The sequence below is a fragment of the Pseudophryne corroboree genome, chromosome 3 (genome assembly GCF_028390025.1).
Source record: "Pseudophryne corroboree isolate aPseCor3 chromosome 3, aPseCor3.hap2, whole genome shotgun sequence".
Classification (NCBI taxonomy): Eukaryota; Metazoa; Chordata; class Amphibia; order Anura; family Myobatrachidae; genus Pseudophryne; species Pseudophryne corroboree.
The window spans coordinates 33,004,241-33,264,337 of record NC_086446.1 but is presented as its reverse complement, the minus strand read 5'-3'; the positions used below and the strand labels follow the sequence as shown (position 1 = coordinate 33,264,337).

The 260,097-nt window shown below is 46.5% G+C and overlaps 1 pseudogene; it reads left to right on the top strand.

The window, feature by feature from the left end:
• The first annotated feature begins 115,648 nt into the window (after nucleotides 1–115,648).
• Nucleotides 115,649–226,856, top strand: LOC135057109 (zinc finger protein 135-like; annotated as a pseudogene).
• Nucleotides 226,857–260,097: the final 33,241 nt, after the last annotated feature.

Below are 260,097 nucleotides of genomic sequence, written 5' to 3'. Positions count from 1 at the left end.
ACATTGTGTTGTTTAAGTGTTCCCTTTATTTTTTTGAGCAGTGTGTATGTATGTATGTATATATATATATATATATATATATATATATATAAATTTCAAGAAGAGCTGGCACTCACCCCAATTATATTGCTCCGGTGCCCTCTGGAATGGTAAATGTAGGCAAAAAATGGAAACATGCAGCGGCACTCAGAGACTGATCCCAAAAGTTAAAGTGCAAAAGTAGATTTCTTTAATCCGTAAAAAGCAGCAACACAAAAGGTGACCAACGTTTCGGGGCGCTGACGTCCCTTTGTCAAGGTGATACAAGTGTACATAACATTTACATACCTTTAAATAAGCCAAGAAGACCCGCGAACGGGACACACACGACGGAAGGAAGGTGAGAACGGAATCCGCTCTGTGCACTTCCGGGTGTGGTGACGTCAGCACGCTCGCACGCCGGAGGCCGTCACTTCCTGGATACCCGCAGTTTACCAGGTCGCCTAGGAGACCGGTGCTGGATGGTAACCATGGGACAGATAGACGTGGGTGCAGCTGGCGAAAAATGTGAACAATGTGTATAATCAACTGGGTGAAAAAATGCTTGGCAAAAACAGAACATATAAACAAAAAAACGGTGTACAATTAAAAAGCTTGCTGTAGATTACATTAGACATGAAAGCACACAAGAATAATATGCTAATCTTGGGTGTTAAAAAAAAAAGTAAAATACAGAGCTCAGAGATACATAGCTGGATGCAACCTGCAAAGGAAGAGATATTAAAGAAACATATTTTTTTGGTCAAATCAACTAGAAAAACTTTTCTTACAAGAGTAATGAATTAATGTAAACTAGTTGATCTCCATTAGATATACTGAAACAACACAGGCATAAGGACAATCGCTTAAATTTGAAACACGCTCCAGGCTATCTTATCATTAAGACCTTTGGGTCTGATGGTATCAAGAGTGTAAATCCATCTAGCCTCGAGGCGTAAAAGCTGTCCCCCACGGTCACCTCCACGTATGGGTTTGGGGATGTGATCAATGATCTGAAAATTCAGATCCTGAAGTGAATGTTGGAGTTTGGCATAGTGTTTGGCAACCGGTTGGTCAGAAGACTTTCCTGAGGTCGCATATTTAATGGCGGATCTATGCATAGCAAAACGTTCTCGGGCAGTACGCACAGTCTTGCCCACATACTGTAGCTTGCAGGGGCATGTGATTAAATACACAATGTGGGTAGTAGTACATGTAATAACATGCCTGATGTTAAATGCTTTACCTGTAGAAGTGGATAAAAAGGATGGCCCTGGTTGAATGTTACCACATGTCTTGCACCCAAGGCACCTGTAACATCCTGGAAGTTTAGTCAAAAAATTAGCAATAGATTGTTCCCCGAAGCCTGTTATGTCTGAATGCACCACATAATCTTTATGCTTCTATTTTTCTTGAAGCATGTAAGAGGTCTCTTTTTCTTAAAAACGGATAACTTTTTGTCAGTGGATATTATAGGCCATATTGCTTTCAGGGCTCGAGGCACTACAGGGCTGGCGGTGGTGTATTTGGTGACTAGCGGTACCAATTCTTCTTGTTTCTTGGGTCTTTGCTGTAACAGCTCCTGCCGTGGAATGGTTGCAACTTCTAACTTATGTTTGGAAAGTTCATTTGCATCGTAACCTCTGGCTGTAAAACGATTCACTACGGTGGACAAAGCCTGTTCCAGTTTAGATGGGTCGCTGGTTATTCTTGCGGCCCTTATTAACTGGGACCTTGGAAGACCTTTTTTCAATGCTTTTGGATGGTGACTGTTGGCTCGCAATAAGGTGTTCTTATCGGTGGGTTTGTAAAAGATATCAGTAGTAATGTGGCCATCGATAATGGAAACCTGAACATCCAGATAATTGAGAGTATGTGTATTGCTTTCTGCCGTGATCTTAATTGGTGAATCTCGATTATTAATTGTATTGACCAATTGTTCAAAGAGCAATTGTCCACCCGTCCAGAGGATGAACACGTCATCAATATAACGTGAGTAGTGTAGAATATGGTTGCGGATGGAAGCATCAGCAAAAAACATATCATATTCCTCCTGCATCATGTACACATTAGCGAAGGAAGGAGAAACATTGCTTCCCATGGCACACCCGCTAGTTTGGCAAAAATACTTCCCATCAAACAAGAAATAGTTCCTGGTTAAAGTAAGTTCCAACAGCTTAAGAAACAAATCTAAGTTGATGGTAGTCAAATTTTCTTTGATAAGGAACTGTCTTATGGCCGCCAAGCCCTTGGTGTGGGGGATGCACGTGAATAAACTGCAAATATCGATGGTACAGCTTAGGGTGCCTTCAGGTATATTAGAAAGACCCGCCAAGCGGTTCAAAAAGGAAGTAGTGTCCTTCACAAAATTAGGCTGTTTCAAAATGAGCGGTTGAAGAATGCCGTCCAAAAAAACAGATACAGGTTGATATAATGATTGATGGGCGGAGATTATGGGTCTGCCGGGGGGATGAGTGGAATTTTTGTGTACCTTGGGCACAGTAAACAAAATCGGAACCTTAGGATGATCTTGTTTCAGAGCCCAACATAATTTTTCAGAGATGTAAGAAGACTCACTTGCTTGATCCAAGAGCGTGTTTCAAATTTAAGCGATTGTCCTTATGCCTGTGTTGTTTCAGTATATCTAATGGAGATCAACTAGTTTACATTAATTCATTACTCTTGTAAGAAAAGTTTTTCTAGTTGATTTGACCAAAAAAATATGTTTCTTTAATATCTCTTCCTTTGCAGGTTGAATCCAGCTATGTATCTCTGAGCTCTGTATTTTACTTTTTTTTTTAACACCCAAGATTAGCATATTATTCTTGTGTGCTTTCATGTCTAATGTAATCTACAGCAAGCTTTTTAATTATACACCGTTTTTTTGTTTATATGTTCTGTTTTTGCCAAGCATTTTTTCACCCAGTTGATTATACACATTGTTCACATTTTTCGCCAGCTGCACCCACGTCTATCTGTCCCATGGTTACCATCCAGCACCGGTCTCCTAGGTGACCTGGTAAACTGCGGGTATCCAGGAAGTGACGGACTCCGGCGTGCGAGCGTGCTGACGTCACCACACCCGGAAGTGCACAGAGCGGATTCCGTTCTCACCTTCCTTCCGTCGCGTGTGTCCCGTTCGCAGGTCTTCTTGGCTTATCTAAAGGTATGTAAATGTTATGTACACTTGTATCACCTTGACAAAGGGACATCAGCGCCCCCCGAAACGTTGGTCACCTTTTGTGTTGCTGCTTTTTATGGATTAAAGAAATCTACTTTTGCACTTTAACTTTTGGGATCAGTCTCTGAGTGCCGCTGCATGTTTCCATTTTTTGCCTATATATATATATATATATATATATATATATATACACACAAAAAGAAGAAAAAGAGGGTTCGGAATGCCCTAAAGTGGTGCACACAAACTTATATTAAAATATAACTTTTATTACCATATATAATAAAACCAGCGAATATTAAGAAAAAGAGTAGAGTAGTGTAAATAAGAAGGAAATCGTGATTAAAATTGAAAAAGCTGCGCACTAGATGTCACCCGTATGATTCCTAAATTATGATTTCAGGACAATGAAGAGTGTGTCAGGAGTATGTGCTTCCTATATAGCTATATATCTGCTAGTTTTGAAAGGACTCCTAAAATAGATGTCTCTAATTTTCTAATCCCTTCCAGGATATATAATATGAGACCATTAGGGAAACAGGACTCCTGTTTTCATAATATATATTTGTAGTGAAATGATAGTAATGCTCTAATGATTTGCTATGTCTAATAATGAATAAACATAATAAACTGATCTCCCAACATTGTGTGCTGTGTTTTGATTGTATCACTGGAATAGTAACAGAGTTCTTGCTGAGCTTCAATTGTATCACAGAAGCATCTGCGCGCCCTCCTGAATTCCTTAAATGTTGTTACATCCACTATAAATAAGTCATGTATGTAGTGATACAATTGTAACACATGCGAGAGAAACAGCAGGTGTCTAATTCTCAAGTTGAACTTTAGCAGCCTTATAACTTTTGGCTGTTTATACCTGATGGTCTTGTCTTGATTTTATTGTGACATGATAATGGACTTATTTGCAGCTGACGTCGCTGCTGATGATAACTAATCAGTATTCCCTTATCACAGTATTGGTTACTTGGCGCTTTCCCCCTCTGGATCACTGTATGATTATACTGTATTTGCTCCTAAATAATTCATATGGGAGCATTCAAGATAAGTTCTCTCACAAGTTTTAACTTTAATTGAGATAAGACAGAAATTCAGCAAGCTTGTTAAGTGGCAATTAGGAGATCATTAAGAATGTGAACCATGTCACTGGTGTCCCAATAGTGTACACAGTCCTTTATACAATGCTTTAGAGCAGGGCTGGCCAAACCGGTCCTCGAGATCTACCAACAGTTCATGTTTTCCAGGCCTCCTGGAGAGCTGTAGAATTGTCAGTTAGGAATGAATGCAGCACATCTTAATTAGTAATGACTACACCTGTGCACCAGCTAGGTGGTCTGGAAAATGTGTACTGTTGGTAGATCTCGAGGACTGGTTTGGCCAGCTCTGCTTTATAGTATACGTATTTACACTTCGGATATCCGATATTGTACATGTCAGGACTGAGTACTGCATTTATAAAGGCATTTAATACATATCATTTATTATGCACAGTGTAGTTCAATGTGCACAATGGAGTCAGGCCTATATTTTCCAATTAAGCTGTTTCCTATTCATAGAGCACTTAATATATCATTCACTCTGCACACTGAATTTCAATATGCACGATGGAGTCAGGAATTCATTATCTAATGAGACTGTTTCCTATTTCCCCGCAGCTTGCGTGGGATGACACTCTTCATAAGATTATAATCCTTCCTAATCTAACATTATCCGGTGACTATCTAAGGTGCGCAGCTAGCCTGACGCACGCTTCGCTGTTTGCTTCATCAGAGGCAGAACCAGATTGCCTCCAGGTTCACCCCTAAATACCGGCAGTTGCCGCGATCCGCCAATAGAAATTCTTTATCCTGATGTCATCTTCAGTGACGTGACAAGTGTCCGCCCATCGACGTATAGGTCACGTGGCCGGCCCGCACCGATCCTCCCTGCCTCCTTGCGTCCCTGCATCACTAGTCCAGGGAGTCTCCATCAATCTCAGTGTGGCAGGCTAGATCGTGTGTTTAGACTCGACTCCACGAGTGCCTATCCATGCTATAACAGCTCCGATTCAAAGATATGTTGGTCAGTGTATCTGCTCCATAAGGCAATGTGTATCCCCACAAAAAACCCTGTTATTTGAACATATGTGCCCAAATCTCTTATCCACTGAATATATACAAATTAGTCATTTAACATGATTGATAATAAGAATTTACTCACCGGTAATTCTATTTCTCGTAGTCCGTAGTGGATGCTGGGAACTCCGTAAGGACCATGGGGAATAGCGGGCTCCGAAGGAGGCTGGGCACTCTAGAAAGATTTATGACTACCTGGTGTGCACTGGCTCCTCCCACTATGACCCTCCTCCAAGCCTCAGTTAGGACACTGTGCCCGGACGAGCTGACATAATAAGGAAGGATTTTGAATCCCGGGTAAGACTCATACCAGCCACACCAATCACACTGTACAACTCGTGATACTATATCCAGTTTGACAGTATGAAAAACAACTGAGCCTCTCAACAGATGGCTCAACAATAACCCTTTAGTTAACAATAACTATTTACAAGTATTGCAGACAATCCGCACTTGGGATGGGCGCCCAGCATCCACTACGGACTACGAGAAATAGAATTACCGGTGAGTAAATTCTTATTTTCTCTGACGTCCTAGTGGATGCTGGGAACTCCGTAAGGACCATGGGGATTATACCAAAGCTCCCAAACGGGCGGGAGAGTGCGGATGACTCTGCAGCACCGAATGAGAGAACTCCAGGTCCTCCTCAGCCAGGGTATCAAATTTGTAGAATTTTGCAAACGTGTTTGCCCCTGACCAAGTAGCTGCTCGGCAAAGTTGTAAAGCCGAGACCCCTCGGGCAGCCGCCCAAGATGAGCCCACTTTCCTTGTGGAATGGGCATTTACAGATTTTGGCTGTGGCAGGCCTGCCACAGAATGTGCAAGCTGAATTGTACTACAAATCCAGCGAGCAATAGTCTGCTTAGACGCAGGAGCACCCAGCTTGTTGGGTGCATACAGGATAAACAGCGAGTCAGATTTTCTGACTCCAGCCGTCCTGGAAACATATATTTTCAGGGCCCTGACCACGTCTAGCAACTTGGAGTCCTCCAAATCCTTAGTAGCCGCAGGCACCACAATAGGCTGGTTCAGGTGAAACGCTGACACCACCTTAGGTAGAAACTGGGGACGAGTCCTCAATTCTGCCCTATCCATATGAAAAATCAGATGAGGGCTTTTACATGATAAAGCCGCCAATTCTGACACTCGCCTGGCTGAAGCCAAGGCCAATAACATGACCACTTTCCACGTGAGATATTTTAGATCCACGGTTTTTAGTGGCTCAAACCAATGTGATTTTAAGAAACTCAACACCACGTTGAGATCCCAAGGTGCCACAGGGGGCACAAACGGGGGCTGAATATGCAGCACTCCTTTCACAAATGTCTGAACTTCAGGTACTGAAGCTAGTTCTTTTTGAAAGAAAATCGACAGAGCCGAGATCTGTACTTTAATGGAGCCTAGCTTTAGGCCCATATTCACTCCTGCTTGCAGGAAATGCAGAAATCGACCCAGCTGAAATTCCTCTGTTGGGGCCTTTTTTGCCTCGCACCATGCAACATATTTCCGCCATATGCGGTGATAATGCTTTGCCGTAACATCTTTCCTGGCCTTAATAAGCGTAGGAATGACTTCTTCCGGAATACCCTTTTCCTTCAGGATCCGGTGTTCAACCGCCATGCCGTCAAACGCAGCCACGGTAAGTCTTGGAACAGACAGGACCCCTGCTGTAGCAGGTCCTGTCTGAGCGGTAAAGGCCACGGGTCCTCTGAGAGCATCTCTTGAAGTTCCGGGTACCACGCTCGTCTTGGCCAATCCGGAACCACGAGAATTGTGTTTACTCCTTGCTTTCTTATTATTCTCAATACCTTTGGTATGAGAGGCAGAGGAGGGAACACATAAACCGACTGGTACACCCACGGTGTCACTAGAGCGTCCACAGCTATCGCCTGAGGGTCCCTTGACCTGGCGCAATATCTTTTTAACTTTTTGTTGAGGCAGGACGCCATCATGTCCACCTGTGGTTTTTCCCAACGGTTTACCAGCATCTGGAAGACTTCTGGATGAAGTCCCCACTCTCCCGGGTGGAGGTCGTGTCTGCTGAGGAAGTCTGCTTCCCAGTTGTCCACTCCAGGAATGAACACTGCTGACAGTGCTAGTACATGATTCTCCGCCCATCGGAGAATTCTTGTGGCTTCTGCCATCGCCATCCTGCTTCTTGTGCCGCCCTGTCGATTTACATGGGCGACTGCCATGATGTTGTCTGACTGGATCAGCACCGGCTGGTGTAGGAGCAGGGATTTTGCTTGACTTAGGGCATTGTAGATGGCCCTTAGTTCCAGAATATTTATGTGAAGGGAAGTCTCCTGACTCGACCATAGTCCTTGGAAGTTTCTTCCCTGTGTGACTGCCCCCCAGCCTCGAAGGCTGGCATCCGTGGTCACCAGGACCCAGTCCTGTATGCCGAACCTGCGGCCCTCTAGAAGATGGGCACTCTGCAGCCACCACAGTAGAGACACCCTGGTTCTTGGAGACAGGGTTATTAAGCGATGCATCTGAAGATGCGATCCGGACCACTGGTCCAACAGGTCCCACTGAAAGATTCTGGCATGGAACCTGCCGAAGGGAATTGCTTCGTAAGAAGCCACCATCTTTCCCAGGACCCACGTGCAGCGATGCACTGATACCTGTTTTGGTTTCAGGAGGTCTCTGACTAGAGATGACAACTCCCTGGCTTTCTCCTCCGGGAGAAACACTTTTTTCTGGACTGTATCCAGAATCATACCCAGGAACAGTAGCCGTGTCGTCGGAACCAGCTGTGACTTTGGGATATTCAGAATCCAGCCGTGCTGGTGCAGCACCTCCTGAGATAGTGCTACTCCCACCAACAACTGTTCCTTGGACCTCGCTTTTATTAGGAGATCGTCCAAGTACGGGATAATTAAAACTCCCTTTTTTCGAAGGAGTATCATCATTTCCGCCATAACCTTGGTAAATACCCTCGGTGCCGTGGACAGTCCAAACGGCAGCGTCTGGAATTGGTAATGGCAATCCTGTACCACAAATCTGAGGTACTCCTGGTGAGGATGGTAAATGGGGACATGCAAGTAAGCATCCTTGATGTCCAGGGATACCATGTAATCCCCCTCGTCCAGGCTTGCAATAACCGCCCTGAGCGATTCCATCTTGAACTTGAATTTTTTTTATGTATGTGTTCAAGGATTTCAAATTTAAAATGGGTCTCACCGAACCGTCCGGTTTCGGTACCACAAATAGTGTGGAATAGTAACCCCGGCCTTGTTGAAGTAGGGGTACCTTGATTATCACCTGCTGGGAATACAGCTTGTGAATTGCCGCTAGCACCGCCTCCCTGTCTGAGGGAGCAATCGGCAAGGCAGATTTTAGGAACCTGTGGGGTGGAGACGCCTCGAATTCCAGTTTGTACCCCTGAGATACTATTTGAAGGATCCAGGGATCCACCTGTGAGCGAGCCCACTGATCGCTGAAATTCTTAAGGCGGCCCCCCACCGTACCTGGCTCCGCCTGTGGAGCCCCACCGTCATACGGCGGACTTGGAAGAAGAAGCGGGGGAGGACTTTTGCTCCTGGGAACCTGCTGTTTGTTGCAGCCTTTTTCCCCTACCTCTGCCTCTGGACAGAAAAGACCTGCCTTTTCCACGCCTGTTTTTCTGGGTCCGAAAGGACTGAACCTGATAAAACGGCGCCTTCTTAGGCTGTGAGGGGACATGGGGTAAAAATGCTGACTTCCCAGACGTTGCTGTGGAAACTAGGTCCGAGAGACCATCCCCAAATAATTCCTCACCCTTATATGGCAACACTTCCATGTGCCTTTTAGAATCTGCATCTCCTGTCCACTGGCGAGTCCATAAGCCTCTCCTAGCAGAAATAGACAATGCACTTACTTTAGATGCCTGTCGGCAGATTTCCCTCTGTGCATCTCTCATATATAAGACTGAGTCTTTGATATGGTCTATGGTTAACAGGATCGTGTCTCTGTCTAATGTGTCAATATTTTCTGACAGTTTATCTGACCATGCAGCGGCAGCACTGCACATCCAAGCTGACGCAATAGCTGGCCTAAGTATAATGCCTGAGTGTGTATATACAGACTTCAGGATCGCCTCCTGCTTTCTATCAGCAGGTTCCTTGAGGGCGGCCGTATCCGGAGACGGTAGTGCCACCTTTTTAGACAAACGTGTGAGCGCTTTATCCACCTTAGGAGGTGTTTCCCAACGTGACCTATCATCTGGCGGGAAAGGGAACGCCATTAGTACCTTCTTAGGAATTACCAATTTTTTATCAGGGAAAGCCCACGCTTCTTCACACACTTCATTTAATTCATCTGATGGGGGAAAAACTATGGGTAGTTTTTTCTCCCCAAACATAATACCCTTTTTAGTGGTACCTGTATTTATATCAGAAATGTGTAACACCTCTTTCATTGCCTCAATCATGCAGTGAATGGCCTTAGTGGGCATCAGGTTAGACTCATCGTCGTCGACACTGGTGTCAGTATCAGTGTCGACATCTGGGTCTGCGGTCTGAGGCAGCGGGCGTTTCAGAGCCCCTGATGACCTGTGCGACGCCTGGACAGGCACGAGCTGAGAAGTCGGCTGTCCCACATTTGGCATGTCGTCAAATTTCTTATGTAAGGAGTCTATACGTGCACTCATTTCTTTCCATAAGCCCAACCACTCAGGTGTCTGCCCCGCAGGGGGTGACATCCCTTCTAAAGGCATCTGCTCCGTCTCCACATCATTATCCTCATCAAACATGTCGACACAGCCGTACCGACACACCGCACACACACAGGGAATGCTCCAACAGAGGACAGGACCCACAAAAGCCCTTTGGGGGGACAGAGTGAGAGTATGCCAGCACACACCAGAGCGCTATATAATGCAGGGACTAACTGAGTTATGTCCCCTATAGCTGCTTTTTCTATATAATTGTATACTGCGCCTAAATTTAGTGCCCCCCCCTCTCTTTTTTACCCTTTTCTGTAGTGTAGACTGCAGGGGAGAGCCAGGGAGCTTCCGTCCAGCGGATCTGTGAAGGAGAAATGGCGCCAGTGTGCTGAGGGAGATAGCTCCGCCCCTTTTCTGCGGACTATTCTCCCGCTTTTTCCTATATTCTGGCAGGGGTATTTTCCACATATATAGCCTCTGGGGCTATATATTGTGGTATTTTTGCCAGCCAAGGTGTTATTATTGCTTCTCAGGGCGCCCCCCCCCCAGCGCCCTGCACCCTCAGTGACCAGAGTGTGAAGTGTGTGTGAGGAGCAATGGCGCACAGCTGCAGTGCTGTGCGCTACCTTGGTGAAGACTGATGTCTTCTGCCGCCGATTTTCCGGACCTCTTCTTCTGGCTCTGTAAGGGGGACGGCGGCGCGGCTCCGGGACCGAACACCAAGGACTGGGCCTGCGGTCGATCCCTCTGGAGCTAATGGTGTCCAGTAGCCTAAGAAGCCCAAGCTGGCTGCAAGCAGGCAGGTTCGCTTCTTCTCCCCTTAGTCCCTCGCTGCAGTGAGCCTGTTGCCAGCAGGTCTCACTGAAAATAAAAAACCTAATTTCTATCTTTCTTTCTAAAGGCTCAGGAGAGCCCCTAGTGTGCATCCAACCTCGGCCGGGCACAAAATCTAACTGAGGCTTGGAGGAGGGTCATAGTGGGAGGAGCCAGTGCACACCAGGTAGTCATAAATCTTTCTAGAGTGCCCAGCCTCCTTCGGAGCCCGCTATTCCCCATGGTCCTTACGGAGTTCCCAGCATCCACTACGGACTACGAGAAATAGAATTACCGGTGAGTAAATTCTTATTATCAATCATGTTAAATGACTAATTTGTATATATTCAGTGGATAAGAGATTTGGGCACATATGTTCAAATAACAGGGTTTTTTGTGGGGATACACATTGCCTTATGGAGCAGATACACTGACCAACATATCTTTGAATCGGAGCTGTTATAGCATGGATAGGCACTCGTGGAGTCGAGTCTAAACACACGATCTAGCCTGCCACACTGAGATTGATGGAGACTCCCTGGACTAGTGATGCAGGGACGCAAGGAGGCAGGGAGGATCGGTGCGGGCCGGCCACGTGACCTATACGTCGATGGGCGGACACTTGTCACGTCACTGAAGATGACATCAGGATAAAGAATTTCTATTGGCGGATCGCGGCAACTGCCGGTATTTAGGGGTGAACCTGGAGGCAATCTGGTTCTGCCTCTGATGAAGCAAACAGCGAAGCGTGCGTCAGGCTAGCTGCGCACCTTAGATAGTCACCGGATAATGTTAGATTAGGAAGGATTATAATCTTATGAAGAGTGTCATCCCACGCAAGCTGCGGGGAAATAGGAAACAGTCTCATTAGATAATGAATTCCTGACTCCATCGTGCATATTGAAATTCAGTGTGCAGAGTGAATGATATATTAAGTGCTCTATGAATAGGAAACAGCTTAATTGGAAAATATAGGCCTGACTCCATTGTGCACATTGAACTACACTGTGCATAATAAATGATATGTATTAAATGCCTTTATAAATGCAGTACTCAGTCCTGACATGTACAATATCGGATATCCGAAGTGTAAATACGTATACTATAAAGCAGAGCTGGCCAAACCAGTCCTCGAGATCTACCAACAGTACACATTTTCCAGACCACCTAGCTGGTGCACAGGTGTAGTCATTACTAATTAAGATGTGCTGCATTCATTCCTAACTGACAATTCTACAGATCTCCAGGAGGCCTGGAAAACATGAACTGTTGGTAGATCTCGAGGACCGGTTTGGCCAGCCCTGCTATAAAGCATTGTATAAAGGACTGTGTACACTATTGGGACACCAGTGACATGGTTCACATTCTTAATGATCTCCTAATTGCCACTTAACAAGCTTGCTGAATTTCTGTCTTATCTCAATTAAAGTTAAAACTTGTGAGAGAACTTATCTTGAATGCTCCCATATGAATTATTTAGGAGCAAATACAGTATAATCATACAGTGATCCAGAGGGGGAAAGCGCCAAGTAACCAATACTGTGATAAGGGAATACTGATTAGTTATCATCAGCAGCGACGTCAGCTGCAAATAAGTCCATTATCATGTCACAATAAAATCAAGACAAGACCATCAGGTATAAACAGCCAAAAGTTATAAGGCTGCTAAAGTTCAACTTGAGAATTAGACACCTGCTGTTTCTCTCGCATGTGTTACAATTGTATCACTACATACATGACTTATTTATAGTGGATGTAACAACATTTAAGGAATTCAGGAGGGCGCGCAGATGCTTCTGTGATACAATTGAAGCTCAGCAAGAACTCTGTTACTATTCCAGTGATACAATCAAAACACAGCACACAATGTTGGGAGATCAGTTTATTATGTTTATTCATTATTAGACATAGCAAATCATTAGAGCATTACTATCATTTCACTACAAATATATATTATGAAAACAGGAGTCCTGTTTCCCTAATGGTCTCATATTATATATCCTGGAAGGGATTAGAAAATTAGAGACATCTATTTTAGGAGTCCTTTCAAAACTAGCAGATATATAGCTATATAGGAAGCACATACTCCTGACACACTCTTCATTGTCCTGAAATCATAATTTAGGAATCATACGGGTGACATCTAGTGCGCAGCTTTTTCAATTTGAATCACGATTTCCTTCTTATTTACACTACTCTACTCTTTTTCTTAATATTCGCTGGTTTTATTATATATGGTAATAAAAGTTATATTTTAATATAATAATATAAGTTTGTGTGCACCACTTTAGGGCATTCCGAACCCTCTTTTTCTTCTTTTTGTGCAGATTTACTTTGCCCGTGGTAGCACCCCCTAAACTGTTATGAACAACACAGATGTGTTTTGGATAAAATAAATAAGGGGCCATTCTCATAGAAGCTATATAGATCAGCTGTTAAAAGTGCGCTTTCAGGCAAGGTGTCTGACCAACCTGTGGCCAGACACTATGCGGAGAAGAAACATGATCTGAGTGATTTAAGATTTCAAATCATCGATCATGTTCCCAAATCGGTGAGGGGGGGCGATCGGAGGAGCCTCCTCTTAAGGATGGAGGCCAGGTGGATCTATACCCTTGGCACCATTAAACCGGCTGGGCTTAATGACAAAATCCTATGGAATACATTCCAATAAATATATAGCTATCATTGTTAGGTCGTGCATGCAGGTTCTTGACTTAGTACATTTTCCAATCGTTCTTCTATTTATGATATAATGTTAATACTGCTGGTAGTTTAATTAATACAGGTTGGGTATCCCATATCCAAATATCCAAAATACGGAATATTCCGAAATACGGACTTTTTTGACTGAGAGTGAGATAGTGAAACCTTTGTTTTCTGATGGCTCAGTGTACACAAACTTTGTTTAATACACCGTTATTAAAAAATATTGTATTAAATGACCCTCAGGCTGTGTGTATAAGGTGTATATGAAACATAAATGAATTGTGTGAATGTAGACACACTTTGTTTAATGCACAAAGTTATAAAAGATATTGGCTAAAATTACCTTTAGGCTGTGTGTATAAGGTGTATATGAAACATAAGTACATTCTGTGCTTAGACTTAGGTCCCATCGCCATCATATCTCATTATGGTATGCAATTATTCCAAAATACGGAAAAATCGATATCCAAAATACCTCTGGTCCCAAGCATTTTGGATAAGGGATACTCAACCTGTATATATGTATGATTGACATAGTCTTAAGCGTTTTAGTTTGCACAGCAATGTTAAATGTTTTTATTGTACACATTCACTATGGCCCTCATTCCGAGTTGATCGGTCGCAAGGCGAATGTAGCAGAGTTACACACGCTAAGCCGCCGCCTACTGGGAGTGAATCTTAGCATCTTAAAATTGCGACCGATGTATTCGCAATATTGCGATCACAAGCTACTTAGCAGTTTCTGAGTAGCTCCACACTTACTCGGCATCTGCGATCAGTTCAGTGCTTGTCGTTCCTGGTTTGACGTCACAAACACACCCAGCGTTCGCCCAACCACTCCCCCGTTTCTCCGGCCACTCCTGCGTTTTTTCCGGAAACGGTAGCGTTTTCAGCCACACGCCCATAAAACGCCGTGTTTCCGCCCAGTAACACCCATTTCCTGTCAATCACATTACGTTCGCCGGAGCGATGAGAAAGCCGTGAGTAAAAATACTTTCTTCATAGCAAAGATACTTGGCGCAGTCGCAGTGCGAATATTGCGCATGCGCACTAAGCGGAATTTCACTGCGATGCGATGAAAAATACCGAGCGAACGACTCGGAATGAGGGCCTATGTTTTAATTATTGCACATTTCGTATCATTCCAGCCCTGGGCGAGGGTTTCGTCATGCACCTGGTTGCCAGGACGCGCTGGTCGCCTAGGCGATGCTACAATCCCTGGTCTCCAGGAAGCCGACGTCTCCACGACTCCAGGGCGGAAGTACGTCATCGCACAGCACTGTAGAGCCAGGCCAGGGGTGTGTCCCACGCCTGGGGCCGGGAGCTCGTCCCGTTCGCGGGTCTTCTACTTCTTTATAAAAGGTATGTTGTGTTCACTTATTTTGTTGTATCACCTCGAAAAAGGGGCGTTGTGGCCCCCGAAACGTCGGACACTGAGTGATGAAATAAATGCACTTTATGCACTTTATTGACTGAGTAGACCCGTGAGTGCCGCCGCTGCTGGGCTTGTACATAGGATTTTTCCGGATGGCACCAGGGCAGTGAACTGTGATAGGAGAGAGTGCCGATTAATTTCTGTATATACATACATACATATATATATATATATATATATATATATATATATATATATATAGAAGTCCAAAAGACACAGCGGCACTCGAGGATTTTCGTGAAGTAAATGAGGTTATATTTCAAAAAAGTTACAGGTAGCCAACGTTTCGGGGCTTACATGCCCCTTTGTCAAGGTGTATAACGTGAGTGTGTGTAAAAGCTTACCTTATATCCCCGTGGAGTTCATCGCGGTGCAGGTGTGCGGACGGAGCCGTCGGACTTCCGGTCGCGGCTCTGTGACGTCAAACGAGTAGTGCCGGTTGCTATGGTGACCGTGACGTCAGTAGCTTCAATAGTGCCTATGCGGCGTGTGTATAAAGGGCCGCGTTGCTATGACAACAAAGGCGCTTGTGGCTCGGTGCTTGGACCAGTGTCTCATGTGACCGCCGTGCTGTTAGAAAAAAGTGTGAAAAAATAAGTGCGCAGCGTGTGCTGTCTAGGTACCTGGGAACCACTACTCTGCCGTGGGGCTCGATGGGTGTCAGGTGCAGGGGGATAGATGGATATATCAGAACCTGGTGGATGCCAAAATACTCTAAATATGTCAAGACATGCAATTAGGGCTGATCCAGAGTATAGAGAATGGCAATTAATGCCTCCTATCTGGTAAAATGACCCGAAGTGCGAATCCCGGGAGGGATGTGGGTCAAAATCCCTTTAAATTGAAACATGCTTCCACCAGGTGCTGACAGCTGCAGGTGTGTGGGTGAAATGACAATAAACTGGAGCTGCCAACTATTATCTATAATGAGGGGTAACTCTGGCTGACTGGGCAGACCTAGGGCATAGATCTGAGTTATATGAAAATGTTCCATGAGAATTTTTCATTCAGCCCTCCTGGGCTGATGGTGCCCAGTTCGAAGATCCATTTGGATTCAATGTGCAGTAGTCTCCGATCTCTGTCTCCTCCTCTGATGCTTCGGGGTACGTGATCGATGATCAGATGTCTCAAGTCATTCAGAGAGTGGCCCTTTAGGGCGAAGTGCCTTGCAACGGGTTGTTCAGATGGTTTACCTAATAGGGCCTGCTTAATCGCCGACCTATGGAGAGCCATCCTCTCTCTGAGCGTCCTGATGGATTTGCCCACATACATTAGGTGACACGGGCAAGTGAGTATATACACTATATGAGTAGTAGTGCATGTGACCACGTGCCTGATCTGATAGGACTTCTCTTTGTGCGGATGTTTAAAAGAAGACCCTGTGATCATATTGTTGCAAGTAGTGCATTTGGGGCACTTGTAACACCCTGGGGCCTTTGAGAATAATGTGGAAGGTCGTTGTAGTTCTCTTTGAAACCCCGTGATGTCTGAATGCACTATGATGTCTCTAATGCTTTTGCCTCTGGTGAAGCATAGCATCGGGCGTCTCTCTTTGAACGTGGGGAGTTTTGCGTCTGAAGCTACTATGGGCCACAGGGCTCTGGCCGCCCTCTGGATGACTGGGCTTGCTGTACTGAACTGATTCACAAACGGTATAACTGCCTGGTTCTTGCGTTTAGTAGGTTTTAATAATGCTTCCCTTGGTATCGCCATGATCTCAATCTTCTGTGCCTGGAGCTTTTGGTGGTTATAACCCCGTTGGATAAATTTGTCAATCAGGACATCTAGTTCTCGGTCCAAGGTAGAGCGGTCACTGATGATCCTGGAGGCCCTGATCATCTGGGACCTAGGTAGCCCCTCCTTCAGTGGTCTAGGATGATGACTGTTGGCCCTTAATAGAACATTCTTGTCTGTGGGTTTTGTAAACAGGCTGGTGCTTAGAGTTCCTTCCTTAATTGTTATCCTAACGTCCAGATAGTTTACAGATTCACTACTTATGTTGTACGTATATTTAATGGTAGAGGGTCTACTGTTGGTTTCCTCTATCAGTCGTTCGAATCGCGTTCTGTCACCAGTCCAGAGTAGGAACAGGTCGTCTATGTATCTGACGAATAACAAGATATTTTTCGCTACGTCCTGGTCCTCAAAAAATACATTCTGTTCTTCCTGGTCAGCCAGAGTTACCCCTCATTATAGATAATAGTTGGCAGCTCCAGTTTATTGTCATTTCACCCACACACCTGCAGCTGTCAGCACCTGGTGGAAGCATGTTTCAATTTAAAGGGATTTTGACCCACATCCCTCCCGGGATTCGCACTTCGGGTCATTTTACCAGATAGGAGGCATTAATTGCCATTCTCTATACTCTGGATCAGCCCTAATTGCATGTCTTGACATATTTAGAGTATTTTGGCATCCACCAGGTTCTGATATATCCATCTATCCCCCTGCACCTGACACCCATCGAGCCCCACGGCAGAGTAGTGGTTCCCAGGTACCTAGACAGCACACGCTGCGCACTTATTTTTTCACACTTTTTTCTAACAGCACGGCGGTCACATGAGACACTGGTCCAAGCACCGAGCCACAAGCGCCTTTGTTGTCATAGCAACGCGGCCCTTTATACACACGCCGCATAGGCACTATTGAAGCTACTGACGTCACGGTCACCATAGCAACCGGCACTACTCGTTTGACGTCACAGAGCCGCGACCGGAAGTCCGACGGCTCCGTCCGCACACCTGCACCGCGATGAACTCCACGGGGATATAAGGTAAGCTTTTACACACACTCACGTTATACACCTTGACAAAGGGGCATGTAAGCCCCGAAACGTTGGCTATCTGTAACTTTTTTGAAATATAACCTCATTTACTTCACGAAAATCCTCGAGTGCCGCTGTGTCTTTTGGACTTCTGCATAACTTTTACTGAGGGCACCGGGGTATCTTCAAGCCAGCCGGGAGAGTGCCAGACCTATTTGGGATCCATATATATATATATATATATATATATATATAGTGCTGCACAGTCTATACTGTTTTGTGTTTCTTACTGTGTATTTCAGTTACCTCTTACCGCTTTAATTCTCTGTGTGTCCTTTATTTACTGTCACATAATTTGGGGTTATTTGTAGGTTTTGTGTTTGTCTGGCTATATTGTATTGTTACGCTCTACGGCTACATTCCCTATAATGTCTGCCACACAGGGCGGAAAATCCGCTGATGCTTCTGCATCATGCAGTGCTTGCACCAAGGATTTACCTGAGGGGGAGGTTGTAACTGATGATTTGTGTACTGGGTGCCATACATCTCCCAGTCTGCGAGCAGCACCTGTGGTCAATCAGAAACCACCTTGGGCAACGTTTTCAAGTATGCTGAATACGCTTGTGACACATCTTACGCCTCCTGTGGGACCTCCCATGCCATTGCAGCCTGTTATAGGTGGTTAAGTTCGAGGAGTCCCAATTGGGTGGAGTCCCAGAAAAGTACTTCAACAAACAACTTGAATATATAAATACAGTGTATGAATTTATTATATACTTAGCTAAGGTTATTGATCAATTCAGCAGATGTTTAATAGAGCAGTCACATCAGCATACTCAGGAGCCACGCCCTCTGTGTCTAGAGGCTGAGTTATATTCAGATCATCCTGGCACTTCTGCAGTCTGTGTTTCATCCAGGCTGTCTAGGCTGCTTTAACATTGACAATTTCTATATTATATAGGGGTATATGCAATTCTGGCCGAATTGCGTCTTTTTTTTCGTCCGTTTTAAGATTCGACTGTACTCGACAGCCGGAACCCTCTACCCGGGACCATGAATTCGACATATGCAATACAAAACGCATTCGACACTCCCCCTGTCGAATAACGGACCAATCATCGAGTAGTGGGCGTCCTAGATTCGACTTCCCGCCGTTTTCAACCCTTTATATGGGCTTGTTTGCTGCATGCTCAGCAGCCATTTTGTGAACCTGCAGAGAGGTGTGTGGAGGTGCAGAGCTAGCAAATTGGTTGTTGTTTGCTGTGGTATCATTTGGACACCCAGCAGGCTTTAATCCAGGACGGACAGGAGGATACCTGTTACCCCGGAGGAGAGTCATTTTTGGAGCGATTCTACATTTGTAGGTAAGTACCACATGTGGTCTGGCGTTGCATGTATGTGTTTGTGTAGTGGGGGGGCATGAGGTGTACATGTTGCATTGCTTTGGGGTGTTTGGGGTATGTATATGTGTGCAGGTATGTGTATATAGCTCCTGCTTGTATTGCTGCATGTTTTTTTTTGGAGTTTTGTGTTTGGGGTTAGTTTTTAAAGTTTTTTTTTTTCATAAAATGTTTTTTGGGTCATGCTTTTGCATTGGTGTACCTCCAGCATGTGCAGGGATTCTTTTTGGCTTGTTTGGGGTGATTTTAGACTGTGTCGGCATCCACCATGTGGTCGACAGGTGATGTCGTTTGTTTCCAAAACATGTTTTTTGCTCCTTTTGTAGCACTGGTTGACCACCAGCATGTGCAGGGATGCTTATACGGGGGTTTTGGCTTGTTTGGCTGTGGTTTTTTTTTAAATTTTCAATTTTTGTTGTTGTTTGGTCCTGCTTGAGCACTGGGGTCCCAGCAGCATGACGTGTGGTTGCATGTAATTATGTAATGTGTGTTAAATTGGTAAAAATATATTTTTTTCTTTTTACAACAGAGATGTCCAGGGACAAGCGTCCCCGATCCCCCCCTTCCCCCCACCCGTCAGAAGAACTTTCCCTGCACAGCAATGAGGAGTGGGAGCCGACCCAGGAGGAGGATACGACCGAACAGGCATCCAGTGACCAGCCGCGGTCGTCAAGGGACCAAAGGGAGAAGCAAAAGAAAAAGAAAAGGTCTAGAAAGGTAAATACTGACAACACCTGCAGACACAATAGCCTCCAACTTGACACACCCTAGTTTGCGCACTGCCATGCACACCTACAGGTATCTTTGCGCACTGCCAGGGATACTGACACTCACAGGACATACCGATCTTATTAAATGCATGTTTTTTTTTTTTTTATCCCTAAAGGCAAGAAGCCAGCCAGAGGATCAGTCGGAGGAGGAAGCCTCTGGTGAAGACGCAGGACAGAAGAAGCACGTGGACCCAGATACACTGAGGCGGAAAACTGTGCCCTAGTGGATGGCGTCGACAGGTCCTACGACGTTCTGTATGGACCAAGGGCACAGACCACAGCAGCTAAGACCAAGCGAAACATCTGGGATGCCATCGCGACACAAGTCACTTCAGTATCTGAAAACCGCCGGAGCACGAGAAACTGCATGAAGTGGTACAGTGATTGCCGCAGACAGACCAAGAAGAAGATGGGGATTCAGTGCCAACATGAGACAGCTACGGGAGGTGGTCCGGCTCTCAATCTGAAGTGGCTACCCTGGTAGGAAGTTATTAAAAGGTGCATGAACCCTGTCATGGTCCAAGGAGTTCGCGGAGGTGTGGACTCTAGCCGTCCTGCTGGCTTTCCCGAGGAGGAAGAACCGCCCAGAAGACGGAAGACGGCGGGAGACAAGCAGTCCAAAAGGAGGCCTGATGGTAAAAATACATTCAGATGAGCTGCACTAATCTTTTTTTTTTATTTGCTAATGTGTTTGTTCTTTTTCCCCAGACACGCCTGCTCAGAGGACATCACCTGCGCGCAGGACATCGCCAGCGCGCGGACCATCACCTGCGCAGCAGGCATCGGCAGCAGCGCGCGGACCATCACCTGTGCAGCAAGCATCAGCAGCACGCAGAAAGTCACCTGCGCGCCACACATCGTCAGTGTGCAGAAAGTCACCTGCGCGCCAGACATCGTCAGTGCGCAGACCATCACCTGCGCGCCAGACAGCGCACAGAACGTCACCTGCGCGCCAGACACCGTAGGCGACCACACCACCACCAGCTGGGCGCCAAAGTACATCTCCTGCGCGCAGGCCATCACCAGCTCATCATCTCTTTAGGAGCTCTGGGACTGTGACCGAAGAGCCTCAACAAGACACTACCCTTGTGGACCCATCACACGAACTGTTTGAGTCTACAGAGTTAACGGACGAGACTTTTCTTGGGTTTGAAGACAGCCGTGCAGAAGTATCCAGCCAGACCCTTGAAAAGTCTCCAGAATTGAGGACAAGTGAAGCTCCTGGAGCAGCGGCACCACCGGATGGAGGTTTTTCTTTTTTTGGGGGGGGGATGGGAGGGGGGGGGGTGGATGGGAGGGGGGGGGCATTTTTGTATAGTTTATTAACTTTCATTTTTTTTCTTTTGCAAACAGAGGTGCCACGGACCAGCAGCGGACTTGCGTCGGGGATTGGTACCTTCTTCAGGCTGGATCTCCTACAGGATTCATCGGACGACGAGGTGGAAGTGCAGCAGCCCGCTGTTTCTACATCCCTGTGTGAGTAAATATCGAATTGTGAGCCTTCAAACAAATGTATGAATGTGTATACTAATTTCTTATTTTCTTTTCAGCTGCACAAATGCAATTGGTGGTAGACGTACAGGAAGGGCAGGATCCCTCAAATGTTCAGAGGGTACACTCCCTGGCAGCAGAGATGACTGCCCGCCAGGATACCTACGCGAATGTCATTGAAACCAGACTGGACGCCATTGAGAAGATAATGGAGAAGATGGCAAACGGTCTGGTTGAAATGCAAAAGGCTCATGCCGACAGCACGGCAGAAACGCAAAAGACCAGACGAGAAGATCACAGGTAGACTATGGACATCCTTCACGTTCTGGCCACATCCATCAACCGGCTGGTGGATAACACATCATGCCTGGCACACAGCGTTGACAACATGTCGGAGAGCCAACGACATTCGGCATCCAGCCAACAGATCATCGCAACCACACTGCAGATGATGTACGATAAGCTCCCAGAGCCAGCTCATCAACACGCTGGTGAACGACTACATCCGCCATCACAAGCCACACGGACGCCTCCTTCCCTTCCTCCACCACCATCCTGGTATAGACGGTCACAGCTGTACCAAGGATATACAGGGATGTACCCCACCCACCAGATGCCTCAACCACCAACACCGGCCGCATCATCTACACCCGCACGGCCACCGAGGCCAAGTCAACACACTCCCCAGCCGCCCTGGGCATCGACGCCCCATCAGGAGGAAGAAGAGGATCCGGACGGACAACCACCATAAGCCCGGTCGTATTGTTTTATTATTTACTCTTATGTTTTTCATGTCTCCCTTTCTCTGACGTCCTAGTGGATGCTGGGAACTCCGTAAGGACCATGGGGAATAGCGGCTCCGCAGGAGACTGGGCACAAAAGTAAAGCTTTAGGACTACCTGGTGTGCACTGGCTCCTCCCCCTATGACCCTCCTCCAAGCCTCAGTTAGATTTTTGTGCCCGGCCGAGAAGGGTGCACACTAGGGGCTCTCCTGAGCTTCTTAGTGAAAGTTTAGTTTTAGGTTTTTTATTTTCAGTGAGACCTGCTGGCAACAGGCTCACTGCATCGAGGGACTAAGGGGAGAAGAAGCGAACTCACCTGCGTGCAGAGTGGATTGGGCTTCTTAGGCTACTGGACACCATTAGCACCAGAGGGACCGAACACAGGCCCAGCCTCGGAGCTCGGTCCCAGAGCCGCGCCGCCGGCCCCCTTACAGAGCCAGAAGCAAGAAGAGGTCCGGAAAATCGGCGGCAGAAGACATCCTGTCTTCACCAAGGTAGCGCACAGCACTGCAGCTGTGCGCCATTGCTCCTCAGCACACTTCACACTTCGGTCACTGAGGGTGCAGGGCGCTAGGGGGGGGCGCCCTGAGCAGCAATAAAAACACCTTGGCTGGCGAAAATACATCACATATAGCCCCCAGGGCTATATGGATGAATTTTAACCCCTGCCAGATTCCACAGAAAAATGGGAGAAAAGGCCGCCGAGAAGGGGGCGGAGCCTATCTCCTCAGCACACTGGCGCCATTTTCTCTCACAGCTCCGTTGGAGGGAAGCTCCCTGGCTCTCCCCTGCAGTTACTACACTACAGAAAGGGGTTAAAAAAGAGAGGGGGGCACTAATTAGGCGCAGTATAACAATACAGCAGCTATAAGGGGAAAAACACTTATATAAGGTTATCCCTGTATATATATATAGCGCTCTGGTGTGTGCTGGCATACTCTCCCTCTGTCTCCCCAAAGGGCTAGTGGGGTCCTGTCCTCTATCAGAGCATTCCCTGTGTGTGTGCTGTGTGTCGGTACGTTGTGTCGACATGTGTGAGGAGGAAAATGAGGTGGAGGCGGAGCAATTGCCTGTAACAGAGATGTCACCCCCTAGGGAGTCGACATCTGAGTGGATGAGCTTATGGAAGGAATTATGTGAGTCAGCTCTTTACAAAAGATTGATGACATGAGACAGCCGGCGACTCAGCCTGTGCCTGTCCAAGTGTCTCAAAAGCCATCAGGGGCTCTAAAACGCCCGTTACCGCAGATGGCAGATACAGACGCCGACACGGATACTGACTCCAGTGTCGACGATTAAGAGACGAATGTGACTTCCAGTAGGGCCACACGTTACATGATTGAGGCTATGGAAAATGTTTTTACACATTTCTGATAATACCAGTACCACTAAAAAGGGTATTATGTTGGGTGAGAAAAAACTGCCTGTAGTTTTTCCTGCATCTGAGGAATTAAATGAAGTGTGTGATGATGCGTGGGTTTCCCCCGATAAAAACTGTTAATTCCTAAAAAGTTATTAGCATCATACCCCTTCCCGCTAGAGGATAGGGCACGTTGGGAAACACCCCCTAGGGTGAATAAAGCGCTCACACGCTTGTCTAAACAGGTGGCACTACCGTCCCCGGATACGGCCGCCCTTAAGGAACCTGCTGACAGAAAGCAGTAAAATATCCTAAAATGTATATACACTCACACGGGTGTGATACTGCGACCAGCAATCGCCTCAGCCTGGATGTGCAGTGCTGGGGTGGCTTGGTCGGATTCCCTGACTGACAATATTGATACCCTAGATAGGGACAGTATATTACTGACTATAGAGCATTTAAAAGATGCATTTCTATATATGCGTGATGCACAGAGGGATATTTGCCGACTGGCATCAAGAGTAAGTGCGCTGTCCATTTCTGCCAGAAGAGGGTTATGGACAAGACAGTGGTCAGGTGATGCTGATTCCAAAAGGCATATGGAAGTATCGCCTTATAAAAGGGAGGAGTTATTTGGGGTAGGTCTAACAGACCTGGTGGCCACGGCAACGGCTGGAAAATCCACATTTTTACCCCAGGTAGCCTCTCAACATAAGAAGACTATTATCAGGCGCAGTCCTTTGGGCCCCATAAGGGCAAGCGGGCAAAAGGCTCCTCATTTCTGCCCCGTGGCAGAGGGAGAGGAAAAAGGCTGCAGCAAACAGCCAGTTCCCAGGAACAGAAGCCCTCTCCCGTTTTCTGCCAAGTCCTCAGCATGACGCTGGGCTTTACAAGCGGACTCAGGCATGGTGGGGGCCCGTCTCAAAAATTTCAGCGTGCAGTGGGCTCACTCACAGGGGACCCCTGGATCCTTCAGGTGGTATCTCAGGGGTACAAATTGGAATTCGAGACGTCTCCCCTTCGCCGTTTTTCTAAAGTCTGCTTTACCGACGTCTCCCTCCGACAGGGAGGCGGTATGGGAAGCCATTCACAAGCTGTATTCCCAGCAGGTGATAATCAAGGTACCCCTCCTACAACAGGGAAAGGGGTATTATTCCACGCTGTTTGTGGTACCGAAGCCGGACGGCTCGGTGAGACCTAATTTAAATCTGAAATCCTTGAACACTTACATACAAAGGTTCAAATTCAAGATGGAGTCACTCAGAGCGGTGATGGCAAACCTGGAAGAAGGGGATTATATGGTGTCTCTGGACATCAAGGATGCTTATCTCCATGTCCCAATTTACCCTTCTCACCAAGGGTACCTCAGGTTTGTGGTACAGAACTGTCACTATCAGTTTCAGACGCTGCCGTTTGGTTTGTCCACGGCACCCCGGGTCTTTACCAAAGTAATGGCCGAAATGATGATACTCCTTCGAAGGAAGGGAGTTTTAATTATCCCTTACTTGGACGATCTCCGGATAAGGGCAAGATCCAGGGAACGGTTGGTAGTCGGGGTAGCACTATCTCAAGTAGTGTTGCGGCAGCACGGTTGGATTCTTAATATTCCAAAATCGCAGCTGATCCCGACGACACGTCTTTTATTCCTAAGGATGATCCTGGACACAGTCCAGAAAAAGGTGTTTCTCCAGGAGGAGAAAGCCAGGGAGTTATCCGAACTAGTCAGAAACCTCCTAAAACCAGGCCAAGTGTCAGTGCAGCAGTGCACAAGGGTCCTGGGAAAAATGGTGGCTTCCTACGAAGCAATTCCATTCGGCAGATTCCACGCAAGAACTTTCCAGTGGGACCTGCTGGAAAAGTGGTCCGGATCGCATCTTCAGATGCATCAGCGGATAACCCTGTCACCAAAGACAAGGGTGTCTCTCCTGTGGTGGTTGCAGAGTGCTCATCTTCTAGAGGGCGCAGATTCGGCATTCAGGACTGGGTCCTGGTGACCACGGATGCCAGCCTGCGAGGCTGGGGAGCAGTCACACAGGGAAGAAATTTCCAGGGCTTGTGGTCAAGCCTGGAGACATCACTTCACATAAATATCTTGGCGCTAAGGGCCATTTACAATTCCCTAAGCCAAGCAAGACCTCTGCTTCAAGGTCAGCCGGTGCTGATCCAGTTGGACAACATCACGGCAGTCGCCCACGTAGAGAAGCTGCAAGGATTTTTCGCTGGGCGGAAAATCATGTGATAGCATTGTCAGCAGTGTTCATTCCGGGAGTGGACAACTGGGAAACAGACTTCCTCAGCAGAAGTCTTCCACATGATTGTAAACCGTTGGGAAAAAACAAAGGTGGACATGATGGTGTCCCGCCTAAACAAAAAATTGGACAGGTATTGCGCCAGGTCAAGGGACCCTCAGGCAATAGCTGTGGACGCTCTGGTAACACCGTGGGTGTACCAGTCAGTGTATGGGTTCCCTCCTCTTCCTCTCTTACCAAAAGTATTGAGAATTATAAGATGGAGGGGAGTAAGAACTATACTCGTGGCTCCGGATTGGCCAAGAAGGACTTGGTACCCGGAACTTCAAGAGATGCTCACGGAGGACCCGTGGCCTCTACCTTTAAGAAGGGACCTGCTCCATCAAGGACCCTATCTATTCCAAGACTTACCGCGGCTGCGTTTGACGGCAGGGCGGTTGAACGCCGGATCCTGAAGGAAAAAGGCATTCCGGATGAAGTCATCCCTACCCTGATCAAAGCCAGGAAGGATGTAACCGCAAAGCATTATCACCGCATTAGGCGAAAATATGTTGCGTGGTGCGAGGCCAGTAAGGCCCCGATGGAGGAATTTCAACTAGGTCGATTCCTGCATTTCCTGCAAACAGGAGTGTCTATGGGCCTAAAATTGGGGTCCATTAAGGTTCAAATTTCGGCCCTGTCAATTTTCTTCCAGAAAGAACTAGCTTCAGTTCCTGAAGTTCAGACGTTTGTAAAAGGGGTACTGCATATACAGCCTCCTTTTGTGCCTCCAGTGGCACCTTGGGATCTCAATGTAGTTTTGGGGTTCCTAAAGTCACAATGGTTTGAACCACTTGAATCTGTGGAGTTAAAATATCTCACATGGAAAGTGGTCATGCTGTTGGCCCTGGCCTAGGCCAGGCGCGTGTCAGAATTGGCGGCTTTATCCTGTAAAAGCCCTTATCTGATCTTCCATTCAGACAGGGCGGAATTGAGGACTCGTCCTCATTTTCTCCCTAAGGTGGTTTCAGCGTTTCATCTGGACCAACCTATTGTGGTACCTGCGGCTACTAGTGACTTGGAGGACTCCAAGTTGTTGGACATAGTCAGGGCCCTGAAAATATATGTTTCCAGGACGGCTGGAGTCAGAAAATCTGACTCTCTGTTTATCCTGTATGCACCCAACAAGCTGGGTGCTCCTGCTTCTAAGCAGAATATTGCTCGTTGGATTTGTAATACAATTCAGCTTGCACATTCTGTGGCAGGCCTGCCACAGCCAAAATCTGTAAAAGCCCATTCCACAAGGAAGGTGGGCTCATCTTGGGCGGCTGCCCGAGGGGTCTCGGCTTTCCAACTTTGCCGAGCAGCTATTTGTTTAGGGGCAAATACGTTTGCTAAATTCTACAAATTTGATACCCTGGCTGAGGAGGACCTGGAGTTCTCTCATTCGGTGCTGCAGAGTCATCCGCACTCTCCCGCCCGTTTGGGAGCTTTGGTATAATCCCCATGGTCCTTACGGAGTTCCCAGCATCCACTAGGACGTCAGAGAAAATAAGAATTTACTTACCGATAATTCTATTTCTCGTAGTCCGTAGTGGTTGCTGGGCGCCCATCCCAAGTGCGGATTGTCTGCAATACTTGTACATAGTTATTGTTAACTAAATCGGGTTATTGTTGTTGTGAGCCATCTATCCAGAGGCTCCTCTGTTATCATGCTGTTAACTGGGTTCAGATCACAGGTTGTACGGTGTGATTGGTGTGGCTGGTATGAGTCTTACCCGGGATTCATAAATCCTTCCTTATTGTGTACGCTCGTCCGGGCACAGTATCCTAACTGAGGCTTGGAGGAGGGTCATAGGGGGAGGAGCCAGTGCACACCAGGTAGTCCTAAAGCTTTACTTTTGTGCCCAGTCTCCTGCGGAGCCGCTATTCCCCATGGTCCTTACGGAGTTCCCAGCATCCACTACGGACTACGAGAAATAGAATTATCGGTAAGTAAATTCTTATTTTCTCCCCCTCCCATTAGTTTGTTTATTTTCTTAATAATGTTATGTTTGTGTTGGGCTCCCCCACTCTCGACCGGATACTACCAAGGAGCTTTATGTCTAGGCATACATGCGCGGGCATGTATGCGGGCGCGTGTGTTAACTGATGAAAGCTCCTTGTGGCTACATGTATGATGGGCCAAAGAGCTATTCTGATACCACTTTTTTTTTTTTTTTAAACAAACTCCTTTTTGTATTGGTGTAAAATAGGCTTTCACTGTTGTGTGAATTTACTATTCACTAGTGTTTATTTTTGGCTTCTTCATAGGATTGGGTGGAAAATTGAAGTGGACGGCGTAGTTCGTGTTGTGCGTACCAAGGTGAGTAAAGCCATGTTTCAATGTATATATTCAAGAAACTTTGGACCGCCTGCCCTTGTGGAACAACACAGTCCAGCAATGGGTCATGCTGGGCTGGGTGGTTCCACAAGTGCAGGCGTGTCAAAGTGCTGACCACTAACACCACTCTCCCACTTTGGAACGCCTGCCCTTGTGGAACCACACAGCCCAGCAATGGGTCATGCTGGGCTGTGTGGTTCCACAAGTGCAGGCGTGTCAATGTGCTGACCACTGACACCACTCTTCTACTTTGGACCGCCTGCCCTTGTGGAACAACACAGTCCAGCAATGGGTCATGGGGGTCATTCCGAGTTGTTCGCTCGCAAGCTGCTTTTAGCAGCTTTGCACACGCTAAGCCGCCGCCTACTGGGAGTGAATCTTAGCTTATCAAAATTGCGAACGAAAGATTAGCAAAATTGCGAATAGACACTTCTTAGCAGTTTCTGAGTAGCTCCACACTTACTCGGCATCTGCGATCAGTTCAGTCAGTTTCGTTCCTGGTTTGACGTCACAAACACACCCAGCGTTCGCCCAGACACTCCTCCGTTTCTCCAGCCACTCCCGCGTTTTTCCCAGAAACAGTAGCGTTTTTTCACACACACCCATAAAACGGCCAGTTTCCGCCCAGAAACACCCACTTCCTGTCAATCACATTACGATCACCAGAACGAAGAAAAAACCTCGTAATGCCGTGAGTAAAATACCTAACTGCATAGCAAATTTACTTGGCGCAGTCGCACTGCGGACATTGCGCATGCGCATTAGCGACTAATCGCTCCGTTGCGAGAAAAAAATAAAGAGCGAACAACTCGGAATGACCCCCCATGCTGGATTGTGTGGTTCCACAAATGTTCTTGGGAAAGGAATGAACATGACATCATTAGTGTCTTTACTTAATATGGAATTTTTTTTCCACAGATATCTATCTACACAAGAAAAGAATGTAAAGAAGAGCAAACACTACTTTTTTTGTTTTATTACATTTTATTTTTTATTCCAAAATAAAATACAATTATATTTCTTCAATAAATTTTTAAAATGAGAAGTTTTGTGTGTTTTTCTTTAAATTATTAGTAAATAAAATGTAATATATGAGATGCAGTGGTATTGTGTTAGGTCGCCCATGGTACAGCAGGGGAACTGTCGTGTCTCTTTTCATCCATGATGATTCAAGCAACTTGGGAAGGATACTCCGCAAGACCTGTGGAAGAGAATAGTATGAGGTTCCAGCTATTGGTAATAGTGTCACCCTTCTATGGAAAAGACAAGGTACAAGCAACACTTTGACACAAGCAGGTTACAGTGGCCTTTGTCCCAAATGCAGCCCTCTGGCACTTGAGTAACTACACATCCAAACATTCCCTGACCCAGTGTAAGCATTGGTGTATCAGGGCATGATTGGATGTGCAGTTTTGCAAATGCCGGAGGGCTGCACTTTGGACATGCCGGGGTGACTTGGACAAGAGGGAGTTTTGGGCAATACATCTCACCTGAGGGGAGTTGTCTGCTACATGGCGGAGGTTCAGGTCCACATCACAAGTAGGTTGCCCATGGTAGAGCTGGATAAACGGGTCCAATATTTGCGGCAACCCAACAACAGGAAAAAACGGGGTAACAGGTCGTCAACAGGACGAAACTTTGAAAACAGGCCTGGGAAGGTGTGTCAACAGGACGTAAAACTCTGAAATACATAAAGATTTTTTTTTAGAATATTACAATCTCAGTTTACACGATAATACAAATGTTACAAGTATACTCACAGGCAGTGGAAAAAAAGCTTTGGATCAATGTCCGTCGGGAATCATCTCCTTCGTCCATACCCACCGGTAGAGCAGAAGAACGGTTCCCGCGTCGGAAAGCACTGCGATGAAGAGTCACCGGCAAACGGTTTGCGACACATATGTTGTGTAAAATACAACATGCATTTACCATGCCGTAAACCTTCGCCGGTGAGTACAAAAGAGCACCACCGGAAGTGTCTAAACATCTAAACCGGCTTTTAAGTACACCGAAGGCACGCTCAATTACTTGCCTCGATGCTTTGTGTGTCTCTTGGTAACGTTTTTCTGCTCTACCAACAGGATTAGACAATGGGGTCAAGAGCCACGATTTGTTGGGATAACCCGCATCGCCTATGGAAATGAAAAAAATGGTGGGTAATATAAAAAATAAAATAAAATAAAAACAATTAAAATAAATACCTAACAGCCAGCCACCCGGCATGTTTCCTGTTTCGAAATTGTCAAACAGCGATGACTGACTTAGGATGAAGGAGTCGTGAGACGATCCAGGAAATCCCACAAAAATATTCAAAAATTTCATGTTGACATCACAGACCGCCTGTATATTCATGGAATGGAAATGTTTTCGGTTCCGAAAACATTCTTCCGAATTCCGTGGCGGTCTGATCTGCACGTGGGTACAGTCAATCGCGCCCAGAACATTGGGAAAATTGTATTTGGTAAAAAAGCCTAATTTGATCTCATGACATCCGCTGTCTGTCTCTGGAAATGTGATGAACTGGATCGTCAATTTGCAGAAAGCCCTAATGACCTGGGTTATACTGTGCAACAGTGTCGACTGTGAAAAACCGCATGTTTGAGACAAAGTAGGCTGGAATGTGCCTGACGCCAAAAAATGTAACGTAGCCAGCAGTTTCTGGAAACCGCTGACTGCGCGATTGGTCCGTGCCCGAGGTTCCAGGTCGGCCTCCAACAGAGCGTACAGCGAATATATGTCGCGAGTCGATAAGCGATAATTTTGAATCACCTCGAACTCGCTGAGATCCTCCAGTTCACGCCTAGTGTGATACTGACGTGGAAATGAAACACGCAATACTGACTCACCCAATGCAGACATTTGCTGACCTTGATCCTGATGTTCAGCAGCCCTTTCTTCCTCCATGCTTGCAGCCAGCATGAACATCACAATCTGGTCAGAAAAAGGCTCCATTATTGTAGTCAGTACAAAAATAGGATATAAATGTGTTAAAACGCAGGGGGATTGTCCTAAAAAAACAATTCCACAAGAGAGCTGACTGTAATGGCTGCTCGTCTCCCTGAAGTCTCAAACCCGGGAGTGAGGATAGAGGAGGGGCTTTGCAGAAGTGTATCCTGGGTAAAACTGTGGAATCATGGGTACATTTCCCTCAGCAGAGTGAAGAAAAAAATATTCTTTAGAAAAATAAATTAAATAATACTTGTAAGTCAAAAAAAAAAGACAAACCAAGTAGATAATCCCTTCAAATATAAATAGATATGCTATTAGCAATCCAAAAAGCAAAAAAAAAAAAAAAAATGTCTTTTATTAGATCCCGCCAGCAAAGTGAGGCGGAATGAAATTGACGAAATTGCTGTCGAAAAGCACTGTTGTCGAATCGACAATCTTCAATTGAATATACTTTTGTCGAAAAGCCGCATTTTGACCATTGCAGACATGTCGAATTTTTAAAATGTCGATTTGCAAAAAGTCGAATCTGAAACGGCAGGTATTTTGACGAAAAGTACTGTATTGCATTGTCGAATCCAATTCGACATGTTTTTTTTTTGTCGAAAATGCCCCGTTTTTCGACTTTCGCGGCAATTCGACCGCAATTGCATATACCCCATAGGCTGAAGAACTCCTGAGTAAGGTTATTTCATATGTACAAAGTTCAGATTACGACATATACATAAATGCTTAGAAACCGTAGGGGGCACTGTTGCCTCAATTTTGGGTGTTAGAAATAACATAAAAATACCAATGTGTAACAGGGATTATATAGATTAACACACATGGTAAAACCTATTGTCTCAATATGAAGAGACAAACATTCTAATGTTGACATATGTCCAACTGCAAACACTTGTCTTGTTTTTGTCTCATATAACCAGGCAATGGACATTGCCCTTGCTTGTAAAATATACCTGTGTCAGGAATACTGACACACAGAGAACATATCAGTTTGTAAAATAAATATATATATATATATATATATATATATATATATATATATATATGAAAAAATATATAATTGCGCATTGAAACAAGACAGTCTGTAAGATATATATGTCCCAATGTATTATTGCTGCAGTCCTCCTCCAGGAGTAAACCTGTACTCCTCAGCACATGTAAAAGAGAAAACAATGGAGGGCGCAATGGTGAGTGTAATAATCAAAAGTGCTTTACTGAAAAAGTATTCGCTCACATACATTGAAAGTAAGAGGTAACCAGCGCAATGTAGACAGCTCGTGTAGCCTCCGGATGGCGTACACCGATGAATAACGTTGCTTCAGGAATACCGACAAGCCACTCTGGATCTGGCTGTGCAGAGCGGGCGTCCGGGGAGCAGCAGCTCCTCACTGACAAACTTTCCCCGGACGCCCGCTCTGCACAGCCAGATCCAGAGTGGCTTGTCGGTATTCCTGAAGCAACGTTATTCATCGGTGTACGCCATCCGGAGGCTACACGAGCTGTCTACATTGCGCTGGTTACCTCTTACTTTCAATGTATGTGAGCGAATACTTTTTCAGTAAAGCACTTTTGATTATTACACTCACCATTGCGCCCTCCATTGTTTTCTCTTTTATATATATATATATATATATTTCCCCCTTCTTTTCCTATTGAAAAGACCATATTATATTTATAACAAACACCAACCACCTTTTTAAAGATATAACATAAAAGTACTCATATAATAATCAAATGACGTTAAAAACATGAATTGTATATAGTCCGTATGCAACCTGACGTAATGGATAACTAGTCCTATCTTCAGTATGTTTACTTATTCTGTTCTTTGTATTTGGTGCTAAAAAAAACACATGAGAGCATGAGATTGATAACAGTGAAACTTATATATTTTTTTTTTTTCAATAATAGTTTTTTATTAATTTTCAAGTACAGAGAAGAAAAATCAAATAAATGTTCACGATCAAAGGTCAAAAAATGAATTCAGCTTTGAGCTAGTTACAGCAGGTACAATCATATAAACTAGCTCTGAATCCAGAGACTCAGTTCTCTAATCGTGTTCATTAATTCTCACAACTATCAATCGTAACTTTAACCTTAAGAATAATAGAATAGAGAGAGCAGTAGAAAGGGGAAGACAAAACAAGACATCGACACATGAGGGTAAGTTAAAGGGAGGCGAGTATGCGTATCAGGCGGGCACCTTACTCCAATATTGTAACATAGAGATAAATGGATAGTTAGTTAGTTAGTTAGTTAGGGGGGCCTCTGCACCACTAGGTATCATCCGGTTGTGAAGGGTGTAGTATTGCCGTATCAATGGGATCACTAAAAATTGTGGAGTGACCTTTTCTCTCCCGGAATTCACCCCATTTAAACCATCTCATATAAATAGAAGAGGGGGAAGAAGAATATACACATCCCGCTGTTTCAAACAGAAAATGCTTATGGGTATTATTAATAACCGTCTGAATGTGGGGTATGGACTGTGATTTCCACAGTTGGCCTATTGCCGCTTTAGCTGATATTAAGACATGTCCTACGATATATCTGTCACAGCTCAGGAAGGTGTGAGAAGGGTAGTAAAATAGGGCCAACATTGGATCCAATGGCACTGTCGTTCCCACTAGTTCCCCCAAGAGCGAGAATACTTCCGTCCACAGAGGCCTCAGGACTGGACAGTCCCAAAAAATATGTAGAATGGAGCCCCCTCCACCACATTTTCTCCAGCATAACTGGGAAGTCGAGGGCCAGATTTGGTGAAGCCTCTGCGGGGTGAAGCACGCCCTATTGCATAATTTATAGAACATTTCTGAATGCTGGAGACATTTAGATATTTTAAAGCACAGTGATGAAATTGTATCCCACTCTTCTTCTCGAAGTACCATAGAGAGATCTCTCTCCCACTTCAACTGCGCAGGCAATTTCCCTTTTTTATTCAAAAGGACAATATACTGGTACCACCTGGATATCCCACCCCTATGACCGGGTGATGACAATCTGGCGAGCATAATGGCCGGTAGGGGAAGTGGGTCTCTAATCTCGTTTACATACGATTGGAGCCAATGGCGTACCTGTAGGTACTTAAAAAAATCATGTTTTGAAATCCCAAACCGTGACTGAAGCTGGGAGAACGGGATCAAGCTATTATTCAAAAAAAGGTCTTTCAGTCTCACAACTCCAGCGTCGATCCAGGTGTCCAAAATAAGATCAGGGATATTACAAGCGACCGTTCTGATAGAGAGGTCTGCTGCAGGTAGTTTTATAGTTGGGTCAGATGCCACCACGGAGTGCCATATCTTCAGTGTATTTCTAATCGCGTCACCAGGGCCTGACCATTTCGGAACACTCTGTGTAGGTAATAGAAATAGGTCTGTTATATTAATCGGTCCTAAGAAGGCTTTTTCGATAACAACCCATGGTTTGGGGGAATGAACGACAAACCAATCTCGGGCTTGGCTGAGTAGGCATGCAGAGTGATATGCATCTAGGTTGGGGTAAGCTACCCCACCAAAGCTCTTGGGTAATGAAAGAACCTGCCTAGAGATCCGCGGTTTCGCTCCTTTCCAAATAAAGTGTGATAACATTTTATTAGCCTTAACACTAAGGGCTTTAGGGAAATGGCGGGGGATGGCCCGGAATAGGTAGAGGAGTTTCGGAAGTAGTACCATTTTGGTTGCAGAGACCCGCCCCAGCCAGGAGATTTCATGTAGGGACCACTCTTTAATCAATTTGTCGATGGCGCTAAATAAAGGTGTGTAGTTACAATCGTAAAGGTCCTTATCAAGCGATAGATGTATACCTAAGTATTTAATAGATCTCACCTGCCAAGCATATCTGTATCTATCCTTGAGTAAGGCCAGGATATGTGGCTGAATATGAAGTGGTAGGGCTTCCGTTTTGGAAGTATTCAATTTGTAGAATGACAATCTGGAGTACCTATCTAATATGGCATGGAGTCCTATAAGGGAGGATTCGGGGTTTGTCAAGCATACTAGTATATCATCTGCGAACAGACTGATTTTATGACTCAGTCCCCCTATCTCAGGGCCCGAGACTTCTGTGTCAGTCCTAATAGTCTCAGCCAGGGGCTCAATAGCCAAAGCGAAGATTAGGGGGGATAAAGGGCACCCTTGTCTTGTGCCGTTTAGAATTTCGAAACTCCTGGAGAGACACCCATTAACATATACCTTGGCGGAGGGGGTAGAATATAATGCAAAGATGGAATCTAGAAACCTACCCTGAAATCCAAACTTACCCATAACTGATCTTAGGTACCCCCAGTGTAGCCTATCAAACGCCTTTTCTGCGTCTAATGATAGGACCAGGAGGGGCGTTCTATTAGCATTACAATATTCAATGACGTTATAAGCTCTCCGGGTATTGTCCGGGGCCTGCCTGCCCGGGACGAAGCCAACCTGGTCAGCAGCTATAAGAGTAGACAGTAAGGGGCACAGACGGTTAGCAATTAACTTAGCGAAAAGTTTGACGTCTGTATTCAACAAAGCTATCGGTCTGTAATTTTGAACGGATGTGGGAGATTTCCCCGGTTTAGGGATAGCCACTATCCTTGCTTCCAGCATCTCTTTCGGGAACCTCCCCGCTTCTGATGCCTCGTTAAAGACAGCCAATAACACTGGAGTCAAGTCTGCTTTGTAAGTTTTGTAGAAATTAGATGGAAAACCGTCTGGGCCCGGTGCCTTATCTCGTGGAAGACCATCAATAGCCGCCTCAAGTTCAGACATCGTCCAGGGGGAGCCAAGGGACAGGCAGGTCTCGGAGCTCAGTGTCGGCAGGGATACATTTTTTAGAAATGACTGAATTTCAGCTTCAATGGGTTGGGTGGTATCGGGGTCTGACTGTAAGTTATAGAGTCGGGAGTAATACTCTGCAAAAGTATCTGCTATTCTATATGGATCAAAGACTCTTGAACCCGTGGGAGAATAAACAAAGTGGATTCTGGCCTTAGCTAGCCTACCTCTCAGTTTCCTCGCCAAAAGACGCCCTGCCTTATTTCCAAATACATAGAATCTCTGATTTAGTCGAGCGAGGTTTCGTTGTACTTCCCGCAGAGAAAAAGTGTTTACCCTTTCCCTTGCGGTCAGCAAAAGCTTAAAGGCAGTTTTATTAAGTGGGTCAGCTTTATGTGCTATTTCTAGTTTGGCAACTTCGCTCTCGGCTTCAGCTCGTTCGGCAATTTGAGAACGTTTCAGTCGTGAAGCGGCCTGAATGGCAGCCCCCCGCATAACAGCCTTACAAGAGCACCAATTATTAAAGACTGAAGTGTCTTCAGGTTTGTTAGTTTCTAAGAATACCCTTAAGGTTTGTTGCAAGGCCAGTGAAGCTTCTAGATTGCCCAACAGGAAGTTTCCTAGTCTCCAGGGACTCGGGATAACTCTACGTGCCTCGAGCTTCCACACGACCTTAATCGGAGAGTGGTCCGACCATGTCATCGGTAGTATGTTAATTTTCATAATAGTCGGTAGTGACCCACTGTCTGTTAGTACTAGATCAATTCTAGAGTATGAGGAGTGGACATGTGAATAAAAGGAGTAATCCCTAACCGTAGGATGTTTAGTTCTCCACGCATCGTAAAGTTCGTATTCTCCTAGTAGTTGTCTAAGTCCAAGGGTATTAATCGGGGAAGTTCTGGATTTAGCTAAGGGACTTCTGGTGGGGAGAGATCTATCTACAGTGGGGTCTACAACTAGATTAAAGTCCCCCAGTAACATGACTGCACCTTTAGCGTGCTTCTGTATCAGGGAGAATAGATTCCTACAGAAGGAGAGTTGACCAGAGTTGGGTGCATAGCAGGAGGCCAGGGTGACAACTGAGTCTTCCAGCTTTCCGATTAATATTAAATACCTTCCCTCGGGGTCTACAATTTGGGATTCCAGAGTAAATTGGCAATTGTTAGATATTAGTATAGCCACTCCAGCTTTTTTTTACGGGGCCATTGGCCATGTAACAGGTAGGGAATTGATTATCATAGAGTCTGGGGGGGTCTAATTTCCTAAAGTGGGTTTCCTGAATAGCGACCACATCCGCCTTCATTTTATAGAAGGAGGATAAGGCCAGTTTACGTTTCTGTGGGGAGTTCAATCCCTTAACGTTCAATGATACCAAGTTAACCATAATAAACTAACCAGGAGGCGGAGCATTCGCTGAAACCAAGAAATGTGATCAATAGGTACAATTCCCTGAACATATGTGTAAGGAGGAAAGAGTCCTGGGGGGGGGGGGGGGGAGACACAAGAGGAGACATACTAAGGAGGACAAAGAGAGAAAGGAGAAAAATAAAGTACACAAAACAAGGATAGTCAACTTCGTGTAGAGACGAAGTCATAGTAAGGCGCCAAAACATACAGCGCCTCACCAAGCAAATTTGGGAGGTTAGTGGCCAACCTACCCGTAATCATAGTATTAGTAAATTGTAAATAGTAAATACAATCGCACATGGCATATAAACGGGGTATCATAAGGAATGGAATAATGGGTTAATTAGTAATGAGTCCCAGGGTCCCGGAACTGGCCCAGAGCAATACTGTAAATACAACAATAATAACAATATTAATAATAGGGCTCAGCAAGGAGTATACACCCCAGTCCGGGAGCCCGTGGAACCATCCCGCCCTTTGAGGAGAAACAAGAGAGAAGGGAAAAAAAAGAAACCCCAACAACTCAACAACCCTGCCATATATTATTCTAATGGATATAGAGCATGTAATAACCAGGCATGCAACTTGTAATAAGCTCTAAGGTCATTACAATCATACTGAAACAACGCTAGTCTTATAAATGGATATCAATGGCAGGGAAAACATTGCAGTGATAAGGGCCTACTTCCCAACCGTCGACCAGTCCGGCTGAAGTCGGCGGTCAGGAGAGTCGGGCCCCTGGTCTCCAGCTATATTCCATTTGTGGAGGAGTCTCATGCCGTCGTCGACCGAAGACACTACTATCGTGGATCCTTCTCTAGCAATCAATAGACGCGTGGGGAAACCCCACCTATATACGATTCCAGCTTTCCTAAGGGCCACGGTGACAGGCTGAAAGGATCGTCTCCTGGTGAGGGTGTAGTGTGATAAATCTCCGAAAAGCTGAAGCCGGCCCATAGCACTCGCCGTATCTGAGGTAGGTCTGGCTGCTTTAAGTAGGGATTCCTTGATATGAAAGAAGTGGACTCTCATCAGAACATCTCTTGACGCTCCTTCAGGAGCACTGCGGGCCTTCGGGACCCTGTGGATACGGTCCAATATCAAGTCCGCCGATGTAGCGGAGGGTAGCAGCTTCTTGAATATTTCGATTGTATAGTCATGCAGGCTGCTATTAGATACGGATTCTGGTACCCCTCGGAGCTTGAGATTATTTCTGCGGGAGCGGTCTTCCAGGTCCGCTACTTTGTCCCGCAGAGCCGCCACCTCCCCTTCAAGAGTATCATGGGAATCGATCAAGGTATTATGCGAGCCTACCACCTCCCCCATCTTAGTTTCCAAGTGTCCGGTCCTCTCACCCAGCTCCTCAACGGACCGCTGGCAAGACTGCAACATAGTGCGAAATTCGGACGCCACCTCATCCTTAAACTGGTGTAGCAATAGCTTCATGGTGCCCACCGTTAAGGCTTCGCTATCTTCAAGGCGAGTAGAGGGAGGGGGATTCTGGGATGAAGATAATGCCATCATGGGCGATGAAGTTGTGGGCGGGAGATCCGACCCGGAGGCAGAAGATCCAGGACCCTGAGATTTATTTCGATATGGGGAAGGTTTGAAAAATGCAACTTGAGAGATTGATTTGGAGGCTTTATTCTTTCTTGGAGCCATCATGTATTACTTTGAGGGGATGGGAGGGTTCCAGTAGAAAGGAGAATTCCGTCTAAGGTCTAGGACGGCAGGTATCCTCTTACGCCATGTGCGAGATTACATCAGCTAAAATGATTGCAGGAGGTGACGATGAAGATTCATTGAAGAGGGGTCTACATCCTGTATGTGCCGCAGCTTGCACCCCAACAACAGCCGGGAGCCGACGACGTCACCTTTTCGTCAAATAGTGCCCCTGTGCTTTTAGGTGAGGGAGATGCTGTGACTGAGCTATATATGAGCTACCACCAGGGGGCCTCGGAGTACCGAGTAGTGGACGAGGGCCAGGCAATGACAATATAATGCTGGATAGACTTATAAGGTATGAGGTGTTAAATGCACCATATGAGCTAGCTCCCAGTGCGCACACAGCACAGAGCCCCTCAGGCTGCCACTGCACAGGGCTAGTGGGAATCTGCTGGTGGGAAACTGCAGGGACTCCACAGCCAGCGCTGGTCTTGCCTCCTCCAAGATGGCCGCCGCTCCTCAGCTTGAACGGGCCTCTCCCTCCTCCGCCGCCGCCCGTGGTCCGTCAGCCCTAATGGGGGCTCTATATAGTTTCCCCAGCCCTCGGTCAGGTGCCAAGGGTGGTGTGCCTGCCTTCAGCGGGGGTCGTCCGGGCGCTCTCAGCCTCTGCTGTTCTCCTCCTGCCTCTCCCAAGATGGCCGCCGCCACCGGATCCTCCACGAGCAGGGCCGCGGCTCGTCCCAGCAGCCAGCTCGAAGCTCCTGGGGCTCGCTTCTCACCGCCGCTGCCACTGGTAAGGCTTCTCAGGCTGGGGGAACTTCCTTGTTGTCAGCTGTGTGGCGGCTGTATCGTCCGGGGCGCACCGAAGTCCGTTCGGCTGGTGCTTAAAAATTTAGGTCCCGGCTTCACCCCTGGTGGAGGCCGCAACCCGCAAGTGCAGGAGTAACCCGCCCTCCGGCTCCGCAGCTCTCCTCCTTGTGATGTGGGGGTCTTGTGGGTGCACTGTGGGCCAAACTCTGGGTGTGTAGGCACCTAAAAAAGGCTTTAATAGCTGAGTTACAGCTCATGCACTATGCATCCACTCCAGAGTCCCGCTAGGCCACCAAACTTATATTTTTGTATCACTCCTTACACTCCACCCTCTGCTCTCAGTGGTTTTGCACCATATACCTTGCATGTTATATCCTGTATCAGTTATCATCTTCCATTTTCTAATTTAGAACAAAATTTACCTATTAACTATATACCACATTTAAATCACCAAATATAATGTTAAAAACATAAGCAAAGCATCTTTTTAGGTGTAGGATTCCTATGAGCAACCATCAAGTTGTTGTATTAAACCAGGATATCATATTCTGGATCATTGTGGGATTTCCTTTACTCCTCCTTTAATTTTGGTACTTGCTTGATATGGGCCGTCATAGGGTAACGAATGTCTGTAAAGTCTAGTTCAGTAAAGACTTGGGATATTGCTGAATGTATGTATCCAAGCAATATATGGTTCAAGATCAATTTCCCAAAATAATGTAGATGGAAATGCTGAGTCATCCATCTTGTGCAAATGTCTTCTCTTCATGGTCTCTTTCTTGTACAAGAAACTACTCTCTAGTCATAGTCATCACAGGCACCTCTCGAGTGAAGTCCTGTCATCTGCTCTTTCAACCAGTGTAGTAGAAGTAATCAGCCTGTTGGCTTAAGAACAATGGGGGTCATTCCGAATTGATCGTAGCTGTGCAAAATTTTGCACAGCTACGATCGACTATCCTGACATGCGGGGGGATGCCCAGCACAGGGCTAGCCCGCCCCGCATGTCAGTCCGGCCCCCCTCGCAGAAGTGCAAAGGCATCGCACAGCGGCGATGCCTTTGCACTTCAGGAGTAACTCCCGGCCAGCGCAGCTTTAGCGTGCTGGCCGGGAGCTACTCCTTGCACCCTGGGCCGCAGCAGCTGCGTATGATGTCACGCAGCCGCTGCGGCCTGCCCCTCGTTTGGTACAAAACGGCGGCCAAATGCCGCTGTTTCACCCCCTCCCGCCCATCGATCGCCTCTGCCTGTCAATCAGGCAGAGGCAATCGCTGCCCTGCTACAGCCGTCGGCCGTCCCGCAGGCGCACAAAGGAGCCGACGCATGCGCAGCAGGGACCCGTTCGCTCTGCTGCGTGAAAACGCAGCGAGCGAACGGGTCGGAATAACCCTCAATAGACAGTGTGAGATAAACCATTACATTAAAACAAAATAAACATTTATTTATTCTGCTGCTAATATCTATTCTCAATGTTTCTATTTCTAAACATTTCTACAGAACAATCTTATCATAAATGTGTGTTTGTGAAAAAAACAGAAAATATTCCCAAAAAGTTCAAGCTTTTACCACCCTCTGGTAATTAAAGCAAATAAACATACAGCCTGCTCTAAAACCCCAATTTGTATATGTATGAACATTCCTGTTTCCTAAACAACACAGCCATTCCTTCAATCATACTGATGTCCGTTTTGTGAATGGTATGAATCATTAAAGAACCAATATACTCTTGTTTGTATCAATAATAAAAATTAATTTACTGCGCTTGTTAGACGAAAAAGCTGCTTTCTTAAAGAATAGTATTATGATAATAAATGGAAAGCGCTATGAGGGCTAAATGATTATATATGGAAATAGAATGGTTAAAATGTTATTTAAAAATAGTGGTACCTGTAAAAAAAAATTTTTTGGGGGGGTTAAATGGAAAATGTTTACACTCCTTTGAGTGAATAAGTGATGGAGTAGCCAGCAACACTACATTTGATTAATCCTGGTTTGCAGGTGATTGCCCTACCTTTCCCTGCGCTACGATGTTCCTGAGCCGCTGCGGCTCTGATGTCTCTTGCTGTGCGGCGGCCGGCGGGGCTGGCGGCGCTTCGAGTCCCGCTGCATCCAGCGGGGCTGTGCGCTGCTGTGGTCTCTCTCCTGGCTCCAGGTGCAGCCGTTGTTAGCTGCTCGTGTTGCGGCCGAGTACTTTTTCGAGGAGTGGAAGTGAATTAAATGTCTTTATTGACTAGGTTTTTTTATATTAACCAATAAAAAAACCTAATTCAATAAAGACATTTAATTCACTTCCACTCCACGAAAAAGTGCATTTAATTGCATGAAACGCGTTGGAGAGTTTTTTTTAAACAAGGAGGAAGCCCACAGCACGGCCTTATCATCGGCCGCCACACGAGCAGCTAACAACGGCTGCACCTGGAGCCAGGAGAGAGACCACAGCAGCGCATAGCCCCGCTGGATGCAGCGGGACTCGAAGCGCCGCCAGCCCCGCCGGCCGCCGCACAGCAAGAGACATCAGAGCCGCAGCGGCTCAGGAACATCGTAGCGCAGGGAAAGGTAGGGCAATCACCTGCAAGCCAGGATCAATCAAATGTAGTGTTGCTGGCTACTCCATCACTTATTCACTCAAAGGAGTGTAAACATTTTCCATTTAACCAAAAAAAAAAAAATTTTTTTTTACAGGTACCACTATTTTTAAATAACATTTTAACCATTCCATTTCCATATATAATCATTTAGCTCTCATAGCGCTTTCCATTTATTATCATAATACTCTTGTTTGTGTCTGTAAAATGGGTGTCTGTCTCCTCAAATCTTCTTGGACATACCATAACAACAACAAAAAAGTATTTACGTCTTTGTCAACATCAGGATAGTCTCTTATCTTGCATCTCTCTGCTTAAGACAACTTCACTCCTGGATGACTATGTTCTGTAGCTGTTAAATACAGCATTCTCCTTGGCAGCAAATGATATATTCAAATTGCCAAACTTGTGCAGTTTATATTTCAAAGTTCATGTGCCCTTTTTTCAGTGTCAGGGAAGATAGTCCACATTTCCAACTGCTGGCAAACTTGACAGTTCTCTGTAATATCAACCATGGTCTGGATACCAGTAATCCCTCTGATTTGAGCTTGCTGGAATGAAGCTTCCACTCTTTCATGGCTTGACACCAGCATCAGTCCTTGAACCCAGCACCCGAGCATCATCAGTGCTGTCTCTGTCATGACTTGCACACCACCCTTTGCACTCAGTTCTTGTGTCTGCACGCCCATTCAAGACATAGGTGTGTATGTTAGCATGTTCAATGTCAGCATCCATCCACATAGGCTTGACAATTGTCCAGTTTTCAAAGGAAAGATTTACTGGGATTATCGTCTTTGCAGCGGCTCCTGTCGGAAGTCTGACAGACTGTAAAGGTTGCTGCAACACTGCAGCAGCAGTCTACACTTTGTCTTCATCTGTGAATGTGACAAAATTATGCATAAACCTGTATTTCACCCCATCTTCCAATGGCTCCTCCCACTGTGGAGTTGTGCTCATGAAGAAACCCAATTCAGATGGTCCTGTTATCCCTGACAACACTGGTTTAAATTTGACAAGTCCAGCAAGTAGATTTGCGGTTGCCATTGGTAACTGTACATCTTTAAACAGTTTCAATACCATTGAATACATTGGGGTTCGAATTTCAGTACCAAACACAAAATCTGAACTAAATCCCCAAATCAGTGTGTTTCTGTCTGTTTCTCTGTTATCAGACAGTTTGTAATGGGTTGCACATCGTAAATCTTTATTAGTGTGTTACCAATCCCCTTGTTGAATGTGTATCTCCCAGCCTGTGTGTCATCAGCTGGTATACAATTATCACGTATCCAGTTTACTTTGCACGTTTGCTCATGAAACATATCTTGTTCACTTTTTTTTTAGCAAGAAACTCGAAATCATTCAGTATGTGTTCACATGTAACTTTCTTAAAAGAATCTTCTACCACCTCACATTCACACTTCTGCACAGAATCATTGTTGCCCTTATCTGTAGTGTAAATGTCATGATCATTTCTGTCTGGCAACTTTGTATCACAGTTTGGGCTGTGTCTGATATTCTGCTTGGAGAAGCAATTCTCCCCTCCCTGTGTTGTGTAAATCAAACCCCCCTTTCACACATGCAGTTTGTGAAATCTTGTGGGTATCAGCATCAGCCCCTCCTAACTCGAACAGCCCCCCTTGATTTCATCACTATCTGGGCTGAAACTATGCGAGAGTGCTAAAACTTCAAACTGTTGTCTGAGAATTTCAACATCCTTTGTTACATCTGTAGTTTCAACTACATTCGTATCATCTACTGTGGTTTGTATACAGTTAGCGCAAACAAACTGATTAGGGGTCCAATCATCAATTTGTCTATTCTCCTGTGTGGAATTGCAAGTAGTATGTCTGACAGGATGCAGCTGCCCTGTCACATCTTCCTCATATTCTGCCTCAGAATCACTAACGGTTTTGTGAGGTAATCAATGTGCGTATCTGCACAGAATCATGTTTGGGCTTTTTACCCAGCTGTTTGTTACAGTTCACTTTTTACAACATAATTTTCAAACTGTGTCTGCAATTCACTGATACACTGTTCCTGGGACCATACACAGGTTCGAAGGACAGCATTTTGCTTCCTTAGTGCATCTCGCTCTATCAGCACTTCCTGTACCTGCAAAATGAGTTTACAGGCAGCCTGTGCATTGAGTTTCTGAATTGCAGTCGCGGCTCGATACTCATTTTCCCAAAAAATACTTAAATCAACATTCTGTAAATCTTCTAAAGGACTTACAGTCCTGATTGGTTGCATGTATTTACCGGCAGTCTCCAAAATGTCATAGCATGGTCCAGAACTATTTAGACATGATGGAACACTTGCCCCTTCTTCTTACTGAATAACCTTTTAGGCATTTTTCTTACACAAAATCTAGCACTTTCTGGGGGTCCAAGCAGGGTCTCCTGGCTGGCTCGCCAAATGTTACAGGTGGGTTAAGTTCGGTGGGTTTATAAAATTAGGAAATCATAAATCCTCGAGGTAACAATCCATGACTATACACACACACACATATATATATATATATATACATACATACATGTATATAAGGGGACAGTATATTTCTAAATACAGTTACGATATATATATTTTTGGACATGGCTGGGGTTTGTAGTCTATGATAACACATAAAGGACTGGGATATACTATGTGCAGTCAATTCATCTGTACATATATAATAAAAGAGGAATTTTGTTTGGATTAAGCTTATGAACAGCAGTCAATGGAGAGGGAATTTATTATATAGATCAATATTATGTGTATTATATAAATAATTGATAATTCAGCACACTTTTATGTTTCTGCATGTTTTTTCAGTCATATTTTTTCACTTCACACGGTTTTGTTTTTTTGATGCACCACTCACTTTGTGCACACAATTCACATAAGGGAATGTATTGTGTATAACTACACTCACGGATGTATATTTATTGGTATTGCACTCGTATAAATGACAGCAGCGGTATAAGCACATATGTAAAGTTTTATTAGATAATCTTTTACACGCAAGAACACTGTTATTTTCACCAAACAGCACAATATTTATTATACACACCGGGACATTTATAATATATATTAGTGAGGACATACACGTTCACATAGCACATAATTCTTAGCAATCGTATAAATAACACTATGACAGACAGAACAGTATAATATTAATAAAAGCCTTATTATAGGAATTCTTTAAATGAATGTACATACTCTTCATTATCTATTTATATAAGAAAGTATAATGAATATAAATTAATTTTCTGCATGTACGCTGACATTAATTTTTTTTTTTTAATTCTTTAATCCTTAATATAATTTAAGGTTAGGGTCTCATACTCCTACATAAATAATTTATAAATTATGTGGTTATTATGGACTAACTGGGATATGGGTTTAATATGTGATTTGCACATTTCAACTACTGCAGACAGTGACTATACATGTTATTGGGTTCTCCAGGCTAAATACTATGTTGCCACGCTGGGACACTGCTTGGTGCTCTCACCTGTGATGGGGGAACTAATCAGGAGTGATAACTAGTCACTTACACTTCAAGCCGGGGTAACGGACGGGAGGTTTGAAAAGCCCCCGCCTGCCAATGAAAGGTAACTATGAACGTAGCGGACATTCTAATTGGTCTCTCCACCATATAAATTCTGTCAGGAGGCAGGCGCCGCATGCTAGAGCCCAGAGGAAGCTCTAACATAGAGTGAAATGCGCATTGGTGTAGCCGCCAGTGTCATGTTATTGTCTATTAGCTCATAATTGACTTGCCAGTACACTGTATACCTATGTGCCGTTCTAACATTTAGAGGAGATTTAGTGATAGAAAACCTGGTGTCATATCTATCTACATAACAAATGTGCTACTCTCTGACATATTGTCATGCTCAGTAATACATATTAGCAAGAAGTAGGGTACTATGGGCTATTAGATCATAATCAGTCTGTTGAAAGCCAGTATATCCCTGGTTAAAGTACTATGCTAAATGATTCAATACATATCAATCGCTGGCTCTTATATACAGGGGAATATTCAGTGAACATTGTTTTCCTGCAGTGTGTGATTATAAAAATTATCTATTAGTGTATATTATGTATTGAGGATGTGACTATTTTGGAAGGCACTATTTGAGCGAAATAATAAACTTTATAAATAAGTGCATCGCAATATCATCTCTCCATCACCTTATGATGCAATCTGTAATTTATCAACTAACGATCTATAATATAATATAACACGGACCAGTGATTTGCTCCAGCCCCCATTCCTACCCATATGTACATTCTTATACTGTGATTATAGAACAGATGGGATGTAACTAATGCAAAAGATTTGAATGAGAGGATTCTGGAATTTATTTTCCCACCGCTCATTTGAATCATAGTTGGCACCAGTCCCTGTAATTATCATACCTATTGTGCACACGGGACACACACGGCCATACAATAAAGTTATTTGATAATAAGGATCGGTGTCCCAGCATACGCACAGTTGATACACGGTGTATGGGAAATTATATAATAACAATATTATCTATAAGAGTATAGGATACGACTGATCCAGAATTAGACTGGAACATCAAGTAGAATATACATGAAGTGATTGATATATTAGTTTGGACGTATTTCCCCTGTTATTGAATGTCACCAGTAATTATATCTTTGTAATTTAACATATCTGGGCCAGTCGAGATATACTGCGTAATATAGATCTAAATGATTAATAACTGTGGGAAAAAATTACAAACCGCTATATTTCTAGTATGCTTAATGTCTGCAGTACAGAAATAAGGGTAGACAGCCAAGAATTCTAATTGAAACCTATATAGCAACATTTGTTGCCAGTATCTGCACACAAAGCAATACAAAATTGAAACTAACTGTTGCCAATAAACAAAGTGAATAGACACACCATAAACACCAAGGTTGTGATTGAAATATCAATTCTATATTAACTTCTTTTTTTAATAATTTATTGAGATAAATATGGATTACATTTAGAACCTTATATAATATATCACTCGGATATAGGTAGAGTTATGTATTATGTACAGAAATTTATGGCAAGGAAAATAGTACATTAACATTCGTAAGATATATATATAAATAATTGGAGCTTAGAACAATAATACTCATCATAAGAGTATATTGGTTATATAAGGAATAACAGGCGGCACACGATTTGGTTTTAACAAACATTTTTATTTATATACACAAGACAGAAATCTGTCTAATAAAAATGTCTTTTTCTTCACATTTTTCTGTTTCTATATTGTTTTTAATATTTCACTTTGTATGGTCAAGTATTTAGGCCATAATAATACCGCATGTGAAATTAATAATAAAGTATATACAGTTGTGCTCATAAGTTTACATACCCTAGCAGAATATGTGATTTTCTGGCCATTTGTCAGAGAATATGAATGATAACTCACAAACTTTTCTTTCACTCATGGTTAGTGGTTGGGTGAAGCCATTTATTGTCAAACAACTGTGTTTACTCTTTTTAAATCATAAAGACAACAGAAACTACCCAAATGACCCTGATCAAAAGTTTATATACCCCAGTTCTTAATACCGTGTATTGCCCCCTTTAACATCAATGACAGCTTGAAGTCTTTTGTGGTAGTTGTGGATGAGGCTCTTTATTTTCTCAGATGGTAAAGCTGCCCATTTTTCTTGGCAAAAAGCCTCTAGTTTCTGTAAATTCTTGGGCTGTCTTGCATGCACTGCACATTTGAGATCTCCCCAGAGTGGCTCAATGATATTGAGGTCAGGAGACTGAGATGGCCACCCCAGAACCTTCCCTTTATTCTGCTGTAGCCAATGACAGGTCGTCTTGGCCTTGTGTTTTGGATCATTGTCATGTTGGAACGCCCAAGTACGTCCCATGCGCAGATTCCGGGCTGATGAGTGCAAATTTTCCTCCAGTATTTTCTGATAACATGCTGCATTCATCTTGCCATCAATTTTGACCAAGTTTCCAGTGCCTTTGTAGCTCACACATCCCCAAAACATCAGTGATCCACCTCCGTGTTTCACAGTAGGAATGGTGTACCTTTCATCATAGGCCTTGTTTGGAGTATTGTAAGCGGGATGCTTTGGGGCATTTGCGTAGTAATGTCTTTCTTCTGGTGACTTGATCATGCAGCCCATTTTTCTTCAAATGCCTCCTTATTGTGCATCTTGAAACAACCACACCACTTTTTTTCAGAGAGTCCTGTATTTCAGATGAAGTTATTTGTGGATTTTTCTTTGCATCCTGAACAATTTTCCTGGCAGTTGTGGCTGAAATTTTTGATGGTCTACCTGACCGTGATTTGGTTTCCACAGAATCCCTCATTTTCCACTTCTTAATTAGAGTTTGAACACTGCTGATTGGCATTCTCAATTGCTTGGATATTTTTTTACATCCTTTTCCTGTTTTATACAGTTCAATTACCTTTTCTCGCCGATCCATTGACAATTCTTTTGCTTTCCCCATGACTCAGAATCTAGACACGTCAGTGCAGCAATGGATGAAAGATGCAAGGATCTTTCAGGAGTCCAGAAACTCACTGACCTTTTTATACACACACTGATTACAAGCAAACAGATCACAGGTGAGGATGGTTACCTTTAGTAGCCATTCAAACCCGTTTGTGTCAACTTGTATGCATGTTATCAAGCCAGGATCTCTAGGGTATGTAAACTTTTGATCAGGGTCATTTGGGTAGTTTCTGTTGTCATTATGATTTAAAAAGAGTAAACACAGTTGTTTGACAGTAAATGGCTTCCCCCAACCACTAACCATGAGTGAAAGAAAAGTTTGTGAGTTATCATTCATATTCTCTGACAAATGGCCAGAAAATCACAAATTCTGCTAGGGTATGTAAACTTATGAGCACAACTGTATTCCACGTGGGTATTGGTATTTCATGTCTGAAATTACATATTCAGCAATAAATTTATAAAAGTGAATAAATATTACAGATATATACTTGTGAGTGGGATAGAGTGCACCCGAATAAACTGATCCCTGCCACCATTCCCTTCTCCTATATGTATTTTTGGATCAGTGGGTAGCATCGATGCTTTAATGCATGTCATTTTATGCACATTAAGAATTTAACATATAATCCCCCATATCAAAATTAATTACTATTAGTTCGGGTGCGGGATATTCTCTCTCATTCATGTACAGTAAGTAAAGTCATAGTAATTAGCACAGATTGTTTGCATGGAGATTTACTCAGCACACAGTCACTGTGGAGGGACTTTCTGAACTCCCTGGATTATCCAGTCTCAGCATAATGAGGGTAACCTCAATACGTAATTAATGAGGACACCGTGTGGCATCTGTGCAGTGTGCATTGAATTACAAACCATGCAAAAGTAGTATACCAGAATATAGCATTGGAACGTATGTTAGGGGGAACAAGCGTCTTTGGTTCCTGTAGAGGTGCTGGATGCTGCTGGAGAGCAGAGCTTCTTCCAAACTTTACTGTGCAGAAGTCTAACAAACAGCCCACATAACAAAAGAACACTGCATTCATAAAAGCTAAAATATCTGGAACTCCCAACCCACCACCTGATCAGTGCCAACGTAACTTGGACCATGCAATAAGCAGCTTTCTGCCTTGTTACATAAACTCGGAGAACATTTTATAACAGTGTTGGATATCTGTTCTAGGACGACGTATAGGGAGCAATTTAAAAGAGGGAAAATAATGGATATAAAGGTGTGTATATAGTCTATATAGTCAAAATCGTACAAAAATATAGTGCATATCGAACCATGTGTATAGTCCTTGCGGTACCAATATGCTGTCCCGCGGGATCGGCATCACAAGGAAAAATAAACTGTGCATGCAGCCCAACATTGACTATTTTAGCTAGTCGACTAGTCAGTGTCGGGCATACGGCGTACTGCGCCTTAAGAACTTCTAACCTATCCACAAGAGGAAGAAACCGTCAAGTAACAGTATCTAAGGTTGAAAAAAGACAATTTGTCCATTGAGTTCAACCTATTTGTAGTCTCCTATGCACGATTATTTTTGTCTAAAATTTTGTCTGATGCTGATGTCAGCCATTGCGTTTTAGCCCTCTTTCTATAGTAACTATAATGCATGACTATGCACCATAACCCTGGATATCCTTATCCATTAGCAATTTATCTAACCCATACTTAAAGGTGTTGACTGAGTCTGCCATTACAACTCCCTCAGGCAGGGACTATTTAGCTACAGGTTGAGTATCCTTTATTCAAAATCCCACATTTTTGGGTTCCCTACTGAGATAATAACATATATTATATATTATGTGTATATATAGATATATTATATAGATATATAATATACACAGGGGTTAAAGTGAGCCGAAATGGGGTGGAACTGCGTTCCGTCAGTTCCACTTGGAGACGGAACGCAGCTCCACCTCCTCTCCGGCTCACCTCACCCGATGTTAGCCCGGTGCTGCGGGGAGATGCCGGGCACCCGCTGAGATTGTTTTACGAACAGGCTCCCTCTCCACAGCATCAGCCAGAGGCAGGAGCTCACTACTGAGCTCTGGCTTCCGGCTCTGTCAGTGCACGCTATGGGAGAGATGTAATGACGTCTCTCTCCCATAGTGCCGAGGAGCATGCGCTAACAGGACTGCAGCGGTCAGACGCAGGAGCGGGGGACGGAGAGTATGGTGTTTTTTTTCAAATATGTGTAGCGGCGCGTCTACTGGGGCATTACTACTGGGGGGCATTACTACTGGGGGCAACCTAGAAGGAGTGTTAGAATTTATCAAAGAAGAGGCCACGCCCATTTATCTGCGCAGAGAGACGTGACCCAAGACAGACTACATCAATGATGCCCGTCCTTTCAGGGGATTTCAGGCTTACATATATAGTACATAATTATACAATAATTCATAACTGAGTAATCAATGGGGCGTGTATTCAGATAACAAGGGTAACAACAATTGATTGGTTGATGGTCACAAACAGGAAATCCCGAATATGGTCAGTTGGGCTAGATGAAATGGCTGATCTTCTCCTGAAGATGGCAGACTGGTTCCACGAGTCTTGGATCTTCCATTCAAGCCAATAGTCTCTCAATAAGCTTCATCAGCAAAGAGGTTATTCCTGTTCATGTGTCATGGTACTCTTTTCAAAGCCGAAGGTTCATCTGATATTTACTTATCAAAACCCATAAAATGTCATTAAGTTCTGGTTATCTAAATATGAGGGTCTTTATCTAAGCACGTATACTCTTAGTCACAAGCTAGGACAAAGTTTGACAGAAAATTCCACTGTAAGAAAGACTGACCATTATTGGAATTAAAGAGCCAGTTACAGATATCTAACTATAAGTTTGAAAAGACGATTTCTGAGGCAATACAGATGTATATTTGATTTTTTTTTCCATCAGGAGGCAAGCTACTGGAGGCATAACTACAGGGGCATTACTACAAAGGGGCATAACTACAAGGGGGCAAGCTATGGGGGGCAACCTACAAGGGAGCAAGCTACTGGGGGCATAACAACAGGGGCATTACTACAAAGAGGCTAAACTACAGGGTGGTCTAAACTACTGGGGGCATAACTACAGGGTCTTAACTACTTGGGGGCATTACTACTGGGGGCTAAACTTCAAGGGGGCAAATTACAAGGGGGCACTATTAAAGGGGGCTAACTACATGGGAGCTAAACTACAGGGGCTAAACTACTGGGGGCATAACCGCGGGGGGGGGGGGGCTAAACTACATGAGGGCTAAACTACTGGGGGCATTACCACTGGGAGGCTAAACTAAAGGGGGGGTAAACTACCGGGGTCATAACTGTAGGGGTATTACCACTGGGGGATAATAAAGCCAGCCTGGTCCAAGATCTGCTGCAGCTGCCCTCAGCCTCCTTTGCTGCCCTCAGACCTCTGCACGCCCACAGCCTCTTCCTCCACAGTATCTCCAAAGCCCACAGCCTCCTCCAACCCACGCCTACCGCAGCCTCATCATCCACCGCACCACAGACCACCACCGCTGCTAAACAGGTAATCTTACCCTACTGCCTTTCTCTCTCCCTAGTCCCTACTGTATGCCCTTGCTGTCTCTCTCTCTCTGTCACTCTCCTTGTCCCTGCTGTCACTTTCGATGTCCCTGCTGTCACTCTCCCTGTCCCTCTGTCACTCTATAATGTGAATTTAGGCTCATACCATGTGCTATATTGTGAATTTCGGGCCATACTGTGTGCTATAATGTGAATTTTGGCTCATACCGTGTGCTATAATGTGACTTTTGGCTCATACCGTGTGCTATAATGTGAATTTCTGCTCATACCGTGTGCTATAATGTGAATTTCGGCTCATAACTTGTGCTATAATGTGAATTTCATCTCATACTGTTTGCTATAATGTGAATTTTGGCTCATACTGTGTGCTATAATGTGAATTTTGGTTCATTCTGTGTGCTATAATGTGAATTTTGGCTCATACTGTGTGCTATAATGTGAATTTTGGTTCATTCTGTGTGCTATAATGTGAATTTCGGCTCATACTGTATGGTATAATATGAAAGGGGCACCAGTAAGGGGTCCTACTATTGTGGTGCATAATGTGTATAAGGCGTATATGGTGTGGTAAACTACATTGAAGGACACGCCCCCTTCTGAGTGGCCACCCACCCTTTTCCACGCCCCCTTCTGAGTGGCCATATCCCCACTTAGAACGACCACTGGGGGCTACTACTGTGGACATTATTACTATTGTGTGACCACGCCCCTTTCTTTTTGAGACCATGCCCCTTTTGCCATGTGCGCCTATGGCACGCACAATACCTTTATTACATGGGCGCCGTGGGAAGGGGGTGTGAGTTCCACCACCTCTCTAGGACCACTTTAAGCACTGAATATACATATATATGTGTCATCTCAGTAGGGGAACTAAAAATGTGGGCTTTTGAATTTTGGATAAGGGATACTCAACCTGAATTTTAACAATGGCAGGAGTAAAATGTACTTTATATAAATTATGGAGGTCGTAAGGAATATAAATGCCGGACTTAGCTTGGTCTGGTACGCAAAAAATTGGGGGAAGTCCACTGAGGTCTCCCCAGTTTTCCATAAACCAGCCAGGAGGGGAGCAGGGGTCTTATGCTATAGCAGGGAGGCACACAGTGTGGAGAGCCCCCAGCCATAACATAAACCAATCCCATATTGGTCAGACCAGGTCTGGAACTCCTCAAAAATCCAGGACCCAGAAAAAAACATAGGGACCCACTCCTTACGAACCCCTAGGCCTGGGCTGAAAGCCAGGGCTGTTCCTCACACTCCTGGGTGTTGCGTGCTTGGTAAATGGGTACAAAACAGATAATATTGGTCTTATCGGCAGATTATGGGTCCCAGCAAGCCTTCCATGGCGTGCCGCCGCTTATGGAACAAGCGTCAGCATTCCCGGACATTAAGGGTCCGCTGCACCTGTAGTCTGCCTGTAAAGAATATATTAAAATAATGATGACATGGGCACCATATGTTTTAAATCTTTATTTAAAATGAAACAAAAATCCTTGGATTGGATCCTCTTTGAGTCTATAGAGAACAAAAAATTAAAAACTGAGCCCAAATGGACAGCACTGCGCTAGCGTGTAATGGCGGGTCATCCCAGTCACTCATAAGAATGATTGGGGAAAAGCTGAAGTTCCAGTTTCTATGGTCTCAGCCAATCAGCGATGCAAAAATATGCTAAAGCCCCAGGAGTTATCTAAAGACACCTTCCACCTGTAATGGCTGTTGGTACTTGTGGAACCGGACGAGTAGCTAGTTGGCTGGAGTATCAAGGACGGAATAGTGTGGGCTTATATATGACCTGCTCAGTGTAGTATTCCTTCTCAGGCTAGTGGGGCAGAGCCAGCATGGCTGGACTCCATTAGGGGGATGATTTCCACCATCTCTACTAATTATCTCATAATGAGAAAGAGACACAATACTTTAGAAAGTCACCGAGTTTATGCAAAAGGACTCAGTGTTCAGACCAGAGTCTCAATCCTCTGCTCTTTGTCTGCAAAAACGTACTTGGCCCAGATCCTGCATTTGGACTCTGATAATGATGGGTCAGAAGTGGAAGTGGACTCAGACGTAGGGAAGGGTACTCTATACCAAGGTATTGAGGCGCTCATAGACGCCATAAGAGAAGTCCTACATATTCCTGATAAGATGACAGAGGTGTGTGAGGAATCTTACTTGAATGTACAGCAGAAATCCTCAGACACTTTTCCTGTGTCAAAGGAACTGAATACCCTGTTTGAACAACCGTGGGGTAATCCAGATAAAAACTTCCAGATCCCCAAAAGGTCATCATCTTCTTTTCCCTTTCTCCCTGATAGGAAAAAATGGGAAAAATCCACTGATTGATGCATCCACAGTCTCCAGGCTTTCACGTAAGATTGTGTTACCAGTTCCTGGAGCAGCTTCCCTAAAGGACACTAAAACAATTTGTACTAATAAAATTGTACTAATATCAGGCGCGCTGATCTAGTGTTTATCGATTAGTCACTACAAATCTGTGTATATGCAGCTCCCAGAAGAGTACTCCGCAATACTCACTAATATAAAAACAACAAAAATGCACAATGTCACAAGGGAGCGCAAAAATAAAAATACATTTGTCTGTGACAATTTATTATGGAATAAAATGTATATAAATATAATCAATATTAGTGTACATGTAATAAAAAAACTTTATAACACGCTGGTGTATATCACTGCAGGATAAAAGTCCATAGAACCACAAATGTTATTAATAGCGTCCATAGAAACCGATGTAAGATATTTAAGCACACAAAAGTGCTATTTTATAACTCCAAAGAAGGACTGCTTGTTTAAGAGGTATGCCACTGTTGCTTTAGAACCAATTAGGCTGAAGATGAATATTATAGCCACAATGGATGCTCTTTTTAAACCCGCAGAGCGGGCGCTTGATTACCCCCTCCCCACCGCGAATGGTTTTTGCTCCCCGTGGATGCTGCCGTTACCGCCGCTCCCACTACAAACCTCCGGACCATCACACACAGTGCAAGCTGTTCTGAGATCTGCAACACGGCTGTGGTGAGCAAAAACCATTGGCCGTGGGGAGGGGGTAATCAAGAGCCCACTCTCTGCGGGTTTAAAAAAGAGCATCCTTTGTGGCTATAATATTCATCTTCAGCCTAATTGGTTCTAAAGCAACAGTGGCATACCTCTTTAACAAGCAGTCCTTCTTTGGAGTTATAAAATAGCACTTTTGTGTGCTTAAATATCTTACATTGGAGCTCCATCGGTATATCAGTGTCTATGGACGCTAGTAATAACATTTGTGGTTCTATGGACTTTTATCCTGCAGTGATATACACCAGTGTGTTATAAAGGTTTTTTATTACATGTAAACTTATATTGATTATATTTATATACATTTTATTCCATAATAAATTGTCACAGACAAATGTATTTTTATTTTTGCGCTCCCTTGTGACATTGTGCATTTTTGTTGTTTCCCTAAAGGACACAGCTGATCGTAAGATAGGGACTACACTCAAATCTTTGTATACAGATGCAGCGGTGGCTCAGAGACCCACTATAGCCTGTGGGTAGATTACACGGGCCATTGCAAAATGGCCGGGTAATTTCATGGAGGGTTTATACACCTTACCTCGAGATTAAATTATTTTACTTCTGCAACACATTCAGGACTCTGCAAACTTTATGGTTGAAGCCATTAAGGAGATAAGTTTGGCAAATGTGCGTGCAACGGCCATGGCAGTGTCAGCACGCAGGGGTTTATGGCTGCGTCAATGGACTGCTGACGCAGACTCCAAAAAAGGTGCGGAAGGACTACCTTTCTTAGGTGATGCCTTATTTGGCGATGAACTGGATAAGTGGATTTCCAAGGCTACTGCAGGTAAATCTACCTATCGTCCTTCTGCAGCTCCACCAACTAGAAAGGCATATTTAGATCCCAACTTACAGTCCTTTTGGAATGCAAAGTTTCAGGGAAAGTCCACAAAGGGTGCTAGAGGAAAACCACGCAGACCAAACTCTGTTGGTTCTCAGGAACAGAGCTCCGGCTCTGTTGCCTCAGAGTCTTGCGCATGATAGGGGGCCAACATGCATGGAAGAAAGGCAGGTGGGAGCCTGACTAAAATTCTTCAGTCACACTTGGACGAGATCTTGCTAGAACACCTGGGCCATAGACCTTATCTCCCAGGGTTACAAGCTGGAGTTCCAGGATCTCCCACCTCACAGATTCTTCAAATCAGACTTACCAGCTTCACAGGAAGCACGTCTAACCTTACAAGACGCTATTCAGAAACTGTTACTGGCTCAGAACATTGTTCCAGTTCCACCTCATCTACACAACAATGGATACTATTCCAGACTGTCTGTGGTTCCGAAACCGGACGGTTCAGTAAGACCGATTCTAAATCTCAAGTCACTGAACCCGTATTTACGGGTGTTCTAGTTCAAGCGGAAGTCTCTGAGAGTGGTGATCTCAGGTCTGGAAGAAGGAGAATTCATGGTGTCTCTGGATATCAAGGATGTGTACCTTCACATTCCGATCTGGCTTCCTCATCAGGCTTACCTACGGTTTGCGCTGCAGGACTGTCACTACCAATTTCAGGCCCTACCTTTTGGTCTCTCCACGGCACCGAGGGTGTTCACCAAGGTGATGGCAGAGATGATGATGCTACTCCGCAAACAGGGAGTGAACACAATGGTAATCCAGTCAATGGTTCATGCTGTCTTGAAGCCGACCCGAATCCTCAGTACATCAGTGCATCCGTCTTCTGAGAAAGATGGTGACCTCTTACCAGGTGATTCAGTATGGAAGGTTTCATGCAAGGCCCTGCCAACTGGATCTCTTGGACAAATGGTCCGGATCGCATCTACACATGCACCAACGGACTCGTCGGTCGCCAAAGGCTAGGATCTCTCTCCTGGGGTGGTTACAAACTTCTCACCTGGTGAAGGGTCGACATTTCGGGATTCAGAATTGGATTCTGTTAACCACCGACGCAAACCTCAGAGGTTGGGGAGCAGTCACCCAGGGGGTGCAGTTTCAGGGAAGATGGTCAAGTCAGGAAGTCGTCCTTCCAATAAACATCCTGGAGCTCAGGGCTATCTACAATGCCCTTCTGCAGGCCTCATCTCTTCAGAATCAGGCCATTCAAGTTCTGTCAGACAATGTGACGGCGGTAACGTACATAAACCAACAGGACGGAATGAAAAGCAGAGCCGCAATGTCAGAGATGTCAAGAATTCTCCTCTGGGCGGAAAAACATATAGCTTGCAGCACGTTGCCACTTAAACCAGCACTGCCTGCCTGATCCATTTGGTCAGTGCTTAATGTCATGGCTGTTGGTACTTGTGGAACGGTCGGAATAGTGCAGGCTTGATATATGACCTGCTCATACAGATGTGGCAGGTCCAGCTAAAGTCTATGGCTGGTCAGATGTGTTTGTACAACTACGAGGAACTAGAACACTGGGGATACCAGTGCAATGATAGTTGAGTGACACTTGTGGTAGAAAACTGATAGCTGGAAGATGGGAATTGAACCAGCAGTACAGGATAGCTGGAATTGAACCAGCAGTACAGGATAGCTGAAAGCTGGGATTGAACCAGTAGTACAGGATAGCTGGAAGCTGGGATTGAACCAGCAGTACAGATAGCTGGAAGCTGGGATTGAACCAGCAGTTCAGGATAGCTGGAAGCTGGGATTGAACCAGTAGTACAGGATAGCTGGAATTGAACCAGCAGTACAGGATAGCTGCATAGCTGGAATTGAACCAGCAGGATAGCTGGATAGGATACTCAGTAATGCAGGCATTCAGATATACTGGAGATTGTATTGACCAGCGGTGCAGGTTTACAGGCATACTTGAGATAGGATAACCAGCGGTGCAGGCTTGCAGATATCCTGGAGATGAGATAACCAGTGATGCAGGTTTGCAGATATCCTGGAGATGAGATAACCAGTGGAGCAGGTTTGCAGATATCCTGGAGATGAGATAGCCAGCGGTGCAGGTTTGCAGATATACTGGAGATAGGATCACCAGTGGTGCAGGGTTGCAGATATCCTGGAGTTGGTAATGCACTGTCTCTTTAAGCAGGAGATTGCAGGAGCTCTCTACAGGCTTGAGGACAATAAAGCACTAACAGCTTCCCAGTGCTTGGAGCTGGAATATATACCCCTTGCTCTCTGGTGATAGGCTGAAGGGATCACATGTCAGGGAAACACTACCTGGTTGGAGAGTTCGTTGCAGAGTCAGCTGATCAGGAAGTAACATGCAGTACTCCAGGCTAGGCTTCAGAGTGGACTGAGGCCTAGCAGGCCGTGAATGAGCCGAAACCTAACCATCCTGAAACTGATGCTGTGACTGACAGCGCGGGACACCGGATGGACCAACGAATGGCGGACAGCGCTTTGGATTGCGCCGCAGGTAGGTCAAAGTGCGACTGGGAAGCTCTGTAAACCTCTGTTTTGTGTCACTGCAGATATGAGTGTTATGTCCAAAGAAGCAGCATTGGATCACTATCACGGCCATCCGTCACACTCATCACTTAGCTTACTTAGAATGGGTGACGTAATTCATCTGCCGGAGCCAGTATATCTGCAATAGAAGATGCAGACCGTGGCCTCAAAATGCCTTCAAAATAGGGGTGACACGTCCCCATTTTGAAAGATGGTCCTCATTGCCACCACGGTCCCACCCCTAAATGGCTTGGGGACACTGCGAGTGATCTCGCAGATAATGACCTGCACATGCACAGTACACATCCTCCGTATGTGCGGATCTCTTCCTATCAGTATGTAACAGAAAAATACAGTCTCACTTTCTGCGCTCCAAATGTCCCCTTGTTTTAAACGATCCTCACAGCGATGTCATGATATGCACGAAAAAAAGAGAAACAAAATACAATAGTGTAATCCTGTATGGACACTACAGTTCTTTCCACTGTGTAGAGGGGAAACTAGGTGATGAAGATGGTCCCAGAAAAGAGATAAGACGTCCACCTTCTCGTGTATGCTTACTTGAAAAAGTGAGATAGAAAGCACATAAAGGTTTCTTTTCCGTAGATATTATTTCCTCTTTAGCCCGTATAATGAGTATGGATATCACTCATATGATGGGTATGAAATTAAAAAAGGGAAGCCAATTAGGGCAAAGGAAACCCTTTTATTAAAATTCACAAATAAAACACAAATAGACAACCGGCCATACCAGGTTGGGGAACAGAGATTGGATTCGACTGACATAAAATGATCCGGATATCAAAAAAATGTCATATGCTCCCCTCAATGGATGAACCGGTTTGGACATTAATATTGCACTGTATCAACCCGCTTCGACGCTCGGCGGCATCTTTATCAAGATTTAACAGTGTACATAACTATAAAAGATACATATAAAAGATACATAATCATATAAGTAAAATGTAAATAATAACATCAATTCCAATTCTGAATTAAAAAGACATCTCACATCATATAACATACCACTGATATGTGAGCGCTCCTGTGTGGTCTTCTGGATAATAAGGTCTCTAATCTGACCTTCCTTAAATAGTATGAGCCCTAATCAATTGGGGGTTAATTTACCAATAAGTTTAGATCCCCATATGATGGACACTCGAACTGACCAATCCTATCCAACCTCTGTATTAAATCATTTACATATTTAGCGCCCAAAAAATTTATATATAAAAGTTTGTCCCGTCTCCATGGTTACGCGTCCGGACAACTTCCGTGACCCCATAAGAAGGTAGACGTCTTATCTCTTTTCTGGGACCATCTTCATCACCTAGTTTCCCCTCTACACAGTGGAAAGAACTGTAGTGTCCATACAGGATTACACTATTGTATTTTGTTTCTCTTTTTTTCATGCATATCATGACATCGCTGTGAGGATCGTTTAAAACAAGGGGGCATTTGGAGCGCAGAAAGTGAGACTGTATTTTTCTGTTACATATTGACTTCGTAGGTTGATGACCTATTTGTACTGTCTACTGCTGCTCCATTTTGCAGCGCCTTAGGAAGATCTTTTTATTTGTTGTATTCTCTCCCTATCAGTGTTGTAAGCAAACCATCGGGTTTACGTACATTACTGAATCTAGCCCTAAGTGCAGATGCCTCAGAGATTGGAGGCCATCTAGATACCAAAGTTGAGGAACTGGTGGCTTCACATAATGCTGTAATTTCCACCCATATTGCTCTTCAAACTGAAGTTACATATCTTTGTGTTAAAGCGCCGAACTTGGAAGATCATTCCAGATAAAATAAGTAAAAAAATTGTGTATTCTGAACTCTGACCGTGGCTAACACAGAATTTCTACACTATGCGATAACTCTCTTCCGTAAACCTCTTCCAGATGAGAATGACAAGGATTTTCTTGATAGGATTCCCAATGCCAGGGCTGCTACTTCTGACTATTCAAGGGACAGTCTCATAAGGGTCCTCTTCTTCACCATGAAGGAGCATCCTTTAAGAGCAACCATCAATCAGGCATTCCCCCTGGTCTATGGCACCTTTCCCCACACCTCCTAACCTCTCCAAATGCCAGGTCTACCATAGAGCAAAGCCTCATGGACTACATTCTTAGTAAGTTCACAAGCAACACCTCTACTTCTATCCATATTTTCTGGTGCGCCCTTAAGGCACTTGTTAGAAGAATAGCCATTCATGGTGCCAGGCTAACATGTCAGAGGTGCAGCTCTTGGTAGACTTGAAATTTAAACCTACAGTATGCTGACAGAGACCATTGATAAAAAAAAACACCCCAGTAAGGCCCTTAAGGTGGAGTTGAGTGCACTTCACTGTCAGATTCAGAAACTCCTCCTGACCCTACAGCAATTTTACCAAGAGTGAGAAAAGCCCAAAATAGGATACATCATGTTATCTCTCCCCAAAGATGTATAATTGTGTACAATTTGGACATATTTATATATTATCAGATGTATCATTGGTTCATAAGTGTGAATAAAAACTTTGGTCCTATTGGTACGGTGGGTTTCATTTTATGTGGCACACCCAATCCCCTTTGTGCTGCCATAACTGTAATGATAAAGGCCACATTTTCCATATATTCCGGTTATGCTCTGTGATAAGACCTTTTTTGTCAGAAGATTTTACCTTACTGAAAACTGTTACATCTTGAACATCTAACGTGGTAGAAATCGCCATGGTAGTCATGTATAGCAAGTAGGGAATTGTCAGATTCTGGGATATTTGTGTATCGGACTTTGTTTTAGGATTAGATGAAGTTGGGTATGTAAAGCTTCACCTTAAGGTGGTAGTAGGTAGGACCACAGAGCAGGAACAATACCACTGGTATGAAAACTAGAATGTGTGAATGGGAATCGGTCAAGGGGCCGATAACTGAGAGATATCAGACTGGTTCTGAAGACTTGGGACTGGTACAGATGATCAAGAATATTGGACTTGCACCAATGGTCTGGATTAACGGACTAGCACCGATGGACAGGAATATACACTAAATTCTGACACCAGGTTTAACACTGGAAAAGACTACGTCACAGGAAGTGTCCTCAGGAGCAGTCTGGTTCAGCGGGGGAGCACAGCTACAACACTCACAGAGCTGCGAGACTTATGGAACTGGTAACCTGCGCCCAGTAAAGCACTAAGCTTTATACCCCTGATTTGTTCTGGATTGGCTGGAAGTATCAGCTGTGCACCAGACTTTACAGGATTGCTCAGTAGAGAGTCAGCTGACTGGAACCAAAATGGCGATGTCCATGACTTGTTTTGCAGGGAACACCAGGAAGTGAAGCACTTTGGAGGATCACACTGTGAGAGCGCTGTGCAAAGGCAGTATGACAACCAAGCACAATCATCAGAGTGACCAGCTGCTGAATAGAGAATCCTGCAGTTTACTCCTACAGAGAGATTCTCACACAGGTGACTAATCAGGAGTTTTAGGAGCAAGAAACACAGACTGCAGCTTGTAAAACACCAGAGTCTTTATTTTTGCAAACACTGCATTTATTTCTCCAAAGACCCTGCCGGTTCCAGCTTCATTTATGTCTGAGCTCATGAGTGAGGGGACATCACAGTTATATTTACTAGGTTAGACATATATAAGAAGATCTGCGATAGAGATATAACCTGTGGTGATCACTATTGGGAGAATGCAGAAATACACACCAGATCCAATAAAAATGCACATTTAACATACATCAAAACACTTAAATAAAAACATAACAGCCGTATTAAAGAAAATAAAATTGACTAAAATAAGCAGATTGGTAGATTGCTGGTACTGCTATATAGTGCTGGCTGTGGTGGTACTATCAACAACAGTTCTCCAATATAAATGTGATTTCCGAAAAAACACTATGCATTGCGACACTTCCAAATAGTCAAAATTACAACCGTGATGCGAGTAATCTGTAGGGAGAAATGATGAATAAATCCTGAACGGTACGGAAACTATATACGTGACCAGAGGTTATTCCATGACCTGCAAACGACGTCCTTACCAGCCAAGCAACCGTACAGAAACAACTCAGGACACCACCTCTATGTAGCAGGACAGTAATCACTGCAGGGTGTGATGTGCGGGTGATCACTGGTTTGTCCTTTAAATGATGCCTCTAGGATAGGTGACCTTTCTCTCTGCCATACAGTAGAAAAAAATATGTGCCCCCCCCCCCCCATCCGAGATGATATTATTGATGCGTTTTGACACATTTTTGCAACTATTTTTTTTTTTAAATGGTCAAAATGTGACAAAATGCTTTGATACACATTATAGGGGTTAAACAGGTTTAGTAGCAACCAAAAAAAGTTAGCAATTGGCAAAACCATGTTGCACTGCAGGTGGGGCAGATGTAACATGTGCAGAGAGGTTTAGATTAAGATGGGTTATATTGTTTATGTGCATGGTAAATACTGGCTGCTTTATTGCTACACTGCAATTTAGATTTCAGATTGTACACAGCCCACCCAAATCTAACTCTCTCTGCACATGTTACATCTGCCTCACCTGCAGCGCAACATGGTTTGGCCCAATTGCTAACTTTTTCTCTGTTTGCTAACTAACCTGAATAAGGTCCTATATATATATATATATATATATATACACACACACACACACACACACACACACACACACACACACACACACACACACACACAGGTTGAGTATCCCATATCCAAATATTCCGAAATACGGAATTTTTTGAGTGAGATAGTGAAACCTTTGTTTTCTGATGGCTCAATGTACACAAACTTTGTTTAATACACAATGATATTAAAAATATTGTATTAAATGACCTTTAGGCTGTGTGTATAAGGTGTATATGAAACATAAATGAATTGTGTGAATGTAGACACACTTTGTTTAATGCACAAAGTTATAAAAAATATTGGCTCAAATGACCTTCAGGCTGTGTGTATAAGGTGTATATGTAACATAAATGCATTCTGTGCTTAGACTTGGGTCCCATCCCCATGATATCACATTATGGTATGCAATTATTCCAAAATACGGAAAAATCCCATATCCAAAATACTTCTGGTCCCAAGCATTTTGGATAAGGGATACTCAACCTGTATATACACATATATATGGGTTCAGTATGGTATGCCGGCGTTCGGGCTCCCGGCGACCAGCATACCGGCGCCGGGAGCCCGACTGCCGGCTTTCCGACAGTGTGGCTCGCCACGCTACGGGCACGGTGGCGCGCTACGCGAGTAACGCTATTTTATTCTCCCTCCAGGGGGGTCGTGAACCCCCACGAGGGAGAATAAGTGTCGGTATGCCGGCTGTCGGGATTCCGGCGCCGGTATACTGTGCTCCGGGATCCTGTCAGTCGGCATACTGAAGACCACCCCATATATATATATATATAGATGTATATGTATGTGTATATATATATATATTTTATATATATATATATATATATAGATGTATATGTATGTGTATATATATATATATATATATATATATTTATTACTTAAGACCCTAACAACTATTGTATACTTGCAGTGGAGAGTGGTTCAGATATCTAACAGAAAACTGCGATAAGTTTCACGCAACAGTGATCTGTCTAGTCTTATGTGGTGACACATGACCATCAACAGAAATATGTTAAATGTAAAATTATAACACTTTAATATACTGTGTGAATAGATTTTAGCTGCTGTCCATAACTCTCAGATACACCTTTGAGTATACATTCTGTAAATGCATTTATGAATGTATTTATCATTCACATTATTATCAGCAGCTTTTACAATATTAACACTATTACTACAATACCATATATTATCTGATCAGTTCACGGAAATTGTTTTTGCCTTGTATGAATTCTCTTGTCTAATCAGATTTGATTTCTCTGTAAAACATTTCCCACACTCAAAGCATGGACACGGCTTCTCACCTGTGACTTCTCTCATGTGTAACAAGATATGATTTCTGTGTAAGACATTTCCCACACTCAGAGCATGGAAATGTTTTCTCACCAGTGTGACTTCTCTGATGTATAACAACAGTTGATTGCTGTGAAAAACATTTTCCACACTCAGAGCATGGAAATGGCCTCTTACCTGTGTGAATTTTCTGATGTTTAACGAGACCTGATTTCCGTGTAAAACATTTCTCACACTCAAAACACTGAAATGGTTTCTCACCTGTGTGAGATCTCAGATGAAGAACAAGAGCTGATTTCTGTATAAAACATTTTCCACACTCAGAACATGGAAATGGTCTCTCACCTGTGTGACTTTTCTCATGTCTAACAAGATGTGATTTATGAGTAAAACATTTCCCGCACTCAGAACATGGAAATGGTTTTGCACCCACGTGACATCTCAAATGTGTAACAAGACCAGTTTTCTCTGTAAAACATTTCCCACACTCAGAGCACATAAATGGCTTCTCGCCCGTGTGACATCTCCCATGTGTAACAAAACATGATTTTTGTGTAAAACATTTCCCACACTCAGAGCATGGAAATGGCCTCTCACCTGTGTGACTTCTCTGATGTTTAACGAGACCTGATGTCTGTGTAAAACTTTTCCCACACTCTGAGCATGGAAATGGTTTCTCACCTGTGTGACTTCTCTCATGTATAACAAGAATTGATTTCCTTTTAAAACATTTTCCACATTCAGGGCATGGAAATGGTTTCTCACCTGTGTGACTTCTCTGATGTACAACAAGACTTAACAAACGTAAAAAACGTTTACCACATTCAGCACAAGAAAGTTTTGAATCACCTTTATGAGCAGTATTATGTTTCTTTATATTCAAGGGATGAGGGGAACAATCCCCATTATTGTAGGGATCAGGTAATTTATCTGCCATATGAAGTATTGGATGTATACTTGATACAAGTGTGTTTTTCCCCAGGTAATCCTGTGTGATGTTATCTTCTATTTTACATTCTGGAGACACACTGAGATATCCGTCTGAGGTGTTCCTGTTTGTGTGTTCACCTGTTGGAAATAAACGTATGAAAGTGGAAATTTACGATAAGGAACACATTTCCTAACAGTTAGTGACATTTTATTTTCATTTGCAAGCTACAAAAAACGTTTATATAATGAGTTATATACATAGAGCAAATGTACGTATCTTCAGCTTCACAGATATAACAAGGTTTGGACAGCAGGCGTATAATAGGGCTGATGGCTCCTGATGTATTAGATACACCAGAGAGTGCGGTGTGGAGACTGGTCAGATCTTTGGGCTGATAACACACAGTGACATGAAGTGAGGGGAAGAGCAGGCGTATAATAGGGGCTGATGGCTCCTGATGTATGAGATACACCAGAGAGTGTGGGGAGGAGACTGGTCAGATCTCTGGGTTGGTAACACACAGTGACATGATGTGAGGGGAAGAGCAGGCGTATAATAGGGGCTGATGGCTCCTGATGTATGAGATACACCAGAGAGTGTGGGGAGGAGACTGGTCAGATCTCTGGGCTGGTAGCACACAGTGACATGATGTGAGGGGAGAGCAGGCGTATAATAGGGGCTGATGGCTCCTGATGTATGAGATACACCAGAGTGTGGGGAGCAGACTGGTCAGATCTCTGGGCTGGTAACACACAGTGACATGAAGTGAGGGGGAGAGCAGAAGTGTAATAGGGGCTGATGGCTCCTGATGTATGAGATACACCAGAGAGTGTGGGGAGGAGACTGGTTAGATCTCTGGGTTGGTAACACACAGTGACATGATGTGAGAAGAGCAGAGGGTATATTTACTAAAATTTGATTTTGGGAGGCACTTTATGAATCTTCATAATCAATTGAAATAGATTCCTTTTGGAGTTTCGAAACTTTTAGAAAAATCCTTTATTTACTAAAAATTGATTCTGCATTCGATTGTCAAATCAAATTCGATGTGGATTCATGTTTGGAAGGGGTTTAGAATTGAATTTATGAAATGCCTTCCTAAATAAAACCTCAAATCCCCAGCAAAATGGAATGTAAAATTGAATAGAACACCCTCATTGCTTCCTATCGGTCCAAATGTATCACATGAACACTAATTAAAGGGGAAGCTCTGTCATTACACTGTTTTATACATGAAAACATAACTTGTTTAAAAAAAAATAGAAAAAAATACAGATGCCATAGTTAGGGCTAAGCTTACTCTTAATCTGTCTTTCTGCCTTCCTTCAACCTTATATGTTTACATTGTCAGTTTTTGGTCAAAAAACCTTTGCCTGCTCCCAGTTTTTTGCATATTTTTTTTTTGGGGTGGTGATTTGCATTGTGTAGGTAGGTGCACAACATAACATAGCCTTGGGCATCCATTATTGCTACTTTCACAATGCCTTATGTGGTTTTGGGCACTTAAAAAGTAATCACTACCAATTTCCTATCTTTAGAAAGGGTTTAGAAGACAAAATCGAATGCCTTAGATCATTCTAAACATTTGAGGTTCGATTTTGAGTTCAATTTCAAATCGAAGTTTAGTAAATTAGGGGATTTCATGTTGGTCTATGGGAAAACATCGATGGTTTTTTTTAAATTCGATTTCTATTAGATATGAGCTGAATCTGCCTTTAGAATCAATTTGACATTAGATTTGGGCTTTAGTAAATCTGTTCAACCCAAACCGAGTGGAAATCGAATTGAAACAGAATACCAAATCTTTTGATTCACCAAAATCAGACTTTAGTAAATTTTGCCCCAAGAGTCTAATAGGGGCTGATGGCTCCTAAAGTGTGAGATACACCAGAGAGTGTGCAGAGGAGACTGGTCAGATCTCTGGGCTGGTAACACACAGTGACATGATGTGAGGAGGAGAGCAGGAGTATAATAGGGGCTGATGGCTCCTGATGTATGAGATACATCACAGAGTGTGGGGAGGAGACTGGTCAGATCTGGGCTGGTAACACACAATGACATAATGTAAAGGGGAAAGCAGGAGTATAATAGGGGCTGATTGATGTTGATATATGAGATAAACAAGAGAGAGTGTAGGGAGGAAACTGGTCAGACTTCAGGGCTAGTAACACAGTGACGTGATGTGAGGGTGAACACAGGAGTCTAGTATGGCTGATGGCCACATTTCCATCATTAGTCTGTACTGAAAGAGGAGAGTGTCGAATAATAAGATTTTACTCACCGGTAAATCTATTTCTCGTAGTCCGTAGTGGATGCTGGGAACTCCGTAAGGACCATGGGGAATAGACGGGCTCCGCAGGAGACTGGGCACTCTATAAGAAAGATTTGGTACTATCTGGTGTGCACTGGCTCCTCCCTCTATGCCCCTCCTCCAGACCTCAGTTAGGATACTGTGCCCGGAAGAGCTGACACAATAAGGAAGGATGTTGAATCCCGGGTAAGACTCATACCAGCCACACCAATCACACCGTATAACTCGTGATATTATACCCAGTTAACAGTATGAAATATAACTGAGCCTCACAACAGATGGCTCAACAATAACCCTTTAGTTAGTCAATAACTATATACAAGTATTGCAGACAATCCGCACTTGGGATGGGCGCCCAGCATCCACTACGGACTACGAGAAATAGATTTATCGGTGAGTAAAATCTTATTTTCTCTGACGTCCTAGTGGATGCTGGGAACTCCCTAAGGACCATGGGGATTATACCAAAGCTCCCAAACGGGCGGGAGAGTGCGGATGACTCTGCAGCACCGAATGAGAGAACTCAAGGTCCTCCTCAGCCAGGGTATCAAATTTGTAGAATTTAGCAAACGTGTTTGCCCCCGACCAAGTTGCAGTTCGGCAAAGTTGTAAAGCCGAGACCCCTCGGGCAGCCGCCCAAGATGAGCCCACCTTCCTCGTGGAATGGGCTTTTACTGATTTTGGATGCGGTAATCCAGCCGCAGAATGCGCCAGCTGAATTGTGCTACAAATCCAGCGAGCAATAGTCTGCTTAGAAGCAGGAGCACCTATTTTATTGGGTGCATACAGGATAAAAAGCGAGTCAGTTTTCCTGACTCCAGCCGTCATGGAAACATAAATTTTCAAGGCCCTGACTACGTCCAGTAACTTGGAATCCTCCAAGTCCCTAGTAGCCGCAGGCACCACAATAGGTTGGTTCAAGTGAAAAGCTGATACCACCTTAGGGAGAAACTGGGGACGAGTCCTCAATTCTGCCCTATCCATATGGAAAATCAGATAAGGGCTTTTACATGACAAAGCCGCCAATTCTGACACACGCCTGGCCGAAGCCAAGGCCAACAACATGACCACTTTCCACGTGAGATATTTCAGATCCACAGTTTTAAGTGGTTCAAACCAATGTGATTTTAGGAAACTCAACACCACATTGAGATCCCAAGGTGCCACAGGAGGCACGAAAGGGGGCTGAATATGAAGCACTCCCTTTACAAAAGTCTGAACTTCAGGCAGTGAAGCCAGTTCTTTCTGGAAGAAAATCGACAGAGCCGAAATCTGGACCTTAATGGAACCCAATTTTAGGCCCATGGTCACTCCTGACTGTAGGAAGTGCAGAAAATGACCCAGCTGAAATTCCTCTGTAGGGGCCTTCCTGGCCTCACACCACGCAACATATTTCCGCCAAATACGGTGATAATGGTTTGCGGTTACTTCTTTCCTGGCTTTTATGAGCGTAGGAATGACTTCCTCCGGAATGCCCTTTTCCTTTAGGATCCGGAATTCAACCGCCATGCCGTCAAACGCAGCTGCGGTAAGTCTTGGAACAGACAGGGCCCCTGCTGTAGCAGATCCTGTCTGAGCGGTAGAGGCCATGGGTCCTCTGATATCATTTCTTGAAGTTCTGGGTACCAAGCTCTTCTTGGCCAATCCGGAACCACGAGTATCGTTCTTACTCCCCGCCTTCTTATTATTCTCAATACCTTTGGTATGAGAGGCAGAGGAGGGAACACATAAACCGACTGGTACACCCACGGTGTCACTAGCGCGTCCACAGCTATCGCCTGAGGGTCCCTTGACCTGGCGCAATATCTCTTTAGCTTTTTGTTGAGGCGGGACGCCATCATGTCCACCTGTGGCCTTTCCCAACGGTTTACCAACAGTAGGAAGACTTCTGGATGAAGTCCCCACTCTCCCGGGTGTAGGTCGTGTCTGCTGAGGAAGTCTGCTTCCCAGTTGTCCACTCCCGGAATGAACACTGCCGACAGTGCTATTATGTGATTTTCCGCCCATCGGAGAATCCTTGTGGCTTCTGCCATCGCCATCCTGCTTCTTGTGCCGCCCTGTCGGTTTACATGGGCGACTGCCGTGATGTTGTCTGACTGGATCAGTACCGGCTGGTTTTGAAGCAGGGGTTTTGCCTGACTTAGGGCATTGTAAATGGCCCTTAGTTCCAGAATATTTATGTGCAGGGAAGTCTCCTGACTTGACCATAGTCCTTGGAAGTTTCTTCCCTGTGTGACTGCTCCCCAGCCTCGAAGGCTGGCATCCGTGGTCACCAGGACCCAGTCCTGTATGCCGAATCTGCGGCCCTCTAGAAGATGAGCACTCTGCAGCCACCACAGTAGAGACACCCTGGTTCTTGGAGACAGGGTTATCAGTTGATGCATCTGAAGATGCGATCCCGACCACTTGTCCAAGAGGTCCCACTGGAAGGTCCTTGCATGGAACCTGACGAATGGAATTGCTTCGTATGAAGCCACCATTTTTCCCAGGACTCGTGTGCAGTGATGCACCGATACCCGTTTTGGTTTTAGGAGGTCTCTGACTAGAGATGACAGCTCCTTGGCTTTCTCCTGCGGGAGGAACACTTTTTTCTGTTCTGTGTCCAAAATCATCCCCAGGAACAGTAAGCGAGTGGAAGGAACCAGTTGTGACTTCGGAATGTTTAGAATCCAGCCATGCTGTTGTAGCACATCCCGAGATAGTGCTACTCCGACCAGTAACTGCTCCCTGGACCTCGCCTTTATAAGGAGATCGTCCAAGTACGGGATAATTAAAACTCCCTTTTTTCGAAGGAGTATCATCATTTCTGCCATTACCTTGGTAAACACCCTCGGTGCCGTGGACAGTCCAAACGGTAGTGTCTGGAATTGGTAATGGCAATCCTGTACCACAAATCTGAGGTACTCCTGGTGAGGAAGGTAAATGGGGACATGCAGGTAAGCATCCTTGATGTCCAGGGATACCATGTAATCCCCCTCCTCCAGGCTTGCTATAACCGCCCTGAGCGATTCCATCTTGAACTTGAATTTTTTTATGTATGTGTTCAAGGATTTCAAATTTAAAATGGGTCTCACCGAACCGTCCGGTTTCGGTACCACAAACAGTGTGGAATAGTAACCCCGTCCTTGTTGAAGTAGGGGTACCTTGACTATCACCTGCTGGGAATACAGCTTGTGAATGGCCTCTAGCACAGCCTCCCTGCCCGAGGGAGTTGTCGGTAAGGCCGATTTGAGGAAACGGCGGGGGGGAGGCGCCTCGAATTCCAGCTTGTACCCCTGAGATACTATTTGAAGGATCCAGGGATCCACCCGTGAGAGAACCCACTGATCGCTGAAATTTTTGAGGAGGCCCCCCACCGTACCTGGCTCCGCCTGTGGAGCCACACCGTCATGCGGCGGATTTGGAAGAAGCGGGGGAGGACTTTTGGTCCTGGGAACCTGCTGTGCGTTGCAGCTTTTTCCCCCTTCCTCTGCCTCTAGACAGAAAGGACCCGCCTTTTCCCCGCCTGTTTTTCTGGGGTCGAAAGGACTGTACCTGGTAATACGGCGCTTTCTTAGGCTGTGAGGGGACATGGGGCAAAAATGCTGACTTCCCAGCTGTAGCTGTGGAAACAAGGTCTGAAAGACCATCCCCGAATAACTCCTCACCCTTATAAGGCAAAACTTCCATGTGCCTTTTAGAATCTGCATCTCCTGTCCACTGCCGAGTCCATAAGCCTCTCCTAGCAGAAATGGACAATGCACTTATTCTAGATGCCAGCCGGCAGATCTCCCTCTGTGCATCTCTTATGTACAAGACTGAGTCTTTTATATGCTCTACGGTTAGCAATATAGTGTCCCTGTCTAGGGTGTCAATATTTTCCGACAGGGAATCTGACCAAGCAGCAGCAGCACTGCACATCCACGCTGAAGCAATAGCTGGTCTCAGTATAACACCAGTGTGTGTATATATAGACTTTAGGATAGCCTCCTGCTTTCTATCAGCAGGTTCCTTTAGGGCGGCCGTATCCGGAGACGGTAGTGCCACCTTTTTAGACAAACGTGTGAGCGCTTTATCCACCCTAGGGGGGAGTTTCCCAACGTGACCTATCCTCTGGCGAGAAAGGGAACGCCATTAGTAATTTTTTTGAAATCACCAATTTTTTATCGGGGAAAGCCCACGCTTCTTCACACACTTCATTTAATTCTTCAGATGGGGGAAAAACTATAGGTAGTTTTTTCTCCCCAAACATAATACAGGTTGAGTATCCCTTATCCAAAATGCTTGGGACCAGAGGTATTTTGGATATGGGATTTTTCCGTATTTTGGAATAATTGCATACCATAATGAGATATCATGGTGATGGGACCTAATTATAAGCACAGAATGCATTTATGTTACATATACACCTTATACACACAGCCTGAAGGTTATTTTAGCCAGTATTTTTTAGAACTTTGTGCATTAAACAAAGTGTGTCTACATTCACACAATTCATTAATGTTTCATATACACCTTATACACACAGCCTGAAGGTCATTTAATACAATATTTTTAATAACTTTGTGTATTAAATAAAGTTTGTGTACAGTGAGCCATCAAAAAACAAAGGTTTCACTATTTCACTCTCACTCAACAAATTCCGTATTTCGGAATATTCCGTATTTCGGAATATTTGGATATGGGATACTCAACCTGTACCCTTTTTTGAGGTACCTGGGTTTATATCAGAAAGGTGTTATACCTCTTTCATTGCCTCAATCATGCAACGAATGGCCCTAGTGGACATTAAATTTGACTCATCGTCGTCGACACTGGTATCAGTATCCGTGTCGACATCTGTGTCTGCCATCTGAGGTAGCGGGCGCTTTAGAGCCCCTGATGGCCTTTGAGTCGTCTGGGCAGGCACGAGCTGAGAAGCCGGCTGTCCCGCATTTTCGTCAAATTTTTTATGTAAGGAGTCGACACTTGCACGTAATTCCTTCCATAAATCCATCCACTCAGGTGTCTGCCCCGCAGGGGGTGACATCACATTTACAGGCATCTGCTCCGCCTCCACATAAGTCTCCTCATCAAACATGTCGACACAGCCGTACCGACACACCGCACACACACAGGGAATGCTCTTAAAGGAGACAGGACCCCACAAAAGCCCTTTGGGGAGACAGAGAGAGAGTATGCCAGCACACACCAGAGCGCTATAATAATGCAGGGACTAACTGAATTATGACCCTTTATAGCTGCTTATAGTATTAAACTGCGCCTAAATTTAGTGCCCCCCTCTCTTTTTTACCCTTTCTGTAGTGTAGACTGCAGGGGAGAGTCAGGGAGCTTCCTTCCAGCGGAACTGTGAGGGAAAAATGGCGCCAGTGTGCTGAGGGAGATGGCTCCGCCCCTTTTTCGGCTGACTTTTCTCCCGCTATTTTCTGTATTCTGGCAGGGGTAATTACCACATATATAGCCTCTGGGGCTATATATTGTGGTTATTTTGCCAGCCAAGGTGTTTTTATTGCTGCTCAGGGCGCCCCCCCCCCCCAGCGCCCTGCACCCTCAGTGACCGGAGTGTGAAGTGTGTAATGAGGAGCAATGGCGCACAGCTGCAGTGCTGTGCGCTACCTTGGTGAAGACTGATGTCTTCTGCCGCCGATTTTCCGGACCATCTTCATGCTTCTGGCTCTGTAAGGGGAACGGCGGCGCGGCTCCGGGAACGAACACCAAGGACGGGTCCTGCGGTCGATCCCTCTGGAGCTAATGGTGTCCAGTAGCCTAAGAAGCCCAAGCTAGCTGCAAGCAGGTAGGTTCGCTTCTTCTCCCCTTAGTCCCTCGTTGCAGTGAGCCTGTTGCCAGCAGGTCTCACTGTAAAATAAAAAACCTAAATTAAACTTTCTTTCTAGGAGCTCAGGAGAGCCCCTAGTGTGCATCCAGCTCAGCCGGGCACAGAAATCTAACTGAGGTCTGGAGGAGGGGCATAGAGGGAGGAGCCAGTGCACACCAGATAGTACCAAATATTTCTTATAGAGTGCCCAGTCTCCTGCGGAGCCCGTCTATTCCCCATGGTCCTTACGGAGTTCCCAGCATCCACTAGGACGTCAGAGAAAAGAGATTGCTATATTGACTGAGAAAAGAGAATATGTGACTTTTCTGTAATAAGTTTTTATTTCTCACCTGTGCTGATATCTGTAGGGATTTCCTCCTCCTTACACTGCAGATCACCTCTCACATATGTCTCTTCTTCTCCTTCTATATCTTCTGCCTTCATATTAGTCACATACGTCTCTTCTTCTCCCTTTATATCTTCTGCCTTCATATCAGTCACATACGTCTCTTCTTCCCTCTCTGTATCTTCTGCCTTCATATCAGTCACATACGTGTCTTCTTCTCCCTCTATATCTTCTGCCTTCATATCAGTCACATACGTCTCTTCTTCTGCCTTTATATCTTCTGCCTTCATATCCGTCACATACGTCTCTTCTCTCTTTATATCTTCTGCCTTCATATCAGTCACATACGTCTCTTCTTCTCCCTCTATATCTTCTGCCTTCATATCAGTCACATACGTCTCTCCTCTCTTTATATCTTCTGCCTTCATATCAGTCACATACGTCTCTTCTTCTCTCTTTATATATTCTGCCTTCATATTAGTTTTGTCTTCAATCTAATGAACACACAAAAAAGGAGATTTATGGTAGACTTACCATTGTTAAATCTCTTTCTACGAGGTACACTGGATTCCACAGGGAATAACATCGGGGTGTAGAGTTGTATCTTGATCCGAGGCACCAACAGGCTAAAGCTTTGACTGTTCCCAGGATACACTGCACCGCCTCCTCTATAGCCCCGCCTCCAGGCACTGGAGCTCAGTTTCGTTAACCAGTCCAATGCAGTAGCAGGTAAAATAGAGACGGTAGATGTTAGCCACATAGAACCAAATTCTCACGACAGGAGAAGGGACCAGCGGCTAATGCCAGACCAACCCAAAGAAGCTAAGTGTGTCAGGGTGAGCGCCCTGTGAAATCCAGTGTACCTCGCAGAAAGAGATTTACCAATGTTAAGTGTACCATAAATCTCTTTTTCTGCAGCAGGGTACACTGGTATTCCACAGGGAATAACATCTGGGATGTCCTAAAGCAGTTCCTCATGAGAGGGGACGCACTGTAGCAGGCACAAGAAACCGGCGTCCAAAGGAAGCATCCTGGGAGGCGGTAGTATCAAAGGCATAAAACCTGATGAACGTGGTCACAGAGGACCATGTAGCCGCCTTGCACAATTGTTCTGCGGATGCACCACAGCGGGTCGCCCAAGAAGGTCCAACAGACAGAGTAGAATGGGCTTTAATAGCAGCCTGCGCAATCACCATTCTTGCGCAATCACCATTCTAATCCATCTGGCCACGGTCAGCTTATTCGCAGGCCAACCACTTTTGTGAAAACCAAAAAGTACAAAAAGGGAATCAGACCTCCTGATGGATGCAGTCCTTTCCACATAAATACGGAGAGCCCGTACCACATCCAAAGATTTTTCTTTGGAGGAGAGACCAGAAGAGGTGAAGGCCGGAACCACAATCTCCTGGTTAAGGTGAAAAGATGATACCACCTTAGGCAAATAACCAGGGCGAGTTCGAAGAACAGCCCGGTCACGGTGAAAAATCAGAAAGGGTGGATGACAGGACAAAGCGCCTAAGTCCGACACCCTCCTAGCAGAGGCAATAGCCAGTAGAAATACGACCTTAAGCGTAAGGCATTTAAGATACACAGATTCAAGAGGTTCAAATGAAGACTCTTGTAAGCCATTCAGAACAGACAGACAGATCCCATGGAGCCACAGGAGGGACATAGGGAGGCTGAATTCGTAGAACACCCTGAGTGAACGTGTAAATGTCAGGAAGGGACACAATTTTTCTCTGAAACCACACCGACAAGGCAGAAATATGAACCTTGAGGGAGGCCAGACAAAGGCCCAAGTCTAGGCCTTGCTGGAGAAAAGCCAAAAGTCTGGAAGTTTTGAAAGTATACGCATCATAATTCTTAGCAGCACACCAAGTGAAGTAAGAATTCCAGACTCTGTAATAAATCCGAGCCGAAGCTGGTTTACGGGCTTTCAACATAGTTTGAATGACCGCCTCAGAGAATCCTTTTGCTCTCATGAGTGATGCTTCAAGAGCCACGCCGTCAAAGCCAGTCTGGCCAGGTCTGGGTAGACACAAGGGCCCTGAACGAGGAGGTCTGGGCACTGAGGAAGTAGAAGAGGACGCTCTATCAAGAGACCCTGCAGGTCTGAGAACCAATGCGGTCTGGGCCACGCTGGAGCGACTAGAAGTAGTATTCCTCCTTTTTGCTTGAACTTGCGTATTACCCTGGGCAGGAGTGACACTGGAGGGAACACGTACGGAAGCCGAAAGTTCCATGGAATTGCTAGTGCATCCACGAACGCTGCTTGAGGATCCCTTGTCCTTGCTCCGAAGACCGGAACCTTGTGATTGTGTCGAGATGCCATCAGGTCTACATCTGGTAGGCCCCACTTGTCCACTAGGAGTTGAAATACTTTCGGATGAAGACTCCACTCTCCGGCGTGCACATCCTGACGACTGAGGAAGTCCGCTTCCCAGTTGAGGACTCCCGGAATGAACACTGCCGATATGGCTGGCAGATGGCATTCCACCCATTGAAGAATCTTTGACACTTCCATCATTGCCATGCAGCTTTGAGTGCCGCCTTGATTTATGTATGCCATCGTGGTGGCGTTCTGATTGTACTTGAACAGGCCTGTTCTGTACCAGGGGCAGGGCCAGAGTCAACGCATTAAACACTGACTGCAATTCCAGAATGTTTATCAGGAGGAGAGATTCCTCCCTGGTCCACCTACCCAGAAGAGAGTGTTGCTCCAACCCCGCAGACTGGCATCCTTTGTGAGAAGGACCCAGTTGGAGATCCAGAAGGGCTATGGCCCCTGCTCAACTGTTGATCCTGTAGCCAACAGCTCAGTGACAGACGAACCTCCAGAGTCAAGATCATTTGAGACCTGATCCGGTGAGGTAGGCTGATCCACTTGGACAGGATAAATCTTTTCAGAGGGCAGGAATGAAATTGAGCGAACTCTACCACCTCGAATGCCGACGCCATGAGGCCTAGTACTTGCATCGCCGAGTATATGGACACTCTCTGGCGAGAGAGGAAGTATCTGATCCTGTCCTGAAGTTTCAGGACTTTCTCTGAAGACAAGAACAATCTTTGGTTGTGTGTATGTCCAGCAATGCCCCCAGGTGCACCATGCTCTGAGCAGGAACCAGCGAGGACTTCTTCCAGTTGATGAGCCCCACCCGTGGGCTTGTAGGAATTGGACCGTCAGTTCCAGATGACTGAGGAGAACCTCCGGGGAGTATGCCAGGATCAGCAAGTTGTCCAGATACGGCATGATCCTGACACCCTGACGGCGGAGAAGAGCTGTCATGACTGCCATGACCTTGGTGAAGATCCGAGGAGCCGTGGTCAGTCCGAAAGGCAAAGCTTGGAATTGATAATGTAGTTTGCCAATAGCAAACCTCAGATATTGCTGATGCGACATGGCAATAGGTATGTGCAGGTAAACATCCTGTATGTCTAGGGATACCATATAGTCCTTGGGCTCCAAAGCCAGTACAATAGAGCTAAGAGTTTCCATACAGAATTTGGATACCCTTACAAATTTGTTCAAAGATTTGTGTTTGAGTATGGGCCGGGAGGACCCATTGAGTTTCGGGACTAGAAACAGAGTCGATTAGTAACCCCTGCCTCTTTGAGACAGAGGTACCGTCACAATCACTCCAGTATCTAGGAGAGATTGTACAACCAAGTGTAAAGTTTGTGCTTTCAGCGGATCTGAAGGGATAACTGTCGAGCAGAACCTTTAAGGGGGGCGTCTCTTGAAAGAGATTGCGTACCCGTGAGAGACAACTACCCGCACCCAAGCGTCTAAAGTGGTCCTTATCCAGACCTGGGCGAACTGCAGAAGTTGGTCCCCCACCCTGGGGTCCCCCAGGGGGGAGGCCCGCCCCATCATGCTGCAGGCTTATCCTGTTTGGAAGCAAGCTGACAGGCGGCCCAAGATTGCTTAGACTTGGGCTTGGTGGATTTGGAAGTACGAGCCTGTCTCGGATACGCTTGACCCTTTGCTTTATCTGGAGGTCAAAATGAACGGAAAGTGGTACTCTTAGCCTTCAGAGCAGAAGGATTAGTACTTGGGAGAAATGCAGTCTTGGCTGTTGCCAAGTCAGTCATGATCTTGTTCAGATCCTCCCCAAACAGTATGTCCCCCTTAAAAGGGAGCACCTCCAAGGTCTTTTTGGAGTCCAGGTCCACTTTCCAGGACCTTAACCACAAAATCCGGCGAGCCAGGATAGACGCAGTAGACGCCTTGGCCGCCATTACACCGGAATCAGAGGCCGCCTCCTGAATATAGTGAGAGGCTGTAGTAATATATGACAGATATTGTCTGGCAGTGTCAGAAAAATTTAGAGGTAGCTCATCCTCGACTGCCTGAACCCATGCTTCAATAGCTTTTGCAGCCCAAGATGCTGCTGTAGTGGATCTATGTACATCACCGGTAAGTGTGTAGATAGACTTCAGGCATCCCTCCACACGCTTATCCGTCGGTTCCTTCAGTGAAGTGACAGTGGTGACAGGCAGAGTAGAAGACACCACTGGACGGTCGACATGAGAGTCCACCGGCGGTGCAGTTTCCCACTTGTTACTCAACTCCGCAGGGATAGGATAACGAGCCAACATCCTTTTAGACAGGGAAAATGTCTTTCCTGGAGATGACCAGGATTCCTGGCGTATGTCAATTAAGAGGTCAGAATGAGGTAAAATTACTTTAGCAACCTTCTGACGTTTACATTTATCAGATTTCTTAGATGTAGCAGGAAGTTCATTCTCATCCTCAAGCTGGAGGATCAGCTTGATAGCCTCCACTAGTTCAGGAACATCAACCTGAGTTGTAGATTCCTCATCAGAAACAACTGTATCAGAATCTGAAGGATGGTATAATCCCCATCCTCATCAGAAGAATCATCCGAAATATTAGTGGATTGTGAGGAAGAAATGGCCCGCTTAGAGGACCCTTTGGTCCCAGTAGGGTGAGGGTTAGGTTTGTGTTTAACCAAAGACTGATTTAATTGCTGTAACTGGGTTGACAGAATATCCGCCTATGGTGGATTAACTACAGGGACAATATGTGGCTGTAATGGCACAGGAGGTCCCACAGGGGGCGTAAGTCGTGTTACAAGCGTAGTCGGCATATTTGAAAATGCAGCCCAAGGTGGGTCTTTATTTGCCACACGTGCTGCAGACTGACTAGAAGGTGCAGGGCACCCAGTACCTGAACTCTCAGCTGAAATCTTTTCCTCAGGTAAATCCGTGGCGCCAGCACTGCATGATGCAGGAGCGTCTGCGGATTTCCCGCCCTGTGTAGCAGACATTATTGGGAATGTAGCCTTAGGGCGTAACAGTACAATATAGCCAAACAAAATACCTGACAAAAAAAAAACGTGTTGTGTGACCGCAAATACAGAGCACAAACAGAGGATTTAAGCGGTATGAGGTGACTGAAACACACATTGAAAGATACAAAACAGTATATCCTGTGGAACACTATATGATATACGAGACCCTGACGCACTTAGCCCCCTTCAGGGTACAGAATATAGGGATAGCAATATGTGTGAGATACACAGAATAGAATCCACATAGCTGCTATAGGCACACACAGTCACATGTACAATGCAGAAATAAATACATATAAACAATAAAACTGCACTTGACTAGTAATACTACATAGAGATATGTATGTATACAGATATAACAATGCACAGTTAACACTGGATGTATATCACAGAATACTTGTACTAAATATCCCTGTAGATATGCACTTGTTCTTAACTAACGCTGTCTAAACGACATGTAGAATACTTAAGTGTCCTGTAAATGCACAGTGCTGATGAGACAGGCGGCTTTACAGAGGAGACATCGCCCAGCAGTCCCAGAATCAGCGCAGCTCTGTGAAATGGCGCCCAAACGCTGACAGGGAGTGAGGGAGAGAGAGAGATGCAGCTCCAGGGCGGGAACACCTGCTGTAGATGGCGCCTGGAGCTGGGGGAGGGGTTACAGGTCACCGCCTTATCCCCTCTGCTGGACTTCACCACCGGGTACTATGGAGCCTATAACAAACGGATTTTAGTAAATCCGACCTGTGCTCCCTGCTCTGGTGGATATAGTGGGGTCCCATTGCAGTACAGTGTCCACGGCAGCGGCGAGGTCTGTCTCCTGGGACCGCGACCGGAACGCGATTTACCGGCAGGTCCCACCTGGGGGAACCTCTTACCTCCTCCCTGATGTGCAGCCACGTGATCCAGGAGAGTGTCAGCGGTGTGTGCCCGAGGACCGGAGCGCCTACACTGTAAGTACCCGGGAACCAGGCCGCGGGAGTATGCAGCGCTGCTGAGGGAGGTGATGGAGCTGCAGCACAGAATGTCAGAATTACATAAAAGTGCTGCAGTCCTTGAAGTCTTCTAAAAAAGCTCTTTTCAGGGCTGCCTAGCGCAGCCCTCCCTGTTAGCTGCCTGCACTGCAGGTACCAACTTACAAACTGAGCTCCAGTGCCTGGAAGCGGGGCTATAGAGGAGGCGGTGCAGTGCATCCTGGGAACAGTCAAAGCTTTAGCCTGTTGGTGGCTTGGATCAGGATCCAACTCTACACCCCGATGTTCCCTGTGGAATACCAGTGTACCCCTCTGCAGAAAATCGGATTATCAGGGAATAAGACTCACACAGCTTCTCCACAGATCATACAGTGACAGTCACTTTGGTATATTTTTAAGTACCCCTGAGCATTACACTGAGTGCCCCTGGGGGTTATAATACAAAAAGGTAGAGAACAACTGATATAGTGACAGTCACTTTGGTATATTTATTTTATTATTTATTAGCAGTTTCTTATATAGCGCAGCATATTCCGTTGCGCTTTACATTTAGAACAACAGTTATAGAACAAAACTGGGCAAAGACAGACAGACATAGAGGTAGGAAGGCCCTGCTCGCAAGCTTACAATCTATAGGGAAATAGGCATTGATACACAAGGATAGATGCAACCTGTTACATAATGGTCCACCAGATTGCTTGGTTCTTAATGGGTTGTATGATATGATCACCCAGCAATGTTGGAAGACAAAATATGTGAGGTTATGTGGACTGTACAGAGAGGACGTAATTGGATAGTGAAGCATTGAAGGTTATGTGGGTGGGTCTGGAATTTGGTAGACTTGTCTGAAGAGATGAGTTTTCAGGGAACGTTTAAAAGTTTGGAGACTAGAGGAAAGTCTTATTGTGCGTGGGAGGGCATTCCACAGAGTGGGTGAAGCCCGGGTAAAGTCCTGTAATTTTGAGTGGGAACAGGTAATACATGTGGATGCGAGACACAGATCTTGTGCAGAGCGGAGAGGTCGGGTAGGGAGATATCTTGAGATGAGTGAGGAGATGTATGATGGTGCAGTTTGGTTAATAGCCAAGTATGTAAGTAAAAGTATTTTATATTTGACACGGTAGACTGACAGAGCGGATCAGCAGATGAAGAACGTCTGGCGAGGAAGATTAGCCACGCAGCTGCATTTAAAATGGATTGTAGTGGTGAGAGCCTATGTTTGGGAAGACCAGTCAGGAGACTATTACAATAATCAATGCCGGAGATGATGAGAGCATGGATTAGAGTTTTTGCAGTGTCTTGTGTAAGATAAGGGCGTATTTTGGATATGTTTTTAAGGGGCATGTAACATGATATTAGAGACAGATTGAATGTGTGGAACAAAGGACAGTTCAGAGTCAAGGGTGACACCTAGGCAGCGAGCTTGTGGGGTAGGGTGGATAGTCGCACTGTCAACAGTTATGGAGATATCAGGTTGGTAACTACTCTTGGCTGGTGGGAAAATAATTAATTTTGTATTGGAAATGTTGAGTTTGAGTTGGCGAGATGACATCCAAGATGAAATGGCAGACATACATTCAGTGACACTAGCCAATACAGATGGTGACAAATCTGGGTATACTGGTGAGACCCCAAACCCCACCTACCTGATCCTCCTGTGGGAACCTGTGATTCTCCTCTGTACAATCCTGGGAATACAGAGGACGGGGACATCTCTCTGGGGTATCTCTGTTACTGGGTCCATCTGTAGGAGACACACAGTAACTGAGTATATATACAGCATAAGACTATAAGATGATGTGATGATAGGGTGAGAGAACATAACAACCAGGGTCACACCATGGGAACATGCAGCAGCTCTAGAACAGGTGCAGTGTCTCTGTCTGTGTACGGCCTCCTATGTGACCCTATGGCAGGTGCAGTGTCTCAGTCTGTGTACAGCCTCCTATGTGACCCTATGGCAAGTGCAGTGTCTCCGTCTGTGTACGGCCTCCTATGTGACCCCTTGGCAGGTGCAGTGTCTCCGTCTGTGTACGGCCTCCTATGTGATCCCTATGGCAGGTGCAGTGTCTCCGTCTGTGTACGGCCTCCTATGTGACCCTATGGCAAGTGCAGTGTCTCCGTCTGTGTACGGCCTCCTATGTGACCCCTTGGCAGGTGCAGTGTCTCCGTCTGTGTACGGCCTCCTATGTGATCCCTATGGGAGGTGCAGAGTCTCTGTCTGTGTATGGCCTCCTATGTGACCCTATGGCAGGTGCAGTGTCTCCGTCTGTGTACGGCCTCCTATGTGACCCTATGGCAAGTGCAGTGTCTCCGTCTGTGTACGGCCTCCTATGTGACCCCTTGGCAGGTGCAGTGTCTCCGTCTGTGTACGGCCTCCTATGTGATCCCTATGGGAGGTGCAGAGTTTCTGTCTGTGTACGGCCTCCTATGTGACCCTATGGCAGGTCAGTGTCTCCGTCTGTGTACGGCCTCCTATGTGACCCCTTGGCAGGTGCAGTGTCTCCGTCTGTGTACGGCCTCCTATGTGACCCCTTGGCAGGTGCAGTGTCTCCGTCTGTGTACGGCCTCCTATGTGACCCTATGGCAGGTCAGTGTCTCCGTCTGTGTACAGCCTCCTATGTGATCCTATGGCAGGTGCAGTGTCTCTGTCTGTGTACGGCCTCCTATGTGACCCTAAGGCAGGAGCAGTGTCTCCCTCTGTGTACGGCCACCTATGTGACCCTATGGCAGGTGTGGCATCTCCGTCTGTGTACGGCCTCCTATGTGACCCTATGGCAGGTGCAGTGCCTCCGTCTGTGTACGGCCTCCTATGTGACCCTATGGCAGGTGCATTGTCTCCGTCTGTGTACGGCCTCCTATGTGACCCTATGGCAGGTGCAGTGTCTCCGTCTGTGTACGGCCTCCTATGTGACCCTATGGCAGGTGCAGTGTCTCCGTCTGTGTACAGCCTCCTATGTGACCCTATGGCAGGTACAGTGTCTCCATCTGTGTACGGCCTCCTATGTGACCCTATGGCAGGTGCAGTGTCTCCGTCTGGGTACGGCCTCCTATGTGACCCTATGGCAGGAGCAGTGTTTCCTTCTGTGTACGGCCTCCTATGTGACCCTATGGCAGAAGCAGTGTTTCCCTCTGTGTACGGCCTCCTATGTGACCCTATGGCAGGTGTGGCATCTCCGTCTGTGTACGGCCTCCTATGTGACCCTATGGCAGGAGCAGTGTTTCCCTCTGTGTACGGCCTCCTATGTGACCCTATGGCAGGTGTGGCATCTCCGTCTGTGTACGGCCTCCTATGTGGCCCTATGGCAGGTGCAGTGTCTCCGTCTGTGTACGGCCTCCTATGTGATCCCTATGGCAGGTGCAGCGTCTCCGTCTGTGTACGGCCTCCTATGTGATCCCTATGGCAGGTGCAGCGTCTCCGTCTGTGTACGGCCTCCTATGTGATCCTATGGCAGGTGCAGTGTCTCCGTCTGTGTACGGCCTCCTATGTGATCCTATGGCAGGTGCAGTGTCTCCGTCTGTGTACGGCCTCCTATGTGGCCCTATGGCAGGTGCAGTGTCTCCGTCTGTGTACGGCCTCTGATGTAATCCCTATGGCAGGTGCAGTGTCTCCGTCTGTGTATGGCCTCCTATGTGATCCCTATGGCAGGTGCAGTGTCTCCGTCTGTGTACGGCCTCCTATGTGATCCCTATGGCAGTCAGTACCTGACTGGTAGCACACAGGATGGAATGTGAGGAGTGTAATAAGAGAGGGTGTAGGATAAGAGATTGCTGCAGTGACTGTGTAAGGAGAATATGTGACTCCTCTCTGTAATAATAGGATTTTAATACCTACCGGTAAATCCTTTTCTCTTAGTCCGTAGAGGATGCTGGGGATGCTTCAAGAACCATGGGGTATAGACGGGATCCGCAGGAGACATGGGCACTTTAAGACTTTGAATGGGTGTGAACTGGCTCCTCCCTCTATGCCCCTCCTCCAGACTCCAGTTTAAGTAACTGTGCCCAGGGAGACGGACATTTCGAGGAAAGAATTTATTGATAAACCACGGTGAGCATCTTACCAGCTCACACCTCCAGTATGCCGCAGAACGTGGCATTCAATAGAACGCCATCCGACGGCATGAAGAATATGCAGCAATACGCTGACATAAAGCGTAACACAACCTGTGTGTGTAAACACAACCAATAACTGCATAACGCATGCCATGGCATCAATATCGTCAGCAACAGGCTGACTTATGTAAACATACCCAATAATTGCAGGTACAGTACGCACTGGGACGGGCGCCCAGCATCCTCCACGGACTAAGAGAAAAGGATTTACCGGTAGGTATTAAAATCCTATTTTCTAATACGTCCTAGAGGATGCTGGGGATGCTTCAAGAACCATGGGGTTATACCAAAGCTCTAGAACGGGCGGGAGAGTGCCGATGACTCTGCAGCACTGATTGACCAAACAAGAGGTCCTCATCAGCCAGGGTATCAAACTTGTAAAACTTCGCAAAGGTGTTTGATCCCGACCAAGTAGCAGCTCGGCAGAGTTGTAATGCCGAGACCCCCCGGGCAGCCGCCCAGGATGAGCCCACCTTTCTGATAGAATGGGCTTTCACCGATTTCGATAACAGCAATCCTGCCGTAGAATGAGCCTGCTGAATCGTATTACAGATCCAGCGCGCAATAGTCTGCTTGGAAGCAGGAGCCCCAATCTTGTTGGGAGCCCAGAGGACAAACAGAGCCTCTGTTTTCCTAATCTGAGCCGTTCTGGCGACATAGATTTTGAAAGATCCAACCACATTGAAAGACTTCGATTCCGCCAAGGCGTCAGTAGCCACTAGCACCACAATAGGCTGGTTTACGTGAAACGATGAAACCACTTTTGCCAGAAATTGCTGACGAGTTCTCAACTCCGCTCTATCTGCATGGAAGATTAAATAGGGGCTTTTGTGAGACAAAGCCGCCAATTCAGACACCCGCCTTATGGATGCCAAGGCCATCATCATGATCACTTTCCAAGTAAGGAATTTCAACTCAACCTTACGCAAAGGTTCAAACCAATGAGATTGCAGGAACTGCAACACCACATTAAGATCCCATGGTGCCACTGGGGGCACAAAGGGAGGTTGGATGTGCAGCATGCCCTTCACGAAGGTCTGAACTTCTGAAAGGAAGGCCAATTCTTTCTGAAAGAAAATAGATAAGGCCGAAATTTGTATTTTAATGGAGCCTAACCTTAGGCCCACATCCACCCTGTTTGCAAAAAATGGAGCAAACACCCCAGGTGAAATTCTTCCATAGGAGCCTTCTTGGATTCACACCAAGACATATATTTTCTCCAAAAATGGTGGTAAAGCTTCGGCGTTACTTCTTTTCTAGCCTGAAGCAGTGTGGGAATGACTTCACTGGGAATACCCTTTTGGGCTAGGATTTGGCGTTCAACCGCCATGCCGTCAAACGCAGCCACGGTAAGACTTGATACACGCATGGTCCTTGCTGTAACAGGTCCCTTGAAGATCCGGATTCCAAGCCCTCCTTGGCCAGTCCGGAACAATGAGGATCGCCTGAACCTTTGTTCTTCTTATGATCTTTATCACCTTCGGAATGAGTGGAAGTGGAGGGAACACATAGACCGACTAAAATACCCACGGTGTCACCAGGGCGTCCACCACTATTGCTTGAGGGTCCCTCGACCTGGTACAATATCTCTGAAGTTTCTTGTTGAGGCGAGATGCCAGCATGTCTATTTGAGGAATTCCCCAATGGCTTGTCACTTCTGCAAAGACTTCTTGATGAAGACCCCACTCTCCTGGATGGAGATCGTGTCTGCTGAGGAAGTCTGGTTCCCAGTTGTCTACACCCGGAATGAAGACCGCTGACAGAGCGCTTACATGTCTTTCCACCCAGCTGAAAACTTTTGTGGCTTCTGCCATTGCCGCTCTGCTCTTCGTTCCGCCCTGGCGGTTTACGTACGCCACTGCTGTTAAGTTGTCTGGCTGAATTAAGACGGCAGATCGCGAAGAAGGTGTTCCGCTTGCAGAAGGCCGTTGTAAATAGCCCTCAATGCCAGAATGTTTATTGCAGACAAGTTTCCTGGCTTGCACAAAAAAGGAAGAAAGGGTTCGGAATGCCCTAAAGTGCTGCACACAATCTTATATTAAAATATAACTTTTATTACCATATACAATAAAACCAGCGAATATTTAAGAAAAAGAGTAAAGTAGTGTAAATAAGAAAGAAATCATGATTAAAATTGAAAAAGCTGCGCACTAGATGTCATCCGTATAGCTCCTAAATTCTGATTTTGGAACAATGAAGAGTGTCACAGGAGTATATATTTTCTCTATAGCTGTATATCTGCTAGTTTTAACTCCTAAAGTGAATGTCTCTAGTTTTCTAATCCCTTTCAGGATATATAGTATGAGACCGTTAGGGAAACAGGACTCCTGTTTTCATAATATATATTTGTAGTGAAATGATAGTAGTGCTCTAATGATTTACTGTGTCTAATAATAAATAAACATGATGAACTGATCTCCCAACAATGTGTGCTGTGTTTTGATTGTATCACTGGAATAGTAACAGAATTCTTGCTAAGCTTCAGTTGTATCACAGAAGTATCTGGATGTTCTCTTGAGTTCCTTAAATATTGTTACATCCACTATGAATGAGTCATGTGTGTAATGATACAATTGTAACACATGAGAGAGAAACGGCAGGTGTCTGATTCTCAAATTGTACTCTAGCAGCCTTATAGCTCTTGGCTGTTCATGCCTAATAATCTTGTCTTAATTTTATTATGACATGATGATAGACTTATTTGCAGCTAACGTCGCTGCTGATAGTAACTAATCAGGATTCCCCCGTCACAGTATTGATTAGTGATCAGTATTCCCTTATCACGGTATTAATTACTTGGCGTCAGAATTTAGGAGCTATACGGATGACATCTAGTGCGCAGCTTTTTCAATTTTAATCACGATTTCTTTCTTATTTACACTACTTTACTCTTTTTCTTAAATATTCGCTGGTTTTATTGTATATGGTAATAAAAGTTATATTTTATTATAAGATTGTGTGCACCACTTTAGGGCATTTCGAACCCTTTCTTCCTTTTTTGTGCAGATTTACTTTGCCCGTGGTAGCACCCCCTAAACGGTCATGAATAACACAGATGTGTTTGGGACAAAATAAATAAGGGGCCATTCTCATAGAAGCTATTTAACCTGTGCGACCAGTACTACAGTCAAGTTTCCTGGCTTGACCATCTTCCCCGGAAACTCTTCCCCCTGAAAGACTGCTCTCCAGCCTCGGAGACTTGCATCCATGGACACCAGGATCCAATCCTGGATCCCGAACCTTCGTCCCTCTAGGAGGTGAGAACTGTGCAGCCACCAGAGGAGAGAGATTCTGGTCCTGGAATAATAAGAATTTACTCACCGGTAATTCTATTTCTCGTAGTCCGTAGTGGATGCTGGGTACTCCGTAAGGACCATGGGGAATAGATGGGCTCCGCAGGAGACTGGACACTCTAAAAGAAAGATTAGGTACTATCTGGTGTGCACTGGCTCCTCCCTCTATGCCCCTCCTCCAGACCTCAGTTAGGGAAACTGTGCCCGGAAGAGCTGACATTACTAGGAAAGGAATTGGAATCCAGGGTAAGACTCATACCAGCCACACCAATCACACCGTACAACTCGTGATATTATACCCAGTTAACAGTATGAACAATAGCTGAGCCTCATTCAACAGATGGCTCAGAACAATAACCCTATAGTTAAGCAATAACTATATACAAGTATTGCAGAAGTCCGCACTTGGGACGGGCTCCCAGCATCCACTACGGACTACGAGAAATAGAATTACCGGTGAGTAAATTCTTATTTTCTCTGACGTCCTAGTGGATGCTGGGTACTCCGTAAGGACCATGGGGATTATACCAAAGCTCCCAAACGGGCGGGAGAGTGCGGATGACTCTGCAGCACCGAATGAGCAAACTCAAGGTCCTCCTCAGCCAGAATATCAAACTTGTAGAATTTTGCAAACGTGTTTGACCCCGACCAGGTAGCAGCTCGGCAAAGTTGTAATGCCGAGACCCCTTGGGCAGCCGCCCAAGAAGAGCCCCTTTCCTCGTGGAATGGGCTTTTACTGTTTTAGGATGCGGCAGTCCAGCCGCAGAATGTGCAAGTTGAATCATGCTACAGATCCAGCGAGCAATAGTCTGCTTAGAAGCAGGAGCACCCAGCTTGTTGGGTGCATGCAGGATAAACAGCGAGTCAGTATTTCTTTTTTTTTTGTATAATCTGTTTTTATTGTAACAATATAGACTTATAACAAGTTGTAAATATATCTGGGTAACAATCAATGGCAGAATGGTGTGACAACATGAGCGTATACAGATTGATAGTCGCATGTTCTGTACAGTTATAGTCCACATTAACATTTTGGTTTAAGAAAACATAATAAAGGATAGGTATATAACAAGAAAAAGAAAAAGAAAACATCAAAAGATTGGGGTGACTGAACCGAGTATGTTAAGAAAAGGGGAGTAAGATATGTGCAATGATTCAAGAGTTAGGCTTATTCATCCAAGACCCTATTACAAATTGAGTCAAACGTCAGTTCCCGTCCTCTACTCTATTTCGCAGAGGAAATGTAAGTCTTATATGACTCGGATGTCTTGTAGTCTATCCAAGGCCACCACATAGCAGTAAATTCCGAACGCCTGTCCCCAGCGCTCATTAATACATCTTCCATGTTCATGTAATAATCTAATCTGGAGAACCAGGTATTCCTTGTGGGGGGGCTGACAGATTTCCACACTGTGGGGATCACTGCTCGTGCGGCATTGCCCAGGTGTCGTAATAACGATGACTTGTAGGTAGAGATTGGGGTAGTGGAATGATTTAGTAACCAAAAGGCCGGGTCAGATGGGACGGAAGTATGTAGAATAGCATTGGAGGTTGAGATTACATCATCCCAGTAATTTTTAATAAGGGGGCAGGTCCACCAGATGTGTAGTAGAGAACCTAGGTCCCCACGACATCTCCAGCAGGTAGGTGAGATGGATGGGGATATTACGTGTAAGAGAGTGGGGTGTCTGTACCACCTCATTAGGATCTTATATTGCGTTTCTCTAACTTGGATACAGATGGAGCTCTTATGGGTTTTAAGAAAGATAGAGTCCCATTCCCTGTCCGAGAGTGAGATGTTTAGATCTCTCTCCCACTTTTGAATAAAATGGGGAGGCATCAGGGAGTCAGACGCACATAGGAGCTTGTACAGGGTGGAGACAGTGTGTATGGGATTCATAGGGGCCACGCACATTTTTTCAAACGCGGTCAGCTCCCTTGATGCCTCACGGTATGCATTATTTGTGTGTAGGAAGTGACGGACCTGCAGGAATTTCCAGAAGTCTTTCTGTGGGATCTCCCATTTCTCTCGTATCTCCGAAAACTGTTTAACCCCGGATGGGTGGACCAACTGCCCCACTCTAAAGAGTCCCTCTAACGCCCAGTTTTGATAATATCCCAGTGAGAGGCCAGGTGGGAAGGTCGGATTGCTCAGAAAGGAGGTGAGGGGGCCAAAAACAGAAGAGATGCACGATCTTCGTCGTGTCCCCTTCCAAAAAGAAAGTGTAGGAGAAATGGTCGGGTGAGGGCGTAGTAATTTGGGCAAGGCCGGGAGCCATGGGAAGATTTCTGGGAACAGTTGTAAGCATAAACCTTCTAAGACCACCCATTGTTTAATCTCCCGGCTCCTGGTCCAATCTAAGACTCTGTTCAAGAGGATTGCTTGGTAGTAGATTTCAATATCTGGTAACCGAAAACCACCCTTCCGGGGAGGTCGAGTCAGGATTGATCTTTTGATTCTGGGTCTCTTACGACGCCAAATAAATTGCTGGATCAAAGATCTCACAGTCCGGAACCAGGAGTCGGGGATCTGAATCGGTAAGGTCTGAAGGAGATAGAGCAGTTTGGGTAGCGTGTTCATCTTTACAACGTTGATTCTACCTAGCCAAGAAAGATTATGATATTGCCATCTGCAATAGTCGTTTCTAATGGCTTGGAGAATGGGGTGGAAATTCAAGGACAATAGACGTGAGGGGTCGCTAGATAGCTGAACTCCCAGGTATGTGATGTGGGAGTCCCTCCACTGAAAAGGAAACGTAGCTTTCAAGCCAATTAAAACCGAATGGGGGGTTGAGATATGAAGGGCATAGGATTTGGATGTGTTGATTTTAAAACCTGATAGTGAGCTGAAAATGTCCAACTCGCTTATCAGGTTGGGGAGCGAGTGTGCGGGGTCTGTGACCGTCGTCAGCAGATCATCTGCAAATAGAGCAAGTTTATAATCTATATCCCCTACTTGTAATCCCTTAATCTTGTCATTAGCCCTAATTGCCCTGGCCAGGGCTTCTATACAAAGGACGAAAATCAGGGGGGACAAGGGGCAGCCCTGTCTCGTTCCATTACTGATCAGAAATTTATCAGAGAGGGTCCCATTAACCCGTACTTTAGCTGATGGTTGTGTATACAAAGATAGTATTCTATGGAGGGCTCGTGGGCCCAACCCAATATGCTCCAGCACCGCTCTCATGAAATCCCAATTTACCCTGTCGAAGGCCTTTTCGGCATCTGTAGACAGTAGTACAGTAGATGTCTTACTGCTAGAGGCCAAATGGATTAGATTTAGGAGTTTAGTCGTGTTATCTTTAGCTTCACGACCGGGTACGAAACCCACTTGGTCGTTATGGACAAGCGACGGGAGAAATTCATTCAGTCTAAGAGCCATTAGTTTCGCGAAGAATTTGAGGTCTATATTAAGCAGGGAGATTGGCCTGTAGCTGGAGCATACTGAGGGGTCCTTTCCTTGTTTAGGGATCACCGTAATATGGGCCTCAAGTGATTGTCTAGAGAAGTGGGTTTCGGCGGATATGGAGTTAAAGGCCCGCAGTATTTTGGGAGCCAGCATTTCTTTAAACATCTTATAGTAGGTGGCTGTGAAGCCATCTGGGCCCGGAATTTTACGTAGGGGAGCGGTAGAGATAACATGGTCCACCTCGGCTAAAGTGAAAGGTGCTTCTAAAGATTTCCGGGCAGACTTTGATAGTTGAGGAAATGCCACATCGGCTAGATATTTCCTGGCTCTTAACATATTGGAGAGAGGGTCATGGGCCTGGGAAGGATTACCCAGGTTATATAGAGTATTATAATAGCTTTTAAAGCATGCTATCTCCGGGGATTTAAAGCATGTGGAGCCCGTGTTGTTTTTCATTGATGGGATGAAGGAGGCCAATCTCTGGGATCTAAGTGCTTGGGCCAAGAGCCTGCCTGGTTTATTCCCCCACTTATAATATTTACTATTACATCTACGCAAGGAGGCTTGGGTTTTGTTATTAAGGGTTGTTCGGAGTTGTGCTCGGGCCGCAGACAGCTCCATCAAGTCCGATGGGGTCAGGGAGGATTTGTGGCGGGTTTCTAAGGCATGAATTTTGTGTAATAATGTAGTGATCAAGGCCTGACTGTTTTTCTTCACAAACGAACCTAGTTGGATCAGTTTACCCCGTATAACACATTTGTGAGCCTCCCAGATCGTAATCTCGGATACCTCTCCTGTGTCGTTAATATCAAAGTAATCGGACAGTGCCTTATCCAATTCTGATTTACAATATGTATCATATAGGAGCGATTCATTAAGGCGCCAGGTCCAAGGACCGAGGGTACGAGATGGGGCCGATAGGGACAAGGATACTGGGGCATGGTCCGACCACGTGATGGAGCCAATAGAGGCATCTACGATTAGGGGGAGGTGTCTATGGCTTAAGAACATATAGTCAAGGCGTGAGTAAACCTGATGTGGGTGTGAGAAAAAAGAGAAATCTCTGTCAGTGGGATGTGTGACCCGCCAGGTATCAGCAAATTGAAGTTCGTGGAAGATCTTCCTAACCTGTCTATGTTTGTGTTCAGAAAATCTAGGGGCTGGGGGAGAGGTGTCGATGGAGGGGTCCATGGACCAGTTTAGGTCGCCTCCCAAAACCACTATACCCATCGCCAGGGCTTCAAGCCGGGGAAGGAAGGATCGAAAAAAGGGCATTTGGCCTTGATTTGGAGCGTAAAGGGATATGAGGGTGTATGCCTGGGAAAATATATTGCATTGGACTACCAGTAACCTCCCTGGAACAAGTTTATGGAACGAGACATTAGATACCTGGAGGGCCTTGGAAAAAATTATAGCTACTCCCTTAGATTTACTTTCAGGGTTGTTGGAATAGAAAGCCAGGGGATATCTTTGATTTACTAAGGAGGGACCTCGAGCAGAGATCTTAAAATGTGTCTCTTGAATCAGAGCCACATCCACTCCGTCGGATCGTAGTGTCCGTAGTAAATGGGATCTCTTCTCGGGGGTGTTAAGACCCTTTGCATTAATCGAGGTGAGTTTGATTACACCTGGAAGAGACATCACATTGTATCACAACACAAAGAAGCGTAGCACTCTGACAGTTCACCAAAAAAAATAGAAAAACAATGAGAAGAAAAAGAGTGATGAAAAGAGCAGGTTACAAAAAATAGAAACATCGTAAACATAATAACATCCGCAATGGGGAAGCAGGTAGGTATATTAACCAGCATCCCCATGGGGCACAATGGCCGTATGCGGGATCGGGGTAAGGGAGTCACCCTTACAGGCACTTATTTTTAGCTTAAACATTGTAATAGTGCAATTCTAACTTAGTAAAACTTATAATGACCAATAATATTAATCGGTAGAAACAAGTAACTAACTTCTGATAATGTCCCGTCGCTGAATTCTAGGACTGCCGACCACTTGCCATGGTTCTCCCCCTCTCGAAGGCTGTGGTGGTTGTAGATCCGGGGGGGTGAAGTCCCAGTCCGGGACCTTTAAGGATGGGTGACCGAGTCCTGAGCAGAAAATGGGGAGGTCAGATGTGGTGTGGAGAGAATATATCTTGCCTGAGGAGGATACCTGTAAGCTGAAAGGGAAACCCCATCTGTACTTCAGCTGTCGCTTGCGGAGTTCATCCGTCAGGGGGCGAAGAATCTTCCTTTGTTGCAGGGTATGCCAGGAGAGATCTTGAAAGACGGAGATAGGGTCGCCGTTGTGTTTCAAGTCGTCAATATGACGTGCTTTATTCATGATTTCTTCCTTTTGGGAATAATAATGCAGGCGACATATGACGTCTCGGGGTCGATCGGAGGGAAGCCCCCTTGGTTTTAGAGCGCGGTGGGCTCTATCAAATGTTATGGCGGCAGCTGGATCTTTGCCCAGAATTGTGTTAAAGATTGTCGTCAAGGCATCCACTATGCCCGTCTGGGGGACCTCCTCTGGAATGCCTCTCACCCGAATATTGTTCCTCCTCCCTCTGTTATCCAAATCCAATACGCGGGATCGTAGCAATCTGATCTCATCTGATTGGGATTTGATAACGTCTGTTAAGGACCCCAGGAAGTTATCAGTGGAGTCTCGGTGTTCTTCCAACGTGTTTACTCTATCAGAAAGCTGTGAGATATCTTGTTTGATTGATGCCAGCTCCCTTCGCATGGTGTCTTGGATATCCTTCTTAGTTGGGAGTGTTTTCATAAATTGCAGGATATCTTGAAGAGCGGTGTCGCTGTGGGTGTGTGAGGTGGGCTGCTCCATCATTAACGGGGAGGCAGAGGAAGCAGAATGACAGGAAGATGGGCTGGAGGGAGAGAGGTTTCCGGATAGCCTTGCAGGTGTAGATTGTAGGAACGATCTCATTCCCGGTTGGGTCGCGGTCTCCTTAGGTTGTGCGGTGCTGCCCTTCTTTTTCCCAGATCTAACCATGCTTATAAGTGAGTAGATGAATACTTGATTGCAGGAGATATCATAAGTGTAGATTTAGCATTGCTTGGTACGCTGTGCAGTGCCTATAGCATGGTGACTCCCAATGGAATGGCACTAGCACGTCATTAATCGGTGATCGTTGTTACGATAACAGGCACATAGTGGGCATCAGATCCCGCTTCTTCGGTAATGTGGAGGTAGATATGAGGCACCCGCATTGCCGGCTCCCAGGGAGCGACCCACTTCCTTTGAAGATTCTATCAGGGAAGTATAAAGGGATCTGAGTGACATATGTATAACTATGTATATGGATAGGCCACTAGAGGGAGCTCCAGCTCAAGATATGGATCTCAGAGGGCACTGCCACTGGAAGATAGGACTTAAGCCCACTGATCCCAATAAGTATAATATCAGAACTGTAAAACATATAGAGTCTTCTACGAAACTCAGTAGACTCAGTGGGATACGATGAAATAAATGGTATAGGGTCTCCAAGGGGTGTATTCACAGCAATGAGATGTGTGTTATTTGGGTATATACTAATAAATATTAAATAAATATCCCCTTATATTGATTGCTGATATAATCAGGTGTTAGGCCTGCCACAGGTGGAGAGGGATCCTACGGCTGAGGAAGGTGATTGAGGGTGTGTGCTTTGGGGCCCGCCGTGTCTTCGTTCCGGTCCCGGAACTCACGGCCGGGCCTCCTCCAAACTTCAGTCCCCGGCCCACGGATGCGGGGAGTGGAGGCCTCGGATGTCAGGCTCACGCTAGGTGCCTCTCTGTCTGAGTAACAGCGGGTGGGAGAGGCGCAGTGGATGCCGCCGAGCCGCCGGGGGACGAGGGACTGGCAGGTTAGTAAAAACCTACCAGCCGTCGCCTCCGTCTGGCCCGCGGGTGTTCTGGATCTCCGTCACCGCCGCCGCGCCTCGGGAGCGAGGGTCAGAAGGGCCTGCGTCTTCACGGCCCGCGGTCTCCCTCTTCTCTTGCCGCTGCCTCTCGATGTGGGCAAGTGCAGGCTCCGTCTCCGGGTCTCCAAGCAGGGGTGTAGCACTCGGCCGAGTGTCGGAACTGATCCGGGGGGGGGGATCTCTACTTTAGTCCCCGGCTTCACAGGGAGGGATAGGCCGCAACCTGCAAGGACCCTTAAAAGGGTCCCCCGGCTCCGCGGTCGTTACCCCTCGTTCAGGTGGGTTAGGGCAGAGCCCCCAGGTGCTATGGGGTCGACGAGAGGCCCTGTTGGAGTATGTTATATGCTGAATTCGTGAGGGGTTAGCAGGAGCTCTCATGCAACCCTTCCGTTCAGCTTGCTGGCCAAACCACGCCCCCGAGTCAGTATTTCTGACTCTAGCCGTCCTGGAAACATAGATTTTCAGGGCCCTGACTACGTCCAGCAACTTGGAATCCTCCAAGTCCCGAGTAGCCGCAGGCACCACAATAGGTTGGTTCAAATGAAACGCTGATACCACCTTAGGGAGAAATTGGGGACGAATCCTCAATTCTGCCCTGTCCATATGGAAGATCAGATAAGGGCTTTTACATGACAAAGCCGCCAATTCTGACACACGCCTAGCCGAAGCCAAGGCCAAAAACATGACCACTTTCCACGTGAGATACGTCAACTCCACGGTCTGAAGTGGCTCAAAACAATGTGATTTTAGGAAATCCAACACTACGTTGAGATCCCAAGGTGCCACTGGAGGCACAAAAGGGAGCTGAATATACAGCACTCCCTTAACAACGTCTGAACTTCAGGCAGCGTCTTTCCTAGCCTTTAACAGCGTAGGAATCACTTCATCTGGAACGCCCTTTTCCGTTAGGATCCGGCGTTCAACCGCCAAGCCTTCAAACGCAGCCGCGGTAAGTCTTGGAACAGACAGGGCCCCTGCAGTAACAGGTCCTGTCTGAGAGACAGAGGCCATGGGTCCTCCGAGATCATTTCTTGTAGTTCTGGGTACCAAGATCTTCTTGGCCAATCCGGAACTACGAGTATAGTTCTTACTTCTCTCTTACTTACTATCCTCAGTACCTTGGGTATGAGAGGAAGAGGAGGGAACACATAAACCGACTGGTATACCCACGGTGTCACTAGTGCGTCCACAGCTATCGCCTGAGGGTCTCTTGACCTGGCGCAATACTTTTTTAGCTTTTTGTTGAGGCGGGACGCCATCATGTCCACCTGTGGTCGTTCCCAACGGTTCACAATCTGTGTGAAGACTTCTGGATGAAGTCCCCACTCTCCCGGGTGGAGGTCGTGCCTGCTGAGGAAGTCTGCTTCCTAGTTTTCCACACCCGGAATGAACACTGTTGACAGTGTTAGCACGTGATACTCCGCCCATCGGAGAATCCTTGTGGCTACTGCCAACGCCATCCTGCTTCTTGTGCCGCCTTGTCGGTTTACATGGGCGACAGCCGTGATGTTGGCTGACAGAATCAGCACCGGCTGGATTTGAAGAAGGGGTTCTGCTTGACTTAGGGCATTGTAAATGGCCCTTAGGTCCAGAATATTTATGTGTAGGGAAGTCTCCTGACTCGACCATTGTCCTTGGAAGTTTCTTCCCTGAGTGACTGCTCCCCAACCTCGGAGGCTTGCATCCGTGGTCACCAGGACCCAGTCCTGAATGCCGAATCTGCGGCCCTCGAGAAGATGAGCACTCTGCAGCCACCACAGCAGAGACACCCTGGCCCTCGGGGACAGGGTGATCAACCGATGCATCTGAAGATGCGATCCTCACTTGTCTAACAGGTCCCACTGAAAGTTCCTTGCATGGAACCTGCCGAAGGGAATTGCTTCGTAAGAAGCTACCATCTTTTCCAGGACTCGCTTGCAATGATGCACCGACACCTGTTTTGGTTTCAGGAGGTCTCTGACCAGAGATGACAACTCCTTGGCCTTCTCCTCCGGGAGAAACACCTTCTTCTGTTCTGTGTCCAGAAACATGCCCAATAACAGCAGACGCGTCGTAGGAACCCGCTGCGACTTTGGGATATTCAGAATCCAGCCGTGCTGTTGTAGCACTTCCTGAGATAGTGCTACTCCGATCAACGGCTGCTCCTTGGACCTCGCCTTTATAAGGAGATCGTCCAAGTACGGGATAATTATAACTCCCTTCTTTCGAAGGAGTATCATCATTTTGGCCATTACCTTGGAACAAACCCTCGGTGCCGTGGACAGACCAAACGGCAACGTCTGGAATTGGTAATGGCAGTTCTGTACCACAACCTTGAGGTACTCCTGGTGAGGTGGGTAAATGGGGACATGTAGGTAAGCATCCATGATGTCCAGTGACACCATAATATCCCCCTCTTCCAGGCTTGCAATAACCGCCCTGAGCGATTCTATTTTGAACTTGAACTTCCTTATATAAGTGTTCAAGGATTTCAATTTTAGAATGGGTCTCACCGAACCGTCTGGTTTCGGTATCACAAACATTGTGGAATAGTAACCTCGTCCCTGTTGAAGGAGAGGAACTTTGATTATCACCTGCTGGAGGTACAGCTTGTGAATTGCCGCCAGTACTACCTCCCTTTCCTTGGGAGTAGCAGGCAAGGCTGATTTGAGGTAACGGCGAGGGGGAGACGTCTCGAACTCCAGCTTGTATCCCTGAGATACCTGTAGAGCCCAGAGATCCACCTGTGAGCGAACCCACTGGTCGCTGAAGTTCCGGAGATGGGCCCCCACCGCACCTGGCTCCACCTGTGGAGCCCCAGCGTCATGCGGTGGACTTAGTGGAAGCAGGGGAGGATATTTGTTCCTGGGAACTGGCTGTCTGGTGCAGCTTTTTCCCTCTACCCCTGCCTCTGGGCAGAAAGGACGCGCCTCTGACCCGCTTGCCTTTCTGAGGCCGAAAGGACTGTACTTGATAATACGGTGCTTTCTTAGGCTGTGAGGGGACCTGAGGTAAAAAAGTCGACTTCCCAGCTGTTGCTGTGGACACGAGGTCTGAGAGACCGTCCCCAAACAATTCCTCACCCTTATAAGGCAAAACTTCCATGTGCCTTTTAGAATCAGCATCACCTGTCCACTGCCGAGTCCATAATACTCTCCTGGCAGAAATGGACATCGCATTAATTCTAGATGCCAGCCGGCAAATGTCCCTCTGTGCATCTCTCATATATAAGACTACGTCTTTAATATGCTCTATGGTTAGCAATATAGTGTCCCTGTCAAGGGAATCAATGTTATCAGACAGGGAATCAGACCACGCTGCTGCAGCACTACCCATCCATGCTGAAGCAATAGCAGGTCTCAGTATAGTACCTGAGTGTGTATACACAGACTTCAGGATAGCCTCCTGCTTTCTATCTGCAGGCTCCTTTAAGGCGGCCGTATCCTGAGACGGCAGTGCCACCTTTTTTGATAAGCGTGTGAGCGCCTTGTCCACCTTAGGGGATGTCTCCCAGCATAACCTATCCGTTGGCGGGAAAGGGTACGCCATTAGTAACCGCTTAGAAATTACTAGTTTCTTATCTGGGGAACCCCACCCTTCTTCACACAATTCATTTAACTCATCAGATGGGGGAAAAGTCACTGGCTGCTTTTTCTCCCCAAACATAATACCCTTTTTTGTGGTAACCGGGTTTATGTCAGCAATGTGTAAAACATCTTTCATAGCCGTAATCATACATCGGATGGCCCTTGTGGACTGTACATTTATCTCATCCTCGTCGACACTGGAGTCAGACTCCGTGTGGACATCTGTGTCTGCCATCTGAGTCAGCGGGCGTTTTTGAGCCCCTGATGGCCTCTGAGACGCCTGGGCAGGTGCGGGCTGAGATGCCGACTGTGCCATGGCTGTCACGTCGTCAAACCTTTTATGTAAGGAGTTGACACTGTCGGTTAAAACCTTCCACATATCCATCCACTCCGGTGTCGGCCCCGCAGGGTGCGACATCACACTTATCGGCTCCTGCTCTGCCTCCACGTAACCCACCTCATCAAACATGTCGACACAGCCGTACCGACACACCGCACACACACAGGGAATGCTCTGACTGAGGACAGGACCCCACAAAGTCCTTTGGGGAGACAGAGAGAGAGTATGCCAGCACACACCACAGCGCTATATAATCAGGGATTTACACTAACAAAAGCGATTTTCCCTATAGCTGCTTTTATATATAGTTTGCGCCTAAATTTAGTGCCCCCCCTCTCTTTTTTACCCTTGATGCCTGGAAACTGCAGGGGAGAGCCTGGGGAGCAGTCTTCCAGCGGAGCTGTGAAGAAAAAATGGCGCCGGTGTGCTGAGGAAGATAGCCCCGCCCCCTTCTCGGCGGACTTCTCCCGCTTTTTTATCTGTATAATGGCGGGGGATTATGCACATATACAGCTTAAAAACTGTATTATGTGTCAATTAGCCATGTAAGGTACTCTAATTGCTGCCCAGGGCGCCCCCCCCCCCCAGCGCCCTGCACCCATCAGTGACCGGAGTGTGTGGTGTGCATAGGGAGCAATGGCGCACAGCTGCAGTGCTGTGCGCTACCTTAATGAAGACCGAAGTCTTCAGCCGCCGATTTTCAGGATTCTCTTCTGTCTTCTGGCTCTGCAAGGGGGACGGCGGCGCGGCTCCGGGACCGGACGATCGAGGTCGGGCCCTGTGTTCGATCCCTCTGGAGCTAATGGTGTCCAGTAGCCTTAGAAGCCCAAGCTAGCTGCAAGCAGGTAGGTTCGCTTCTCTCCCCTCAGTCCCTCGTAGCAGTGAGTCTGTTGCCAGCAGATCTCACTGAAAATAAAAAACCTAACAAATACTTTCTTTTTCTAGAAGCTCAGGGGAGCCCCTAGTGTGCAACCAGCTCGGGCCGGGCACAGATTCTAACTGAGGTCTGGAGGAGGGGCATAGAGGGAGGAGCCAGTGCACACCAGATAGTACCTAATCTTTCTTTTAGAGTGCCCAGTCTCCTGCAGAGCCCGTCTATTCCCCATGGTCCTTACGGAGTACCCAGCATCCACTAGGACGTCAGAGAAATAGGATTATTTTCCGGTGCATGTGCAGGTGAGACCCGGACCACATGCCAACTGGTCCCGCTAAAACCACTCTGGCATTTAACCTGCTCACTGCATGGCCTCGTAGGCCGCAACCATCTTCTTCATCAACGGAACGTATTGATGGAATTGACACTGTTGCAGATCTGATCCGACTCTGGATCCTCAGAGCTCTTTCCACTGGAAGATACAAACTCTCAACAGTTCTGTATCTAACATTATTCCCAACTCCGACAACCGCTTCGTTGGGATCAACAGTGATTCTAGCAAGTTCAGGAGCCAACCACTTTGTTGAAGAACTGTCAGGGAGAAAACAACGTTTTGCACCACTTGTTTCTTTACCTCGCCGTACTCAGGAGAGCGTCCCAGTACAGAATAATAATGACTCTTACTATTGAAGGAAAACCATCATACCGCCATCACTCCGGTGAATTGGCAATGACAATCCTCAATAGCAAACCCAGGTAAGCCTTATGCGGAAGAAACCGTACTTAGACCCTCTTTCTCCTTTTACAGATTGGATATCCTTGCCCTGAGAGATTCCATCTTGTAGTTCAACTTCTTAGGTAGAAATTTTTGGGATTGTTCTGAAGCACGAAAAAGCTTGAATAACAGCTTTTTTGTCTTTTTTTTTTTTTTTTTTTGTGTGACCGGGACAGCAGGACAATGACCTGATCCTGACCCAACTCCTGTATGGCGTCGCATACTACCTCCCCGTCCAGAGGAGAATCGGTAAGGTGTATTTGAAAATTCAGTGAGGGGGAATAGTCTGGAAACTCCAGTATGTCCCCCCTGGGACTCTTTTCTTAAACTCACTGGTCCATGTCCGTTCCAGGACTGACTGAAGAGTATTAGACGTGGTCCCACCGGTGTGGGCTCCCACAAGATAGACCCAGCGACATGCTGTGGATGTGGTAGAAACAGGGGATGATTTCTGCTTCTGCAAACTTGAAAAGGCTGCTGACCTTTTACCTTTTCACCTTCCTCTACCTGCAAAGAAAGGGAAAACCGTATCCATTCGGTCGAAATGACTGCATCCTACAATAATGCGTCACCAACTGTTGTGAGGGAACATAGGTCAAGAAGGTAGACTTACCAGTTGTATCTGCCGAGATCAACTTAACAAAGCCATCCCCAAACCAGGTTTCACCTTCCTAGGGAAGATACTCCAGTACTTCTCAGAGTCAGCCTCAGCATTCCCTTGGTGAAACCACAATGCCCTCCTAGTCGAGACCGCCATGGAAGTGGCCCGCGAACCCAAGAGTCCTATATCCCTTGTAGTCGCACGGCAGTATGCTGCAATGATATAGACATGACTCAACTTCAGGAGTACCCTGCATACAACTACTCCCCCATGCGCATGTAATGCAAGTATAATCAACGTACATACGGACACATAATTAGACTATCACATATCTTCCTGCATACGATCCTTTGTGACAGAGCCCTGTGCAGAACAGGGGTGACTCTCATTTTATTCTATCCATGAGAAGGAATAACTTTTACCTCAGCATTCATTATAAATATTTATATATATATATATATATATATATATATACATACATAAATATACCTTCAAATGCAGCTATACACACATATATCTATATATATATCTAATACGTATACATATATCCTTTTGTCAGGAACAGCAAGGTCCCTAGTGACGTTAATATGTTCCAATGTGTATGAACAGGTACTGAATGCCAATTTTGTGGATCTGATCAGGAAACATTATGGTTGACATAAGAAACATTATTCGAGTCGATCCCAGGGAGTAGTAACTGGGCAAAATAAAAAAATTTGCGATCCCGAGGGGCCTGAGAGAAATCAATTCTATATATAGGACTCCCTCCATAAAATTATCGCGTCTGTGATCGTGCCACAGACCTATGTAACTTTACCCTACATACATATACATATAGGTATAGCTCTTTCTGATATGCATCACATTATCATGTCAATATCCATCCAGTCAGATATTGTCTGTGTCTCCCATATAGTTTTCTCTTGGGAAAAATATACCTCTACTGACATGTTGACATTAATTTACATGTACCAAGTACTATTAGGAGTCGACAGCGCAGACATAGTCATTCCCTTTGTGGCAGAGCACTCAGCCTCAGATATGCAGACACACGTTTACCAAACACCCACCGACATTAAACTGGCTATAAGGGATAGACCCCAGTACATTCTGTCATGGAAACACCGAAGGAGTTTACCAGCTCATTTCCACAGCGCCTATGATATAGTGTGCTTTTATGTATAACTTATATTGCACCAAACAACTGTGCCCCTCCTCGTTTATCACTCTGATCTGTACAGCAGTGTTTTGGAAGGACCAGCGTCTCTGTGAGGAGAAAATGGCGCTGGTTAGAGCTGTGAGGGCTAAGCCACGCCCCCTTAATGGCGCGCTTCAGTCCCGCTTATTTTTATATATTTATACTGGCGAGGGTCTGTATTTAGTGCCCAGGCACTGTATACTCTTATGCCAGTTGCTTATGAGGTTTTATGCTGCCCAGGGCGCCCCCCCTGCGCCCTGCAGTGCCGATTTGTATGTGGGAGCATGGCGCGCTGCGCGGTACCTCAAAGCCGTCACTGAAATCTTCTGCCGTCACTGAAGTCTTCTGATCTTCTTCTACTCACCCGGCTTCTGACTTCTGGCTCTGCAAGGGGGGTGACGGCGCCGCTCCGGGAACGAGCATCTAGGCGTAACTAGCGATCAGACCCTCTGGAGCTAATGGTGTCCAGTAGCCTAAGAAGCAGGGCCCTGAAACTCACAAGAAGTAGGTCCGACTTGTCTCCCCTAAGTCCCATGAAGCAGGGAGACTGTTGCCTGCAGGTCTCCCTGAAAATAATAAACCTAACATAAAGTCTTTTCAGAGAAACTCAGTAGAGCTCCCCTGTGTGTGACCAGTCTCACTGGGCACAGAATCTAAACTGGAGTCTGGAGGACGGGCATAGAGGGAGGAGCCAGTTCACACCCATTCAAAGTCTTAAAGTGTGCCCATGTCTCCTGCGGATCCAGTCTATACCCCATGGTTCTTGAAGCATCCCCAGCATCCTCTAGGACGTATGAGAAAAGTGATTACTAACTCACCTGTGCTGATATCTGTAGGGATTTCCTCCTCCTTACACCGCTGATCACCCCTCACATACATCTCCGCTGTCTCTATATCTTCTACAGTAATATTGGGTCTTCACCCTAAATAACACATAAAACAGATGATAATACCTGGCTCCAGTGACTGAGATCACACAGTAGTACATAGGTGTATAGGACACACAGATTCCCTACACATCATACAGGGGAGAAGTCACTAATTCCATCTACCTGACCCAGCATGAGCCTGTGCCCCAACAGCTGCCAGAGGAGCGCTCAGGGCAGGGGCAGTAACAGTGTTAGTGATAGAAACATAGAATGTGTCGGCAGATAAGAACCACTTGGCCCATCTAGTCTGCCCCTTTTTTTAACCATATTTTTACCTCAAACCTTATTTGATCCTTATTTCTGTGTAAGGATATCCTTATGTCTATCCCATGCACGTTTAAATTGCTCTACTGCCTTAGCCTCAACCACCTCTGATGGGAGGCTATTCCACTTGTCCACTACCTTTTCTGTGAAGTAATTTTTCCTCAAATTTCCCCTGAACTGCCCCTCCCCTCCATTCTCAGTGCATGTCCTCGTGTCCTATTGCTTCTCTTCATTTGGAGAATATTTCTAGTGTTCCTTCTAGGCTGTTTCAGCAGGGTTCTGCACCCTGCCCATTTCTGAAATGTGAAAAAGCCCCCTGCCCTTTTTTCAGTGCACCCTGCAGGACCATAAATCACCCCCCTGTATACAGAATGCAACAGTCAGAGTGCGTGTTACAATGTTGTCGTCTACTCCTTGCCCACCTCTGAAATTGGAACACAATTTCTATCCTTAGCCAACTGGATGGCAGAGGAGGCACTGTAAATAATGCTGCATTCAGATCGCAAATGCCGGATCCTACCCGGTAAGAGAAACGTGTACCCGTTGCCTGCTTTCCGACCCGGCAATATACCGGGTCGGTTGCCATAGCAGCGGGGGGCGCAGCAGCAGCAGGGGCGGGGGTGGAAGCGGCGCTGGGAGATGAGCTCATCTCCTGCGCCGCCTCTCCCTATGCTGTGAATGGGAGCCGTGTCGCATCGGAACGGCTCCCATTCACACTGCGCCTGACCCGGTAATAACCCTTCTTTTTTACCGGGCTGAATTACCGGGTCAGGCGACCCGCTAATTCTGAAAAGGAGCTTTCACATCGCACACTGACCCGTTTCGACACGGCAATATGCCGTGTCGATACCGGGTTTTTAGTGCGATGTGAAAGGGGTATGACACAGCACTCTGATAAAGAGGGAAAGAACAGGGTAAGCAGTGAGCATGTACTGCTTACAGTATTTCCCTAGTAGAACAGACTTATTTTTTTCCTATATATTTTAACCCATTGTTTAACTTTTCTGTTTTATAACACATATGGATTATAACTACTTCAGCACTGGAAAGTACATTTATAATTATCTACTTATGTATATACTACAGCCAATCTTTCATGAAGACTGGACATATACAGTATGTTTCTCAGTACAGATGTTAGGTGTCTTATATGTATGCATGGCTATATGATTTACTAAGGGCAAAATGTATGTACAAACACTATAAACATATGCGCTATGCTTTGTGCGCAAAGCGTAACATAAAAAATGTGCCCTTCCAAATAAAAATGTGCCCTCTTCAATGCTCAGCACCCTGCCCTAAAAAAATCCTAGAGTGAACACTATGTTTCCCTCCTGGACTTTGTTAAAACCCTTTATATATTTGAAGTTTCTATCATGTCCCCCCCCCCCCCCCCCCCCCTTCCCTTCTCTGCTCCAAACTATACATATTGAGATTTCTTGGTCTTTCTGGGTATGTTTTGTGATGTAGGCCATGCACCATTTTAGTTGCCCTTCTTTGTACAATCTCTAATGTATTAATATCCTTTTGAAGATATGGCCTCCAGAATTGAACACAGTATTCTAGATGAGGCCGTACCAATGACCTATACAGTGGCATTATTACTTCTTTCTGCTGCTGATTCCTCTCCCAATGCAGCCAAGCATCTGACTAGCCTTCCTCATTGCTTTGTTACATTGCTTACCTGCCTCTAAGTCATCTGAAATGGTGACTCCTAGATCCCTTTCCTCCTCAGTAGTTTCCAGTATAGTGCCATTAATACTATATTTAGCCTTTGGATTTTTGAGACCCAAGTGCATGATTTTGCATTTTTTGCCATTAAATTGTAATTGCCACCCTCTAGTCTACCTAGATACTCATTCATTTGTTTTACCCCTCCTGGTGTATCCACCCTGTTGCATACCTTTGTGTCATCTGCACAAATGCATACTTTCCCTTATTGCCATTTGCAATGTCACCAATAAAGATATTAAAAAGCACTGGTCCAAGTACAGATCCCTGGGGTACTTCACTGGTAACATTTCCCTTCTGTGAGTGCACTCCATTTACCACAACTCTCTGTTTTCTACCTGCAACCAATATCTTATCCATTCAACCATCATAGTATCCAATCCCAGACTTTCAAGTTTATTTAACAGTCTGCGATGTAGGAGAGTGTCAAAAGCCTTACTAAAGTCTAGATAAGCTATATTTACAGCCTCCCATTTATCTATTACTTTAGTTACCCAGTCAAAAAAAGTCAATAAGATTTGTTTGACATGATCTCCCCCTAGTGAATCCAAGCTGTATAGGATTCTGTATGCTGGATTTTAGATAATCTACAACTTTTTCTTTTAAGAGTGCCCTACTACTACTTTTATCAAGTGCCCTACTACGAATGTAAGACTCACTGGTTGGTAGTTGCTTGCATCTTCCTCGCTTCCACTTTTCTGCAGTGGGACTACATTCTCTATTTTCCAGTCCTCTGGAATTACTCCTGTAGCTAATGACTGGTTGAATAATTCTGTCAATGGCGCTACCAGCACCCTTTTAAGCTCTTTTAGAATTCTTGGATGTATCCCATCTGGCCCCATTGTTTGAGCTTTGAGACTTCTGTTCTGCACTTCTCCTCTGTAAATGTACGTCTCTACGTCATTTTCCTGAATATACCTACAACTTAACTGTGGTTCCTTCCCCTCTATTTGAGTAGTAAATACTGAGTGAAAATAATCAAGATGATCTGCTATTACATTGTCTCCCTCAACGAGACTCTCAGTCTCTGTCTTTAGTCTTGTTATTACGCCTTTTGCTTTTCTCCTTTCAATTATATACCTAAAAAAAGGTTGCCCCCTTTACCCACTGACTGGGCCATTTTCTCCTCAGCTTGTGCCTTTGAACATCTGATTACCTTCTTAGTCTTCTTCTGTCTAACAAGACACACCTCTTTTTCTTGATTATTTTGCATCTGCTTATATGTCCTTATGCCCATCTTTTAGCTTTGACAATACTTGCTACTTCTTTTGCAAACGACACTGGCTTCCTTTTCCTTACCTTTTTGATACATAGGTCTGTTGCCTTTAGTGTTTCACTTTTTAATGTTTCCCACCTCACCTTTCCCACCTCTACCAAAGAATCGCTTACACATTTTCCCCATTACTACAAAATCAGCCTTCCTAAAATATAACACCTTTGTTTTTCTGTGGGATAAACCGGTCTCGGTCTTCATTTTGAACCATACTGCTTGACAATCACTGGATCCCAGGTTTTCGCCCACTTTAAGTTAGATATCCGGTCTCCATGCCAGGACACAGGATTTGTTCTGCATGTGTTGCATCAGTTATGGCAGAAAAGTATATGTATGTACACAGTGCAGTATTCTGCAGCCACCTGACCAGTAGAGCATAGATGACACATTTGTTAATAAAGAGGATATAATTACTGAGGTTTCCAATTGTGTGTTTCGTTCCATACAAGGGGTTAACTACTTAACTAATATTTTTTTAAATGCCCCCAAAATTGTTGAGTTGTTTTATTATCAAATCATGTCAATAATTAATAAACACAATTCAGAATATTTTTTTAGAGAAATATGTAACAAAACAAAAAAAAAAAAAACAAACAACAAAAAGACAATGAATGAAGTTTAAACAGATACTGTTAATGGAATTTGGTAAAAAAAAGAAAAGTAAATATATAGTAAAATAAATAAAATATATTGGAAAAAATTATTTTACAGAGCTTAAAAATAACCCATATCTATATGATATTTTTGAAAACTGTATAAAGCTACTTCTTGTATGAATTCATTGTCCCCTGCACGGGGCAAGCGAATAAAGTCCTGCAAGAAGAGCAGTCACCAGCAGGGGGTGGAAATCACAGTCCTACAAGAAGAGCAGTCACCAGCAGGGGGTGGGCGATCACAGTCCTACAAGAAGAGCAGTCACCAGCAGGAGGTGGGCGACCACAGTCCTTCAAGAAAAGCGGTCACCAGCATGGGATGGGCGATCACAGTCCTGCAAAGAAGAGCAGTCACCAAGCAGGGGGTAGACAATCACATTCCTGCAAGAAGAGCAGTCACCAGCAGGGGGTAGACAATCACAGTCCTACAAGAAGAGCAGTCACCAGCAGGGGGTGGAAATCACAGTCCTGCAAGAAGAGCAGTCACCAGCAGGGGGTGGAAATCACAGTCCTGCAAGAAGAGCAGTCACCAGCAGGGGGTGGGCGATCACAGTCCTACAAGAAGAGCAGTCACCAGCAGGGGGTAGACAATCACAGTCCTACAAGAAGAGCAGTCACCAGCAGGGGGTAGACAATCACAGTCCTACAAGAAGAGCAGTCACCAGCAGGGGGTGGAAATCACAGTCCTACAAGAAGAGCAGTCACCAGCAGGGGGTGGGCGATCACAGTCCTACAAGAAGAGCAGTCACCAGCAGGAGGTGGGCGACCACAGTCCTACAAGAAAAGCGGTCACCAGCATGGGATGGGCGATCACAGTCCTGCAAAGAAGAGCAGTCACCAAGCAGGGGGTAGACAATCACATTCCTGCAAGAAGAGCAGTCACCAGCAGGGGGTAGACAATCACAGTCCTACAAGAAGAGCAGTCACCAGCAGGGGGTGGAAATCACAGTCCTACAAGAAGAGCAGTCACCAGCAGGGGGTGGAAATCACAGTCCTACAAGAAGAGCAGTCACCAGCAGGGGGTAGACAATCACATTCCTGCAAGAAGAGCAGTCACCAGCAGGGGGTAGACAATCACAGTCCTACAAGAAGAGCAGTCACCAGCAGGGGGTAGACAATCACATTCCTGCAAGAAGAGCAGTCACCAGCAGGGGGTAGACAATCACAGTCCTACAAGAAGAGCAGTCACCAGCAGGGGGTGGAAATCACAGTCCTGCAAGAAGAGCAGTCACCAGCAGGGGGTGGAAATCACAGTCCTGCAAGAAGAGCAGTCACCAGCAGGGGGTGGAAATCACAGTCCTGCAAGAAGAGCAGTCACCAGCAGGTGGTGGGCGATCACAGTCCTACAAGAAGAGCAGTCACCAGCAGGGGGTAGACAATCACAGTCCTACAAGAAGAGCAGTCACCAGCAGGGGGTAGACAATCACAGTCCTACAAGAAGAGCAGTCACCAGCAGGGGGTGGAAATCACAGTCCTGCAAGAAGAGCAGTCACCAGCAGGGGGTGGGCGATCACAGTCCTGCAAGAAAAGCAGTCACCAGCAGGAGGTGGGCGACCACAGTCCTGCAAGAAGAGCAGTCACCAGCAGGGGGTGGGCGATCACAGTCCTGCAAGAAGAGCAGTCACCAGCAGGGGGTGGGCGATCACAGTCCTGCAAGAAGAGCAGTCACCAGCATGGGATGGGCGATCACAGTCCTGCAAGAAGAGCAGTCACCAGCAGGGGGTGGGCGATCACAGTCCTGCAAGAAGAGCAGTCACCAGCAGGGGGTGGGCGATCACAGTCCTGCAAGAAGAGCAGTCACCAGCAGGGGGTGGGCGATCACAGTCCTGCAAGAAGAGCAGTCAAATGTGCAAAGACTGAGATGCCCACTGTCTGTACTGTAGGAGCTGGAAGACTGCCTGATGCGTCGTTAAATGTCAACATAGGTCTTACCATTGGAATTTGCACCTGCCCTATATTATTATTTTTACAATTTATTTATAAGACGCCACAAGTGTTTGGCAGCACCGTACATGAACACGCATTAGAACAATACAGGGTATACAGAACTTAACATCGCAGAAAACTAAAACAGAGCACAGGTAACAATGAGCAGCACAGTTCTCAGTACACACTACAGCTGAGATGTCAGGAAGTAAAGGAGTAATCAGCGTACTACACGGGGCGGGCAGCCACAGGAAAAGATGAACACGAGCAGGAGGAGATTGTATAGACCAGAGGTTCTAAAACTCGGTCCTCGGGGGCACACACAGTGCATGTTTTACAGGTAACCCAGCAGGTGCACAGGTGTATTAATTACTCACTGACACATTTTAAAAGGTCCGCAGGTGGAGCTAATTATTTCACTTGTGATTCTGTGAGGAGACCTGCAAAACATGCACCGTGTGGGGTCCTGAGGACTGAGTTTGAGAACCTCTGGTATAGACAGTCACTGAGTAGGAGAGAGCGGTAAGTAAAGTGCAAGAGAAGAGGCTGTGAAAACAGGAGGGAAGAGGGCCCTGCTCTAAGGAGCTTACAATCTAGGGGGAGAGGGAGACAGACAGGTGACATGAGGTACAACCAAGCGGAAAGTGGTGTCAGCAAGTAAGCGAGGAAGAGATAGGCGTGATAATGGTAGAGCGATCGCAAGACTAGGTTATACAGAAGGGCAGGTATGTAAACCTCTTCAGCGGCACTCCCATAATATGCCCATAAAGTGGACCATCTGTCTACGTGCGCTAAGAAACCAACTCATCACCATGAAGGAACATATATCACTTTTCCCAATCATCTGATTCTGTGCCTCTCAATCGTATCAGTGCCTCTTTGCGTACGCACTGCAAGGAGATTTTAGGGAAATCACATTCGCACAGCAGCAAACTCCTAGCTCACCTAGCTGATGCAGCTTTAGGAGGATACCAGGTGAGCGGTATGAGGAGGCATTAGGAGGATACCAGGTGAGAGGTATGAGGAGGCATTAGGAGGATACCAGGTGAGCGGTATGAGGAGGCTATCAGGTGAGCAGTATGAGGAGACATTAGGAGGATACCAGGTGAGCGGTAAGAGGCGGCATTAGGAGAATACCTGGTGAGAGGTATGAGGAGGCATTAGGAGGATACCAGGTGAGCGGTATGAGGAGGCATTATGAGGATACCAGGTGAGCAATATGAGGGGGCATTAGGAGGACACCAGGTGAGCGGTATGAGGAGGTATTAGGATACCAGGTGAGCGGTATGAGGAGGCATTAGGAGGATACCAGGTGAGCGATATGAGGGGGCATTAGGAGGACACCGGTGAGCGGTATGAGGAGGTATTAGGAGGATATCAGGTGAGAGGTATGAGGGGGCACTAAGAGGATACCAGGTGAGCGGTATGAGGCGGCATTAGAATACCAGGTGAGAGGTATGAGGAGGCATTAGGAGGATACCAGGTGAGGGGTATGAGGAGGCACTAGGAGGCAATCAGGTGAGCAGTATGAGGAGACATTAGGAGGATACCAGGTGAGCGGTATGAGAAGGCATTAGGAGGATACCAGGTGAGAGGTATGAGGAGGCATTAGGAGGATACCAGGTGAGCGGTATGAGGAGGCATTAGGAGGATACCAAGTGAGCGGTATGAGGAGGCATTAGGAGGATACCAGGTGAGCGGTATGAGGGGGCATTAGGAGGACACCAGGTGAGCGGTATGAGGAGGCATTAGGAGGATACCGGTGAGCGGTATGAGGAGGCATTAGGAGAATACCAGGTGAGAGATATGAGGAGGCATTAGGAGGATACCAGGTGAGCGGTATGAGGAGGCACTAGGAGGCTATCAGGCGAGCAGTATGAGGAGACATTAGGAGGAAACCAGGTGAGCGGTATGAGAAGGCATTAGGAGGATACCAGGTGAGCGGTATGAGGAGGCACTAGGAGGCTATCAGGTGAGCAGTAAGAGGAGACATTAGGAGGAAACCAGGTGAGCGGTATGAGAAGGCATTAGGAGGATACCAGGTGAGCGGTATGAGGAGGCACTAGGAGGCTATCAGGTGAGCAGTAAGAGGAGACATTAGGAGGAAACCAGGTGAGCAGTATGAGAAGGCATTAGGAGGATACCAGGTGAGAGGTATGAGGAGGCATTAGGAGGATACCAGGTGAACGGTATGAGGACGCATTAGGAGGATACCAGGCAAAAGGTATGAGGAGGTATTAGAAGTACACCAGGTGAGCGGTGTGAGGAGGCATTAAGAGAATACCAAGTGAGCGGTATGAGGAGGCATTAGTAAGACACCAGGTGAGCGGTATGAGGAGGCATTAGGAGGATACCAGGTGAGCGGTATGAGGAGGCATTAGGAGAGTACCAGGTGAGCGGTATGAGGGGGCATTAGGAGGATACCAGGTGAGCGGTATGAGGAGGCATTAGGAGGATACCGGTGAGCGGTATGAGGAGGCATTAGGAGGATACCAGGTGAGAGGTATGAGGGGGCATTAGGAGGACACCAGGTGAGCGGTATGAGGAGGCATTAGGAGGATACCAGGTGAGCGGTATGAGGGGGCATTAGGAGGATACCAGGTGAGCGGTATGAGAAGGCATTAGGAGGATACCGGTGAGCGGTATGAGGAGGCATTAGGAGGATACCAGGTGAGAGGTATGAGGGGGCATTAGGAGGACACCAGGTGAGCGGTATGAGGAGGTATTAGAAGGATACCAGGTGAGAGGTATGAGGAGGCACTAAGAGGATACCAGGTGAGCGGTATGAGGTGGCATTAGGAGAATACCAGGTGAGAGGTATGAGGAGGCATTAGGAGGATACCAGGTGAGCGGTATGAGGAGGCACTAGGAGGCTATCAGGTGAGCAGTATGAGGAGACATTAGGAGGATACCAGGTGAGCGGTATGAGAAGGCATTAGGAGGATACCAGGTGAGAGGTATGAGGAGGCATTAGGAGGATACCAGGTGAACGGTATGAGGAGGCATTAGGAGGATACCAGGTGAGCGGTATGAGGGGGCATTAGGAGGATACCAGGTGAGCGGTATGAGGAGGCATTAGGAGGATACCGGTGAGCGGTATGAGGAGGCATTAGGAGGATACCAGGTGAGAGGTATGAGGGGGCATTAGGAGGACACCAGGTGAGCGGTATGAGGAGGTATTAGAAGGATACCAGGTGAGAGGTATGAGGGGGCACTAAGAGGATACCAGGTGAGCGGTATGAGGCGGCATTAGGAGAATACCAGGTGAGAGGTATGAGGAGGCATTAGGAGGATACCAGGTGAGCGGTATGAGGAGGCACTAGGAGGCTATCAGGTGAGCAGTATGAGGAGACATTAGGAGGATACCAGGTGAGCGGTATGAGAAGGCATTAGGAGGATACCAGGTGAACGGTATGAGGAGGCATTAGGAGGATACCAGGCAAAAGGTATGAGGAGGTATTAGGAGGACACCAGGTGAGCGGTATGAGGCGGCATTAGGAGGATACCAAGTGAGCGGTATGAGGAGACATTAGGAGGACACCAGGTGAGCGGTATGAGGAGGTATTAGGATACCAGGTGAGCGGTATGAGGAGGCATTAGGAGGATACCAGGTGAGCGATATGAGTAGTGTTCACTCTAGGCTGTTTTAGCAGGGCGCCGCGCCCTGCCCGTTTTTTAACAGGCAAAACCCGCCCTGCCCCTTTTGCGGCGCCCTGCTAGAACAGCCGCCCGCTCCCTGCCCTCCCGGCGTGTATAGATGCCGTGCGAATGCGCGCGGCATCCATTCACACATTGGGAGAGGGCTGGGGGAAGCCCAGTACCGACGGAGGTGCTGGGCACGCCCCCAACAGTGACGTCGCCGGCCACAGACGCTCTCTATAGTAGCGTCTGTGGGCCGCACCGCCCCCTAAAATGACGGAGGTGTGGCCACACCCCCTAATTTGCGTGGCCGCGCCCTAATTTCGGACGCGGCATTAGGAGGATACCAGGTGAGCAGTATGAGGAGGCATTAAGAGGATACCAGGTGAGAGGTGTGAGGAGGCATTAGGAGGATACCAGGTGAGCGGTATGAGGCATTAGGAGGATACCAGGTGAGCGGTATGAGGAGGCATTAGGAGGATACTAGTTGAGCAGTAGGAGGCATTAGGAGGATGAGCAGTATGAGGAGGTATTAGGAGGATACCAGGTGAGCGGTATGAGGAGGTATTAGGAGGATACCAGGTGAGCGGTATTAGGAGGATACCAGGTGAGCGGTATGAGGCGGCATTAGGAGGAAAGCAGGTGAGCGGTATGAGGAGGCATTAGGAGGATACCAGGTGAGCGGTATGAGGAGGCATTAGGAGGATACTAGTTGAGCAGTAGGAGGCATTAGGAGGATGAGCAGTATGAGGAGGTATTAGGAGGATACCAGGTGAGCGGTATTAGGAGGATACCAGGTGAGCGGTATTAGGAGGATACCAGGTGAGCGGCATTAGGAGGAAAGCAGGTGAGCGGTATGAGGAGGCATTATCAAACTATAAATTGAGCAGTAGAATCTACCGTTAGGTTATTTTTGTGGATTTCTATGATCATGCATGGTGAGTTAATGTATGGTGTTGGGTCAGTAATTATCCTTCTGTTTCCACAAACAAATTCCTCAAAACGTGTTCTGTGGGAAAACTTCATGGTTGAGGCTGAGAACCACTGCTCCATGGTAACACTGAGCAGCATTATACATTAATGATGTACGCAGGTTTATCTAGCCTAGTATGTCTATCCAAATATGTTGGAAATGATGCAAACATGGCGTCTCCCCCCAATATCCTCTAAATGAAGTAACCAGGCTCAGTAATACCTCTTTCACACCAGAAATGCAGGGACTTTCCCGGGAATACGGTTCCGGGATCATGCCAGGTCATTACCGAGTTGGCCCCCGTTTACACCATCCTTTCCCCCCGAGTCGTCCCCTTTTATAGTGATCCTGGGATGGCACTGCATTTATAGGAAAAGGCCATTAGAAATGGGCTTTTTAGACCCACTAACATGACATCAACAGGAAGCTCCTCAGCATATCCAATCAGCATGAGTAGAGGCATCCCGGTAAGGAGAGACTTGTCCCTGCACCGTGTACACCGGCCAGTAACCCGGGATGATCCCGGGAACAACCCTGCTACCGCAGGGTTGAAATGCCAAGACAGAAATCCCGGGATTTTGGCCCGGGACCCGTTCACACCAGCACTAGACCTGGCCCGACAATAATCATGGGAATCCAGGCCAGTGTGGAAGGGGTATAATAAGCCTACAGCTGTCACTACATGAGCCCAGCACCTCCCCCCAAATACTGAGGGCTATGTAACGGGTTCCCAGCTGGAGTCCGATAGGGCTGTAACACACTGGCAAACTTTGTCCGGCTTTTTGCCATCCGGGAGAAACCGGCAGAGTCTCTCACACAGGACGGCTTTAAGCCGTGTGTGATGCTCTGCGCATGCGCAGCATCAGACACGGCTTGAGAAAAAACCGTTGTGTGTGAAAGCTCCCCTTCACACATGCGGTTTACTGGCTACAAAGTAGGCCAGGCGCCGGACCTTCCAGTGGTGAGAGCCGGCTGCAACCCAGCAGCCGGGACCGTGCCGTGTGTAAGAACACATTGCCTCGCATGTGTCTTTACATCACGGCAGCGGTTTTAAAGCCGGCCAGCGCCAGCCGCCTCGTGTGTTTCGGCCCTATGGGCTAAAACACACTACCCGTTTATCCCGTGCCAGCATCGTAGTTAACAGTGTGAGGGGTAGGGTCCCTTCACACTGCACGGCCCCGGCCCGGCTGCCGGGTTGCAGCTGGGTCTCACCACTGGAAGGTCCGGCGGCCGGGCGGCCGCCGGGCCGTCTTTGGAGCCAGTAAACCATGTGTGTGAAGGGGAGCTTTCACACACAACGTTTTTTTCTCAAGCCGTGTCTGATGCTGCGCATGCGCAGAGCATCACACACGGCTCAAAGCCGTCCTGTGTGCGAGACTCTGCCGGTTTCTCCCGGATGGCAAAAAGCCGGACAAAGTTTGTCCGGCTTTTTGCCATCCGGGGAAAACCGGCTAGTGTGTTACAGCCCTATGGAGCTGATACTCTGCCCGGCGGGGCAATGATGATAAATAACCCCGGAGAGGTGGGTGATGGAGGCAGTAAGGAGTATGATGGGCTTGGGGGAATATATTGCGTGTGAGGTGACGCGGGCCACCTCGGTGGGAGGACCAGGAGCAGCAGCAGCAGCAATAGGTACAGGGTAGATGCTACAGGGCAGCCCCGGAGCGGTAAGAGGGGTGTCCGGCCCACAGGGTGCAAGACGGAGACTGCAGCCCCCTCCAGGCTCCATACCCGATGCCTGCACCGTGTTATATCCCTCCCCGTATCTCTATGTATGTACTTACCGCCAGTCCTCCGGCCGGAGCGCCACACACTCGACTTCCGCCCTGTGCGGTCCACCGACTTCCGCCCTGTGCGTTCCACCGACTTCCGCCCTGTGCGTTCCACCCGATTTCCGCTCTGTGTGTTCCGTTCTTACTCTGCTGGCTTCCGGATGATTGTTCAGAGCGGGAAAAAGACGTAAGGAGATATTGTTACGTCTGATCTGGCAGTAGCAGGTGATGATAACTATTATGATACAGTCGGAGCAGCCTGTGGTGTCCTATTATTATTATACAGGGGGAGCAGCCTGTGGTGTCCTGTTATTTTTATACAGGTGAAACATCCTGTGGTTTCCTGTTATTATTATTAAACAGGGGGAGCAGCCTGTGGTGTCTTGTTATTTTTATACTGGGGGAGCAGCCTGTGGTGTCCTGTTATTGTTAATATCCAGGGGGTGCGGCTTGTGGTGTCCTGTTATTTTTGTTATACAAGGGGAGCAGCCTGTGGTGTCCTGTTATTGTTATACAGGGGGAGCAGCCTGTGGTGTCCTGTTGTTGTTGTTGTTATTATTATTATTATACAGGGGGAGCAGCCTGTGGTGTCCTGTTGTTATTATAAAGGGGAGTGGCTAGTGGTGTCCTGTTGTTATTATTATACAGGGGGAGTGGCCTGTAGTGTCCTGTTATTATTATTAATATTATACAGGGGGAGCAGACTGTAGGGTCCTGTTGTTATTCTACAGGGGGAGCAGCCTGTGGTGTCCAGTTGTTGTTGTTATTCTTATACAGGGGGAGCAGCCTGTGGTGTCCGGTTGTTATTATTATTATTATTATATATTTGGACCAGCCTGTGGTGTACTGTTATTATTATACAGTGGGAGTAGCCTGTGGTTTCCTGTTATTATTATTACACAGGGGGAGCAGCCTGTGGTGTCCGGTTATTATGGGATTCGGTCTGAAGATCGACAATGTTTAGGTCGACAGTCACTAGGTTGACATGGTTGGAAGGCCGACAGGGTTTCTAGGTTGACATGTGCTAGGTCGACCGGTCAAAAGGTCGACATGGGTTTTTCACATTTCTCATACGTGGATGCTGTGGTCCACTTTAGTACCATGGGGTATAGATGGTTCCGCAGGAGCCATGGGCACTTTAAGACTTTTTCAGAGTGTGCACTCTCTCCTCCCTCTATGCCCCATCTCCAGTCCTCAGTTTAGAAAATGTGCCCAGGCAGACTGGTCGCACTCTAGTAGAGCTCTACTGAGTTCTAGTAAAATACTTTATTTATGTTTTTTATTTTACAGGGAGACTGCTGGCAACAGTCTCCCTGCTTTGTGGGACTTAGGGGAAAGAAGTAGGAACCAACTTCCTAAATAGTTTCATGGCTCTGCTTCTGCTGACAGGACACCATCAGCTCCTGAAGGGTACTGAACACTAGCTGCGGCTATGCGCTCACTCCCACAGCACGCCGTCACCCCCCAAACAGAGCCAGAAGTTAGAAGACTGGTGAGTAGTGTTACCGGAGTTCTGGAGAGAGGGACCTCTGGTCATGGTGATGGCTCAAGGTACCGCGCAGCAAGCGGGAACGCTGCGCGGACATGCTATCCATACACAGCACACAGCAGGGCGCCCTGGGCAGCATGAAACCTACTCTCACTGGCAAAAGGTAGCACATGATGTTGTGGCACAGTCCTACACCCCCGCCAGTATAAAGAATAGTTATTTTATCTGAGGGGAAACGCGCCATTACAGGGGGCGGGGCTTCCTCCTCAGGCAGCCAGCACACTGCTCAGCGCCATATTTCTCCAAGCTGTAGCAGGGGAAGACACGCTGACCCTCCTCTCCACTTCTGAATCAAGTATCAGGGTGGGAGGGGGGGAGAGTATGATTTTTGTGTGCTCAGTCATATTATTGGCAATATATAAGGTCTCTGTGTACAAAATACATTACACAGGGATTTTTTTCCCCGGGCGCTGAGTTGTGAGCTGGCAATTCCTTTCTGTGTCCTGACAGATTTTACTGTGGGTCTGTCTCCAATAAGCCACGGAGTGTCTGTGGTGTGATTGTGCACATGTGTGACATGTCTGAGGCAGGAAGCTCTTCCGTTGAGGGAGCCATTTTAGGGACACAGAGTTGTAATGTGGTGGAGCTGCCATTGCACCACGAGCCTGAATGGGTGAAAGAATTACGTGTTAGTGTGAATCATCTTAGTAAGAGATTGGATAAGTCTGAGTCTCATGCAGAAAACTGGAGAAAATCAGTGGAAGATGTGATTTTTAATAGTTCTGCTTTTTCATCCAGAGGGGACACCTCTGGTTCACAAAAAAGGTCATTTGCACAAGTAGTACAAACTGATACCGACACGGACTCTGATTCCTGTGTTGACACTAGTGATTCTAGGGGAATAGATCCAAAGTTAGCAAAAAACATTCAATACATGATTATTGCTATAAAGGAGGTGTTAGAAGTTACGGAGCCCCCTCCTTTACCACAGGAGAAGGCTTACTTTAATAAAGAAAAGAAAATTAATGTAACTTTCTCATACTTCCTAGAGGATGCTGGGGTCGCCATAAGAACCATAGGGTATAGACTGGATCCGCAGGAGACATGGGCACTTTAAGACTTTGAAAGGGGTGTGAACTGGCTCCTCCTTCTATGGGCCTCCTCCAGACTCCAGTTTAGAATTGTGCCCAGTGAGACTGGATGCACTCTGAGGAAAAGACTTATGTTAGGTTTTTTATTTTCAGAAAGGACTGCTGGCAACAGTCTCCCTGCTTCGTGGGACTTAGGGGAGAGAAGTCAGACCTACTTCTAGTGAGTTCAAAGGCTCTGCTTCTTGGCTACAGGACACAATTAGCTCCTGAGGGTTTGATCGCTAGGTACGCCTAGATGCTCGCTCCCAGAGCCGGCCGTCACCCCCCTTACAGAGCCAGAAGTCAGAAGATAGGTGAGTAGAAGAAGCAAAGAAGACTTCAGTGACGGCATTATGAGGTACCGCACAGGCTGCAGAGACGCTGGTCCTTCCTCACACTGCTGCATGAGTATCAGGGTGAAAAACGGGTGGGGAGGCACAGTAATTTTGGTGCAATATATAGTTATTATAAAAGCGCTGCAGGTCTGGGGCATTGTTTAGTGTTTCAGAACCGTTGGTGAAGCGCTGGGTTGTGAGCTGGCAAACTCCCTCTGTGTCTCTCTGACATACTTTACTGTGGGTCTGTCCCCTATATGCCCAGTGTGTCTGTGAGTATTGGGTACACGTGTGTCGGCATGTCTGAGGCGGAGTGCTCTTCCCAGGAGGAGACTGTGTTAGGGACACAAACAGCTGTGGGAGTGACCCTGTCGGCACCGCTGACTCCTGATTGGGTAAATGTTATTAATAAGAGATTGGATAAATCTGAGTCTCAGAACCAGGCATGGAAGAAATCTGTGGAGGATGTGTTGTTGCAAGTCCAGACCCCTTCGGGGTCACAAAAAAGATTGTTTGCCCAGTTGGCAGACACGGATACCGACACGGACTCTGACTCCAGTGTCGACTATAGTGATGCCAGATTAGATCCGAAATTGGCAAAGAGCATTCGGTACATGATTATGGCGATAAAAGAATTATTACATATATCGGAGGACCCTACTGTTCCTGACAAAAGGGTCTGTATGTATAAGGGAAAGAAGCCTGAGGTAACGTTTCCTCCCTCTCATGAACTGAACACTCTATTTGAAAAAGGTTTGGGAAAGTCCTGACAAGAAGTTTCAGATTCCCAAAAGGATTCCGGTGGCATACCCGTTTCCCTCTGGGGACAGGGAAAAGTGGGAGTCACCCCCTATTGTGGACAAAGCTCTTTCAAGGCTGTCCAAAAAGGTGGCTCTTCTGTCCCCTGACACGTCCTGTGGATCGTAGGCAGGAAAATACACTGAAATCCATTTATGTCACCACAGGTACGCTGCTCAGGCCAGCCATTGCATCTGCGTGGGTGAGTAGTGCTATTGAGAAGTGGGCAGATAACTTGTCATCTGATATAGATACCCTAGATAGGGATAACGTTCTCTTGACACTTGGTCATATCAGGGACGCTGCAGCATACTTAAAGGAAGCTGCGAGGGATATTGGCCTTTTGGGATCAAAGGCCAATGCCATGGCGGTCTCAGCTAGGAGAGCATTGTGGATTCATCAATGGAATGCTGATGCTGACTCTAAGAAAAATATGGAGTCTGTACCGTACAAAGGTGGTGTCTTGTTTGGTGACGGCCTCGCTAATTTGGTGTCTACGGCTACCGCGGGTAAGTCATCATTTTTACCTTATGTTCCTGCACAACAAAAGAAAACGCACCACTATCAGATGCAGTCCTTTCGGCTTAATAAATACAGGAAAGGCCGAGGTTCTTCCTTCCTTGCTACTAGAGGAAGGGGAAAGGGTAAAAGATCTCCGGCCGTGGCAGGTTCCCAGGAACAGAAGCTCTCCCCGGCTTCTGCCAAATCCACCGCATGACGCTGGGACTCCTCTGCGGGAGTCCACACTGGTGGGGGCACGTCTCAAACTCTTCAGTCAATTCTGGGTTCGTTCGGACCTGGACCTATGGGTTGTAGAAATAGTGTCCCAGGGGTACAAACTAGAGTTTCAAGACGTTCCCCCTCGACGATTTTTCAAATCGGCCTTACCAGCTTCTCTTCCGGAAAGGGAGGTAGTATGCGACGCAATACAAAAGTTGTGTCAAAATCAGGTCATTGTCAGGGTTCCCCCGTCGCAACAGGGAGAAGGCTTTTATTCGAGCCTGTTCGTGGTCCCGAAGCCGGACGGCTCGGTCAGACCAATCCTGAACCTGAAATCCCTCAATTTCTACCTAAGAAAATTCAAATTCAAGATGGAATCTCTCCGGGCAGTGATCTCCAGTCTGGAGGAAGGGGATTTTATGGTGTCGGTAGACATAAAGGATGCCTATTTACATGTTCCCATTTATCCTCCGCATCAGGCTTACCTGAGGTTTGCAGTTCAGGATTGTCATTACCAATTTCAGACGTTGCCGTTTGGTCTGTCCACAGCTCCGAGGGTTTTCACCAAAGTAATGGCGGAAATGATGGTTCTCCTGCGCAAGCATGGAGTCACAATTATCCCATACTTGGACGATCTCCTGATAAAGGCGAGATCCAGGGACCAGCTAAAATCACAGTTGGTGCCGACGACGTGGCTGTCGTTTCTGGGAATGATTCTGGACACAGAATTACAGAGAGTTTTTCTTCCAGTGGAAAAGGCTCTGGAAATCCAGAACCTGGTCAGACAAATTCTGAAACCAGCGAGAGTGTCAATCCATAAATGCACTCGGTTGCTGGGGAAAATGGTGGCGGCCTACGAGGCCATTCAGTTTGGCAGATTCCATGCCAGAGTGTTTCAGTGGGACCTGTTGGACAGGTGGTCCGGATCCCACCTGCACATGCACCACAGAATAATCCTGTCTTCCAAGACCAGAATCTCACTCCTGTGGTGGCTACATAGCTCTCACTTCCTAGAGGGGCGCAGGTTCGGGATCCAGGACTGGAGCCTAGTAACCACGGATGCGAGTCTCCGAGGCTGGAGGGCAGTCACACAGGGGGAAAACTTCCAGGGAAGATGGTCAAGCCAGGAAACTTGTCTACACATAAAAATTCTGGAGTTAAGGGCCATTTACAACGGCCTTCTTCAAGCAGAACGTCTGCTTCGCAATCTGCCCGTATTGATTCAGTCGGACAATATAACAGCAGTTGCGTACATAAACCGCCAAGGCGGAACAAAAAGCAGAGCGGCAAGCGCCCTGTCAGCGGTCTTCATTCCAGGAGTGGACAACTGGAAAGCAGACTTCCTCAGCAGACACGATCTCCATCCAGGAGAGTGGGGTCTTCATCAAGAGGTCTTCACAGAAGTAACAGGTCTTTGGGGAATTCCTCAAATAGACATGATGGCGTCTCGTCTCAACAAGAAACTTCAGAGATAGTGTTCCAGGTCGAGGGACCCTCAAGCAATAGCAGTGGATGCCCTAGTGATACCGTGGGTGTTTCAGTCGGTGTATGTATTCCCTCCGCTTCCTCTCATTCCAAAAGTGCTTAAGATCATAAGAAGAACAAAGGTTCAGGCGATCCTCATTGTTCCGGACTGGCCAAGGAGGGCTTGGTATCCAGATCTTCAGGAATTACTCATAGGAGATCCCTGGCCTCTTCCTCTACGAGAGGATCTGTTACAGCAGGGTCCGTGCGTGTATCAAGACTTACCGCGGCTGCGTTTGACAGGCTTGGCGGTTGAACGCCAGATCCTAGCTCGAAAGGGTATTCCCAGTGAAGTGATTCCCACACTTCTTCAGGCTAGAAAAGGGGTAACGTCTAAACAAAACCCACCGTATTTGGAGAAAATATGTGTCTTGGTGTGAATCCAAGAAGGCTCCTACGGAAGAATTTCAGTTAGGCCGTTTTCTCTATTTCCTACAAGCAGGTGTGGATGCGGGCTTAAAGTTGGGCTCAATTAAAGTTCAAATTTCAGCCTTATCGGTTTTCTTTCAAAAACAATTGGCCTCCCTTCCAGAAGTTCAGACTTTCGTGAAAGGCGTGTTGCACATCCAACCTCCATTTGTGCCCCCAGTGGCACCATAGGATCTTAACGTGGTGTTGCAGTTCCTACAGTCACATTGGTTTGAACCTTTACAGAAGGTGGAGTTGAAATTCGTCACTTGGAAAGTGGTCATGCTGTTGGCCTTGGCATCCGCAAGGCGGGTATCGGAGTTAGCGGCTTTGTCTCACAAGAGCCCTTATTTGATCTTCCATGAAGATAGAGCAGAGTTGAGGACTCGTCAACAATTTCTGCCGAAGGTGGTTTCATCGTTCCACATGAACCAACCTATTGTGGTGCCTGTGGCTACTGACGCCTTAGTGGAGTCGAAGTCTCTCGATGTGGTCAGAGCTTTAAAAATCTATGTCGCCAGGACGGCTCAGCTTAGGAAAACGGAGGCTCTGTTTGTCCTGTATGATCCCAACAAGATTTGGGCTCCTGCTTCCAAGCAGACTATTGCACGCTGGATCTGTGCTACGATTCAGCAGGCTCATTCTACGTCTGGATTGCCGTTACCGAAATCGGTGAAGGCACATTCTACCAGAAAGGTGGGCGCATCCTGGGAGGCTGCCCAGGGGGTCTCGGCGTTACAACTTTGCCGAGCAGCTACTTGGTCGGGTTCAAACACTTTTGTAAAGTTTTACAAGTTTGATACCCTGGCTGATGATGACTTCAGGTTTGGTCAGTCGGTGCTGCAGAGTCATCTGCACTCTCTCGCCCGTTCTAGAGCTTTGGTATAACCCCATGGTTCTTATGGTGACCCCAGCATCCTCTAGGACGTATGAGAAAATAGGATTTGAATACCTACCGGTAAATCCTTTTCTCTTAGTCCGTAGAGGATGCTGGGCGCCCGTCCCAGCGCGTACTGTATCTGCAGTTATTAGTTCTGGTTACACACAGGTTGTGTTTCGTTTATAATCAGCCAGTTGCTGACATTGTTCATGCCGTTGACTTGCGTTGTGTTGAATGCCATGTTGTACGGCATGTTTGAGGTGTGAGCTGGTATGTGTCTCACCTTAGTTTAAAAATAATTCCTTTCCTCGAAATGTCTGTCTCCCTGGGCACAGTTCCTATAACTGGAGTCTGGAGGAGGGGCATAGAGGGAGACGCCCCTTTCAAAGTCTTAAAGTGCCCATGTCTCCTGCGGATCCCATCTATACCCCATGGTTCTTATGGTGACCCCAGCATCCTCTACGGACTAAGAGAAAAGGATTTACCGGTAGGTATTAAAATCCTATTTTCCCTCCATCTCATTAGCTGAATAGTCTCTTTGAGGGAGTCTGGACTAACCCTGAAAAGAAATTTCAGATTCCAAAACGAATTCAGGCGACTTACCCTTTCCCTGCAGAGGACAGGAAAAGGTGGGAATCACCCCCCATTTTAGACAGTGCCCTGTCACAGTTAACAAAAAAGGTGATTCTCCCTGCGCCTGGGACGGTTTCACTAAAGGAGCCGGCAGACCACAAGTTAGAGACTACGTTGAAATCTATTTAAGTGACCAATGGGACATTACTCAGGCCTACCATTGCTTTTGCGTGAGTGAGTAGTGCTATTGAAAAGTGGTCAGAAAACTTGTCATCAGACATTGACACAATAGATAGAGACGAGATACTCCTAATGTTAGGTCATATCAAAGACTCTGCTGCGTACATGCTGGAAGCCATGAAAGATATTGGTCTCTTGGGATCAAGAGCCGCTACCATGGCAATTTCAGCACGTAGGGCCTTGTGGATTCGCCAATGGAACGCAGACGCAGATTCCAAAAGGAATATGGAGGCTCTCCCGTATAAAGGAGAGGCCTTGTTTGGAGATGTGCTGGATGCCTTAGTTTCTGTGGCTACCGCAGGTAAGTCGACATTTTTCCTAATGCTCCTGCGCCAGCGAAAAAGACACATCACTCTCAGATGCAGTCCTCTCGGCCCAATAAATACAAAAAGGGTAAAGGTTCCCCTTTCTTTGCCGGTAAAGGAAGGGGAAAAGGAAAAAAGTCCACAGCGTCTCCAGGATCACAGGAGCAGAAATCAACTTCTGCTTCTGCCAAATCTTCAGCATGACGCTGGTCCTCCCTTGCGGGAGTCCGCTCAGGTGGGGGCACGTCTGAAGCTCTTCAGTCAGATTTGGGTTCAATCTGGCCTGGACCCGTGGGTCTTACAAATAGTGTCCCACGGGTACAAACTGGAGTTTCAAGACATTCCCCCATGCCGATTTTTCATATCGGCCTTACCAGCTTCTGTCCCAGACAGGGAGGTGGTATCGGCAGCAATACAAAAATTGTGTCAGGATCAAGTGATTGTCCTGGTTCCCTTGTCGCAACAAGGAGAAGGGTTTTATTCAAGCCTTTTCGTAGTTCGAAACCGGATGGCTCGGTCAGACCGATTCTAAATCTAAAAACACTGAATCTCTACCTGCAAAGGTTCAAATTCAAGATGGAATTTCTGAGGGCAGTGATTTCCAGTCTGGAGCAAAAAGACTACATGGTGTCAGTGGACATAAAAGATGCCTACTTACATGTTCCTATCTATCCTCCACATCAAGCTTATCTGAGATTTGCAGTGCAGGATTGTCATTACCAATTTCAGACGTTGCCGTTCGGGCTGTCCACAGCACCGAGGGTGTTTACCAAGGTGATGGCGGAGATGATGGTCCTCCTTCGACTGCAAGGGGTCAATATAATTCCTTACCTGGACGATCTCTTGATAAAAGCAGGGTCCAGGGAAAGGTTGGTGCAGAACATTGCACTCTCCCTGACATTACTTCAACAGCACGGTTGGATCATAAACTTTCCAAAGTCACAGTTGGAACCGACGACAAGATTATCGTTTCTGGGGATGATACTGGACACAGAAGTACAGAGGGTATTTCTTCCAGTGGAAAAGGCTCTGAAAATCCAGAGAATGGTCAAACAAATTCTGAAACCAACAAAAGTGTTGATTCATCAATGCATTCGGTTGTTGGAGAAGATGGTAGCGGCCTTTGAGGCCCTACAGTTTGGCCGATTCCATGCCAGAGCATTCCAGTGGGACCTGTTGGACAAATGGTCCGGATCCCACCTACACATGCATCAGAGGATAATCCTGTCATCCAAAGCCAGAATGTTGCTCCTGTGGTGGGTACACAGTTCTCATCTCCTAGAGGGATGCAGGTTCGGGATTCAGGACTGGGTCTTAGTAACCACGGATGCAAGTCTCTGAGGCTGGGGAGCAGTCACACAGGGGGAAAGCTTCCAAGGAAGATGGTCAAGTCAAGAAACCTGTCTTCACATAAACATTCTGGAGTTGAGAGCCATTTACAACGGCCTTCTACAAGCGGTACATCTTCTTCAAGATCAACCGATCCAGATCCAGTCGGACAATGTAACAGCGGTGGGCGGAACGAAAAGCAGAGCGGCAAATGGCAGAGGTGACAAAGATCCTCCTCTGGGCATAAAGACATGCAAGAGCTCTGTCTGCAATTTTCATTCTGGGAGTGGACAACTGGAAAGCGGACTTCCTCATCAGACACGATCTCCACCCAGGAGAATGGGGCCTCCACCAAGAAGTCTTTGCAGAGGTGACAGGTCATTGGGGTGTTCCTCAAGTAGACATGTAGGCAGCTACTTGGTCAGGGACAAACACGTTTGCTAAGTTTTACAAGTTTGACACCTTGGCCGCTGATGACCTAAAGTTTGGTCAATCGGTTCTGCAGGGTCATCCGCGCTCTCCCGCCCGTACTGGAGCTTTGGTATAACCCCATGGTACTAAAGTGGACCCCAGCATCCTCTAGGACGTATGAGAAAACAGGAATTTTATACCTACCGGTAAATCCTTTTCTCCTAGTCCATAGATGATGCTGGGCACCCAACCCAGTGCATACTTTACCTGCAGTTGTTAATTTGTTATAGTTTACACAGGTGTTGTGTTCAATTGTTTCAGCACGTTGCTGCAATGGTCATGCTCGTTAGCATGCGTTTTGTTGACTTCCATGTGTGCGGCATGGTTGAAGTGTGAGCTGGTGTGAATCTCACCATTAACTTAAAAGTAAATCCTTTTCTCGAATTGTCCGTCTCCCTGGGCACAGTTCCTATACTGAGGTCTGGAGGAGGGGCATAGAGGGAGGAGCCAGTTCATACTCTGAAAAAGTCTTAAAGTGCCCTTGGCTCCTGCGGAACCGTCTATACCCCATGGTACTAAAGTGGACCCCAGCATCCTCTACGGACTAGGAGAAAAGGATTTACCGGTAGGTATAAAAATCCTGTTTATTTTTTTTTCTTATTTTTTTGAACTTTTTCATACTTAACGATCCACATGGACTACGATTGGAACGAGCCATGCGAAGGGACACTGTGCACTAATTGGGCTTTCTGGTCACTCTACGAAGAAAACGACACAAAAAAATATATATAAAAATCATGTCGACCTTTTGACCTGTCGACCTAGCACATGTCGACCTAGAAACCCTGTCGACTGTCCAACCCTGTCGACCCTAGTGTCGTAGACCTAAACATTGTCGACCTAATGATCCACACCCAATTATTATACAGGGGGAGCGGCCTGTGGTGTCCTGATAGTATACAGATGGAGCATACTGTGGTGTCCTAGTACTTTTATTATATCAGTGTGACCTTTGTATATTGATCAGTGTGTATTATGTTTGTGACCCATGTAAGGGTAATATTGAGTAAAATGCTTTTGCTGTATTAATGTTTCTGTATATTCTAAATACTGTATATATGACCCTTTACATATACTGTAAGGTCATCATTGCTTGTATGTGTTCTCTAGACAACAGGTGTTTTCCTTAAATACTTTACATTAAAAAAAAATGCAAAGCCAGAGAAAGACAGAAATAGGATGTCCTCAGCAATCGCCTCATTTGTTGACAAGACAGACTCCCGGAATAGTTTGGAAATGTGTCTTTTTTTATACGCCCTTTTATGTCATTGAAACTTGTACTTTGTATGATTACCTCATTTTATCATGAATACTTCACTGTGATTGGAGAGCATGTAACAAGCCCACTTCTTACTTGGTATAAATAAAAGCTTTCTCAGTCATAGGAAGGACAGAGCAGTCTTATAATTACAACTGTGTCTAGTGTGATTTCTTGCTTCCCAGTCGGCTGTATCCGGTACTTTGAATCTCCAAGACAGAAGGGCTGCTACCTGTGTATTGTGTTTATGAGCTGTGTATAGTTATTAGAACATATGAGGAGCGCTGTCCAGATCACATAAGAGATTATTTCCAAATTTATTAAAACACTTCACACGACACAATAAAACATTAAAATCTTATTACAGATCACTCTAATATAAACATATTGACACAGCGTGATAATAGATACAAATTAGCAACATACTTACAATGAACAGGTCCATAGCGCACCCGAAGTATAATCTACAATAAGAAGCCGCTGTTACATGTGGAATCTGGGACTTATTCCCAATACCATGTGTTTTCATGGGATCGCGGGTCCAATTTTAGCCATTAACAACAGCCTCTAAGTGGATACCACTATAATGACCATCAGTCATTAATCATAATATCCAGGCATTATCAACAGCCAAAATGTCTCAGCAAAGTCACATGATGGTATGAGTGCACATTTGCTCTATTTAGAATGGTATAAGAGTGGAGAGTACTCTCACAGCCACAGGTATATTAGTGTGTAACCCTGGTCAGGGTTAAGGAGATGTATAAACATCGTCATAGGTAGATAGTGAGGGTTATGTCTAAATCCAGGTTGGCGTAAGGACCTCTGACGTCACCAGCGGGAGAAACAAGGCTAGAACATGGCACCCAAAATGTAACCTCACGGGCTCGCTTCACTCACCACCAGGTCTTTAAAGGTAGTAGTTCTTGACGCAGATAGTGAAAACAATATCCCGCTGGCCTAGCTTCTGCCCTGACATCAGAGATCCTTTAGTCCACTTGGATCTAGCATCTACCAAATTCATATACTTACTGTACATAGTTTTATATAGCTGGTCCAGGGAAAAGAGAAGGATGATATACAGGTTGAGTATCCCATATCCAAATATTCCGAAATACAGACTTTTTTGAGTGAGATAGTGAATCCTTTGTTTTCTCATGGCTCAATGTACACAAACTTTAATACACAAATTTATTAAAAATATTGTATTAAATGACCTTCAGGCTGTGTGTATAAGGTGTATATGTAACATAAATGAATTGTGTGAATGTACACACACTTTGTTTAATACACAAATTTATTAAAAATATTGTATTAAATTACCTTCAGGCTGTGTGTATAAGGTGTATATGTAACATAAATGCATTCTGTGCTTAGATTTAGGTCCCATCACCATGATATCTCATTATGTTATGCAATTATTCCAAAATACGGAAAAATCCCATATCCAAAATACCTCTGGTCCCAAGCATTTTGGATAAGGGAGACTCAACCTGTATATGTACTCACTAGTAATTATTATATTTATTCTTAGAAAACCGTGCAGTGAGGATCTGAAGTATCTGTACTAGAAGTTTCCTGAGAGGAAGACTAAACTCCGATTCGCTACTAAACTCCGATTCCCTGAGGATGGAAAAAGACAGGAGTTACATGACTGAGAGGATACTAAATCTCACCCTGGAGATCATCTACCTGCTGACTGGGGAGGTGAGAGGATCTGGGAGTGTCACAGTGACATCACTTATATCTATAGTAATAATACAGGGACATGACTGGGGAGGTGAGGGGATCTGGGAGTGTCACAGTGACATCACTTATATCTATAGTAATAATACAGGATCATGACTGGGAGGGGAGGGGATCTGGGAGCATCACAGTGACATCACTTATATCTATAGTAATAATACAGGATCATGACTGGGAGGTGAGGGGATCTGGCAGCATCACAGTGACATCACTAATATCTATAGTAATAATACAGGATCATGACTGGCGAGGTGAGGGGATCTGGTAGTGTCACAGTGACATCACTTATATCTATAGTAATAATACAGGATCATGACTGGCTAAATGAGTGGATCTGGTAGTGTCACAGTGACATCACTTATATCTATAGTAATAATACAGGGACATGACTGGCGAGGGGATCTGGTAGTGTCACAGTGACATCACTTATATCTATAGTAATAATACAGGGACATGAATGGGGAGGTGAGGATCTGGGAATGTCACAGTGACATCACTGCGCCTCCTAGCTCAGGCAATTCTGTTTTTTTGTTGGTGAGGCAGGACCCGGACCATGGTCAATGGGATGCTGGTTTTTATCAACCATAAGCTTTTTATTACTGTATTTTTATAGTCTTACTTTTTTCTGAGCGATCTTTCTAAAAAGCGTCTTACACGCACCTTAGACACAGTCGCTCCAAAAACTCTCCGCCGGGTCGCATCAACGCTTACCCACGTGTACAGTGCTGTTTCGGCAGGCGTCTGTGTCGGATGTACTAGCAAGTCCAGCAGACGATACCAGGCTGTGGCCGGAGCATGGGGAGAAGGTAAGGCGTCTGTTCCGCTTATCGGGAAAGACACTGGATACAGCTGTACTGTTTTTGGGGGAGACTACCAAACAGTAGCTGACGTGGCTGCCACGTCGAGTGCACCAGAGCTAGGCCTTAGGGAAAATAGGCTCCAGGGATTAGTGTGAGGCCGAGATCTCTGAGATTGATGTCAGCAGTGGGGAGTAAGATGCTCCCCTGGTCGCCCCTCCCCCGGTTCATGACCAGTTTGCTCTGAGTTTCCCGACATGAACTGTTTTCCCACTTCCGTCTGAGACACTGTGTATCAAAAAAAAGAACCCTGTCGCACCTTAGGCGGCCATATGACTGGTGCGTCAGTGTTCACTTGGGTATCTGTGTACACTGTAGGTTCACTGGGCGTACACTATTAGCGTCTGGATCCACTCAGAGTTCACTAATGTATTGATCGATCCTGGAAGCGGGGTGAAGTCTCCCTGTATCCCACTCTACTGAGCACGGGTGATACAGCACTAAGTCTGTACCTACCATTAAGTACGAATAGTTGGATAAGTGCCTGATGCATATGAGTCTGTAAACTATTGCTGCTGTTTCTTTCGCTGTGCGACTGAATACGTTTAAAGTCCTATTTAAGGTAATGCAGTAATATGTTTCTCCTACATACTTGAAATGTATCTGTAGTATTGCATATTGCTCATATTGCTTATACTAATGTATAACCTGTGACTGATTGCTAGTGTGATTGCTGACTTTACTGTAATTCTGTCAGTTTCTATGTATTCCGATCCTCAATGCTGGTGCAAAGCAAGGAAAGATTGGATTGTATGTCACTTTAACAAGTTTTAAAATGATTTCAGTCACAAATTATGTAGTAACACTGTACAGGTGTGTGATTTGTTTATCATGTCTAAGAGCGGCAAGAGTGAAGAGGATACACTCTCCATAGCAGCACCAACACTGATTTCATGTTTTTCTTGCAAAGCTGGGTTAACCTCTCAGGATCTGGTTCAAAATGGATTATGTGCAGACTGTTTTAGCTTTCATCAAAGCCTGTCACGATCCGGGTATCTGGACGCCATTTCTTACCCATCAGATGCCTCCTAAGGCTGGCTCAGCGCTCCAGGACCGGATCCCATCTGTTATCCTAATGTTCACATTCCTGCATCCTCTCCTGTCTCTCTGAGACGCTGTCACAGTAACGCCTTATTACATCTGGCATGGCGTCTCCCGCGGCCTCCGCCGCCGTCCCTGAGCTTCTGCATGCAGAGTGTCAGAGTGGCGATTACGTCAGCCGCGGCCTCCGCTGTGTCCGCGTGGTTGGATGTGCACTTGTCAGCCTGGCGTCTCCTGTCTCCAGTGGCCGGCGCCGCCATTACTGTTTTCATTACCACATGGATTACAAACCAAACTTCCCTCCAAGTGTCTGCATGGGCGCAGCCATCTTGGATTCTGTCAGCTGATCATTTCCTCCAATCTGTTGTCAGTATTGTTAATCTGCATAATTGCCTAGCCAATCCCTTCCTTGCTGCAGGTATAAATACACTGTGCCTGAGCAAGGAAGGCGTCAGTGCTTTGGTTGTCAAACCTAGTTCCTGTTTGTCTCTCTCCTGTGATTGTCTTCCAGGTTCCAGCTCCTGTCTCAAGACTTCCACCATAGAGACCCGCACCAGCATTCCACCTGCGGTGTAGCCTGACTCTCCAATCCATTGTGGATTCATCTGTTTCCAGCTACAACATTACCTGCTTCCAGCTCAGCTTCCAGCAGAGTACAGCTTCCCTTAAAGGGCCGGTGTCCTTTCTACACTTTACCACTCTCCACCGGTATTATTATTTCTCCGCTCTCAAGTTCTACATTTCAGTTCATATTTCATCGCTCCCAAGTTCATTTATTATTTAACTGGTTCCAGCCAGTATCCACTCCGTGCTAACAACAGTCTGGTTCCAGCCAGTATCCACAGCAGCTGTTTTATCTTCAGCAACCCAGCTTTTCCTGGAACACCAGCTGGCACAATCCTGGGTTATCTCCATTGCTACAGTCGGGCCTGGTAAGGACTTTCCATCTAGAAGATCATAAGAACTATCTCACACTACCAGTGCCCTGTGGCTCCTGCCATCCTGTAGTACCCAGGAACTGTATTTATTCTTTGCTGACTTTTACGTTTTCTTTTACTGCTGCTGTGTTGCGGAGTTGTCATAATAAACATCATTGACTTTTATCCAAGTTGTCGTGGTCACGCCTTCGGGCAGTTATTATTCATGTTACTTACATGTCCAGGGGTCTGATACAACCTCCCAGGTTCCGGTACATCTCAGCCCATACAACTGAGGCTGCCTCCCGTCAGCTCAGGCCCTCAGTTGTGACAGTAAGCACTGACCTAATGAATCCAGCCGGAGACCAGGATCAAGCGGCCAAGCCGATGCAAGAACTGGCAGCCCGACTAGAACATCAGGAGGCTGCACAGGGCCACATCATCCGCTGTCTCCAGGATCTCTCTACTCGGCTGGATGGGATTCAGACAACTCTCCGTGGATCAGGCGCGTCTGGTGCGTCAACCACAGTGACTCCAGCTATAACCCCACCCACCTTACCCATTTCTGCTCCACGTCTTCATCTTCCAACGCCAGCAAAATTTGACGGATCTCCAAGATTCTGCAGGGGATTTCTCAACCAGTGTGAGATTCAGTTTGAGCTACAACCTGGCAATTTTCCCAGTGACCGTACAAAAATTGCCTACATTATTTCTCTTCTCAGTGGCTCAGCCCTTGATTGGGCATCACCGTTATGGGAGAGGTCCGACACCCTGCTATCTTCCTACACTGCCTTCGTGTCAACATTCAGGCGCATCTTCGACGAGCCAGGCCGGGTAACCTCAGCTTCATCCGAGATTCTCTGTTTACGCCAGGGGTCACGTACTGTAGGACAATATCTTATACAGTTCCAGATCCTGGCATCCGAACTGGCATGGAACGACGAGGCCCTGTATGCTGCATTCTGGCATGGCTTATCTGAGCGTATTAAAGATGAGTTAGCTACCAGAGACTTACCTTCTAAGTTAGATGAGCTAATCTCACTCTGCACGAAAGTTGATTTACGTTTCAGAGAGAGAGCAACTGAGCGTGGAAGATCATCTGCTCCAAAATCTTCTGCTCCTCCTCCTCGTCAACTGTCACCATCTAAAGATGAGCCCATGCAACTTGGCCGTTCCCGTTTAACTCCTGCTGAGCGCCGAAGACGTCTCTCCGAGTTTCTCTGTCTCTATTGTGCAGCTCCGTCTCACACCATTAATGCCTGTCCCAAACGTCCGGGAAACTCCAAATCCTAGCTCGCCAAGGAGAGGGCCGGCTAGGAGTAATGATCTCCTCTCCATCTCCTCAAGATTGTAATCTCCCAGTCTCGCTTCAAGTTGCTCAACGTTATCGGAACGTCATTGCCCTCCTTGATTCCGGAGCAGCTGGGAACTTTATTACCGAAGCCTATGTTAAACGGTGGTCCCTACCCACCGAGAGACTTCCTTCGTCCATTTCTTTAACTGCCGTGGATGGCAGCAAAATTTTTGATGCAGTCATTTCTTTAAGGACTCTACCAGTTCGTCTGAGAGTGGGAGTTCTTCATTCCGAACTTATTTCTTTTTTAGTGATTCCAAGAGCCACACATCCTGTGGTCCTGGGCCTTCCATGGCTCCGTCTTCACAATCCTACAATTGATTGGACGACTACGCAAATCCTGGCATGGGGTTCCTCCTGTGCTGAGACATGTTTGTTTAAAGTATTGCCTGTCTGTTCTTCCTCCCCCAGGTCGTCTGATGTTCCACCTCCTCCATATCAAGATTTCACGGATGTGTTCAGTAAAGCTTCTGCTGATATCCTTCCTCCTCATAGAGAATGGGACTGTCCGATTGATCTCGTTCCAGGGAAGGTTCCACCTCGAGGCCGAACTTATCCGTTGTCTCTGCCTGAGACGCATTCTATGGAGGAATATATTAAAGAGAACCTAGCAAAGGGGTTCATTCGACCTTCTTCTTCTCCAGCCGGCGCAGGCTTCTTTTTTGTAAAAAAGAAAGATGGTGGTCTGCGGCCGTGCATCGACTACAGAGGTTTGAACGACATTACCATCAAGAACCGTTATCCTTTACCCCTGATTACTGAGCTCTTTGACAGAGTTAGCGGAGCTACCATCTTTACAAAGCTGGACTTGCGAGGTGCATACAATCTCATCCGGATCCATGAGGGTGACGAGTGGAAGACCGCCTTTAACACCCGTGACGGACATTATGAGTACCTCGTCATGCCCTTCGGATTGAGCAATGCTCCAGCTGTCTTCCAGCATTTTGTCAATGAGATCTTCAGAGACATTCTATACCGTCATGTCGTGGTCTATCTAGACGATATCCTCATTTTTGCCAACGATTTAGAGGAACATCGTTTTTGGGTTAAAGAGGTTCTGTCCCGTCTCCGTGTCAATCATCTCTATTGCAAATTAGAAAAATGCGTCTTTGAAGTCAAGTCCATTCCGTTTCTAGGGTACATTGTGTCCGGTTCCGGACTAGAGATGGATCCTGAGAAACTACAAGCAATCCAAAATTGGCCGGTACCCTTAACCCTCAAAGGGGTCCAGAGGTTCTTAGGGTTCGCCAACTATTACCGAAAGTTTATACGAGACTTTTCCACCATTGTGGCGCCTATTACTGCTTTCACTAAGAAGGGTGCTAACCCGTCCAAGTGGTCTGAAGAAGCCATGCAAGCATTTCATCTTTTAAAACAAAGGTTCATCTCTGCGCCTGTTCTGAAACAGCCTGACATCGACTCTCCTTTCATCTTAGAGGTGGATGCCTCCTCCGTTGGAGTAGGAGCGGTGTTATCTCAGAGGGCTAAAGATGGCCATTTACACCCTTGCAGTTTCTTCTCCCGGAAGTTCTCCCCAGCTGAGCGCAACTATGCCATTGGCGACCAGGAGTTGCTAGCCATCAAGCTCGCTCTAGAAGAGTGGAGGTATCTGTTGGAGGGAGCTTCTCATTCAATCACCATACTTACAGACCACAAGAACCTTTTATACCTGAAGGGCGCACAATGTCTCAACCCTCGTCAGGCCAGATGGGCACTTTTCTTTTCCAGGTTCGACTTTAAACTCCAGTTCTGTCCGGGCTCTCAGAATCGCAAGGCCGATGCCCTTTCCCGCTCATGGGAGCAAGAAAATGAGTCAGAGTCTTCAGACAAGCATCCTATTATAAATCCGTTGGCATTCTCCACGGTAGGGATGGACTCTACGCCCCCATCAGGGAAAAGTTTTGTGAAGCCGATGCTAAGGAAGAAGCTCATGCATTGGGCCCATGCTTCCCGTTTTGCCGGACATACAGGTATCCAAAAAACCCTGGAGTTTATCTCTAGGTCCTATTGGTGGCCAACTCTGAAAAAGGACGTCTTGGAGTTTATTGCATCTTGCCCAAAGTGTGCCCAACATAAAGTATCCCGCCAGTCGCCTGCGGGGCAACTGGTTCCACTATCCGTTCCCCGTCGACCATGGACCCACTTGTCGATGGATTTCATTACAGACTTACCCATGTGCAACAAGTTCAATACCATCTGGGTGGTAGTTGACCGGTTCACCAAGATGGCACACTTCATTCCTCTCACCGGTCTTCCGTCAGCTTCCAAGTTGGCTCAAGTATTCATACAAGAGATCTTCCGACTCCACGGTCTTCCTGAAGAAATTATCTCAGATCGAGGAGTTCAATTCACAGCCAAATTCTGGCGAAGTTTATGTCAAGTCCTCCAAGTCAAGCTAAAGTTTTCCACGGCTTACCATCCTCAGACCAATGGTCAAACCGAGAGGGTGAATCAGGACTTGGAGGCCTTCCTCCGCATCTATGTGTCCTCCTCTCAAGATGACTGGGTTCAATTACTTCCCTGGGCCGAGTTCTGTCATAACAACCAGTATCATTCTTCATCTGCTTCAACACCATTCTTCACTAACTTTGGATTCCACCCTAAAGTTCCTGAGTTCCAACCGCTTCCAGCAACTTCTGTTCCCGCAGTGGATATCACCTTGCATCAGTTTGCCAATATCTGGAAGAGCGTACGATCAGCTCTGCTCAAGGCATCGTTTAGGTACAAGAAGTTTGCGGATAAGAAGCGTCGAGCAGTTCCTGCTCTCAAGGTGGGTGATCGGGTATGGTTATCCACGAAGAATTTGAGGTTAAGAGTTCCCAGTATGAAGTTTGCACCTCGCTACATCGGTCCTTTTAAAATTGATCAAGTCATCAATCCTGTTGCTTACAGACTCCAGTTGCCTCCCTTCTTAAAGATACCCAGGACATTCCATGTTTCCCTGTTGAAACCGCTAATCTTGAATCGGTTTCATTCCTCACTTCCTCCAACTCCGAAAGTCCAAACTCAACGAGGCGTTGAGTATGAAGTGGCCAAGATCCTGGACTCACGTCACCGTTACGGTCAACTACAGTATCTTATTGACTGGAAGGGTTACGGCCCTGAGGAACGTTCATGGACCAATGCTTCTGATGTCCATGCTCCTGCCTTGGTCCGGAGATTCCATTCCAAGTTTCCTCAAAAGCCAAAGAAGTGTCCTGGGGCCACTCCTAAAGGGGGGGGTGCTGTCACGATCCGGGTATCTGGACGCCATTTCTTACCCATCAGATGCCTCCTAAGGCTGGCTCAGCGCTCCAGGACCGGATCCCATCTGTTATCCTAATGTTCACATTCCTGCATCCTCTCCTGTCTCTCTGAGACGCTGTCACAGTAACGCCTTATTACATCTGGCATGGCGTCTCCCGCGGCCTCCGCCGCCGTCCCTGAGCTTCTGCATGCAGAGTGTCAGAGTGGCGATTACGTCAGCCGCGGCCTCCGCTGTGTCCGCGTGGTTGGATGTGCACTTGTCAGCCTGGCGTCTCCTGTCTCCAGTGGCCGGCGCCGCCATTACTGTTTTCATTACCACATGGATTACAAACCAAACTTCCCTCCAAGTGTCTGCATGGGCGCAGCCATCTTGGATTCTGTCAGCTGATCATTTCCTCCAATCTGTTGTCAGTATTGTTAATCTGCATAATTGCCTAGCCAATCCCTTCCTTGCTGCAGGTATAAATACACTGTGCCTGAGCAAGGAAGGCGTCAGTGCTTTGGTTGTCAAACCTAGTTCCTGTTTGTCTCTCTCCTGTGATTGTCTTCCAGGTTCCAGCTCCTGTCTCAAGACTTCCACCATAGAGACCCGCACCAGCATTCCACCTGCGGTGTAGCCTGACTCTCCAATCCATTGTGGATTCATCTGTTTCCAGCTACAACATTACCTGCTTCCAGCTCAGCTTCCAGCAGAGTACAGCTTCCCTTAAAGGGCCGGTGTCCTTTCTACACTTTACCACTCTCCACCGGTATTATTATTTCTCCGCTCTCAAGTTCTACATTTCAGTTCATATTTCATCGCTCCCAAGTTCATTTATTATTTAACTGGTTCCAGCCAGTATCCACTCCGTGCTAACAACAGTCTGGTTCCAGCCAGTATCCACAGCAGCTGTTTTATCTTCAGCAACCCAGCTTTTCCTGGAACACCAGCTGGCACAATCCTGGGTTATCTCCATTGCTACAGTCGGGCCTGGTAAGGACTTTCCATCTAGAAGATCATAAGAACTATCTCACACTACCAGTGCCCTGTGGCTCCTGCCATCCTGTAGTACCCAGGAACTGTATTTATTCTTTGCTGACTTTTACGTTTTCTTTTACTGCTGCTGTGTTGCGGAGTTGTCATAATAAACATCATTGACTTTTATCCAAGTTGTCGTGGTCACGCCTTCGGGCAGTTATTATTCATGTTACTTACATGTCCAGGGGTCTGATACAACCTCCCAGGTTCCGGTACATCTCAGCCCCTACAACTGAGGCTGCCTCCCGTCAGCTCAGGCCCTCAGTTGTGACAAAGCCTCCTGAATAATCCAAGGCAGGCACAGGTTCAAGTGTAACCCCCATGGGCTGCTTTTGCATATACATTATCCAGTATAGCTGAGCGGATAATTCCAGCTCCTTTACCAGGGATAAGTTACCCTATTACCCTTCCATGCAACATTCCCACTGGAGTTTATCACATCCAGTCCAGGAAGCTGCAGCCTTTCAATAAAAACCGGATGAAAGTCCGGTGGTAAATAAATCACATAGACATAATACATCCTCACAGTCTGCACATGTTTCAGATGGGGACTTGGAGGATGAGGACTGACTGTCTTGGGACATATGAATTTTCTGGGTCAGACCAGCTGACGGAAATTATGCAAGAAGCTTGGGTAACACCCAGTAAGTAGTTTTTCTTAATTCCAAAGAAATGGAATTCACTATTTCTCCGGGAGGGTCCACAGGTTATCCACAGGATAACAATGGGGTATGATGGATCGACAGCAGATTGGCACCAAACGATCAAAGCTTTCTGGCCTCCCAGGATGCAACAGGCCCATCCTTATATCCCCGCCCACTGGCTCATGCAAATCAGTTTTTTTTGTTTGGTGCGGCAGGAGCTGGACCATGGTCAGAGGGCTGCTGTTTTTTTAGCAGCCCTAAGCTTTCTTATGTTATTTTTATAGTCTTACTAGTTTTTTTGAGTGTTCTTTCTAAACAATGTCTTATACGCTTAGAAAGAGTCGCTCCAGCAACTCTCCGCCGGGTCGCGACAAGGCTTACCCACAAGTACAGTGCTTGGAGGGCGTCTGTGTCGGATATACTAGCAGATCCAGCAGACGTTGCCAGGCTGTGGCCGGAGCACTGGGAGAAGGTAAGGCATCGGTTCCGTTTAGTAGATGGAATACGGACACAGCCGCACTGTATTGGGAGGAGACTACCAAACAGTAGCTGACGCAGCTGCCACCATGGGTGCACCAGCGCTAGGCCTTAGGGATCTTAGGTGCCAGGAATAGCATGAGGCCGCGATCCCTAGGGTTGATGTCAGCAAGGGGAGTCAGAAGCTCTCCTGGTCGCTCCTCCACCCGGTTCATGACCAGTTTCCGCCGAGTCTCCCGCCATGAACTGTTTCCTCGCTTCCGTCCCAGACGCTACCCGAGGAGGCACGGTCGCAGCATAGGCGGCAGTGTGACCGGTGCTTCTGTGTTCACTGAGCGCAACCATGAGGGGACCCGGTCGCAGCATAGGCGGCTGTGTGACCGGGGCATCTGTGTTCACTATAGGTTCTTGGAGTGGCAGTGTACACTAGTAGCATCTGGATCCACTCAGCGTTCTCTAACGTATTGATCGATCCTGGAAGCGAGGTGAGTCTCCCTCTATCCCACTCTACTGAGTACGGGCTATACAGCACTAAATCTCTATCTACTTTTTTGAGTACGAATAGTTAGATAAGTGCCTATTGCATATGAGTCTGTGTACATTTATTGTGGTTTCTTTCGCTGGGCGTCTGAATATGTTAGATCTGTTGAAACAGGATTCAGTAATATGTTCTCTTACATACTTAAAAAATGTGGTTGTAGTTGAGGATGTGCTCATATGACTAATATATAACATGTGACTGACTGCTAGTGTGATTGCTGACTTTACTATATGTTGTCAGTTGTTTTTCTGATCCTCAGTGCTGGTGCATGGGTAGGGTCAGATTGTATCACTTTAGAAGGTTTAAAGTGATTACAGTCACAAATTGTGTAGTACACTGTGAAAGTGCTGATTATTTATCATGTCTAAGAGCTGCAAAGGTGAGGAAGATACACTCACAGCAACACCAACACTCATATCATGTTTGTCTTGCAAAACTGTATTATCCTCTGAGGATCTGGTTCAGGATAGTTTGTGTGCAAATTGTTTTGCTTTTCAGCAAGATACAAGGCAGATCCCTTTACAACATCGGGTACAGATGGATCCACCTTGGGCCATGTTTGCACAGACCTTGTCCAGTATAGCTGAGCGGATAGTTCCTACAGCTTCTGTACCAGGAATGGGGTACACTATTAACCCTTACATGCAGCTCCCTACCTACGGTATATAATTTCCCCCAGCAGCTTCTCAAATGAAACAAGCTGATAAACCGGTGGTAAGTAAATCTTCACCTTCACGGGCTACACATGAGGATTCATCGGAAGATGAGAGCTCAATTTACTCTACATCGGCATACGAAGAGGAGGAAGAAGGTCTCAGCTCAGTGGATACAACTGAGTTAATTGGAGCAATGAAAGCCATTCTATCCTTAGAAGATACAGCAGAGCCTAGGTTAAAAACCAAGGTACCTGTGTTTAAACCTCCCAAAACAGTTAAGATTGAGTTTCCAGGGTCAGATCAGCTGACGGAAATCATGGAAGAGGCTTGGGCTACACCCAATAAAAAAATATAGGATTCCCAAAATCCTGAGGATTGTTTAAAAAGGGAGATGGCTCCTAAAGTAGATACACGTGATTCGATTAGTGCAAAAATCTATTTTGCCTTTGCCGTCATCATCATTAAATGATGTCACGGATAGGAGAGTGGACGGTTTCCAAAAAAACATATTTTCCCTGTCTGGAGCAGTCATAAGGCCAGCCATGGCTTCAGCTTGGATGGCAAAGGCAGTGGCTGCCTGGGCTGATGCGTTGGAAGTGGATTTTTCATTAGCTTCCAGAGAGCAAAATTCCCATATAGCTCATATTAATCAGGCTTCAATATTCTTGGAAGAAGCAGCATTGGATATAGGTACTATTGCCTCCAGGGCATCAGCTTCAACAATAGCTGCTCGCAGATCAGTTTGGTTACGTACATGGAAAGCTGATTCAGAGTCCAAGAAGGTTTTGGAATCTTTGCCTTTTTCTGTAAATATTCTTTTTGGTAAAGAATTGACAGATATTTTGGAGTCAGAAGCAGACTCCAAAAAAGGTCAAGTTTCCTTCCACATATATCTCCAAACTTAAGGGTCCAGCTTTCCGGCCCTTTCGGTCTCAAGGAAAAGCAAAAGGAAAAAGTGATCGCAAGCAGCCCCAATACAATAAGTTTGGTAAGTCAAAAAAGCATTGGGCTACCAGAGGGCCAGCTTCTAAACCAGAAGACAAGCCATCAGACTGATGGTCCGGGCCTCCACCTGGGGGATCCCAGGGTAGGGGGCCGACTTCTTCAGTTTGCACACATCTGGCAGCAGTCTACAACAGATGCCTGAGTGCAGGAAGCGGTATCTCTAGGTTATGTTTTTCCCTTCAAGAAGCATCCTCCTGGAAGGTTCTTCTGCACCAGCCTGTCTCGGTTAGAGATGAAGGCCAGGGTTTTGCAATAAGCAGTTTAGAAATTGCTTCAGTCAGGAGTAGTCATTCCAGTACCCCTGCACAACGAGGACAGGGTTTTTACTCCAACCTATCTTTGGTTCAGAAGCCAAATGGGTCATTTCGGCCCATTCTCAATCTCAAAATGCTAAACAAATACATTTGGGTACCGCGGTTTCACATGGAGACTTTACGTTCCATGGTATCCATTCATGCCGCAATGCGTGTAATGGTATCGACGTTCGACATGGTGGAATATGCTCCATTCCACTGAAGGCCTCTACAACGTCTGATCCTTTCCAGATGGAATGGGTTACATCAGACAATAAAAACACAGACTATGGTCCTTCCTATAGAAGTTCGGAGGTCGTTAGCCTGGTGGCTACAGACATCCCATCTGGGCTACAGACATCCCATCCCTTTTGGAGATCAGATTGGGAAGTTCTGACAACGGATGCCAGTCTTCAGGGCTGGGGAGCAGTGTCAGGAATATGTTGCTTCCAAGGACAGTGAACCAAAGAAGGAAGTTGCCTGCCAATAAATATATTGGAACTTTGGGCCATATATATGGCATTTATTCAGGCAAAGGACATCCTTCAGGGGAAACCAGTTTAAATTCGCTCGGACAATGCAACGTCAGTAGCGTACATCAACCATCAGGGAGGAACTCACAGGCGAAAAGCAATGAAGGAGGTAAGCCGTACATCAAGGTGGGCAGAACTTCATCATCCAGCCTTGTCCGAAGTGTTCATTCCGGGAGTTCTAAACTGGGTAGCGGATTTTCTCAGTCAACACGCCATTCATGCAAACGAATGGGCTTTACACCCGAGGTCTTCCAGACTCTGGTAGACATGTGGGTGTTACCAGAGATAGATCTCTTGGTGTCCCATCGGAACAACAAGGTTCCAGCATAAGATGGGACTTTTGTCTGGCTTATGTGTTTCCACCAATCGCCCTGTTGTCCAGGGTGATGCGAAAGGTAAAACAAGAAAGGGGCGCCGTGTTACTAATAGCTTCGGCATGGCCCAGAAGACTGGGTACACAAATCTGCAGAGATTGTCGATGGATGCTCAACGTCCAGATCTATTGTCTCATGGTCCTTGCTATTACAAGCACCTGGATCGACTGTCTTTGACGGCGTGGCTCTTGAGATTTCCATCCTGAAAGCAAGAGTATTCTCACAACAGATCATTTAAACAATGCTCAGAGCAAGGAAACCTTCCTCAGCTCGCATTTATCACCAAATATGGCAAGCCTATATTCAATGGTGCAGTGACTGTACATTCGACCCTAGGTCATTTAGAGTTTCCAGAGTCTTAGCATTCCTTCAGGCAGGAGTGGACAAAGGTATACGGGTGACTTCCTTGAGAGTGCAGGTGTCAGCATTGACTGTATGGTTCCAAAAGAAAATTGCTAACCTACAGGATATTCGCACTTTTTTCCAGGGAATGCTTCACATCTAACCTCTGTTTGTTCCTTCTACAGTGCCTTGGGATTTAAGTTTAGTTATAAAGGAGCTTCAAGTTGCCCCATTTGAACCACTGAAGTAAGTGGATCTGAAATGGTTGACAGCTAAAGTTCTCTTTCTACTGGCTACTGCCTCAGCTAGAAGAGTTTGAGATTTAGGGGCGTTGTTATGTCGCCCTCCTTTTCTGTTTTTTTTTTTGTTTTTTTATCCAGATAGAGCGGTTCTCAGAACCAAGTCTGGTTATCTTCCTAAGGTGGTGTCTAAATTCCACCTTAACAAAGAAATTGTAGTTCTGGCTTTCCAAGGGCCAGACCTTTCTGCGCGAGATGTGTCACTGGACGTAGTCCGTGCTTTAAGATCTACATGGATCGTACCAGTGCCATCAGAAAGACAGACGCTTTTTCGTTCTCTACGGATTTCACAAGAGAGGATGGCCTGCTGACAAACAGACACTGGTGAGGTGGCTTCGAATGATGATTTCAGAAGCATATTCTCAAGCTGATCTCCCTATTCCGGCTAATGTCTCTGCTCCCTCATAAGGTAGGTCTGTCATGGGCAGCACAACGTGGTGCTTCAGCTGAACAGATATGTAAGGCAGCCACATGGTCTTCCATTAACACATTCATTAGACATTATGCCTTAGATACCTTTGCCTCTCAGGACGCTGAATTCGGACGAAGGATTCTCCTGTCCAATCAGGAGCATCCCCACCACTAATTTGTTTTGGGATATCCCAATGTTTATCCTGTGGATAACCTGTGGACCCTGCAGGAGAAATACATAGTTATGGTAGACTTACGGTTGATAACTATATTTCTTCTAAGTCCACAGTATCCACAGGGATCCCACCCTGACGCACCTGATTTGGGGATCCTCTTCCTTCATGTACAGAAGTGTGTGCATGTGTGTTCTTCTCTTTGATGCTCCTGCTTTGAGCTTTGGAAAACAACTGAATTGCCTTAGCCAGGAGGCGGGGATATAGGTGACTGGTCTGTTGCATTCGATCGTTGGTGCCAATCCGCTGTCGCTACCTCATATCCCAATGTTTATCCTGTGGATACTGTGGACTTAGGAGAAATAGCGCTATCGACGGTAAGTCTACCATAACTACGTATTTTTTTCACAATTAAACATTTTTAATTTATTTTCCAATGTTGTCTCGCTCAATACACAGGATTATACAGTAGTGAGGAAGACACTTCCCAGCTGTACCTCCATCACGGTGCCTCCACCTCACTCACTGATACATGAGAGACACAATGAGCAGAAGATCCTGGAACTCACCAACAAGATCCTTCAGCTGCTGACTGGAGAGGTGACTGCTGGGAATGGGGAGTTATACAGTAACACCAGGGGATGTGTCTGGGTGATGACTGGAGAGGTGACTGCTGGGAATGGGGCATCATACAGTAAGACCAGGGGATGTGTCTGGGTAATGTCTGGAGAGGTGACTGCTGGGAATGGGACATTATACAGTAAGACCAGGGGATGTGTCTGGGTGATGACCGGAGAGGTGACTGCTGGGAATGAGACATTATACAGTAACACCAGGGGACGTGTCTGGGTGAAAACTGGAGAGGTGACTGCTGGGAATGGGGTATTGTACAGTAACACCAGGGGACGTGTCTGGGTGATGACTGGAGAGGTGACTGCTGGGAATGGGACATTATACAGTAAGACAAGGGGATGTGTCTGGGTGATGACCGGAGAGGTGACTGCTGGGAATGGGACATTATACAGTAACACCAGGGGACGTGTCTGGATGATGACTGGAGAGGTGACTGCTGGGAATGGGGTATTGTACAGTAACACCAGGGGACGTGTCTGGGTGATGACTGGAGAGGTGACTGCTGGGAATGGGGCATTGTACAGTAACACAAGGGGACGTGTCTGGGTGATGACTGGAGAGGTGACTGCTGGGAATGGGGTATTGTACAGTAACACCAGGGGACGTGTCTGGGTGATGACCGGAGAGGTGACTGCTGGGAATGAGACACTATACAGTAACACCAGGGGACGTGTCTGGGTGATGACTGGAGAGGTGACTGCTGGGAATGGGACATTGTACAGTAACACAAGGGGACGTGTCTGGGTGATGACTGGAGAGGTGACTGCTGGGAATGGGGTATTGTACAGTAACACCAGGGGACGTGTCTGGGTGATGACTGGAGAGGTGACTGCTAGGAATGGGACATTATACAGTAACACCAGGGGACGTGTCTGGGTGATGACTGGAGAGGTGACTGCTGGGAATGGGACATTATACAGTAACACCAGGGGATGTGTCTGGGTGATGACTGGAGAGGTGACTGCTGGGAATGGGACATTATACAGTAACACCAGGGGACGTGTCTGGGTGATGACTGGAGAGGTGACTGCTGGGAATGGGACATTATACAGTAACACCAGGGGACGTGTCTGGATGATGACTGGAGAGGTGACTGCTGGGAATGGGACATTATACAGTAAAACCAGGGGATGTGTCTGGGTGATGACTGGAGAGGTGACTGCTGGGAATGGGACATTATACAGTAACACCAGGGGACGTGTCTGGGTGATGACTGTATCACTGTGTGTGTCAGGTGCCTATAAGGTGTCAGGATGTCACTGTCTATCTCTCCATGCAGGAGGGGGAGTATATAGAGGAATACAGGGATCTGTACAAGGACGTGATGATGGAGAATCACCGGCCCCTCACATCACTGGGTAAGAGGAGACTGTCATGTATTGTACAGGGGAGAGCAGGTATTGGGGCCCCCTATATACACACATCACCTGATAATCACATATATACACTGTACTCAGTCACTGTGTGTCTCCTACAGATGGACCCAGTAACAGAGATACCCCAGAGAGATGTCCCCGTCCTCTGTATTCCCAGGATTGTACAGAGGAGAATCACAGGATCCCACAGGAGGATCAGGTAGGTGGGATTTAGGGTCTCTCCAAAAACCAAAGTGACTTTTCACTATATGAAGTGTAATGCATCTGTGTGTCTTATACAGTGATATTCTACTGCTTACCTGAGTGACATAAGATTTTAGTATTTTAATGTTTTGTTTATTAATTAATTGTGGTGAGTTTTTTACTTATTTATTTTTTGTCCACTAAGGGGCACAGGATCATTATGCTGGATGTGGAGGCGTCCGGGCACCAATGGGTTACAATTTCTTACCCAGCAGCCCTCAGGCCTCCCATACCCTATACCCCGCCCCCTCGCCAGAGCCCAACAGTTTTGCTATTGGTGCTGGCAGGAGCACCATCAGTGGGGCTAGGAAATAGCCCCAGGGTTATAAATGAGCAGCAAAACAGGCACTCAATCACCCAGTGATGGCACCAGTGAGCCGGCTGATAACTTCCACCGCATGTCTCACAAGGAGGGCACACAAAGCTTCCGGAGCCCGGAGCCGGAGGGTAAGTGAGCGGCTTTCTCGGTTAGACTGGGAGAGGTGCTACAGCGGTTATCCACCCCAGCCGTAGGAGACGGCTGGGTGTACAGTGGAACATGAGGACCGTCTGCGGCTCCTCCCCCACCTCTGAGCTCGCTCGGAACTCGATTATCTGCCAGACTTAGTGTAATTACTCCTCCCTCTGCTTCTCCCATAAAACGTTAGGCGGCCATTTTCAAAATAGCATTACTGCTCTAGCTGAGGTACAGAGAGGGAGGATTGGGCTCTGTCTCCACTATACCTTGCTCTTGGAGCCTAGTCCTGGATTACTTCTCTTTCCTGATATCATACAAGTCAGTTTAGTATTACTGTCCACTTCTATCTGAGAGTACTGTATGTATGTATGTGTGTTTTGTGTGTGTATATTGTATTATAGTCACTTAGAACAACCGTGGATAGTGCCTGTTTGTGTCAGTGTAACACACGTGTGTGTGTGTTTATGTATGTGTATATATATTTCATAGGTTAGCCCTCTTTTTTTCGGGTTGAAAACCTATTACTCTCTGTTCATCCCTTTGTACAGTGTGGGATTATCTTTTGATAATGATGGATTGTGTGTCCCCTGTTTTTCGTCTCTGTGAAGAACACTGACACAGGTAATGTCTCAGCTAGTGGACCGTTTGTCTGCACCTCAGTTGTTAACACCTGCCCCTGCTTCAGTGGTTTCTGCGCCTGCGCAGGATCCTTCATGGATGCAATCTTTCAGTCTGTGCAGTGCTTAGCACAAGCTTCTACTTTGGTTCAGCATGTCCAAGACAAGGAGAGGACCTCGACACATAGGCCCCTAGTGCGGGAGAGCTCTAATCCAGTCTCAGAGGAGGAATCAGAGCCTTGACTCCTCCCTAACCAGGATGATAGTGAATCTGCTACATTCGAGGTGGGATCAGCTTTGGTTCTGGAGGATTCTTTGTCATTGACTGACGTATAGGCGTTGGTCAGGTCAGTTAGGGAGCTGTTGCAGTTTGAGGAGGCATTGTCCACTAGAGACAGGGTGCCTCTCTTCAAAAGAAGGACAAAGGAAGCAACATTGTTTTCCCACTCAGTGCAACTAGAGGACTTGTTAGAGGTCGCTTTGGACCCAGACTTCTAAAAGGTTTCAGTTACCCAAGCAATGTTTTACCTATTCCCTCATAAGGAAAGGGTTAAATGGGAGAGTTCTCCTCTAGTGGATGCACCTGTGGCTAGATTGGTAAGGTCCTCGGTGCTCCCTATTCCTGTAGCAGCAGAACCTCACAGATAGGAAGATAGAGAATTTCTTAAAGACTGCTTTTGCTTAAGCAGTGGCCATAGCCCGCCCTTCCTTGGCGTCAGCTTGGGTTGCCAAGGCCATTGGACCGTGGGCAGAGTAATTGAAACATGGTCTCTCAGCTAAGACAAGTAGAAAGGATCTTCTTACGTATGTAATGGAGATTCAGAGGGCAAGTGCCTACTTAGGTGAAGCTGCCATAGATACAGGGGTATTGACATCTAAGGTGTCTGCGGTTATGGTTGTAGCTAGAAGGTCTCTATGGCTCCGCACTTGGAGGGCAGACGCAAATTCAAAGAAGGCTTTAGAGGCGCTTCCTTTGCAGGAGATACACTTTTTGGAAGCGAGCTGATTAAAATTGTGGACACAGCTGATTCTAAGATGGCTTTTCTTCCTTCAGCTCCCAAGAAGAGTATGACCACATTTTGTTATTTTCATCCACAAGGAAGAGTCAGAGGTCAGGCTTCATCAAGATACCAAGTCCCTACGAAGACGTCAAAACCTCGTTCTAAGCAAACATGGTCTACTAGATGTCCAGTCCCCAAGCAGGCTGATAAGCCTTCTATCTGATGGGTGGGCTTTCCCCGCAGGATCCCAGGGTAGGAGGCCGACTCCGGTGTTTTTACCCGCTATGGAGGGAGACCACTAGAGATGCCTGCGTCAGAGTCATCATTTCTCAGGGTTATGCTCGGCATTTTGGAAGCATCCACCCCAGCGGTTCTTCACCACAGTTCTTCCAGGGGACCTTCAGAAGGCAGAAACCCTGAGGGGGGAAATACACTCCCTCCTATCCTCCAATGTGATTATTCTTGTGTCTCCAGGGCAAAGAAGACAGGTTTTTTTACCACTCTTTTTCTGGTACAGAAGTTGGACGGCTCTTATCGTCCAATATTGTCTCTCAACAGATATCTCAAGATTCCCAAGTTCCATATGGAATCTTAGAGATCAATCATACTAGCACTGGTACCGGAGGACTTAATGGCATCTCTCGACATTCAGGATGCTTACTTGCATATACCTATGTGTCCCGCCCACCAGCGATTCCTCAGGTTTGTGGTTCAGGCAGACCATTATCAACGTCAGGAGTTACCTTTTGGGTTGTGACCGCACCTCGAGTATTCACCAAAGTCATGACAGCGCATCTCACACTGGGGGTTCAGAATACTACCCTATTGGGACGACCTTCTCATGGCCCAGTCGCAAGAGATCTTGGAGCGTCATATTCAGGTGACAGTCAACCTTTTTACAATATCACGGTTGAAAGATAAATTGGCTCAAATCACTTCAGTCTTTGCAAGACAGGCTTCAATTGGGGATGCGCCTGGGCTAACAATGCAGAGGGTTTATCTGCCACAAAGCAAGATTCTCGATTTACAAACCAGAATTCGAGCTTTCTTGAAGCATCGCAGGGTTTCCTTCCATGCTTGCATGAGGATCCTGCGTTCGATATGGTAAAATGCACCCAGTTTCATTCATGTCCTCTACAGTTGCAGTTTCTTACACAGTGGGACATACCATACCCTCACCTTAGAACACAATTATTCTTTCAAAGGAGGTCGGCCAATCTCTCGCAAGGTCGTCCCTTTTGGGTGGCAGATTGGACTCTGGTCACAACGGATGCCAGCCTAAAAGGGTGCGGAGAAGTTTGCAACAATCAGACATTTTTGGGACATTGGTTGCCACAGGAAAGCAAGCTCCCAATCAATGTCCTAAAACTGAGGGCTATTTTCAGAGCACTGACATCGGCCAGGTCTGTCTTGTAGGGTCATCCAAGCCAAGCTTCAGTCGGACAACGTGATGGTGGTCGCATGCATAAACCGGCAGGGCGGCACCCACAGTCGTGGGGGCCATGGCAGAGGTAAGCGGCATCCTGCAGTGGGCGGAGGACTATCTTCCCGCCATCTCGTCAGTGTTCATCCCCGGGGTTCTCAATTGGGAAACGGATTTCCTGAACCGACAGAAGTTGCTGTCAGGAGAGTGGGCTCTCCATCCGGAGGTATTTCAGCTGTTGGGCAACAGATGGGGACTTCCAGACATAGACATGATGACATCTCGTCACAATCGTCAGATATCAACATTCTGCTCCATGACACGGGTAGACGCTCTGACATCTCCGTGGATGTTTCAACTAATTTACATGTTTCCTCCAATACAGTTGAGTTTTCCACAAGTTCAAAAAGGAAGAGTTCTCTGCAAGAGAGTTCTCTGCAAGAGAGTTCTCTGCAAGTTCAACAAGGAAGAGGCATGTTAATTCAAGTGGCTCCAGATTGGCCAAAGCAGGTGTGGTATGCAGATCTACAGGTATTGTCAATAGACGTCCCACTGCCACTTGCACAATGTCCGGCTCTTCTTCTACAGAGCCCCTGCCTTCACCTGAATCCGGACCATCACGCTTTGATGGGGTGGCTATTGAAACATCCATGCTAAGAAAAAAGGGTTTTCAGGAACGTGGTAGATACCATGCTCAGAGCCAGAAAAACTTCCTCAGCGAGAGTCTAACACGGAGTTTGTAGGACCTTTTTCAGTGGTGCTCAGAAAGAAGATTCAGGCCATGATCGTTTCAGCTTTGGAATCAGTGGATTTACGTTGGCCCACCTGTAAAACATGTTTTCGGTTGGCGATTGCGTCAGCTCGTAGGGTTTCAGACCTCAGTGCTTTATCATGCCGCTCTCCGTTCCTGTTTTTTCTTCAAGACAGAGCACTTCGTACTTGGCCATATTACCTTCCAAAGGTGGTCTCCCAAGTTTCATATTAACCAGGAAATTGTAGTCCCAGCTCTAACTGGTTCCTCTCGAGCAGAGGTATCGTTAGATGTGGGACGGGCTATCCACATTTATGTGGACAGAACCAGGGAGGCCGCAAGTTGGATTCTCTTTTTGTTCTACAGGATTATCATAAACTGGGCTGGTCAGCCTCAAAACAGACTTTAGCCCGCTGTCTTCATTTGACTATTTGTCAGGCCCGCATGGCTGCTGAGCTACCTACCCCGGCTGGAGTCAGGGCCCATTCTACTCGCTCTGCGAGTGCTTCTTGGTGTTATGAACCACAGGTAGTGGTTCATTCCTATATTATGTTTATAAAGTTATCTTGCATGCCAGGATTTCCTGTTGCTCTGTTTTAGAATGCTCTTGTCTGCTGCCGCTGGTGAGTCTGTGCAATTGCAGCTTGTTCCCATGTGTTCAGCCTCATCTGGCTGCTAATTGCATCTTGTCAGCTTGGGGAGTCTTGCAATAGGCCAGCTGCACTGGATTATTAATTAGGCCTCTCTGTTATATGCTGGCTGATTGCAGTTCGCAGATGCTGGTGATATTTCTTGGTTTGCAGTCTGCTTGAAGTCTGAGCTGGTTCCTGTCAGTCCCTGTGTTGATTCCTGTGTCAGTCCCTGTGTCGATTCCTGTGTCAGTCCCTGGGTCGATTCCTGTGTCTGATCCCGTGTCCTGCTGTGAGGCGTTGCTGCCCCTGGTCAAGTCTTCTGGCTTCCTGGTGTCCACCGGTCTGTCGTTTGGGATTCTGCCTGTCCTCCAGTTCTGAGAGTCGGTGTCGGCAGCATTAGAAGTTCCTGTCCGTTTGCCAGTATTCGTACCGGTTCCGTGAGTAGCGGCTCTCCGTTGGCCTAGGTCGCTGTATTCCATTATTGTGTCTGTCCCTGGTGTTTTGCAGAGGGTTCTGCTTATGCTGTCACCGCCGGTACACAAAGGTATTTTGTCCGCGTGTGATCAGCATTTCCTTTGTTGTTCTTTTCCTTTGGCGGTTTCTCCGCACATACTTTAGGTTTTTAGTTAGCTTGTAGCCCTTGGCCTGTTTGCATAGTTAGAGGTCCTCTTGTCATCATCCTGCCTCGGATTTCCCTTTGTTTCTCACTAAGACCGGGGGGCACCGGAGTTGGGCAGACATAATCCGCCCTTCAAACGTGGCTGCCAGGGGCTCAAGAAACCATAGTCTCGCAAGGGATTTCCGATAGCACGGGTGAGACAATAGAGTTAGGGCGCCAGGGGCTATTCCCTTTCCTTTCCCCTTTCCCAGCGTTACGTCCTGGTGCTCTGGACTCACTTCATGAACATCTCCCTTGTTCTGAGCACCAGGAACCTAACACTTGGGCAGCTCAGCATGGGATTTCTTCAGAGCAGCCACGTGGTCTTCGGCCCACACTTTTCTGAGATTTTATGCGTTTGACACCTTTGCATCGGATGACCCGCCTTCGAACATAAGGTACTGAGCGCAGTCCAGGAGTGTCCCCACCCTTCAGAGGACAGCTTTTGGGTGTCCCAGCGTAATGATCCTGTGCCCCCTAGTGGATGAAAAAGCGAATAGGATTTATGTTCTTACCTTGTTAAATCCATTTCTTTGCATCCATATGGGCCACAGGACGCCCTCCCTGACACCTGAAGTTGTTCCGAGGTTAAGTGTGTCCTTAACTTGAGTGTTTATGCCTTTGTAAAAGTGTTGGTCTTCCTTTCTTCCTATACCTCGCTCCTGTGGGCTTGCTAACCAAACCTGACAGGCTCCGGCAAGGGGGTGGGGTATAGGGGACGAGAGGCCCGAGGGCTGCTGGGTAAGAAATTGTAACCCATTGGTGCCCGAACGCCTGCACATTCAGCCTATACCCAGCAAAATGATCTTGTGCCCCCTATGGACTCAAAGAAAAGGATTTAACAAAGGTGAGAACATAAATCCTATTTTTAAGATGGAAGCTATAGAGCAAGTTGAAGAGATGTATGTGACTGATATGAAGGCAGAAGGTACAGAGGGAGAAGAAGAGACGTATGTGACTGATATGAAGGCAGAAGATATAGAGGGAGAAGAAGAGACGTATGTCACTGATTTTAAACCAGAAGATATAGAGGGAGAAGAAGAGACGTATGTGACTGATATGAAGGCAGAAGATATAGAGGGAGAAGAAGAGACGTATGTGGCTGATATGAAGGCAGAAGATACAGAGGGAGAAGAAGAGACGTATGTGACTGATATGAAGGCAGAAGATATAGAGGGAGAAGAAGAGACGTATGTGAGGGGTGATCAGCAGTGTAAGGAGGAGGAAATCCCTACAGATATCAGCACAGGTGAGTAATAATCCCTATTACAGAAAAGAGTCACATATTCTCTTTGCTCAGTCACTGCAACAATTATTGTTACAAGAAGTGGTAGGCGTTTGACAACCCCCCGCCCATTGTTTTACCATGGTTGTATGAGGAACGTTGATGTCATCTGGATAGGTTGTAGGTAGTTTGTCTAATGACTACCACTTGTAACTAGGTAAGTTTGTACATACTATCCTGCAAGCTCAAGTACTTGTGTTACACACTATCATTGCACTTTTCTCTAATGTCCTAGGGGATACTGGGATGGTCTAGTATCATGGGGTATAGATGGGGTCCATTGAAGCCATGGCACTTTAAATTTCTTCAGAGTGTGCTGGCTCTTCCCCTCCCACAGACCCAGTTTAAAAAAATGTGCCAAAGGAGCCGGGTGCATTCTCTGGAGCTCCAAAGATTTTTCTTCAAAATTTGGTTAATGGTCCGGATCCTCGCTGACAGGACATAGCTCCTGAAGGGGGTTGGTGCACTCCCCCCCCCACCGCATGCGGCCAACCCTAATTGCTAAGCTGAAGACACTGAGTGGTGAGTACAAAACCGGGGTCCCGATTAGCGGGTCCCCGGTTCAGATGGCGGTGTTAGGTGCGGCACACAGCTTAATGGCTTCTGTTGTCCATTTTCTGTGCTAAAATTACCCTGCCAGTATAATCTATTACAGGGAGACTGTGTGCCATTAAGGGGGCGGGGCTTCCCAGAGAGCGGGACCAGCAGCTCAGGGCACCATTTCCTGCTGCATCACAGACTCAAGCTGACTGCAAGGAAGCGCTGCTCCTCCTAGAGACCCTCAAAAGCACCTTGTTTGGTACCAAGGGGGTTTGTGGTGGGGTGGAGCGGTATACTGTGTGTATATTCTATAATCTAGGTCCCTTATCCATGATTCCTAGTTACTGCCCAGCAAAGCACTGCTTTACGTATAGGGGCAAGGTGTGCTGGTTTCTCCCTCTCTGTCTTACAAACGATCTGGATTACTGTATTTTCACTGTTTGTGTGTATGTGTATGTGTGAGTGTGTGTGTGTGAGTTCTGCTGTACAATATACCAGGCAAGAAAGTAATATGTCAATCCTGCAGCACAGAGTTTTCCCCTTCCCCGGGGGGATCTCTGTTGTGTGCACAGTGGAAGCAGCACTCAGGAGCCAGCATGGCTGGACTCAATTAAAGGGATGTTTACAGACTCATCATCTGAACTGGCTACTGGCAGGCAGGAGAGGCAAGATTTTGAAAAATCTATGGATGATTTTATGTTATAAAATTCTGACCAGAGACCAGCTTCTCAGCCTCCTCTGCCTATTTCACAAAAACACACACTGCCCCATGTCCTCCAGTCTGACTTGGATGACAATATGCCAGATCTGCAGGAGGGGGAGGTGGAAGCTGATCAAGGGGGACAGTACCCTGGCTCAGGGAGTGGAAGCTCTCATATACTCTATTCGTGAGATACTGAATATCCCTGATAAAGAGACGGAAATAGTAGAGGAGTCGTTTTTTAATGTAAAACCTAAGTCTACTGCTACGTTTCCTGTCTCAAAAGAATTAAACACACTTTTTAAAGAAGCATGGGTTGCTCCTGATAAGAAATTTCAGATATCTAAGCGGTTACTGACATAATTTTCCTTTCCCCCTGAGGATAGGAAAGTTGGGAAAAATCCTCCTACAGTGGATACTTCGGTGTCCAGGCTGTCTCATAAGCTTGTGCTGCCAGTACCAGCAGCTATCTCTTTAAAAGACCCTGCTGATTGTAAAGTTGAAATTACACTCAAATCCATTTACACAGCAGTGGGAGTGGCTCAAAGACCCACGATAGCTTGTGGTTGGATTACACGTGCCATTGTTAAGTGGACAGGTAATATAATTGAGGGTTTTGACACTATGCCCCCAGATGAGATTATCACGTTCAGGATTCTGCAAATTTCATGAATGAGGCAATCAAAGAGATTGGCCCGATAAATGCACGCACTATGGCTATGGCTGTGTCGGCACGCATGGCCTTATGGCTGCTGCAGTGGTCAGCAGACGCTGATTCCAAAAAGGGTGTTGAAAATCTTCCCTTTACGGGGGAGGCTCTCTTTGGTGAGGAACTCAATAAGTGGATTTCACAAGCGACTGCAGGTAAGTCCACCTATCTTCTGTCGGCGGCTCCTCCAGCTGGACGTGCTTACCCCGGCCCCTCTCTGCAGTCTTTTCGTGTGGCCAGGTTTAGGGGCAAGGCCAGAGGTGCCTCCAACGCCGCTAGAGGAAACTGAGGTAAACCACGCAAACCAGTGGCTGCTGTTTTCCTGGAGCAGAGGTCAGGCTCTGCCTCATCCAAGCCCTCTGCATGATGGTTGGCCCCAGCCTCGGGAAGATCTACAGGTGGGTGTGCACCTAAAACTTTTCAGCCACATTTGGGCAAAATCCTGTCAGGACCCCTGGGTACGAGACCTAATCTCTCAGGGTTACCGGTTTGATTTTCAAGCACTCCCACCTCACAGATTCTTCAAGTCAAGCTTCCCAGCTTCACCTGTAACAAGGGCTACCTTACAGGAAGCCATTCAAAGCCTGCAATGCACGCAGGTCATTGTTCCAGTTCCACCTGTACCCCAAAACAAAGGCTTTTATTCCAGCCTGTTTGTTGTACTGAAACCGCACGGTTCAGTCAATTTTGAACCTCAAGTCTCTGAACCTGTACTTTCGAGTGTTCAAATCCAAGATGGAATCTCTGAGAACAGTGGTTGCTGGTCTAGAGGAAGGAGAGTTCCTGGTATCCCTAGTTTTCAAGGATGCGTACCTTCACATCCCAATATGGCCGCCTCATCAGGCTTACCTCAGGTTTGCTCTGAAGGAGGATCACTTCTAGTTCCAGGCCCTACTCTTTGGTCTCTCCACTGCACCAAGGGTGTTCACGAAGGTGATGGCGGAGATGATGCTCCAGCTCCATCGGATGGAAGTGAACATCGTTCCATACTTGGACAATCTCCTCATAAAGGCAGTGTCCAGGCCTCGTTTGCTGGGGAGCATCGACCTGACTTCGCGACTGCTTAGGAGTCACAGGTGGATCCTCAATTTACAGAAGTCCCAACTGGAACCTTCGCAGAGACTTTAGTTCCTGGCGATGATACTGGACACGGTGTCTCAGAGGGTGTTCTTTCCTATGGACAAGGCACGGACAATTCAGTCAGTGGTTTGCTCTGTTCTGATACCAACCAAGATCTACTGGACAAGTGGTCAGGATTGCACATACACCTTTCACCAAAAGCAAGGTGGTTGCAGACCTCGCATCTAGTGGAGGGTCGTCACTTCGGAGTTCAAGATTAGATTCTGTTGACTAAGGATGCGAGCCACTGCAGTTGGGGTGTGGTGACTCAGGGGGCACATTCCAAGGACAATGGTTGCCTCAGGAGGCTTCCCTTCCAATAAATATTCTGGAACTCAGGGCGATTTACAATGCCCTTCTACAGGCCTCTTCTCTCCTTCAACATCAGGCCATACAGGTCCACGACGGTGGCGTACATAAACCGGCAAGAAGGAACAAAAAGCAGAGCCACGACCACTGCTGAGTTTGATGGCATGGAAGTTGAAAGGGAGATTTTAGCCAGAAAAGGGATTCCTGCCAAGGTTATCTCAACTATAGTCCATGCCAGGAAGATGGTTACGTCAAAACATTACCACCGCATTTGGAAGAAGTATGTCTCTTGGTGTGAGGTTAGACAGTGTTCTACTGTGGCTTTTCATCTGGGGCGCTTCTTACTGCAGGCAGGAGTGGATGTGGTACAGGTCCAGACCTCGGCCTTATCTATATTCTTCCAGAGGCAGTTGACTGTTATCCCCGAAGTCCAGATGTTCTTGAAGGGTGTCCTTCGTATTCAACCACCCTTTCTGCCTTCCACGGTGCCGTATGATCTCAATTTGGTTCTGACTTTCCTCCAATCGGATTGGTTTGAACCTTTACACAGGGTGGATATGAAGTATTTGACATGGAAGACTGTCATGTTGTTGACCTCGGCAGGGAAAGTTTCAGAATTAGGGGCCTTGCCGTGTAAGAGCCCTTATCTGGTGTTCCATGAGGATAGAGCAGAGCTCAGAACTCACCCGCAATTTTTACCTAAGGTGGTGTCGGCGTTTCACATCAATCAGCCGATAGTGGTTCCTGTGGTGTCTGACACGTCTGTTACGCCTAAGTCCTTATATGTAGTTCGGGCTTTGAAGGTCAAGAGAATGGCTCGTCACAGAAAATCTGATTCACTTTTTGTTCTCTATAACACTATTAAGTGTGGTTGTCCTGCTTCGAAGCAGTCAATTGCATGTTTGATCAGACTTACTATTCAACAGGCTTACTCTTCGGCAGCTATGCCGCTGCTGAGATCTGTTCAGGCCCACTCCACGACGGTGAGTTCTTCCTAGGTGGCTGCCCGGGGTTCTTGGCCTTACTGTTGTGCTGAGCTGCTACTTGGTCAGGTTCGAACACGTTTGTTAAATTTTACAGGTTCGATACCTTGGCTGCAGAGGACCTTTAGTTTGGGCAATCGGTTTTGCAGGGGTCTCAGCACTCTCCCACACGGTCCTGGAGCTTTGGGACTTCCCCATGATACTAGACCATCCCAGTATCCCCTAGGACGTTGGAGAAAATAGAAATTTAATACCTACCGGTAATTCCTTTTCTCGTAGTCCAAAGGTAATACTAGGCGCCCACCTCTGTGCTTCGTTTCTGCAAGTGTTGTTCTTGTTTGGGTCGGTTGTTGCTGTCCCTGTTTTCAAGTTGTGGTTAGCGTTGCTATCCTCTTGTTTGTGTACTGGTTCGTTTCTCACCACTTTCTTGTCTGTTTTCCTCCTCTTGTATGTCCGTCTCCTCTGGCAGTTTTCCTAGACTGGGTCTGTGGGAGGGGCACAGAGGGGAGGAGCCAGCACATTCTGAAGAAATGTAAAGTGCCATGGCTCCAATGGACACCATCTATACCCCAGGATACCAGACCATCCCAGTATCCCCTACGGACTACGAGAAAAGGAATTACTGGTAGGTATTAAATTCCTATTTTTTCATACACAAATTTTCTGGCTCTTTGAACATAATTCTAGAAGAACGCATTAGAAGAAATTCAAAAATAAGATTTTACTCACCGGTAAATCTATTTCTCGTAGTCCGTAGTGGATGCTGGGACTCCGTAAGGACCATGGGGATTAGCGGCTCCGTAGGAGACTGGGCACAACTAAAGAAAGCTTTAGGACTACCTGCTGTGCACTGGCTCCTCCCACTAAGACCCTCCTCCAGACCTCAGTTAGGATACTGTGCCCGGACGAGCGTACACAATAAGGAAGGATTTTGAATCCCGGGTAAGACTCATACCAGCCACACCAATCACACCGTATAACTCATGATACTATACCCAGTTAACAGTATGAAAAACAACGAAGCCTCTCAACAGATGGCTTCTTAACAATAACCCATTAGTTTAACAATAACTATATACAAGTATTGCAGACAATCCGCACTTGGGATGGGCGCCCAGCATCCACTACGGACTACGAGAAATAGATTTACCGGTGAGTAAAATCTTATTTTCTCTGACGTCCTAAGTGGATGCTGGGACTCCGTAAGGACCATGGGGATTATACCAAAGCTCCCAAACGGGCGGGAAAGTGCGGATGACTCTGCAGCACCGAATGAGCAACCTCTAGGTCCTCCTTAGCCAGGGTATCAAACTTGTAGACTCTTGCAAAAGTGTTTGAACCCGACCAAGTAACAGCTCGGCAAAAATTGTAAAGCCGAGACTCCTCGGGCAGCCGCCCAAGAAGAGCCCCTTTCCTCGTGGAATGGGCTTTTACAGATTTAGGGTGCGGCAGTCCAGCCGCAGCATGTGCAAGTTGAATCGTGCTACAGATCCAGCGAGCAATAGTCTGCTTAGAAGCAGGAGCACCCAGCTTGTTGGGTGCATACAGGATAAATAGCGAGTCAGTTTTCCTGACTCCAGCCGTCCTGGAAACATATACTTTTCAGGGCCCTGACTACGTCCAGTAACTTGGAATCCTCCAAGTCCCAAGTAGCCGCAGGCACCACAACAGGTTGGTTCACATGAAAAACTGATACCACCTTAGGAAGGAATTGGGAACGAGTCCTCAATTCCGCCTGAGCCCTATAAAATACAGATAAGGGCTTTTGTATGACAAAGCCGCCAATTCTGATACACGCCTGGCCGACGCCAAGGCCCACAGCATGACCACTTTCCACGTGAGGTATTGTAGCTCCACGGATTTAAGTGGCTCAAACCAATGCGACTTCATGAAATCCAACACCACGTTGAGATCCCACGGTGCCACTTGAGGCACAAACGGGGGCTGACTATGCAGCACTCCCTTAACAAAAGTCTGAACTTCAGGCAGTGAAGCCAGTTCTATTTTGGAAGAAATCGATAGAGCCGAAATCTGGACCTTAATGGAACTCAATTTTAGGCCCATAGTCACCTCTGACTGTAGGAAGTGCAGAAATCGACCTAGCTGAAATTTCTCCTTTGGGGCCTTCCTGGCCTCACAGCACGCAACATATTTCCGCCATATGCGGTGATAATGGTTTGCGTTCACTTCTGTCCTAGCTTTAAATAGCGTAGGGATAACTTCCTCCGGAATGCCCTTTTCCTTCAGGATCCGGCGTTCAACCGCCAGGCCGTCAAACGCAGCCGCGGTACGTCTTGGAACAGACAGGCCCCCTGCTGCAGCAGGTCCTGTCTGAGCGGCAGAGGCCATGGGTCCTCTGAGATCATCTCTTGGAGTTCCGGGTACCAAGCTCTTTTTGGCCAACCCGGAACAATGAGTATAGTTCTTACTCCTCTCCTTCTTATTATTCTCATTACCCTGGGTAAGAAAGGCAGAGAAGGGAACGCATACACCAACTGGTACCAGAGCGTCCACAGCTATCGCCTGAGGGTCCCTTGACCTGGCGCTATATCTTTGTAGCTGTTTGTTGAGGCGGAATGCCATTATGTCCACCTGTGGCCTTTCTCAATAGTGTACAATCATTTGGAAGACTTCTGGATGAAGTCCCCACTCTCCCGGGTGGAGGTCGTGTCTTCTGAGAAAGTCTGCTTCTCAGTTGTCCACTCCGGGAATGAACACTGCTGACAGTGCTAACACATGATTTTCCGCCCATCGGAGAATCCTTGTGGCTTCTGCCATCGCCATCCTGCTTCTTGTGCCGCCCTGTCGGTTTACATGAGCGACCGCTGTGATGTTGTCTGACTGGATCAGCACCGGCCGGTGTTGAAGCAGGGGTCTAGCCTGACTTAGGGCATTGTAAATGGCCCTTAGTTCCAGAATATTTATGTGTAGGGAAGTCTCCTGACTTTTCCATAGCCTTGGAAGTTTCTTCCCTGTGTGACTGCCCCCCAGCCTCGAAGGCTGGCATCCGTGGTCATAAGGACCCAGTCCTGTATGCCGAATCTGCGGCCCCCTAGAAGATGAGCACTCTGCAGCCACCACAACAGCGACACCCTGGCCCTTGGAGACAGGGTTATCCGCCGATGCATCTGAAGATGCGACCCGGACCACTTGTCCCACAGATCCCACTGGAAGATCCTTGTATGGAACCTGGCGAATGGAATTTCTTCGTAAGAAGCTACCATCTTTCCCAGGGCTCGCGTGCATTGATGCACCGACACCTGTATCTGTATTAGGTGGTCTCTGTCTAGAGACGACAACTCCTTGGACTTCTCCTCCAGGAGAAACCCTTTTTATCCTGTTCTGTGTCCAGAACCATACCCAGGAACAGTAGACGCGTCGTAGGAACCAGCTGCGACTTTGGAATATTCAGAAACCAGCCGTGCTGTTGTAGCACTTCCCGAGATAGTGCTACTCCGACGAACAACTGCTCCCTGGACCTCGCCTTTATAAGGAGATCGTCCAAGTACGGGATAATTATTTCGGCCATTACCTTGGTAAATACCCTCGGTGCCGGGGACAGACCAACGGCAACGTCTGGAATTGGTAATGACAATCCTGTACCACAATTTTGAGGTACTCCTGGTGAAGAGGGTAAATAGGGACATGCAGGTAAGCATTTTTGATGTCCAGTGATACCCTGAGATTCTCCAGGCTTGCAATAATCGCCCTGAGCGATTTCATTTTGAACTTGAACCTTCGTATATAAGTGTTCAAGGCTTTCAATTTTTAGAATGGGTCTCACCGAACCGTCTGGTTTCGGTACCGCAACATTTTGGAATAGTAAACCCCGCCTTGTTGAAGGAGGGGTACCTTGATTTCACCTGCTGGAAGTACAGCTTGTGAATTGCCGCCAGTACTACCTTTCTCCGAGGCAGCAGGCAAGGCTGATGTGAGGTAACGGCGAGGGGGAGTCGCCTCGAACTCCAGCCTGTATCCCTGTGATACTATTTGCAGAACCTAGGGATCCACCTGTGGGCAAGCCCACTGGTCCCTGAAGTTCCCGAGACGCGCCCCTACCGCACCTGTCTCCACCTGTGGAGCCCCAGCGTCATGCGGTGGACTCAGAGGAAGCGGGGGAAGATTTTTGATCCTGGGAACTGGCTGCTGGTGCAGCTTTTTCCTTCTTCCCTTGTCTCTGTGCAGAAAGGAAGCGCCTTTTTTTTTTTCTTCCCAGCTGTTGCTGTGGATACGAGGTCCCAGAGACCATCCCCAAACAATTCCTCACCCTTATAAGGCAGAATCTCCATGTGCCTTTTACAGGCAGCATCACCTGTCCACTGCCGGGTTTCTAATACCCTCCTGGCAGAATGGACATTACATTAATTCTGGATGCCAGCCGGCAAATATCCCTCTGTGCATCCTTTATATATAAGACGACGTCTTTAATATGCTCTATGTTCGCAAAATATTATCCCTGTCTTAGAGTATTAATATTATCTGACAGGGTATCAGACCACGCTGCAGCAGCCCTATTTATGCTGAAGCAATTGCAGGTCTCAGTATATAACCTGAGTGTGTATATACAGACTTCAGGATAGCCTCCTGCTTTTTATCAGCAGGCTCCTTCAAGGTGGCCGTATCCTGAGACGGCAGTGCCACCTTTTTTGACCAACGTGTGAGCGCCTTATCCACCCTAGGGGATATCTCCCAACGTGACCTATCCTCTGGCGGGAAAGGGTACGACATCAGTAACTTTTTAGAAATTACCAGTTTCTTATCGGGGGAAGCCCACGCTTCTTCACACACTTCATTCATTCATCTGATGGGGGAACAAAACACTGGCTGCTTTTTCTCCCCAAAAATTAAACCCCTTTTATGTGGTACTTGGGTTCATGTCAGAAATGTGTAACACATTTATCATTGCCGAGATCATGTAACGGATGTTCCTAGTGGATTGTGTATATGTCTCAACCTCGTCGACACTGGAGTCAGCCTCCGTGTCGACATCTGTGTCTGCCATCTGAGGTAACTGCGTTTTTCTGAGCCCATGATGGCCTTTGAGACGCCTGGGCAGGCGTGGGCTAAGAAGCTGGCTGTCCCACAGCTGTTACGTCATCCAGCCTTTTATGTAAGGAGTTGACATTGTCGGTTAATACCTTCCACCTATCCATCCACTCTGGTGTCGGCCCCACAGGGGGCGACATCCCATTTATCGGCCTCTGCTCCGCCTCCACGTAACCTTCCTCATCCAACATGTCGACACAGCCGTACCGACACACCGCACACACACAGGGAATGCTCTGACTGAGGACAGGACCCCACAAAGTCCTTTGGTGAGACAGAGAGAGAGTATGCCAGCACACACCAGAGCACTATATAATGCAGGGATTAACACTATAACTGAGTGATTTTTCCCCCAATATCTGCTTGTATACATACTGTATATTGCGCCTAAATTTAGTGCCCCCCCTCTCTTTTTAACCCTTTGAGCCTGAAAACTACAGGGGAGAGCCTGGGGAGCTGTCTTCCAGCTGCACTGTGAAGAAAAAATGGCGCCAGTGTGCTGAGGGAGAAGCCCCGCCCCTTTTTCAGCTGACTTTTCTACCGCTTTTTTATGGATTCTGGCAGGGGTAATTTATCACATATATAGCCCTGGGACTATATATTGTGATGATTTGCCAGCCAAGGTGTCTTATATTGCCCTCAGGGTGCCCCCCCCAGCGCCCTGCACCCATCAGTGACCGGAGTGTGAGGTGTACATGAGGAGCAATGGCGCACAGCTGCAGTGCTGTGCGCTACCTTGGTGAAGACCGAAGTCTTCTGCCGCCGATTTTCCGGACTCTTCATGCTTCTGGCTCTGTAAGGGGGACGGCGGCGCGGCTCCGGGAACGAACACCAAGGTCGGGTCCTGCGGTCGATCCCTCTGGAGCTAATGGTGTCCAGTAGCCTAAGAAGCCCAAACTACCACCTGTTAGGTAGGTTCGCTTCTTCTCCCCTTAGTCCCTCGCTGCAGTGAGTTTGTTGCCAGCAGATCTCACTGTAAAATAAAAAACCTAAATATACTTTCTTTCTAGGAGCTCAGGAGAGCCCCTAGTGTGCATCCAGCTCAGCCGGGCACAGAAATCTGACTGAGGTCTGGAGGAGGGTCTTAGTGGGAGGAGCCAGTGCACACCAGGTAGTCCTAAAGCTTTCTTTAGTTGTGCCCAGTCTCCTGCGGAGCCGCTAATCCCCATGGTCCTTACGGAGTCCCAGCATCCACTTAGGACGTCAGAGAAAACTCATTGAGCAAAGATAGTGCCAACACAACTCCTTTCTCTCCAAACACTGCTCCTGAAGGGCTCTGTTGAGAGGCTCTTGCTGTTTCTGGCTGCATATCTTTGTTTTCAATATCCGTTAAACCTGGCACCAGCTCTGCCCTCACATCATGTCACTGTGTGTTACCAGCCCAGAGATCTGACCAGTCTCCTCCCCACTCTCTCTGGTGTATCTCATACATCAGGAGCCATCAGCCCCTATTATACTCCTGCTCTTCCCCTCACATATTGTCACTGTGTGTTACCAGCCCAGAGATCTGACCAGTCTCCTCCCCACACTCTCTGGTGTATCTCATACATCAGGAGCCATCAGCCCCTATTATACTCCTGCTCTTCCCCTCACATATTGTCACTGTGTGTTACCAGCCCAGAGATCTGACCAGTCTCCTCCCCACACTCTCTCTGGTGTATCTCATACATCAGGTGCCATCAGCCTCTATTATACTCCTGCTCTCCCCCCAAATCATGTCTCTGTGTGTTACCAGCCCAGAGATCTGACCAGTCTCCTCCCCACACTCTCTGGTATATCTCCTACATCAGGAGCCATCAGCCCCTATTATACTCCTGCTCTCCCCTCACATCATGTCACTGTGTGTTACCAGCCCAGAGATCTGACCAGTCTCCTCCCCACACTCTCTGGTTTATCTCATACATCAGGAGCCATCAGCCCCTATTATACTCCTGCTCTCCCCTCACATCATGTCACTGTGTGTTACCAGCCCAGAGATCTGACCAGTCTCCTCCCCACACTCTCTCTCTGGTGTATCTCATACATCAGCCTCTATTATACTCCTGCTCTCCCCCTCACATCATGTCACTGTGTGTTACCAGCTCAGAGATCTGACCAGTCTCCTCCCCACACTCTCTCTGGTGTATCTCATACATCAGGTGCCATCAGCCTCTATTATACTCCTGCTCTCCCCGCAAATCATGTCTCTGTGTGTTACCAGCCCAGAGATCTGACCAGTCTCCTCCCCACACTCTCTGGTATATATCCTACATCAGGAGCCATCAGCCCCTATTATACTCCTGCTCTCCCCCTCACATCATGTCACTGTGTTACCAGCCCAGAGATCTGACCAGTCTCCTCCCCACACTCTCTCTCTGGTGTATCTCATACATCAGCCTCTATTATACTCCTGCTCTCCCCCTCACATCATGTCACTGTGTGTTACTAGCTCAGAGATCTGACCAGTCTCCTCCCCACACTCTCTGGTGTATCTCATACATCAGGTGCCATCAGCCTCTATTATACTCTGATCCTTTTTCAATGGGTCAGTCACTGTAACCGTATATAGAAACATAAGACACCCAGTTCACATGAACCACCCGTTATAGATCTACTATAAAGGAATACTCAGAGTAATTATTTATCAGCCATATTAACACAGAAGGTCAATGTGTTAGTACACTTCCAGCAGAGGGGAATGTATGCCCAGTGGGGGTTTGAGGTGCCATCAGCCCCTATTATATTCCTGGAGAGAAAGTGGTATGCTGTCTGTGAACAACCAATGTTTTACTTCCTTGCTATGTTCTTCCAGTAATGTGCCCAAATATCCAAAAAATATGAGGATGTCAAAAGAGTATGAACAAACTCAAGTTGTTACAAGAATAGGTAGGTGTTACAAACCCCCCTTTCATTGTCTTACCGTGGTTGCAAGAGCAACTTAGATGTCATCTGGATAGGTTGTAGGTAGTTTGTCAAATGCCTACCACTTCTTGTAACAAGTTAAGTTAGTACATACTCTTGCAATCTCAAGTACTAGTGCGTTACACACTATTATTGCACTTTTCTCATACGTCCTAGAGGATGATGCGGTAACCATAAGAACCATGGGGTATAGACGGGATCCGCAGGAGACATGGGCACTTTAAGACTTTGAATGGGTGTGAACTGGCTCCTCCCTCTATGCCCCTCCTCCAGACTCCAGTTTAGAATCTGTGCCCAGGCAGGCTGGATGCACACTGAGGAGCTCTACAGAGTTTCTCTGAAAAAGACTTAGGTTATGTTCAGGGAGAACTGCTGGCAACAGTCTCCCTGCTTCGTGGGAATTAGGGGAGAGAAGTCAGACCTACTTCTGTGAGTTTGAAGGCTCTGCTTCTTGGCTACAGGACACCATTAGCTCCTGAGGGTCTGATCGCTAGGTACACCTAGATGCTTGTTCCCAGAGCCGGTCGTCACCCTCCTTGCAGAGCCAGAAGTCAAAAGACAGGTGAGCAGAAGAAGCAAAGAAGAATTCAGTGACGGCTTCTGAGGTACCGCACAGTGATCGCACTCTGCGCGCCATGATCCCACTACACAGCGGCACAACAGGGCGCAGGGGGGGGGGCGACCTAGGCTGCATATAAACCTCAAAGGAGACTGGCTATAGGGGACGTAGGGCCCGGGCACTGTCCTAACCCCCGCCAGTATAAATATTTATTAAAAAATAGCGGGACTCACGCGCGCCATTACGGGGGTGGAGCTTAGCCCTCACAGCTCACAACAGCGCCATCTTCTCTACAACAGGCTGCAGAGATGCTGGTTCTTCCTCTCACTGCTGCATAAGTATCAGGGTGAAAAACGGGGGGGGGGGGGGGCACAGTAAATTTGGTGCAATATATGTGTGTTATAAAAGCGCTGCAGGTCTGAGGCATTGTTTAGTGTTGTCAGAACCGTTGGTGAAGCGCTGGGTTTTGAGCTGGCAAACTCCCTCTGTGTCTCTCTGACAGACTTTGTGGGTCTGTCCCCTATATGCCCAGTGTGTCTGTGAGTGGTGAATACACGTGTGTCGGCATGTCTGAGGCAGAGTGCTCTTCCCAGGAGGAGACTGTATTAGGGACACAAACAGCTGTGGGAGTGACCCTGTCGGCACCGCCGACTCCTGATTGGGTAAATGTGTTGAATGCTTTGAATGCAAATGTGGCTTTTATTAATAAGAGATTGGATAAATCTGAGTCTCAGAACCAGGTATGGAAGAAATCTGTGGAGGATGTGTTGTTACAAGTCCAGACCCCCTCGGGGTCACAAAAGCGATCGTTTGCTCAGTTGGCAGACACAGATACCGACACAGACTCTTGACTCCAGTGTCGACTCCAGTGATACCAGATTAGATCCAAAATTGGCAAAGAGCATTCGGTACATGATAAGACGTATTACATATCTCGGAAGACCCTCTTGTTCCTGACAAAAGGGTCTGTATGTATAAGGGAAAGAAACCTGTGGTAACGTTTCCTCCCTCTCATGAACTGAACACTCTATTTGAAAAGGTTTGGGAAAATCCTGACAAAGTTTCAGATCCCCAAAAGGTTTCAGGTGGCGTATCCGTTTTCCTCAGGGGATAGGGAAAAGTGGGAGTCACCCCCCCCCCCCATTGTGGACAAGGCTCTAGCACAGCTGTCCAAAAAGGTGGCTTTTCCATCCCCTGACACCGCAGCCCTTAAGGATCCTGCGGATCGTAGGCAGGAAACTACATTGAAATTCATTTATGTCACCACAGGTACGCTGCTCAGGCCAGCCATTGTATCTGCGTGGGTGAGTAGTGCTATCGAAAAATGGGCTAATAGCTTGTCATCTGAGATAGGTACCCTGGATAGGGATAACGTTCTCTTGACACTAGGTCATATCAGGGACGCTGCAGCCTACCAAAAGGAAGCTGCGAGGGATATCGGCCTTTTGGGTTCGAAAGCCAATGCCATGGCAGTCTCAGCTAGGAAAGCATTGTGGATTCATCAATGGAATGCTGATGCTGATTCTAAGAGAAATATGGAGTCTCTACCGTATAAAGGTGGTGTCTTGTTTGGTGACGGGCTAGCTGATTTGGTATCTACGGCTACCGCGGGCAAGTCATCCTTTTTACCTTATGTTCCTGCACAACAAAAGAAAACACACTATCAGATGCAGTCCTTTCGGCCCAATAAATACAAGAAAGGCTGAGGTTCTTCCTTCCTTGCTACGAAAAGGTAAAAGATCACCGGCAGTGGCAGGTTCCCAGGAGCAGAAGTCCTCCCAGACTTCTGCCAAATTCACCGCATGACCCTGGGACTCCTCTGCGGGAGTCCGCACCGGTGGGGGCACGTCTCATTCCTCAGTCAGTTCTGGGTTCGTTCAGCCCTGGACCCATGGGTTTTGGAAATAGTGTCCATGGGGTACAAACTAGAGTTTCAAGACGTTCCCCCTCGCCGATTTTTCAAATCGTCCTTACCAGCTTCTCTTCCGGAAAGGGAGGTGGTACGCGACGCAATACAAAAGTTGTGTCAAAATCAGGTCATTATCAAGGTTCCCCCGTCACAAGAGGGAGAAGGGTTTTATTCGAGCCTATTCGTGGTCCCGAAGCCAGGTGGCTCGGTCAGACCAATCCTGAATCTAAAATTCCTCAATTTCTACCTAAGAAAATTCAAATTCAAGATGGAACCTCTCCGGGCAGTGATCTCCAGTCTGGATGAAGGGGATTTTATGGTGTCGGTAGATATAAAGGATAACCTACTTGCATGTTCCCATTTATCCTCCACTTCAGGCTTACCTGAGGTTTGCAGTTCAGGATTGTCATTACCAATTTCAAACGTTGCTGTTTGGTCTGTCCACGGCTCCGAGGATTTTCACCAAAGTGATGGCGGAGATGATGGTTCTCCTGCGCAAGCGAGGAATCACAATTATCCCGTACTTGGACGATCTCCTGATAAAGGCGAGATCCAGGGATCAGTTACTGCAGAACATTACGATCTCCCTGACAGTTCTGCAACAACATGGGGGTAAATTTACTAAGGTGGGAGATTTTTAGAACTGGTGATGTTGCCCATGGCAACCAATCAGATTCTACTTACCATTTATCTAGCTGCTTCTAGCAGATAATAGATATAATCTGATTGGTTGCCATGGGCAACATCACCAGTTCTAAAAAATCTCCCACCTTAGTAAATTTACCCCATGGTTGGCTCCCAAACTTGCCGAAATCACAGTTGGTGCCGACGACGCGGCTGTCCTCTCTGGGAATGATTCTGGACACAGAATTACAGAGAGTTTTTCTTCCAGTGGAAAAGGCTCTGTAACTTCAGAGTCTGGTCAAACAAATTCTGAAACCGGCAAGAGTGTCAATCCATCAATGCACTCGGTTGCTGGGGAAAATGGTGGCGGCTTACGAGGCCATTCAGTTTGGCAGATTCCATGCCAGGGTGTTTCAGTGGGATCTGTTGGACAAGTGGTCCGGATGCCACCTTCACATGCACCGAAGGATAATCCTGTCTTCCAAGACCAAAATCTCGCTCCTGTGGTGGCTGAACAGCTCTCACCTTCTAGAGGGGCGCAGGTTCGGGATCCAGGACTGGATCCTAGTAACCACTGATGCGAGTCTCCGAGGCTGGGTGCAGTCACACAGGGGGAAAACTTCCAGGGAAGATGGGCAAGCCAAGAAATGTGTCTACACGTAAACGTTCTGGAGTTAAGGGCCATTTACAACGGCCTTCTTCAAGCGGAACATCTTCTGCGCAATCTGCCCGTCCTGATTCAGTCGGACAATGTAACAGCAGTAGCATAGATAAACCGCCAGGGTGGAACAAAAAGCAGAGCAGCGATGGCAGAGGCCACAAAAGTTCTCTGTTGGGCGGTAAAGCATACAAGCGCTGTCACCAATCTTCATTTCAGGAGTGGACAACTGGGAAGCAGACTTCCTCAGCAGACACGATCTCCATCCAGGGGAGTGGGGTCTTCATCAAGAGGTCTTCACAGAAGTGACAAGTCTTTGGGGAGTTCCTCAAATAGACATGATGGCGTCTCGTCTCAACAAGAAACTTCAGAGATATTGTTCCAGGTCGCGGGACCCTCAAGCAATAGCAGTGGACGCCCTAGTAACACCATGGGTGTTTCAGTCGGTGTATGTATTCCCTCCGCTTCCTCTCATTCCGACAGTACTAAAGATCATAAGAAGAACAAAGGTTCAGGCGATCCTCATTGTTCCAGACTGGCCAAGGAGGGCCTGGTATCCAGATCCTCAGGAATTACTCATATGAGATCCCTGGCCTCTTCCTCTACGAGAGGATCTGTTACAGCAGGGTATCAAGACTTACCGCGGCTACGTTTGACGGCGTGGCGGTTGAACGCCGGATCCTAGCCCGAAAGGGTATTCCCTGTGAAATCGTTCCCACACTTCTTCAGGCTAGAAAAGGGGTAACGTCTAAAAATTAGCACCGTATTTGGAGAAAATATGTGTCTTGGTGTGAATCCAAGAAGGCTCCTACGGAAGAATTTCAGTTAGGCCGTTTTCTCCATTTTCTACAAGAAGGTGTGGATGAGGGCTTAAAGTTGGGCTCAATTAAAGTACAGATTTCATCCTTATCGGTTTTCTTTCAAAAACACTTGACCCCTCTTCCAGAAGTTCAGACTTTCGTGAAAGGTATGTTGCACATCCAACCTCCATTTGTGCCCCCAATGGCACCATGGGATCTTAACGTGGTGTTGCAGTTCCTTCAATCACATTGGTTTGAACCTTTACAGAAGGTAGAGTTGAAATTTGTCACTTGGAAAGTGGTCATGCTGTTAGCCTTGGCATCCGCAAGGCGGGTATCGGAGTTAGCGGCCTTGTCTCAAGAGCCCTTATCTTCCATGAAGATAGAGCAGAGTTGAGGACTCGTCGACAATTTCTGCCGAAGGTGGTGTCGTCGTTCCACATGATTCAACCTATTGTGGTGCCAGTGGCTACTGACGTCTTAGTGGAGTCGAAGTCTCTCGATGTGGTCAGAGCTTTACAAATTTTATGTCGCCAGAACGGCTCAGCTTAGGAAAACGGAGGCTTTGTTTGTCCTGTATGATCCCAACAAGATTGGGGCTCCTGCTTCCAAACAGACTATTGTACGCTGGATTTGTGCTAAGATTCAGCGGGCTCATTCCATGGCTGGATTGCCGTTACCGAAATCGGTGAATGCCCATTCTACCAGGAAGGTGGGCGCGTCCTAGGCGGCTGCCCGGGGGTCTCGGCGTTACAACTTTGCCGAGCAGCTACTTGGTCGGGATCAAGTTCTACAAATTTGATACCCTGGCCGAGGAGGACCTCATGTTTGGTTAATCGGTGCTGCAGAGTCATCCGCACTCTCCCGCCCGTTCTAGAGCTTTGGTATAACCCCATGGTTCTTATGGTTACCCCAGCATCCTCTATGGACTAAGAGAAAAGGATTTACCGGTAGGTATTAAAATCCTATTTTTTCATTCACAAATTTTCAGGCTATTTTAACACTTCTAGAAGAATGTATCAGAAGGAATTCAAAGACTCATTGATCAAAGATAGTGACAGTACCATTCCTTTCTCTCCTTACTACCCCTGAGGGGCTCTGTTGAGAGGCTCTTGCTGTTCCTGGCCGCAGATCTTTGTTTTCACTATCTGTTGAACCTGGCACCAGACATCCACATCTACATCCTATTCCTGGTCTCCTCTTTCACATCATGTCACTGTGTTATCAGCTCAGAGATCTGACCAGTCTCCTCCCCACACTCTCTGGTGTATCTCATACATGAGGAGCTATCAGCCCCTATTATACTCCTGCTCTCTTCCTCACATCATGTCACTGTGTTACCAGCCCAGAGATCTGACCAGTCTCCTCCCCACACTCCCTGGTGTATCTCATACATCAGGAACCATCAGCCCCTATTATACTCCTGCTTTCCTCCTCACATAATGTCACTGGGTGTTACCAGCCCAGAGATCTGACCAGTCTCTTCCCAAACTCTCTGGTGTATCTCCTACATCAGGAGCCATCAGCCCCTATTATACTCCTGCTCTCCCCCTCACATCATGTCACTGTGTGTTACCAACCCAGAGATCTGACCAGTCTCCTCCCCTCACTCTCTCGTGTATCTTATACATCAATACTGGGGGCGTCACCATAGTGATTTTGTCCGTAATTAGTGGGATGTCTCTTCCTGTGCATTAATAGTAATGTATGTATACTAGGTGCTTCATCTCGCCCTACGGGCGCTCTTCACACCGTCGCAAGGGGCTACGCCCCCTTAACCCTTGCATGCCTTTCTGGGGTTTAATATTTGTATTATATGGAGTATTACCTGCATTCCTTTGTTAGTGGTTAAATATTGCACAATGAAAGGGCGTGCGATGGTGAAGGAGGCGAAGCCCCTTGCGACGGCGTGAACAGCACCTGCAGTGCACAATGTACAGAATGTAGCGGGTGCGAGGGGGTCTGTGGATGAGGGAGGGTGTCTGTAGATGCTGCGGGTAGAGGGGGGGGGGGAAGCGGGGGGGTCCGGATGGGGAAGGGTTGGGAGATGCTGCGGGTGGGGGAGGGGCAGAGGAGTGGGGGCTGCAGATGGGGGAGGGGTCCAGAAGCACTGCAGGTGGGGGAGGGGCAGGGGTGCCAAGGGTGGGAGAGGGGAAGGTGCGGGGATGTTGCGGATGGGTGAAGGGTTCCAGAGGTGCTGTGGGATGGGCAGGGGTGGGGTAGGGGGTCCGGAGGTTCTGTGAGTAGGGGAGGGGTAGGTACGGGTGATGCGGCGGATGGGGAAGGGGGTCCGGAGGTGCTGCAGGTGGGTGAGGGGGGCACCGCGGATGGAGGAGGGTGTCTGCAGATGCTACGGGTAGAGGGGGGGCAGGTGTGGGGGGAGACATATATGCGGGGTGGATGGTGGAGGGGGTCTGGAGGCACAGCGTGTGGGGGAGGGGTGGGGTGCCACATGTGGTAGAGGGGAAGGTGCGGAGGTGTGGTGCATTAGGGAGGGGTCTGGAGGCGCTGCGGGTACTGTACCTGCCAAAAAGGTAGTTAGAGGGTATGCAGTAACAGGGCCAGGACAGGGGTGACGGGGGCCAGGACAGGGGTGACGGTGGCCAGGACAGGGGCGACGGGGCCAGGATAGGGGTGGCAGGACCAGGACAGGGGTTACAGGGCCAGTATAGGGTTGACAGGGCAAGCACAGGGGTGACAGGACCTGGATAGGGGTGACAGGCACATGACAGAACACAGGGCACGGGAGAGATTGGTATTAGGGACAGAACAGTGGTGACAGACAGATGTGTCTTACCGAAGTCACTGCTGCTGGCTGCTGCTGTTCCACTCCAACCTGTTGGTGGAGACTTGGCATGGCTGACTCTCTCAGGTTGGAGTCCTGCTTCCTCTGCCCGTCCGCATCCCTCCCCCTCTCTTCAGTCACACACCGCAGACCTCGCGCAGCTGCCGGGCACTGTGGTAAGGGGAGACTGGGAGTGACTGGTTAGCCCCCAGGAGACGCTGCGGCTGGAGGGAGGAAGGGGTCGGAGCCTGCAAGCAGCGCGTACTTCTGCAGTGCTGCCCGTCGGCTAAAGTATGTGAAGGAACTGGGCGCACCTCACTGCGGGTGGCAGCGCTGCAGCTAGCGGTGGGGTTGCTGGGGCTGGAGATAACAGAGGCAGGTAAGGAACCTGCACAGCGGCAGGTGCCCCACAAAACTGCAGCTAAGAAGCGTAGAGTGTGCTAGAAAGTGACGCTCCTCCGCGCCAGAGAGCTCCTGCTGAGTATGCTGATGTGGGGGGGGGGGGGGGGCAAGCACATAGTGAGCCGGTGCCCGTCTGTCTGTACGGCATACCCCCTCAGTCACCCCCATACCTCCCAACTGTCCCGATTTTCGCGGGACAGACCCATTTTTTAGGGTCTGTCCCGCTGTCCCGCCCGCGGGCTACAGTGTCCCGCGGTGGTGGTGGTGTTGGGGGGGGGGCAGTTGGAAAGCTCCTGTACTCGCTGTTCTGCTTAGCAGAGCAGCGGTGAATAGTGGAGACAGAGGGAGAGGGGGCATCAGGGGGTACGGATTACGGATTAGCAGCAGAGCCAGATTAAGGGGGGGGGGCAGGGGGGTACGTACCATGGGCCCCACAGTTTTAGGGGGCTCCCCTGGCTGGAGTAGCTCTGTCCCAGCTCAGAAGCTCCCCCACCCCCCGTCCTGCCTGTAACAGCGGCAGCATTGTGCTACAGTCAGCACACGCTGCTGCGTATTGGCAGGTCTGTGGTGGTGCAGGGAGGCAGCAGTCTCCCTGCTTTCTTCTGCCTGTGCGGGTGTGTAGGGGGAGCTACCACCTCCTCTGGATTTACCCCTAGCTGAGGGGCTAAAATCCCATTAAAAAAAAATATCCCGGATTTTGCATAAAGGGGCGTGGCCACGCGGGCGCGATTGGGTCACGCCCCCATCTCACAGCAGGCAGAGCAATGATATAGGGCTCCCCTGTCACAAGTGCCCTGTGCCCCCCAGACTCATAATCAGCCCCTGAGGGCATGCCCCCTCACTGACAAAAATGGGGCCCTCCCGTGAAGCCACGCCCCCTTTTCGCTGTCTGTGTGTGTGTGTGTGTGTGTCCCTCCTTCTGCCTGGAGAAAGCTGGGAGGTATGCACCCCTGCCTGTGCCATGCCCATACTATCTGCTTCTGCTCCTAGTCTCCTATAGATTTGCCCAGATCTGTGACTCATTTGAATAACTCCGCCCACTGTTGTGACTCCGCCCAGCGTTAGCAAATGAAGCACAAAGTTACAGATCTGGGCTATTATATGGGAGATGCTGTACTTTGAAGTGTTTACATCGTTATTTATCCGATCTACATATACTTGCAATACAACTGCCTATATTACTACATGTAACAGTATGCACATTATGGGTGTGTGATGTGAAGCTGTGAGGTCACAGGCCATGTGATATAGTACTCCTATACTGACACCACAGCATATGTATCAGGGACTATGCACAATATGGGCCAGTAAGGGGAAACTACATCTCACTGCCCAGAGTAATGATCCTGTATAAGAGCATATTGGTGATATTGAGGCCTATGGGGGCTTCCTGACATAAGACCTAGGTGGAAGCAGGGAAATCCCCAGGCTCCTCAGTATCACATCATCCCTTCCCTGTGGCCCTGTCATAAAGAAATTTTAAGTCATAGGACTCAGAGGAGGATGTCAGGACTTTGTTCTGCTGCTTCCTACCTGGGCTTTAACTAGGGTGGTGCAGACAGTGCTTGGCACACAGCGCATTTGCCCTGTGGCTGCACCGGCTGCATCCACCTGTGATCCCCTTTGTATACTTCACCAGTTGCTTTGTGTCACACGCTGCAATGTATAATAATAAAGGTGCCCGGCTCTTCTGGGTGCACTGCTACAATTACACATTAATGGTAGCGGTGTGCCAAGCAGAAAAGCCATGCACACTGTTACTATTAGGAGGAGGAATATAGAAGAGGAATGATGAGGAGGAACTTTACTGTGGCATAATGTGTATAAGGGGCTCTACTGTTCAATGTAATGTAATTAACAGACAATTCTGTGCGGTGTAAATGGAATTGGTACTATTCTGTTGCCACAGCGTACTGTGGTGACTTCTATCCCTGTTTCGAACATCGGGGGGCAACAAGAAGTCTAATTACAACACTGTTTCCTACCAAGAAAAACTTGATAGTGTATCACTCTCAAGCTAGGAATGTCTGCTCTTTGATTGGATCACCATCAGAATATGGGCACCAGTTTTGAGACACATGGACCCTATGAAGATGATGCCTCCTCTGTACATAAAGCAGTAGCGGTATCACATAACTAACACACACACTACTCACCTGCACTGTGATAGTTGGGCATTGATACATATAGATCTTTCTTTGCATGTCTGGGGCCTCCTGCTATGTTGCTTTCCACTTGTGGGGAAAAGTCCTTAGGTCATAGCCTGGACTTTCACATAGGCCACTAGGACAAGTTTGATGGCTCACACATTTATCAGATGGCTCCGGTTCTATTTTAAGTCAGTGTTTTATCTGTGCAGCAATAGAGTCCGATTTACTGTATGTACATGTATAATTGTAATTGGGAAATTGAAATTATACTGAACCTCTTGACCTCATTATTAGTATGACAATCTGTTCCTCAAGGTAACAAAATTTTATTGTCATACATTTCTTTCCAGCAGATGGAGGCACAAGCCGGAAGACCTCGGAGGGAGATATTTTGTCTCCAGATATTAAAATACAAGATAACATCACACAGGACTCTCCAGGAGACATCCCCATTACTCTAAATATACATCCTGTACCTCACAGTGCTGATATATCATCTGATACCTCTAATCACTGGGAAAATTCTCCCAATAACTCAAATATTGCTAATCATAGGGCTGCTCTTACAGGTGATTCAGTCTTTACCTGTTTTGAATGTGGTAAAAGTTTTGTACGTCAGTCAGTGTTTGTTAGACACCAGAGAAGTCACACAGATGAGAGGCCATTTCCATGTTCTGAGTGTGGGAGTTGTTTTACGCAGAAATCACATCTTGTTATACATCAGAGAACTCACACTGGTGAGAAATCATTTCCATGCTCTGAGTGTGGGAAGCGTTTTATACGGAAATCACATCTTGTTATACATCAGAGACGTCACACCGGTGAGAGGCCATATACGTGCCCTCAATGTGGGAAGTGTTTTACATACAAATCAGATTTTGGTAGACATGAGAGAATTCACACAGGTGAGAAACAATTTCCATGTCCTGAGTGTGACAAGCGTTTTTTACGGAAATCCCATCTTGTTAGACATCAGAGAAGTCACACAGGTGAGAAACCATTTCCGTGCTCTGAGTGTGGAAAATGTTTTACACAAAAAGCATATCTTGTTACACATGAGAGATGTCACACAGGTGAGAAACCTTATTCATGTTCTGAGTGTGGAAAATGTTATACACAGAAATCAAGTCTTTTTAGACATGAGAGAAGTCACACAGGTGAGAAATCATTTCCTTGCTCTGAGTGTGGGAAATGTTTTACACGGAAATCATATCTTTTTAGACATCAGAGAAGTCACACAGGTGAGAGACCATTTCCTTGCTCTGAGTGTGGGAAATGTTTTACACAGAAATCACATCTACTTGCACATGAGAGACGGCACACAGTTGTGTAACCATTTTCATGTACTGATGGCCCGATTTGGATTTGCATGCAAAGACCATAGTTAGCATACAAGTCTGCATTGTTGGACGCAGACTTCCTGGACCAGGCTGTCTGGAACCGATGGCTAATCTGAGTAAGCCTCGGATTATGCAGACTGACCAAGGTATGCTACCATCGTGAGTAGCAGAGGTGATAAGATGCTGTAACCTCAGACGCAGCTCTCCGATCTTACAGATGTGAGATGTCTTATTCTACAGATGTCTCCTGCTGCATTTTGTGTGGTGTTACACAGCTGCTTCTCTGCGTATGTGCAATTCCGTATAAATTGAAATAGGCCCTGAGTGTGCAAAATACTTTACACTGAAATCATATCCTGTTACACATCAGAAAATCCACCTAAGGAGAACTGATTGGCATGTGGTGATGTCTGGGTGTGTGTCTGAGAGGAATGTACGTAGGACTGAATGGCATTTGTGGAGCTTTTCAGTACTTGTGAGATCTGAGGGGGTATTTTATGGCATTATGGAGCTAGTGAAGGACAATTTGGGATGGACGATATGGGCTTGCTTATTTCTGAAATCAAGACTGTACATGCTGCGCTTTTAGCCGGATGCTGGTCATAGAGTTAGTGTATGCAGATAGTTCATTCTAAAACCTGAGTCATGATAAATTGTATACACCTATCAGGCATAAGATTGAACCACCTGCCTAATATTGTGTAGGTCCCTCTCATGCCACCATAGCAGCTCTGACTAAATGAGGCATGGACTCTGCAAGTCCCCCAATAGGATCCTATATAATTATATAGCATGCTAATCTTGCACCTGTTACCGTGAATGAAATCGGGTGGACGGGAATTATATGTCATGATGGCCATCTATTAAATGAACCTGTGGCTTGGAACGCCACAACAATTGTTGCAGGACACGAGTGACTTATGTTACAAAGTTCCATCTAAAACTATTTCTGGGCAATAAGCCAAGGATTCTACAAGAACACAAAAGTGACATTTTGTTACAGATTTATGATTATACGATACACAGTTGTATCCAATGTTCTTTCCAGGCAACATGCCAAGATCTCTATAAAGGGCCCTACACATTGGCCGATCCGCCGCCGAGCTGCCCGACGGTGGATCCGGCGGATCCGGGCGATCCGGGGGGGGGGGGGGTGACGAGGGGAGTGAAGTTTCTTCACTCCCCCCGTCACCCAGCTCCATTGAAGTGCAGGCAAATATGGACAAGATCGTCCATATTGGCCTGCATGTACAGCCGACAGGGCACCAGCAATGAACGAGCGCAGGGCCGCGCAACGTTCGTCGCTGGTGCCTCCACACTCAAAGATATGAACGGTATCTCGTTCATTAATGAACGAGATTGTTCATATCTTTGATTATAATCGCCCAGTGTGTAGGGCCTATAAGAGTACATCAATAACATTGTGTCATGTAATTATCTACAATCTTTATTAAAAGTGTATATATAATAATAGGGATTTATACAGACATAAATTACAGAGAACAGACACTAAAGAGACGCTCAGTAGTTTTAAATATTTGCTATTCTTTTTTTGTAATTCACAGTGTTGTCACGTCATCACATTAACTGTATACTTGTTTTTTTTAATAAATATTTCGCAGACGTCAACCCATAGGACATGAAATAGAATGTCACTATTCTTTTAAGATATGAATTAAAAAGTTATATTTTTATTAAAAATGTACACATTTGTGCACCAAAAACAAATCCTTTTCTTTCTCTTCCTTTTTTTTTTGCTACAAGTACCCTTTCTGGTCTTGGTAAACCGAAAGGGCTGTGATGTAACGGAAGGGTTTCTTCGGAGCAGGTGTAGCTGAGGGAAGAATGGGTGACTTACCAGCCGTAGCCGTGGAGATCCACGCATCTAACGCTTCCCCAAAGAGAGCCTGACCTGTGTAGGGTAGGGTCTCCATACTTCTCCTGGATTCCGCGTCGGCAGACCACTGGCGCAACCACAGTCCTCGACGAGCTGATACTGACATGGAAGAAATTCCCGCAGCCATGGAACCCAGGTCTTTCATGGATTCTACCATAAAACCTGCCGAATCCTGAATGTTACGTAAAAACAATTCAACATCACATTTCTCCATAGTATCCAAGTCTTCAAGTAACATGCCTAACCACTTTACTATAGCTTTGGCAATCCAAGCACTGGCAATAGTGGGATGTAGTATTGCCCCAGAAGCCGTGTACATGGATTTGAGCGTATTATCAATTTTACGATCAGCCGGCTTTTTCAAGGCGGTAGATCCTGGAACAGGTAAAGCCACCTTTTTTGAGAGTCTGGATACTGACGCGTCAACTATAGGCGGGTTTTCCAATTTTTTCCTATCCTCTACCGGGAAAGGAAACACTACCAGAACCCTTTTAGGTATCTGGAATTTTTTATCCAAGTTTTCCCAGGCTTTCTCAAATACAGCATTTAATTCCTTTGACGCAGGGAAGGTTAGCGAGGCTTTCTTAATTTCAGTGAAGTAAGCCTCAACCTGCTCAGGTGTTGTATCAGTAATATTCAACACATCCCTAATGGCCTCTATCATCAACTGCACCTCTTTTACAAGAGAGGCTGCCCCCCGCAACATGTCACCATCTGCAGTATCAGAATCGGTATCATCCTGCATGATCTGTGCAAGAGCACGTTTATGTGAATATACAGCGGGGAGCCCTGAGGTAGCAGAACTGGGCCAGACTGCCATAGAGTTCTGTAAAGCCTGAGTTGCAGATTCATTTTGTGCAACCCTATTTTAAATCTGAGAAATCATAGATTTGATAGAGAATAACCACTCAGGCTCCCATGCTGGAATCTGTGCTAAACCAGTGCAATCCTGATTACATGGAATGGGATCATCCTGAGAGGACATATCCTCTGCAGCATATGACACAGAGTTCCTGGATATTGCTTAATGGAGACCACAGACACCCCACACACACAGGGGAGGGCAGAGAGTTTCACCCCCAAGAATGGCAAGAGAGACAGAGATTGGAGCCAACCCACACACAGTGCTTTTAATATAAAAGGAGTACTAAGGGAGAGGAAGCTCCTGATTAGACAGGATAATCCTTCGCCCAAATGCAGCATCCTGAGAAGCAAATGTGTCAAAGGTATAATGACTAATGAATGTTAATGGATAACCATGCGGCTTACAGATTTGTTCAGCTGAGGCAGCACGGTGGGCTACCCATAACGGAACTACCGTACAAGTAGAGTGGACAGACATTATCCGGAAGGGGGAGATCAGCTTGGGAGTATGCTTCTAATATAGTCATCTGAATCCATCTCGCCAGTGTCTGTTTATTAGCACTAATTACTAGTGTCAGGCGCTACTAATAATAGTTAAATTACAACGATTGCGGATGGGTGTCTGTATCTATACTCACGCCCAATCCACACAGATATCTGAACTTAATCTCGTAATTTATATAATCTAGATAGCCACAAACAGGGTATATTGGCCTGTGGATGTGACCAACACAATCTCACCTGATTAAAACCAGGTGTACCAAAAACAAACTGAATAACCCCTTGCGCTATTTAATTTAGAGGCAACATGACATGAATCCACACAAGAAGATAATTATAAGATATTTTTAATGTCTATAAAATCAATCATGTATAGGTTAACTAGACCTAATCATAAAACATGAATTAATTAGTATGCGCATACACATAAAAAAGCTAAATGCTAAACCTACTAATTGAGCATAAGAGGTGGATCATATAACTACCTGTGACCACATGTGGTTGATTCAATAATCATAGGTTGACAGTGTCCTTATTTTTGTTCTTAGAATAAGACAGTCCCATTAGATGTGCTCATAAAAATGTATTTAGGTATATACCAAAAAAAGGGGTTAATTGAACCGATTAATATAAACATGAGTGGTTCTTTCACATGTGGAAAAGTTATCCAGATAACATGGAGGAAATTTATATATCACCCGGGGCTTGGTGCACAGCAAGCACTTGTAGAAGAAAGCTCCCGTCTGCCACAGTCCGTAAGTGGCGTACTACGTCTCCCACTGTATCTGGCTCTCGTGCACACACCTTGGATTGCTTGGAGAGAGAGAGGTTGGTCCGGCTCCCGGAGCTCTGCGTGCTGCAGGTGATGATAGATTGGTTTTGCTCCCGTCTTCAAGCCGCCGCATATAGCGTCCTCCCGTCTCCCATTTGTCAATCTCGAGCAGCGTTGCACATCAATGTGGAACTGAATGTAATGTCCACTGGGTCACACAGGGCACCTTCTCTGACGCGTTTCGCTTATAATTGAAGCTTCCTCATAGACTCTATGAGGAAGCTTCAATTAGAAGCGAAACGCGTCAGAGAAGGTGCCCTGTGTGACCCAGTGGACATTACATTCAGTTCCACATTGATGTGCAACGCTGCTCGAGATTGACAAATGGGAGACGGGAGGACGCTATATGCGGCGGCTTGAAGACGGGAGCAAAACCAATCTATCATCACCTGCAGCACGCAGAGCTCCGGGAGCCGGACCAACCTCTCTCTCTCCAAGCAATCCAAGGTGTGTGCACGAGAGCCAGATACAGTGGGAGACGTAGTACGCCACTTACGGACTGTGGCAGACGGGAGCTTTCTTCTACAGGTGCTTGCTGTGCACCAAGCCCCGGGTGATATATAAATTTCCTCCATGTTATCTGGATAACTTTTCCACATGTGAAAGAACCACTCATATTTATATTAATCGGTTCAATTAACCCCTTTTTTTGGTATATACCTAAATACATTTTTATGAGCACATCTAATGGGACTGTCTTATTCTAAGAACAAAAATAAGGACACTGTCAACCTATGATTATTGAATCAACCACATGTGGTCACAGGTAGTTATATGATCCACCTCTTATGCTCAATTAGTAGGTTTAGCATTTAGCTTTTTTATGTGTATGCGCATACTAATTAATTCATGTTTTATGATTATGTCTAGTTAACCTATACATGATTGATTTTATAGACATTAAAAATATCTTATAATTATCTTCTTGTGTGGATTCATGTCATGTTGCCTCTAAATTAAATAGCGCAAGGGGTTATTCAGTTTGTTTCTGTTTATTAGCAGGCCATTTTCTCTTATGAAATCCGGAGAGAGCGAAGAGAGTGTGTTTCCTTCCTTCTGATGGCACTGGTACGATTCACACAGATCCTTAGAGCACAAACTACGTCCAATGATGCACCTCCTGCAGAGAAGTTTAGTCCCTGAAAAGCCAGAACTACTATTTCTTCATTAAGATGGAACATAAAGACCACCTTAGGAAAATTTCCAGATTTAGTTAGAAGAACTGCTCTATCTGGATGAAATACCAGAAAAGGGGGGTGACATGACAGCATCCCTAAATCTGAGACTCTTCTAGCTGAAGCAGTAGCCAGAAGAAACAACACTTAAGCTGTCAACCATTTGAGAGCCACACGATTCAGTGGTTCAAAAGGAGCAACTTGAAGCAGCCTGAGAACTAATTCTAGATCCCAAGGGGCTGTAGGGGAAAAGAAGGTTGAATGTGAAGCATTCCCTGGAAAAAAGTGTAAACATCCTGTAGGTCAGCAATTTTCTTTTGGAACCATACAGATAGTGCTGACACTTGAACCTTCAAGGAAGCTATGCGGAGATCCCTGTCCATTCCTGCTTGAAGGAAAATATACGTTATGGTAAGAACTTATCGTTGATAATGGTATTTCTCCTATGTCCACAGGTTTTCGCAGGATAACAATGGGATATTATGGAGCGACAGCGGATTGGCACCAAATGATCACAAGCTTTCAGGCCTCCCAGGATGCAACGGGCTCGTCCATATATCCCCACCCACTAGCTCAGTCAAATCAGTTGTATTCCAAAGCATTCAGGCAGGAGCATTATGTAGAACCACAGGCAAGAAGAACACACATGCACACCCTTCCATGCAATAGGGAAGAGGTTAGGTTAGTGAGTATAAAGATTCTCAAATCAGGTGCGTCAGGGTGGGATCCCTGTGGAAACCTATGGACATAGGAGAAATACCGTTATCAACGGTAAGTTCTTACCATAACGTGTATATTTTTTCCGGCTGGGTCCACAGGTTATCCACAGGATAACAATAGGATTTCCCAAAGCAATTTTTAGTAGTGGGGATGCTCCTGATTAAACAGGAGAACCTTACACCTGAAATCAGCGTCATGAGAGGCAAAAGTATCCAAGGCATAATGTCTAATAAATGTGTTAATGGAAGACCATGTGGCTACCTTACATATCTGTTCTGCTGAAGCACCATGTTGTGCTGCCCATGAAGGACCTACCTTACGTGTAGAGTGAGCAGAGACATTAGCCGGAACAGGGAGATCAGCTCGAGAATATGCTTCTGAAATCGTCATTCGAAGCCATCTTGCTAGTGTCTGTTTAGTAGCAGGCCATCCCCTCTTGTGAAACCGTAGAGGATGAAGAGAGAATCTGTCTTTCTGATGGCACTGATATGATCTACGTAGATTCTTAATGCACGGACTACGTCCAGCGACGCTTCTCCCGCAGAAAGTCCCAATACCTGAAAAGCCCGGACTACAATTTCTTCGTTAAGGTGGAATTTAGATACCACCTTAGGAAGATACCCAGACCTAGTTCTGAGAACTTTATCTGGATAAAAAAAAATCAGAAAAGGAGACTTACATGACAGTGCTCCTAAATCTGACACTCTTCTAGTTGATGTCATAGTCAGTAGAAAGAGTACTTTAGCTGTCAACCATTTAAGATCCACTTTATTAAGTAGTTCAAATGGAGCACCCTGAAGGGCTTTGAGGACCAGACTTAAATCCCAAGGTACTGCAGGAGGAACAAAGGGCAGTTGAATGCGCAGCATTCCCTGGAATAAAGTATGCACATCCTGTAAAGAGGCAATTTTCTTTTGGAACCATACAGCAATGCTGATACTTGAACTCTCAAGGAAGCCACTTTCAAACCCTTATCCATTCCTGCCTGAAGGAAATCGAAGATTCTGGATACTCTGAAAGATTTTGGATCCATACTTTTTTCACTGCACCAATGAATATAAGCTTGCCATATTCGGTGATAAATGTGAGCTGAGGAAGGTTTCCTTGCTCTGAGCATAGTTTGAATTAACTGTTGTGAGAATCCTCTTGACTTCAGGATAGAGGTTTCAACAGCCACACCATCAAAGACAGCCGATCCAAATGCCTGTGATAACAAGGACCCTGCGTCAGTAGATCTGGACATTGAGGGAGCAGAATTGGAACATCCAACGACATCCTCTGCAGATCTATGTACCAATGCCTTCTGGGCCAAGCCAGAGCTATCAGAATCACGGCACCCTTTGCTTGCTTTATTTTCCTCACCACCCTGGGTAGCAGGGAGATTGGAGGAAACATATGCCAGATGAAAGTCCCATTTCACTGACAGTGCGTCCACAAGGATCGCTCCGGGGTCCTTTGTTCTTGACCCGTATGCCTGATCTTTGTTGTTCAGACGGGATGCCATGAGGTCTATCTCTGGCAACCCCCACTTGTCTACTAGAGTCTGAAAGACCTCCGGGTGTAGAGCCCATTCGCTTGCTTGAATGGTGTGTCGACTGAGAAAGTCCGCTTCCCAGTTTAGGACTGCTGGAACGAACACTGCGAACAATGCTGGAAGATGGAGTTCTGCCCACCTTAGTATGTGACTTACCTCCTTCATTGCTTTTTGGCTGCGAGTTCCTCCCTGATGGTTGAGGTACGCTACTGCTGTTGCATTGTCTGAATGGCTCTGGACTGGTTTTCCTTGCAGAATGTCCTTTGCCTGAATCAGTGCCATATATATGGCCCGGAGTTCCAACATGTTTATTGGCAGGCAACTTTCTTCTGTGGTCCATTGTCCTTGGAACCATAATCTTCCGGACACTGCTCCCCAGCCCTGTAGACTGGCATCCGTTGTTAGGATCTCCCAATCTGATATCCAAAAGGGTCTTCCCTTGTCTAGATGGGATGTCTGTAGCCACCAGGCTAATGACTTTTTAACCTTCACTGAAAGCACTATCATTTGTTTCTTTATTGTCTGATGTATTCCATTCCATCTGGTCAGAATCAGCTTCTGCAGAGGTCTTGAGTGGAATTGTGCATATTCCACCATGTCGAATGTTGACTCCATCAACCCCATCACTCGCATTGCTGCGTGAATTGCTATTGTTTGACTGTGTATTATTTCCTGAGTCATTAACTGCACCTTGGATATCTTTTCCTGAGGTGTAAATATTTTCTGCAGACTTGAATCCAATAGAGCCCACAAGTGAATCATCAGTTGTGACAGAATCAGAGACGACTTTGCCCAATTTATGAACCATCCGTGTTTCTGTAGACTATTGTCTGTTGGAGATGGCTCAAAAGCAATTCCTGGGATTGTGCCAGGATTAAAAGATCATCGAGGTATGGAAAAATCCTTATCCCCTGCTTGCGGAGATAAGCTACTATAACCATGATCTTGGTAAATACTCTGGGGGCTGTGGCTAGCCCAAAGGGTAAGGCCTGGAAATGAAAATGTTGCTGGAGGATGGCGAACCTGAGGTAACACTGATGGGGCAATGCTATAGGCACATGCAGGTAAGCATCCTGTATATCCAGAGATACCATGTAATCCCCTGGTTCCATGGCCAAAACTATGGAGCGTAACGTCTCCATGTGGAACCTTGGGACCCAAATGTATTTGTTTTAACATTTTGAGAAGGTACTGGAATAATTACCCCGGACTGAAGCAATTTCTGAACTGCTTCTGGCAGGGCTCTGGCCTTCGCCTCTATATGAGATGGGCTGGTGCACAAAAACCTTTAAAGAGGCTGCTTATTGAAAGGGAAAACATAACCCAGAGATACCACTTCTTTCTCCCAAGCATCTGTCGTGGACTGATACCATATGTGTGCAATCTGAAGTCGGCCCCCGACCTTGGGGTCCCCCAGGTGGAGGCCCGCACTATCAGGCTGATAGTTTCTGTTCTGGTTTAGAAGTTGGCCCTCTGGTGGCCCATTGCTTCTTTGTTTTACCAGACTTATTGTACTGGGGCTGCTTAGAATCATTTTTGCCTTTTTGTTTTACTTTATCAACGAAATGGTTGAAACCCCGAACCCTTAGGCTTAGGGTTATAACTGGCAGGAAACCTGACCTTCTTGGATATGGCTTCTGACTTCAGAATATCTGTCAATTCCTTACCAAAGAGAATGTTCCCAACAAAAGGCAAAGCTTTCAGAACCTTCTTGGATTGTGAATCAGCTTTCTATGTACGCAGCCAAATTGCTCTGCAAGCAGCTACCGTTAATGCTGATGCTTTGGAAGCAATCGTACCCATATCCATTGCGGCTTCTTCTAAATATAGCACAGGCTGTTTCATATGAGCTATATGGGATTCCTGCTCCCTAGTAGGTGCTGAAAACCCTTTTTCCAGTTCATCTGCCCATTCAGCGACTGCCTTTGCGATCCAGGCCGAGGCCATAGCTGACCTTATGACTGCCCCTGACAGAGAAAAAATGTTTTTCAAAAACCCATCACTCTTCTGTCTGTGACATCATTTAATGATGTTGATGGTAAAGGCAAAATAGATTTTCGCACTAATTGAATGACGTGCGTATCTACCTTAGGAGGCACTTCTCTTTTTAAACAGTCCCCAGTTGGAAAAGGGTAATAGGAATCCCATTTTTTTGGAATTCTATATTTTTTGTTGGGTGTAGCCCAAACTTCCTCCATAAATTCCGTCAGTTCTTCTGACCCTGGAAACTCAATCCTGACTGTTTTGAGACGTTTAAACACAGGTGCTTTAGTTTTTATTATTGGCTCTGCTAAATCCTCTAAAGACAGAATAGCCTTTATTGCTCCAATTAACTTAGCTATATCCTCCGAGCTGAAATCTTTTACTTGTTCTTCATATGGTGAAGTAGAGTAAATGGAGTTATCCTCATCTGATGTATCATACTGTGTAGACTGTAAATTTGATTATATATTTACCCTTGGCTTATCAGCTTGTTGATTTGTAGAAGCCGTAGGGGCTATACCATAACACGGGAGCTGCATGTATGTAATAGTGTACCCTATTCCTGAGGTTGAAGCTATAGGGACTAACCTGTCAGCTATACTGGATAAGGTTTGTGCAAACATAGCCCAAGGTGGATCTATTTGTCGTCGAACAGGGATCTGCCATGCCATCTGCTGAAACGCAAAACAATTTGCACATAACCCATCATGTGCTAGATGCTGAGCTGATAACCCCACCTTACAAAATAAACATGTTATAAGTGTTGGTGTTACTGTTATTGTAACCTCGTCACTTTTGCCGCTCTTAGACATGATAAATAATCAGCTTTTCACAGTATACTACACAATCTGTGATTGTAATCACTTTACTGTATTAAAGTGATATCAATCTGATCCCAACCCAAGCACCAGCACTGAGGCTCAGAAGAAACACTGACAAACATATAAAGTCAGCAATCACACTAGCAGTCAGTCACATATTATATATTAGTCATATGAGCATATTATCAACTACGAACACATTTCAAGTATGTAGGAGTACATATTACTGCATTCTGTTCTATACAGTTATTTAACGTATTCAGACGCATTGCGAATAAAACCACAGTAATGTACACAGACTCGTATGCAATAGGCACTAAAGTTAACTATTCATACTAACAAAAGTAGATAGAAATTGAGTGCTGTATAACCCTTACTCTGTAGAGTGGGATACAGGAAGACTCACCCCACTTCCAGGATCGATCAATACGTTCGCTGAGTGGATCCAGACGCTACTTGTGTACACTGCCGCTCCGGTAACTTTTTAGTGGACACAGACGCTCAGTGAAACGCCAGTGCATGCAGACGCACCCGTCTGCGACCCGCTCTCCTAGCGGTAACTTAGTGTATACAGACGCAGCGGCCTATGCTGCGACCGAGTCCCCTCATGGTAGCATCTGAGACGGAAATAAGGCAATCAGTTCATGGCGGGAGACGCACGGAAACTGGTCATGAACTGGGGGGAGAGGCGACCAAGAGAGCGTCTGACTCCCCACCGCTGACGTCAACCCTAGCGATCACAGCCTCAAACTAATCCTGGTGCCTTATGATCCCTAAGGCCTAGCGCTGAAGCACCCATGGTGGCGGCGCGCCAGTTACTGTTTGGTAGTCTCCCCCCAAACAGAGTGGCTGTGTCCATATTCCCCTTCTAAATGGAACCGATGCCTTACCTTCTCCCCGTGCTCCGGCCACAGCCTGGTAACGTCTGCTGGACCTGCTAGTATATCCGACACAGACACCGGTCGAGACAGCACTTGTAGTGTGGGTAAGCGTTGTTGCGACCCGGCGGAGAGTTGTTGGAGTGACTCTTTCCAATATGTGTGTAAGACGCTGTTAGGTAAGATCATTCAAAAACAATGTAGTAAGACTATAAAAATAAAATAAAAAAGCTTAGGGCTGCCAAACACAGCAGCCCTGTGACCATGGTCCGACTTCCTGCCGCACAAAACAAAAAACTGATTTGACTGAGCTAGTGGATAGGGATATATGGACGAGCCCGTTGCATCCTGGGAGGCCTGAAAGCTTGTGATCGTTTGGTGCCAATCCGCTGTCGCTCCATCATATCCCATTGTTATCCTGAGGATAACCTGTGGACCCAGCTGGAGAAGCTAGAATTCTAGAAACTCTGTAAGACTTTGGGTCAAAACTTTGGCAGCACACCACTGAAAATAAGCATGCCATATTCGGTAATAGATGAAAGCCGAGAATGGCTATCTTGCTTTAAGCATCGTCTGAATTACCTCTTGTGAAAAACCTTTTGCTTTTAAGACAGATGTTTCAAAAGCCATGCCATCAAAGATAGTCGATCCAGATGTTTGTAGAGACAGGGACCCTGAATCACATATCTGGATGTTGAGGTAGTAGGAACGGAGCGTCCACAGACAGCCTTTGCAGATCTGTGTACCAGTTTCTTCTGGGCCACCCTGGAGCCATTAGTATCACGGCGCCCCCTTCCTGTTTGAATTTTCAAATCACTCAGGGTACCAGAGAGATTGGTGGAAACACGTTAGCCAGATGAACTTTCCATCTCACTGACAGAGCATCCATGAAGATTGTTTCTGGATCCTTTGTTCTTGACCCGTATGCGGAAACTTTGTTGTTCCGACGGGATACCATGAGATCCAACTCCGGCAGTCTCCACTTATTTACCAGTATCTGGAAGACTTCTGCATGTAAGGCCCATTCGCTTGTGTGAATGTCGTACCTGCAGAGAAGGTCCTTTAACCAATTTAGGATTACTGGTATGAAAACCGATGACACGGCTGGATGATGAAGTTCTGCCCACCGTAATGTGCGGCTTACCTCCTTCTTTGCCATTCGACTTTGAGTGCCTCCTTGGTGATTGAGGTACGCTACTGCCGTGAAGTATTTCTTTTGCCTGGGTGAGTGCCATGTATATGGCCAGAAGCTCCAGAATATTGATTGGAAGATGACTTTCTTCCTTGATCCAGCATCCCTGGAAGTGCTGTTCTGTCATGGCTCCCCAGCCCTGAAGACTGGTCTCTGTTGTCAGTACCTCCAGATCTGAAATCCAAAAAGGTCACCCTTTGTCCAGATGGGCTGTCTGTAGCCACCAGTCTAATGACCGACGCACTTCTTGGGGAAGAATTATTTTCTGGGGTTTTATTCGTCTGAAGCTGTCCGTTCAATTTGGAGAGAATCAGATGTTGAAGGGGTCTTGAATGAAATTTATCATACACTACCATGTCGAATGTCGAGACCATTGATCCCAAAACTCACATTGCTACCTAGATGGATACTCTCCAACTGCATAGCAATTCCTGAACCCTCATGCAATGTGGTTACTTTGTTCACAGGTAGAAATATTCACTGAAAACTGGTGTCCAATACAGCCCCCAGATGCGTCATACTTTGTGATGGAACTAGAGAAGACTTTGCTCAATTTATAAGCCAGCCATGATTCTGTAGGCAGGCTATAGTCTCCTGAGACTGAGCCAGGATAAGCAAGTCCTCTATATATGGGAAAATCCTTATTCCCAAACGACGAAGATGAGCTGCCATCACCACCATGATCTTGGTAAATACCCTTGGAGTTGTGGCCAGTCCAAAAGCTAGAACCTGAAAATGGAAACACTGTTGAATGATAGCAAACCTGAGATACCATTGATGAGACAAGGCCATAGGTACATGGAAGTAAGCATCCTGAATATCCAGGGATACCATAAAAACCACGGATCCATAGCCAGGATAATGGACTGCAAGGTTTCCATACGGAATTGAGGCACCCAGATATACTTGTTCAGAGTCTTGAGATTGAGAATGGGTCGGTAAGCACCATTTGGTTTCTGAACAAGAAACAGGTCTGAATAGGAACCTCGTCCCCTCTGTGCTGTTTAAACTGGCACTATTACTCCTGACTGCAGTAGTTTCTGAACTGCGTCCTCTAAAGCCATGGCCTTTGATTCTACAGGAGACGGGCTGCAACAAAAGATTCTTTGAGGAAGGTTTTTCCTGAAGGACAAAGCGTAACCGTGAAACACCGCTTCCTGCGCCCAGTATCTGTGGTTAACTGTAGCCAAACCTGTGCAAAATTAAGTTGACCTCCCACCCTGGGTTTCCTCAGTTAGAGGCCCGCACCATCAGGCCGTTGTCTTGTCTTCTGGTTTATAAGCTGGGCATCTGGTTGACCAATTCTTCTTCCTCTTAGTTCTACCAGATTTATCTGACTGAGACTACTTACTGTAATTTTTCCTTTTGCTTTATTTTGAGCCTGAAAGGACCGGAAAGCAGGAAAAGTGGGTTTAGCCTTATATGAAGAGGGAAACCTCACCTTTTTAGAGTCTGCTTCAGACACAATAATGTTATTTAATTCTGTGACAAACAGAATATCTCCAGTAAAAGGCAAGGATTCCAGGACCTTCTTGGATTCTGAATCAGCCTTCCATGCACGTAACCAAATAGCTGTGCGAGCTGCTATTGATGAAGCTACAGCCTGTGAAGCAACTATACCCATATCCAGGGCAGCTACTTCCAAAAAAAACAGCTGCCTGCTTTATATATTCAATATGGGATAACTGTTCTCTTGTAACTGTTGAAAGATCATCTTCCAAAGCTTCTGCCCAGCCTGTCACTGCTTTCGCTACCCAGGCTGAGGCCATAGCTGGGCTAGTTACTGCATCTGCTAAAGAGAAAACAGTCTTAAGAAACCCATCAATCTTTCTGTCAGTTACATCATTTAATGATGTTGAAGGCACAGGTAATATAGTTTTATGCACGAGTCGAACTACGTGTGCATCTACCTTGGGAGGAAGCTCCTTTTTAAACAGTCCACAGTTGGAAAAGGATAAAAAGAACCCCATTTTTTGGGAATCTTAAACTTCTTACTGGGTGTAACCCATGCCTCTTGCATAATTTCCTTCAGCTGATCTGATTTAGGAAATTCAGTTTTTTATAGTTTTTAAACACAGGCACCTTAGACTTTAGCACAGGCTCTGCTGCCTCCTCAATTGACAATAGATTTGCCTGCCTGAATTAAATCCGGTATATCCACTGCAGAAGAGTGCTCTTCTCTAGATGCAGATTCAGAATGGGAAGATTCAGCTTCATCACCTGAAGTATCCTCTGATTCTGAAAATTGTGTAGACAGTGAAGATGTAGCTCCCTGTCGAACTTACCTCTATTCCCTGGGCCTATCAGATTTTTGTTTTTGCTAAAAGGCAGCCGAAGACTGAACTAAATCTAACACTGGATGTGGCATGACCCAATTGTTGTATGTAAGGGTTAAGTGGGAACCTCATACCTGGTACCGTAGCAGGCACCATACGGTCTGCTAATTTAGACAGTCTGTGCAAAAGCTGTCCAAGGAGGCTCCTGTGATTTTACAGGTACTTGATTTGGAGCGGGTTTATTCAGAAGGTCTTGCACCAGCATTGAGGATCTGAATAACAGAGAGAAATAGCTAACAGAAACAGAATAGAATTTAAAGTCAGCAGTCACACTAACAATCAGTCACATAAAAGAATGCGTTAATACATATACACATACATATATATCATATGCAATAAGAGCAGATTTTTCAACTACGTAATACATATAAGTACGTAGGAAAAAACATTGCTGCATTATCTTATACAGCAGAAAATGTTCAAATGCTTATTTGCATCAGGCACCTAATCCTTACTCAAAACCCCAAGGGTAGGTAGGAACTCAGTGCTGTATCACCTGCCTCAGGAGAGTGGGATACAGCGAGACTTAAACCCCGCTTCCATATGCGACCATGCCACAAATGGCTGCATGAATTCAGACACGCCAGTGTACCCAGCTGTAAATATGACTCTGAGCGGTATAATATGTTAAACATCTCAGACGGAAGCAGTTCATGGTGGGAGACTCGGCGGAAGATAGTCATGAACTGAGGGGAGGGATGACCAGGGGAGCGTCTTACTCCCCACGGCTGACATCAACCTCAGGGATCACAGCCTCTTCTATTCCTTAGAACCTCTGATCCCTGAGGCCTAGCGCTGGTGCACCCGAGGTGGCAGCCACGTCAGCGACTCCGGTAGTCTCCCCCCGGTACAGTAAGGCTGCGGTATATGCATCTTTAACCACTAACTGGAAAAAGACGCCTTAACTTCTCCACGTTCTATGGCCACAGCCTTGGATCATCAGTATGGACTTGCTAGCATATCCAGTCTGGCGCCCACTGAAACAGCAGTGTACTCGGAGGGAAGTTATCGCGACCCGGCGGGGAGTTGTTGGAGTGTCTGTTCTATTATGCGTTTAAGACGCACAGAAAGCTCACTCAGGAAAATAAAAATACTATAAATTAACCAAGCTTGTGGCCGCCAAAGTTGCTTCCCAACCATTCTAGTGGTCCGGCTCCTGTAGCACCAAACAAAAATCTGAATTGCCTGAGGCGGGGACATAGGGGGCTGGCCCACTGCATCCTGGGAGTCTGAAAAGCTTAACTGTTTGGTGCCTGTTCCGCTGTCGCTTCCTTATATCCCAAGGTAGATCACTGTGGACCCTGATAAAAGAAAGGTGTCAATTGGCACCTCTGCGGGGGTGGCTTTTTTTCAGATATACAAGCTTGTCTACCTCAAATTAATCATCCAGAAGTCTTTGGTGCTGATAGACACCCATTGTGGGATTTGTGAAGAATGATTGCAATACTTATCTCTTTTTAATGTGGCTGAAACGGGACTGTGGTGGAGCTGCATGGTGTATCTAAGAGACTGGATATCTTTGCAGCTGTGTCCTGTTCAATCCCGTCGTGTCCTGCAGCCCTCTGCAGCTTAGGAGAGAGCCGCCAGACACATACGTTGCTCTGTCTATCCACGGCCAACAGGTACATTGCGCTGTGGGTGGTCTGACTGTCAGCGTTCGCAGTACACCTCTAAAGTGCAGCGTGCTAGATGAATCATCCGTGCAGAGATGAAGAAGCCACAGCTGGGTTTACAGGTCCCGATATTGCCTTGAGAGGGAACCTCCTAACACGTTTCTCGGCCGTATCTGTGAGACCATTTCCACAGAGGGAATAGAGGATTAGGATCACAGATCACTCTGGGTGACCATGGAGAGCTACCGGTGGCTGCATTGAGCTCCTAGACCTCAGGCTGCAGGAAAATTTCCTTTCTGCACCCACGGGTAGCCCGGCTGGCTAGGGAGAGGATGCTGCGTCAACTGAGGGGAAGGCCAAATGGGCCGAGCCCGACAGCTACCAAAAGATCAGCTTCAGGCCATGTCCAACCTGGTGTGGTCGCATCTGATGAGACCACACCAGGCAAGACGAGAGAGACTCAGGTCTTTATTAATATGCCACCACAAAGCACTCCCTGGTGTACATCCGTGCGTCCAAATATGCGAGAACTGAGACGCCCACTGTCAGTCTGTAGGTGCTGAGCAGCTCAGTATCTGTGTATTTCCCTGGCAGGGTCTACAGGATAACAATGGGATATGACAGAGCGTCAGCGGATTGGCACCAATCGATCAAAGCTTTCTGGCCTCCCAGGTTGCAACGGGCCCATCCATATATCCCCGCTCACTGGCTCAGGCAAATCAGTTCTTTGTTTGGTGCGGCGGGAGCTGGACCATGGTCAGAGGGCTGCTGCTTTTTCAGCAGCCCCAAGCTTTCTAATTTTATTGTTATAGTCTTACAAATTTTTGAGTGATCTTTCTAAACAGCGTCTTATACTTACCTTAGAAAGAGTCGCTCCAACAACTCTCCGACGGGTCGCGACAACGCTTACCCACGAGTACAGTGCTGTTTTGGCGGGCGTCGGATATACTAGCAGGTCCAGCAGACGTTACCTGGCTGTGGCCGGAGCACGGGGAGAAGGTAAGGCATTGGTTCCGCTTAGAAGGGGAATACGGACACAGCGGCACTGTTTTGGGAGACTACCGAACAGTGTCTGACGCAGGGTCCACCTTCAGGTACACTCCCATAATACAGACCATCTCTCTACGTGCGCTAAGACATCAACTCGACACCATGCAGGAACATCCATCACTTTTCCCAAACATATATGATTCTATACCTCTAAGTCATATCAGTGACTCTGTGCATGCACACTGCAACCCATGCGCCATAGGAGCTTTAAGGGAAATCGCACACGCTCCGCAGCAAACACCTAGCTCATCTACCCAGGGGGGGGGTATTAGGGGGATTCCAGGTGAGCGGTATGAGGAGGCATTAGGAGGATACCAGGTGAGCGGTATGAGGTGGCATTAGGATACCAGGTGAGAGGTATGAGGAGGTATTAGGAGGATACCAGGTGGGAGGTATGAGGAGGCATTAGGATACCAGGTGAGAGGTATTAGGAGGATATCAGGTGGGAGGTATGAGGAGGCATTAGGAGGATACCAGGTGAGCAGTATGAGGAGGCATTAGGAGGATACCAGGTGAGCGGTATGAGGAGGTATTAGGAGGATACCAGGTGGGAGGTATGAGGAGGTATTAGGAGGATACCAGGTGAGCAGTATGAGGAGGTATTAGGAGGATACCAGGTGAGCAGTATTAGGAGGATACCAGGTGAGCGGTATGAGGAGGCATTAGGAGGATACCAGGTGAGCGGTATGAGGAGGTATTAGTATACCAGGTGAGAGGTATGAGGAGGTATAAGGAGGATACCAGGTGGGAGGTATGAGGAGGCATTAGGATACCAGGTGAGAGGTATGAGGAGGTATTAGGAGGATACCAGGTGGGAGGTATGAGGAGGCATTAGGATACCAGGTGAGAGGTATGAGGAGGTATTAGGAGGATACCAGATGGGAGGTATGAGGAGGCATTAGGAGGATACCAGGTGAGCAGTATGAGGAGGTATTAGGAGGATACCAGGTGAGCAGTATTAGGAGGATACCAGGTGAGCAGTATTAGGAGGATACCAGGTGAGGGGTATGAGGAGGTATTAGAAGGATACCAGGTGAGCAGTATGAGGAGGCATTAGGAGGATACCAGGTGAGAGGTATGAGGTGACATTAGGATACCAGGTGAGAGGTATGAGGAGGTGTTAGGAGGATAGCAGGTGAGCGGTATGAGGAGGTATTAGGAGGATACCAGGTGGGAGGTATGAGGAGGTATTAGGATACCAGGTGAGAGGTATAAGTAAGTGTTAGGAGGATAGCAGGTGAGCAGTATGAGGAGGATAACAGGTGAGGGGTATGAGGAGGTATTAGGAGGATACCAGGTGGGAGGTATGAGGAGGTATTAGGAGGAAACCAGGTGAGCAGTATGAGGAGGATAACAGGTGAGGGGTATGAGGAGGTATTAGGAGGATAACAGGTGAGGGGATGAGGAGGTATTAGGAGGATACCAGGTGAGTAGTATGAGGAGGCATTAGGAGGATACCAAGTGAGAGGTATGAGGCGACATTAGGAGACCAGGTGAGAGGTATGAGGAGGTGTTAGGAGGATAGCAGGTGAGAGGTATGAGGAGGCATTAGGATACCAAGTGAGGTATGAGGCATTAGGAGGATACCAGGTGAGCGGTATGAGGAGGATACCAGGGGAGAGGTATGAGGAGGTATTAGAAGGATACCAGGTGAGAGGTATGAGGGGGCATTAGGAGGATACCAGGTGAGAGGTATGAGGAGGCATTAGGAGGATACCAGGTGAGAGGTATGAGGGGGGCATTAGGAGGATACCAGGTGAGAGGTATGGGAGGCATTAGGATAGCAGGTGAGAGGTATGAGGAGGCATTAGGAGGATACCAGGTGAGCGCTACGAGGAGGCATTAGGAGGATACCAGGTGAGAGGTATGAGGAGGTATTAGGAGGATACCAGGTGGGAGGTATGAGGAGGCATTAGGATACCAGGTGAGAGGTACTAGGAGGATACCAGGTGGGAGGTATGAGGAGGCATTAGGAGGATACCAGGTGAGCAGTATGATGAGGCATTAGGAGGATACCAGGTGAGCGCTATGAGGGGGTATTAGGAGGATACCAGGTGAGCGCTATGAGGGGGTATTAGGAGGATACCAGGTGAGAGGTATGAGGGGGCATTAGGAGAATTCCAGGTTAACAGTATAAGGAGGTATTAGCAGGATACAAGGTGAGCGGTCTGAGGAGTCATTAGGACACCAGGTGAGCGGTATGAGGGGGAATTAGGCGGACACCAGGTGAGCAGTATGAGGCAGTATTATGAGGCTATGAACTGAGCAGTAGACTTGTTTTGTGGATTTCTTTAATCATGCATGATGAGATAATCTGTTGCTGGGTCAGTAGTTACTCCACCTGCATCCATAAACAGTAATTCTTTAAAACGTGATTGGTAAAACTTTGATGTTGAGGTTGTATATGGATGATGTACAGTGGCACCAAGAATGGGGCGAAGGGGGGAGGAGGAGGGGGGGGGGGGTTGTTGGGTACTCTTTATCCGTACCCGGGCCTGTTGGAGGGGGACCTTCCCCAATGTAGACTGCATGTACGCTGTTGTGTGCTGTGCTGGGGAGAGAGGCAGCTGCAGAAGCAGTGTCCTTTTTCTCCCTGCGTAATGTGCGGGAGAGTATAGCAATCGCAGCAGCCGTCCCCGCAGCTACCTGCTCAGACCTCACCCCTCCACCCCTTTTTGTTTACTATTTCTAAAGGAGGGGGGCTGACCACACCTCCTGCATTGGCCATGCCCCCTCCGATTACCTGTACCCGACACAGCTGAGGGTGCCCCTGGATGTACTCAGATTTAGCCTAGTATTCTTATTCAAATATCTGTATTAGATTTATTTATGAAGTAATAAGCCTACAGCTGTCATTGCAGGATCCCAGCGCCTCCCTCCAAATACTGAGGGCTACATAAGGAGTTCCTCACTTGAGACGGATAGAGAATATCATCATTGTGACTCCTGGAGCGTGAGCTGCGGTACGAGGCATGGAATTGGGCGGCTGTGTATTGGAACAGATGGCCTGGCTGCGGAGCAATGATGGTTTGTAGTCTCGGAGAGGTGGGTAATAGAGACACCTGCACCGTGTTATAGCCCTTTCCGTATCTCTATGTTTGTGGCCTCCGGCCAGACCGCTACACACCCGACTTCCGCCCTGTGCGGTCCACCCGACTTCCGCCCTCTGCGTTCCACCCAACCTCTGTTCTGTGCGTTCCACCTGACTTCCGCTCTGTGCGTTCCACTAACTGTAGGCTTCCAATAGAGTGTGCTGAGAAGGAAGAAGCGGGAGACAGGCAGCAGGTGATGGTGACTATTATATATGGTTGGTTCTAAATCGGAGAGGGTTAAGGGACCTTTGACGTCACCATGGGGAGGAGCCATGCGCGAACAAGGTACCAGAAAAGTACCCTCGCGGGCTCCCTTCGCTCGCCACCGGGTTACTAAAGGTAATAGTTGGGGGCGTGGATAGTAGAAGAACTATGGAAGCGTCTAGTTTACCTTCGTGGGGAGGAGCTTTCCCATAACCCCCTGGGTCCATGTCACAATCTATTTTGAATAGTAAAGTGTGGGGTGCGAAGCAAGCCAGCGAGCGTCCAATGCTTTATAGAAAAAAAAATTACCCCAAACGAACGGAGAACGATCCTGCTGGCATAGCTCCTCCCCTGGTGACATGGTTACTCCCCCTGACGTCATAGGCCCCTTAGGCCACTTGGATCTAGCATCTACCATTATTATACAGGGGGAGCAGCCTGTGGTGTCCAGTTATTATTATTATTATTATTATTATTATACAGGGAGAGCAGCCTGTGGTGTCAAGTTATTATTATTATTATTATTATTATTATTATACAGGGGGAGCAGCCTGTGGTGTCCTGTTTTTATTATTATTATTATTATTATTATTATTATACAGGGGGAGCAGCCTGTGGTGTCCTGTTTTTATTATTATTATTATTATTATTATTATACAGGGGGAGCAGCCTGTGGTGTCCTGTTTTTATTATTATTATTATTATACAGGGGGAGCAGCCTGTGGTGTCCTGTTATTATTATTATTATTATTATTATTATTATACAGGGGGAGCACCCTGTGGTGTCCAGTTATTATTATACTGGAGGAGTAGCCTGTGGTGTCCCGTTATTATTATTATACAGGGGGAGCAGCCTGTTGTTATTATTATACAGGGGGAAGGGCCTGTGGCATCCAGTTATCATTATACAGGGGGAGCAGCCTGTGGTGTCCTGTTATTATTATTATTATACAGGGGGAGCACCCTGTGGTGTCCAGTTATTATTATACTGGAGGAGTAGCCTGTGGTATCCCATTATTATTATTATACAGGGGGAGCAGCCTGTTGTTATTATTATACAGGGGGAAGGGCCTGTGGCTTCCAGTTATCATTATACAGGGGGAGGGGCCTGTGGTGTCCAGTTATTATACAGGGGACCAATGTATTGTGCAATGAAAGACAACACTGGATTTTTTTTAAGCAAATCGCTGGCATCAAATCAAGAAGATAAAGTGCAACGATGCTAACACCTCTCTCTCAATCCAGTGAATTGAGAGAGAGGTGTTAGCATCATTGCACTTTATAGATCAAAGGTCTAAATTAATTGATCTTTAACCTAAAAAGTCACAGATTACAGATTTTTTCCCCATACGTTTATTGGTTGGAATTCCTTTTCATTATCGGGAGAACAAAACGACACTATCCACGTTCAGGAAGCCTATTCACACTTGAGTGATTCTTCATTTCCTAGGAACATGGGCCCTCATTCCGAGTTTTTCGCTCGGTATTTTTCATCGCATCGCAGTGAAAATCCGCTTAGTACGCATGCGCAATGTTCGCACTGCGACTGCGCCAAGTAACTTTACTATGAAGAAAGTATTTTTACTCACGGCTTTTTCTTCGCTCCGGCGATCGTAATGTGATTGACAGGAAATGGGTGTTACTGGGCGGATACACGGCGTTTCAGGGGCGTGTGGCTGAAAACGCTACCGTTTCCGGAAAAAACGCAGGAGTGGCCGGGGAAACGGTGGGAGTGCCTGGGCGAACGCTGGGTGTGTTTGTGACGTCAACCAGGAACGACAAGCACTGAAATGATCGCACAGGCAGAGTAAGTCTGGAGCTACTCTGAAACTGCTAACTCGTTTGTAATCGCAATATTGCGCGTACGTCGGTCGCAATTTTAAGAAGCTAAGATTCACTCCCAGTAGGCGGCGGCTTAGCGTGTGTAACTCTGCTACATTCGCCTTGCGAGCGAACAACTCGGAATGAGGGCCATGGTTGACAGTTTGATTGTATCTTTACGATTGGTCAGCTCCATAGTATTGTTAGGAATTCAGCTGGTTTTCTCACAGCTGTCAATTGATCACAGACATAATTCACCATAAAGAGGTCGTTAATATTAACATGGAACAGGAGCTAAGTAGATGCCTTACCAGAAATGAAGGAACCAGAAAAAATATTGTGAAATAAATGATTGTTATCATCACCCGCCTGCTTGGATACATCTAACAGGTTTTGCCTATTGGAACTGTTTAACTACCAATTGACTGAACTTTATGAATTATTCATTATTTTTTTTGGGACTTTTATATATTAATATTTATGTTCTAAAGTATCTTAGAAAAGTGCGCAGGAATCCTTCTTTTTTTCCAAAATCAAACAGGCCTGGACTGCTAGGTATCCAACCAACAAGCCCGAGGATGAACACTCAGCCTGATGGGGTGGACCTGCTCCTGGGGGATCCCAGGGTGGGAGGCCAACTTCTTCAGTTTGCCCATTCTTGGCATCTGGTTACAATGGATGCCTGGGTAAAGGAAGTGGTCGCTCACGTGTACGCTCTCTCTTTCCTGAGACGTCCTCCCAGATGATATTTTCATATCAGTCCTCCAGCAGGGAATACGTATGATTTACCGGCAGATGGAATGCCGGCTGTCACTATACCGACAGCAGTGTCCTGACGTTTTGCTCGACACAGGTTATATTCATGCTCGGTTGGTGGCATGGACCTACCAACCAAGTGGGAATAACCTGCGGTTGTCGGGATTCCAGCTGGCAGTCATTAACCAGCTGTTGGGATTCCGGCTGCGGTCTCCTGAACGCCGGGATCCCGACAGATGGTATTTTGACTGCATCCCTCCAGCAGACCTCAGCAAAGCCAATAGCGCCCTCTCACCAACTGTACCTATGGTTTGCTGTTCTCCATCAACATTTCCCGTTTCAAGCTCTGCCCTTCGGCCTTTCCACAGCCCTAGGGGTATTTACCAAACTGATGATCATTATGGCTGCTCAGCTTCGTTGGCAAGGAATCAGAATTCTTCCTTACCTGTATGACCTACTCATTCTGGCACACTCGCCAGAGGTCCTCAGCCATCATCTCCAGGTGACCATATCAAGCGTTCAAAGTCACGGTTGGCTGATCAATTGGCCCAAGTCTGAGTCTGTTGATGGGGCGTAATTCCTCCTCATAGGGCCTGAGCCTGAGTTGGGCACATCTGCAATCTTCTCTGCATCTTTTGCTGCAATTGCGTCAGTCCGTGATTTTATGCTAACGACATTACACCTTCCCTGGTGTACATGTGTGCATCCACATACGCAAGGACAGAGATGGCCACTTTCAGTGCTTACAGATGCTGCAATCATGCTTTGTGTGTCTTTAGATGCAATAATTGATTGCACCATTGTAACTTTTACTAGCCCTATGCCAGGTGCAGGTCATCCGTCTGAGTATAGCATTTAATGTGAACAAGTCAATGTTTCTATACATAAACAATTTCAGCAAAATGCCCATACTACGTTATATCTGCATCTAATTATCCAGCCCCGTGTAACCACACAGGAATGCCCAAAACATTTATAATACACTTCTTGGTGCGCATGTCTGACTCTATACTGCAACTCTGTACAAACTCCATAACGGTGTATGCATGTGTTGTGCAACTCAGACACAAGCGCAGATGGAAAACATTAAACAAGAAAAAATAAAACACAGTGGGCCTCCCTTCATGTCAACAAACAAAACAGCCCCACGTGCGTATCAACCCACCGGGGACAGTGCCATCAATTATAGCTTTGGTAATAATACAGGGACATGACTGCGGAGGTGAGTGATATGGGAATGCCACAGTGACATCACTTATATCTATAGTAATACTACAGAGACATGACTGGGGAGGTGAGGGGAGCTGGGAGCGTCACAGTGACGTCACTTATATCAATAGTAATAATACAGGGACATGACTGGGGAGATGAGGGGATCTGGGAGCGTCACAGTGACATCACTTATATCAATAGTAATAATACAGGGACATGACTGGGGAGGTGAGGGGATCTGGGAGCGTCACAGTGACGTCACTTATGTCTAAAGTAATACAGGGACATGACTGGGGAGGTGAGGGGATCTGGGAGTGTCATAGTGACATCTCATATCTATAGTAATAATACAGGGACATGACTGAGGAGGTGAGCGGATCTGGAAGGATCCTCTCCTTGTGACTCTGGTTTCTAGGATGCACCCAGTCCGACATATTCCAGAAATATTCCATAGAAGTTTGTATATCAGCCGTGTACGTTTGGATGTAGCTGGTAATATTAGTTGTGACCAGCAGCCTGTTAGGGTCTCCTGCCCTGTGCTGCCACGTCGTCATGGCAACCGGGAGACAAGTGCTAGTGGAGTAACCTGAGCGCAGCTGATACTCCGGTTCGGGTCTTTTGCTGTGCAGTGGTTATAGGCTCTGTGCACGGCAGGGGATCCGGTGCTGGTTTTTGTGCTCACAGTCTGTGAGGTCTGAGTGGGGCGTGGACAGCACCTGCTTTATAAGGCCTCTTTTCAGGGTAAGCAGATGCTGCTGAATCTTTGTTGGTTAGTCAGTTCATGAAAGTTAGCCAGTACTGTGTAGCTTTGTATTTGTTTGTTGCTTACTGCAAATAGGCCTGGGGATTTGGTATTACACTCTGCCAATCCAGACCTAGCAGTAAGACTGGAGTCAGTCGTTTAGCTTGCTGGGGTTCTGTTACTACTCTGTGAACTTAGCAAGTTTGCGGCTGTATTCTAAGACTTGCCTGTCTAATCCTGTCTCACTGTGCTAGGTGTCAGGGGTCAGTTTAGTGGCAGTAAGCTAAAACCTGTGCACTGCAAGTGAGAATCAGGATTGTGGAGACTCTCCTTGTGTCTATCATTCCATCTCTGACCAAGGAGTTTACTGCCACACCCGTTGGTAACCCTTTAGGGTTTTGCTGTTGCCCTTAGCAACAGCATTTCGGGTTCTCTACGTATTAAAACACAACATCTTGCTTTTTCCATCTGAGCAGTTCTAATACAAGGGAGATACCCAGTTCCTTAGCCTCTGGGCTTCTCTGTTCACTTTGTGTGTATTTTGTTACCCTATCACCTTCTGTGTACGTTATGTCATATTCCCCAGTTTGTCTGTGAGTCCATTTGTTTTGCATAACAGTTCAAACACCAGTACATTCCTGCAGACACTGGAGTGCATAACAGTTCTGACACCAGTACTTTCCTGCAGGCACTGGTGTGCATAACATATTCAGCAGCCTAATACTCCTGTTGAAATTTTGTGGGAATATGGAGCATACCCCTCAAAATACGTTGCAACAGGTGGTCGATCAGGTGCAGGTCCTGACTCGACAATTTAATGATTTGTCCATTAAAATGCACACCTCCCAGGCTGCTGGCGGAGCTCCCGCAGCAGCAGCACCTGCAGGGGTTAAGGAGCCGAAAGTAAATCTCCCGGATCGTTTTTCTGGAGATCGCTCGCAGTTCTTTTGTTTCAAGGAGAGCTGCAAGCTATACTTCCGGCTTAGGCCTCAGTCTTCTGGGTCGGAGATTCAGCGGGTGGGCATAGTGATTTCCTTGCTACAAGGAGACCCACAGGTCTGGGCATATGGGTTGCAGCCTGACTGTCCGTCGCTTAAAAGTGTTGATGCTTTTTTTACGGCACTGGGCATGTTGTATGATGACCCTGACAAGACGGCCTCAGCCGAGGCTCAGATTTCGATCCTTAAGCAAGGGCGAAGGCCAGTTGAGGTTTACTGTACGGAGTTTCTGAGGTTGGCCCATGATACCCAGTGGAATGACCCAGCCCTGAGACACCAGTACCGAAGAGGTCTTTCTAACCAGATAAAGGACCAACTGGTACAATATCCCTTGCCTGATAGCTTGGATCAGCTCATGCAGTTATCCATCCGGGTGGATAGACGGCTGAGAGAGCGTAGGCTTGAAAGGGAGACTGAGATTTCCTTCCTTCCCAAGGGAACCTCAGACTCTGAGGAATTTTCTGAGGAGCCTATGCAGATTGGGGCTACCCGCCTCTCCTCGCGTGAGAAGACGCGGAGGAGACAGCAGGGGTTGTGTTTGTACTGTGGGAATAAAGGTCATGTGGTAGTATCATGCCCAGAAAAGCCGGAAAACTTCAGGGCCTGAGGGTGATGGGAAATATCCTGTCAGGCCAGAAGTCAGAATTTCCCAAGAAGACTTTTATCATTCCGGTGACCTTGAAGATCCTCGGTCAAACTGTCAAGACTGAGGCCTTTGTGGACAGTGGGGCCGACAGGGTTTTTATGGACCGCCAATTCGCCCTGAAACACTCTGTTCCCTTAGTACCCTTGGCATCGGAAATTGAGATTTGTGGGTTAAACGGGGAACCATTATCCCAAGGTAAAATTACCTCTTGCACTAGCCAGATTTCTTTGTTTATTGGAGCCACACACTCTGAAAAATTGTCCTTTTATGTGACTGTCTGTACTTTTGCCCCATTGGTGTTGGGGTTACCCTGGTTAAGGGCCCACAATCCTCAATTTGACTGGGTCTCTGGGGAGATTCTTAGTTGGGGTACTGATTGTTTCAGGAGTTGCTTGAGCCTTCCAGTCAGGCTCTCGCAGCTAAGTTTGCCAGGATTGCCAGGGTGTTACGCAGATTTTGCGGACGTGTTCTCCAAAAAAGTTGCAGAGGTACTACCTCCCCATCGCCCCTATGACTGTGCCATTGATTTGTTGCCAAATGCTAAGCTTCCCAAGAGCAGGTTGTACTCCCTGTCACGTCCTGAGACTCAGGCTATGGCAGAGTACATTCAGGAGAACTTGGCTAAGGGATTTATCAGACCTTCACAGTCTCCAGTTGGGTCGGGGTTCTTCTTCGTGGGTAAAATGGACGGTTCGTTGCGACCCTGCATCGACTTCAGGGAATTGAACCGTATCACGATTAAAAACTCATACCCACTGCCTCTCATTTCGGTCTTGTTTGACCAGCTTCATACTGCCACCATTTTTTCTAAGATTGACCTACGCGGTGCGTACAATCTAATCCGAATAAGAGAGGGGGATGAATGGAAGACTGCCTTTAATACCCACTCAGGGCATTATGAATATTTGGTGATGCCTTTTGGGCTCTGTAATGCCCCGGCAGTCTTCCAGGATTTCATGAATGATGTGCTCAGGGAATATTTGGATAGATTCTTAGTTGTATACTTAGATGACATCCTAATCTTCTCCCATTCCCTGGAGGAACATCGGAAGCATGTACGCTTAGTCCTCCAGAAACTCAGAGACCACCGGCTTGGGGCGAAGCTGGAGAAGTGCGAATTTGAAGTTCAGCAAATCGCATTTCTAGGATATATTATCTCCCCAGAAGGTTTCCAAATGGAGGGTTCCAAGGTACAGGCAGTCCTGGATTGGGTGCAGCCCACTAGTTTGAAGGCGCTTCAGCGTTTCCTGGGCTTTGCGAATTTTTATAGACGATTTATCGCTGGATTTTCGTCTATAGTGGCGCCCTTGGTGGCACTCACTAAGAAAGGGGCGGATGTTGCTCACTGGTCTTGTGAGGCTAAAGCGGCTTTTGCCCGTCTCAAAAGGGCATTTGTTTCGGCCAAGGTGCTGCGACACCCAGATCCAGAGCGTCCTTTTGTGGTGGAGGTGGATGCCTCTGAGATGGGTATTGGGGCAGTGCTTTCTCAGATGGGAGTGTCTGATAATCGCCTTCATCCCTGTGCTTACTTTTCCCGTAAATTTTCGCCTGCCGAGATGAATTATGACGTGGGTAACCGGGAATTGTTGGCTATTAAGGATGCACTCGAGGAGTGGAGACACTGGCTTGAGGGGGCTAAGTTTGTGGTCTCAATTCTCACTGACCATAAGAATCTGGCATATTTAGAGTCAGCGAAGCGTCTCAATGCCAGGCAGGCACGATGGGCTTTGTTTTTTGCTCGCTTTAATTTTTTGATAACATATCGCCCTGGGTCAAAAAACATCAAGGCTGATGCGCTCTCGCGGAGTTTTGCTCCAATCCGGGAGACCACCGAGGAGCCGTTGCCCATTGTTTCCCCATCATGTATTAAAGTGGGCATTACCCAGGACCTCTTATCATTAGTCCTTAGAGCACAGGAGCAGGCTCCTCCAGACCTTCCGGTAGGTCTTTTGTTTGTGCCTCCTAGGTTAAGACAGCGAGTGTTCCTGGAATTCCATGCCAAGAAGTCGGCAGGTCACCCGGGTATTGCCAGAACTCGGGAGTTGCTATCTAGGGCGGTGTGGTGGCCCTCGGTGGCTAAGGATGTGGATCAGTGGGTTCGGACATGTGACATCTGTGCCCGAAATAAGACTCCTAGAGGGGTTCCTGTTGGCCCATTACATCCACTCTCTATCCCATCTAAGCCATGGACCCACATTTCAATGGATTTTGTGGTGGACTTGCCCAAATCCTCGGGGATGACAGCCATCTGGGTTGTCGTTGACAGGTTTTCGAAGATGGCGCACTTCGTTCCACTGGTTGGGCTGCCATCAGCCAGACGCCTGTCTGAATTATTTATGCTGCATGTTGTGCGTCTCCACGGGTTGCCACTTGATGTGGTCTCTGACCGCGGATCCCAGTTTGTGGCCAAATTCTGGAGGGCATTTTGTTCCGATCTCCAGATTTCTGTCAGCTTGTCGTCAGGCTACCATCCGCAGTCTAATGGGCAGACTGAAAGGGTGAACCAGTCCTTGGAGCAGTTCCTCAGGTGTTATGTCTCCAAGTGTCAGACTGACTGGGTTGCTCATCTGTCCATGGCGGAGTTTGCCTATAACAATGCGGCTCACTCTGCTACAGGGATCTCTCCCTTCCTTTGTGTGTATGGGCATCATCCTAAGGCCAATTCTTTTGACCGCCTGGACTCCACGCCTGGTGGTTCCTCTGTGGTTTCGGTCCTTAGAGGTATTTGGCGGAAAGTGAAGAAAGCCCTTGTGTCTGTGTCATTAGTGACCAAAAGGGTTTTTGATAAGCGGAAAAGACCCTGCAGCTTCAAATTAGGAGACTTTGTCTGGTTGTCTACCAAGAATTTGAAGTTGAGACAGCCATCTCATAAGTTAGGCCCCCGGTTCATCGGCCCTTATAAGATCACCAGGGTTATCAATCCGGTGGCATTTCAGTTAGATCTGCCCCGTTCTTTGGGTATCAATAAAACATTTCATTGTTCCCTTTTAAAACGGGCGATTAGTAATCCTTCTTCCAGTGGAAGACCTTCCCCTCTTCTGATACGTGGCCAGAGGGAGTTTGTTGTTGAAAGGATTCTTGACTCCAAGGTGGTTCGGGGTTGGCTGTCATTTTTGGTGCACTGGAAAGGGGTATGGCCCGGAGGAGCGGTCGTGGGTGCGCAGTTGTGATCTTCATGCCCCCAGACTGATACGCTCTTTCTTCTCGCAGTTCCCCGATAAACCCGGTGGTAGGGGTTCTTTGACCCCTCGTCAGAGGGGGGGTACTGTTAGGGTCTCCTGCCCTGTGCTGCCACGTCGTCATGGCAACCGGGAGACAAGTGCTAGTGGAGTAACCTGAGCGCAGCTGATACTCCGGTTCGGGTCTTTTGCTGTGCAGTGGTTATAGGCTCTGTGCACGGCAGGGGATCCGGTGCTGGTTTTTGTGCTCACAGTCTGTGAGGTCTGAGTGGGGCGTGGACAGCACCTGCTTTATAAGGCCTCTTTTCAGGGTAAGCAGATGCTGCTGAATCTTTGTTGGTTAGTCAGTTCATGAAAGTTAGCCAGTACTGTGTAGCTTTGTATTTGTTTGTTGCTTACTGCAAATAGGCCTGGGGATTTGGTATTACACTCTGCCAATCCAGACCTAGCAGTAAGACTGGAGTCAGTCGTTTAGCTTGCTGGGGTTCTGTTACTACTCTGTGAACTTAGCAAGTTTGCGGCTGTATTCTAAGACTTGCCTGTCTAATCCTGTCTCACTGTGCTAGGTGTCAGGGGTCAGTTTAGTGGCAGTAATCTAAAACCTGTGCACTGCAAGTGAGAATCAGGATTGTGGAGACTCTCCTTGTGTCTATCATTCCATCTCTGACCAAGGAGTTTACTGCCACACCCGTTGGTAACCCTTTAGGGTTTTGCTGTTGCCCTTAGCAACATCATTTCGGGTTCTCTACGTATTAAAACACAACATCTTGCTTTTTCCATCTGAGCAGTTCTAATACAAGGGAGATACCCAGTTCCTTAGCCTCTGGGCTTCTCTGTTCACTTTGTGTGTATTTTGTTACCCTATCACCTTCTGTGTACGTTATGTCATATTCCCCAGTTTGTCTGTGAGTCCATTTGTTTTGCATAACAGTTCAAACACCAGTACATTCCTGCAGACACTGGAGTGCATAACAGTTCTGACACCAGTACTTTCCTGCAGGCACTGGTGTGCATAACACAGCCTCTCTGTATAGAAACAATAGTATTACAGTCTTACAGCCTACCTCTCCTGTAGCTCCGCCTCTCTGATAAATTACACAGTTGTATTTTTTTGCAAAACTAAACGTACTTTTCATTCATTTTTTCAATGTTGTCTCAATACACAGGATTATAGAGTAGTGAAGAAGACCCTTCCCAGCTGTGCCTCCATCACTGTGCCTCCACCTCACTCACTGATACATGAGAGACACAATGACCAGAAGATCCTGGAATTCACCAACAAGATCATTCAGCTGCTGACTGGAGAGGTGACTGCTGGGAATGGGGCACTATACAGTAACAACAGGGGATGTGTCTGGGTGATGACTGGAGAGGTGTTAGGGTCTCCTGCCCTGTGCTGCCACGTCGTCATGGCAACCGGGAGACAAGTGCTAGCGGAGTAACCTGAGCGCAGCTGATACTCCGGTTCGGGTCTTTTGCTGTGCAGTGGTTACAGGCTCTGTGCACGGCAGGGGATCCGGTGCTGGTTTTTGTGCTCACAGTCTGTAAGGTCTGAGTGGGGCGTGGACAGCACCTGCTTTTTAAGGCCTCTTCTCAGGTTAAGCAGATGCTGCTGAATCTTTGTTGGTTAGTCAGTTCCTGAAAGTTAGCCAGTACTGTGTAGCTTTGTATTTGTTGTTGCTTACTGCAAATAGGCCTGGGGATTTGGTACTACACACTGCCAATCCAGACCTAGCAGTAAGACTGGAGTCAGTTGTTTAGCTTGCTGGGGTTCTTTTACTACTCTGTGAACTTAGCAAGTTTGCGGCTGTATTCTAAGACTTGCCTGCCTAAATCCTGTCTCACTGTGCAAGGTGTTCAGGTGTCAGCTTAGTGGCAGTAAGCTGAACCTGTGCACTGCAAGTGAGAATTAGGATTGTGGAGACTCTCCTTGTGTCTATCATTCCATCTCTGACCAAGGAGTTTACTGCCACACCCGTTGGTAACCCTTTAGGGTTTTTGCTGTTGCCCTTAGCAACAGCATTTCGGGTTCTCTACGTATTAAAACACAACATCTTGCTTTTCCCATCTGAGCATTACTAATACTAGGGAGACACCCAGTTCCTTAGCCTCTGGGCTTCTCTGTTCACTTTGTGTGTATTTTGTTACCCTATCACCTTCTGTGTACGTAATGTCATATTCCCCAGTCTGTCTGTGAGTTCATTTGTTTTGCATACCTATCCGTTCAGACACCAGTACATTCCTGCAGGCACTGGTATGCATAACAGTTCAAACACCAGTACATTCCTGCAGGCACTGGAGTGCATAATAGTTCTGACACCAGTACATTCCTGCAGGCACTGGTGTGCATAACAAGAGGTGACTGCTGGGAATGGGACATTATACAGTAACACCAGGGGATGTGTCTGGGTGATGACTGGAGAGGTGACTGCTGGGAATGGGACGTTATACAGTAACACCAGGGGATATGTCTGAGTGATGACTAAAGAGGTGACTGCTAGGAATGGGGCATTATACAGTAACACCAGGGGGAGGTGTCCGGGTGATGACCGGAGAGGTGACTGCTGGGAATGGGACATTATACAGTAACAACGGGGGCTGTGTCTGGGTGATGACTGGAGTGGTGACTGCTGGGAATGGGACATTATATAGTAACACCAGGGGACGTGTCTGGGTGATGACTGGAGAGGTGACTGCTGGGAATGGGGCATTATACAGTAACACCAGGGGGAGGTGTCCGGGTGATGACCGGAGAGGTGACTGCTGGGAATGGGACATTATACAGTAACAACGGGGGCTGTGTCTGGGTGATGACTGGAGTGGTGACTGCTGGGAATGGGACATTATACAGTAACACCAGGGGATATGTCTGGGTGATGACTGGAGAGGTGACTGCTGGGAATGGGGCATTATACAGTAACACCAGGGGATGTGTCTGGGTGATAACTGGAGAGGTGACTGCTGGAAATGGGGCATTATACAGTAACACCAGGGGATGTATCTGGGTGATGACTGGAGAGGTGATTGCTGGGAATGGGGCATTATACAGTAACACCAGGGGATGTGTCTGGGTGGTGACAGGAGAGGTGACTGCTGGGAATGGGACATTATACAGTAACACCAGGGGATGTCTGGGTGATTACTGTATCACTGTGTGTGTCAGGTTCCTATAAGGTGTCAGCATGTCACTCTATGTCTCCATGCAGGAGGGGGAGTATATAGAGGAACACAGGGGTCTGTACAAGGACATGATGATGGAGAATCACCGGCCCCTCACATCACTGGGTAAGAGGAGACTGTCATTTATTGTACAGGGGAGAGCAGGTATGGGGGCCTCTATATACACACATAATCTGATAATCACATATATACACTGTACTCAGTCACTGTGTGTCTCCTACAGATGGACCCAGTAACAGAGATACCCCAGAGAGATGTCCCCGTCCTCTGTATTCCCAGGATTGTACAGAGGAGAATCCCAGGATCCCACAGGAGCATTAGGTAGGTGGGATTTAGGGTCTCATCAATATACCAAAGTGACGGTCACTATATGAAGTGTAATGCATCTGTGTGTTTTATACAGTGATATTCTACTGCTTATGTCAGTGATATTACAAGGAGATTTATGGTAAGAACTTACCTTTGTTAAATCTCTTTCTGCAAGGTACACTGGATTCCACAGGGAATAATATCGGGGTGTTGAGTTGGATCTTGATCCGAGGCACCAACAGGCTAAAGCTTTGACTGTCCCAGGATGCCTTGCACTGCCTCCTCGATAACTCCGCCTCCGTGCACAGGAGCTCAGTTTTGTTAACCAGTCCAATGCAGTAGCAGGTAAAAGAGACGATAACAGTTAGTAGCCACACAGACCCACATTCTCACGAAAGGAGAAGGTACCAGCGGCTAATGCCATACAAACCCAAAGAAGCTAAGTGCCTCAGGTTGGGCGCCCTGTGGAATCCAGTGTACCTTGCAGAAAGAGATTTAAGAAAGGTAAATTCTTACCATAAATCTCCTTTTCTGCAGTGGGGTACACTGGTATTCCACAGGGAATAAGATCAGGGATGTCTTAAAGCAGTTCCTCATGGGAGGGGACGCACTGTAGTGGGCACAAGAACCCGGCGTCCAAAGGAAGCATCCTGGGAGGCGGAAGTATCGAAGGAACGTGTTCACTGAGGGCCACGTAGCCACCTTGCACAATTGTTCGAGGGATGCACCATGGCGGGCCGCCCAAGAAGGTCCAACAGACCGAGTAGAATGGGCCTTCATAGTAGCAGGAGCTGAAAGGCCAGCTTGTATATAAGCTTGTGCAATCACCATTCTAATCCATCTGGCCAAGGTCTGCTTATTCGCAGGCCAGCCACGTTTATGAAAACCAAAAAAAAATAAAGAGAGACTCAGACCTCCTAAGGGAGGCCGTTCTCTTCACATAGATACGGAGAGCCCGTGCCACATCCAAAGACTTTTTCTTTGGAGGAAAAATCAGGAGAGATAAAGGCCGGAACCACAATCTCTTGGTTAAGGTGGAAAGATGACACCACCTTAGGTAAATAACCAGGGTGAGTTCTAAGAACCGCATGGTCATGGTGAAAAATCAAAAAGGGTGACCGACATGACAAGGCACCCAAGTCCATAACCCTTCTAGCAGAGGCAATAGCCAGCAAAAACAAGACCTTAGACGTAAGCCATTTAAGGTCCACAGACTCAAGAGGTTCAAACGGAGCCTCTTGCAGGGTGTCCAGAACAACCGACAAATCCCAAGGAGCCACAGGAGGGGCGTAGGGAGGTTGAATCCGTAAAACACTGTGAGTGAAGGTATGAACGTCAGGCCAAGTCGCAATTTTTCTCTGAAACCACACTGACAAGGTTGAAACATGAACCTTGAGGGAGGCCAGACGAAGGCCTAAGTCCAGGCCCTGCTGCAGAAACACCAAAAGGTTGGCAGTACTGAACTTGTATGCATCAAAATTCTTAGCCGCACACCAGGTGTAGTAAGAATTCCAGACTCTATAATAAATACAAGCCGAAGCCAGTTTACGGGCTTTCAACATCGTTTTGAATGACCACCTCAGAAAAACCTTTGGCCCTACGAACTGAAGCCTCAAGGGCCACGCCATCAAAGCCAGTCCGGCCAATCCTGGTGTACACAGGGGCCCTGAACGAGGAGGTCAGGGCGTTGTGTAAGTAGAAGAGGACGCTCTATCGAGAGACCCTGCAGGTCTGAGAACCCATGCCGTCTGGGCCACACTGGAGCGATCAGAAGTGGGAATCCTTCTTGCTTGAACTTCCGTATTACCCTGGGCAGAAGTGACACCGGACGTAACCCGTACGGCAGTCGAAAGTTCCATGGAATTGCCAGTGCATCCACGAACGCTGCTTGAGGATCCCTTGTTCTTGCTCCGAAGACCAGAACCTTGTGATTGTATCGAGACGCCATCAGGTCTAAATCTGGTAGACCCCACTCGTCCACTAGGAGTTGAAATACTTCTGGATGAAGGCTCCACTCTCCGGTACTCTCTGTACGTACTGACGACTGTGGAAGTCCGCTTCCCAGTTGAGGACGCCTGGAATGAACACTGCCGATATGGCTGGCAGATGAAGTACTGCCAATTGAAGAACCTTTGACACTTCCATCATTGCCATGCAGCTTTGAGTGCCGCCTTGATGATTTATGTACGCCACCGTGGTGGCGTTGTCCGACTGTACTTGAATTGGCCTGTTCTGTACCAAAGGCAAGGCAAGTTTCAGAGCATTGAACGCAGTGTTCCGCAACTCCAGAATATTTATTGGGAGGAGAGATTCCTCCCGGGTCCACCAACCCTGTAGAGCACAGGTTCTCAAACTCGGTCCTCAGGACCCCACACAGTGCATGTTTTGCAGGTCTCCTCACAGAATCGCAAGTGAAATAATTAGCTCCACCTGTGGACCTTTTAAAATGTGTCAGTGAGTAATTAATACACCTGTGCACCTGCAAAACATGCACTGTGTGAGGTCCTGAGGAGCGAGTTTGAGAACCACTGCTGTAGAGAGTGTTGCTCCAACACCGCGCCCCAACTGGCATCTGTTGTCGGTAGGACCCAGTTGGAGATCCAGAAGGGACCACCCCTGCTCAATTGTTGGTCCTGTAGCCACCAGGTCAGTGACAGACGAACCTCCGGAGTCAAGGATATCATGTGTGATCTGATCTGGTGAGGCAGGCCGTCCCACTTGGCGAGAATTAGCTTCTGCAGAGGGCGATAGTGAAATTGAGCGTACTCCACCATGTCGAAAGCCGACACCATGAGGCATAGTACTTGCATCGCCGAGTGTACCGACACTCGCGGATGAGAAATGAAGTGTCCGTAACGTGTGGATTGTGAGGAGGTAATAGGCCGCTTAGATGACCCTTTGGTCCTAGGGGGGCTAGGGTTAGGTTTCTGTTTAACCAAAGACCGATTTAATTGCTGTAACCGAGTTGACAGAGTATCTGCCCATGGCGGATTAACTGCAGGAACAATATGTGGCTGCAATGGCACAGGAGGTCCCACAGGGGGCGTGAGTCTCATTACTAGCGTAGTCAGCAGATTAGAAAAAGCAGACCAAGGTGGTTCTTGATGTGCCACCGGTGCTGCAGGCTGACTGAGGGGTATCTAGCCCCTGGTACTTGGACCCTCGGCTGGAATATTTTCCTCAGATAATTCCTCGGCATCAGCACTGCATGACGCAGGCTCCGCCACAGATCTCCCACCCTGTGTAGCAGACATTATATATAAACGTAGCCTTAGGGCGTAACAGTACAATATAGCCAGACACAGTACATGACAAAAAAAAACCTGTGGGGTGTGACCGTGGATACAGAACACAGAGGATTTAAGCGGTATATGGTGACTGAAATACACCATAGAAAGATACCAAGGTAGTATATCCTGTGAAACACTTTATATATAGGACCCAGACGCACCTAGCCCTCCAGGGTACAGAATATAGGGATAGCAATATGTGTGAGATACATGGAATAAGAACCACACAGCAGCTATAGGCACACACACTCACATGTCACATTGCTCTTCATGGAGTATTCATAAAGACCATTGCATCATTCAGTCTCCCAGCAACTCACTCCTCTGTACATGTTGCCCCCTCAATTCTACACTCCCCTCTTATTAGCACTCATGAGCTTTTTACTTCCCTATACTCATTGACAATAACATCTACAACCTCTCACCATAAAAAACTTTCACAAACCTCTGACACCCACATTTATCTCTCTCTTCTGCTTCTGATAGCTGGTGACATTTCACCAAATCCAGGACCCAGCCACTTGCAGCACTCGCATTCACCTGATTCACAGCAACATAGAAATCCAGCTAACCTCATAAACATCACATGTCTTCCATCACCCTCCAGATCACTAAAATGTGCCTTATGGAATGCACGCTCTGTTTGTAACAAATTAACATCCATCCATGACCTCTTCATATCTAACAACATCGATCTGCTGGCTATAACAGAAACCTGGCTCACACAATCTGACACAGCCTCCCCTGCAGCACTGGCACATGGTGGTCTCCACTTTACACACACCTCCAGACCCGATAACCATAAAGGAGGAGGAGTTGGACTTTTACTTTCCCAATCTTTTGCATATACTGTTCTACCACAGGTTCCATCACTCACATTTACATCATTTGAAGTACATTCCATTAGGGTTTACTCTCCTTTCTCTCTGCGTGTTGCAGCTATCTACCGCCCACCTGGGCATCCAAAACAATTTTTGGAAGATTTTTCTGCCTGGCTCCCTCACTTCCTATCCTCTGACATCTCCACCATTATCATGGGTGATTTCAATATTGCTATTGATTGTCCAAAATCTGCTGCGCATGCCTCCAAACTACTCTCGTTAACCTCCTCTCTTGGCCTCTCCCAATGGACTGACTCCTCTACTCATCAGGCGGGCCACTGCCTTGATCTAGTATTCACCAGACTATGCTCCATCGCTGAACTTACTAACACTCCTTTCCCCCTCTCAGATCACAACCTTATCACCTGCATGCTTTCCTCTGTTAATTCAAACCCTGTGTTGCGGAAGTTCTCCAATCTTCCTCAAACTCGCAGAAATATTAACACAATTAATCTTCAAGAACTTTCCACTTCACTCCAACAACTGCTTTCACCTATTTCTGCATTCACCTCTCCTGAGATGGCTGTATCACACCTTAATGAGACTCTAGAACTAGCACTTGATGAAGTGGCTCCAGCTACCCATCACACTCCACGTAGGCCTAGATGTCAACCATGGCACTCCAAATTAACAAGACAACTACAAAAACTCACACGAAAACTTGAACGTCAGTGGCGTAAATCTCGTATTTCAAGTGACTTCCTCACATATAAGACAGTCTACCATTCTTATAAAAATGCCCTGGACACTGCCAAACAAACATATTTCCAAACTCTTATCTCTACTCAAGCCTCTAACCCCAAACGACTCTTTAATACATTTAAATCACTTCTGAATCCTCCCGCACCTACCCCACCAGCCACTATCAAGGCACAGGATCTTGCTTCCTACTTCAAGGAGAAGATTGCTAAGATCCGAGATGAAATGGTATGCTCTTCGGCAGCCAGTGACCTGCTCCGTTCTTTACCTGAACCCTCTGGCACTCTTTCTTCATTTGATCCCACAAATGAAGATGAAGTATCATCACTCTTCTCATCCTGCTTCTCTACTACCTCTCCTCTTGATCCTTTACCCTCACAAATAAGTAAAGCTCTGTCTCTGGTGCTCATCCCTACCTTAACTAACATCTGTAATCTCTCTCTCTCTCTACTAGTATTTTTCCTTCACTCTTCAAGCATGCAGTGATTACTCCCATTTAAAAAAAACAAAATTCTGACCCTAATGCTCTCTCAAACTACCGCCCTATCTCTCAGCTCCCTTGTCTTTCTAAGCTACTTGAGAGACTTGCCTACACTCGACTCACACACTTTCTTAACTCATACACTTTGTTGGACCCACTTCAGTCAGGCTTCCGTTCCCAACATTCCACAGAGACGACACTGACTAAAGTGGTTAATGATTTGGCCACTACGAAGTCTAAAGGCCACTACTCACTACTTATTCTTCTAGATCTATCTGCTGCATTTGACACTGTAGACCACTCTCTTCTCATACAGACACTACAATCCCTAGGTCTTAAAGACACAGCCCTTTCTTGGTTCCTATCCTACCTATCTAATCGCTCCTTCAGTGTTCGCTTCTCTGAATCTACCTCCTCTTCGCTACCTCTTTCAGTTGGAGTACCGCAAGGCTCAGTCTTGGGTCCTCTGCTTTTCTCTATCTATACCTCATCTCTTGGTAAACTAATCAGCTCTTTTGGTTTTCAGTATCATCTGTACGCAGATGATACTCAAATCTACCTATCCTCCCCTGACTTGTCCCTATCTGTACCCTGCCGGGTCACTGAATGCCTTTCTGCCATCTCATCCTGGATGACATCTCGCCACCTCAAACTTAATATTTCAAAGACAGAGTTAATTATATTTCCACCGGCCAATAGTAGGTACCAACCTGATATCTCTATCACTGTTGAAAACTCGACTATCTACCCTACCCCACAAGCTCGCTGCCTAGGTGTCATCCTTGACTCTGATCTGTTCTTTGTTCCCCACATTCAATCTGTCTCAAGATCATGTTACATGCATCTAAAAAACATATCCAAAATACGACCATACCTTACACAAGACACTGCTAAAACTCTAATCCACGCTCTCATTATCTCCCGCATTGATTATTGCAATAGTCTCCTAACTGGTCTTCCCAAAACGAGACTCTCACCACTACAATCCATTCTGAAAGCAGCGGCGAGGCTTATCTTCCTCGCTAGACGTTCATCGTCTGCAGATCCACTCTGTCAGTCCCTCCATTGGTTACCTGTATTCTACCGTATTCAATAGAAAAAACTTTTACTCACACACAAGGCCATTAACCTAACTACACCAACGTACATCACTTCGCTTATCACAAAATATCTCCCAACCCGACCTCTTCGCTCTTCACAAGACCTGCATCTCTCATCCACACTCATTACTCGCTCCCACTCACGACTGCAGGACTTTCATCGGGCTGCACCCACTCTGTGGAATGCCCTACCACGCACAATAAGACTCTCCTCTAGTCTCCAAACCTTCAAGCGTTCCCTCAAAACTCACCTCTTTAGGCAAGCGTATCAAATTCCTGAACCACCCACATAAGTTTCATAAACCTTCCTATCAAATTACATCCACTCTGTACAGTCCACACATATCCTTACATGTCTTCTCATTCTATGCAATAGATAGCACCTTTCCTTGTGTACATATGCCTATTTACCTATAGATTGTAAGCTTACGAGCAGGGCCTTCCTACCTCTATGACTGTTATCACCCAGTTTGTTATTGTTATTTCAAATTGTAAAGCGCAACGGAATTTGCTGCGCTATATAAGAAACTGTTAATAAATAAATAAATAAATAAATGTACAATGCAGAAATTATTACAAACAACAATAAAACGGCACTGGACTAGCTATACTAATGAAAGCTATGTATGTATACAGATATAACAATGCACAGTAAGTACTGGATGTATATCACAGGGTACTTATACTAAATATCCCTGAAGTTATGCACTTGTTCTTAACTAACACTGTCTAAACAACATGTAGAATACTTAAGTGTCCTGTAAATGCACGGTATGTGTAATGGCGCCCAAATGCTGACTGGGAGAGAGAGAGAGATAGATGCAGCTCCGGGGCAGGAACATTTGCAGTAAATGGCGCCTGGGGGAGGGGCTACAGGTCAGAGCCTTATCCCCTCTGCTAGACTTCACCACCGGGTACTGCGGGGCCTATACTGAACGGATTTTAGTAAATACGACCTGTGCTCTTTGCCGTGGTGGATATAGTGGGGTCCCTGCCCGGTCACAGTGTCCACACCAGCGATGCGGTCCATCTCCGTAAACCGCGCCGGATTGCGATTTCGGCGGGTTCCGCCTGGGGAACCCTCTTACCTCCTCCCTGAACTTGCGGCCACGTGAACCTGGAGAGCAGTGGCGGGTGTGTGCCTGATGAAGCCGGAGCGCCTCCGCTGTAAGTACCCAGCAACCAGGACGCGGGAGTATACTTCGCCGCTTGGGGAGGTGAGGGAGCTGCAGCACGCTATGTCAGACTGACATATCGCACTACTAAGTGCCTGTGCTGCGGCCCTTGAAGGCTTCTTTCTTCAGAAATGCTCTTTTCAGGGCTGTCTAGCGCAGCCCTTCCTGTTAGCAGCCTGCAGGCACCAACTTACAAACTGAGCTCCTGTGCACGAAGGCGGGGTTATAGAGGAGGCGGTACAAGGTATCCTGGGAACAGTCAAAGCTTTAGCCTGATCCAACTCTACAACCCAATGTTATTCCCTGTGGAATACCAGTTTACCCCGCTGCAGAAATATTAGTAAAGTATTATTTTAATTTTTTTTTTTTTTTTTTTTTAAAGTTAAAGTTTTTTATTGAGAATGAACAGTGTCCAAAACAGTAACAATAATTAGGTTGTACAGGTTTAGGAAATAAACATTGAAATGGGGTGTGTACATGTCATACCCTCTTAATAAAGACACTTCTATTAAGATAAAGGTGAACCGGTACCATCAAAATGTGCCTTGTAAAAGTCCACCTGTGAACCTAAACAATTCTCAATTTATTTTTAATTTATCGGGTCGATTCTATATCTAAACAAAGTGTAAGTCTATGGAGGATAGAAGCAAGAAAGAGAAGGAGGGGGAGGGGAGTGAAGAATCGAGAAGACGGGCGTTGGTAAAGGAGGAAGATTAAGAAGGTTCCCTAAAAGAAAGCAAGAGGTTGGAGATATTCTTTTGTTTTAATACCATAAGGAGGGACAATTGGCGAGCTAGATAAGATAGTAATGCTAGCGGTATTAGCAGTATTAGCTATATTAGTAATATTAGCAGTATTATTAGCATTATTAGCAGAGTCCGGGCATCAATAGAGAGCGGGCGAGGTACCAAGGAGACCAGGTGTTATGGAACTGTGCCACAGTGTTATTCTGTAGGCTTGTAATGTATTCCATATTGGCTATGTGATTAATCTTAGTCATCAGTACAGCCTTGGAAGGTGGCTTGTGGTCTTTCCAACATTTGGCGATCAGTGCTTTAGCCGCCATGCAAAGTTGCATGATTAGCTTGTCTTGGGTTTTGGGTATTGACGGTATGGGGGCGTGAAGCAAAGCAATGTCAGGGGAGAGGTCAAAGGTATACCCGCAGGTTTGAGCAATAAGTGCTCCGACCGTGTTCCAGAAGGGGCGGATAGAGGGGCATGTCCACCATATGTGAAAAAAAGTTCCCTCCTCTCCACAGTGTCTCCAACACAGGTTTGATGTTGTGGGGAAAATGGCGTGAAGTCTGGAGGGGACCAGATACCACCTGGTGTAGACCTTATAACATGTTTCCTTAAGTGCTACGCTGATAGAAGCCTTAGCGATACGCAATCTAATTTCCTCCCATTGATCGTCATCCAACGGATGGGAGAGGTCTGATTCCCAGGCTAATTCGTGGGGTTCTCGGATTGGGGGGTCTGGTGCCAAGATTGAGTTGTATATTGTTGAGATATTCCCCTTTTTGCCAATTGAACGTAAACACATATACTCATAGGAGGTGGGTGTTTTCAGAGGGGTGGTTCTAAGCTGAGATTTGATGAAGCTGAGAATTTGGATATAATGGTATTGACACGAGGATGGGATACCAAAGCGCTCTTGAATTTCTCCAAATGTGGTCGGTGCTGAGAGGCCTTTAATATGGGTGAATCTCGTGATACCCTGGGATTGCCATGGGGCCGCTATTCTTCGCTCGCAACCTGGGGGAAAGGCGGGGTGACCCCAGATGGGTGATAAGGGTGAGGGGTGTGAAGATAGATTATGGGTGCTGCGGAGTTTATCCCACAGTCTGAGTGTGAATTTAATCGTGGGGACTGAGTAGGCCGAGGCTGGTCTGCAGGACCTGGGGAGCCAGGTAAGAGAATCGAGGGGGACGCCCTGGTATAGTGAATTCTCGATATCTACCCATTTTCTGATCCCTAAGGGGGAGTGCCAGGACACTATGTGGTTAAGGTGACATGCGTTAAAATAAGCCTGAAGGTCAGGGTATCCCAAACCCCCTGAGGTGGTGCTCTTAGTCAACATAGCTCGTCGTAATCGAGATTTACGATGAGCCCAAACAAATTTGTTGCACTGTGATTGCAAGGACGCCAAGGTCACTCGGGGCACCATTATTGGAATGGTCTGAAACAGGTAAAGAATACGGGGGAGGAGGTTCATTTTTAGGGCATTGATCCGGCCGATCCATGAAATAAATAAACGGTCCCATTTATCTAGGTCTTGTGTGAGAGTTTTAATTATGGGAACATAATTAGCCTGAAATAGGGTGGTGTAGGATTTAGTAATAAATATGCCAAGGTATTTAATAGCCGAGGGTCTCCAAAGAAAAGGGAAAGAAGACGTTAAAATCCTATGGGTATGGGGTGGAACATTAAATGTAAGGGCCTCGGATTTGGTGTGATTTATTTTGTAGCCAGAGAGGGAACCGTATAAAAGTAGTTCTTTCTGTAAGTTAGGGAGAGATATCAAAGGGTTAGTGAGAGTCAAGAATACGTCATCTGCAAACAAAGATATTTTATACGGATTCTGACCCACTGTAACGCCCCCAATATCCATATTAAGTCTGATTCGGGCCGCAAGGGGTTCAATGCATAGAGCAAAAAGTAGGGGTGAGAGAGGGCAGCCCTGCCTAGTACCATTCTTTAGGTTGATTCGATGTGAGCTCAAGCCATTGGTCAAGACCGCTGATGAGGGGTTCGAATAGAGAGCCGCTATTGCTGTGATAAAGTGTCCATGGAAGCCAAATGCGGATAAGGTAGAAAACAAAAATGGCCAAGAAATGCGATCAAATGCCTTTTCGGCATCTAGAGCCAGAGCAATCGCTGGTATTTTTGTCGTGTTTATTTGGTGAATCAAGTTGACAATACGTCTGGTGTTGTCCGAAGCCTGACGGCCGGGAACAAATCCTACTTGATCAGGATCTATTAGTGACGGCAGCACAGCGTTTAGGCGTGATGCCAGAATTTTGGCAAAAAGTTTGAGATCGGTGTTTATCAAAGATATGGGTCTGTAGTTTGAGCAATACGAGGGGTCCTTTCCGGGTTTTGGAATTACTATAATACGGGATGTCGTGGAGTCCGTGTGAAATGGTGTGCCCTGGAGTATTTTGTTAAACAAAGAAACCATATGTGGAATAAGTTGAGGGGCGAAGGTTCTATAGTACACCATTGGATATCCATCCGGGCCAGGTGCTTTGGAGGGTTTCTGGGTTTTTAACGCAGCCTCAATTTCCTCAGCAGAGATGTCAGCATTGAGAGCAGTGTTAGTCTCCTCGTCTAACCGGGGGAGGGCGCATGTGTCTAGGTAATGTTGTGTCTGATCGGCTTGTGCTAAAGGGTCGGACGGGGGGTCAAGATTATAGAGTGTCTTATAATAATCAAAAAAGACACCATTGATTTTTTTGGGGTCATAAGTAATATTACCTGAGGGCTGTCTTATAGAGTGGATGCATTGGTTAGCCTTTTTGGCGCGCAAGCGATTGGCCAACAAGGTGTGTGCTTTATTACTTTTATCGTAAAACGTTTGGTTAGCCCACCGAAGTGAGCGCTCGACGTTTTCCGCCAAAAGTGATTGTAAGCCATCGCGTGCTTTAGAAAGTTCGGCTACAGTTTTTTTAGAGCGTGTACGTTTGTGTTCCTGATCCAGTGTTGCAATGTTATTTGTTAATAAAGCAATTTGGTTTTCCCAGATTCTCTTACGGTGGGATGCAAATTGTATGATAGACCCCCTGATAACCGCCTTATGGGCTTCCCATATAGTGGCTATGCTGCAATCACTTTCCACATTAACCGCAAAATATTCTCTAAGCTCAGTTTTAATTAAGTCTTGGAATTTAGGGATCTTCAATAACGTCTCGTTAAGTCTCCATGTCAGTCTACCGTCGGGGATATCAAAAATGTCAAATGCCGCTGCTAGAGCTGCGTGGTCAGTCCAGGTAAGTGGGACTATCGAGGAAGAGTGAGCGGACCGGGAGAGGGGTGCACAACTCAAGAACATATCAATGCGAGAGTACACGTCATGTGGATTGGAATAAAAAGTGTAGTCTCTGGTGGTCGGGTTGAGAAAGCGCCATACATCAAACAAACCAGCCTCGGCCATGCACTTGTGTAATATTGAGGAGTTTAGGGTTTGACCGCTGCGCAAAGGGCCGGATCTGTCCATGTTTGCGAGAGCCATATTAAAGTCACCGCCGACAAGTGTTTTGCCTCGTCTATATGAGTGAAGGTCATGGAAAAACTTACGGAAGAATTTAGATTGGGCAGTATTTGGAGCGTATAGATTAGCCAAGGTAACCTCCTCGTGTCCAATTTTTCCTCGCACCATTATATAGCGTCCCTCATTGTCGTGTTTACAATCTAGAAATTGGAAAGGGACTGACCCTTTTACCAAGATGGCCACCCCATGTCTTTTTGCTGTGTGATTGGAGTACCAGGCCATGGGAAATTGTTTAGACGTCAGGGAGGGGTGGGAATCAGCTTTCAAATGTGTCTCCTGTAAGAAAACCACATCGCCTTTTAATGTTTTAAGAGATCTGTGGAGATGAGAGCGTTTCTGGGGAGTATTCAGTCCCTTAACATTGATGGACAGGCATGTTAACGGCATGATTAAAGCAAGAGTGGGGGTGGTTCGCTGGTAACCCCTAAGATCCCGGACTCTGCTAGAGTAGACGAAAAGAACAAAAGAGAAAGATAGAAAGAGGAGATTGCGAATGTATATTACTGTACACGAACAGTACTTAATAACTAGGACTGTTTGTCGGTGGACTCAGATATGTCAACTTGCCACTATCTTGTAATGGGGGTCTAAGGGAGGAAGATAATAGAAGAAAGAGAAGCAAGAGAAAAAAGAAAAAAGAAATAAGCAGGCGTAGTATCCAGTAGGCAGGATACTCGACTGCCAAGATTGAGCTCTAGAAAGGAGAAAGAGCTCACTTGCGGGATAAAAATGCAGTAAAGCAAAAGAGGGTATCAACCCACTATGTTTGAATGTACCTTTGATCCCTATGAGTCGGGGGAGGGTGTGTCAAGACAGAGCCCCGACACCCCCCACCCGAGACCATTAATACACCAAAAATAATAATAATGAACTTTCGTATAGCCATCCAAGACTTAGCTCTGGGGCGGATCAGTCCTAGATACCAAACGCTAACGACAAAGTAATCATGTTACAACTAGTATCAATAGGATAATAACAAAATAACATTAGAGCACACAGTAACGTCGCCGAACAGGTCGGCGCCCAGAGACCGGCTCCATGGCGTAAAAGATGGGGTCAATCTAGGACACCGACCACCGGGCCATGTCTCCGAGCCGCCGGCCAGACCGGCGAGACAAAAATGCTGCAACACGCGGAGTATAAAAGTCCACCAACAAAAGCATTGTGTGAAAACAGTAAAAGGGACGTTAGTATACTAATACGGTAACTAAAACATAGATTACATGGCATTTGAGCAAAGTTGTGAGCAAAATCAATCATACTAGACGTTATAAAAACATAAAGTTAAAAAATAAACGTGATGAGCGGCAGAGCTATGAAGTAGCAACCGGGGACAACTGCAGCTTTCGAAGAAGCTTGTCCCCTTCATCAGGAGAGCGGATGGTGTGAACTTTGCCATCAATCTCCACAATGAGGCGAAAAGGAAAACCCCAGCGGTATTTGTACCCATTGTCGCGCAGTGTAGAGGTGACGGCACGTAAATCACGCCGTTTGGCAATGGTCACCGGTGACAAGTCTTGGTAAATCTGAATCCGGGAGTCTTCAAATAAAATTGTGGTTGAATTCCTGCACGCCAGTGTGATACTGTTTTTGATCTTGAAGGACAGAAACCGGAGGATGACGTCGCGGGGAGGGTCCGAATCCTTCGGTTTAGGTCTCAGGGCGCGGTGCGCTCTCTCTATCGAGATGGCTGAATCCGTAAGCGACGGGACCAAGTGAAGGAACAAGCGTCGGAGGTATGGTTCCAGTTCGGAAGTTGAGACAGATTCTGGAATATTGCGGACGCGTAAATTGTTCCGTCTTTCGCGATTTTCGCTATCCTCAACCTTATCTTTGAGGATTTCCAGCTCGCTGGAAAGGTAGCTCATGTCTTCGCCCACTTGTTTACGGAAGTTCTGGTGGTGGTCTTCCCTTGATTCCAGCACGGTTGTGCGGGAGTCTAGAGCCGCCATATCTGATTTTAATTCCCCGATTGCTGATTGCAGAGCTGTCGTGAAGGAGTTCTTAAGGTCTAAGATCATGTTTTGAAGGGATTGAATATCCGCCTTGGTTGATGGTGCTTCCGCCTGATCCATGGTGGGGGTAGGCATTGGTGGGGGTGGAGATGAGGTGTCAGACAGTTTTTCCCGGCGTGAGAAATGTTGCGAGATATCTTGTGAAGCTCCCGTTTTTTTTGCTCTGGTGTTCGCTCTGCTCATAATACCTGGTAGTATAAAAACGTCCGTTTAAGGAGTGGTGTCGAGAAAGGTTGACGTGAATGTTACGTGTTCAACAATTGGTCCGGGTGAGGGGGGAAGTCAGGCATCCGTATTGCTACATCATTTACAGGACCTAGGTCCTATTAATCTGTGAAATCAGTGAGAGGGATCCCCAGGTGAGCGTCCCGGTTTAACGCACTTCTTTCTCTGGGACTATGGAAAGGTATAGCAGCAGCTGCAGGGTGGAGGATCTGGGATGTAAAATCACTTATAGTAACTCTGGTGGTACAAGGAGCGTGATTCCATTTAGCTCCAGCGGGGGCAGCACAATTCAGGGAAGAGGGGCCTATCCTGCCACCTCCAAGATGGCCGCCGTCCGTGGTGTGCAGCTTTTTTTTTTTTTTTCCTTATTACCCTGCTGGTTCTCCGTGGGGCCAGACCCTCCCTAACCTCCAGGCACCGTCTGCGCCCTCCGTTAAATCTCCTCTGTCACCGCCGCGGCCCGCCGGTCAGCTGTTTCTGTGCGGCGCCTGCTTTCCGGCAGACGCCACAACCAAGATGGCCGCCGCCACCGGCCTGTTTTTTTTTTATTTTATTTTTTTATTAATTATGCTATATTATTTATTTTAAGATAGAAGATATAGAGGGAGAAAAAGAGATGTATGTGACTGATATGAAGGCAGAAGATATAGAGGGAGAAGAAGAGATGTATGTGACTGATATGAAGGCAGAAGATACAGAGGGAGAAGAAGAGACGTATGTGACTGATATGAAGGCAGAAGATATAGAGGGAGAAAAAGAGACGTATGTGACGGATGTGAAGGCAGAAGATATAGAGGGAGAAGAAGAGACGTATGTGACTGATATGAAGGCAGAAGATACAGAGGGAGAAGAAGAGACGTATGTGACTGATATGAAGGCAGAAGATACAGAGAGAGAAGAAGAGACGTATGTGACTGATATGAAGGCAGAAGATATAGAGGGAGAAGAAGAGACGTATGTGACTGATGTGAAGGCAGTAGATACAGAGGGAGAAGAAGAGACGTATGTGACTGATATGAAGGCAGAAGATATAGAGGGAGAAGAAGAGACGTATGTGACTGATATGAAGGCAGAAGCTACAGAGGGAGAAGAAGAGACGTATGTGACTGATATGAAGGCAGAAGATATAGAGGGAGAAGAAGAGACGTATGTGATGGATGTGAAGGCAGAAGATCTAGAGGGAGGAGAAGAGATGTATGTGACTGATATGAAGGCAGAAGATACAGAGGGAGAAGAAGAGACGTATGTGACTGATATGAAGGCAGAAGATATAGAGAGAGAAGAAGAAGAGACGTATGTGACTGATATGAAGGCAGAAGATATAGAGGTAGAAGAGATGTATGTGACTGATATGAAGGCAGAAAATATAGAGGGAGGAGAAGATGTATGTGACTGATATGAATACAGAAGATATAGAGGTAGAAGAGACGTATGTGAGGGGTGAACAGCATTTTAAGGATGAGAAAATCCCTATAGATATCGGCACAGGTGAGTAATAATCACATATTACAGAGAAGAGTCATGTATTCTCCTTGCCCAACCATTACAGCAATTTATTATCATACTTCCTCCTCAGTACAGACTAATGAGGGGAATGTATCTGTACAGTGGTGGAGTCAGGAGCTATCAGCCGCTATAATATTCTGGGAAAGAAAGTGGTTTGAGCGCAGTCTGTGATCAGTGTTTTTTAATTTTTTTCTGATACGTTCTACCAGTAACTTGGTAACTAGCCAGACAATATGTGGATAACAAAAGTGCAGTAATAGTGTGTAACGCACCAGTACTTGAATTTGCGACAGAGTACCTACAAACTCAACTTGTTACAAGCAGTGGTAGGGATTGGGCACAATCCACCCTATTGTCCTATGGGGTTGCACAGTGGTTACATATTCCTCCTTCCCTATGGCCCTGGCATACAGAAATTATAATTTGTAGGTCTCAGAGGAGGATATCAGGACTTAGTCTTGATTCTTCCTACCACGGCCTTAACTGTGGTGGTGCAGATGGTGCTCTGCACACAGCACATTTGCCACCCGCGATCTATTTTGTATGTGCTCCGTCTCTGTCTGGCACACTGCTTACATTTCACATTACAGCAGGCAGCAATGCAGCTGCCTGTCTGTGCTCCGCTTGTAACCTGCCTCTTGCAGTGTCTCTTGGGACTGGGAGTCATGAACTCTCTCCCAGTCCATTCAGACAGTGCCCGTTACGTTAGGGCAAGCAGCGTGCCTCACAGTGACAGCACAGTAAGCATCTAGCAGAAGAGGAGGAAACAATTCTGTGACTACACCCCTTCCCCACAAAATCACAGACCTTTTGGTGCACACCTGTGGTGCGCTCTATCCCTGTTTCGAACATGCTTCCTACCAAGAAAAACATGATGGTGTTATGTAGGAATTAATGTCTGCACCGTGATGGGATCAACATCTGCTTGTGAGACACATGGGACCTTTGAAGATGTGTTCCCAAAGCATTAGAGGTATCAAATAACTAACATCCACACTACTCACCTGCACTGTGATAGCTTGGGCACTGATACATGTAGAACTATATTAGTGTGTGAGGCTCCTCCTGTTATATTGCTTTCCACTGATGGCGAAAAGTCCTTAGATCATAGCCTGTGGTTTCTCAGAGGAGACTAGGACAAGTGTTGTAGCTCACACACTTATCAGATGGATCCAGTTCTATTATAAGCCAGTGTTTTATCTGTGTAGCAATAGAGTCCTACTTACTGTATGTACATGTATAATTGTAAGAACCTGTAGTTGGGTAATTGAAATAAAACAACTGAACATCTTGAACTCACTAATAATATGATAATTTGTTCCTCATGATGATAAAATTATATTGTCAAACATTTTTTTTTCAATAGATGGAGGCACAAGCAGGAAGACTTTGGAGGAAGATTTTTTGTCTGCAGATATTAAAATAGAAGATAACATCACACAGGACTCTCCAGGAGACATCCCCATTACTCTAAATATACATCCTGTACCTCACAGTGCTGATCTATCATCTGATCCCTCTAATCATGGGGAATGTTCTCCTGATACCTCAAATATTGTTACTCATAGTGCTGGTCTTAGAGGTGATTCAGTCTTTACCTGCTCTGAATGTGGTAAAAGTTTTGTACGTCAGTCAGTGTTTGTAGACACCAGAGACGTCACACAGATGAGAGGCCATTTCCATGTTCTGAGTGTGGGAAATGTTTTACGCAGAAATCACATCTTGTTATACATAAGAGAAGTCACACAGGTAAGAAGCCATTTTCATGCCCTGAGTATGGAAAATATTTTGCAGAGAAAGCAGCTCTTGTTAAGCATGAAAGAATTCACACAGGTGAGAAACCATTCCCATGCTCTGAGTGTGGAAAATATTTTGCATAGAAATCCGCTCTTGTTAAACATCAGAGAAGTCACACAGGTGAAAAACCATTTCCATGCTCTGAGTGTGGGAAATGTTTTGCACATAAATCAGTTCTTGTTAAACATCAGAGACGTCACACAGGGGAGAAACCATTTTCATGCTCTGAGTGTGGGAAATGTTTTACACTGAAATCACATCTTACTATACATGAGAGAAGTCACACAGGTATGAAACCATTTCCATGCCCTTGAGTGTGGAAAATGTTAAACATCAAAGATGTCACACAGGTAAGAGGCCATATATGTGCTGTCAATGAGGGACTTGTTTTACACAGAAATAATATCTTGTTATATTTCAAGGGCAAATGCAGCATGCAAGACTGAGAATCATGACTGGGACATAGTTATACCAGGATACAATTTATTTAGGAAGGATAGAATGGGAAGAATAGGAGGAGGGGTAGCAATGTATGTGAAAAAAAAGCATAAATGCTACTTTAATACAAAATGTTGAGGACAAAACTGAGGCCCTTTGGGTCACCACGGAAACTGGGGAGAAGGACATTATTCGCTTTGGGGTGATCTATAGACCACCAGGGCAGGGGCAGGATTTGGCCAGGAACCTATTGTTGGACATCTCTAAAATGGCTTTAAAGGGAGAAGTCATAATCATGGGAGACTTTAATTTACCTGATGTAAATTGGGAGGGGTCCTTTGCAAGTTCAGCTACAAGTGGCAAATTTCTAAATTCCTTACAGGGAGCATCTCTCAAGCAATTGGTGAGGGAGCCCACTCACAAAGACTCAATATTAGATTTAATTCTTTCAACTGGTGACAGGATATCAGACACATATGTGGGTGAGCACCTGGGATTCAGTGATCATCAAGCAGTATGGTTTAGTATAAAGACAGGATCCAACTCCTGTCACACAAAAACAAAGGTGTTGGATTTTAGACATGCTGACTTTGCAATAATTGGGAGATGTTTAAGTGATTCATTTGCAGACTGGAAGAACTTGAAAGGGGTGCAGGAGAGATGGGAAAAACTGAAAAGTGACCTTTGTATCAAAAGGGTTAGGAAAAGCACCAGGAAAAGGAAGCCAGTGTGGTTCACAAAATAAGTATCAACTAGTGTGAAAGCAAAAAAGATGGCTTTTAGGAAATACAAACAGACTCAAAATAATAATGACAAAGAGGTGTATCTTGACAGACGGAAGGATGCTAAGAAAGTGATCAGACGTGCAAAGGCAGAAGCTGAGGAGAAAATGGCCCTGTCAGTAGATAAAGGGGGCAAAACTTTTTTTAAGTATATAAATGAAAGGAGAAAATCAAATGGAGGAATAATAAGACTTAAGACAGAGAGTGAGAATTTGGTGGATGGAGACAAGGCAATAGCAGGTCACCTAAATAATTATTTTTGCTCAGTATTTACTACAGAAGGAGAAGGGAAGGGGCCCCAGTTATGTTGCAAGGACATTCATAAAAATAAGGTAGATGAAAGTACATTTACAGAGGAGAAGGTCCTAACTGAACTTTCAAAACTAAAAGTGGATAAATCAATGGGACCAGATGGGATACACCCAAGGATACTAAAAGAGCTAAAAGATGTGCTGGTGGCACCATTAACAGAATTATTTAACCAGTCACTAAATACAGGTCCCATTCCAGAGGACTGGAAAAGAGCAAATGTACTTCCACTGTACAAAAGTGGAAGCAAGGAAGAAGCAAGTAACTACAGACCAGTAAGCCTTATATCAGTAGTAGGGAAAGTAATGGAAAAACTACTAAAAGAAAGAGTTGTGAAATATCTTAAATCAAACAACTTACAGGATCCAAAACAGCATGGATTTACTGGTGGGAGATCATGCCAAACAAATCTTATTGACTTTTTTGACTCTTTGATGAAAATAATAGATCAAGGGGGAGCTGTAGATGTAGCATATCTAGACTTTAGTAAGGCATTTGACACTGTCCCACATCGCAGACTGCTAAATAAACTTGAAAGTGTGGGGGTGGATTATAAAATAGTTAAATGGATAAGAACCTGGTTGCAGGATAGGAAACAGACAGTTGTAGTCAATGGAGTGCAATCTATGGAGTGAAATGTCACCAGTGGAGTACCCCAGGGATCTGTACTTGGACCAGTTCTCTTTAATATCTTTGTTGGTGACATTGCAAATGGTATTGAAGGGAAGGTATGCCTTTTTGCAGATGATACAAAGATATGCAACAGGGTAGACATACCAGGAGGGGTAAAACAAATGATTGATGACCTAGCTAGGCTTGAAAAATGGTCAAGAACATGGCAACTACAGTTTAATGCAAAATCATGCACTTCGGTCTCAAAAACCCAAAGGCTAAATATAGTATCAAGGGTACTATAATGGAAACTACTGAGGAGGAAAGGGATTTAGGAGTCACTATTTCAAGTGACTTAAAGGCAGGAAAGCAATGCAACAAAGCAATGAGAAAGGCAAGTCAGATGCTTGGTTGCATAGGGAGAGGAATCAGTAGTAGGAAAAGAGAAGTAATAATGCCACTGTATAGGTCATTGTTACGGCCTCATCTGGAATACTGTGTCCAGTTCTGGAGACCATATCTCCAGAAGGATATAAATACATTAGAGAGTGTACAAAGAAGGGCAACTAAAATGGTGCATGGCCTACATCACAAAACTTACCCGGAAAGGCTAAAAGATCTTAACATGTATAGTGTGGAGGAGAGAAGGGAAAGAGGAGACATAAAAGAAACTTTCAAATATACCAAAGGTTTTAACAAAGTTCAGGAGGGAAACATTCTTCAAAGGAAGAGATGTATTAGAACTCGAGGACATACACTAAAACTGGAGGGGGGGGTGGTTCAGGGGAAATTTTAAGGAAAAATTATTTCACAGAAAGGGTAGTGGATAAGTGAAATAGCCTCCCATCAGAGGTGGTAGAAGCTAAGACTGTAGAACAATTTAAACATGCTTGGGATAGGCATATGAATATCCTTACAAAGAATTAAGGTTTAAAAAGGGTTGCGATTACCTAAAGGATAAAAAAAATGGGCAGACAGACGGGCCAAGTGGTTCTTATCTGCCGTCAAATTCTATTTTTCTATGTCTAGAAGGGGGTTACATATGTTTGATGTTCAAACAAGTGGGTCTAGCCTATGACGAGGTAATTATGCTAGAATCCTCACATACTATAATGTCACAGGAACAGGGTGCTGGTGCCATGTGCCCCCTGTTCCTGGAGACCTGCGCACATACAGTAGACTTTGGCATGAAGCCAGAGTCTATTGCACTGCTGGAGAGGGGTACCAGGAATACCAAGTGGCATTATTGAGCAAGACCCGGTGGATAACATCAGAGCCTGCACTGATGTGAGAACCCAGGACTTACCCTGCTTCAAGTGCACTCTGACCTGCATAAAAACAGTTCATATTTATACATTAATAGTCAAAATTTGGCCACTTTTAAATACCTGTGATCTGTGTGGGGTTTATATGTTCTTTATTTTTGTCATATGAAAATGTAAAATTATTAAACAGTAGTTCACTATTGGGTTCATTTATCAATGAGTGATACATTTGTCTGTGAGTGATAAATTGCAGCAGCCAATCAGCTCCTGTCATTTTTTTTAAACATCGGGGCATCACAGACCTGTTATTGCTCGACACCGTGTGGCTGAATGCCACTTGTCCCTCTAAGAAGTGTATAAATAACAATAATGTGTTGCGAAAGTGTAATAAGAATCATTAAAGATATGTATACTAATGTTCTTGCCATGTTCTATTTGTTACTGTGCGTGTCATGTCACTGGTGCCTACCTGGATGTGCCGGGCTGGGTGGGCACTGTATGATATACTGTAAGTGATAGAGACGTCAGTGGAAGGTGGGTGAGGTTAGGGTGCAGAGAGTGAGCTCAGGAGGAGGTGGGTAGGGTTAGGGCGCAGCAGGGCCGTAACTATGTGTGTGCCAGCGGTGCCTGGCACACAGCACAGTTGCACTGAGGGCTCAATTGCCCGCATCCTCGGCCTAGAGTCAGCAGAATTGCAGTGAGTCAAACTGACTCCTTACAAGCCATCTATGTGTGCTGCCACCAGAGAGAAGCAGCTCCAGGGGAGGAGGAGGAGGAAGGGGGACCATGGAGCCGCAGCAACGCAATTTAATTGGTGGCGGTGCAGCTGTAACTGTCCCTCTCCGTCACATTGGCTGGCTGCGATCGCTCCCTCCCTGCTCCTGGCGCACTCCTCCTCCACCGCCGCCATGATGACAGGGGCAGCACAGCAGCAGTGATGGACAGCTGCCCTGAACCTCATCACTGCTCCCGCTCCACTGCCACCGCTGCTGGGGATCCTTGGTTGGCCAGCAGTGATGGTGACAAAAGTAGGCAGACACAGCTTGCCAGTGTCCACCTACTTATCGTTCAGTTGGGGGGAAAGTTTCCCCTACACCTGAATGATTAGTTGGGAAAATCAAACAGGTTTGATTTTCCCAACTAGTCGGCCCAACCATTTCTGGACGTTTTTTAGAGTGTGGGAGCAAACGGCTGATAATTGTTTCCTCCCACACACTGCCAGATTGTCTTTCCAACCAGCCATCTAGTTGGCTGGTTGGAAGGATAATGTCCTGATGTATGGCCAGCATAAGGAAGCTTACCATCCTTATTTGATATTTGTTAAAAGCTTAAACAGTTCATCGAATGTAATGAGGATTTAGCTTTTCATAGGTGGATACATTATTTATTTTATTTATTATCAGTTATTTATATAAATGCATCCTCTTTTTAAACTCTGAGTGCCTCACATTGGCAATCCTATAGTGACACAGGAACAGGGTGCTGGTGCCATGTTCCTGGAGACCTGCACATGTGCAGTAGACTTTGGCACAAAGCCAGAGTCTACTGCACTGCTGGAGAGGACTATAGAGCAGAGGTTCTCAAACTCGGTCCTCAGGACCCCACACAGTGCATGTTTTGCAGGTAACCCAGCAGGTGCACAGGTGTATTAATTACTCACTGACCCATTTTAAAAGGTCCACAGGTGGAGCTAGTTATTTCACTTGTGATTCTGTGAGGATACCTGCAAAACATGCACCGTGTGGGGTGCTGAGGACCGAGTTTGAGAACCTGTGCTATAGAGGAATATCAGGTGGCATTATTGATCAAGACCCAGTGGATAACATCAGAGCCTGCGCAGGTGGGAGAGCCCGTCACTTACCCTGTTTCAAGTGCACTCTGACCTGCTTAAAATCAGTTCATATTTATACACTAATTGTCAAAATGTGGCCACTTGGAAATCCCTGTGATCTGTGCGATGTTTATATATTATTTTTTTGTCATATGAAAATGTAAAATTCAAATTGCTGAATTTCTGCAGATTGCCCGGCCAGCTATAACAGAGCAATAATGTTTAATATGAAACAAGTCTGATTTTGTAACACTTTTCTTATCCATTAGCCTAGGCATTCCCAACCACGGTCCCCAAGGCCACTAACAGTGCAGGTTTTAGTGATATCCAGGCTTCAGCACAGGTAACTAATACCTCAGTTATTTTTATTTCACCATCTGTGCTGCAGCCTGGATATCAGTAAATCCTGCACTGTTGGTGTTGCCTGGAGGACCGTGGTTGGGAATGCCTGCATTAGCCTGTTCAAAACAGGTGTCGGCAATCATACGTTTAGAGAAAAGTCCAGAAGCAGAGCATTGTGTGCCTCCTGGAGAGGGTCATGTTGGGAGGTATGATTTTAGGGCATTTGTAAGGTCTTACTTTTCATATTAAATATAGCTTGTCAGTAAGCACAAAGCAAAGTAATAAAATAGTGAGGGGGTGGGGTGTATACACTATAGGGCTCATTAGAGGTTAACATAACAATTAGCATGCAGACCAGATACCTGCAGTGACGTATCAGGTGTTGTGATTTGTGATTGGGTCACATGTCTCATAAGTGTGTCTATACAAAGCTTCCACAGTGCCTGACGTGACTAAAGGTTCTGACATGTTATTCAGGAGGAGCAGAACAAAATCTTATATACATCAGGTTCCTGCCATGAAAAATTATTGAGGATACAAAGTTACAAGAGGTATGTATGTTTGTCCTCCTATTATGTCACTGATCCTGTTAATGGTACTGGGTGTAAAATGAGGGGAGTGGGGTTGTGTATAATAAAATGTATATGGTAATAGGGGGGGGGGGGGGGGGGGGGGAGTTGTGTATTATATAATATGAATATGTAATAGTATAATACAGCTCAGGGATTACGTTGGTGTGTATTACAGTATGGGCAGGGCCGGCGCTACCACTAGGCAGCTTTAGGCAGCTGCCTATGGGCGGCGACCACTGGAGGGCGGCACAACACACTGAACAAAAGACAGAATGCTTTCTTTATCACCCTGCCTTGCCTCAGTTAAGCCAAGCTCCTCCTCTTCTTTAAGAGACGAGTCGAGGAGCAGCCAGAGGTGATATGGGCGCCCACGGAGTCTGTGTTCAATGTGAGTCACTGAATAATGCATTGATCCCTTTCTAAACACTGACTGTCCCCTTACTACTGTTCCTGCAATCCTGCCCCCCCCCCCCCCCCCCCCCCTCCGCCGATAGCATAGCAACCACCCGGCATAGATATACCTGCGCCGCACATGGAATGTTCAGTCTGCCGCATGTGCCCCCAACCGTTTTTAGGCTCCCGAGTCCCGCATATACCAGCTGGCATCTCTCCCTGCGATTGGCTCCCCTGTCATGTTGCCCACTCTCCCCCTGCGTTTGATGTTGCCCGCTCTCCCCCCTGCGTTTGATGTTGCCCGCTCTCCCCCCTGCGTTTGATGTTGCCCGCTCTCCCCCCTGCGTTTGGGCTCCTCAATGTTACTCGCACCCCTCCTGCATATTATTATCCGCTCCCCCCCCGCCGCACAGTCGGCTCCCGCATCATTACCTCCTCCTGCATCTTGTTACCAGCTCCACCCTCGCCCCCCCCCCCCCCCCCCCCGCAGTTGCGCTGCCGCTCCCGAATGCTGCCTCCCCCCCTCCTGCATCTTCATCTTGTTACCAGCTCCAATCCCCCCCCCCCCCCCGCTCCCGCATGTTACCCGCTGCCCCCCCCTCCAGCATCGTTACCAGCTCCCCCCCGCATTTGGGCTCCCTCTCACAAATGTTACCCGCCGCCTCCCCCCTCCATCCTGCATCTTCATCTTGTTACCCCCCTCTCCCCCCCCGCATGTTATCCGCTGCCCCCCCCCCCCCTCCAGTATCGTTACCAGCTCCCCCCCCTGCAACTGGGCTCCCTCTCACAAATGTTACCCCGCCGCCTCCCCCCTCCTGCATCTTGATACCAGCAAGCCCCCCCTCCCCCATCCCCCCCATCCCCCGTTACCTCTTGTGCTTCTGCCTTGTTTTCATCCTGGATATTAATACTGTTAAGAAAAGTGGTTGAACAATTTTATGGCAAAGTTCAAGCATCTCAGCTCCACGTAATGAGCTAGCACTGCAAGTTGGATTTGTGGTCTTGGTAGTTTACACCAGCAATAAACCATCTTCACACCAACACTGAATTGTTATGTCAAGCTTCAAAACATACATCAAAGGTGACATTTCATACAAAAAGTAGTGTCTGTGTAGTTTGTGTGTGTCAGTAAGTGGTGTCTATGTGCATTTGTGTCAGTAAGTGGTGTTGTGTATGTTCGTGTCAGTACGTGGTGTCTGTGTAATTTGTGTCAGAAAGTGGTGACTATGTGTGTTTGTGTCAGTAAGTGGTGTGTGTGTGTGTGTAAGTTAGCAGTGTGTATGTTAGTAAGCGTTTGTGTCGGTAAGTGGTGTGTGTCAGTACGTTGTATCTTTGTCAGCAAGGGGTGTCCATGTACAGTACATGCCAGTAAGTGGTGTCAGTAAGGGGTATACTGTATATCACTAAGTAGTTTGTGTCAGTCAAGGGTATATGTCAGTAAGTATCTGTGTCAGTACATTTTTGTGTCAGTAAGGTATGTCTGGGTATGTACTGTATGTGCCAATAACTGGTGTCTATGTCAGGGGTATTTGTCAGTAAGGGGCATCTGTGTCAGTAAGGGGTATCTGCCAGTAACTAGTGTCTATATCAGTTAGGGGGTGCCTGTCAGTAAGTATGTATGTATGTGCCAACAAGTGATGTCTGTCAGTAAGTGTGTATGTGTTAACGGAATCTGTGTCAGTAAGCGTGTTTTTTTTTTACATATTTTTTTTTAGGGGACGATTTATTTTTGACAGCTGTGGAACTTCTAAGAAGCCACTGCCGCACTTTCACCTGAGGGGTGGGGGGGGGGTGGTGTGTGTGTGTGTGTGTGTGTGTGTGTGTGTGAGCAGGCAGAAGTTTTGCCTAGGGTGCCGAAAAGCCTTGCACCGGCCCTGAGTATGGGAGGTGTAACAGTGATATAATATACAGGGAATGAGGCATACACTTGCAAATGAAATAATTAGCTTCACTTATGGATATTTTCAGATGTGTTATAAGTAATGAGGTGACCTGGAAAACATGACCTATTTGGGGTCCTGAGGACTGCGTTTAAGAAACCTTTGCTTAGAGTATACAGGCTTTCACAACCTCCGTTCTCAAGGCACACTAACAGTCCAGGTTTTAGTGATATTCCTGCCTGAGCACAGGTGACTTCATTAGTAATCCATATGTATTAATGTCAGGAGGTTTATATTGGACCTATTATGTGAAATAGGTCATACACATGGCACAAGAGACCGCAAGCGCTGTAGTTGGCACCTGGCAGATGTGTAATTGTGCACAGCCTTCCAGGAGTGTTCAGCTGGCACAGCAGTCGGCCATTTTTGGTGTGCCCTCTTTGACTCGCTGGACAATAAGCAGATGTTTGTCATATTATGACAGTGCCATAAGTCATATGATGTCACATTATAAAGCCCTCCACTTCATTGTATACCACACTAGCTGGAGTACCTGGCGTTGGCCAAGATTTTAAGAATGTCTGTTTCCAAAATTAAATGTAAATATTAAACACACAGTATAAGTAACATTGATGGCTGAATACCCGTGATTTGCTATGGGATGAGTATGGTAAATTAGAATGATAGTTAATTTTACGTTAGAGGTCTAGTATATAGGCATATCTTTCTTCCCTGACACACTTTATGTAGTGAACGGACTCCTTTTTGGTCCCACCCACCCCCAAGGGGACGCTGCTCTTCCCACTATACATCTGTCTGTGGCTTCCTGTTGTCTCCATTCCCCTCCTCACATCCTGTCACTGCCCCTGTGAAATGAACAATTTTTTTATTTTTTTTACAGTTTCTTATACAGCACACTATGTATCTCCTGATATACTCTGGGCTGCTGGGGACCCTGCTCCTCTCACTATATAACTTATACCCCTTTTCCACCTACGAGCACGGGTCACAGCCAGGTGCCTGACGCGGGAGCTGCCCCGTGCTGCGACCCGTGCTCGGTCCCTTTCCCATCAGCAGTCACAACCCGGCATATGCCGGGTTGGTGACGCTTCTAGTGGCGCAGGGAGATCACATGATCTCCCAGCGCTGCCCATCCATACAGTGTAAACTGGAGCCGTGTCGCATCGACACGGCTCCCGTTTACACTACAACCCTACCTGGCTCATTCCCGTGTCCTACCCAGGTAGATAGCCGGGTTTAGTCTGTGGCTTCCTGTTGTCTCCATTCCCCTCCTCACATCCTGTCACTGCCCCTGTGAAATGAACAATTTTTTTATTTTTTTTACAGTTTCTTATACAGCACACTATGTATCTCCTGATATACTCTGGGCTGCTGGGGACCCTGCTCCTCTCACTATATAACTTATACCCCTTTTCCACCTACGAGCACGGGTCACAGCCAGGTGCCTGACGCGGGAGCTGCCCCGTGCTGCGACCCGTGCTCGGTCCCTTTCCAATCAGCAGTCACAACCCGGCATATGCCGGGTTGGTGACGCTTCTAGTGGCGCAGGGAGATCACATGATCTCCCAGCGCTGCCCATCCATACAGTGTAAACTGGAGCCGTGTCGCATCGACACGGCTCCCGTTTACACTACAACCCTACCTGGCTCATTCCCGTGTCCTACCCAGGTAGATAGCCGGGTTTAGTCTGTGGCTTCCTGTTGCCCACATTCCCCTCCTCACATATCGGTGCCCCTGTGAATTTTTTTTTACAGTTTCTTATATTGCACATTATGTATCTCCTGATATACTCTGTGCTGCTGGGGGACTGTGATACTTCCACTATATAACTCTGTGTGGGTTTGTGCTACCTCCATTCCCCTCCTCACATGTCACTGGCCCTGTCACATGCAGCCCTGTCATCACTGACCTATGCATGTCATGATATAGTCTGTGCTGCTGTCCCAGCCCTAGGGGTGTCTAAGCCCCACAGTGTTTGTTTCCAGAACGTAAGTCAGATGTGTACTAAGTTTGGTGCAAATTGCTCTAGGTTTTCCACAGTTATGCTGTCTGCTGACATACTCTGTGCTGATGCCTCACCCGTAGGGGTGTCTCCCCTACCCACAGTGTTTGTACCCAGACTGTAAGGCATATGTGTACCAAGGCTTGAGTACATTGCTCCAGCAATTCCGGAGTTATCATGTCTCCTGATATACTCTGTGCTGCTGTCTCCCCTCCTGGGTGTGCTAGGGATTTCTAATTGTTTTAGTTGCCTCGGCTGTGTTTTAATACGCTCATATATAAAGTTTCACATTCTGCGCTTGTATACTGTGGATTTATATAGAAAGACAAATGGACTAATTTTTGCTTTTATATAGTAGATTACAAAGAGCAGAGGTAGAACTAGGCGTATTGTGGGCCCCAAGGCTAATGTGTGTAAGGGCCCCTAAGTATCTCTGTTTTACATATTTTCACCAGTGTCTGATTATGCCTAATGTCACTTGCAGTAACCCTTAATTAGCCATTGCAATGATCGCCAGTCCCAATAATGACATCTAACCGTAAGTGTCCAGGATCCGGTCTCCAGTCGACAGTACCTAGGTCAACCACTATTGGTCGACAGGGTCTCTAAGTTGACCTGTTCTAGGTCGACAGGTCTAAATGTCAACATGAGTTTCATTTTTTTTTTTTTTTTTTTTAAATTTAAAATTTTTTTTTTTTTTTTTTAACCTTCATACTTAACGATCCACGTTGACTACAATTGGGAACTGTAATCTGTGCTGGGTGGAACGAGGCACCGTGTCCAAAGCCGCGAGCCGTGCACTAATTGGGGATTCCGGTCTCTATGGAAGTCATGTCAACCTTTTGACATGTAGACCCAGAATATGTCAACGTAGAGACCCTGTCAACCAATAGTGGTCGACCTAGACACTGTCAACCTAGTTACTACCTACCTTCCATACCACACCCATGTGTCCCAGGAAAACTGTAGTTTGTCTGTCTCTGCAAACCCTTCTACAACTGAGAACGGCCTACAACAGGTCCGTGTAATTCTTACTTATGTTTATTTACAGATCATTGATACAAAGTGTTTTTATTTTATTTTTTCTGTTTGCAGCACCACAAAATGACGTCCAGTTTAAGATTGACCTGACTTCTTGGATCTTGGTTTCTTGTATGGAGTAAAGACACTGGTTCTTCACTAGGACACCCGGAGTACTTTGGCGCCATTCACAGTTTCACTGTACCGGCCGTGTATACTTGCACGTGCATGGCTAAATCTTTGAGACAAGTGTATGCTACTGGCAGGATCAACCAGTTAGATTTGTGTCGGCTGCCGCCACGCAATTCATCAGTCACGGTGAATGTGAGATACAGTTCAGCATACAGCCAAATGTCAGCATCGTGATCTTCTAAAGAAGCCGCTTCAACCATAATTACAGCATCTTTAAAATTACATATCTTTCTTTTGAAACTCCCATTTACCTGATATATTTGCATATTTACAATTGAGGGGACTTCTTGCTAATCTCAGATTTGCTCACCCCCCAATGTTTTGCTTGTCAAAATCATGACTTTGAATAGATATACTGTAGTTCTATGTTAAACGCAAGTCATCTTCACTCACTTTTGGAGGAAACTTGGTTGGCAGCATTATTTATTTCACCCGTTGAGATGAAAAATATATACGTTCCTGTGCATTGTTTTGGGAGAACATGGACCTGGAAATGGACATCAAACCACTGAAAGAAAAAAATGTTAGGGGATATTTCAATAGGAATGTTGAAAATATCTGTTTCTTGGAGATTGTGGTACTTCCTCACCATCTTCACACTCATCCCTGGTCCTTCTTTCTTACTGCTACAATCTCTGGAAAAGCAAAAGGACAATGTTTATATGTAGAAGTGACCATATCAGAAAGGAGAAAACATGAGGGCTTTAATGTTGGATTATCTTTTTGATTTTGTTCTATTTCCTCATTATTTCTTGGTTGCTGTGGTTTCCAGTTGACTATGTTGAACGTCAAGGATGGACACAAAATATCCCAAGAATGTGCGACATGTCTGTCAACTTGGCTATAAAAAAAAATCCTAAAGCAATTTGAAGAGCATGACTATGAAACACATAGTACAAACTACAGCCAATATTCTACAGGTGTGAAGAAAAGAAATCCATAAACTGAATTTGCTTATTTGGGGAAACCCGTTAGTTTATTTTGCTATGTAATATACAATTTCTTACCAATGATACCATCTATTTGCATCTTTCTATGTCTTCCGCCACTACTTATAGCAATAACGACCTCCTTTGGGAAGTTGCAGGCACTCTTTAAGTGATTGTGATTCTCTGTACAGGTGGAGGGGGTATTTCAATAGGAATATCAAAAAGAAATGCATTTATTTCTTAAATGAGCCAAGTTTTGCATCTTCCTGTAAGGAACTCTCAATTCTGAGAACTTATAATGAAGTCATCTGCTTGTAAACCACAGGCATTAATGGTTGCATCACAATAAGTTTTAGTTACCAGAGGGGGAGGCGGGAGGCCAGGGCAGAATAAACCAGATGCAGCATTTCAGTATTTACCTGGATGTTGATGGCTGAGGTTGTTCCTCAGATCCCAGGATGGTTGTTAGACAAGATTCCATCACCAGATTGTTTAAATTATTCAACCTGTAGGTGGCAGGTTGTTTCTCTGTTTACCAGCCTAGGTTCCATCACCAGATTGTGGGTTTTTTCTTCTTCTCTGTAGAACTTCTGCGCTGTGCTTTCTGTGTGTCCCATATACCTTGCAATGTTCCTCACCAAATCAGCTACACACCTAGATGGCAGAGAGGATTCCGTAACATGGTGGATTTCTTGGCTTGTCACAGGTGTCAGATTACATTGTGTGTGTGTGTGTGTATATGTATATAATTTCCTTTCCCCTCCCCCTTTGTCGTAGACTGATTTGCCTGCGATCTATTTTCTGGCATACTCGTTGCAGATGGTCAGATAAGGGTGAGTGCGCTGAGTGTTTCACAGAATTTGCACACCAGTGGGGTTCTGTAAGCATTATGGTCCATATTCTCCATGATGAAATAAGTGGATGGGATATACTCCAGCAAATAGTGAATGCAGTCAGCAGCTGAGATAGGTCTTGGTGCTAGGCCAGGACAAGACTGGTTGGGTATCAGCCCTGTGGACACAATTCAGGAAATCTGGATTTGCCACTTCTAACAGCTGACGACAATCCTGTTACTACAAGGGATCTTTTGTCACTCTACAGTACCTGCAGATATGATGATGATAAATGTTCATTCAATGATCTAAGTAACATGAAAACTCACAGAAGAACGTACCATACATTACACGTATGCGTTCATACTGAACATTGCAACTGTACGATAGACTCGACATATTATACATGGAAAAATGAAGGCTGCTTGGCAGAGCAGCACCGAGACATCTTTACTGATGGTTGTCTGGGTGGTGTAAGCGTGTGTGTCTGAGAGGAATATGTCACCAATCGTGGTCTTGGCTGCCCTTACAGGGTTGAACATTTATTCACTGCTGTATCTTAACCTCCCTGCAGACTTAATCAGTGATTGCCTTTCACGTGGCTGCTCACCTGATCAGCCAGACCAATGAGCTGACACCACTCCCTAGATCAACCTGACTCGCAGCTCATTGCCAGAACGGTGTAACTTCCTAGAGCAGGCATGTCCAAACTGTGGCCCTCCAGCTGTTGAGAAACTGCACATCCCAGCATGCCCTGACACAGCTTTAGCATTCTCTGACAGCAAAACTGTCAGGGCATGCTGGGATATGTAGTTTCACAACAGCTGGAGGGCCGCAGTTTGGACATGCCTGTCCTAAAGGATCAACTGAGCATTTGAGCTTATATTTTGTTTTTGTTATTTAGGCATTTTTTTTCCCCTTTTTCATGTCATTATGGGGTTATGCTAATTAGGACTTTGTCGGCGCTGGTAGTCGGCATGTCTCCACCTTGTGCACCCCACTCCTAGGGTATAGGAGGAGGGTCACCAAAGATGCAGGTGGTATGGACACAGTATAGTACCCAAAATTGTGGCCCCCACATATACTGATATTTCTTGGGGGCCCATGGCTGATAGGGTACCGTCACCACCTGCAGATTGCAGTGCTAGTGGTTGTAGTGGCAACATATATATTGTATGGGGTGATATTTTTAACTATACTTTTTTATTTATTTATGCCATTTTGTACATGTATTATGTCATTACTTTATATATGTACTTTTTTTTTTTTTATTAGAACAAGTACTTTTGCAGACATACAGGCACCAGTTAGAAATATAGCTCCACAGCTGTCTGTGTGAAGGACATAGGCCCTCATTCAGACCTGATCGCTCGCTAGCTGTTTTTTGCAGTCATGTGATCGCCTAGTCGCTGCCTACAGGGGAGTGTATTTTAGCTGTGCAAGTGTGCGATCACATGTGCAGCTGAGCGGTACAAAAACACTTTGTGTAGTTTCTGAGTTGCCCAGGACTTACTCAGCCGCTGCGATCACTTCAGCCTGTCCGGGGCCGGAATTGACGTCAGACACCCGCCCTGCAAATGCCTGCGTTTTTCCAACCACTCCCGGAAAATGGTCAGTTGACACCCACCAACGCCCTCTTCCTGACAGTCTCCTTGCGAATGCCTGTGAGAACAGATTCTTCGTACATTGCTGGGCAGCAATCTGCTTTGTACCTGTGTGACACGCCTGCGCATTGCTGTGCATGCGCAGTTCTGACCTGATCGCAGTGGTGCAAAAAAAAAACACTAGCGAGCAATGAGGTCTGAATGACCCCCATAGTGAGTGGGGAGTGTACACCGCTTTTAGGCTGGTTGATTATAATAAATATATATTCCTATTTATATCTCAGATGGAGACTGTCTAGTAAGATGTTTGGGGTATTGTGTTCATAAGTGGGTGAAAGGGGAAACTTGTCAAGTCTAAGAAATGATCTTACGTGAACGCTTACTGCACTCGGCTTCAGACCCTGAATGTAATATCTGTTAAGACAATGTTGGCATATTGTCGCAGTAATACTATAAAGCAGGGGTTCTCAAACTCGGTCCTCAGGACCCCACACAGTGCATGTTTTGCAGGTAACCCAGCAGGGGCACAGGTGTATTAATTACTCACTGACACATTTTAAAAGGTCTACAGGTGGAGCTAATTATTTCGCTTGTGATTCTGTGAGGAGACCTGGAAAATATGCACCGTGTGGGGTCCTGAGGACCGAGTTTGAGAACCTGTGCTATAAAGCTGAGATTACATAGTAGATCGGTTCCGATTGAAGCTGGTTCTGTCTGCAGCGGATCCAGTCTTCCACAAACCCACTTCATTTTAATAATTTAGTTATTAAACAGGGACCCTGAAGACAACGGGACTACATTATTTAGACTACTTAATCAATGACCATCATCTGGGATAGATCTTAAAACAAGCTGAGTATTAGTTCTTGCTATTATTGTAACTGACTATAATTTGTTATTTCTTGTATGTTTTCATTTGTTGTAACTTAGATAAATAAATGCTTATCCTTTTTGAAATTTCCTGTGTCAGTCTCCATACTGTATGTATCCCAGAACCTGGTCTCTTGAATTTTCAACCCACAACATATATACTGGATGTAGTCAGGATCCCGGAGGTCAGAATACCAATGCCGGGATTCTTACCACCGAGAATGCCAGCAGCGGCGCCAGAGCTATTCCCACTCGTGGGTGTCCATGGCACCCATACTGTGGGAATAGAACCTGTGGTGAGCCAAAAAGCCCATAAGGGGCTTTCTAGCAATAGCCCTGCTGTCAACAGCCGGGATCCCGGTGTCTGTATTCTGACGTCCATGATCCCGGCCCCTGAGATTCCATCCCAAACCTAGAAGTATTCAGGTGACTGGTATGAGGCGGCATAAGGGGGATACCAGGTGAGAGGTATGAGGCAGCATTAGGGGGATACCAGGTGAGCGGTATGAGGCATTAAGAAGATATGAGGAGGCATTAGGAGAACACCAGGTGAGAGGCATTAGGAGGATACCAGGTGAGAGGTATGAGGAGGCATTAGATGGATACCAGGTGAGTGGTATGAGGCGGCATTAGGATGATACCAGGTGAGTGGTATGAGGGGGCATTAGGAGGATACCAGGTGAGTGGTATGAGGGGGCATTAGGAGGATACCAGGTGAGCGGTATGAGGCATTAGGAAGATATGAGGTGAGAGATATGAGGAGGCATTAGGAGAACACCAGGTGAGAGGCATTAGGAGGATACCAGGTAAGAGGTATGAGGAGGCATTAGGATGGTAGCAGGTGAGCAGTATAAGGTAGTAGTAGGAGGATACCAGGTGAGAGGTTTGAGGGAGCAATGGGATACCAGGTGAGAGGTATGAGGCGGCATTAGGAGGATACCAGGTGAGCGGTATGAGGAGGCAATAGGAGGATACCAGGTGAGTGGTATGAGGAAGCATTAGGAGGATACCAGGTGAGTGGAATGAGGAAGCATTAGGAGGATACCAGGTGAGTGGTATGAGGAAGCATTAGGAGGATACCAGGTGAGTGGTATGAGGAAGCATTAGGAGGATACCAGGTGAGTGGTATGAGGAAGCATTAGGAGGATACCAGTTGAGCGGTATGAGGAAGCATTAGGAGGATACCAGGTGAGCGGTATGAGGAAGCATTAGGAGGATACCAGGTGAGCGGTATGAGGGGCATTGGGATACCAGGTGAGCGGTATGAGAAAGCATTAGGAGGATACCAGGTGAGTGGTATGAGGAAGCATTAGGAGGATACCAGGTGAGTGGTATGAGGAAGCATTAGGAGGATACCAGGTGAGTGGTATGAGGAAGCATTAGGAGGATACCAGGTGAGCGGTATGAGGAAGCATTAGGAGGATACCAGGTGAGCGGTATGAGGAGGCATTAGGAGGATACCAGGTGAGGGGTATGAGGGGCATTGGGATACCAGGTGAGAGGTATGAGGCGGCATTAGGAGGATACCAGGTTAGTTGTATGAGGCGGCATTAGGAGGATACCAGGTGAGTGGTATGAGGAAGCATTAGGAGGATACCAGTTGAGCGGTATGAGGAAGCATTAGGAGGATACCAGGTGAGCGGTATGAGGAAGCATTAGGAGGATACCAGGTGAGCGGTATGAGGGGCATTGGGATACCAGGTGAGCGGTATGAGAAGGCATTAGGAGGATACCAGGTGAGAGGTATGAGGAGGCATAAGTAGGATACCAGGTGAGTGGTATGAGGCGGCATTAAGAGGATACCAGATGAGCGGTATGAGGAGGCATTAGGAGGATACCAGATGAGCGGTATGAGGGGCATTGGGATACCAGGTGAGTGGTATGAGGCGGCATTAGGAGGATACCAGGAGAGTGGTATGAGGCAGCATTAGGAGGATACCAGGTGAGCGGTATGAGGAGGCAATAGGAGGATACCAGGTGAGTGGTATGAGGAAGCATTAGGAGGATACCAGGTGAGCGGTATGAGGAAGCATTAGGAGGATACCAGGTGAGCGGTATGAGGGGCATTGGGATACCAGATGAGCGGTATGAGAAGCCATTAGGAGGATACCAGGTGAGTGGTATGAGGAGGCATTAGATGGATACCAAGTGAGTGGTTTGAGGCGGCATTAGGAGGATACCAGATGAGCGGTATGAGGGGGCATTAGGAGGATACCAGGTGAGAGGTATGAGGCGGCATTAGATGGATACCAGGTGAGTGGTATGAGGCGGCATTAGATGGATACCAGGTGAGTGGTATGAGGCGGCATTAGGAGGATACCAGGAGAGTGGTATGAGGCAGCATTAGGAGGATACCAGGTGAGCGGTATGAGGAGGCAATAGGAGAATACCAGGTGAGTGGTATGAGGAAGCATTAGGAGGATACCAGGTGAGTGGTATGAGGAAGCATTAGGAGGATACCAGGTGAGTGGTATGAGGAAGCATTAGGAGGATACCAGGTGAGCGGTATGAGGAAGCATTAGGAGGATACCAGGTGAGCGGTATGAGGAGGCATTAGGAGGATACCAGGTGATCGGTATGAGGAGGCATTAGGAGGATACCAGGTGAGCGGTATGAGGGGCATTGGGATACCAGGTGAGCGGTATGAGAAGGCATTAGGAGGATACCAGGTGAGAGGTATGAGGAGGCATTAGGAGGATACCAGGTGAGTGGTGTGAGGCGGCATTAGATGGATACCAGGTGAGCGGTATGAGGCGGCATTAGGAGAATACCAGGTGAGCGGTATGAGGAAGCATTAGGAGGATACCAGGTGAGCGGTATGAGGAGGCATTAGGAGGATACCAGGTGAGCGGTATGAGGGGCATTGGGATACCAGGTGAGCGGTATGAGAAGGCATTAGGAGGATACCAGGTGAGAGGTATGAGGAGGCATTAGGAGGATACCAGGTGAGTGGTATGAGGCGGCATTAGATGGATACCAGGTGAGCGGTATGAGGAGGCATTAGGAGGATACCAGATGAGCGGTATGAGGTGGCATTAGGAGGATACCAGGTGAGTGGTATGAGGGGCATTGGGATACCAGGTGAGCAGTATGAGAAGGCATTAGGAGGATACCAGGTGAGAGGTATGAGGAGGCATTAGGAGGATACCAGGTGAGTGGTATGAGGCAGCATTAGAAAGATACCAGGTGAGAGGTATTAGGCAGCATTAGATGGATACCAGGTGAGTGGTATGAGGCGGCATTGGGATACCAGGTGAGTGGTATGAGGCGGCATTAGGAGGATACCAAGTGAGTGGTTTGAGGCGGCATTAGGAGGATACCAAGTGAGTGGTATGAGGGGCATTGGGATACCAGGTGAGTGGTATGAGGCGGCATTAGGAGGATACCAGGTGAGCGGTATGAGGAAGCATTAGGAGGATACCAGGTGAGCGGTATGAGGAGGCATTAGGAGAATACCAGGTGAGTGGTATGAGGGGCATTGGGATACCAGGTGAGTGGTATGAGGCAGCATTAGAAAGATACCAGGTGAGAGGTATTAGGCAGCATTAGATGGATACCAGGTGAGTGGTATGAGGCGGCATTGGGATACCAGGTGAGTGGTATGAGGCGGCATTTAGGAGGATACCAAGTGAGTGGTTTGAGGCGGCATTAGGAGGATACCAGATGAGCGGTATGAGGGGGCATTAGGAGGATACAAGGTGAGAGGTATGAGGTGGCATTAGATGGATACCAGGTGAGTGGTATGAGGCGGCATTAGGAGGATACCAGGTGAGTGGTATGAGGAAGCATTAGGAGGATAGCAGGTGAGCGGTATGAGGGGGCATTAGGAGGATACCAGGTGAGCGGTATGAGGGGGCATTAGGAGGATACCAGGTGAGCGGTATGAGGCATTAGGAAGATATGAGGTGAGAGATATGAGGAGGCATTAGGAGAACACCAGGTGAGAGGCATTAGGAGGATACCAGGTGAGAAGTAGGAGGAGGCATTAGATAGCTGGCGAGAGGTATGAGGAGGCATTAGGAGGGTAGCAGGTGAGCGGTATAAGGTAGTAGTAGGAGGATACCAGGTGAGAGGTTTGAGGGAGCAATGGGATACCAGGTGAGAGGTATGAGGCGGCATTAGGAGGATACCAGGTGAGCGGTATGAGGAGGCAATAGGAGGATACCAGGTGAGTGGTATGAGGAAGCATTAGGAGGATACCAGGTGAGTGGTATGAGGAAGCATTAGGAGGATACCAGGTGAGTGGTATGAGGAAGCATTAGGAGGATACCAGGTGAGTGGTATGAGGAAGCATTAGGAGGATACCAGGTGAGCGGTATGAGGAAGCATTAGGAGGATACCAGGTGAGCGGTATGAGGAGGCATTAGGAGGATACCAGGTGAGGGGCATTGGGATACCAGGTGAGTGGTATGAGGCGGCATTAGATGGATACCAGGTGAGTGGTATGAGGCGGCATTAGGAGGATACCAGGTGAGCGGTATGAGGAAGCATTAGGAGGATATCAGGTGAGCGGTATGAGGAGGCATTAGGAGGATACCAGGTGAGCGCTATGAGAGGCATTGGGATACCAGGTGAGCGGTATGAGAAGGCATTAGGAGGATACCAGGTGAGAGGTATGAGGAGGCATTAGGAGGATACCAGGTGAGTGGTATGAGGCGGCATAAGATGGATACCAGGTGAGCGGTATGAGGAGGCATTAGGAGGATACCAGATGAGCGGTATGAGGTGGCATTAGGAGGATACCAGGTGAGCGGTATGAGGGGCATTGGGATACCAGGTGAGTGGTATGAGGCGGCATTAGGAGGATACCAGGAGAGTGGTATGAGGCAGCATTAGGAGGATACCAGGTGAGCGGTATGAGGAGGCAATAGGAGGATACCAGGTGAGCGGTATGAGGAGGCAATAGGAGGATACCAGGTGAGTGGTATGAGGAAGCATTAGGAGGATACCAGGTGAGCGGTATGAGGAAGCATTAGGAGGATACCAGGTGAGCGGTATGAGGAAGCATTAGGAGGATACCAGGTGAGCGGTATGAGGGGCATTGGGATACCAGGTGAGCGGTATGAGAAGGCATTAGGAGGTTACCAGGTGAGTGGTATGAGGAGGCATTAGGAGGATACTAGGTGAGTGGTATGTGGCGGCATTAGGAGGATACCAGGTGAGCGGTATGAGGAGGCATTAGGAGGATACCAGGTGAGCGGTATGAGGGGCATTGGGATACCAGGTGAGCGGTATGAGAAGGCATTAGGAGGATACCAGGTGAGAGGTATGAGGAGGCATTAGGAGGATACCAGGTGAGTGGTATGAGGCGGCATTAGATGGATACCAGGTGAGTGGTATGAGGTGGCATTAGGAGGATACCAGATGAGCGGTATGAGGAGGCATTAGGAGGATACCAGATGAGCGGTATGAGGTGGCATTAGGAGGATACCAGGTGAGCGGTATGAGGGGCATTGGGATACCAGGTGAGTGGTATGAGGCGGCATTAGGAGGATACCAGGAGAGTGGTATGAGGCAGCATTAGGAGGATACCAGGTGAGCGGTATGAGGAGGCAATAGGAGGATACCAGGTGAGCGGTATGAGGAGGCAATAGGAGGATACCAGGTGAGTGGTATGAGGAAGCATTAGGAGGATACCAGGTGAGCGGTATGAGGAAGCATTAGGAGGATACCAGGTGAGCGGTATGAGGAAGCATTAGTAGGATACCAGGTGAGCGGTATGAGGGGCATTGGGATACCAGGTGAGCGGTATGAGAAGGCATTAGGAGGATACCAGGTGAGTGGTATGAGGAGGCATTAGGAGGATACCAGGTGAGTGGTATGAGGCGGCAATAGATGGATACCAAGTGAGTGGTTTGAGGCGGCATTAGGAGGATACCAGATGAGCGGTATGAGGGGGCATTAGGAGGATACCAGGTGAGAGGTATGAGGCGGCATTAGATGGATACCAGGTGAGTGGTATGAGGCGGCATTAGATGGATACCAGGTGAGTGGTATGAGGCGGCATTAGGAGGATACCAGGTGAGCGGTATGAGGGGGCATTAGGAGGATACCAGGTGAGCGGTATGAGGCATTAGGAAGATATGAGGTGAGAGATATGAGGAGGCATTAGGAGAACACCAGGTGAGAGGCATTAGGAGGATACCAGGTGAGAAGTATGAGGAGGCATTAGGATAGCTGGCGAGAGGTATGAGGAGGCATTAGGAGGGTAGCAGGTGAGCGGTATAAGGTAGTAGTAGGAGGATACCAGGTGAGAGGTTTGAGGGAGCAATGGGACACCAGGTGAGAGGTATGAGGCGGCATTAGGAGGATACTAAGTGAGTGGTATGAGGGGCATTGGGATACCAGGTGAGTGGTATGAGGCGGCATTAGGAGGATACCAGGTGAGTGGTATGAGGAAGCATTAGGAGGATACCAGGTGAGTGGTATGAGGAAGCATTAGGAGGATACCAGGTGAGTGGTATGAGGAAGCATTAGGAGGATACCAGGTGAGTGGTATGAGGAAGCATTAGGAGGATACCAGGTGAGCGGTATGAGGAAGCATTAGGAGGATACCAGGTGAGCGGTATGAGGAGGCATTAGGAGGATACCAGATGAGCGGTATGAGGGGCATTGGGATACCAGGTGAGCGGTATGAGAAGGCATTAGGAGGATACCAGGTGAGAGGTATGAGGAGGCATTAGGAGGATACCAGGTGAGTGGTATGAGGCGGCATTAGATGGATACCAGGTGAGCGGTATGAGGCGGCATTAGGAGGATACCAGGTGAGCGGTATGAGGAAGCATTAGGAGGATACCAGGTGAGCGGTATGAGGAGGCATTAGGAGGATACCAGGTGAGCGGTATGAGGGGCATTGGGATACCAGGTGAGCGGTATGAGAAGGCATTAGGAGGATACCAGGTGAGAGGTATGAGGAGGCATTAGGAGGATACCAGGTGAGTTGTATGAGGAGGCATTAGGAGGATACCAGGTGAGTGGTATGAGGCGGCATTAGATGGATACCAGGTGAGAGGTATGAGGAGGCATTAGGAGGATACCAGATGAGCGGTATGAGGTGGCATTAGGAGGATACCAGGTGAGCGGTATGAGGGGCATTGGGATACCAGGTGAGTGGTATGAGGCGGCATTAGGAGGATACCAGGAGAGTGGTATGAGGCAGCATTAGGAGGATACCAGGTGAGCGGTATGATGAGGCAATAGGAAGATACCAGGTGAGCGGTATGAGGAGGCAATAGGAGGATACCAGGTGAGTGGTATGAGGAAGCATTAGGAGGATACCAGGTGAGCGGTATGAGGAAGCATTAGGAGGATACCAGGTGAGCGGTATGAGGAAGCATTAGGAGGATACCAGGTGAGTGGTATGAGGGGCATTGGGATACCAGGTGAGCTGTATGAGAAGGCATTAGGAGGATACCAGGTGAGTGGTATGAGGAGGCATTAGGAGGATACCAGGTGAGTGGTATGTGGCGGCATTAGGAGGATACCAGGTGAGCGGTATGAGGAGGCATTAGGAGGATACCAGGTGAGCGGTATGAGGGGCATTGGGATACCAGGTGAGAGGTATGAGGAGGCATTAGGAGGATACCAGGTGAGTGGTATGAGGCGGCATTAGATGGATACCAGGTGAGTGGTATGAGGCTGCATTAGGAGGATACTAGATGAGCTGTATGAGGAGGCATTAGGAGGATACCAGATGAGCGGTATGAGGTGGCATTAGGAGGATACCAGGTGAGCGGTATGAGGGGCATTGGGATACCAGGTGAGTGGTATGAGGCGGCATTAGGAGGATACCAGGAGAGTGGTATGAGGCAGCATTAGGAGGATACCAGGTGAGCGGTATGAGGAGGCAATAGGAGGATACCAGGTGAGCGGTATGAGGAGGCAATAGGAGGATACCAGGTGAGTGGTATGAGGAAGCATTAGGAGGATACCAGGTGAGCGGTATGAGGAAGCATTAGGTGGATACCAGGTGAGCGGTATGAGGAAGCATTAGGAGGATACCAGGTGAGCGGTATGAGGGGCATTGGGATACCAGATGAGCGGTATGAGAAGGCATTAGGAGGATACCAGGTGAGTGGTATGAGGAGGCATTAGGAGGATACCAGGTGAGTGGTATGAGGCGGCATTAGATGGATACCAGGTGAGTGGTATGAGGCGGCATTGGGATACCAGGTGAGCGGTATGAGAAGGCATTAGGAGAATACCAGGTGAGTGGTATGAGGCTGCATTAGGAGGATACCAGGTGAGAGGTATGAGGAGGCATTAGGAGGATACCAGGTGAGCGGTATGAGGAAGCATTAGGTGGATACCAGGTGAGCGGTATGAGGAAGCATTAGGAGGATACCAGGTGAGCGGTATGAGGGGCATTGGGATACCAGATGAGCGGTATGAGAAGGCATTAGGAGGATACCAGGTGAGTGGTATGAGGAGGCATTAGGAGGATACCAGGTGAGTGGTATGAGGCGGCATTAGATGGATACCAGGTGAGTGGTATGAGGCGGCATTGGGATACCAGGTGAGCGGTATGAGAAGGCATTAGGAGAATACCAGGTGAGTGGTATGAGGCTGCATTAGGAGGATACCAGGTGAGAGGTATGAGGAGGCATTAGGAGGATACCAGGTGAGTGGTATGAGGAAGCATTAGGAGGATACCAGGTGAGCGGTATTAGGAGGCATTAGGAGGATACCAGGTGAGTGGTATGAGGGGGCATTAGGAGGATACCAGGTGAGAGGTATGAGGAGGCATTAGGAGGATACCAGGTGAGTGGTATGAGGGGGCATTAGGAGGATACCAGGTGAGAGGTATGAGGCGGCATTGGGATACCAGGTGAGTTGTATGAGGCGGCATTAGGAGGATACCAGGTTAGTGGTATGAGGCGGCATTAGGAGGATACCAGGTGAGCGGTATGAGGAAGCATTAGGAGGATACCAGGTGAGCGGTATGAGGGGCATTGGGATACCAGGTGAGCGGTATGAGAAGGCATTAGGAGGATACCCGGTGAGTGGTATGAGGCGGCATTAGGAGGATTCCAGGTGAGCGGTATGAGGAGGCATTAGGAGGATACCAGGTGAGAGGTATGAGGAGGCATTAGGAGGATACCAGGTGAGAGGTATGAGGAGGCATTAGGAGGATACCAGGTGAGCGGTATGAGGCGGCTTTAGGAGGATACCAGATGAGCGGTATGAGGTGGCATTAGGAGGATACCAGGTGAGTGGTATGAGGGGGCATTAGGAGGATACCAGGTGAGAGGTATGAGGCGGCATTGGGATACCAGGTGAGAGGTATGAGGCGGCATTAGGAGGATACCAGGTTAGTTGTATGAGGCGGCATTAGGAGGATACCAGGTGAGTGGTATGAGGAGTGTGAAATTTCATTATTTTAAATATTTACTTACCAGTGTTATTATACTGCGGACTCAAGTTGCGTCTTATTACCATATACGATAATAGTGCGCTAAATGTCGCAGCACTATGTCCCTTAAGAGAAAGCAAGTAGTCGCACACATGGTTTACTGAGGTCCAATGCACCGATATCTACAATATAAATGTATTTAATATTAAAAGGTATGCATACAAACTAACATATGTACAGTATCATTCAGTATAACATGTATAAGCCTAAGTAAGTTGTACAGAGTTACAGTTTAAACGGCTACAGCCACATAAGAAATAGTTACAGCTAGTATACATCACCCTTAGCTCAGAGGACAGACATCACCAAATGGAATCAGCAACACTGAGCTTACTGGTCAAGGGAAAGTACTTATATACTGTGTATTGGAGAAGGTACACATCTGGGGATGGGTCTTCTGCTATTGGTCCAGGAGAGGGAGGTTTCTCTTTAGGTATTGCCCAGTGTTCGAACTGACCAATACCACAATCTTGTGATGGGATTACAGTTATTTCCTCTGGGCTGCCACCTGAAGACCAGTTCAAACCGACCACAGTATCATACATGAATCTGGTATTGTAATAACTTGTTGCCGCAATAGGTGACACTATCCTCGCAACCACGAAATTATTATGTGACCCTGAACAATTTATGCAGTCCCATCTCTACTACACGTATGGCTTGATATTTAATTGAAATATAAATAATATATATATATTAGTGTTATAGTTATACATAGCCTTTACACAATTGGTTAACTCATTGTGTAGGGGACAGGTCAGTGCTGTGTAAACCGTAAAGCCAGAATACTTATGATATCACTGTTGATTCAAGTATCAATATCTGGTCTGTATTTTATTGGATACACAATCAGGAATCTACATATCTTTAGCTATTGTATCGTATCTGGCTTCTTGTTTGTTAAAGACAATGACAACAATTGAGGCAAACAATGGTATTTACACATTCAATCAATCAAAGGCCTATCTTCCATGGACACAATGCCTGTTTGTTAGACAATCTGATATCTTTAAGACACTATTTGATTTGTGTTTTTATTGGATTTAACACATTTGAGTGTATTTAAGAAATATTTGATATTTTGTTACAGTATGATATTTATTAACAAATGCGTCTTCTGATAGCATGCGTATTTGATGCATGCATCATAGACGCATTCATTTGTAAATGCCATAGCATATTCTAAATATCGAAAATATGCAATTTGACTTGGTCAGACCACCCTTTGATAGTAAACAAAAACTATCACACTTTTCTAATGTTAATACATACAAATACAATTGGTGACGTAGATATATGTATACATTATTTGGCACATGTATGCATGGTATTGTTATCTGATTATAGTTTCAATTTCTGGATTGTATGCTAGGTCTGTTTCATCATTGAACAAGGGTTATTATTTCAGGTAGTATCCTTCCTAGAGAACATAAACCTTCAGAGTTCGGGGAGAGCCATTCATAAACTTTTCTTCCACATATAACAATCTTTTGTACAGCCTTGGTATTAATTAGCTCTTTATCTGCTCTGAGTGAATAGGGCATTGTCTGATTGTTCATGATTACCTCCTAATTTCCTGATATTGGTGAGATGTAAACATACCAGGGATCTATCTATATGGTACTGGTGGATCTTAAGACTAGAGGGTCTAGTTATATTATATTCCTTGTCCACCGGTCCCGCCCTCCTAGGTAATTCAAGTACCTCAGCTAACTTTAAAGAATATGGCACTAATCCTGCATGATTTTGTCTTAGAGGTACCTGTGAGCACACCCAACATTCCATTTAATTTAAAACCTTACCCACTAATTAATGATAATCACTCAAAGGATGTCTGTCAAATTCTGCCTTAGTGCTAGACTGACATCTTTGGATGCACTCATCTTCAATTATAGGGTCACAATAACTACAAAATACAGTATTCCTCAGACAATAGCCTATCACGTTACCTCCGAACTCCGTAACTACTGGACCTTTGATTTACTCTGGCTTTAAACAAAGTGATAGGCTGATCCTGGGATCCTATAAAGACATCACTCCTATCTCCAGAACCAGTTCCAGTCCCACACTCGACTCCTCAGGAACCCTCACAAAAATAGAATGTTCTGGAAAAAAATGTTTGTCAAAAGAAAAAGATAAAACAAAACTAATCTTGATTATAGCAATTCCATCTTACAGCGACTATTTTTTTTTGTAATCCTTTAGCATGCTCAGGTCGTGTTCAACAGTGCCACCTCTGTCTTCATGGAACAGACTCTGGAGTTATATTTCTGCAATTTCACTCCCTTTACGAGTTCCTTCCGGACTAGCGACTTTCTTGCAATAGGAAGCGTGGGCCTCAAGTCTCTCTCTTGGCTACTTTCACTGAAATCGCAACAAAACTTGGTACGGTCCTTCCCACCTGTCTATTAGGCACCTGAGCGTAAGAACAATCACACAGTCTCTTGGTTCACAATCAAGACAGTTAGTAGTTGGTATACCAGGAATCAACAGTTTTAAGTTCTTTTGCCAAGTTCTCAAATGCTGTATTTCAGATCATCATGACATGAGGCTGTCTTCCAAAAAACAAAACAAAAAAATTTCAAAGAGGGTGGTTAGTTAAGTGGGGATCTGGAAGTGGTTCTGATGCTACGTGACACTAGTGGCAGTGTCTATGACCACAATAGTCCAGTTTCAGCTATCACTTTGCTTCTAATCCTAGGGATACCATATCTACTACCAAATTCTTGCATGATTTTCTTTACAGTTAAAACAGTATTGCCAGTGCCATCTAGAAATGTTTCTACCAAATTTGAAAATACATCCAGTGCATATACCAATACATTTTTAAATTCCTACAGGGTGTTAACTGTACGAAGTCGATTTGTATTACCTGAAAAGGTCCGTCTGCAGGAGGAAAATAGGATGGCTCTGTTGGTACTACCTTACCAAATGTTCTTCCTCATGCAAGTAAGACAGGTCATTGCTTTTCCTTCTCTCTAAAAAGAGAATCCTGGCGCATTCTAGTGAGCTGTTACCAATTTGCACATACCTTCCTAACCCTTGGTGAGTCAGACCATGTGCCGTCTCAGCTAAGCTTAGGAGGTATTCTCTGGGGGCTACTGGTTTACCTTGTCCATCTCTCCAGAGTCTGGAGGACTCTTGGCCATATCCCTTCACCTTCCAGACCTCCTTTTCCTGTTTTGAACCCAAATTTTGCATCTCAATTTAATTGGCGTGTGTTTGCAATGTAGAGTACCATGAGAATCACTCCAAAAACATCTCTAGAATCGGTATATATATTGGCTGACATCTTCTGCCAACTCGCATGCCCTGGTCAGTGAGACCAGCTCAGCGACCAGTGCTGCATGCGGTCTGTCCAAGGGTTTCAGCTTTTATTATACCTTGGTTGTCTACAACAGCATATCCTGTGCATAAGTCTGTCTGTCTGTCTGTGGTAACTACCATCAGTCTAGAAAAAAAAAATCAGGTCTGCGTTCACTAACGGGCTGTCACTTATGTCTGGTCTCGTAGTAAAAGTCTGATTCAGATATTCCATACCATCATGCATATCAACGTCCATACAAAATTTTCCATCACCAGTATTCTCATCCTCCACCCTTAGTGCATTACAAGGCACATGCAGTAATATACTGGTGTCGTCAGTGACAGCTCCCATTTTGTAACTCATGCTGATGGAACATGGCGGGTTTCGGGCAGAACTTTGAAGACCGATACGGCATGTGGTGCATGAACTGTCAAATCATGTACCAGTACTACGTCCTCACTTTTACTTACCAACACCATTTCGGCTACATTTCTTCTACAAGTAAGGGGTGCGCATGCCACATTTTCCAATTAGGCACTGTAGTACGCTCCTGGTCAGCTGGCAGCAGAGCGGTACCAACTTGAAAAATGGTGCCTCAGCGTCATTTTTGAAATTCAAGATGGCCGCTGCAAGCCAATCACGGCTCGCCGCGTCATCGCCCCGCCCCCTCTGGCTGACTTATATAAGTCAGCGTGAGGGAGCGGCTGTCAGTCCGACGGCGGAGGAGGAGCAGAGAAGAGCTCCTGAAGGCAGAAGGTGCCAGAAGTCCTGGATGGGTGGCGGCTATGCAAAAGAGCTTAGCAGCCGCCGCCCACCAGGTGAAAACCCTGTCTAATAAACTTTTTTCTTTAAAGACAGTGTGGTGTTTTTATTTTAATATTTTCTTTACAAGTGGACAACAGGTGCCAGCAGGCCATTTATGTCCAGGCATGCTGGCACTTGTGGTTCTCCCAGTGCCAGCATGCTGGGGCAGGCTTGCTGGGACCTGTAGGCCACCTGTAAAGAACAATATTACTTTTCTTTACAGGTGGACCACAGGTACCAGCAGGTCCTTTATGTCTGGGCATGCTGGCACGTGAGGTTCTTCAAGTGCCAGCATGCTGGGTCAGGCTTGCTGGGATCTGTAGGCCACCTGTAAAGAACAATATTAACAATGAACCCCGCACCCACTGCCACCAGGGGTGTGGGGCATAGCACTGGGCTATCAGCCCAGTGCTGGTTATTGCTCGGGAAAGGGACCCCATTTTTATTTTTTGGGGTCCCCACTTCTGAGGCATTCCAGGCCTGTGCTGACTAGTTTGGGGGGCAGATTAATGCTATGGCAGGGGACCCCATACCGAGTGTCTCCCCTGCTATGGCACTATCCCCCCTGGCTGGTTCTGATTGGTGCTGGTTTCACCAATGTAGGGGAGGGGCTACACTTCCCCCCCACCACTCTATTGTGGGGGGGGGGGAGATTGTTAGCTGCTTGTGCCTCCGCAGCCACTGACTTAAGGGCCCTACACATTAAAAGATTATCTGTCCAATCTGTCTGATTGGAAAGAAAATCTGGCAATGTCTGGGAGCAAATGACAATCAACCATTTGCTCCCAAAATCCAGAAAATGGACAGAAATGGTTGTTAAGATCAATTGTTTTAACGAAACAAACTAAACCAATTTGTTTGAAAGTCCATTTTTGTCTGTTGTCCAGTGTTTGAGAGCAAATGGTCAATTGTCATTTGCTCCCATACATTACCAGATTTTTGTTCCAACCAGAAAGATTGGACAGATAATCTTTAAGTGTGTAGGGCACTTTACAGTAGACTACTGCACTGCTGGAGAGGACTATAGAGGAATACCAGGTGGCATTATTGAGCGAGACCCAGTGGATAACATCAGAGCCTGCACAGGTGGGAGAGCCCGGGACTTACCCTGCTTCAAGTGCACTCTGACCTGCTCAAAATCAGTTCATATTTATACATTAATTGTCAAAATTTGGCCACTTGGAAATCCCTGTGATCTGTGCGAGGTTTATATATTATATTTTTGTCATATGAAAATTTAAAATTCAAAATGCTGGATTTCTGCAGATTGCCGTGACAACTTTAACAGAGCAATAATGTTTAATACGAAACAAGTCTGATTTTGTAACCCTTTTCTTATCCATTAGCCAAGGCATTCCCAACCACGGTCCTCAAGGCACACATAGGGCCCTACACACTTAAAGATTATCTGTCCAATCTGCCTGATTGGAAAGAAAATCTGGCAATGTTTGGGAGCAAATTACAATCAACCATTTGCTTCCAAAATCCAGAAAGTGGACAGAAATGGTTGTTAAGATCAGTTGTTTTAATGAAACAAACTTAACCAATTTGTTTGAAAGTCCATTTTTGTCTGTTGTCCAGTGTTTGAGAGCAAATGGTCAATTGTCATTTGCTCCCATACATTACCAGATTTTTGTTCCAACCAGAAAGATTGGACAGATAATCTTTAAGTGTGTAGGGCACTTAACAGTGCAGGTTTTAGTAATATCTAGGCTTTAGCACAGGTGACTTAATTAGTACCTCAGTTATTTTGATTTAACCATCTGTGCTGCAGCCTGGATATCACTAAATCCTGCACTGTTGGTGTGCCTGGAGGACCGTGGTTGGGAATGCCTGCATTAGCCTGTTCAAAACAGGTGCCGGCAATCATACGTTAAGAGAAAAGTACAGAAGCAGAGCATTGTGTCCCTCCTGGAGAGGGTCGTGTTGGGAGGTATGATTTTAGGGCACAGGTTCTCAAACTCGGTCCCCAGGACCCCACACAGTGCATGTTTTGCAGGTCTCATCATAGAATCGCAAGTGAAATAATTAGCTCCACCTGTGGACCTTTTAAAATGTGTCATTGAGTAATTAATACACCTGTGCACCTGCTGGGTTACCTGCAAAACATGCACTGTGTGGGGTCCTGGGGGCCGAGTTTGAGAACCTCTGTTTTAGGGCATTTGTAAGGTCTTACTTTTCATATTAAATATAGCTAGTCAGTAAGCACAAAGCAAAGTAATAAAATAGTGAGGGGGTGGGGTGTATACACAATAGGGCTAATTAGAGGTTAACATAACAATTAGCATGCAGACCAGATACCTGCAGTGACGCATCAGGTGTTGTGATTTGTGATTGGGTCACATGTCTCATAAGTGTGTCTATACAAAGCTTCCACAGTGCCTGACGTGACTAAAGTTTCTGACATGTTATTCAGGAGGAGCAGAACAAAACCTTATATACATCAGGGTCCTGCCATGAAAGAGTATTAAGGATACAAATTTACAAGAGGTATGTATGTCCGCCCATTATGTCACTGATCCTGTTACTGGTACTGGGTGTAAAATGAGGGGAGTGGGGTTGTGTATAATAAAATGTATATGGTAATAGGGTGGGGGAGCTGTGTATTATATAATATGAATGTATGATAGTATTATACAGCTCAGGGATTATGTTGGTGTGTATTACAGTATGGGAGGTGTAACAGTGATATAATACACAGGGAGGCATACACTTGCAAATGAAATAATTTAGCTTCACTTATGGATATTTTCAGATGTGTTATAAGTAATGAGGTGACCTAGTTGGGGTCCTGAGGACTGCGTTTAAGAAACCTTTGCTTAGAGTATACAGGCTTTCACAACCTCAGTTCTCAAGGCACACTAACAGTCCAGGTTTTAGTGACATTCATGCTTGAGCACAGGTGACTTCATTAGTAATCCATATGTATTAAGGTCAGGAGGTTTATATTGGACCTGTTATGTGAAATAGGTCATACGCATTGCACAAGAGACCGCAAGCGCTGTAGTTGGCACCTGGCAGAGGTGTAATTGTGGACAGCCTTCCAGGAGTGTTCAGCTGGCACAGCAGTCGGCCATTTTTGGTGTGCCCTCTTTGACTCACTGGACAATAAGCAGATGTTTGTCCTATTATGACGGTGCCATAAGTCATATGATGTCCCATTATAAAGCCCTCCACTTCATTGTATACCACACCAGCTGGAGTACCCGGCGTTGGCCAAGATTTTAAGAATGTCTGTTTCCAAAAGTAAATGTAAATATTAAACACACAGTATAAGTAACATTGATGGCTGAATACCCGTGATTTGCTATGGGATGAGTATGGTAAATTTAGAATGTTAATTTTACGTTAGTTGGAGGTCTAGTATATAGGCATATCTTTCTTCCCTGACACACTTTGTGTAGTGGCCGGACACATTTTTAGTGTGTGTCTCCCCCCCCCCCCCCCCCCCCCCTCTCCCAAGGGGACGCTGCTCTTCCCACTATACATCTGTCTGTGGCTTCCTGTTGTCTCCATTCCCCTCCTCACATCCTGTCACTGCCCCTGTGAAATGAACAATTCTTTTTATTTTTTTACAGTTTCTTATACAGCACACTATGTATCTCCTGATATACTCTGTGCTGCTGGGGACCCTGCTCCTCTCACTATATAACTTATACCCCTTTTCCACCTACGAGAACGGGTCGCAGCCAGGTGCCTGACACGGGAGCTGCCCCCTGCTGTGACCCGTGCTCGGTCCCTTTCCCATCAGCAGTCACAACCCGGCATATGCCGGGTTGGTGACTCTTCTAGTGACGCGGCAGGGGCAGCGCAGGGAGATCACATGATCTTCCAGCGCCGCCCATCCATTCAGTGTAAACTGCTCCCGTTTACACTGCAAACCTACCCGGCTCATTCCTGTGTCCTACCCAGGTAGATAGCCGGGTTTAGTCTGGCTTCCTGTTGCCTACATTCCCCTCCTCACATGTCAGTGTTCCTGTGAAATTAAAGGTTTTTTACAGTTTCTTATATAGCACATTATGTATCTCCTGATATACTCTGTGCTGCTGGGTGACTGTGCTACTTCCACTATATAAATCTGTGTGGGTTTGTGCTACCTCCATTCCCCTCCTCGCATGTCACTGGCCCTGTCACATG